The following is a 288358-nucleotide window of genomic DNA, read 5'->3' on the forward strand; positions in this document are numbered from 1 at the left end:
ACACACTGTCCCTTCATATATATTAAGCAGAGTGCTTAATGCTTAATAGTGAACACAGTACTTACTGGCTTGAATCTATACTTCATAAGTATCTGGGGATCTAAATGTCAAATAACAGAAATCCAATAAAGCCTGACACTGAGGTTCCATGAGATCTGAATTTAAAGTTTCGTTATTTTTCTTGCATGCTGTTGCTAATGGCCAGTAACTAATCCAACTGAAGCTTACTTCTGTGAGGCTGTTCAGACAAGAAAAAGAATCACGAATTAACCATATGGCATTTCTTCTCCCTCTCTAGGAGCAAGAAAGAAATAGCACAAGAAAAAAATGTGTTTCAATTCAAGTATAAAGTACTGAAATGGTTCTCAGCTTTTACAAAGAAGTGTGAACATTTATAAATGTATGAGTTATAATTTTTTTATTATGAAAATTTTTAACATGTATAGGAGAGTTAATAATGTAATAGAATCCCAGGTATCCACTAGTTCATTCAAGTTACCAATTTCTCAGTCTTGTTCCATCACCATCTCTACCTAATACACACATCCACATTGTCACTCAATTATTCTGGCTGATGAGTAATATTTTTCAGCATGATGAACTGATATAAAGAACTAGACTTAAGGAAAATAATAACTCTTTTGAGCTCTTAGGATGTGCTAAGCATCCCAAGAATTAATTCAATTGAATTAAGCAGTTTGAACATTAATTCATTTAATCGTCAATAACCTGTGAGGTAGGTACTACTATTATTCCTTTGTTAAATAATAGGATATTAAGGTACAGAAAGGTTAAATAATTTATGTGGAGTCACACAGCTAGGAAAATGACAGGGTTAGTATTCAACCTCAGATCTCTGGTTCCAGAGCCCATATTCCTAACCACTATACTACCCTGTCTGAAAGTTATTAGAACCATAAGAAATAATATTCAGATGTCAGTAGTAAACTGAGACAATTAAGGTTTTCATTCTGATACAACACTCAGATATAAAAGAAAATGAACAAGATACAAATATGGGATTATAGTTTTATTAAAAAAAAAAAATTTTATATGCTCCAAAACATTTTACTTGGAAATCTTCACTAGAAGTAGGAAAAGGAAAAACAGTAAAGAACACCAGGATGAATACATAACGCATACTTTAATTGTGGATACATTAAATGTATTTTAATATAATACTTCCAATAACATATTATCTCATACTGTGTTAAAAATAATACAAGAAGTGACACTAGAGAACTACAGAATCCTGGATTCTGTTGCAGATAAGGTATTCTTATTAGAATCAGAAATGGAGCCCTGGAAGATGGCAAGAGAAAAGTGACAAGCAATCCAAAACTAGGATGTCATCCAGTTGTGGGTTTTTAAAAATGCCATTAAAGTAAATCTGAGAATACCATCAGACACAGTTCTCACATTAAGGAACATCATAGAATCCACAGTGGGAGTGTAAAAGTTGGAATGTAATTTTATTGCAGGGTTTTAGCCATAACTCTCACCTCACTCTACTGTATGCAAAGGAATGAGGGAAAGTCTTGTCATGATTTACACCTTAATCAACATCACACAATTCACAGTAGCCAGAAACCCTATAAATGCCACAAAGCAGATAGGCCTTTAAGTTTCAAAGCCTACTTAACATTAAAAAAAAAAGAAAAAATCGCATTGGGAAAGAACCACACAAATGTAAGAATTATGAAAAAATCCTTTAACAGAGTTTAAGTTTTCGTAACCACTGAAGAACTCAATGTAGAGAAACCCCCAGTGTAATAAACACAGCAAGGCCTTTAGGTTATCACTCACTCATGAGTAAAGCCCACACTGCAGAAAAGACCTGAAATGTAATCAAAGTAAAAAGGTCTTAAGTAATGACTCATTCCTTAATTCTGTATCAGAACTTCCATAAGAAAGAAACTTCATGAATGTACTGAATGTGCAAGGCATTTAACCAAATGGATAAAATTTGAAAACACTAATGCCTGCCCAACCGCCATAAATAAAATAGCACTACTTTCCAGATTATAACAAGCACTTTACCCTGCTTTATTCTTTATAGTGCTAACCATTTAATACACTATAAATTTATTTTTTTTAAATGTGGTAACTTCCTTCACTAGAATATAAACTCCAAAAAATGGTGTTTTACAAAGCTTTATCATCGCTTCTCGGCCTTTTGGCTAAGATCAAGTGTACAAAGCTACATCATCAATGCCTAAGATGAAGCCTGGCATGTAGTAGGCACATAATAATTGTTAATGAGGGAATTATACTGCTTTCCTTATGTAGAGTATTTGTTATCTTGAAGACACTTCATTCTAAATGAAACAGAATTTACATAGGCTTTAACACATACATAAAAAAAATCTGTTGTTCCATGTTTTGTAATACACCAGAGTAAAGATCATTATAACTGTTATGGTCTACAAATTACTCTCCAATTGTGTGGGGGATGGAAAAGTACAAAAAGCACCCAGTAGCACCCTCAGAACTATACCAAACAGTGAGGGACCCAAGTAGTTCACAAGGGTCATGAAGGCAAAACGGAAGTTCCCATTTCTGAAGAGAAAGTTATGGTTTTCTCAGGTTCCAAATCTATATAATACTTAACTTCTCTGAGGAGTAATTCCTTATTTGCCTTGTCTACCACTGGTATAGAGGGCATGGCAGTTTGGAATCCAATAGCAGCAACCCTTTTGTGCAGAGTTCTGCACTTAAGAACCATGTCTCTTATTAAAATTTAAAAAAAAAATTACTAAGGGCTTATTATTTATTAAGCACAATGTATAAAGATAAATTTTTTTTTAAATATGGAGTTCACCAACTCATAAAGAACCATAAAGCAGTGTTACCTGTTTGATAACATGAGAGGGAAGATTAAGGGAGCAGAAGCAAAGGAACATCTAACTTTGAGTGGAAAGGGCTGGAAAAAGCCTTAGGGATACAGTGTCACTGGAGCTGAGTCCCAAAGAATAAGTAGGTATTCACTTGGCCACAAAGAAGGGCAGAAGTAATGAGATCTTCAAAGACTACTGAGGGGAAAAAACACATAGCATGTCAGGAAAGGAACCAAAGTACTAACTGATCATGATGCTCCAAAAGGGGTGGGGGAGGGCAGTCTGTGGTTCTAAAACCATACTAAAAATGATTTAAATCTTTATACTTAGAAAGCACAAAAGGTATGTTTATAGTAAAACTTGTTAAAAAGCTATGTTAAATAAAAATCTTAGTTGTGTAAGGTTAAGCAAGGAGACAGGGGGAGAGATAGGGAGAGATTTTCCTTATACCAAGAGGCTCTATCAGAATGTTTATCAAAAAGGAGCCTGGGTTTGTAATGTTTGAGGAACACTAGACTAGAACATGATTACATAGGATGCATTGCAGAGGTAAAACAGGGAAGGTAGACAGAAACTAGATTATGGCACTCTTTGTTGCCCTGCACTGTGAAAGATCAAAACAACCAAAACATGAACCAAAAAAAGATTTTAGATGAAAGATAAGGGTTAGTTATTTGGACATACTGAATTTAAAAGTACTAAAATTATCTAAGTGAAGACATTTAATAGGCAGTTAGAAAGAAGGCTCAGAGAGCAGAAGCTGGGATTCAAGTTGCAAGGCTAGAAGTCAGCTTAACATTATAGGTGTCAGAAGCAGCCATGGCTATGAATGACATCACCTAAGAGTAAATAAAAAGAGAGAGAGAGAGAAAGAAAGAAGAAAGGAAAAGAGGGAGAAGAGGATAAAGAGAAGGATAGACCTCCAGGGAAGAATAACACCTAAAGGGTAGGCAGAAAAAAAAAGAAGCCCCAGGGGAAATGAGGATAGGCAGAGACTGGCTTTCAACAGGCAACCTCTTTCGTTCTAAAAATGGGGAAAATGTGCACCCCGATGTTTATAGCAGCAATGTCCACAATAGCCAAACTATGGAAAGAGCCAAGCTGTCCATCAACAGATGAATGGATAAAAAAAGATGTGGTGTATATATACAATGGAATGTTATGCAGCCATCAAAAGGAATGAAACCTTGCCATTTGCAATGACTTGGATGGAACTGGATGGTATTATGCTGAGAAATAAGTCAATCAGAGAAAGACATGTATCATATGATCTCACTGATATGAGGAATTCTTAATCTCAGGAAACAAACTGAGGGTTGCTGAAGTGGTGGGGGGTGGGAGGGACGGGGTGGCTGGGTGACAGACACTGGGGAGGGTATGTGCTATGGTGAGCGCTGTGAATTGTGCAAGACTGTTGAATCACAGATCTGTAACTCTGAAGCAAATAATACATCATGTGATTAAAAAAAAAAAGAAGATAGTAGGAAGGGAAAAATGAAGGGGGGGCAATCGGAAGGGGAGACGAACCATGACAGACTATGGACTCTGAGAAACAAACTGAGGGTTCTGGAGGGGAGGGGGTGAGGGGATGGGTTACCCTGGTGATGGGTATTAAAGAGGTCACGAACTGAATGTAGCACTGGGTGTTATATGCAAACAATGAATCATGGAACACTACATCAAAAACTAATGATGTATGGTGATTAACATAATAAAATAAAATAAAGTAAAAAATGGGGAAAATGAGTAGGGCAAAGCTGGGAAATAGAAGTTTAAGTCCTCATAGTCTCAATTCTCTGTAAGATAGGACCAAGAGCCATATCCTAGGGGAGGGGACAGAGGACCTCATGAGGAAAGTGAGAGGTTTAGATTAGCCACCATGGAAAAAGGAGAGGAGCGACACCAGAAACAAACAAAAGGCTTATATTGAGGGCTCTCCTAAAGTTGAAGCTGAGATACTTACAGGGATTACACTCTGAAGGGCTGCATGTACTTCACATGGAATGCAGCATTCCAGAAAAGGTGGGTGACAGGATTAATTCAATGCTGATACTTGCAGAATGGTTAGACTGAAAGACAATGGGACAATGGACTTGAAGGGACTGTGGAGAACACTTCATCTGGTGTCCCATATAAGGCTGAGGCTGGATAGGGAAGGAAGAAAATCTGAAAGGGGCTGATGGTTTAGGAGAGAAAGGAACAGTCAAGAGAAGAGCGCTGTGAAGAAGCTAAAGAGATAGAACAGAAATAAAGGAGAAAGAAAAATTAGTAAAAATGAGGAAGTGAAAAGCTGGAAAGATGTGAATTGTCATCAATTACTGAAATTTAAGATTTCAGAAAGAGAAACTCAAGATGGTGATATTCATTCAAGGTGTAGCCATGGGAGTAAGTTCCTGGAATGTGATGAAGTCACTGGTGCAGAAGTCAAGATTATCAGCAAGTTATTAGATCATCCCAACATGACAACAGGAGCCGAGGTAGACAGAAATACTGTAAGCAAGATAGCAAGTCAGGTTCTCTGGCCTTTATCACTCATCTCTACTATTAAAGACAAAAATATTAAAATTTCAATACATATGAAAAGGTGCACGCTAAACACATATGAGCTAATGATGGACTAACCTAACTTGGTTTCATTTGATAAACCATTTGTTTTTTAAACAAAATAGGAAAATCACTTGAAAATTTTTATAAAATGCCCAAAAGCATAAAAATTATAAATGTTTTACCATGAGTAATGGTAAAACAAAAATGAAACATTTCTTTTGTAGCATCTTTCATTATCTTATTCTGGAAATGGAGTCTGAATACTAGTTGTAATTTTTTACTTTGCCAATTTTTAGATCCTTAGCATATATCTAAAGCAATAAGGTGACTTGATTTTAATCTCTGAAGCACAGTAAACTTCAAGATAGATTTAAAAATAACCTAAAGATATTTAAAATGGTCAATTTTATGTCACAATAAAAAAAACCTACTAATTAAAAAAAAAAAACTTGTAAAGCTAAACTCGATTCCTACTTAGTATTAGTTATAGAATATCTGCAGTTCAGGCTGAGTTAGAATAACATACATGCCATCTTAGAAATTAAAGAATCGTTCTTTCATAGATTTAAAAACATATAATGTAAAATGGCGATGGCATTAAAATAGGTAACCAGGCTGGATATCTTTATGTAGTGTAACATTCTTAAACAGTGTCAATATGTCTTCTTTTCTGGAACTTTTCCATTTCACGGGTTGTTTTGTTTTCCTGTTTGAAAAGGAACAGATGAACTTACTGGTTAGTGTGATGCTGAAAGAAGTTTAAAATTTGTTTTGCATTTGTTGTATTCCATTCTTGTTCTTTCAGGGGTCCTTCACACACAGATACATACTTTTTCAAAATTTTTTCTCCTACTTCTCGGAAATCCAAGGGTTCTTTTTGTGTTGTGTAGCTTGCTCCAGAAACACCAGAATCCACTTCATGATTTTCTGGCTGTTGATCTGCACAATGCTTCAATCCCCAGTAACACATTTCTCCACTGTACATCATAGCCAGCAAATGAATGTCACTAAATATTCCTGGGAAAATCATTTAGGTTGAGAAATTAGAATTTAAATGTTTAAAAAGAAAACCTGGCTATTTAAACTCTAATAAATTCCTTTTATGTCATTAAGCATTTTTCCTTCTCACTTAACAGTTATACTAGAAAAGCCGAATCATCACTAATACATTCTTCATGTAACTGGCATTTCTATCTCTATTTTACCTATAAAAGAGGTCCATCACCCTCATCCCCCCCAAAAAAGAGTACTGTCAGAGAATTTTTTTTTAATAATTATTTAGGCCACTGTGTTCTTAACTTTTTTGCGATTCTCTTTAGGACCTCTTTGAGATGCTAATATAATCAATGGAACCTCTCCCGGAATATACACCTCAAATTCTCCATACAATTTTAGAGTATTCAGAGACTCCTTGAATCTCATGAACCCAACTTTTATTTTGGGGTATATTCTAGGATCAGTGATACAGTTCCAGTATTCTACACCTCCTGTATTTCTACAAGAGTCTACAGAAATTATCATACATAAATATGACCCAAGGAGGCCATATAATTCTAAATTATGAAAGATGTTAAATTATAACCAAGATGCTTTATATTCCCAGAAAAGAAGGAATACAATGTAGGATTGTCATCAAGAGTTAAAAGCATTCTTGTTATGAAATAAAGTAATTATATAATTAAATATTTATGGCACACTAAATATATTAATTTGGTAGACAGACATACAGACCTAGAATCAAAAGATCTGGGTATAAATTATTGACTATGATTTTGGGCAACTTTGAGCCTAGGTTTGCAAATCTGAAAAATGAGCATTCCATACAACCTCTTATTCTATGAAGTTGTCTTAAGGAATACATAAATAAAAATATGTAAGAGTTTTAGAAACCATAAAATGCTATTAAGATACATGATTATTTAACTTCTTGAACCCACTAGAATACAAATAAATGATTTATTTTAATGTATGATTAGAAAAGTTTACCTCAAATCAATGAGTATCATAATCTCAGCTGCTCACTTAATATGGCTCATCAGAAATGACTATGATGGTATTAGATATACAAATAAAAGAAAAATCCAACTTTCAAATCTATCATAGTTTCCATTGTCTTGAATCTACTGCAAGCTTTTTATATAGTCTCAGAATTTGTCCCTACAGTATGTCCTTCACTTCACCTCAAATTCAGGTTCTAGTACCACCAAGAGAAAGAACAGGTTTTACAGGAGAGATGACTCATTAAACCATCAATAAAAAAGTCACTTAAGAGCAGAATCTGAAGCCAGCATTCATGCAAATGATAGGCTACGCTACATGAATTATGCTTTCTATGAATAAAACATTATATATGTATTATAAAAGTGTTATGTACATATATAAGTATAAAGTATTGTTATAAACATAATATATAAATATTAATAAATATAATTTTTCACTATTTTAGTTAAAAAATCATAAACCTCAGAGAAGCTGGTTACAGCATTAGATGTTACTCAGAATTATATTTTGTATTAGATATGGCATTTTGTTGAATGCATATCCTTTTCATTTTTGTGATCCTATACCCTGTCTAGTTATTCCTAAAAAGAATGGTGGAGGGGAATAAAAAGATAGAAACAGAAATGGAGAGAAGGATGAACTTTTAAGCAGGCTGGAGCTTTGGGAGGAGCAGAAATATGTCCCACAAAGTGAAGCCACTTGGGAAGGGTGAGAGGAGTGTTTGCCTAGGGGACATCTGGGATCCAACTTGTGCCCAAGTCTAAGCCTCGGTCTTTATATTAACAAGGAGTGACTGCTGAACAGGGGACACAGATATCCTGTGGGAAAATGTTACGAGAGAATGAATGGCTATATGCTAAAGTGTGGTTCTCAAACTTGAGCCTACTTTAGGATTACCTGGACACAGTAACATGTTGATTGCTGCACCCCCAACTCTAGACATTCAGATTCGAGTATGGGGTTGAGTCTGTGAATCTGCATTTTTCACGAAGTCCTAGCACTTAGGTTGATGCTGCTGATCCAGACTATGCTAAACTACTGCAATTAAGTATCAACAGAAGAGATGAACAATGTAAATTAGGCACCTTCTCCCTTTCAACTTCCCGGAGGATTCTACTACTCTCTAGCTATATAGTCTTTTTGCTGCTATGAACTTTCCTTGATATTCTTTCTCTTAATGGTCTGCATAGTTTTCAATAAAATATTCCACTCTGCACTATGCAAGTCAGTGCACTTGGTGAAACATATGTGATAATGGGGGGTGCAGGTAGGAAGGGGGAGAATAACCCATGAAGTGAGAATGAGGGCAGAAAGAGGACATCCACAGGAAAAAAAAAAAAAAAAAAAAAAAATTGGCCAGATTGATATCCACTAGGAACAGTGACTCTAAAATCTGGCTGCGTCATAATATGGGAGCTTATTAAAAACAGATTCCCAGACTCCATATATCGAACTGACCCCTGCAGGTGGTACACGGAAATCTGTTAATTTTTAACAAGCTACCTAGGCAATTAGTGATGCTAGTTCAGAGCTGCTCCTTTCGGGGATCTAGAATCCAGGTCCTGGGTTAAGCTATGAGCCAAAATGCTGCTGAGAAGGCAGCAGGGGAGGTCCTCAATGGTATAAAAAAGGTCATAAACCAAGGGTGTGCAAAGCTCAATAGTACTTTGATTTAACCCACTTGAGTCCAGGATTATTCTGACAAGGCTATTTCTATAAGGGCCCACAGAAGAATGAGGCTCAGAAATGACATAAAGAGGCTTACTGAAGACATTATTTGGTAATTATTAAAAGCTGAAAATGTAATGGCATATGAGTAATGTTCAGAGAACGACAAAATGATTCTCACCTTGGAAAAAGAAAAACAATCATACTAAGTATACACTGCTTTGAGTTTTACCTAAAGTTGGGTAAATTATCATTAATATCTGGCCACAAAAATATTTTGATAATTCATATAGAACTTTTTAAATTAATATTAAGGATAATTCAGAATTATGCTTCCCCCTCTCTAATGGGGTCTCAGGAGGAATTCAGCCTATGAAAAATAGGCTTGCGGGCTTCTAATCTACATCTTGAGAGAGAAGAAGTAGGGAAGAGCAAACTGCTTTAGATGAGAACAAGAAACTAACACCAGAAGAGGATCTAGCCCTGTGGCCAAAGTGCTAGGGAGCAGATGTGTTCTTTTTTCTTGGAAAGAAGATCTGTCCCTTTTGATTGTCCTGTTGGAAGAAGTAGTGGAAGCTAGGGGCTAGTGCAATCAAATTATGATTTAAGAGAAGACACCAATACCACAAATATCCTAGAGAAAATTCCAGGCCATAAAAGTATCTACCCTATGACTAGAAATAGGAGAATAAGGGAAATTGCTGATCTTCCTACTATCTTTGGTTCTAAATAGGCTTTGGTGCCCATCCCTGCTTTTTCTTTTGTATCAATCCATGTGGGTGGGTGAGATTTTAGAAAGGCCATTCTCAGTGCAGCTAATCACTTTATTAGTTATTTGAAATAAATACTTCCTACAAATAAGTCAAAATACTCCATGTTTGTCAAAATATCAGGCCCACTGGAATGGCACTTGGTATTCACAATTTTTAGGACAAGCTACTTGCCTGAATTAACTGAAAGTAGTAACTTTCAGTAGTCAGTCACCTGTTAATGACACTTAAATCATGCTGTTTTTTCTAAGCAATGTTTTCAAATAAAATGGAAAAGTCTACAGAAGCTAACAAAGAAAAATAATTAAAATACTTATAAAATTAAACCACAGAATCTTCCCTAAGTTTTCTTCTTCTTCTCCATATTTGATTTCAGATGAAGTATAATTTCAAATTTTCAGATGAAGTATTAAAGAAAGTTTACGCATATAATCGAAGGTCACTTGCCAGGTATGTGACCTTTAACAGGTCATCTGGCTTATCAGGACCTCAGTTCCTCCACTTACAAAAAGATGGTAAAAATAAGTGGTTCTTCCCTCCCACACCTCAATCTAAACCCCAAATGATGCTCTATATTCATCCAGTTCCTAACATTTTTTTTTTTTTAAGATTATTTATTTATTTATTTGACAGAAAGAGACAGTGAGAGTGGGAACACAAGCAGGGAGAGAAGCAGGCTTCCCGCTGAGCAGGGAGCCCAATGTGGGGCTCGATCCCAGGACTCTGGGATCATGACCTGAGCCAAAGGCAGACGCTTAACGACTGAGCCACCCAGGCGCCCCCAGTTCCTAACATTTTTAAGTGCACAGATATTTATGACAAGAACTAACAGTTGCCACCCGATACTCGTTCTTCCCTTCTTTCTTATTAAGAGACAATTTTATTTGGGATGGCAATGTATCAGGTAAAGGGCTATCCTGTACATCCCAAGTTCCCTTGTACCTGTATGAAGTTAAATTCTTGCCAGTGAAATGTAGGTGGAATTTTTAGTGTCAGAAACTTCTAAGAAGGTTGCTCTTTTAGACTTGGCTGAAAGAAACATCCTTTTGCCATTCCTATAGACTGAAACGTAGGTGAGATGACAGGAGCTCCAAAAGCATTCTAAGACACTGAGAATGCAGTATCCTCAATGGGGATTCATGCTGCACAACCCTAGGAAGTGCTGTTTACATGCTAGTCTATATAAAGTGCCTCCCTCTGAGGCTGTAGGCTGTAGTTCTGAAGAGGATGGAGGAAAAATGTAGGAACCTGATGATGCCTTGGAGCCACCATAACCAGCTCCAGACCGTTTTTATGTGAAAGAGCAACATGATATATAATTCTCCCAGAATTGCTATAAAGAGATTAGCAGTATTTTTCTGGGTTACATGAGAAGACATTTAAATTTTTTAAAAGCCCTTTTATTATTTTTTGGTATATAACTTGAAATTCATTTAAATCAGAGTTACGTCTAATAAACTTAATTTTTTTTAAAAATCTTTAAAACAGAAAACTTCAAAAAGAGATCACATTACCTTCACTCAGTAATTTAGCTGTGTCTAAATCTTGGAAAGAAACTCCTTCATTTAACTGGAGAGGACACCGATAATTTAGCATCTGTAGCAAGTAACTGATTCCATCAATAAGGTACTAAATGAAAGTCAAAGCCAAAGAATTGCAAATATTACATACAGAACTGTAGAAACTTCAAATGTTAATTTTTTCCCCATTCTTTACTCAAGAGAAAATTGGCTAATGTGTAGATATATCTTATGGTTATTATAAACAATGGTAGAAGGACCCACCACCCCCAAAACTTTTATAAATGTAACCTTCCAAATGCTCCAATTAGCAAAAACGTATGGGGGGAAAAAATTAACCAGGAACACAATTCAGTAATATACTTGTCAAAAATGTTATCAGAGGAAGAAAAGGATAAAGATAATAAAGATGAGTTCAATAACAATTTATTAAAATATGTATGCACTTACTACAATTTAGAAATAGTATGATCAAGCTTTTATATCAAGTGTGACCTCTAACTTCAGGCCCACATAAACCATGTGTACAATCAACTCAAGTTAGACTCCTTAGTGATACTTAACACTAAGATTTACTAATTTACAGAGTCAAGATGAATCAGAGGGCTACAATGTTCTAGCAGCAGGGTCATGATGGTCTTTATGAGTGATCTGCTGACAGAGACAGACAGGCTCACAACCAAGTTTGTTCTCTTCAGGCCAAAAATATGCTTAGAAATTAATAAAGACTGTCTAGCTTGTATTTTAAAAAATAAAAATTCAAAACTTAAAAAAAGCATAGAATTTACCAGTTTACAAAGGCTTTCACATGTTATCTTATTTAATCTTCACAATAATTCCAATTTGTTTAAGAATACATAGCTAGCAAGTAAAAGAGCTGGAATGTAAACCCAGACTGTTGACTCCACTACTTTTCTTACTACATCAAGGACAGCTTTTTAAACCTATAAATGTCAATGATCAAAAATGTATAAGGAATGCCCTTTTACCTTTTTAAGCAAACTGGATTTTCTTGTGAGCCACTCTCTCCTTTTGGTCAGAGAATGACAATACATATAGAGTAGGGCTCCCCGTCTCCAAGAGAGACATTCTAGGAGTTCATCCCCAAGCAAATCGCAGGGCTGAAACAACAAAGACATAGCTAAAAAAAGAAACCTTGCATCTGTAAAAATCAAAATTAATTTCAAAATATTGAGCAATTCAAAACACTTTCATTTCACAAAATTTGCCCTTTACTTAGCTTACACATGAATGCCTTACTTTGAATCAGAAGTATAGAAATCTATTGCTACATGAAAATTAAAATAACTACTCCAATTTACAATTTTTTAGAAAATAATGTTTCAGTATTTTAGTAGCCGATTCTAATATATCTAAAATATAAGTTTTTCATAATCTGATTAAAAAGATAACTTTTCATTCGATAAGTGGTGTGGGAAAACTGGACAGCTACATGCAAAAGAATGCAAATGGACTACTTTCTTACACCATAAACAAAAATAAACTCAAAATGGATTAAAGATCTAAATGTAAGACCTGAAACCATAAAACTCCTAGAAGAAAACATAGGCAGTAATTTCTTTGATATTGGTCTTAGCAACACTTTTCCAGGTATGTCTCCTGAGGCAAGGGAAACAAAAGCAAAGATAAACTACAGAGATTACACCAAAATAAAAAGCTTCTGCACAGCAAAGGAAACCATCACCAAAATGAAAATGCAACCTACTGAATGGGAGAAGGTATGTGCAAATGATATATCTGATAAGGGGTTAATATCCAAAACACATAAAGAACTTCTACAACTTAACACCAAAAAACCCCAAATAATACAATCAAAAAGTGAACAGAGGACCTGAATAGATACTTTTCAAAACATGACAAAGAGATGGCCAAAGAACATTTGAAAAGATGCTCAACATCACTAAGCATCAGGGAAATGCAAAGCAAAACAACGAGATATCACCTTGCACCTGTCAGAATGGCTAGAATCAAAAAGACAAGAAATAACAAGTGTTAGTAAGGATTTGGAGAAAAAGGAACCATCATACACTGTAGGTAGGAATGTAAATTGGTGCAGCCACTGTAGAAAACAATTTGGAGGTTCCTCAAAAAATTAAAAATAGAAGTACCATATGATCCAGTAGTGGATCCACTAGTGCATAATTCCACTAGTGGGTATTTACCCAAAACAAAGACTAATTTGAAACAATACATGCACCCCTATGTTTATTGCAGCATTATTTACAATAGCCAAGATATGGAAGCAACCCAAATGTCCATCAATAAATAAGTGGGTAAAGATGTGGTGTATATATACAAAGGATTATTATTCAGCCATAAAAAAGAATGAAATCTTGCCATTTGTGACAACATGGATAGACTTAGACAGTATCATGCTAAGTGAAATAAGTCACACAGAGAAAGACAAATACCATATGATTTCACTTACATGTGAAATCTAAAGAACAAATGAATAAACAAAAAGCAGAATCAGACTCATAAATACAGAGAACAAACTGATGGTTGCCAGAGGGATGGGCAAAATGGGTGAATGTGAGTACAGGCTTCCAGTTATGGAATCAGTTAAGTCACAGGGGAAAAAAAGGTACAATGGTATTGTAACAGCCTTGTAAGATGTAGCTACACTTATAAGCATAGCATAACATACAGAGTTGTTGAATCACTATCTTGTACACTTGAAACTAATGTGACATTGTATGTCAACAATACTTCAATAAAAAAATAATTTTAAAAAAAGGATAACTTTTCAGAAATGTTACTTGAAACAAGATCACACTTATTTGTACTATTGCTAGACTAAAATAATGAAGATATATATAAAAACGGTTTTAATAAATCAAACTTTTAGCAGCCCCTGGGTGGCTCAGTCCATTAAACGTCTGCCTTCGGCTCAGGTCATGATCCCAGGGCCCTGGGAGGGAGCCCTGCATTAGGCTCCCTGCTCAGTGGGGAACCTGCTTGTCCCTCTTCCTCTGCCCCTCCCCCCCACTCTAGCTCCCTCATGCGCGCAAGCACTCTGTCTCTCAAATAAATAAATAAAATCTTAAAAAAAAATGCTGCTGGGGCGCCTGGGTGGCTCAGTCGTTAAGCGTCTGCCTTCAGCTTAGGTCATGATCCCAGGGTCCTGGGATCGAGCCCCGCATCGGGCTCCCTGTTCCGCAGGAGGCCTGCTTCTCCCTCTCCGCACCCCCTGCTTGTGTTCCCTCTCTCGCTGTATTTTTCTCTGTCAAATAAATAAATAAAATCTTTAAAAAAAAAAAAAAAAGCTGCTTCCTGAGTTAAGCTTCCTTTTTTTTTTTTTAAGATTTTATTTATTTATTTGACAGAGAGAGAGTATAAGCAGGGGCACTGGCAGGGAGAGGGAGAAGCAGGTTCCTTCTGAACTTGATCCCAGGACCCCGGGATCACGACCTGAGCCAAAGGCAGACGCTGAGTTAAGCTTTCTAAAATGAGGCCTTTGTGATTTCATTCTCTATCCCTCTAAAAAAAATCAATCAATCAAATTTTTACTGTGTTGTACCATCTAAAACTTGAGATTATGTGTTTCCACAGTTAGCATCCCCTGATAAACACACAGAGAAAAAAAAAACCTAAGTAAAGAGAGCCAGCAGTTGAAGAATTATTTGCTTGAAAGAGTAGCCAGGTCTAGAAATAAAAATCTTGGAATCATCTAAACAGAGAGGACAGTAAAAAGCATGTGAACAAGTTATGAAGCAAAGACAGAACAGAGGATCAGAGGATTAAGAAGATATCCTTGGCACGGGCCTATCTTTCCAGGATGGGAGAGAAGGGAGATGCCTGGGAAAGAGCAAGAGCAAGGCTCTGAGACATGAAGAGGAGCATGCAAGACCTCAGAGGGATGAGGTGATCAATGGGAAGGAAGGCAGCAAATGTCCAGGGGGATGAGAACTGTAAAAAGGACAAAAGAGATGTGGTAATTAGATCACTAGGGACCTTCAAGAAAACAGTACCTGCAAAAGTAAAGGGAACAGAAACAGTAAATAATGTGTTTAGAAAATGATCAGGCACCATTAATTCCAACACAATTCCATCTGCAAACATTCTGAAACATATATGTAATATTTTAGTTATGATGTTGTTCTAAAGTGTTAAACTCTCATATATTCTTCATTTAATCTTAATTTAAAACAGAGACAAAGACACATTCCAGAGGAAAAATTACAGACTCTGAAGAGCAATACAGCAAGAATCAGCACCATTTCATTATAATTTATAGGAGTGCAAAACTTACTTTTGGATGCATATTATTTTCTTTAACTAAAATTACTGGTTCTGAAAGAAAACTGATCAGCTCTTTTACTTTCTGTGAAGAGTCTTCAGGAAAATCTTCATCTACTAGTTTGTTCTCCTCAAAATATGTCATGTCCAAAATAGCCTGAAGTAAAAGGAAAAAAAAAAAGAGTATCCATAAAAACATGAATAATTCTTACAGTTTAACTTTACATATATAGATGCTTTTTTAGACAGTTAAATCTTCCAGCACAGTATTTAAATTTGAAAAGTAGGAAAAATGTCTAGAAAAGTATAATCTGTATATGTATAGAATCTGTAAATATATAGAAAAATATAATCTGAGATGGACTTCATAGGGAACTTCATAGGTATTTTACTAAAATATTGAATTAATGATCTTGCTTCTCCCAAAAAGGTAAGTAAATAAAATGGAGACTTTAGATAAGCTAATCACATATAATTATGAAAAATATAATTTTTATGTCCTTTGCAATTTACACATATATATACTTCTTGAACATTTTCTAAATGCTTGCTACATCAATTTAAGGTCAATACCTCTAGTTTTATATATTGAATCTTCAAAGGATTTGTTTCCTCAAACGCAGAACCAGCATTTGGAGGATATGTATCCTGCCACCCAATAAAGGCAGCATATCACCAACATTATGTAATTTAAACACTAAATCCCCAGCATTCCTAAATATAAGATGCTCTGTTCAAGTACCTAAAAACTACCCAACCCTTTCTCTTTTTTTAATTTATTGAACTAAGACTAAGGAAACTGAGGTCTACCACTAAATCACCTAACTAACCAAGGACAAGTCAATTTTCTTTTAGTGGTAAAAATGAAGAAATGGCTTTTCAAAGTTCCTTGCTTTGAGGATAAAATGAATTAACATATGTAAAGCATATAACTAACTAGCATATAGGGTTACTTAAGTGCTAAGTGTTCTTGTGTGGAAGGCCTATGCCAGGAAGGGCAAGATCATTATCCTATGGAGAATTACCTGTTGATTCAGAACCAAAATTAGGGTCCAAGGAGGCCTGAGGAATTTAAATCTGTATCTCTAGGTTTTTCATCTTATCTTTAGAAATAAATTAAAATGTTTAGGGGCACCTAGCTGGCTCAGTCAGTAGAGCATGTGACTCTTGATCTCAGGGTCGTGAGTTTAAAGCCCCATGTTGGGCATGGAGCCTACTAAATATATATTTATATATTTATATATATATATATATAAATATAGAGAGAGAGAATGTTTAGAACTCTCCCATGTGAAAGACATGGAACAAGCACAGAGTCTTCCAAAGGGAAAGAAAGCCAGGCAAAGCTCTGCCAAGTAACAGTGGGCCCTTCAGGGTTTGTGAGTACAAGTTGTTACAGATATCATTCAACCATATCTGAAGGCAGAACCCAGCTTTATGTATTTCCTAACAGAAAGCAGAGTGCCAGGCACCTAAGTGTTATACATGTGTACTCTGGAAGCTTACCTAAGTTTAGTTTCTATAACCACTTCATCTTATTATACTTTCACAATCATGTAAGGGCATATGAAGCACTCTGTCAACTATAAAGTGCTATAGCAATGTTAGTTACGTAATGAAATTATGTTTCTTAATGTCATCTTGCCTCAGCAGTGTTTGAGAAAAATCAAGAAAACAGGTCTTGTCCATACAGTGACCTGAATTTGAAAGGAAAGTTAAAAATGGGGGTGGGGACACAGAAAAGTCTTATAGACCTACATGACAATAGCAGGAGAGTCGTGTTGAGAATCCCAAGAAAAGATGAATTTCAGGGGAAAAAAAACAATCAGGGACTTCACAGAGACCTTCATTCCCTCTTAATAACCTTCAAGAACTTGGAAATTACATATATTAGTGTTTTGCTTAATTCTATATAAAGGGAAGCAGTTCTGTTATCCCCAAGATTTTTTCCTTAACACATTAGATAATAAATCTTACTTTTCTGTATATTGCCTCAAAGTTTCAAGTCTCTATGTTTTATATACACAGGTTTTTTTGATGAAAATTAAACACTTTATTTTTATTTTAAAGTTTTTGTTTTTAAGTAATCTCTACACCCAACCTGGTGCTCTAACTTACAACCCCGAGATGAAGAGTTGCATACTCTACTGAGTCAACCAGGTGCCCCAAAATCAAACACTTTAAATAGAGAATAAACTGGTTTCGCTACACCTAAACTTTAGAGTCAGTCATCTTATATAAGCAATCTTCTCCATAACATGTCAGAAACCACATCTGTTTCAGTACCTGTGTATAAAGTTCTAGAAGATTTGATGGATTTGAACATTCTTTGTCTTCTCCACACAGAAGTTTCAATTTTTCTAGAGCTGCAGAGGCCCGAATTAAAAAGTGATCTGTAAGAGATAAAAATGTGAAGATTATTTCATATAGTTTCAAAGTGTTAAACAAAAATGGTGTATCTGAAATATTATGTTACAGCATTGAAGAAGCAGCATGGTAGTAATATCTTTTGTAAAACATGAAGTATGTCATAATGCCTAATACTTCTTAACAAATTTATCATGGTAATTTATTCTGAAAAGCTAGAATGAACTTCCTAGGTCCAGCTATCATTTCATAAATGCAATTTGTATTTTCATTTTCATAATGCTGCTTTTATGATGTTCATACGCAATGTTTAAGTAATAAATTTAAAACTTTTATTGGAATAGTACAAATACACATAAATCTACAGAAAGGTCTTCCACTGAACTTATAATTCCATAAATGTATTTTCTAAAACATGATTAAATCAAATGCCTCATAAAATGTAAGCTCTGAGCAATTATAACTTTATCCTGTGCTTATGTATTTATGTAAGTAGCTGTTACAATTACAATCCACCTGCACTTTTTTTTTTTTTTAAGATTTTTATTTATTTGTCAGAGAGAGAGAGAGAGAGAGAGAGCACAAGCAGGGGGAGCAGCAGAGGGAGAGGGAGAAGCAGGCTCCTCACTGAGCAAGGAGCCCGATGTGGGACTCGATCTCAGGACCCTGGGATCATGACCTGAGCCAAAGGCAGACGCTTAACGACTGAGCCACCCAGGCGTCCCCACCTGCATATTTTATTCCTTTAAAAACCTAGAAATGGAATTACCTAATTCCTTCAAAGAAGGAACTGAGTATTCTAATATGTCCTCTAAAAACAATTCACCCTCCCTCCCCTCTACATTGTCTAATTTCTCCCCTTTCTATAATGTCATATTCCCTTTGCTTCTATGGTTTCACTTTTTCTTATGGATTTTTCCTCCATAACCTACAAAGTGTCCATACCAAGGTGCTATCTATCTACCCTTCTGCACCATCTCATGTCAAATTTAGACACCAAAGTCCTTGAGTTTGCCCCTCTGTGCTTCCCTTCTGAAAATATATACCCTTTCCAACACTAGCCAATGGACAGAAAATGTAATACTTGGTGCAGGCCCATCTGATCCAGCTTTAGCACTTACACAAACAGATAAGCTGTTCACTGTTGAAGTAAAGGCACCGCCAGCTTTAGTTATGTCTGCTGGTAATCATACTATGACCTTAAGTTTTCCTAGGGAAGGCCTAATCTGTATCTAAACCAGACTGATTGCTTTTAAAGTCCACTATTCACCTGAACTGCCCTCCCATCTCTCCTCAGCCCTGAAGTAGCATCTATACAACCCAGAAAAAAATATTCTACTGTGAAGTGAAATTGTATGGAATATGGCACTCCTTATGTGCTTTAGAAACTGAGTTGATATTTTCTTCTTTAAATTGCAAGATTATTTTAAATGTAAAGACTTGCAGTGAATTCAGTAAACCATTGCTGAAGGAGTAGCTCACATAAACTTGTAAGTACAGGGGAGGGGGTTACAGCTCACATTTTAGCAAACTTATAAAATGCAATACTTTTACTGGAACCATTCAGTCAAAGAAATGATCGGCAAGGCAAAGACAAGTGATTCTTACATAATCCTGAAAAAAGTCCCTCTCATGGCATACTTCCATATAGTAAACACATTGTGTTTGTACAATGAGAAATAAACAAAAACTGACTTAGTAATAAACAGAGCATTCTTGGAATATGTGGCTGCATCTGATCTAATCTGAAGTAGAAAATAGGAACTAATCAATCCCTATAACCTAATATAAATACATAGTTGCTACATTAAAGGGCACATTTTGAGTGAATATTATTTTTGTTGTGTGAAAAAGAATGCCAAGTTCAGGGGCACCTGGGTGGCTCAGTCAGTTAAGCATCCGCCTTCTGCCCAGGTCATGATCTCTGCTTCTCCCTCTCCCTCTGCCACTCCCCCTCCGCTCTTGCTCTGTCTCTTGCTTTCTCACTCTCAAATAAAATCTTAAAAAAAAAAAAAGAATGCCAAGTTCAGTTCAAACATGAAACCATGTTTTAATTAAACTTCATAAAATAAGAAAATCTTGCTATTAATACTGATTAACAGCTCATAACATGGATCACTATCATTTTAATTTTAGTAAATTTTCACAACTTTAAAGTCTTCCAACAAGGAGCGCCTGGCTAGCTCAGCTGGTAGAGCATGCGACTCTTGATCTTACGGTTGTAGGTTCGAGCCCCATGTTGTGTGTAGAGATTACTTAAAAATAAAATCTTTAATAAAAATGAATAAAGTCTCCCAACAAAAATATGTAGCACTTTACTTTTACTTCCACCCCTCATTCTAGTATGGATAAAAGAACTCTTCCATGGGAAAACGAGAAGGGCTTTCGGGTTCAGTGATAAATGAATAAAAAACACTGTTCGATCTCTCTAGACTGGTTTAAATGGAGCTGGGGTGGGGTGGAGATCACTGTAATGTAATGTAAGGTAACCTGGATACACTTCCAGGTAATAGCCACTACAGTCCATAAACTATTCTCACGAATCCTGGTATTTGCTTACCACACATTGAAAAAGAAATCTTCAGGGTGATCTGTGGGTTTTGAAGAACATACTCCTAAGAAAAGATAATCCAGCAAATAATCTTCACTGGAACTTGAGCCATTCATTGTGGACCCTACTCAATAAATTCACCAACAATCAATCATCTGGCAAAATGTTCCACTACTATTTTCCTTAAGTCTGATGACAATGAGTCAGTCCACAAGAATTTAAAAACCTATTTGTAGTAAAGGCTCAAAACTCAAAAATAATAGGAAGCTGAAATGTAATAAAACAGAATTGGACTTAAAACTAAAAGTCGAAGTAAATAAATAAATAAATAATAAAAAGTAAAAGTCCAGGTAGTTCTCTAAGCCAGTCTGTCCTAAGGAAACCACTTAGACATTTCCAAACAAGTGTTCTAACACTAACAGAGCCCTCGTGAGAATTGAGGTGATGTATATGGAAGAATCATCCAAACTATACCAGTGTAAAGCTCTGCGGTAGAATACTATTTACAGTTGGGTTTAGAATCCAAAACAGGAGATGGAAATTTATAACGCAGCAATGAAAAAGTGTAACTGTTATGCATGCCTACCTATCTTTACTGCACCCAAAACAACCATTACTTATTTGTGTACTATCAGTCAGCTTCAACCACTCATTTAAACTTTTGTACTTTTATCCAGATTTTAACCTTTTCCCAGTTGCTCTCAAGATAAAGAAGAGCAGCACGGATTTGACGGAGATGTAAGAGGTTTTCATAGGTCATGAAAAACGCAGTTTCGACGCAAATGCCTTGGCATAGGGCAACGTGAGTTCCTGGGGGTGGACAACCTACCCTGCAGCGAGGGTCAGAAGCGCAACACCTCGGGTAGCTCTGGTCTGGGCGCTATACGCACCACAGGCCGAAGCCTCCAAGCCCCTACTGGCGTAGAGTGCCAGCTTTGAAAGACCGCCAGCCCGCCCGCCCCCCTCTCCTCCGCTCCCTCACCATCTTCGCCGGCAGCTTCGCTAAGCTGCTGTATGTGGGCCTGAGCCAGGTCCCCGAGCTCTTCCACTCGCCTCACCACGCTGGAACCTGCGGCCGCCATGGCCACAACGGGCGGGCGCGCCCCAGCCACGTGACTGCGCCTGCCCGCGGTCAGCTGATCCCCCGGCGCAGGCGGAGCGTGAGGGCGGAGCTCGTTCGGTTGGTGGGAGGGAACCCCAGCTCCGTAAGGGGGCTTGCACAGGCCGGTAAAAGCGGTTACTGTTTATTTTCTTCCTCTGTCTTCCCCTCCCTCCCACAATCCGGAACAATAGGGATACGTTGGGGGCGGGCATGACGTCAGGGCACGCCTTTCTCCCGCCCCTCCTCTAAACCAATCGGCAGCTCTCCACGCCCTCACGTTGGTCCAATGGGAAGCCCCATTTTCTCGGCGGGGCGCTGGGTGGATGCGACTGGCTGGTGGTGTTTGGCTGGCCGACCTCGCTGTTAGGTCTCTGGCCCGCGCTGCCGCTGTAGTCTATACGGCAGACGGGAAGGTCCGGAATTAGGATTGTCCCCTTTGGGCCTTGGAGTGAGGGCGTTGCCTAAAATAAAATGATTATAACCCATTGGTCAGAAATGGAAAGCCTGACAGCCCCCTTGCAAGCACATATAAGTCTTCAAGAGGTTATTGTGTGTCTGGGTGGGGAGCTCCAATCCTAGTCTACGCGTTGGAGTGTCGCTTTTCCAAATCTTAATTTTAGCACCTGGGTTTGTGTTATTTCTGAACTGCATTGGCTAGGTCGTATTTATGTACTTTAACCGTCTCGCGTCCAGTAGTACCAAAATTTTACATTTACAAAAAGTTCCATCACCACACATCTCAACCCTCAATGTGCTCATGTGTGAAGTTCATCCTCTCGAGAGTGAATTTCAAAGCGCTTAGTCAAACGAGTCTAATTTCTACTTTTCATTCTCTATATTCTTGCCTCTTGTCAAACAAATCTTAACTAGAGTTTTGTTTCTCAATTTGACAAAGTACATCTTGAAAAATATCTTACTTTTTATGAAAGGTAGTTTTTCATTTAATAGGCAATACTAAAAATAGGGAAATAGTGTGTTGTGATTTATGTGATTGATCACAATGGCTTCCTGGCTGACCTTTGTAACAACAGTTTCTTTCTTCTTCAGTTGACCCTAAACATAGGGGATGGACAGGAATCATGTATTAATTTTCTTTCCTCGGTGCCTTCTACAGTGCCTGGCACATAATGAGTATTGAGAAGATGTTTATTAGTTTAAAATTTCATGTTATCTTGTCAGTATATTACTCTCTAATCAGGAATGTAAAGGCCAGGAAGGTTGCATTATATGATCAATGTGGCTAAAGAAGCAAAACTAATAAGCATTTGACACTTCAGTGTATATTTTAAATAAATTTACAATTCCAATAATTCATTCAACAACCATGGACTTTTAGTAGGAAGCATACTTGACACTGGGAATTATCGCTCAACAGATAACTCAAGAGTGTGTGTGTCTTCAGAGAGAGTTGGAAGGGATGTGAGAGCACGTAGTACAGCCCTTCATTTCCAGATGAAGAAACTGGACAGAATTTGACTATGAATTTCTCCAAACCTTACAGTACACGATTCTGTGATTTGTCCAAGATCATACCAAAATAAGCACCTGAAGAAGAGTGTCTCACCATCGATATAAACAGGTAACAGCTAGCCCTCACCAAGAAAGGCACTGAAGAAAATACTTGAAGCCAAAGAGACCCTGTCATAAAAAAAGAAAATGAGTAATTTTCTCCAATTTTATAAGTTATTTTTTACTTTAAAAAACCTATATTATAGGGGCACCTGGGTGGCTCAGTCGTTAAGCGTCTGCCTTCGGCTCAGGTCATGATCCCAAGGTCCTGGGATCGAGTCCCACGTCGGGCTCCCTGCTTGGCAGGAAGCCTGCTTCTCTCTCCCACTCCCCCTGCTAATGTTCCTGCTCTCGCTCTCTCTCTCTCTGTCAAATAAATAAATAAAAATCTAAAAAAAAACAAACAAACCTATAGTATAAAAATATAATGCTAGATTTTAAAAACTTCTCAGAGAAATCAACTCATTATGAATCTACCAAAATATCTTATAAAATAAATAATTGATCTATTTGTACCATTGTCCTCATCACTAATATATAATTGGATAAAATCCAATTAGCTAAGAAGAACTTAATTAAATTAAATCAAATTTAGAACCAGGAAGACTTTTTGGGTCTTGGAATGTCTCTTTAGTTCCCTCTACTGACAATGTTTAGCATTGTATCAGCTTACAAAAAAATATTTAAAGGGCCCATACATTTTTTCATAAAAGAAGCAAAAAAGGATAAATTTAGAGCTGATAGGCAATAAATCTATAACCAGAACAGTCATAGCATATGCCATGACTCTGAGTTTGGAAATTGCTTGCCAGTTTGGAAGATTGGAAGGAGGCCAAAAGCTCCTGGTGATGAGGGAACAGAAGGCAAGCTGAGGACAAACCAGAAGCTGGCACCCTACCACCCACCCCCACTGATATATGTGACATTCCTCAGGCACTCCTGGCTGCCCTAAAGGAAAAACAAATGGTTAACTGATAGAGATCATAGTCCTGCAGGACAGGAGTCTCCCTCAGTTTACAAATGTCCTAGTGATTTACAAGGAAGAAGCTTTCTTATCAATTACCTAACTTCCAGAGACCCATAACTCAGTTGCTTGAAGCCCTTAACATCACCCTCCCCTACATGAAATTGAGGGAGGCTTAGGCAGAAGGAAATGTAAATAAAATTGAATTTCTTTTGAACCTGAAGCCCATTGACAAGGACGTGTGAGAGGAGGAATGTAACATTTCTCCAGGAAACTCCCAACTGTCTTCATGTTAGTGCCTCATTAGAGGGAAAAACAACGTTGGCTTGACAATAACGAAGCCTCCAGTATCCTGACAGTCTTTAGCATATGACAGTCCTTCTGGACACCCTCTTTGTCCTCACCTCCCCAACTCCTGAGTATATAATCAGCCACTCCTCAAGACCACAGTGCAGCAGCTCTTTCTGCCCACGGGTCCTGTTCCCATGCTTTAATAAACCACCATTTTGCATCAAAGATGCCTCAAGAATTCTTTCTTGGTCGTCGGCTCTGGACTCCACCCCAATGAACCTCACCTATATTCCAAAACTGTAACACTGGTGTGAGGGGGGAAAGTGGAACAAGGTGAGGCTTAAAGGCTATCTCTTGAGGTGAATGCCTCGCTCACAACCATGGAAATAAACTCCAAACCCTGGAGTGAGCTCCTGTTGGCCATGTCTATATTAATTGACCCTGTCTTCTGGCCATGGCCAATTCATTTCTTCAATTAGGCGGTCAGGCACAGGTGTATGGCAATAAGACAGAGCGGCCTTTGTGGCGATAGATCGAATGGTAGATAGTAGATAGATCTGGGGGTAAAAATTTGACAGAAGCCAAGCCAATCAGATTCTTTCTCCTGGTACTTTGAAACACTGAAGAGAGAAGCACAAAGACAAGACTAATCATGCAAATGTAAGCGCTCCACACAGAAACCCACCTGCTGCTACAGAGGTTCCTGGGGGAGGACTTGGTTTCTTTGCCTCCCTAAGTCTTAGTTGCTCAACTTTTCCTATCAAGGAAAAAAACTATCAAGTTTCCCGTGTCTTTATCCTGAAACTAATTAGAGTCAAAATACAGAATGGGTATATGTTAGTAGGGGCATATCAGGCAAGGCTTCTGATGCCATGTTAAAGATGGTAGACTTTATCTTTTTTTTTTTTGAGAGAGAGAGAGAGAGAGAGAGAGACTGTGGAGGGGGAGGGGCAGAAGGAGAGAGAGAGAGAGAGAGAGAGAATCTTAAGTAGGCTTCACGCTCAGCACAGAGCCAGATGTGGGGCTCATTCTCAATACCATGAGGTTATGACCTGAGCCAGAATCACAAGTGGAATGCTTAACTGACTGAGCCACCCAGGCACCATTAGGTAGAATAATTTTGACCGCAGGTCTCAGAAAAATCAACTACAATCTAAACAATGAGGAAATATATGATTTGGAAACTGAAACCCAGAGGTAGGACAGGCTTCAGTGCTGACTTAAACCACAGCCCTAGCTCCGTTTCTCTGCAAGTCTCTTGGCTCTGCCTTTTTTGTATGTTGGCTTTACCCTCAGCCTGACTGTGAAAAGGCTGCAGCCATTACAGGCCACATATCTAAGGAAACTACCATCAGAGGAAGAGACAGGCAGTTACTACTGAAAGCTCTCACAGAATTATAAGGAAGAACTTCTCCAGAATTTCAGATCAAATATTTCCTCACATTTCATTGGTTCAATCTGGTCACATGCCTGGTCCAGAACCAATTACTCACAAAGGGTTAAAATTACTTTTATACTGACCAGGTCAGTATCAGTCAGGGTTCTCCAGAGAAACAGAACTGATGGGGGGGGGGGGGAATCTACATCTACAAATCAATTACTACATTACTAATCTAATTACTAATCTAATTACTAATTACTAATCTAATTACTAATTAGTAATTAGATTAGATACCTGAATACTCTAGCCTACCTAGGTTGACACATAAAACTATCACAAGTTCTATTTCTGAACCTGTGAGGAGTGTGTTGAAGAAGGGTAGAAATGAAAACCTGTACAAAATTGGGGTTCTGTTAGGAGGAAAGGAGCGGATGTCAACTAGGCAAGCAAAAATATCTGCTACTGACATGGATCATAAATAAGTCCCGCTACATCTGTGATCTCTGCTAGTAATGCCCAAATTGATGACTTCTATTTATAATGATGAGCATTTTCTCATGTTGAAATTGTGACCATATTAGAGAGTCAAGTTTGGTAAGTGAATTTATAATCAGTGTAATGTTTGGAGAGGCAGACACACATAACAAAGGGCTTTTTTCTTTCTTTCTTTTCAAGATTTTATTTTATTTGAGAGAGAGTGAAAGCAAGAGAGATCACAGAGGGAGAAGGAGAAGCCACTGAGCGGAGAGCCCAAGGTGGGGCTTGATCCCAGGACCCTGAGATCATGACCCTAGCTGAAGGCAGATGAGACGCTTAACCGGATGAGCCACCCAGGCGCCCCAGAAGGGGCTTTTTTAAATTAGAAATTGTATCAGTGAATTAGAATTATGAGTTATAGACAAAACCATAGAGGCTTAAGATAGATGCTCATTGCTCTCTGATTCAAGAAGTCTAGAAGTTTTCAGTCCAGAGTTGTATAAGCACTCTGTGGTGTCAGGGTGCCAGATTTCTTCCATCTCGTTTCATTGCTCTGCCACAAGTGTTTCCTTCCTAGGGAAGGAAATATCTCTTGATCTGAGGTGGTCTGTGGAAGTCTAGCCATTATATTCATATTCCAGCCAATAGAAAGGAAGAAAGGCAGATCATGTTCCTTCCTTTTAAGGGCATTTCCTGCAAGCTGCATTGACCATTTCCACTTATATCCAACTAGCCAGAACTTAATCACATGGTATAAGCAGCTAGAAAATGTAGGCTTTATTACAAACAGCCCATGAGACGCCTAGGGTGACCAACGATCCTAGTTTGTCTGGAATTTAGGGCTTCCATGAGACACAGGATTTTCAATGCTAAGCAGTTGGTCGCCACAGTTCCATTACTCTGGAAAGAGAGGAGAATGGATATTTTCCAGCACCACAATCAACTGGAAGCTTTTTCGTTGTAACAGATAAGAAATTAGACCTAAAATGGCATAAGCTAAAAACAAAAAACAACAACAACAATTTATTGAATGATGTAACTGAAAAACAGAGGCCCAAATAAAGTCATTAGAACCAGGTCTCTCTCGAATTGCCTATTCCCCTTGCCTCTCTGTTGGCTCCATTTTCAAACAGGTGGTACCGATGGTGGCAAAAGGCTGCCAGCAGCATTGGGCTCCCAACTTTAAATTAGAAACCAGTCAAAAAGAAGAGCCTTATCTCCTAACAACCAGAACAAAATCTAAGAGCCTGGTCCTCATGCGCCTGAATTTGATCAGCAGCTCATCCCTGAGCCCATTACTGTCCCCAGGGCATCACTGTCCCTTGGAGCAGGTGGGTCCATCTCTCCCTGCCAAACTATTAGACCTGAAAGCAAAGAAAGGAAGTTTTATTTTAAAAACTGGCGGTACTGAGAAAAGGGTGGTTGGAGCTAGCTACTGAGCAGCAAAAACACAAATGTTCACTACAGATGGCATTGTATGGTCCCTAATCCCTTTGTAATGCCTACGATATCTGAAAAGCAGAGAGATTGAGACCACTGCCAGAAAGAAAATGTTGCTCTTTCATAACCAACAGATGCACAGGAGGTCTAGGTGATGCCGTAATATGGTTTTAAACAACCTCTTCTGTCTGGCTTTTCCTTCCTCATTCCTGTCCCACATGGTCCTCATGGTTTTTATCAATCCTTGACTCTTATTCCCAATGAGCTTTAACCAGTTTTCCTAAGTAGATACAGAAGATTAAAAACTTCAGATTCTTCAAGTCCCTAACAGAAAATTATCCAAAGGGCCAATAAACCCTTGTTCAGTCAATCTGACCACATTTTATAGTTTAACATCAGTGGTATTATTCAGTCTGTGTTGTTTTTCTCAGTCTTACCAAACCCCCTCCACCATACCTGCACATATATCCTGCATAATATATCTTATGTGTGTATATGATATTAATATAACATGTATTTTTTTTCCAATTCAGATTCTGAGGCAAAAATACATTTTGGTCCATACAGCATGACTTACAGCTCACATAGTAAGTCAGAGTGGTGACCTGCTCTGAGGGGAGCCTGCTTCTCCCTCTCCACCTGCCCCTCTCCCAGCTTGTTCTTTCTCTCTCTCTCTCAAATGAATAAATAAAAATCTTTTTAAAAAAGAAAAAAAGGAATTACTTTACTGTTCAAGTAAATTATATTTGTGTAGCACTTTTAACTTCCCAGAGAATTCCTGCACCTTATCTCTAAGTCTCAACAACTCAGTGAAGCAAGTAGATATATTATTTTCCACGTTTCATAGGTAAAAACCTGAAGCTCAGAAAAAGTTAAATGACTTGCTTAAGTTAGCACAACTAGCGAGTGGTAGAGATTAGAACCTCCCTTCTCTTGGCTCCTAGATCTCTGATCATTCCACATATGTGCTACCACCTTCACCTTCTTCCCCATCTCTCCATTTTCCAAAACCTCAGCTGCTTTACCACTGGCCCTTTGGGGATGCTCTATATCACACTAGTTACCAACTGTGCCTTCAGACTATGAGAGACCTGTGTTCGAATACCATCTCCTCTTCTTACTTCTCACATCCTTTCTGCCCTGTTTAACATTTCTCACTCTCATGATTTGGCTACCATGTATACAATGTATACAATGACAAAATCTCTCCTATCTCCAACCTAAACCTCTTCATTGAGCTTCATACTTCCATATACTGTTACATGAAATTGCTTACGGGGCATTTCAGCTGCAAATGCCATAGGCATTTCAAATTTAAAATGTCCAAACCTGGGATTATCGTTTCCTACCTCATCTGTGATCCCCCAGTTCCTATCTTGGAATTATTTTGGAATCCTATAACTCACTCAGCCCCATTCCAGTTCCATCCAGTCAGACACAAAGTTCTGAATATTTTACCTCCTTTCCTTTCCAGGGAGAGGTGAGCAACTATCCAACCAAAGTTTTGAATATCTTCAATTTTATTAAGAGGATGATTGACCCATTGTGGTAGATAGAGCAATGGTCCCACAAACACATCTACGTCCTAATTTCTAGAACCTGTGAATGTTACCTTACATGGCAAAGGAAAATTAAGGTTGCAGATGGAATTGACATTGCTAATCAGCTAAACTTAAAATAGGGATGTTACCCTGGATTATCTGGGTGAGCCCACTGTAATCACAAGGGTCAAAAGTGGAAGACGGAGGCAGAAGTCAGAGTGATGCCCGATGAAAAGAACTTGACTCACCTTTGCCAACTTCAGAGATGGAGAAAGGGGGTTATGAGCCAAGAAATGTGAGTAATCTCTAGGAGCTGGAAAAGGCAAGGAAACTTGCCTAAGGTCTCCATTCAGTTTATATTAGTTTGTCACAGATTGCCACAAAATCAGTGGCTTAAAACAGCACACATTTATTTTCTTATGGCTCTGGAGGTCAGAATTCCAAAATCAGTTTCAACAGGTGTCAACAGGGCATATTCCCTCTAGAAGTTCTAGGGAAGAATCCATTTCCTGTTTTTCTCCAGCTTCTAGAGCTGCATTTTTTACATTCCCTAACTCACGGCCCTTTCATCTGTCTTCAGAGTTAGCAGTGTGGCAGATTCAAATCTTTTTGTGCTTTTATCATATCACATTCTCCTTTCTGAAGTCAAATCTCCTTACGTCCCAGATTCTTGTAAGAATCCAACTTCTAATTGTTTGCTCCCAACTCTTAAAAGACTTGTTAGAAATTATTCATGCCTAAAGGACAAGCAGCTTTTTTATTACTATTGGACAGACCGGTGCTGTCCAATAGAACTTTCTGTGATAATGAATATGGCTTATACTTGTGCTGTATTTCATACAAATTGAATCATATATGGTCTTTGTGACTAGTTCCTTTTCCTTACATAACATCTTCAAGTTCATCCATTTTTGTAGCACGTATCAGTACTTCATTCCTTTTTCTTACCAAATAAGATACTATTGTTTGGATTTACCACATTTGTTTATCTAATCATCTGTTGATGGAAATTTGGGTTGTTTTCACCTCTGGCCATTAATATTGCTATAAACATTTCTGTACAAGTTTTTGTGTGGCCATATGTTTTCACTTTTTTTAGGGTAAGAAATAACTGCTATAATATGGCAACTTTATGTTTAATTGACAAACTCCCAGATTGTTTTCCATTTTACTTTCCTACCAGTATGTAAGGGTTCTATTTTCTTCACTTTCTCGCCAACACTTGTTATTATTTCACTTTTTGATTCTAGCCATCCTACTGGGTGTAAGTGGTATTGTTTTTGATGTGGATTTCCCTAAGGAATAATTGTGTTGAGTATCTTTTCATGTACTTATTGGTCATTTGTGTATCTTCTTTGGAGAAATGTCTATGCAGATCTTTTGTTCACTTTTAAATGGGCTATTAAATTTTTTATTATTGACTTGTAAGATTTCTTTATATATTCCAAATAGAAATCGTTTATGAGATGTATGGTTTGTAAATATTTTCTCCTATTCCATGTGTCATTTTTCACTTTCTTAATGGTGTCCTTTTTATTTTGCTGCTTATATTTTTCGTGTCATATCTAAGAACCCACCACCAAATCTGAGGTCATGAAATTCATCTGTGTCTTCTAAGGGTTTTATAGCTTAGCACATTTTACATTTAGGTCTTTGATCCATTTTGTGTTAATTTTTGCTTATGGTGTGAAGAAAGGGTCCAACTTTATTCTGCATGTGGATATCCAATTATTGGAAAGACTATTTCTTGCCCATTGAATAGTTTTGGCATCTTTTTGAAAATCACTTGATAAGTCTGTTGATCTTTTTACCTAGTTATACTACCCATTATTGAAAGTTGAATATTGGAGTCCCTATTATTGTTGAATGGTCTATTTCTCTCTGTTTCTGTGTTTTTACTCCATTTATTTGAAACTCTGATACTAGCTGCATATATATTTATAATTGTAATATTTTCCTGATGGATTTTTCTTTTATCATGATTTGATGGGTACACTTACGAAAGGTCTGGCTATGGGGAATACCTCTGTTCCTCTTCCTGCCCCACCCCTCAACTAAAAGGATATAAAAATAAGCCTTCTCTAACATGCAGAGAATCTAGTTTTTTTATTACTAGGGTTGACTTTCAATAGATAATTCAATTATTATTGCACAGCTATTCAATTATTGTCAGAAAAGAGGGCCACAGATTATTCTAAAACACAAAAGACATAATTTTTTAATCTATTCATTTAACTATGACAAGAATGTGACTCTCTTGTTTCCAAATCATTAGATTCTAGCTCTTCTCTAAGCAATGTCAAAAAGATATTTATTACAAAAACTAAACTTCTAGGGGTGCCTGGGCAGCTCAGTTAAGCATCTACCTTTGGCTCTGGTCATGATCCTGGGGTCCTGGGATCAAGCCCCACATCTGTTTCTGTCCTCCCTGCTCAGTGGGGAGTCTGCTTCTCCCTCTCTCTCTGCCCCTCCCCCTGCTCCTTCTCTTTCTTTCTCACTCTCTCAAATAAATAAAATCTTCAGAAAAAAACAAAAAACAAAAAACTGCACTTCTAGTCCCTTGAAAGAAAGGAATATATTTCATTCCTTCTTATACTTCTGCTGTATAGAAGTGAACCTGCTCTAGAACAAATGTCTGATGACTTGAAATTTTAAAATTGTTTTTATCACCTCTTCAGGAACAGATATCTATAGATATTTAAAAAAGAAGGTGGAGGTGATGTACCCTTTTATCCACAATGAAATAAAAGAGTATTAATTATAAGAGCATAAGGAATAAAGTCAACATCGCCTGAAATAAAAGTAGCTACTATTGAAATTTCTATAAATATTCTTCCAGGCATCTATGAATAAACAAAAGCAATTTTTTTTTCATAGTATCATACTGTCATAGGGCTTTACCCTGATTTTTTGACTTGTCAATGTTTTGGAGATATTGAAATGTGTCATTCTTTTTAATATTTCAGGGTCTACACAATTGAGAGTTTAAGAAATTATTGGATAATTGTTGATTCTTAATTTAAAAAATTACACAAATAGTATGTAATTACATATAGTAAAAATTAAAACAAGGCAATGCAGATAGATGGAAAATTATAAATTCCCCTGCACTTTGGACTCCTACTCTCTCTAACCTTCTAGAATTACCACTGTTAAGAGTTTAGTTTCTTTTCAGATATCTTTCTATGATTTTCCATACAAATACCACAAATATATAATTTTGGTTTACTCCTCTTTACATAAATGAAATCACATCATACACATTATTCTGCAACTTGATTTCTTTAACAATATATCCTGGTGAAGTTTTCCTGTAAGTACATGTAGATCCCTCTTATTCTTTTTAACTACTGTGTAGTATCTCCTGGTAAAGATATCTTTGAGTTCCTCCCAGTACTTTCCTAACTGCATTCTAGTGAATAGCACTTCAATATTTTTAGACTGGTTATGTTCTAGGACTAGTCAGTATATTTGTCCATTCTATCCTTTAAGCATTCAGAAGTGTTTTGTTAGACATCAATAAATGGGACTTCAGGTTACTCTGAGGTAGACAGAAAACCCACAGTGTAGATATGCCTGGAGGGTAGCACAGCTCAAGACTACTGGGAACTGACTAGTGTCCATTAATGGTTTATAAGTGGGGAGATGTTTATCTTGTTGATTCATTTATTTTTCCAACTTAATAGCTTTATTTCATTGAAGTACATGTAGATGCCTTTCACTGAAGGCCGCCACCCCCATTCATCTACAGAGAAGTACATATTGGAAGATTATCACTGCCATTCCATGTGGGCTGCCACAGAACGATTAGTGTGTGATGTGAAACACAACGTCCAGTCTCCTGAAACACTCCTTGGATTCCCGGATTGAGGCTGGAGAAGGCAAAGTTAGTAACCAAATCGGAAATACATATTTGTATGTATATACATATATATACATATAAAATACTTAAACATGTAAATTTTGTAAGAACCCTTCACATGAGATAGGCCCTCTTAACACGTTTTTGAATGCACAATACAGTAATATTAACTACATGCACAGCGTTATACAGCAGATCTCTAGAACTGACTCACTGTGTATACCTGAAACTTTGTACCTGTTGCATAGCAAATCCCACATCCCCTCTCCCCAAGTCCCTGGCAACTACCATTCTACTCTCTGCTTCTATGAATTTGACTCTTTTTAGATACCTCATATAAGTGGAATCATACAGTATTCGTCTTTCTGTGGCTGACTTACTTCAATTAGCATAATTCCTCCAGGTTCATTCATGTTGTTACATATGGCAGGATTTTCTTCTTTTGTAAGGTATGCATATATCACATTTTCTTTATCCATTCACCTGTGAATGGACATTTAGGTTGCTTCCACATCTTGGCTATGGTGAATAATGCTGTGATGAACATGGGGGTACAAATACCTCGAGATCCTGAAATGGGTATTTTGAACTCACATCAAAACTATACGTATAGTGCTATTAAAGGTTAATTAAAAGTTATACAATATTTTAAACAATGACAGAAAATACCTAAAGTCCTGCTCTCATTATATGTATTTTTTTCCATTTTTTCAGTGGTCTTTTTCAGTTTTTGGCCTTATGTGAAACTATATAACACAGCTATGATCATTACTGAATACAGTTTGAATTCTGCTTTTTACAATTATCCTAAACATTTCCACACATACTTAAAATTTTTCCTTTTTAGTGGTGGCATAATAAAACTTTCAAAATGATGTACTATAATGTAATGAATTGGTTCCTATGGCTGGATAAGTGACCCTGGCTTCTGCTCTACTGAGCAGCTAAAATAATAAACATGGAACATGATACAGAAATAAATAAAGAGTGTCACAATCTCTTGGCAGCATTTTTTTGAAATATATTATCGCAGGCATTAATAGTTTTCTTAGAGCACAACTAGTGGGATTATGCTGCAAATAAGTAAGTAAATAAATAAATAAATAATTAAAAATTAAAAAAATCACCCAATGAACAGGTACATGAAAAGGTGCTCAACATCATTCATCATCAGGGAAATGCAAATCAAAACCACAGTGAGCTAACACCTCATACCTGTCAGTATGGTTACTATCAAAAAGACAAAAAATAATAAGTGTTGTCAAGGATGTGTAAAAAAGGGAAACCTTGTACACTGCTGGTGGGAATATAAGTTGGTACAGCCACTGTGGAAAACAGGATGAAGTTTCCTCAAAAAATTAAAAATAGAACTATAATATGATCCAGCAATTCTACTTCCTGTGTATTTATCCAAAGGAAATGAAAACACTAACTCAAAAGACATACGCATCTCCATGTTCATTACAGCATAATTTATAATAGCCAAGGTAAGGAAGAAACCTGTGTCTATATGTTCATCAATCGATGAATGGATAAAGAAAATGTGATATATTGTTTTATATATGTATATATATACATTTTATGTATATGGATCTATACAAAATTCAGCCATAAAAAAGACATTGTTGCCATTTACAACAACATGGAGGGAACTTGAGGGCATTACGCTAAGTGAAATAAGTCAGACAGAGAAAGACAAATACTGTATCATCTCACTTGTATGTGGAATCTAAAAAAATGAAAAACAAACAAAAAGCCCCAAAGTCATAGAGAACAGAATGCTGGTTGCCAGAGGGGGCAGGGATTAGGCAAAATGGATTAAGGGGGTCAAAAATTACAAACTTCCAGCTATAAAATAAATAAATCATGGGATGTAATATACAGCGTGGTGACTATAACTAATAATACTGTATTATATGTAATTTTTAAGATCTCATCACAAGAAAAAAATTGTATTTATATGTGGTGATGGCTGTTAACTAGATTTATTGTTGTGATCATCTCACAATATATATAATTATCAAATCATTATGTTGTATGACTGATACTAATATAATGTTATATGTCAATTACACCTTAATAAAAAATTTTAAGTGTGTATCTTTTACCATTTTAGGAAGATGACTTGTTTATTTTATGATTATCAGAGGCATTTATAAGAAATAACCTAAGTTTCACTTACGTTCATGAAATAAGATTTAGTTTTGCTTACATGGCTTAAATGATTTTGTTTGCTTAGGGAATTTTCAAGTTTGGTCTCCCCTTTGCACTTTATTTATTTATTTATTTATTTATTAAGATTTTATTTATTTGAGAGAGAGAGAGAATGAGAGACAGAGAGAGCATGAGGGGGGAGGGTCTCCCCTTTGCAATTTATTTATTCATTTATTTATTAAGATTTTATTTATTTGAGAGAGAGAGAGCATGAGAGGGGGGAGGGCCAGAGGGAGAAGCAGACTCCGGCTGAGCAGGGAGCCCCCATGTGGGTGATGCGGGTCTCCAGGATCATGACCTGAGCCAAAGGCAGTTGCTTAAACAACTGAGCCACCCAGGCACCCCTGCATTTTATTTTAATAATAGGAAAGAAGGCTTGAACAAAGACTCTACCTCGGAAGGCCCTTGGTATATATGGGGAACAGAAGATGGGCTGAGTTAGCTAAAACCACAGTTTCCAAATATAATTAGTAAATGTTTACTTTCAAATAAAATTGTATTTATAACCCAAATAATATAAAATAGATAAAAGTGGTACTCTATAATTTAAATGTGATTTTTTCATTTTAATTGTGAAATATTTTTTCTGGTATAAATGAAGTCAGTGAAGATAACAAAGCTCTTTTGATGAACAAAAACTTTGCAACCATGGGATTAGGCCTGATGGTTTTCTTATTTTTGTTTTTCTATTTGGGTGCACAATACTAAGAAAATTCTGATTTATATTGCAGCTCGCCCTAAAATCCCTAAAATCTGTTTCAATTAAAGTAGATCAGAAGCTTGAAAGAAAAGTAGCAGAAAGTGTTTGCTTCAATAGTCAATCACTAATAATATTGATTACTTCTTGTTTACATATACAAATGTTGAATATGAAGTGACCAAAATTGAAAACAACTTCTAATGCTATCTATAGTACGACATTATCATGAAGTGTTTTAGGTGTTCTTGTTGAAAAACTACTATGCTGTAAGGAGAAATAATGCTAGGCAGTAGATTTGTCTGAGCAGGGCATGCAAGTATTCTACATCTATACAAAATTATGTGTCAACATGCAGAAGTGAAAATGATAAAAAGATAAGTACAGAGCCTCAGCCTTCGTTATCACTGACTAATATTTTAAGTTCAAGCATAGGCATTGAGAGGATAGACTTTATTCTAAGGTTTGCCTCCCAATTGCGATCTGGTAAGCTTTAGTATGTTGAAATCAGAGATACATCACAACTGAGTGTACATGCTACTGCTTTGTTAGGATTGATAGAGTAGCTGGAAAATAATTTAAGATTTAATTTCAAAATATAATGTTTGTGGAACCTCTGAAGTACTTCTATAAAGCTGTTAAGGTTATATGGTTTGCTGAGCCTGGATTAGAGAGATCTTGGCTACAAATGGATGTTGAACTTTAATCTTGTAGCCTATGAGGATTCCTGAAAAGTTCAGGAGAGTGTGTGAGAAGACCAAAGCTGTATTGGAAATGATCATTTAAGAGGTGGTTAACTCTGAGAGAGAAAAGAAGTTTATCTAGGAAGTGACTGCAATCAAACAGATAAGAGAGAGAAACTGAAACTGAAGTTGGGTACTTGGGCAGAATGAGGGAAACGTGGGTGTTAGGGTCAGCTTCAAAGACATCTCATAAAAGACGGAGGTGTAAAGATTAAAGCAGTCTTTAATACCATATAGTCAAGGGTTTAAATCCTGCCTGATATTTTCCAGTTTATGAAAATATAGAAAGCATCTGAAAAATAGATAAGTTCACAAGTTTAATCTTCTAGCAACTGAATACTGCAAACAGACACTGGTCTGGACATGACCTTACATCTTGCATTCTGAGGCTCTTTTTAAACTCTTAACCACGGGGACCCCCCCCACCCCAGTTAGAGAGTAGCAGAGCCGATATCTGAACCCAGGCAGCCTAGCTATACACACAGTCCATGTTCTTTACCATTTGCTACCCATGTCTGTGGTGTGAATTCATCCTGTGGAAGTTAAGAGGCAAGCGCTGAATAGCTTGAAATATAAAGGAAATAATGCAGGAGGAAGAAAAACCAGAGATGATCCCCTTCTATGCCAGGGTAGGAACCTTAAACTTTGGATCTTACAGGCAGTGGGGAAAATGACTGAGGGGTTTTAAGCAGAAGTAACACAATCAGAATTGAATGCATACAAAATCGCTCTGGTGTGTTTTGCTCCTTTAAGTTTCTTTAGCGCCTTAATGTAGTAATGTTCATTTTCATTCCTGGAGTTGAAGCCTCTCCAAACATTTTTTTTTTTTTTAAGATTTTTATTTATTTATTTGACAGATAGAGAAACAGTGAAAGAGGGAACACAAGCAGAGGGGGAGGGAGTGGGAGAGGGAAAAGCAGGCTTCCCGCTGAGCAGGACCCTGGGATCAAGAGCCGAAGGCAGACGCTTAAGAACTGAGCCACCCAGGCGCCCCTCTCTCCAAACATCTTATGTATTTATTTTACTTTTTCTTCCCCTACATTGTGAGTAAAATTTAATTCACTTTTTATCCATTGAATATTAAATGCACATTAGTTAATACAAGGCACTGCTTCAAAGAATCTATGAAAATAACACATAAAAGTAAATTAGGAGATGATTTGCATTATAAAACAATACATTTACAGATTTATGTAAAATTTCAAATTTATGTCTTTCAAATCCACTAGAGGAAAATTATTTGTCTGAAGGGATTTGTTTTCCATATATTAAAAACCATTGTATACAATGAAGCATGCATACTTTTTTTTTAATTGACTCAAATGACCTAGTTAAAAATTCCTGTTACTGGGGAGCCCGAGTGGCTCAGTCGGTTAAGCGTCTGCCTTCGGCTCAAGTCATGATCCCAGGGTCCTGGGATCAAGCCCGGCATTTGGTTCCTTGCTCAGTGGGGAGCCTGCTTCTCCATTCCCCTGCTTGTGCTCTCTCTCTCTCTCTCTCAAACAAATAAATAAAATCTTAAAAAAAAAATTCCTATTACTAGTTATGCCAGTCAAACAACTTTTGAAAAACAAGTCTTCAGATGCCCCACCCCTGTTTAACAGCTTGGAGGAGTAAATACTCCATCTGAGGGCAGGATGTCTTTATGAGTAATGAGAGATGATGCTAATAAATAGTATATGCTAATAAATAGTATCTTAGGATAATTTAAACAAAAATCCCTCAAGCAGAGAATGACAATTTACAACCTAACTTTGACAAACTGTCTATACTCAATTGATAGAGAGGAGATATAAATATATATACACACACAAATGAATGTATATATGAACATAAATAACATAACACATGAGATATATATATATACACATACATAAAATGACATAATACAAAATAAACTTTCCTTATTGCATCTCTGGAATCAGACCTTTTGTTTAAAAGATTTGAATTCAATTCAATTCTTCCAATTTTTAAGAATGGGTAAATTAAGCTGTACATGATTACAGAAAGAAAAGTTTCCAGAATATATTTGTCAAAAACTGTCCTTCAAAGCAAGGGGGGACTATTCTTACTAGTTCAGAAAAATTCAGATATTCAAAAAAAAATAGTTTTTTTTACACAGACTAGAATTGAAATGGCTTTGTGGAACCAGGAGGGAAATCTGTACAGAACTTTTCCGTAATTTGTTCAAGTTATTCCTATTTTATCTAAAAAGTATAGAACACAGCCAGTGAACTACCAAAAAACCAGTAGTGTCTTGACCATAGAGTAGTGAGGCTGATTTTTTTCTCACAAGAATTAGAGTCAGAGGGCGCCTGGGTGGCTCAGTTGGTTAAGCGACCGCTTTCGGCTCAGGTCGTGATCCTGGAGTCCCTGGATCGAGTCCCATGTCGGGCTCCCTGCTCGGCAGGGAGTTTGCTTCTCCCTCTGACCCTCCCCCCTCTCATGTGCTCTCTCTCATTCTCTCTCTCTCAAATAAATAAATAAAATCTTAAAAAAAAAAAAAAAGAATTAGAGTCAGAGTACAAGACTTGAAATATGTGTCTTTAATTTAGCCAGAAGCAACAGAGTGAGACCAGCCAAGAAAAGTGAGTCATATGACCACAGTTAGACAAAGCTGTTTTCCATTTCATATGCCCTCTGGAAGGGCGAAAGTGGAAAAGCAGACCCAACTGAGAATGTTAGCTTTTTCACATTCTGTAAGCTACATACAGTACAATAGATAGCTGCTGTATTAGGACTAGTAATGGGACTTAAGTTCTAATAACCGAGTTTCACCTCTTTCCGACTTCTTAAGATGTGTTGAAAATTCAGAGCATTTCTAAGTTCTCCTAAGGTAATTGGATAGTCTAACTTGGTATCCTATTCCCTCATTGATTTTGATTAAAATAATATTCATCAGGGAAAAAGAGCTAAAAGAATACAGTGAAAGGGCAAATGCTTTTATGGAGACTTGAAACTGGACTGTGATTGTTCATTGCATTAGGTGTACTTGCTAAGGAAGCTAAGGTCTCGTTTAATTTCCTTGTGCGCTTTGCAAGGGCGCGCCGACGCACCTGCCTGGAACGCGCGGGCGCGGGGACAAGACTCCGCCGCCGGGGGGCTGGGGAGCTTCCCCGGCCATCCGCGCCGGCTGCACCCGGCTTACGCTACCGGCCGGGCCCCTCCCAGCCTCGCGTGTCTCCAAACCTGCAGCCTCAGTGGGCGAGCGAGGGGAGGACGTCATCGACGGGCGGTCGAGCCTCCAACCCGCCCCTCGAGCGCCTTCCCTTCCCTCCCTTCGCGTTGACGCCGCCGCGGCCCGGCAGCGCTCCTATACACTCACGCGCGCGCCTCAGCGCGTAGTCTCCTCCACGCCCGGCCCGGAACATGGCGGCTCTCAAGCTCCTCTCCGCCTGGCCCCCGCTCTGCGCCTCCGCCCGCCTCACCGGGGGCGTCTGGTCCAAGGTAACGTGCTAGTGAAGAAGGCCACGCACCGGCAGAGCGCAGACGAAACCCCACGTGGTGCCCGCGTCCTCTCTCCTGCCTGCACCCGCCCGCTCCAACCTACGGGTTAGCGCCCGTGGCGCCGTCTCCGGGGCACCGAGACGCGCCGACGCCTGCCTTGCCTCGCTGCTCCTTCGGGTGACTGCTTTTGCGCGGTTCTGCAGCCGCTTCCGCCGGCCGGGCGAGAGCGGGTGTAGAAGCGCGCGGAGAGAAGCTGAAACGGGGCGGGAGGGCGTCTGGCAGCGCCGCCGCCGCGCCCTTCAGGGCTCGCTCGCGTTCTCCAGGGCAACGCGTCCTCCCGGCTGGCATCTCCGCCCGGCGGGCAGCCTCTCGGGAGGGCGCGCCGGTCGAGGGACGGGTAGGGGTGACGGCAGCAGGGGACAGGTTTGCACTTTGCGTTGGGGATTTCGGGGCAGGTTAGCCACCGGTCCGCGCGAGTTGGCCGTGGAGGGGGCGGATGCTGGGCGTCGCCGGGGTGGTATGCCGTGCCCTCCCTGTCCGCCCTTATTTGGCCGCGTCGCACCGTGGCGGTGCGAAGGGGAACGGACTGGAGCGCTCGCCTGGTCATCTTCCCCGTCTGACGGAGAAACCTGTGGTGCCCCGGCCGTGGCTCGCTCGCGCTCTGGAGGCGCAGGCATCCGGGTTGGAGGATTTCCATTTTCAAACTCTTGGAAAACCTTGTGCCTCCCTTGCTGCCTGCTCTCCACCAAGTGGTATTCCGAGGCACTTTTCGCCGCCATTGTGGGTTGATAAGCTTTTCTCCTCTTCTCTTCTCTTCTCTTCTCTTCTCTGTCTTCTTTATTCTTTTTTGCTGGGTTCTGTCCCTACCTATACGGCCACGCTCAGGTGGGGTTCCTGTCGGGAGCCCTCGGAGGCCAGTACAGGCCGAGAGTGCTGGGTCCTGGAGGGCGGTTTACTTTGGCTACCATCGTAACCGCGGGAGCCTCTTCCTTCCTTGCTAGGGAAAAACAAAATAATGTTTGTACTTAGTAGCGCATTAAATAGTTTTGAGCTTGAAAGCATATCTTGCACGAGGTGTGTACTCAACAGAGAACTCCCGCGCCCCATGCTCTCTTTCCCGCATGCAATCTCTGAGAAACCCCTTAGGTAAATGCTAGGGGATGATTTAGAACTAGAACATTTTATTCATAAATGCCTCTTAGGAAGCATTTTGGTAATTGCTGATAGCTTTGGCTATATAAAGCATTATTATTATTTTTTTTAAAGATTTTATTTATTTATTTGAGAGAGAGAGAAAGAGCACAAGAAAGGGGAGAAGCAGACTCCCCGCCGAGCAGGGAGCCCGATGCAAGACTCGATCCCGGGACTCCAGGATCATGACCTGAGCCGAAGGCAGTCGCTTAACCGACTGAGCCACCCAGGCGCCCTATAAAGCATTATTAAAAGGGCACTTGAGTGACCTTCAGTCACACTGTTGCGGGTGCTGGAACATGCAGACTAGGACACTCCTGTACCCTTGGGCCCAGGTCAAAAACTTTGGCAGTTACCTATTTGCCTCAGTGTAATTTACTCACTTTCCCATGGCGTTAAACTGCTTCAGAAGCCCAGCAAACCTCTTAGGTGGCAGAGGTTTCCCTGTGCCTCGCTGAAAGTTCCTATCAAGCTTCAAACTTTCCCTCTTTGAGGTTTGGTTATCATAGGTCCAATGCCTGCTTCCAGGGGTTTCTTCATGCTTGGCACTTGGTGCTCCTACTGCTTATTTAGGCCTTAGATTCTCATCTAACTTGCCTTACACTGGAACACTTGTGTGCTTGTTTAACTTTTCAAATGCATCCATTGACTACTTTCTTTTTTTTTTTTTTTTAAGATTTTATTAGTGCTAGCTCGAGCAGGGAGAAAGGCAGAGGGAGAGGGACAAGTGGAATCCCCACTGCGTGGAGCCCAACTCAGGGCTCTATCTCAGAGATCAATCGTGATTTGAGCCGAAGTCGGACACTTAACCGACTGAGCCACCCAGGTGCCCCTAAAATGACTTCTTAACAAGATTCAAGTTTCTGGTTGTCAAGGACAATCTTGTATGCTTTATTCTCCATCCCGCTCAACATTACACACTATTAGGCATAGTATAGACATGTTTAATATATAGATGAAAGAACCCTGTGGACAAACAGAGGTAGTAACCTTGAGAACTTTTCTGCTAAGCATAACCAGCAGCCAAAATGAGATGGGGTGTGTGTGGGTGTGGGTGTGTTAGTTAAGTCTCTCAAACTTTAATGAGCCTCAGAATTACCTGGAGGCTTTCGCAAACTGGTTTCTGGGTCCACCTCCAGAGTTTTTGATTTAGTAGGTCCTGTGTGGGGCCCCATGCTTTACGTAAATGAGTTCCCAGGTGATGTTAATGCTGCTAGTCTGAGAACTACATTTCAGAGCCATTGGCATGGACTTAGATCTGAATACACCATCTGAAGTTATCATTCTTCCTCCATTACTGTTTCAGAAGGAGCATTTAATATTATTCTCCGTTCACTTTGGAAAATTATTACTGGAAAAAGACCCTGAAACTACCATTAACACGTTACCTACCTTTCTTCCTTGAACCTGTTTTTTCCCCAGATCTCTTGCCAATTCCATTCTCCCCTGGTATAACTTACTGGTCCAGTCCCCCTGGATGATGCTTCAAGCTCTTTCTGACCCACAGCGAACCAGCCATAAAGCTGTTGTTTCCTCCCTTGTTTTGTTTTTGTTTTCATTATGGCTAATAGCACCCATATCCCGCCAGTGAAATCTTGGACCCCTTCTTTCGTCTCCTCTTCCCTCCACCTCCAGTGGATAACCAGTGTCATGTATGCACCTTTTCCTGAAATTTCCTTGGGGTTGTCCTTGGCACTCTTTCCCAGCAGCTATCTATTTCTTCCTTATAGCTCCCTGATGAGATATTAACATTTGTATTTAAATTTTTGTAATTATTTAATGACTATTACCCTTGCTAGTTTGCAAGTTTTATCAGCGCAGGGACTATGCTTGAGTGGTTTTTTGTTTGTCTTAACTCTGTATTCCAGTATTTAGTATATTTTATACAAAATGGATATTTTTGAACAAATGGATGGGTGAATGAAAGAATGATTTCCTCTGCCACTTTCCTGTTTCAGTCTTTCATATGAGTTGTGACATCTGTTTCAAAAGCTTTGCTGTCCCTTCCTCATTGAAGGAAGAAGTCAAAACCTCAGTGTGGTCCTTAAGGCCTGCCCCAGTCTCCCTTTTCAGCCCAATTTTCACGAGCTTCTCTCCATCGGACCTGATCCTGCATGTCCCTGAGCACAATGAGCCTTTTCACATTTGTACCTTTATTCATGCTTCTCTTTCTGGGTTCCCCATCCTCATTAGTATTTTAACTCTTGGCAAACTCCTCAAGCTTTCTGATACACAGGCAGAATGCATCATTCCTTCATCTGTGCTCCGTTAAAGTGCTGGGCATCACTCCATTGTTGGAATAAAAGGAACATGTATGTTCCCTCAAAAACAGTATGCCGCTGCTTGAGAGAACTGGCCTAGTGTCGGTAACTCACTGTAGGGTCCTTGTGATTTATTTATTCGTGTCATAAGTGCATAACTGGTAGTGTTTGATTTAAGGTGAACATTCCACTTTTGATAGATACTGTACTGTCAGTTTACCATTGACATTGGTAAACGGTACGACACATATCACCACCTCCACTTAGCGCTGATGCCATATTCTCCTTGCCAAGTGTGTATGTGTGTGTATCCACCTGCATATTATTGCCTTTTCCTTCCAACAGGGTCCTCTTCATCTCTCTCCATATGGCTTCTCCTTTCCACTTCTGTTTATCAAACTTTGGTACTGAGGTGGGCAGTATCAGTCTTCCTGTGTCCTGATTTTTTTAACTGCAAGGTAACAAGGTAAATGACACCTGGGTGTACAGTTTCATATCATTAACATAAGATTAATTTAAAAATAAAAAAGCAGTATGCTATATGGATTTTCCCTGAAAGACCTTCAAAATGAAGTGCATTTTGGGGCAGAGTTCTGGAGTACTGAATGACAAGAAAAAGAGAAATTTAGGCAAAAGAAAGAATGGTAGAAGTGGTTAGAAAGGAAGGAGATTCCAGGAGTGCCTGGGTGGCTCAGTCATTGAGTGTCTGCCTTCGGCTCAGGTCATGGTCTGGGGGTCCTGGGATTGAGCCCTGCATCGGGCTCCCTGCTCTGCTTCCCTCTCTCCCACTCCCCCTGCTTGTGTTCCCTGTCTCGCTGTCTCTCTGTCAAATAAATAAATAAAATCTTAAAAAAAAATAAAAATAAAAAAATAAGAAAGGAAGGAGATTCTGAATTGGGAAATTATCAGATAAAATTTAGGCTCAAGAGTGGAATCAGACCTCAAATTCTAAATGTAAGAATTTAACTAGAGGACAAAGGATGAAGAGGGGGAGAATTTTAAAAGGAGAAATAGATTAAATAGAAAAATATGGCAATATAAGAATTTTGATTATTTCTTATCCTTCAGGACCTTGACTGTTGTTTTGCAGTATAGTCATTATTATTTCCTTCCTCCAATAGTAATAGCAGAAACTAGGGGCACCATAAAATGGAATTTTGCAGAAGGCGGGAGAGTGGAAAACAAAATGAAATATGTTACCCAGATGTAAAGGAGGACTCTGCAGACTTGAAGGCTATTTATTTATTTGTGTAGCAGATGGTGCTTGAATCTTTTCACCTCATTGTTTTAGCATTTTAGAAGGTAAAAGTCAATTTATGAGCAGTGTAGAGCTTCACTTTGAATTCACTTATTTACGGAAAAAAGACACCTCCCCTGCTCAGTCTTACAGGATGTCAGCAGGGATGCTCCTTGACTCCCAGAGGCTGGGAGAATGGGAGAGAATGTGGGCAGTAAACAAACCGAGAGGCTTTCTCTGGGGTGCTGCGTCCGAGGCTCTAAGCCCTAAAGACCCACAGGAAACATTCTGGTGCAACTGGCTTCAGACATTCTCCTTCCTCTTTGCCTCACTACCTGCATTTGTACAGTCAGATTGCCCAGTAATCTGTGAATACTTAGAATGGTAAACTTGACTACAAACAAAATAAACATGTTAAAGTAATCTTAAAGCTGGAACCCACTTTTCAAAACCCTCAACAAGGACGGCATGGATTAATTTGCTAGAGCATAGGTCATGCTAAAAAAAATTCTTTGTAGAATCAGTAATACATGCCTGTGTGTATAGGTAAGGTAGAGCGGGGAGGTTAAATGTGAAAACTAAAGCCCAGTCAATGGCAAGTTAATCTTACTGCCCTGGTGGGGAATGGAGAGAGGGTTACATTGCCCAAAGGAAGCCTATAAGCACAGGGTCTGATACACCATTACTTAATCCTTACTACATCCTTAAGAAACAACTGTCATCCTTTTGTAAACTTAAAATCAACACCTCTTACACTCAGATTTTGCAATTTTCTGTTTTTCGCAATTGTGGCTAAACTGGAATTTGAAACAAAGGTATTTTGACCCAGAGATTACTGGAGTGTGGCTCATTATGTCACACTATTGACTTCTTAGCAATAGATATTAAATGTCAATATAACAAATAGATATCAAAGGTCAACAAATATTAACTGAAAGTGTGGAAAAATGAAAAAAAAAGTTGGGTGTAAATTCTTCATTATCTTGAACCATTCTCACATTGCCTGCAAACATTTCACTCATTTCTTTTAGCTTTTGATTATCTAGATAAATATGAAACACTTGAGTCTTCTCTAAAATGCTTCTGAAGTTTTTTTTTTAAAGATTTTATTTATTTGAGAGAGAGAGTGAGCAAGTCGGGGGAAGAGTAGAGGAAGAAGGGACAAGGAGACTCTGCGCTGAGTGCAGAGCCCGATGTGGGGCTTGATCTCACCTAACCCTAACCCTGAGATCATGACCTGAACTGAAACAAGAGTCACATGCTCAACGAACTGAGCCACCCAAGAGCCCCCTTCTGAGGTATTTTTTTTAAGGTGTGGGGCAAGCATTTCAATAATTTTTGTTTGTAATGAAGACACTATCAACTGAAACGACAGAATTCCTGACAAGTCTATGCTTATATACTTTTGTTTCCCCTTGTGAATGTGTTAAGTGTCCTGGATCTGTAGGAGAAATGAGTTTTCTCTTTGATTTCCTCTCTATAGGATTCATGTTTCTCAGTCTACGGATAAGTAGTTCAGAGGACTTTACCCCCTGACTACTTAAGTGTAGATGAGTTCTTTTATTTTCTTCCTCCTGCTGAGGCCCTGACTTTTCACCCCTTTTTATTTGGTAAGAGATAGAGATTAGCATTAGCGTATTTATTGCATGTTTTTGCATCTTTGACTTTTTTCCAATTTTGAGTTATAATTGACAAAACAGTACTGTATCAGTTTAAGGTGTACAGAGCAATGACTTCTTCACTCTTTAGAAAAGATAATAACAATAGAGTTCTTTATTAAAAAATAGGGCACTCGTAAGGATTTGTTACCTGTAAATAATGAAATTGAAGTAGAATAAGACGGTGGGCTTTTAAAAGTCACAGAGAGGAACAGCTTGTGGTAGAAGGATGCTGTGATGAAGGCTAAAACCTGGGATCTGGTTTTGCTGTAACACAATGTTGGGTACATTACGAGATCTTGCTCAGCTTCAGAAACTTGATCTGTGAAATGAATTGGTTGGATTAGAGTATCTGTATTTTTCTTTTTTCTGTATTCGAGCAGATATCCTCAACTTTATTTTATGATTCATCTTTTGTCCTCTTTTTTGAGGCTATCAAACTTTTAATTTCCAAGATTTAAAAAAAATATATTTGTATGTATATGTACATGTTTAAACAAAATCCAATAAATCCTCGCTGCTGAGGATAGGACAGAGAAGTAAGCTCTCTGCAGCTCGAGCTCATTCTTTGCTAGCTTTGCCTCCACGTATTTCCCAGTGGTGTGCTAGGATAGACCCCTCTTCACCAGACCTGAACCAAGGTTGAATTTAAAGGGACAAAAGTCATCTGGGTAACCTCTACTTTTGCATATCTCATTTGACTTTCAGTATTCTCTTAAAGGAAATAAACTTTTGTACTATTTGACACTTTCAATGAAAGAAGTTTATAGAGGAAGAAAAGAATGCTAGAAACTCATTAATGCTTTACCTTGACCCCATAGGATGTCTGTCAAAGACCAATAAGGCAGCATGTGTGAGCTTACATTTATGAACTTCTTTTTTTTTTTTTAGACTTTATTTATTTATTTGACAGAGAACGAGACAGTGAGAGAAAGAACATAAGCAGGGGGAGTGGGAGAGGGAGAAGCAGACTTCCCGCTGAGCAGAGAGCCCAACATGGGGCTCGATCCCAGGACCCCGGAATCATGACCTGAGCTGAAGGCAGACACTTAATGACTGAGCCACCCAGGAGCCCCACATTTATGAACTTCTTAAGGTGGCAGCATATGAGGAGTCAGGAGCCTTTCTCTTTTCTCCCTCCCTTTTTAGGTTGAATATATAATGAGCATAAAGAGAGGTGATATTTATCATGAATGATTACAACATAGTCAATTCTGATTTTCTTCTATCCATATTGTGGATGAAGTATAAAGAGGGAAACTGTTTAAAACTGATGATGAATGTTCACTAGATAACCTTTTTTGCACCAAATAGGTCACTGTGGTAAGACTAGCCATGCCTTCCTTGCAGATAATAGTTTGCTATTTTTCTCAGCATCTATAAACTCCAAGCCCCTTAGGGGGATGGGTCTTTTTGTGTGCTGTTCCTTGCTTGTTCCCTTAGGAGGCATTCACTGATGTAAGATTGGGTCAGGGGCCCAACTATGTATTTGTATACTGGTCACACCGTACTTGATTTCCTGCAGAGTGGCAGTCATGTCTTAATATATACTAGATGGGAGTAAACACCGGAATAGTTGGCACATAGTACATTCTCAGTGAATATTTGTTGACTGAATGCAAGGTTAGCTCACTATCAGAAACTGATGCTTGGGGCACCTGGGTGGCTCAGTTGGTTAAGCGACTGCCTTCAGCTCAGGTCATGATCCTGGAGTCCGGGGATCGAGTCCCGCATCGGGCTCCCTGCTCGGCGGGGAGTCTGCTTCTCCCTCTGACCCTCCTCCCTCTCATGCTCTTTGTCTCTCATTGTCTCTCTCGCAAATAAATAAAAAATCTTAAAAAAAAAAATTAAAAAAAAAAAAAAAAGAAACTGATGCTTGATGGCATCATTATTGTGAGTTTGAGTCCCAGTGTATGAGCTATCTACTTTCAATCTTGGGTGGCCACAAATGACACAGAGTTTTCCTTTATACAATGGAAGATATCCATCATGATCACAAGGGAATTCTGGTGATAATCTATGGATAGAGTATGTCCTTCCTGCTCTTAAGATGAATTACTTATGGCCCCACTCTATTTCAGAGAGCAGAGAGTGAAATTATCCTTGTATGTATGAAAAGTGAATACACTGGTATACATGCAAAATTAAGATGTATCTCCAAATGATGATTCACTTAAAAATTTTTTTAAATGTTTTAGGGATGTGTTTGCTACTTCTCAACCAGCATACGTCGCCATACCAAATTTTATACAGATCCAGTGGAAGCTGTAAAAGACATCCCTGATGGTGCAACGGTACTGGTTGGTGGTGAGTAATAGTATTGTTTTCCTTTTGGTGATGGTAACATCCTTACGTTTTTAGCAAAGCAGGGAAATCACAGTGGCGAAGCTGTGGAGATCAGAAATGCCACTTATTTTATTTTTAGTCATTTATTGCATATTATGCATTTATTGCATATTATGTAATTATTTCATTATGTAATGATTTTATTAGTGTCCTCATCTTGAAAATTTAGCAGGGTTTAGCACTTAACGTTGCACTTTTTCCCTTTGTGTTTCTTTTTCTCTTATTTTGAAAAGCTGAAGTTCTAAATGGTGATGTCTTATTAGTAGCTTTGAAAACATTCCTAGATCCTTGGGAATTCGGTTTAACTAAAACGTTTGCATTGCTCTCACCAGCTACCTAGTTATTCCTTTTGTCCTTCCTCATTTTAGGAGGTAAAAAGCATATACGCATCTCTGTTGTTGAAGCCTCTGGGTTCATTGCTGCACCTTGTTTGGAATGTCTTTTAGAATCATTGTCTCACACTCATTAAACTCACTGCCTGATTCTTATAATTTTTATTTATTCTTATTTTTTCTTATTTCTAGGCCTTGGTCACAGGTATCTAGGCTTGTTTTTAGGGCGGCTGTTCATTCATTCATCCATTCAACTGACCAGTCATTGAATGTCCATTTTAAACCCAATACTATTTGACAAATTGCGGAAGTTATAAAGAATTAAAAGTCATTGGTCTAGGCTTCCGGTTCTGCAAAATGTACTCAGGCATATAAAACAAACATGCTTGAAAAAGTAACTGTATAAAGTTTGAATTATAAAGTTGGACAGTAATAGATGTGCAGTTAAGTGCAAGGTGTGTGATGTATAGCTAATATTAACTGGCTGCACTTGGCTTTATTCTTATGATTCAAAGGTTTGACGGTTATGTCTGATGCTATCTAATGGTGCAAAACATTTGGGTATAGCTATGAGCCACTTCCCGAATTGCTGAGATACATCTGTATATTTTGCTTAATAGATCTAATAACGTGTTTTGCATTTTTTTTATGGAAAAGGATAACATATATTTCCCTGAGAGATTACCATTTTCACAAATTGTCTTTTTCACTTAATAGGTTTTGGGTTATGTGGAATTCCAGAAAATCTTATAGGAGCCTTACTGAAGACTGGAGTAAAAGGGCTGACTGCAGTCAGCAACAATGCAGGGTAAGTGTGCATTTTGAAAACAAGTGGCTTGAAAGAAATGACAGTTCTCTATAATTATATAAAGTTTATGAATAAAATGAAAAATATGCTCAAGTATCACAAGATAGTTTTTAACAAGCTCAAGAGTTGGAGGTTACATTTCTTCAAATATTTTTGGTACCATCCTTCATAATCATAAGTAAAGCAGACTTGCATAGATTTATATCTTAATCCGATGTGCTTTTATTTTTCTAAATTCCAAATACATTGTTAAAATACAGATTTTCAAATTGGATCTTGCATTTTATAATTTAGAGATGTCTCTTTATGTTATTGTAGATCATTATATATAGAGGAAGATCTCAAACAGTTTTTTTGTTTTTTTTTTTAAGATTTTATCTATCCATTTGACAGAGAGAGACATAGCGAGAGAGGGAACACAAGCAGAGGGAGTGGGAGAGGGAGAAGCAGGCTCCCCGCTGAGCATGGAATCAGATGCGGGGCTCGATCCCAGGACTCTGGGACCACGACCCGAGCCGAAGGCAGATGCTTAGGGACTGAGCCACCCAGGCGCCCCTCAAACAGTTTTAAATCTGTTCCAAGTCTTCTCTTTCGGTTATGCCATATTCTAGATGATATATAAGGAGGTCACTAACCATTAAAAATGTTGCTGGTCTTGGTAGAAGGAGGAGGATATGCAGCCAGCACTTAAGACAGTAGGTTCTCATATCAAAATAGTCAACAATAGCCATAACATTTTAATAATGACATGCACATTAAAATATATTTTGTTATGAAGAAAAAAAATCTATTTTTTTTTTTTAAGATTTTAGTTCCACATCCTCAAAGAAGCCTTATCCAATTATAGAACTTCTCTAGCCTTCATTGATCTTGCCCCTTTGTGAGTTCCTCTGAAGACTTCTAGTCTTTCTTTGTATACCAAATTGTAGTCCTTCTCCAGTATATACTACAGACTGATCCTTTTGCTTACAGTAGTTTTTTTCTTCCCCACCAGTGCTGGAGCTGGATGGGATTGTAGAGATCATCTGTTCCATTTCCCTCATTTAATAGAGGAAACTCATACGTAAATAGAGAAGTAACTTGTTCATGATCACTTGATATTTCTTAAATGCACCTCGTGCTATTTGAGCTTACTTTGTATTTATTAAAAATACTTTTGACTATCAGTACTTTGTTGGGTTTTCCAGATAGCTCAGTGCTAACAAGGGATGGTGTATAAATCAATGTAAATTCTTGATACAGAGTAAATACTGATAACCATCATTGAACACAAAGAAAGCACTTTGTACACCCTCATTGGCAGTTGATTCTCTTAATTAGGTGGGTTTAATCCCAGAGATCTACAGGAATGACAGCTTTGTTTTGGCCATTAGAGTCAGATAAATGAGGAAAACTTAGCACTGCTTTGTTGGAGAAACAAAGATGGTTTGGATTGTTGAGTAAATGGAGAGAACTTAGAAGTAATAACTACTTTCTTGGGGCACGTGGGTAGGTTAGTCACTTAAGCATCCAACTCCTGATTTCAGCTCAGGTCATGATCTCAGGGTCCTGGGATAGAGCCCCTCGTCAGCTCCATGCTCAGGAGTCTATGTATCCCTCTTCCTCTGCCCTTCTCCTCTAAATAAATAAATAAATAAATAAAATCTTTTAAAAAAAAGAAGTAATAACTGCTTTCTCGTTTAGAAAAGGCTGTTTATGTAAGGGTCTAACTGAATTGGAAGACTTCCCAAAGCTCAGGGCTCTTGATCTGTGTTTGTTTTGTTTTTAGTTACCAGTGAGACCTGTTGCCATGAGGTACCACTTATCTTGGTGTGGAATATTAACTGTTAGTCTTTTTTATTTTTTTAAATATTATTTAATTTATTTTTTATTTTTTAAGATTATTTATTTGACAGAGAGAGAGCGCGCTCACAAGTAGGCAAAGTGGCAGGCAGAGGGAGAGGGAGAAGCAGGCTCCCTGCTGAGCAAGGAGCCTGATGTGGGGCTCCACACCAGGACCCTGGGATCATGACCTGAGCCGAAGGCAGCCGCTTAACCGACTGAGCCACCCAAGGCGCCCCTTAACTGTTAGTCTTGATGAGATAAACATTCCCACTTAGGATCACTCAGATGAATCAGGACTTTGATATGGATTGATTAGGAAAGTGGGGAAAATTGAAAATATGCATTTCACTGATTTTTTAGAAGACTTTGACATGTGAATTACAAGCCTGTAGGAACCAAAAGTTTTACAGTAAACTATATATCAACCAATTAGAGAAGTAAGGGAGGCATAGATGTGTTATATTAATCACACTCATTTCCTCATGACAAGATTATTTTAGATTACAATTCTTGAAGGTGGGAATTTAAACAACTCTAGGGACAGCCCAGCTTCCATGTGGAAGCCTGTAAGTACTGTATGATCATACATATGCTCCTGTGCCTGTGGTTACAGTACTATTACCTATATGTGGTGTTATACTAGTCAGCTGTAGGAATTCTGGACCCAGTGAGCAGTTTTTCATGCTAAATAAAATTCCTGGTTCTGCACCAGGGGTTTTGAACCAGTAGATAAAGGTGGGTGGCTCCTTCGCTATGCCGTCTTTATTATTAGTTGAGGCTGCTGCAGCTCTGAAGGTCTCAATGGAGAGCTGTGGGCCATCTTGTCTGATTATAAGCATTCCCCCAAGAATTGATTATTTTGTCTGAGAAGGGCTAACCACTTCCTGGGATGTGTACTTGAACTTCTCTCCTCAGCTCATGGAAGGGAGTGAGTGTTCACTTGTTCCATATAACTGTGTCATAAGTTAATGTGCTATCCGAATATAGCTTGTTCTTTCCTTTTGATATTCTTGATATTATCAGAGTAAATATATACTGTAACTGAGATTTAAGCATGCCTAAAATGAGAGGAAACAAGAGAAATACAGTTTGGTAAATGGTTGCAAATTTATTTTGATTAGAGTTTTGTTTTGACAAGAATTTCCAATTAATGAGATTTCAGAAAATGAAATTTCAGATTCAGAACATGACAAATATTTGTGGAATGTTTATGTCTTCCATGAAATACTGTTTTGCTTTACACAAATATATCTCTTTATTGAATTCTTGGCTTTAGACTTCTTTTACCACTAAAATGTTTGGAACCTGAGGTTGTGGTACCATAAGAGAATGGTCAAATCTCTCCCTCCATAGGTGTGCTAGGGAAATGTTGGCTCCTAAAGGCAAGCAAGATAATCTTTTTGAAAGTCCATCAAAATTGCCTTTAATATCAAAGAGCTGCAAGATGCCTTAATATGCATGTTTCTCTATTAGAAATGTTATGTTTCTCATTTGCAAAAGATGGCCTGTGTCTGTCTTCTCTTTTCCTATTGTAAGGGCTTTACCTTTTTCATTTTTGTATCATCATTGTCTGATACACAGTAAAGAAGGGATACATGTTTATTGAATTCGTGAGTTGGAAAGTATGTGGCAAGAAAGACACTTATTATAAGCTACCTAACAGCCTTATTTGAGGCATAAACACTAACTCTGTACCTGGTCAGGGGGTAGCCTGGGCTGAGCATCTTAAGCACTGCTTGGTTGCCAAGCCAGTTGCTAGTCCAAAAAGAAAGCAAAGGCCAAATATACATAGTTTCCAGAGCCAAGATCAACAAATACAGAGAGGTCATCTCCAAACAGAGCCAAGTTCAAATGTGTAAAGGGTTGAAAAGCCAAACAGAGATCCATGAAAGAGTGTGTAATGGGAAAAATCTCTGAAGTCAGTGAATTGGGAAGTACATTCTGGTTTATCATATGGACCTGTATACTTGGAGGGAGGTTCAGATATTAAAGACTACAGAAAGCAAATGGACTATATTCACTTTCATGGATTATTTTATTGTTATGACTATTTAGACAGGGCTCCAGAGGATGTATCAATAGTACTCTCATATTGGGTAACTGAAGAGAGTTTACCAAAGGGACTCTCTTTAAAGGAATGGTCAGAGTTGAGGGAAAGCAATATGGGTATTGAAGTACCCTGGAGTTAGTATCAGAGAGCGCTATTACCGCCAGCCTTAGGCCTGAAGAATGAGAGGAGGGAGCTGCCAGGACCTGGAAGAAAGCTTTATGATGTCCTTCTCGCACCTGGTCAGAAGCCAGAGGGCAAGGGAGTCCGTCAATCCAGTCAGCCATCCCAGCACAGGGCAAGCTGGAGATTGGCGAATGGATCTGCAAGGGCAAATAGAAAATATCCAGCATGAGGACTTGGTGATTTTCATTTTGAGCCAGTGAGAAGGGAGAAAGTGAAATCAAGCAATAAATTCATTCAACAAATGTTCCATAAATGTGAAAATGGAGGGGCAGGTTTCAGTATAAAGTCAGGCAATCAGGGAGAGACTCATTGAGGTGATGGTTGACCAGAGACTTGAAAGAAATGAGGGGTGAGCCTTGCATTACCTGGGGAAGAGTTTCAGAGACAGGGAGAGGCCAGTGCAAAGGGCCTGGGAAGTATGCCTGGTGTGTTTGCGGGACAGGGAGGAGGTCAGCAGAAGAAAAGTGAGCAAAAGGGAAGTGGGAGGAATGAGGTCTGAGATGTCAAGGGCATCTCATCTTACAGGGCCTTGCAGGCCCCTCTAGAGACCCCTGCTTTTGCATGAATGCCGTTGCAGCATTTTGGGCAGAGCAGTGACGTGATCTGACACATTTTGTTTTATTCTTACGGTTTTGGCCGCCATTTTATGAGTGGATTGCAGGGAGCAGGAGTAGAAGTAGGGAAGGTTGCTGTCTTTAGGCAGGAGATGGTGCAGGTCACACAGGAGGAAGTGAGAAATGCTCAGATTCTGGATAGATTTTGAAGATAGAGTCAGGATTTTCCAATATTGTTGATGTAGAGTAGGAGAGAGGAGTGACAGATCACTCCATTACTTTTGTACTAAAGATTTGCAAGGATGGGGCAGGCTGCAGGTACAGCTGAATTTAGGAGAATGGAATTGTTAACCTGAAGAACAAAAGGCCCAGCTAAGTATTAATTAGGAGTAGGTAAAAAACAGACAAAAAACAGAGAGAGGGCATTGTGTGTGAGTGTGTGGAAGAACTGGTTTTTCCAAGATCCCTCTAGTGGCCAAGCATATTATTAATCTTCAGGGCATTCTCTCCATATTTCTCCATATCTCAAAAGTACATTCTTGAAAATACTTGTTTAGGCTTTAGTTTTCTTTTGAAACAAGCAAGAATAAATCATGTAGCTATTCCTTCTATACTCGTGGTGAGTGGAAAATGTTCTCAGATTCAGTATTGGAAGACTAGAACTATAAACAAGTTTAGCAAATGGTTGACAGTTACCTGGACTACTTGGAGGGATTCAGTGTGCCTAGACCTCCTGGTCTAGGTTAGAGGCTTGGCAGTGATGCATTCTGGGAAGTAGGAGTCAGTTGAGTGGGGATGGGCATTTGTGGGCATGAGGAGTGTGGGGATGGAGAGCGAAGTGAAGGGGGAGACGAGCTTGTTAGGAGAAACGTCAGTGGTTTGTCACACAAGGTACCGTACTTATCCCTCCTTGGGTCAAGCAAGGGGATGTCACTAGGGACTGTAGACTAATTAACCACCAGTCCATTCTCCCACTCTGTTCCATTGCCAAAGCCAGAATTCTGGACTGGGTCTGTATCTACATTAGGATGGGCAACAAACCTATGATTTATTTTCCCCCAAATATCCCTTGACTGGTCCCCTTTTTCTCCACTCCTTTTGGGGCTGCCTTAGTTCAGACCATTGTCTTTGCTGGATTATTTCAAGCCTCTTAACTGATCTCCCGGCCTTTTGTCACTGAACCTCTCCAATTAATTGTATACCCTGTTATTTTCTACTTAAAATTATTCACAGGGTCTCCCATATCCTTTAGGATGAAATCTTCATTTCGTGGTATGGCTCATGTGACAGGTGACAAGCTGGCCTGCCTTCTACCTCTGTTGCTCACTTTTGCTTCCAGTCCGTACTGCAGTTACACTCAGCACGGAGCCCGTCCCACCACTGTGCACCTTTGCAAAGCTGCCCACCTGCCTTTTTGGTTCATTGCATCCACACCTCTACTCTGCTCTCAAAGACTTTTTTCTTCAAGTCTGTTCAAGTGTCATTTTCCGTAAGCCTTTTCTGGACCTCTTTCTCCTCTCTGTTGGGTGACCTTCAGTGTTCTCATTGCACTTGATGCAGACCTCTTAGCACATCTCATCCTCTGTTGTAATTATAGGTTTACATGTTTATCCCTTGATATCTCAGAGCTCCCCCTGGCCCAGGACCTGACATACTAGCCCTGGGGGGCAGTAAGAACTTAGTAAAGGACTATGGGATGAGTCAACAGTGTAGATGACCCAGGCTCCATAGGGGAGAGGCCATGAGAGTACGCGGGGGATTAGGAGAGAGAGATCATAAATGAAGGCTTCTATTTCTGGGAGGTGCTCTGGCTTTATCACTGTATTTCTGTCTCTTAAAAAAACTTTTATCATAGCATAATACAGAGTAACATAGAAAAGTGATCATATCACAGGTTTGAAGTTTGAAGGATCTTTACAGGCTGCAGACCCATGTAACCAGCCCCCAGATTCTTTCAGTGGAACATGACCAGTACCCCAGAAAGCCCCTCTTGTGCTCCTTCGAGTCACTGTTTTCCTTTCCCACCACCAAACTTAACCATTATCCTCACTTCTGATCTTATCCGTGAGTCTTGTGTGACTTTGAACTTCATATAAAAGGAATAGGTCAGTAAGTACTCTCTTGTGGTTCTTTTGCTTAGCATTTTACCTGTGAGAGCCCTCCATTGTTGCAGGGGTGGTCACTGATTCCTTCTTACTGCTCATTTTTTCTGCTCTGCTGAGGAGTAGTACTGGGGAGGCCCCAGTGTTTGGCCATCATGGACAGTGTGACTATGAATATTCTTGTCTGCTGGGGAACATATGTATGCATTCCTGTTGGACATAGACCGAGGAGGGGAATTGCTGACATAGCATATCCATATGTTCAGCATCAATAGATACTGCTAATAATTTTTCAGAAGTGGTTGGATCAGTTGACATTCTCCTCTTCATATATGAGAGCTCTGGGTGTTCCACATTCTTGCCAACACTTGGTATTTCCTTCTTTTTTTTTTCTTTTTTTAAAGATTTTATTTATTTGTGTGTGAGAGAGAGAGAGCGTGTGTGCACAAGCAGGGGGAGTGGCAGGCAGAGGGAGAAGCAGGCTCCCCACTGAGCAAGGAGCCCAACATGGGGCTCGATCCCAGGACTCTGGGATCATGACCTGAGCCGAAATCAAGAGTCAGATGCTTAACCTACTGAGCTACCCAGGCGCCCCTGTTCTCTCTTAAATATAAGAATGCGTGTTCACTTTTTAGGACAGAATGAATTTCTCTGCTTGGAGCCAGTGCAGGTTAGGAGAGTGGCATTGCCTTTGCATTTACATACGCCTTCAGAGTGTAGGGCAAGATCCAGTCTGCTCGCCTTCTACCCTAGTATCACTTGGGAGCAGTGGAAAGAGTGAAAGGTGCAGGGCAGACTTGTAGGATTGGTGTGGGTTTGAATACTGGCTACGTCACTTACTACCCAAGATATCTGTCGGCAGAAATCACTGAAAGGTCTTGAGCTTTAGTTTCCTTAGCTGTAAAATAAGAAAAGAACAGCCACCTTGCAAGGCTCTTTGGGTGGTGGGAGACTACGAGAGAATATGGGTTCAATGCCCAGCAGAGAAGATTCCTTTAAATGAATAATATTGCATGTTTTCGGAAGTCAGGGATATTAGTGTTCTAACCGATGTTGCTTTGATTGCAAGTTGCTTGCATTTTTCTTCTAGGGTTGACAACTTTGGCCTGGGCCTTTTACTTCGATCCAAGCAGATAAAACGCATGGTCTCTTCATATGTGGGAGAAAATGCAGAATTTGAACGACAGTACTTAAGTGGTGAATTAGAAGTAGAGCTGACACCCCAGGTAAGAAAATTTCTCTGCTCCTCTTTTAGAATAGTAACTTAGTTTGAAATTTACCTATTTCCCTCTAGCAATTTTCTTTTGCAAGAGAGGTAAGGCAGAAAGGATGCAATTTTGCCAGGCCAAGGAAATTTGTTTGTAGGTCACTCCTGTCGATTGCTAGAAGACTAAAAGCCTCTGTTGCGTGCCCCAAAAAAGGGAGGTATTTCCAGTAAACAATATCTAGGCTACAGGACAAATGTGTAAGCTTGGCACTGTGGTGTCCATTTTGTGCTGGCAGCTTGCAGTAGGGCTTGCTGAAATGCTTGGGGATTGTCCTAAGGGTCTGTTCCTGTGAATCATAGAATTAGAAATGTGTGAGGAATATGTTCTTGCTGAGACATCAGGAAAGTGAAGTCCCTGGAGGGTACAACTGGCCATGTCACAGAATAAGAGCTGGAATCAGAGCCCAGGTCTCCAGGGAATAGATGTTCCTTACCAAGTAAGCAATTACCACAATTGAATCTAGCGGGTTTCCATTCATGTCGTACACTATGTCTTAACTGGCTAAAGAGTTTGTCATAGAGGAAACTTTTCGAAGCCATTTGGGTAAAACAAGCCATTTGGGTAGAACATAGAGGAAACTTTTCGAAGCCATTTGTGCCTACAGGTTATATGTATTGGTCTTCCAGTTTGACATCATCTGCCTTCATCTCTGAAATTGAACCCACCACTCTGCTTTATTTTTGTCAACAGAATTATTATTACCACTGACTTCACTAAATTGGTGATAACGTGAGATAGCAACATTTTAAAAATCAATAATGAACTCCCAGTATATGCTTGTCTAGAGAGAGCGTGCAGGGGAGAACTTTTCTACCTGAGGCTTCACAACATTACTCACGTCCCACCCGATCACCCCACAGTGTGGGCACCTGTGCTTGTCATAAGCCTTGCACTGTGCCTGGTATTTATCCATTTTCATTTAAGGTTTTTTGAAAATAACAAAAGGTACCCTGTCTTAGTCTACTCATGCTGCTGTAACAAAATACCACAAACTCGGTGGCTCAGACAAGAGGAAGTGATGTCTCATTGTTCTGGCAACTGGGAAGTACTAGATCAAGTACAGGCTGATGTGATTCTTGGTAGAGGGGAGGAGGGGGAGGAAGAGAGAAAGAGGATGCACACGTGCAAATAAGGACTCTGGGGTCTCTTATTATAAGGACACTAATCCTGCTGGATCAGGGCCCTACCCTTATGACCTCATTTAGCCTTAATGACTTCCATAAAGGCCCTGTCTTCAAATACCATCACGTTGGGTGTTAGGGCTTCAGCATATGAATTTGGTGGGGGACACAATTCAGTCCATTGCATATACTTTTCCTCTTCACATTGTAGATTGAGATACCTTTTCCTTTGGGTTGTGGAGCCCTTGAAAATTAACCTTTCAATTACTTCTATTATCTTTTGTATTATCCCTTCTTTTGTCAGAGGGCATATACATGGGAGTTTCTTAGTATTTCTTTTATATTCCTTCTTTAAGCTGAAAGAGGTCAGTGTCTCTCTCCCCGACTTAGTGGCAGGTAAATAAACATTGGCTTGGGCAACTTGTTTTGCAGCCTGTGAGCCAGAGAAGTGTTGATGAAGTGGTAGGGATTAGGACTCCCTTTGGGATTTGGATGTAGGGGGGTTGGTGGTCGCTGCAGAGAGCCTGTCTGTAGAAATTGTCCACTTTTAGGTCCTTGCCCAATTGGACAGAGAGCAGGAATAAAGTATTCAAGGAGGGTAGACGTAAAAAATATCTTATAGTAGAGAAGGTTATGGTTGTTTTGTTTTGTTTTGTTTTTAAAGATTTATTTATTTATTTATTTGAGAGAGAGAGAATGAGAGACAGAGAGCATGAGAGGGAGGAGGGTCAGAGGGAGAAGCAGACTCCCCGCCGAGCAGGGAGCCCGATGCGGGACTCGATCCCGGGACTCCAGGATCATGACCTGAGCCGAAGGCAGTCGCTTAACCAACTGAGCCACCCAGGCGCCCGGTTATGGTTGTTTTGATGATTTAATCTTGTGAATGTTATTAACTTAAAATACAGTACAAAATGGACTTATCTCTGACTATTAGATAGAATAGAGAAACTGTTACCTGGAAGATTGTCAGTTATGCTTCAGATCCTGCCTTCCCCAGATTATCCCACCCTACTTCAAACGCCCGTGTCTGAAGTCCCAACTTTTAGTCCCCACTTTGAGTTTAGTATTTAAAGGACCCAGTTAAAGTAGAAAATTGTTTTCAGGCTGAAATAATTTTAACATAGTATTACTAAGACCTAAACCAGTTCTTACTACTGAGTGACCAGTCAGTTATGTAGTATGAATATGATGTAGCTAGACTGTAACAATAGGTTTCAGGGTTAGGGTGGGTGTTAGGAAATATTTAGGGCCAGAGTTATTCCCCTATGGGAGAACTGGGTTGGAAAGCAGTTGGGGGCAGGGGGCAGCCAGGGAAATCAGGTTTGAACAACTGGTACCTAGGAAAGGGATAAAGATGATCAAAAGAAGATATAAAGAAACTTTGCATACAGTTGTTTCTACTCTAAGATAAGATTTGAAATACTCTTAGCTTTTAAAAACCAAATTACCTGTATGTTGTACTCTGCCTCACTATGGATTTTTTCTTAGTTAGATAATGTAGTAGACAAAATGCTTTTAAGAATGTTTTAGAATGAACTCTAAGTAAATGAACATATTATTATTATATAATAATGGCATTGTTATTCATGATAAGCTTCAAGCTATACCTACATAGGGCATACAGTAAAACACAAAATTTAAATACATATTTTTAAATATATATATATATAGTTAAAGTGATATACTTCAGATTTGAAAATTGATTTTAAAATATTACAAATAGACTGTTGGAGAATATGATGTCAGGAGAGCAGTGGGAGACCAGAAAGCTGAGAGCACGATGATACAAAGAAGCAGTTACATTCGAATGCAAATTAAGAATTGAGAGATTGTTGTCTAGAGGGGCAATACTTGTTTTCAATTAATCTAGCATACCGTGTTAGCGAAATACACCAATATACAGTGCTAGGTACTGTTTAGGATGATAAACCTCTAGAGGGAGGAACTGTGTCTGTAAATGTTTCCGTATCCGCGTACAGAAGTGTGCTTAATGAACTTCTTATGGTGTGGTGGTTGCTCACTTGTAGGGCACGCTTGCAGAGCGGATTCGTGCAGGTGGGGCTGGAGTTCCTGCGTTTTACACCAGCACCGGGTACGGGACCCTCGTGCAGCAAGGAGGGGCACCGATCAAATACAACAAAGATGGCAGCATTGCCGTTGCCAGTAAGCCGAGAGAGGTAAGAGTAAGAAGTAGCTCTCATTCAGGTAACACGGGCTACCTCTTCCAGCACAGGATCCAGGTGCACTCAGTGGGTAGGTAAGATAAAATCTGCTCTGTGTAAGAAGAGACCCTGTCCTTCATCTATGTGGCCTATGCTAGGAAAATTTCTGCTAAAACTGAGCATCTGCCAATAATTAAAATCACATAGAGAAACCAGAATAAATAAATGGGAAGAAACTGTAATCTATATAAGATGTGTGAGTCAAGATTAGTTTTATGGTAGGTTTTAACAAACGTAGGAGCATTTATAACTTCTGATCATGCTCATGTGGAAAAGAGAGTAGGTGTATGATATATATTGTATTAAACTTTTCATTCTCAAGCCCCTTCTGGATGTGGATGAAGGAGAAAAAAAGCCAAGGACATCACAAGTTTGTCTACAATTTTGAAAAAGAGGGGACAGTTGTAATTACATAATAAGATAGAGCATTCATCCTGTCTCCTTTATCCTTCTTTTTGTACACTGGACATATTTGAGCTGACTGAATAATTTAGTTTTATTTAAAGTGCTGGGTAGGATGGGGTACCTTTATACTAGGTAACTTCACTCACATATTAGAAAAGAATAGGACTCCACATATAGATATTTGAGATACTCAGATTTGAGGCAGTTGTAAAAATTACACAGGACAGTAATCCATTACTGTATTTTTAGTCCCTCTCCCTTCTCCCTGGCCACGTGGCTCAAGAGCGTTAACTCAGGCTGCAGAAATGCTGAGCTTAGCTCTGAGGAAATGACAGCTTAGTAAATCGAGGGATCTCCTACCACACTTGCCTATAGTGAATTTTATAATTTTTTTTTTTTTTTTGCTTATAGGGATGTTCTGCACCTCCGTGTTTTGAGAGAAGATAAAAGGTCATTGAATATGCGCCTTGCTGCTCAGTGTTTGTGCTGGCAGCATCCTCCATCTGGAGCGTTGCTTTTTTTGCTTAGAATGACCTATATTGACTCAAAGTTTTGATTAACATTTTTTTTTATATTCTATCTTGCTTCTTTCCTTACTGCCTAATTAAGGTTTAAAAAGTTTTTGACAAAGTAAGACAGGAGCCTAATTATTAAAATGGATCTTAGTAATATAGATAATGATGCCCAGAAAAATTGGGTTAATACTTTGAGAGTTTGCTAGAAGCTAGAGCATTAACTTGCCCTGGGAAAATAATAGGATAGACTGGAGTCTGTCCTGAATGTCTCGGTTCATTTTTGCCTGGAGTTAGGTGCACAAATCTAGTAGTTTGGTCTGAATTACCTAGGAACGTGACAGATAATTTCTTGAAATGATTCTTGCTAGCTCTTTATTTCCCCTACATATGGTAGGAAGAGGAGGTGAGTAAATTTCCTAATTCAGTGGTATTTGCCGGGCACTGGCCCACATATGGTAGAAAAGGAGATGATCTAGACTAAGTCCCCCTGCTAGTGGAGGAGCTGACAAGGAATGAATTAATAAACACATAATGTCAATAAAGAAAGTGCCATGAAGAAAAATCGAGTACGGTAAGGGCAGAGAGAATGGTCACTGGTCAGGGAAGGGGTGTTCCAGATTGGGTCAGGGGAAACCTCTCTGAGGAAGTGACAGTTCGTAGAGATCAGAATAAAACAGGAGAATGAGTGGGTGAAGATTATAGGGTTGTGCTCTGGTCAGAAGGAAGGGGAAGGACACGGTCCTGAGTCAGGCCAGCTCTGTTTGTGGAACAGCAGGGCAGTGAGACTGGAACAGAGTAAATGAGGCAGAGAGCAGTAGGATGGGAGGCTGAAGGGAGGCATGAACCAGATCACATGAGTTTGGGTTTTATTGAGTGGTGAGGGGACAGCAGAGAATTCAGACATGGGAGAGATGTGGTCTGAGTTACATTTTGGAAGGATCACTGTGGCTGCTGGGTGGAGAGTTTTTTGGTAGGGTTCTAAGAGCAGAACCAGTGAGAGAGATTGAGAGGCTGTTGATCCAGGAGGGAGTGGAAGTGGTTTAGACTGAGGTGGTTAACAGTGGAGCTTGTGGGAGGTGGTTGGAATCAGGACATATGTTGATAGCAGAACCAGCAGGATTTACCAATGGATTGGTTACGGGGTGAGAAAGGACAAGAACCAAGCATGCTGCTTAATGAGATGGGCAAAGTGTGGAGGTAATCAAAGAGCCTTGTCTGGGACTGGATGCATTTGAGACATCCTTGAGGCTCCAACAGAAGTTGCTCAGTCGTCTCCAGCTTGGGGAGGGTTTAGTGCTGGGATAGGAGCTTTGGAGTCTTCAGCATATAGTATTTAAATCTGTGGGGCTGAGTGTCTAGGGCTAGAGTACAGGTAGTGAATACTTCTTTTGCATTTAAAGGGTGGGAAGAGGAAAAGGAGCAGCAAAGAAGAATAGGAAAGTGTCTAGTAAGTGAAGACCAAGGGGAGTATGGTAACTTGAAGACGGGCAATTTTACAAAGGAGGGAGTGATCAGTTGTGTCAGAGTGAGAAGACGTGGGGTAACAGGACAGGGCATTGAGCATTGGGTTTAGAAACATGGAGGTCATTGGTGACCTTAAAGAATGATTTTTCTGGAAGAGAGGATTTTTCTGGAATGGTGGAAATTTGATTGGAGTGGATTCAAGAAAGGGCTGAAAAAAGAGGAAGTGGTAACTGGGAAACACACAACTCTTTCCAGTGAGTGTAATAGCTAGTATGGCAAAACCGGTCCCTTCCTGTTTTAAAAATTTAGAATGGCTAGCATCAGCAGCTGCTGGTTTATAGACCCGTCAGGAAATTATATAATTGGAATAGGGAAAAAAAGCCAATTTTTTCACATTGCCTTGGATTAGCATATATTTAGATCTGTATGTAGTTTTCTAGATTTGTATGCAACATAACTCATCTGTCATCATTGGTGTTTATGGTAATGACTTTGAAATACATGAAACTCTTTAAAAAGCTGTATATTGATGTGTAATTTTTAAATATCTTTCATATGATTCGTCTAAGTTTCACATTCATAAGATCCTCCTTCTTCAGTGATCCCCTGAATTCATTAATATTCTCTAGCGGGAAAGTGGGGTAAGGTCTTTAAAGAAGCTGTTCTTTAGCTTTATTTATTTTTTTTTAAAAGATTTTATTTATTCATTAGAGAGAGAGCATGAGACAGAGAGAGCATGAGAGGGGGAGGATCAGAGGCAGAAGCAGACTCCCTGCTGAGCAGGGAGTCCGATGCGGGACTCGATCCAGGGACTCCAGGATCATGACCTGAGCCGAAGGCAGTGGCTTAACCAACTGAGCTACCCAGGTGCCCTGTTCTTTAGCTTTAAACCATAGTTGAAGAAAGGTAAATGTACTGAACTTTGTCCCGCAGCTTTATGTAATATGCGCGTGGTTTGTCCACTAGGGGGTGGTGTACGAACGAGGATGGAGTTCTGCCTTCCTATACGGCTCCATCCTGTGTGGGATGGAGCCCAGCGCGGACATTCTTTCCTCTCTTTGTTTCAATTCACAGAGCTAAATCCCCAATAAGAAAAAAGGAACAAAATGCCACGGCATAGTTTTACTTTATGCTTCTTTTCCCTCCCCCTCCCCCCATCTGTAGTAGAATTAAAAGGTAATAGACATACAAAAATCAATAGCATTCCATTAGACCAGTAATGACAGAGAGGAGGTGTAATAGAAGAACATAGAATACTCATAGTAGCATCAAAAACCGAGAAGTACCTATGAATAAGCCTAAAAAACATACACAAAGCTTTTTTTGGGGGGGGGGATTAAAAGCAATTCGAAGAGGTAAGGGAAGACTTCAGAAAATGTAGGCATATGTTATGTTCACAGGTGGAAAGCTATGGCATGTCAATTCTCCAGTTTCATCTGCAAATTCTAGGAATTCCAATTAAAATGTCATCAGATGGTTATAGATTAATCAGGAGAGATGAATGGATTTTTATAACTATGTACAAAATACATTGCCCATTTTATGCAGCTTATATGGTTTTGTTTCCCCCCGCCCTCACGGTGGAGGGAAAGATGGGCTATTTTTCATGTTCTCTACATATAACTTATGCACACAAATAATAAAAAGAGTGCTAACGTGCAGTCTATGCCTTAAGCATATAGAACTTTCAGTTCCTCAAGTTTACCAAGCTCTCGCTGCCGAGTCTTCGCACATGCTGTTCCCTTGGTTTCCCCTCCACCACTTTGACTAAATCCTAGTTTCCTACCACTACTCACCCTTGAGATCTCCATTTAGATTATCCTCCCTCTGAGAAACCTTCCCTGACCAGGCTGGTATCCTTATTCTCTGCTTCTACCACAGCACATATCTGACAATGTCCTCTTTGTCTCCTGCAGGTGAGGGAGTTTAATGGTCAGCATTTTATTTTGGAGGAAGCAATTACGGGAGATTTTGCTTTGGTGAAAGCTTGGAAGGCAGACCGAGCAGGAAATGTGATTTTCAGGTAGTATGATGTTTTTGTTTTTTTTTTAAATATTAATGAAATGCATTTCAGCAACTTTGCATTTCCTAAATTACGATTACAAAATGGATACCTTGATGTGTTTGGTATTTAAAGATTCATTTAAAAAGTGGCTTACAGTCGTACAAGCCCCCAGGTCAGTGTGCATGCATGTGCAAGGCTGCTGCTGTGCATTTTTGCTGGTGTGTACTTGTGGGGGTCTGTTCTGATTAGGCGGTGCCCACATTGCACTGCTTGGTAGCTGTTTTGAATCGATATACCCTTGTATATAGTCGCATATAGACTATATTTCTGTGTGTATTTTAGTTGCCAGGACAAGTTACAATGTTGAGACATACTTAGCAAATGTGAGAAAAGCACACAATTGTATTTAATTTTTATATAATTAATATGCATTGTCTTAAAATGCCTAAATTATTTGGATATTCTGGAAAGAGCTTGCTAACAACCATTTAGGTCAGTTCTTTTCCAGTCCTGTTGGTGTCCGCTAGGAAATACTTATGTAGGTTCTATCTGAAAAAGCTGATTAATCTTGACAATGCTAAACTTTCATTCTTGTTATTTGGATAGCCACAGATATTAAGCCAAAGGCTTAATAGATTTCAAGATCTTTTGATAACCCTGAGCATACTAAATACTAAGTGTTTATATATTATAAATTATATGGTTGTTTTGAAAATTGTACCATCTTTGAATATACACCTATAAGTCTTGAAGACTTTGCCTGTTAGGTTACAGAAATAATTTTCTTTCTTATAATATGGTCATTTACTGTTTTAGTAATAATTTTTATCTTTACCAAATGGACCTTTGGTGAGATCACAGTTAAATTCTCAGTGATTACTCTTATGCTGTTTTTGTTCATTTCTGAAGATCTTATATGATATTAATGCTATATTTGATTTCTTGAATTCAACCAGTTTTTGATTACAACTGATCTTGGCAGTTACACATTTTGCATTTTAAAAAAGATTAATGAAATTGTATAGAAGCAAATGGAAATGAATTATTTAAACTATTTCCTTGAGTTTATCGTGTGTTTCATTGTCTGGCTATAATATCTAAAGATTGCACAGGGGCTGTTCTCAGCATTGACTTATGCCTGTGGTTATTGATAGGAGATGAGACTGCTCTTCAGCAATTGTCAAGTGACTTAGGTTAAGATGCTGACTTCTAGGATGACCTCCCCTGGGGGACAACTGGTAAAAGGTCTGTCTAGGCCATTGTTAGGACAGCCCTGCACACCTTTGCCTCTGGCCACACTGCCCTTGGAGCTTTTGATGCTGGACGTGCTGGATGGCTGGTGGACTCCAACTTAGCAATTTGTGAAAGTACCCAAGGACTTATGTCTCAGGGACACACCTGTCTTTATATTTATCCTTAAATCTAAGTGAGATAAACATTGGTGGCCTAAAAGAGCTAGTAAAAGAAAGATGTAACTCATTTCCCTCTATCAAATAAGGTTTTTTTTTTTAGTCAACTTACACTCTCAGAAACAAAAAAATACATTAAAATTTTTATGGTTGGTGGTGATGCATTAATTTAAGAACTTGAGTGTAAAACCATCAGCAAAATTGGCACTTTCTGGAAATTTTTTACACCTCAGGGTCTAATGTGGGTGTTGTACGTCAAAAAATTTCATTAGAAATTGGTCCCCCGGAATGATCTTTATAGATGACTCACACATTACCAATGAATGTTTCATTTTATTTCAGCAATAGGTCTCTTTTTAATAGAGAATATAATTACTATACCTTCTCGTATAAAGCACTTGCTACTTTCCTTAATATTTTAACAAGAGCAAGTTTAGTGAAATATGTAACTGTAGAAACAAAGTGGCATCCCAGTTAAAAGACTTAGGCAAATTAGTTTTAAATAGAGTAGATTTATTAATATCTGTTTTATCTTTCTGTGTATGATCTATATGTTGAACATGAAAAATAGTTCCTCTTTCCTTCAACCCCATAAAAACTGTAATTGAATGAAGTGGCCATTGTTTTTATTTATAAAATTGTTTTAACAGTTACGGAAAATATGATACATTCTTTTAAAAGATTCACAGATTTTTCGTTTATAGAAATTCTTTTAATCTATAATTAAAGCTGAGAGAAACTCTTCTTATTTTTGGTTTTCTTTTCCCACTTCCCCCCACTCCTAATATAGGAAAAGTGCAAGAAATTTCAACTTGCCGATGTGCAAAGCTGCAGAGACCACAGTGGTAGAGGTAAGAGAAGAGGTTATTTCTGCTTTCCAAAGGTTGCTTTTTAAACTTGCTGTTACGTATTAGTTCAGCAAATGTACAACAATTCATCTGTCTTCTGGAGGATAAACAATGACTGCTTTTAAATTTTGGATATAGGGGGCGCCTGGGTGGCTCAGTTGGTTAAGCAACTGCCTTCGGCTCAGGTCATGATCCTGGAGTCCCTGGATCGAGTCCCGCATCGGGCTTCCTGCTCGGCAGGGAGCCTGCTTCTGCCTCTGACCCTCCCCCCTCTCATGTGCTCTCTCTCTCTCATTCTCTCTGTCTCAAATAAATAAATAAAATCTTTAAAAAAAAAAATTGGATATCGAAGGATTCTACGTAATATGTATTAGTTGAGGGACACCTGGGTGGCTCAGTCGGTTAAGCGTCTGCCTTCAGCTTGGGTTGTGATCCCAGGGTCCTGGGATCGAATCCTGCATCGGGCTCCTTGCTGAGTGGGGAGCCTGCTTCTCCCTCTGCCTGCTGTGCACTCTCTCTCTCTCTCTGGCAAATAAATAAATAAAATCTTTAAAAAAATAAATATGTAATAGTTGAAATTTTACTGTTACATTAGCTTTCTGGTTGGCTAGGGTCTCACTGGAATGCTCTCTTTGGGATCAAGCCATGAGACTGGCTAGCTTATAACTGTCCTTTGGTACTTGCGTAAAATAGACCTCCTTGGGTAAAATTGCAAGATAAATTCTTATATACAGAACCCCAGAAAAGTAGTAAGTTATATCATTACTGTATTTGATACTGTGAATTCTTTAAGGAAGAAGGAGGGTAGTACAAATAATTGCTTTGATGTGGTTCTGTTTGGAGCAGTTGAATTAAGGAACTAACTGACTCTTCTTTGGACGTCTCATGGTGTGGAGAGACTTGACTAATTCTAGAGCCTTTCTAGGGTTAAAGCTCTGAGACAGAAATAGTTGGCTTACACTCAAACCCTGCCATTTTGTTTATATATATATGAACCTGAAAGGAGACTTCAAAATGATTCTTAACTTAAGACTTTGAGAATCACCCTGGAACCAAATTTTCATGAAGGTTTAAGATAGCTTTCCCTTGGGAGAGCTTTATAGGAACCCATTGTGGGATCTGGAAATGAGAATATACGTTCGTGGTTTTTCTCATGTGATGGCAGTTTCGTATGTGGCGTCTTTGGACTCCTGCATACATTTGTCCAAGATGGTATTTCATGGAGGCAGCACAGTGGTATTTTTGAAAAACCAAATGTTAGAATTCTGTTCCTCTCTTGGAAAGTGAAGTTATTTTTAAAGTTCTAGAGGATGTGGTACTTTCAACCCAGGCATAATGGTTTCTTTTGCAATGGCTTAAGTATATTTTCTGCATTCAAAATGGACAGTGTGGTTTACTCTCACTGTATAATCTGTTTTTTCTTCTTTTATTTATTAAATCATCTTAATGACCTGTCCATGGCACATATACGGTATCACTGAAAAAAAGCCTATAACCTAGCTTAAAATAACTGGTAGTTTAGCACTGTTGATTTTATGTGCTTCTGTAACACTTTCTGGAACTAATATTCCTTCTCTGAATACCAAGGGCATTATGCATTGTCCTGGCTGAAGTTCTTTTTTTTCTTCTTTTATAATTCGGTTCTTTTCAGCCAATCTTACTTCTTCTAAGAACAGAAAATGACCCTCTAGTGTCTGAGAATCACTGTAGATAACTAGAAAAGAGAGGAGTTTTTTTGTTTGTTTTTTTTCTGGTATAAGGGATAGGGAGCCTTTAACCGAGCCTGTAAATATGGTAAAGGCTAGCCCCCCTTGTCAGAGAACAGACATCTCTATCTATCCCTGCACTCTTCCCTGCTAGACGCAGACTCACTGTGGGATCCTTTTCAATACGGTGCTTCTGTCAGCCACTCACAGTGGACTATACCTGCAATTGTCCAACATGGTGGCCACTAGTCACATGTAACGTTTAAAATTTAAATTAATGAAAATTAAACAAGGTAATTTTCTCTTTAGTAGTTGCATATGGCTAGTGACTACTGTCAACAATAGCTTCAATACAGGTATAGAACATCATCACTGTGAGAAGTTTGGACAGAGCTTAGTTACAATGATCAAGATGAAATCTAATTTGTCATTCTAGCTTAGGAACTAAGCAAAACAGCTTTTAGATAATGGATTATTATTTTTTTTTAAAGATTTTTATTTATTTATTTGAGAGAGAGAGAATGAGAGAGAGCACATGAGAGGGGTTAGGGTCAGAGGGAGAAGCAGACTCCCTGCCGAGCAGGGAGCCCGATGCGGGACTCGATCTGGGGACTCTAGGATCATGACCTGAGCCCAAGGCAGTCGCTTAACCAACTGAGCCACCCAGGCGCCCGATAATGGATTATTATAAGCTCCATAGTAGAAGAGGTCTTCATGCTCGTAAGTTGATTTATAAGAACTTTGTTCTCAAAAGAGTAAAATCATTTGGAATTGGGGATGGTGAGTAGAGGGAGTATTTTCTGATATGAAAAGTCCATTTGACTTTGTGACTTTTGTATTATTCTAAGTCTGCTGAGTACTCTGGACCTCCAGCTCCTCTTTTTCGCTATGTTCTATGAACTCTGTTACCTTCATGGACCTCCTGGATTCTTAATTCTCTTCTGTTCCTGTCCTGCTTTATTTGATGGTGATCTAGTGGGATGGATGATTATGAGCTGGTCTCTGCAGTGTGGTATTAAACAGAAATCTTCAGAGATCATAAATTACCCACATTTTCTCCTGCCTGCTACTTACTATAATAATGGCTACTGTTAATCAAGTATTTATTATGTATTAGTCACTGCTGTATTCTTTATGTACATTATTGTTGTAATCCTCATAATCTTATAAGGTAGGAACCAATATTATCCTTACTTTACAGAAGAGAGTTAAATATGGGACCTGAGGTCACACAGCTAACACAGCTAGGACAGAACCATAGAGAGATTGATTCCAGGTGTCTGCTCATTTCCATTATTTTATGAAATACTTTCAAAATCATCATAAGTGGATGATTTTTCAAACTTTTGAAAGATACCAAATCTCTGGAAGTCGTCCATTTCAATGGTAACTATTAGAATCAAGCAGAGAGCTTTTTGGCTAATTTATTCGTATCTCCTGTTCTCCCTTGCCAGTGATTCTGATCATGGTCTTTTTCTCCTCCACAACCATATACCTTGGAGCTGGCTTTGAGAAAAGCCTCACCCTGTGATCAGTAGCTCTATGATGGGTCCATTCAGTCTTTACCTCGGTTCATTCTATCTTGTAGCCTCTTGGAACCTTGCAGCTCTCCACAAATTTCCCTTAAATATGGTGACTGAACGTCTGTTCTAGTACTTTCAGACAGTCAAAAAATATTTTTGAGAACTCTTAGCTCATCTCCTTTCTCTTATAGAGGAGGAACTAGAGGACTTTTCTGAAGCAGAGCCTGGGTTCGAGCCTGTCTTCCAAAGCTCCGTGCCGCTCTGCGGTGCAGCTTCTTTGCAGCCTTTTGCCCCATGTACATCCTTTTAGCTACTGTTAATCCGTGTTTTAAGGAGAGTAGAACTATAAATATCTATAATATTAACGATGGTTCCCTTAGGCATCTCAAAATTGTTTTTGGCCTTAGAAGCAGAGTGGCAAAGGAACATACAAGTCGCCTCTTGCTTTTGTTGTTGTTTGTAGTTTCTTCTCTAATTTACAGTAAATGTTTTCTGTCAAGAAGTAAATCAGGATGTTTATCTTGAATTAGAGTATCAAATTTGCCCTCCATATGAGTTATTTCTAGTTTCTCTAAAAGGGGGAATATTCCTCCTTTCCAGAAGGGTTTCCTCTTTCAGATGTGCTCTCCATAAGCTTACAAGTTGTATAAAGCCAATGAGGTGACCGAGTGTGTCTGTTTTCCCCTTTAATAAAATCGATATGAATATTGCATTCATATTTCTTAAAACCTGCAACCAATTGCATGCTTCACCACAAAGTTGTGATACAGTGAATGCCAGCTGTACCCCCCGCCCCCACCCACCTGCCTCCATCCCCTTAAGGAACTGAGTGGCTACTGGGAGAAATAGTACAAGTGGGTGTGCATGTTGGCACACATGCCAGAAAGATGTTTCTCTTTTTGGCCCAGACAGTGATATTTCTGGACCTCCTTCTCTTTGAGTGGGTGCAGTCGTCTTCCCTGATAAACTTAACAAGTTTAAGTGCAAAACCAGCCAGGGAACAACTCTTGGCGTTGCATTCTGTGTGTTTAATGAGTGAGGACTGTCCCGTCTTCCTAAGGGAACTCATTCGGCTTTTGCAGGGGTCTTCTTATCCCCCTCAGTTCCCCATGAGCCCCTCTGCCAGTCTCCTGGGTGCCTATCCCACCACCTTGGGTTTTTCTTAGAAGTGACCTGTTTCTGCATTTTTAAAAAGCAACTTATAATAGAAAATCCAGGGGGAGGGGTTGGAGTGCTTCACTCAGGAGACTGTTGAGCTTTGGTCTCCTGCAAGCAGCCTGGCATGCCTGCTCTGTCAGAAAAGGTCGTCTGACTCAGCCGCCGAAGGCTGTTGAGGCTGCCTGAGACGGAAATAGCCCAGCTGGTTTTGTCAGGGTTGTGCCATGGCTGGTGTTAGAGGACGGCATGGTTTATACCGAGCCTCTTCTCTTGTAGCTAATTTCAGCTTTTAGTTAAAACAGTATATTTATTATCCCGACTTGAATAAGATTATTTTTATAATAACCACATTATGGTATATTTGCATATTTGCATACGAAAGAATTGCTTATATGATACTTGATGCATGCAAATATCGTATACATGTAGCCTCTGTGGGTTATGAAGCATAATGACACATTGAACACCTGTGAACCCAATAAGGTAAGAATTAGAAGATTGCTCATACTCTTTCTCATCTGCCTGCATCCCCTGCAGCCATAACCATTATCAGGAATATGGTGTTTTATCAGTCCCCTTAAAAAAAAATGCACTAAGTCAAAAGTTATGGACATATTGAAAATTACTTCCCAGACTGCTATCCTAAGACTTGTGTTAGAAGAGGCAAGCTTTGGGAACTGTGACTTCTGTGTTCTGTACTCATGCCTGGCACGTGCCATCTCTCCTTGGGAGATTAACTAGAGGAAAAGATGACACATCTGTCAGTCTGCTGAACAGACGTGTGTCGTTTCTGATTGGTGGGTGAGGAAGGGCGAAGATTCATTGCAGTATAAATGATATTAAAAATTTTTGGTTTTGATGTTTATTATGAAGAATGATGAACCTATGCGACAGTAAACAGAAGATTATAGTGAAGCCCCAGGAGCTCATCCCTCAGCTGCAATGACTGTTAGCCCATGGTCACGCTTGCCTCATCTATATCCCCATCTCCCTTTCTCTCCTCCTTTATTATCTGTAAAGAAACCCCAGATATTATATCTCAACCACATTTTAAGGAGAGGCACTTTTCTGGGTTCTGGAAGTCCAGCAGTGAACAAAACAGAGACACACCGCTGCTCTCGTGGAGCTTACGTTCTGCTGCTCAAGATAGACATGAGATACATAAGGGAAGTACGTAGTATGCCGTATGTTGATATGTGTGAAGGAGAAAAAACAAAAAGCATGAAAAGGAACATGAAATGTCAGGAGAAGAAACTGAAGTTTTAGATAAGGTGATCAATAAAAGGCCTTCTGAGTAGAGACCCCCAGGGAGTCAGGACACCAGCTCTTCAGCTCTTGGAGGGGGAGGAGTCTAGGCGGTAGGGGTAGCAGGTGGGGAGGCGTGTGGCAAGAGCATTGCTGGTGGGTTTGAGGAATAGGGATGACCTACTCTCCCTTGTTCATTACAGGGTGGTAGGCTGAGGAGCCCCCCATGAGGGTAGCTTTCTTGAGGGGAACAGCAATGTCTCCTTCTGAGGCTTTGGGAAATAGAATTTGTATTTTTAGTTCATTTTGTAATAGTGCCCAAGAGATGATCAGGCCTAAATCTAACTTTAAAACTCTGAGATGAATGGAGAATGGTTCTAAGATTGGAGCCTCCAGGCTCTTGTGACTCTCTGGCCCTGTTTGGAGAACTTCGCATTGATAACTCCTCGTGAATTATCTTATCAGAAGTGATCAAACTGGTTGTTATTTCACTTTACATTTAGAAGGTGGGAACACAGTGGATTTTAATGACATGACTTAATCACTTCAGTGGATTCTGTGAACATTTAATCTCCACCAAGCAGGCCAGTTAATGTATCCATGTTTTTAGAGACTTTAGTTATCTTCCTTCCTGCTTTAGAGAACACAAAAATGCCTGAGGGATAAACATAATTCCTTTCCCCCTAAGTGTCTTTTATTCTTAATCTTGACATTGCTAATGCTTTATGATATTACAACTTCTAAAGCTGTGAAACTCATCATTTTTGCAAGAGACCGTAAAAAGAAAAAACGTAGGTTAAACAAAAAAGTTAAAGCTTCTCTCCACATAAGACAAGCACTTCTAACCAGTTAAGAGACCTCATTAGACAGATTTAATTTGGAGCGCATATATCTATACCCAGGCAACTAGTGGTCACCCCTGTATGGAATTCATTCACACACACAAATTTGATTGACATGTGGAAACATGATATTTATGAGAATCTGACTAGAATGTCAAGTTTGACATTCACTGTGTGATGCATGATATGTAAATATCTCTTACTGCCCTTAAGTATTTACCTGGTAAAACTCTACTTCATTTAGTTAACTAGAATGAGGGCAGCAAGAAACTATTTATTCCAGTCTTCTTTATCAACCCAGGCCAGTTGAGTTGAACACTTGACACAAATTCTTTTTTAAAAAAGCGTGGGGGGAGGTAAGAGAGCTGTTTGAAACAATATAGAAAGATCGAATACCCTCTTTCCTCCAACCCACATGAGTCCTGGCAGAATGCAGTCACTTGCCCAGCTGTTAACTTTTGGAATGGTTGTGGTAAGCAGTGGTTATCATTTACATTGATTTTTGGTTTTAGACCTGTTATATAATACCTTTCAATTTACATTTCTTTCTCTCATAGTTTTTTAGTTGTAAGATTTTATTCATGCTTTGTATTTCATTTTATAATTATTACTAAACCACTCTGAAAGAGAGATCTGTAAGTTTCTTATGCTACAAATTTAGCCGGATATATAATCTTTTGACAGAAAAGATGATAATTTCCTTACACAGCTAAACTGACTGAACTGATTGACTCTACTTATTTCAAAGTAATAAAGTATTTAAAGATCATTCATGACCGTTAAAGACCATTGAATTTTCATGAAATGCTACATTGGTTTGAAAATACCTGAATGCTAATGAAGATGTATTTAAGGAAGACAAATAGTAGTTGAGTGTTTTGGCAAAAATAACCTCAGTAGTAGAATTACAATTATGTTAATTCTGCTCTTGCCACCAAAGAAGCAGTAAATATTAAAAAAGAATGGACTTGGTGAATGCCCGGTGTTAACTTTACTGCTTTCTTTCTTTTCTTTTTCTTTTTTTTTTGCATACTCTTATAGATTACTAAATATAATTCTTAGGCTAATGACCATTTATATCCAGAAGAATAGCAGAATAGAAACATGGTTTATTAATGATAAAATATATTAAATCAAGTGCTAATCCTGACATTTTATTTCTTGTTGCTTGATAACAATGCAGCAGCTATGTGAGAGAGTTCCATTACCTCAGGTACAATGGACTTCATTGCATTGTGGGGTAGAAATACCAATTACAGCAAGTCATTTGTATGCCATTATCCTTACAAAATTTTGGTGCTATTTTTTATTGTTAGTGCAGAGATCCTGAAAGTCATTTAATAACACATGGATGTATGTGTTATTTTGATGGATTGGTGAATTTTATTCTATTTTTGGCTTTTTGATTTTGTGTCTATTTATAATTTTTGAGGCTTCACAAATTTGCATTTTATCAGCTTGCACTGTATAAACTTAGGCCTTTACATTTTACTCTAAGTATGTACATTGTAAAGGATGCTTCATTAATTCTTAGTGAACATTTTTTATCCATGACCACCTAGGGAGGGGAAAAAATATCTGGGCAGAATTTTTTGCCTCATGAAAAATAATCAGGGGGCGCCTGGGTGGCTCAGTCGTTAAGCGTCTGCCTTCGGCTCAGGTCATCATCCTAGGGTCCTGGGATCGAGCCCCGCATCCGGCTTTCTGCTCAGCGGGAAGCCTGCTTCTCCCTCTCCCACTCCCTCTGCTTGTGTTCCCTCTCTCGCTGTGTCTCTCTGTCAAAAAAAAAAAAAAAAAAATCTTTAAAAAAAAAGAAAAGAAAAATAATCAGGATGTATTCCTCATCCTTCTGTAATATAAAACATTCCCAGTGTAGTACCTACTTCAGGAAAAAGAAACCTGTGGAACCAGTATGATTCATGTTAAATAAAGACTGATTTATATTATATGTAACTGTGTATGTTCTGTATACTATTAGCTCACAGTTTTTATTTAAAAGGGTTGCAAAACTATAGCCCATGGCCTCTTTTTGTACCACATCAGAGTTGAGAATGTTTTTATATTGTTAAAGGGTTATTAAAAAAAGAATATGTGACAGAGTCCACAAAGCCTAAAATACTAACTGGACTTCACAGAACAAGTTTGCAGACCCTTAATTTACAGCATGATTTCCATTTCTGTAGTCTAAGTATCTTAAATGTCACTCAGTATTATTTCTTAAAAGACCAATGGGTTCAAGTAGAACTGAAATAGAATAATAACTGGTTTGAAAAAAATCAATGAAGAATTAAACCAAATAATAAGAATTTGTGTGGTAGTGAAATGAATGTGCAATTTGGCAAGCCTTTTTTGGGGGCAGCCATAATGAAAGGAGGATCAGATACAACAACTTGCATATCCGTCCACAGTTGTTACAATTTCTTTGAAATCTCAAGGCCTTTGTCAGTAAATCTGACTTTCAATTATCATGAATCAATGGACTGATTCTATTAGAAGCATCTTGCCTTTTCCTGCCTGTTTGACTGGTCTCATCATTCTTGAGGGCCAGTTTCTTGTGTCCACAGCGCAGAGCCAGGTGAATGTCGGAACCCAGGACTTCTGCAACCTGAGCCTTGTCTGGCATGCAGCTGCAGCTCCTGCTGACTGGCTGGCGTTGGAGTAATCCTGTGTTCCTGGCGTTGGGAGGGACACTACAGCCCTGAGCTCTCATCTTCTCTGGAGGTGTACCCTCTGCATCCCGGGGAGAGGGAGGGAGAGGAGTAGAGAGACTTTGGGCATGGTGAGGCTGATTTTCTCAGCCTTCCGAACTGTGGCTTTTAGCTTCCTGTTTTGTTTTTAGTCAGAAACACACTTAGGATCTGTCTGGTTATTTTGTATTTGTTGGTAAGGTAAATCGAGAGATCAGGGACTTAACCAGGGCAGCCCTGTGCTTTCTTGTATAGCACCAGTCCTCTGAAGCGATAGAGAAGGCTGGAACCAGCCTACATATATTCTAGTGACAAGAGGCAAAAGATAGTTATCTTAGCTAGATTTACTTAACTCCTCATTCTTGTAAACAGAAGCTCAGAAAACTCCATACTTAAGCAACATTTCTGCAGTAACATGCATTTTATATCATTTTCTGTTTGTGCCATGCTTTATGTTTTTCAAAGCACTTTCACATATATTCACCCATTTGATCCTCTTACCTATCACCAGGTGACATAGGAGGAGAGGCAGTTTTATTACAGTATTACAAATGAGAAAACTGAGATATGGGTAGGTTTTGGGGGCTAGATCACTAGGAGGTTGAATGGTCTAAAGAAAAGGACACTTGGAAGACTTGGTTTAAGTCCTGACTTTCCAAGCTCCATCTGCCACTGGCAGGCTATGACGAGTACCAAGGCTTTATTTTTGAGATGCTCATCAATAAGAAGAATTGCAAAGTTGAAAATGTAGGTAGGTAGGTATATGGGATTTTACAAGAGGTGGGACTTAAGCACAAATGAAAGGGTCATGGTTGTAGCGTGGGTACTGTGTGTGGAATGGGTTTTACGATGGCATGAAGGAAGGCAGGGTGACCAGTGATTCAGGCAAGAGGCAATGGTGGAATGCAGGTGGGGAAGGGTGATAGAATTGAGGTAGATAGTATTGTGGCAGAGGAATCTATCAGACTTGCTGATGCACTGGATATGGGTGCTGGGGAGAGGAAAGTCAGAGATTAAAATAACTCCTCAACCTGACTCAAGCAATGGTGTGCCACTTCCTGAAATAGGAAACTTGGCCGAAGGGGAAACAAGGGTTCTGCTAGGCGTGAGTTGGCTTTTTTAGGCATTCAGGTGGTAACTTTCCAGGTGCATGTGGACATGTATGTACAGTGCTCAGTGGAGAGGTCTGGAAGGGAGTTATACTATTGGGAATAATCTACATATATTTGATAATTAGTCATGGAATGGAAAAGACCGTTTAGGGAAAGAAGTTCTGGGACGGAGTTCTTAGGAGTCTCAGTGTATTTCTTTATTTTTTTTATTATTTTTTTTTTTTATGAACAGAATCTGAGATTAAGAATTGTATCTTTGTCTCTCACTAGCATCGTGACCTTGGACAAATTACTTTAAAATTCCAGCTTCTTTATAGTATCTCCTGTCTACCCATTTCATGGGTCTATTTTGAGCACTAGTGGGAAAGGGCATTTGAATATGTTTTCTAAAGCTCTCAAGTGCTATGTGCTCACCTTGATCCCTTCTGCTGTTTTAGTCACTAAACCTCAGATGACTGCCAGTGTTCTCATTGACCCAGTGAGGATGGTTTTGGAACTCTGTGCGTGTGTGGTAGCCGGCAAGGCTCACCCTGCTTATTCTTTCCATGTCTTCCAAGGTTCTTGAGATCCAAGGGAATGAAAATTCCATAACAGCCCCAATTTCTTTCTTTTTTTTTAAGATTTAAAAAATTTATTTATTTGACAGAGAGACAGCGAAAGAGGGAACACAAGAAGGGGCAGAGGGAGAGGGAGAAGCAGGCTTCCCGCAGAGCAGGGAGCCCAATGCAGGCCTCAATCCCAGGACCCTGGGATCATGACCTGAGCCAAAGCCAGATGCTTACCGACTGAGCCGCCCCGGTGCCCCAGATCCCCAATTTCTAAAATCGTAACCTAGTTATCAAAAAACTAACCTAGATATTGTTAGCTTCAATCGGTAAATTACCTAATATTTAAGGCTCATTAAAATCAACCTGAATATGTTGATCCTTTCCTTCAAAAAGTGTGATGACTTTTAAGGGGAATGTCATGGACACCTTAAAGAAAGGAAGGTTCTTAATAAATCTGTCATTAACCTAAGTTGCATATGCTCAAAAATTGATGACCTCTTTTAGCTGTCATGTTTTAAATGAAGCATTAGTTAATGACTTATCTCTTGGGTACTTTTGTCCAGAAGATTTCAAATATTTTGGTTTGGGTTGAAAACTAAAGTTTGTGCCCTGAGGAAACTTGCTTGTGCTGACTACTCATCTTGACTTCTTTTGAATGAAAGTAACATGTTATTCTTTTGGGAACAAGAGAAACAAAATGAATAAAGAGGGACTCAGATATTCATGGATGATTTATGTTCAACCATTGGGCACACCACTGCCTGCAAACATCAGAGGGACTAAGTGTTCAAAAATAGATACTTTCCATATTCCTTAGTATAAAGCACACTGTTACATATAAAAAAATTAGATTGCAGGTGTGTTTTCACTGCTTCCTTATGAAAGCTTTGCCTTATTGAATTTTTACAAACTCATGAAAAAAGTATATCTTATTTTGTTTGTTTTTAGATGAAAAGGTTTGAAACAGTTGCTTAATTTGGGAGAAATAATGAAAGATTAGAAAACAAGAATAACAACTGCTAGAAAGCAATGGTTTTCTACTCTGTGGTTCATTCCATGAAGAAACCAAGACCACTCATGTCCAAGAATGTAGGTCACCTCTTCCATTCAGTTTCTGAAATTTAACATTAGGACATAGCTTCTGTCACTGAATAACTTAAGTCCACATTTAATTGCTTTGAAGAGAATTTTAAATCCAAATCCTATGGGTGGGAAGTTAAACAGGGATGTGAAGAACTTCAGTATCTTTTTGATGCTTTCTGTGAAAAGGAGCTGCATTATTCATTTAAAGAAGCTATTTTAGTTTCCTTAATAATTGGGGGGAGAAGGATACAAGTTTTGCCTTGTATTGTGAAAAAGTTCTTTTCAGTTTTGAATTTCATTTTAAATTTTGGAAAAGCTATGCTGGCATAGACAAAACTCGGGGAAGAAAAATTCATCAGTACCAAACTCAGACAAATACAGGTTGACTATAAAAAGCTACAGGATTAAGGCTGTTGAATTTGAAAGTTTTGGTATAATTTAAATTTCTCTCAGTTTGAGGAATTTACAACCCTCATTCATTTTGAGAATTGGCATCTCAGAAGTGGAATTAGACCTTTAGAAATAAAGGAAGTATTAAATAGAATTTCAAAAGCAGTTCTATAAATCCGTTCCTGCAACAAAAAGTATTTTAGCTTCTGAGTTGTTAATAGATTTTTTCGCCAATGCTTTTGGCATTATGTTTGCATCCAAAAAGGTTTTGTTTATTTTTCTTCTTTGTTGGTTCATATTTTTTAATGTACAAAGTAGCATTTTACATGTAGATTGATGAGAACTAGGTTTTATAAAAGGACGTAGGAAAATAGAATGGAAAACATTTCTTCATGAAATTCATTCCTAGGAAGTAGAAGGGGCAGTAGAATGGTCTAAGTAGAATAAATACCGCTAAGGTATGCCCTACACAGTGTGCAGTAGACTCTGTCATTGAAATATTTTCAGCACTGACAATAGGTGAAGGAGTTATAGCCTTGTAATGATAAAAATAACAACAACAGAGGCAACAAGTACTATTTATACCGTGCACTTAAGTGCAAAGTACTTTACGTTATCCATTATAATTATCCATTGAGTTAGGTTTTATTATCCTTATTTTACAGAGGAAAGAAATGAGGATAGGGAAAAATTTTATGATAGCAAAGCTAGTAAAGGGGGAGAGTTAAGATCCAAACACATTTCTTTCTGCTTCCAAAGCTTACATGCTTAAGCAAAAGTAAAGGATACAAGGTGTATTTTAAGGTGCATTTTGTCTTATACTTTGCAATATTAACATTTTATTGTAATTTACTACCTCCTTACTGGCAGGGTCATAGATCTTTAGCAAATTGAATTTTTCAATTGACTAAGTATAGCTGCAGGACAAAGTGAATGCTTCCATAAAACACAAAATTAGAAATCATTCAGTGTATTAACCTCTTAAAACTTATAAAATAAGATAGTCCCCTAACAGCTATAAAATGAGAGCCTTCACATTTGGGAAGCTAGAATGGTTTTCCTCCAATTAAAAATGAGGTGGATATGTTATACAATGGTTTGATTCTAAGAAATTTTAGGATTCTATGTAATAAATATTGGCAATGATTATCTACTTAAAAAATACAGAGATCCCCTGCCCCATCCATAGTTTCACTTTGCACAGTTTCAGTTCCCAGTGGTCCATTGCGGTCCAGAAGCAGATGACCCACCTTCTGATGGTCAGTAGTAGCCTAACGATACTGATCAAAATGCTTACATCATTCACCTCACTTCATGTTATCATGTAGGCATTTTATCATCTCATATCCTCACAAGAAGAAGGGTGACTATGGTACAGTAAGATGTTTTGAGAGAGAGAGAGGCCACATTCACATAACCTTTATTACAGCATATTATTATAGTTCTATTTGATTATTAATTGTTATTAATCTCTTACTATGCCTAATTTATAAATTAAACTTTATCATAGGTAAGCATGTATAGAAAAAAAAATTTGTATAGGGTTTGGTACTGTCCTCAATTTCATGCATCCACTGGGGGTCTTGGAAAATATCCCTCATGGATAAGAGGGCACTTCTGTAGGCACTTCCAGTTTCTGGTCTGGCATCTAAGGAGCCTGGAAGTCACCAAGCCTGTCCTCACAATAAAAAACTGAACAAACTGAAAATCAACAGTGTTTCTTAGAGATTCATCAGGGAATTGAGGTTGCAAGGAAAACCATTGCCTCCAGAATTGGGACAAACAGGATGATACAGAGAATCAGAGCATACTGGAGGAGAAATTGCTGTGGGAACCGACACTCGGGTAGGAAACCCTAAACTAACTGATGAATTGCAGGAGGCTCAATGTGGACAAGCTTGAGAGTTAAAAACTTTGAGGTGGCCCCATTTTGGGTGGGTGGGGGCATACTTTCCTGGGTTTTACCTCCAGGATCTCTAGCAGATTCTCGCAATAAAGGTTGGAGAAAAATCTCCTTGTGCTTCTGGCAGGAGAAGGGGGAAGTGGCCATTTTGAAATATACCCAGAGCATCTCATTATCTTCTTAACAAGGCCTGCCTTCAAGAGAAACTTTTTCATCGGAGCCTAACTGACGGGAAAAGGAAGTATCCAACTCCAGCTCTCTCTAGCCTTCCAGGTGTGGGAAGGGGAATACCCAGCCCTGCCTGCCTCTCATCTTCCTAAAGGAGGGAGAAACCACAAAACTGAGAAGCACTGGTGAAGGTCACACCAGTGGGGGACAAAGTCTCCCTAGAAGACAGACCTAATCACAAAACTGTGGATGCTTCCCTGTCCTCCCCACCTTCAAAATGGCCACCACACAGTAGAGCTCCTATATCATGATAGGGAAATACAACTAAAAGATTTTCCTATCTCAGACCTTATTTAAGAAGAAGTCTCGGGGCGCCTGGGTGGCTCAGCTGTTAAGCGTCTGCCTTCGGCTCAGGTCATGATCCCGGGGTCCTGGGATCGAGCCCCGCATCGGGCTCCCTGCTCCGCGGGAAGCCTGCCTCTCCCTCTCCCATTCCCCCTGCTTGTATTCCCTCTCTCGCTGTGTCTCTCTCTCTCTCAAATAAATAAATAAAATCTTTAAAAAAAAAAAAAAAGAAGTCTCTAGGGAAATCCAAACGAGGAGACAAAAAACAAGGACATCACAGAAAAATTGGGCCTCTGACACCGATAGCTACAGCAAACAGTAGTCACAACCTAAACTCCAGCTAGCTAAGCATAAAACCTCACTTTCAGGGCCTATTTACCTCAGTTTCTTTTACCCAGTACATCATGCCTGGCTTTCAACATTTTAAGGCATATTAAAGGCAAACAATACCATTTGAAGAGAAAAACTCACTTTTAATATAAAGACACAGATAGATTAAAAGTAAAGGGGTAGAGAAAGAAATACAACGCTAACACTAATCACAATAGCCCTGGAGTAGCTGTATTACCATCAGACAAGCAGACTTCAGAGCAAGGAAGATTATCAGGAATAGAGATATTCCATGATGATAAAGGGACCAATTCTTTATGAAGACACAATAATCCTGAATGAATGTGCAGTGGCATTTGGTTCTTGTTCCTGATTTTTTCCCCCCATACTCACAGTACTAGCCTCGTCTTGATTTTTAGAGTCACCAGCACTAGCTGCCCCATGCCATCTTTTAGCTGTTTGGACCCCAGCTCTGTGAAGCCCCTTTCCCAAGTACCAGTTCCAGTCACTTCCTTTTGCTCCCTCTTGGACTTACTAAATTGGTGTCACCTCAGTGCTTTCTTGCCTTTTCAGTTCTCCAATTTCTTATTTAAATTCTCTTTTGTAAAATAACTGATAAAAATGAACTCAAAATGGAGCACAGACCTAAATATAAAATGCAAAACTATAAAACTCCTTGAACATAACTAAGAGAATATCTAGGTAACCTTGGGTTTGGCAATGCCTTTTTAGATACACATCAAAAACACAATCCATGGCAAAAGATCTGTATAAACAGTATATATATACAAAGACAGTATACATATGGCAAATAAGCCAACATCATATGTCTTTAGAGAATTTCAAATTCAAACAATGAGATAGAACTATACACTTATTAGAGTGGCTAAAATCCAAAACACTGACAACACCAAAATCTAGAGAGAATGGAAATATGGGAATGTTCCTTCACTGCTGGTAAGAATGCAAAAACGGTAAAACTGCTTCCAAAGACAATTTGGCAGTTTCTAACAAAGCTGAACATGCTCTTACCATATAATCCAGCAACTGAGGTGCTTGGTACTAACCCACTCTGCTGCTTGTAACCCTTCCTGAAAGATTAATAAATTGCCTATTTTTGTTTCCCTATAGAATGTGTAGTGGGCTTGTTCATGCTCTCAGTCTGAGCCATTGTTGAATTTGATATTTGGTTTCCTGTATTTGTCCCAAATATCCAAGTACCACTTTCCTGGTATTGTATGCAGACTTTCACATATGCCGACTTTCACAAAGAAATAAAAGTTTTATTCTTTAAAAGGTCCTATGTGACCACGTAGAGATAAAAACAACACTTCACTTAAATGTGGGAAGTGGACAGTCGGCTAGAAGTGCATTCTAGGTGCACGTTGAGTCAAGTTTGTAGCTTACCAAAACAACAAAAATCAGAGGTGTTTGGGAGTATAGTAAAAAACATGACTGTTAAGTTCACAGATGATAGGGATCTGCTCTGTATGACACAGTGATTATCTTAGTCTCACAATCTAGTTGATGAGACAGGGCTCACCTAGAAATTAGAAGTTGTATGTGGAGCAATGGGTGCTAAATTTAATGGTAAAGGTGGTAATTGCTGTGGGATCCTGCCTACTGTTGTGGGCTATGGGTTTGTGCGTCCAACCCCACAGGACCCCTTTCTATTTCTTGGCCTTATTTCTGCATATATTTATAGTGGTGTATTGTAAAGGAGGGCTAGAACTCTAGGCATTTGACACTCTCCTTCTTGACTCACAGGTCTAAGGATATTTGGCTGTGGATGGGCCAAAGTGGGATGTAGAGACATTTCCTACATGAAATCAAGGGCTTTGAAGGAACGATGGAATTGGATATCTCTTGGCTTGATTTCTTTAATTCCTGTTCATATATATTATGAAATTATGACCATATGACCATAACATATGTTAAGTATATATATTTAACGACATAAAACATCAATAAAGTTTTTGCAGGTCATTAAATATTCCCCCCAAAAAGGCTATTTCAATAGTTATACTCAAATTTATATTAACAAATCTCTGTTGTTGGACTTGTATGTTGTTTTCCATCTTTCCCTATTACTGACAGTGCTTTAGTGAGTGTTCTTGTTTCTGTGCACATCTGATTATTTTCTTTGACAAAATTTCTTTTTTTTTAAAGATTTTATTTATTTGACAGAGAGAGAGCGAGAGAGGGAACACAAGCAGGGGGAGTGGGAGAGGGAGAAGCAGGCCTCCCGCTGAGCAGGGAGCCCGATGCGGGGCTCGATCCCAGGACCCTGGGATCATGGCCTGAGCCAAAGGCAGACGCTTAATGACTGAGCCACCCAGGCGCCCCTGACAAAATTTCTAGAAGTGAATTTTTTTGTGTGCGTGCATAAACATTTTACAAACTTTAGATAAATATTGCTAAATTATTCTCTAGGAAGGTAATTTCAATTATCCCATAGTGATATATAAAAGTATCACTTTTGAACCATTCTTGACAACATGGATATTATACTTAAAATTGTTTTGATGATTTGCTATGTAAAAAATGCTGCCCTATGGTTTTAATTTATAGATCTTTGATGACAAGGGAAATTGAATATTTATTGGCTATTTATTTTTCTTTTGTGATTTTATGTGTTGTTGGTATGACTGTTGTTCTTTTTAAAGGGAATGTCTCTAGTATTTCATTCCCAGGTTCTAGAATCTCCCACTCAGATGAAGAATTGTGTGAGTGAGAAGAGGAAGTGCAGGATTGTAGTTGATGTGTGATCTGAAGCTAGGCTCTGTGGTTTGAACCCAGCTTCCTGGGGCTATCTTCCTAGCTGCTCCACCCTGGGAAAGAACTTGGATTAGCTCTAGCTAGTAAACTAGAAAAGGAAGAGCATCTTTTTTTTTTTTTTTAAAGTCATTTTATTTATTTTTTTCATCATGATACATGTACTACTTCATCCCCATCACCTATTTCCCCCATCCCCCAACCCACATCCCCTCTGGTAACCAGCAGTGTGTTCTCTGTAGTTAAAAGTGTTTCTTGGTTTGCCTCTCTCTTTCTCTCTTTTTTCCCCTTTTTTCATTTGTTTTGTTTCTTTTTATTTAAATATATATAATGTATTATTTGTTTCAGGGGTATAGATCTGTGATTCATCAGTCTTACACAATTCACAGCGCTCACCATGGTACATACCCTCCCCAGTGTCCCATTACCCAGCCACTCCATCCCTCCCACCCCCCTCCACTCCAGCAACCCTCAGTTTGTTTCCTGAGATTAAGAGTCTCTTATGGTTTGTCTCCTTCTCTGGTTTTGTCTAGTTTCATTTTTCCCAAAAGGAACAGCATCTTGAACCCATAGCAGTAACTTAGTTATGGAAGTAAAGATGGATAAGGCTCTCAGAGAGACGTAACCGTGACTGGCAACTATACCCACAGAACGAACCCATTCCTAAAATAAGGTGTGAGTCAAGTGCTTTGTTGATTCACTGTTTTGAGACAGCTCTCTAAAACTTATGGTCATGATTTCCCACAAAATCATCTCACTGCAAATGACATAGATTCTGTTGAGAAAGGGAAGGCAAGAAAAGGCCAGAGGGAATTTCTAACATAATATAATGATTTTGGAATCTTTACCTATGATACTCTCTCTGAAAGGTTATTGAGTAGTAAGGCACAGTATGACTGATATAAATCGAGGGGATACTCTCTCACAAAACTGTCTTATTGCAAAAAAGGACAAAGACTCCTTTTACTCATTTTACTTTCTCCTTTAGTTTACCTAACAACTTTTGACCTACTTATTGATTTATTCCATGTTGGTGTTAAAAATTTAGCTTGTGATTTTAAAGTCACTCCTATTAAAATAATAGTGGCTTTCCTCACTCCTTCCAGAGACCTTGTCAAAAAATGTTATTTTTTCCACTTCAAATATAGATCTCGTCTACAAATACTGAAGTGATAATTAGGGCTTATGCAAGATTGTTTCATTTTAAAAATTGGCTGCTTTTTTTTTTTTTTTTTAAGGAGTTACTCTCCCAAGTCTTTCTTGTTCAAGAGTATAGCTTAAAAAAGAAGGCATTTTAAAGTCATGGCTTACATAAATGATTTAAGTAAGAAATGTGTGAGAGGAAAAGTGATAAGCATTACTCATTGACCCCTTTTGTGTTACTGGTTATGTTTCTTATAAACACATTTCAGCATGTATCATTATTGTAGTTTTAGCACATAGCATATGGCAGCTTTCTAAAATTAGAATATATTCAGATTTCCCAGTGTCCTTTTACTAGGCCCCTAGAAAATCCAGGTGCACAACCAAAAATTAATAAAAGTGAGAGGATGTAATTGCCAAGTTGTTAAAAATTTCTTTTCTGGAGAGAAGCCTCAATAGTCAAAAGAAACTGCTCTAGCAGCATTATTAGTTAAGATGAACTCTCTTGTGAGTTTTTTGAAGTATGAAGGAAATCACATTTCTTTTTTGTTCAGGATGGCTGTTGCCATTTCTGATAGCTTTTCCAAAATTAGGTTCCTCATTTCATAAAATGAAATTTTCAGACTTCTTTCTGCTGCTCCCATTCCTGCATGCCCTAAATCTCTTCACATTCCCCCAGATCACATTCTTTCCTGAGTCCAGGACTTTGCTCTCGCCATTTCTTCTGCCTGAAATGCCCTCCCCACCCTTCTTTTTGTGGTTCATTTCTGCATTCTGAGTGGAGCTTTCCCTCTATGATAGCATTTATCACCACTTGTACTGTGATTCACTGTTTACCTATCTCCTCCATTCGACCAGGAGCACCTTGTGGGACCTTGTCCTACTCATCTTTGTATCCCCAGCATCTGACCTGATGCCTGGCACATAATAGATGCTCATTAAATGATGTTTGAGTCACTGAGCCAGCAATTTTAAAATATAAGCAATACTTTGCAGGCTTAGAAGTGTTCTGCTCGTTCCACTTGATTGGCATCATTATCCTGCTGTGGTCTAAGGAAGCAAAAATGCCTTATCCTCAGTGGTTCTTCCTGACAGCTTTATATTTGAGGCCTTTGTCAGGCCCTGAACTGAGAGACTTGATAATCTGCTACCAGGTGTTCTGTAATTCCTTTCCTTATTACTGTGACTAGCTTCCTCCGACTTCCCTGGGGTCATTTTATCTCAAGATGTGCCTTTTAATGCTGGCTGGAATAGATAGTGTGCCTCATTCAATAGGCTTTTATTACGCAGTTAAAGTAGAACAAACCATATGGTAGTTAACTAGATATGTAGCAGGTAATCAACTGGTGGCAAATAAACTGGCCTTGTAAATGCAACTGACTGTTTACTCAGGTGAGAGTTGGCCTAGCAAACATGTAAGTCCAGAGGAGTATGGAAGGTAACTAAGTGGCATGGAATTAAAATCATGTGTTGCGTTTAACAAAGTACACCCAGTAAGAGGGGAATGATTTAGTGTTCAACAACCTAGAGTAATTAAAAAGATACATTAATTTGCATACTTTAAGGTCTTTTTATAGCACATCCGAGAACTAATGTAGACTTACAGCATGTAAGGACTGGAAAGAATGTAACGCATCATTTAAAACTCAACTTCCACATTTTAGAGATGAAATGACTTTAAGTGGTTCACATAAGAACACAGTGCTAGATGACATTAGGGTTAAAACCAGAATCTACATCTTCTGACCCCAGACCCAGTACTCTATATCATGCTCTTTTGTCTCCTTATTTTTTAAGTATAGGAGAAGTGGATAAAATACATGGCCTTAGAATCGTATGGACAAAAGTATTGGCATCAACAAATTACTGTTTACCATCAACCATAGCTGCTTGTCTTTAATGGAGGGAAATTCTGTCTAAAAGATCAGGGTGCTTCTTTTAATTATCATTCTTAACTTTTCAAATGTGGTGTTGAGTTTCAGGGATGAGCTGTATATGACAAAAAGACATTTTAGATTTGGGAGTTCATCAGCTTCATTCACCGTAGGTTTTTCAGTCATTGCTGTGAACGATGACCTCAGAGGCAGGACTGGCTCTGCTTTCCTAGTGATAACTAGAGGCTGAAATTCTTTGTGGGAAAAAAAAAGGAACCAAGTGATGCCAGCCATAAAAACGATTGTGTGTACCTGCTGTTTGTAGGGAGGGAATGGGCATTTGCTTGTTCTTACTGCTAACATCACAGCTGAGAAGGTGATGAGTATGTGAATTTCTTTAGGACTTAAAGATCTAGTTTTGGGAATTGTACACTGAGGGGTGGGAAAGGTATGTTGTCTTGAAGTTTATTTTTACATCTTATGTCTACCTTTTTTTTTTAAGATTTTATTTATTAGACAGAGGGAGAGGGTGAGAGCAAGGGAGAGAACAAGCAAGGGGAGCAACAGAGGGAGAGAGAAAGAAGCAGACTCTCCGCCGAGCAAGGAGCCTGATGTGGGGCTTGATCCCAGGACCCTAGGATCATGACCTGAGCTGAAGGCAGACACTTAACCAACTGAGCCACCCAGGCGCCCCTTATAGTAAATCAGGGAAAAAGAAACATGGCATTTTAATGTTCTTCATGAAATAAGATAGGATGAAATGAAATGAATAGGATGCCTTTGCTTACTGCTTTATAGAATGAAAACATATAGAGAACATTGAAAAGGTGAAATGAAAAAAGAAAGCTCTTGTTCTTTGCCACATGGTGAAGGATTTTAAATTTAAGAATTATCGAGTCTCACAAGGTGAATACTAGTTCCAATCTCTGTTAGATTAAGCAACCGTGAACCGTGTTCCAGAAATGCTAGAGTTTAACCCAATTCTACTTTGCAGTTTATGTGTTAAATACTGGGTTTTTACATTGTAAAAAGCTCCAAGGATGATTAACAACCCCAAATGGAAGGAAACAGTCTTAAAAGAGTAACCTTTCAAAGTTTCAGTTGGCATCACTAATAGGCAGTTTTTTGGCGACTGTAAAGCTGAACACAGACTTTCTCTTCCTGTTTCTCTATAACTCTCTTCATTGAAAAATGTTCCCAGTTTAATTCTTTTAATTATATCATGTCTCCCTGTTTTCCTTGGGGTATGTGATAATGGTGTAATTTTTTCCCCTAGTATTGTAGATAAGACTGGTGCTTTGAATGAACGTGTTAGAAGTGTTTTAATTCCTTTGGGTAGATGTACTCCTTTTAATTACTTCTCTGGATTTGCTACAGCCCTAATAAAATTTCCTTTTAGACCAAGATATCACAAATAAAATTTGGATATTTATAATACTGCCTAAATGTTATTAAATCACATATTTAGCGAAGATTGGCATTTTTGGTCAAATTTAAAAAAAATGCTAGCAAAAAAACCATCATGGACTAGACTGTTTGGATATAAGAGTACATGGAAATGAAAATAATACTTATAAACTGCTTTTAAATTTGTTTTTATTATTTTTTTTAAAGATTTATTTATTTTGGAGAGAGAGAGCACGAGCAGGAGGGGCAGAGGGAGAGGGAGAGAGAATCTCAAGCAAACTCTGCACTGAGCATGGGGCCCAACATGGGGCCTGATCCCACAGCCCTGAGTTCATGACCTGGGCCCAAACCAAGAATCAGACACTTAACCAATTGCACCATGCAGGTGCCCTGCTTTACAATTTGTTTTTAAAATACAGTCTCTCCAGGGGCGCCTGGGTGGCTCAGTTGGTTGGGCCACTGCCTTTGGCTCAGGTCATGATCCTGGAGTCCCAGGATCGAGTCCCGTATCAGGCTCCCTGCTTGGTGGGGAGTCTGCTTCTCCCTCTGACCCTACCCCTCTCATGTTCTCTCTCTCTCTCTCATTCTCTGTCTCTCAAAAAAAAAAAAAAAAAATACAATCCATTACAAAAACTATTGGGGTAGTCCATGAAGTAAGTAATATTCCTACTTTTTTTTTTTTAATCAATATGGCCTATTAATTTTGTGGCTAATCACAGTTTTAGTAAATTAAGCTATTTTTAGGTAAAGCTTTTCTTTTAATGAGTTCAAACTGCTTCATCCGTTTTCCTTCTCATCCCATGTTTCAGATGAGACATTGTAGAGAGGAAGGATTGTTTTTATTTTGTAATGAGGGACATGAGGTTTAAGGTGTTTATCCTGAACTCTGAGGCTGGACAGCAAATGGAGAAAGGAAAATTTTTCTGGCATTTTTTTGGGTGTTTCTGTCACATGTAGTCTTTGTGCTGGTGCTTAGGTAAACCCTTTTATATTTCCACTTCAAAAAAATTATTAGGCCAGGTATTATTTTACAATATTTGTTCCCTGCTGAATTTCATTCAGTTAATATTGGCCCATTTTATTTTCCTAACCAGTAGAGACCAGATGGTAGTATTTTTTTTTTTTTTTAAGATTTTATTTATTTGTCAGAGAGAGAGAGCATAAGCTGGGGGAGCACCAGAGGGAGAGAGAGAAGCAGGCTCTCCACTGAGCAGGGAGCCTGATGTGGGACTCGATCCCAGGACCCTGGGGTCATGACCTGAGCCGAAGGCAGACACTTAACCGACTGAGACACCCAGGGGTCCCCAGATGGTAGTATTTCTATCTTAATAGTGTCAGCTCTTTTTTTCTGGCCTTGTATTGTTCTCCAATTTAATAAATGCACTGTTTAATTTTTACCAATTTTGTTCCAGAGATGATCTAAAGTAGCTTACAAGACACAGAATATATACAAAACAACATTTAAAAGTAGGGCTATACGAAGAAAGAAAAGCAATAGTAGGGCTTTAAAATGGAGCTGGAATTAGACTGAAAAATCATACTGTCATGGCAAACATGAGTGAGTACAAGATGTCAAGTAAAAATGAAAGTACTCACATAGTTGATAGTACATATCATATAAAGGAAACTAATGATCAGATCAAGTGAAGTACAATTATTCTTGCTATTAAAACTAGACAGAATTTTATCGTGGCACCCTGTTATAATTGCATGAAAGAACTCATTTGATTGTAAGAAGGAGAAACTGACTCTTTATAACAATGGTATAAAGATACTGGTTTTCTCCAGGGGCAGACTCTTCTTGGAACATTAAAAGGATGTTTGGACTCCTGGAATATTGTTTTTGTCACTTGAACTTTTGCTAAATACTTGGGAGATCATGAGTCTGAGATTGTCTTCTCTGACAGAGATGGAAATGTATCTGTTCATAATTGCCCATTGCACGCAGACCCTTTCCTCTGAACCACAGTGGACTCAGAATGTGTTCCCTGTCTTCATTTAAGGCCTTGATAAAGATGTTGAACAGGATAGGACCAAAGACCTTACCCCACTAGAGTGGGCTTCTCTTCTAATCTGGGGTCGAGCTGAGGCTGGAGAGTAGGGGGGCTGTTTATGGACCAAACTTCGAAATCTCATGAAGGATTTTATAGATCAGGAAACTCCTTTGTGTGTAGCTTTCATCGGATTTGTAAAGAACTACACATTTCCCCCCAAAGGTTACAAAGCACAGCATTGGAGACTTCTAAGGATTGTCAAGCCATCAAGTACTTCTGTGATTCTTCAAGTACTTACCTACCTGTCTGCTACCTATCATAGCAGACTCCCTGTCCGTTTCCTTCATTGCTATATCTAGTAGGTGCTTAATTTGTATTTGTTGATTTTAAGTGAATGTATCCAAGGCACATTTCCCTGCTAAGTCTGTACAGCTCTTCCATGAGGAACTTGGTCAGGTTTTTTGTGAAATCACATACTGCTTTTCTCCGGGCCTGCCAGTGTGCTAGCCTGATCTGCAGATCAGTGCAGTCCATGCTGCATGGTGTGGTCTGGGGGAAACTTGTACTGGTGCCTCACAATATTCTTTTCTCTGTTTCATGACCTTACAAACTATCTGTTTAATAATCCATTTTAGAATACTGTTGTGAACCGAGCCCCTATTTTGAAAAGGAGTCTATTTCCCTCTCTCCATCTGCCAACGTCGCTACCATTTTTCACTTGATTATAATTCTGTGACCATATTATCAGGCTCTTTAGGAATCCTTGGATATCAGGGGCGCCTGGGTGGCTCAGTCGGTTAAGCGTCTGCCTTAGGCTCAGGTCATGATCCCAGGGTCCTGGGATCTAGCCCCACAGCGGGTTCCCTGCTCAACAGAGAGCTTGCTTCTCCCTCTGCTGCTCCCCCTGCTTGTGCTCTCTATCTCTCCGTCAAATAAATAAATAAAATCTTTAAGAAGAAAAAAAAAAAAAAGAATCCTGGTATATCATTTTGTGTATGGCCTAGTATTAGAGAATCTCTCTCTTCTTGGAATTCAGTTTCTCCTTAACCATATTAGTACTGCCCTTTCCTTCTTGCTGATGGGGAAGTCAGGAGCAAGATGGAGTCGAACTGCTGTACTTGTTTCTGTCATCTGTCTCAAGCAGTGCTGATTACCATTTCCGAATTCTCCATTCAGCAACAGCAAAATCACCCCAGAAACCACTCTTTCATCATCTGTAGCATTTTGTATATGACTCCTCTCATTCCAATTTTGTGCCTTTTGGCACACCTCTGAAGGTTTCATGTGACTCTCATTTTGTCCTAGATCATACTTGTCTGTCTTTTGTGTGAGCCCTTGTGAGATACGCAGAACCACATAGTTACCCATGTTATCACCTCTTACACTTTTCTTTATGTGCTCTTCTGTTCATTGTCAAGGTGGTCCGTTCTCCTATTGTCAGAATGGGGGTTTTGAAAGTCTCTTAAGTTTGTCATTTAGAGTTTCTGACCACTTGATCCTGCTTCTTTTTTTCTCAACTTTTTGAAATCTGCTCTTCTTCAAAGACCAGGATACATTTCTTTGTATGTCCAGGATTCAGTTCCTGGTCTAGTACAAATTCCAATTTTACATTGTCACTTTCTCTCAGGGTTTCCATCATTTCTACTTTACCAAGTTTATCCTTATTGGTTAGAGGTCCAGAATCATGATTTCTCTCACGTTTTCCTTCTGAAATATAGAACTTGTCAGAAGGCAATATAGAATTTATCAGAGGAATATGATGAACAGAAGATATTCAGATAATTAGTGCCTCTCATGATATGACTATCTTATTTCTCAGAAATGTTGACATTCTATTAAAAGTATGTCCTCTACATCTTTAGTTTGGTGAGCACTCATTATATGGCCATTAGTGTGATGTTCTTCCTCCTTTTGAACTCACACTAGATGTACTTCACCACATTTCATCACTAGGTCTGTGGCTTCCCGGGCACATGCATATTTTTCTTGAGATAGCATGTTCTTCTGTCAGCTTGTTTTCACTGAACATTGTAGAATATCTCAGGTTTCAGTAATGACTGTGCAATCATATTTACCCCTGTTCTTAAGGTTCCAAATTCTTTAATAGCCACTCATCTTTTCAGTCTTTGCACTTTTATGTATAGACATCTAAGACCATATATAATTTGTTCCAGGCCCTTTTAGCTTCCATGCCATTGTATCTTTTATTTTTGTACTAATCATATCATCCCTAGCATGAAGCTTAATACAATATGCACCTCCTTGCTCCTTTGGAAATTTTTCCCCCCTTTTTTGGATTCTCAGGAAGGATACCCTGCATGCTGACCTCCCTTTTGCTCCCCATTTTCTCTTCATCTTACCATCCAGAGCACCTCTGCATCTAATTTGTAATGTTTTCTGTTATTGCTCATGGTTCCCTCTTCCATTTTTCTGGTCTTCCACAGCTTTTCCTAATTTGGGGTCAGTGTTTTTCATGATTCCAGACATTATTGCTTGTTGTTGTTTTTTTTATTTTTTGGCAAAAGAATTACATTCTTCCTAACCTGTTTTGAACATTAAAATGACTCAGGAAAGAACCCTGCCGTGTGATTCTCCCCTTGCTCTCAAAACAGGCCTCATCTTGTGTCACAGTGAGGTTGGCAGGTTGGGCCCATTTTTTTGTGGCGATCACGGATTCAGGCTGTCACTAAAACAAAATTAAAAAAATAAGAAAGTTATTGCCTTGCAGCTCCTCTGTTCCCTTACCTGAGATATAAATACTGTTTGCCAAGTAAAAACAAAAGCATTGTCGCCCAAGGATTAATTCTTAGCCTTCTCTGAGCTTTAAAATAAAACTTTTCGGAATGATAAACTAAAAAGGGTACAGGGCAGAGAAAGCCTTTTTAAAACAAAGTTCAGATCAATAAGAATTAACATTTCCTAGCCTCTATTTTCCTGCTAATGACTGAAGACAAGTACTAATTAGAGATGCCTCAAGTGTCTGGGTTTCTAGATGAACCAGATGGTGCTGCATAGCAACTGTGCCTAATGCCCCGGGAAGACTCTGGGTTGTTCTTCGCTACCTGTCCTCCATCCTGCTCTTGTCTGAGGACATTTACATCTGCTCACTGCTTTGCACCGAGACTGTTTCTTTGTAAAGAAACAGTTACTTTGTAACAGTAAGGCCGCTGTTAGAGGCCTTAGTCGGGGAGATCCAGATTGCAGTGATGGGGAATCCCTTGCCTCCCTCTAACTCATTCTCAGATGAATGCGGGTATGCATCTCTACCATTTCCCACTTCTGATTTCGGGAGACACATTTCTGCCATGGTTAGTGAGTGCTCTTGTGAGCTTTTATTTTTACTTTTTTCTTAACAAGCTCATTTTACTCGTCTTTTTCTTTTCAGATTTCCGTTAGCTCTTACGTCATCGCCTGATCTCACTAGACTGTTCCCGCCCCCCCACGTTGGTTCCTCCTTACTGTTCTTTCTCCAAATCACACAAGACCAGCAGAGAAGCCTTCAGTCCCTTCAGTAGCTTTCATTAAGATAGTTCTGCCTCTCCGGTTTTTTTAAACCCTTTTCACAGATTGTCTGAAAACATATGTTTTCTTCTTTCGGTTTGTACTTCAAATATTTTCTTCCTTTGCTATTAACTCTGCTAACCGACTCTGAAAAGCTTTGATTTTTGTATAGAAGTTTTCAATACTGTTGAGTGTTGATGTTTGGACAAATGCTGCACATGTGTTTTCTACAATAGGAAAATCACTTCTATCAGGATGACAAAGCACAGAACTGACTACATTTAACCAGATTCTTGCTTTCTGTCAGAGTTCTTTTGTCAGGACACATTCTGTCACCCTATTTGTGGTGAAATCATGATGTCATTGCCCTCAATAAAGAAACTTTGTCTTAATTTGGTGTTTTGGGGCAAAACTTTATTTTTTTGGAATCAGAAGACAATAGTGATTGGTTACCATCAGCATTTCTGGTTTAAGTGAGAAGTATTACTATTTTTTTTTTCCTTTTCCATTACGTTTCTTGTCCTTGCTGAAGGGCAAAGGCAAGGAGACTGGTTAGGAAGCTGCTGTAGTAATTCAAGCAAGAGATATGAGGGCCTGGACTTTTGGAACAGCATCAGGAGAATAATTCGTATTATCTTTAAAAAGCGTAGGCAAAAGAGTTTCCTTAATTCATTTCATAATGTCATAAGCGCTGTTAGAGTTTACAAACCGCAGTTTTTCTTTGAGTTCCTGTTTGCTTTTTAACATGTCCTTTGGTACATGTCTAACTAATTAAGGAATTTATGACATCCTCCACTTAATGTATTCCCCAGTTTGGGAACCTCCTTACTTTGCGTCTGCTGCATCTTAAAAAAAAAAAAAATTCTGTAGGTTTTTCACCCCTTGATTATAGAAGTGAAATGAAAGAAAAATAACTTGTACTGTTACCCAGAGGCAATAATTATTAGCATTTCCTTGTATTTCCTTTCAGGGTTTTTGTAGGTGTAGAGATAATTGTGCCAAAGAACATATCTGTAAATATTTATTTGTACAAAAATCTTTCATTTTTATGAAACATTAAATTATGATGTGTCATAAGTATGGAAACTAAAGTATTGATCCATCATGTGGATGTATCATATATATTTTACCATTAGCCTATTGTGGACGACTTAGGTTGTTTCCAACTCATTATTATTTTACCAAATGCTGTGGCCAATATTTTCATGAATAATAAGTCTTCATATAAATCCTCAGGATAATGGGTTAATGTATAAACAAGTTTTTGAAGTCCAGAGCCTCTTTGAAGGCTTAAATACGTATAAAAATATGAATGAACTCTGATGGCTAAAATTCCAGCTATTTGAAGAAGTAGTGATAATGCCTAGCTGCTCCGCATTTCCTATATCCACCTCCTCCTTCCCTGGTCACCACCCTGAGTTGGAAATACCAGAGCATAGAGAGGCCTTAGGGGGGTAGATACAGATTACAGTGATGGGGAATCCCTTGCCTCCCTCTAACTCATTCTCAGATGAATGCAGGTATGCATCTCTACCCACTATTTCAGCTTGGATCCCCACATGTTTACTGACTCTTACTTGGAATTTTTGTTTGATTTTGGTTAAGATCCTTCTAATTATCGGGGTGCCTGGGTGGCTCAGTCGTTAAGCGTCTGCCTTCGGCTCAGGTCCTGGTCCCAGGGTCCTGGGATCGAGCCCCGCATCGGGCTCCCTGCTCCTCGGGAAGCCTGCTTCTCCCTCTCCCACTCCCCCTGCTTGTGTTCCCTCTCTCACTGTGTCTCTCTCTGTCAAATAAATAAAATCTTTAAAAAAAAAAAAAAAGAACCCTCTAATTATCATTGAAGATAGCTTTTATCTACCACATTCTTTTTTTTTTTTTTTTTTTTCCAGCTATGTGGGAGCAGTGCAAAATAACTAAAATGACTCTTGTAACTCCTGGTATTCTTTCATTGGAGGAGTATGGTATGGGCATACAGGGTAAAATAGCATAAAAAGTGCAACTTGACCTCGAAACTTCTGGAGAGTTCAGTTATTCGTTTAGTAGGCATGTGCAACTCACCTTGCACAAGTTAGTTCATTTAAGCAAATAGTTCTTTGCTTTGGGTATGGTATATATTGAACTGAGCACCCACCAGTCTTCAAGATAATAGTTTTTCTTGGTACCAGAAAGATAATTCTTTGACCCCAACAGCATTAACCTTAGTTTTTCTTGATCATTGTTATTCTGAGGTTCTTTTTATATTGATATAAAAATGCTATGTTGTCTTTTTTTAATGAATACAAAATAGCAGACTAACTTGGAGCATTTCATACTGCTGTAAAATGCCCTTTTGCTCTGTGAATGACTTTAATTCTAATTACATTGAGTATTCTAGTTATTAGTTGATATTGCCTTTTTGAATTTCCATATTGAAATTAAGATCTGTCTTTAAGTAAAATTATTTCAGCAACTGCAGTTCTGTCACAATCCTAGGAAGCTAATAACAGAAATAATTAGTAACTGTTACAAATAGCATTTGTATCTATATTTAAAAAGCTCTTCAATTGACCAAGCAAGATGTTGTTACAGATTTTTGTCTTTGATATGATAAATCTCCCATTAATTTTGAAAATCAGGGCTTAAGGGATGTGCTTTCAAATTTTGAGCTGCAATTTGTGAAAGTTCAAGCAGCTGTACTGAGAAACCATTTGACAGATTTGTAACTGAGACTCTTTTAGGCAAAGACTAAGTTTTGGAGATTTATATTCTGTATTTTATGAAGAAATTTGAATTTCTTCTTTTTTTGTGGGTCTAAAAGTATGTGTGTGTAATATATTCTGTCTCTCTTTGATATATATACGTGTATGTGTGTGGGTATATGTATTATTTTTTTTAAGATCCATTTATTTATTTGAGAGAGGGAGGGGGAGAGAGAAGAGAGAGAATCCCAGACTCCCTGCTGAATGTGGAGCCAGACTCTGGGCTCGATCTCACAACCTGGAGATCACAACCTGAGCCGAAATAAAGAGTTGGATGCTAAACCAACTGAGCCACCCAGGCACCCTTATGTGCATTTTTTACACTGTATATATAATCTAAATTGGAGGTAACAATGCATATACTTCACTTTTTTAAAAATAAAAAATGTTCAGTTTAAGCTCTACTTAAATTTTTTTTTCTTTTTGCCTAGGTTGAAGAAATTGTGGATATTGGATCATTTGCCCCAGAAGATATCCATATTCCTAAGATTTATGTACATCGCCTTATAAAGGGAGAAAAATATGAGAAAAGAATTGAGGTAATTGACTTAGCTTTTTTGTTAGTATTTATAAACCTGATTATCAGAGATATGTGCCCCTGGGGCTATTCCAGATGATAAGGAATTAGAGCTGAATGGAAAGTTTGCTTTGGATCTTAGTAGGAGCTTCTCATGTGTCCATCCTAAGGGGACATGATCGTCTGTGTTATTGTCTAGTCCAACAGTGACTTGTGTTTACCAAGTGTATATCACCAAGTTACGTGATTCTCTGAGCTGTGTCTTCAGGCTTCTGTAACTATCCTAATTTATAATGCATAGTTTTGACTGGCTGTCCTAGGGTAGAGAAGGTTTTAGCCCTGTTGGACTTAGTGTTTGATTATTCAGAAGTGTCTTTCTTGAAGTTGCTTTGCACTTTATAAAGTCCAGAATGTCATTCCCATTAGCACCAGTCTCTGGGCAGCTAGTAGATATGAGATCATGGCAAGGAGTAGGTACCAGGAGCAGTGGAAGTATTCTAAGGCTACTGAGAGCATAAAGAATGTTCAGCTGGGCCAGAATTGATATCAAGATTCACAGCTGTGTAGGGAGCAGCAACAGAATAGACATCCAGTAGGAGATACTGGGCAATCAGAGATACCATCAGCCGTGTGTCAAACAGAGAGATTTTGCAATCTAATACTAATGTTAGGGGGCTAGGGAGAAAGGATGTGGGACATTTTTGCAAATAGAAACCAGAGTCTATGTCAAGGAGATTTAGTAATGGAAATAGTTTCCTGGCTGGTTTCTGGATATTTTTATGATTCCTGTGATGCACTTGTAGCAAAACCAGTCCAAACTCTGCAGGTGGAAATATGCAATTCGCAGTAGCAACACCTGGTAAAAGCATTCTGACAGCCCTGCAAAAACAGAGTCCCAGGGTCTGTTCCTTTTCTTGGTTCTGGTTCAGTCCTTGAGCACCTGAGAATTCAATTGCAGAAGTCTTAATAAAAGTAATAGTAGTAGCAGTCAGTGTGACAGTAACAGAGGAATTATTTGCTTCAAAAAACAGAACAAGTATATCTTCTTCTTCAAACAAATCTGACCTCTTTCACTTTCTAAAAAATTATTTCTGTCATCAAATACCACCGATGTTATTCTTTAAAAAAGAACTCTCTGTTGTATTATAGATTTGCCTCATAGTAGTAATGGGAGAGACTTAACATTTTTTTCTGGTGAAATTTTATATTTCAGCAGTAATAAAATTCAAGGTATACTTCAACCATGAATAATTTATTTCTGTTTATTTTAAAGCGTTTATCGGTCCGAAAAGAGGAAGATGTAAAAACCAAATCCAGTAAACCTGGAGATAATGTAAGGGAACGTATCATCAAGCGGGCAGCTCTTGAGTTTGAGGATGGCATGTATGGTATCCTTTATCTTTCTGGGGCTGGGCAGAGACATAGTCCTCCCTTTTTCTATATGCATCAGGCTGCTAGGCCTCCTGCATAGTGATTCTTTTCCAGTTCACTTTAACTTTTAAAGCAATGGATCAATTTTTTAAAAATGTGGCATATAACCTAAAGATATCGAGGTATATGAAATTGGAAGTATAATCTGTTTGCCTTCTTGAAACAAAATGGCAACCAAAATTTGCTTAGCTATTTTCTGTTATACAATGGATTTCTAATATACAGTTTGGCATTTTGCTAAAGGTTATTGGGAAAAGAGATTACCCAAGATGAGGGTTTCAAATCTCAGAAGTACTAGTTACAACAGTGCTATTTACTTTCTCTATGTTCTGACATTTGCATACTCATTGAAACATAAGATCCAACTTCTTAACAACCCCTCTTGCCTTTGACAAGGATCCCATGAGTGTACCCTTTTATGTCTAATGTTTTGTAAGGGTACTCAATGAATGATTCAAATTTTGCTTTAGATACTTTGTCAAAAAAAAAAAAAGGTAGATTGAGATAATTTAGTACCATTACTGTTCAGTTTTCGAATGTGTTTAACAGTGAGTCTCTTTGCCATTTTGTTGATTTTCAGTACATCAAACATTGAACTATACAATAACAAATACTGCATATAAATACAAATAGTGTTTGATAAAATAAATATTTGTTGAGTGGTAAATACACTAAAGCCATACTTAAAGTTCCTAAAGGAGGATCTAGAAACATGTCAAGGGTCTACATTCTGCGAGCTTCCCCCGTCCATAAATATCATCTTTCAGACTGATACTGACTTGGGAAACTCCCTTTTTCTACTTTATTTTTACCTCCACCACCTCGTTTTTCTTTGTTTTCCAATTTATACGTTGTGTTATGGAGAGAATTCACATGGTGGAGGGGAATATAATGGTACCTCCTCTTCAGCTCCTATATCAGCAAGATAGAGCATCAACCAGTTAACCTAGCAGGTGAAAGCTAGGTCCTTCGTTTTCTTCTGACCTCCAGTCAATTGTTTTCCCACTGACATTTAAACACTGACTATATGATACCACTAATTTTAGTTAGTAATGCCTTCTAGGTGTTCTTATTCGCTGTTATTGTATTGCCTATGAAAAATATTTGCAAGTTCATATAAATGGTCTCTCCATACTACCCACTTTTTTCAACCCAGAGTACACAGACTTCTTTATCCCTGGCATTTGACCCACTAAAAAGCATTAAAGAACTGAAAAAATTATAGAATATGGTGAAAGAATTCAGGTATGAAGCTTGTCATTGGGGTTCCCTTATCTGAAAATACTTGCTCATAATGAAATTAATATCTCAGTGTGATCTGTACATCACTGTGAGAAACAAAGTACCAACTACACTACACTAGATTGTGATTTGGTAAGAAACGAGCCAAGTAGCTATTGTCAGAGCTTCTTAGAGTTAACATGTCTACAAGCAGTGTTTTGGTTCATTGAATCGTCTTGCCAGCCTTCATAGTCTGTAATATTGCATCACATACAAACCTTATTTTTTCTGGCTCTGACTCATAAAGATCTCACTGTTCCTGGAATCTCATCAGAGTGCCATCATTCTTTGCTCTAATTCTGGCCAGTCCTGCAGCGTGTGGTGGTAGTGGACAGTATGGACAGCAGTTCCAGGTGGTGTGGGTGTCTCTGATTTGATCAGCCTGTTTGTGTTGGGAGACAAGATTAAATCTACACCATTACAGACAAATCAGGACCCAATTTTGATCATTTGAGGAAGAAGAGTCAAACTCTCAGCTCTTCAGTGCTTTAGCTTAGCTACTTTTTATATAGTCTCAATTATATTCACTGAAACTTAGTCACCTCCTCCTTCTTCTTTGTATCTTGAAGAATTCAGTTACCAATGAATGTTATCCCAGTGACCCAAAGGAATCATTATGGTTTTAGACAGACATTTTGGTATTGTCAGAAAACTCTTTTTAATTTAAAAATGATACCCCTTTTTGAGAATATTAAGTCATTGTTTTTTTTTGGAGTTTTGAATAGTGAAAATTACTTTTAAACAAAGGTCAAGGCATGTTTAATAATATATCAGTCACAATAAGTCGTAATCTACCAGTTCAAATTTGCTAAGCGCATTAACGAAAATAAAATATGTCTTACAATAAAAATGACCTCTGAAGCCACCACTTTGATATCTTTACAGGAAAGCACATTAATGTTATTGAAATTAGAGATTTTCTGTTTTAAAGAGATTACAAAATAGTGCCTGGAGAGTGAGGAGAGAATGTATTCAGTGATTACATTCAGAGCAAGTGCCCTTAAAGTTCAGAAGTTCAGATTTATATATGTGGCAGATTTATGGCATAATCTTTTTACCTTTTATATAGTGGACCTTAACATCTTTTTTCCCCAGCTAATTTGGGCATAGGAATCCCACTTCTGGCCAGCAACTTTATCAGCCCAAATATCACAGTTCATCTGCAAAGTGAAAATGGAATCCTGGGTTTGGTAAGACAGATTAATGTTTTATTTATCCAGTCTCGGTGGAAAACGAGATAGTCCATCTAGTGAAATCTTCTATAAGTTGTTAAAGTTCCCAGCCTTATTTTTAAGGTAGTTTCCTGACTATCTGAGCTTTCTGTTTGTCCTGTGTCAGCTTGTCAGTGTCTACCTCCCCTCGTGTACCTGCTTCAGAGAGACCTCACAGTGTCCTGTTCAGATAACTTTAATTTTTGTGTGGTTGGACAAGATAATGAAGGTCATAAAAAATTCTGTATTTAAATAATGATCAATAAGACTCTGAATGAGAAACTGAAAAGTAAGGTTTTTACTTGAGGAACAGGGACATTTTTTGATTAATTCAAAAAAATTCTTCTTAGCTAATTCTCATTTTGAGGCCATGTTGTTCAAAAGGGAAGAATTTTTCTCTTCCTCAAGATTAACCTTCCAGATGAGCTCAACATTCTCACAGAATTTGGATATACTTTTAATTAAATACTATAATAATAAGAAATACTTTTGTTTTCTGGATGACATTTTTAATGTAATATTAACTATGGCAGAGATTATTTGTAGTTTGGCCAATTTATAAGATTTCTAACCTCCTGTTGTTCTCAGTAGATCTTAACTGTTAATGCAATAAAAATTGTATATATGGAAAGTGTATATCTCGTCTTTAAGACATAAATAGTGATCATGAGCATATAGTTGATACTGATTGAGGCAGTAATCATGACCATCTTCAGAAGCACAAAACTGATATGAGTCTGGATAAAAGATTCATATTGCAGTCAAAGACTCCCATATCTTAAAAATGTGATTATTTATAGAGTGATCAATTCCCTCATTTAGGAGACCAGGGAAATGAGTTGATGTATATTATCCATGGTCAGTGTTTAAAGGGAAAATTTACATAGTCCTAAAACGTTAGTTGCCACTTCAGTTTATTTAAACGATACATTATTTGGTCCCTCTTTTTGAAAGCATGTTAGAATTTCCCAGCTCAGATTTCCTCACTCTTGATTGTGTCTTATTGCCTCCCTGACTCCTTTTTCCATTTCCTCCTGTTTTGTTTACTATATGTTATGTTATGAAACTACTCACCCCATTCAAGTAATGTAGAGATGCCTTATAAAAATACATACAAAATTAAAAAGCAAAACTGGGAGTAACCAGGCAAAGGGAAAATAAGGGCATCAAAACTTAGGTGTTGTGAGAGATAAGGATAGGACTCCAAATTCGAGCCTTTAGATGCTGCATACCAAAAAGATGAAACTTTGCCTCTGCATCCTTCTGGTCAAATAAGGCAGCCATTTTGTTTGTAGTCACTGATACCACCAGGAAGATTTATGAGTAACATTGACTGCATAGTACGTACTAAATAATTAAATTTTTGTTTTATTTGACCTATATTTCTAATAATGTAACATTTCTTTCAAACTTTGGTAATTTTTAAGAAATACTTTTTATCACAGTTATTAGTATAGGAAAGACTAATCAATATGAGCAACAGCCATGAAAATACTGGAATTATTTTTAAAAGGTTCATCTCAAGTCTTTTGATAGTAATTTCCTAGGGTTCTTAGAGAAGTTGTTTTTGTTATGATTTTAATACGTTATTCAGTGAGAAACTTACTAATTCAGTGTGTGCTTTGATAGGGTCCATATCCACTACAAAATGAAGTTGATGCAGATCTAATCAATGCAGGTAAACTCCCTCATTACATGTTTTTCCAGTGTTTTCCTTTGCTGTTAATTTAGTTCTTTGCCAAATAAGAGAAAGGAGTTGGGCGTGATTTCTTTGTCTTTTCCTGGAGAGTGCTCCAATTGTGTTTTTCACTGAGGAGGGGGGAGAGAAGCCTTCCCAGTCTCTTCTTTGCCTGGCTTGCTCTTCAGAGATCATCTCTTACTTAGGGAAGACTCAAATAATGGAGAAATTGCAGGTGGGGCTACATATAACGGCAAGAGCTTTGGTGGGTCAATCAGTCAGGGTCCAGGCTATACATAGAGAGCACTCCCCAAATGGGGTAATGAGAATTAAAGGAAAGGACAATTTACAAGGGTATGACTAAGATTGAGGGAAACCAGGAAAGGATGGTGAAGCACCACAGGGAGTTATTGTCACCCTGAGGCCTTAAGGGACAGCAGTGGGAGAGGGCCACCTAATAGGGTCTATGGCCTTTGGTAGAGGAATGCAGCCATCTTACAGAAACCTGGACGAGGGGTGGGGGTCTTCTCTACTGGATCTTCTTCTTGTGCCTTCCATTGGCCAATCCCAGGTTGAAATATGTCTGCCTTCTTGTGATGTGAAGGATGACAAGTGGATCCATAGAGGCAAAAAGAAAAGATCTGGCACACAGGGGTTTTTGTTCTGAGCAATACTTACTGTCCCCTAGTCATCATTGGAATAGAAGAGCATATCCTTCAGAGGTTCAAGGTTACTTAGAGTTGTACTCTGCCACTAAGTACAACCCAGTGATGTGAGTAATAGAGATTTTTGAACTGTCACTCTAGCCTGTCTTCTTCATTCCCACATTTATATGCTTTGCCTTTTATTATTAAGCTTTTTATTTGACTGTGACATACAGTTGCATGTAGTAGTAGCCTAGAGGAGAAAAAACCAAGCCAGACCCTTTGGCCGTTGTGACTGCCCATGCTTTTTGGGGCTGAAGGTTATCCTTACATTGAGGCTGCTCATAAGAAGCTAATTTTTATACTCTAGCATGTTTTCTTTACCCTCTTTTACTCTTGAATTCACTCTACCCCCACAAAAGTATTATTCGTACATCACATTCAAAAATAGTACATGAAAATCTCAGAAGAGCAGCAATATTAGCTGAACATAAAGGCCAGCTGCCAAGTAGAATTGATGTTTGAAACTTAGAATTTTTGGAAGTAAAACCGCTTCTGGTTGAATAGTTGAATTAGCTAACACGACTCAACCCTGAAAGGCCCACTGTGATAAAGCAATGACATTTAACTAAGGCTGTAATTTAATTGTACTGTACCCTTTAGCAATAGCTCATTGATTTGTGAAAATATTTGCTGCTTGGTTTGATTAATTTATGATGTTAGTGAGTTATTTGCAAAATGAATAACTCTGTTTTCCACATTTTAGGCCTGAGTTCATAGAACCCACTTTCCTTGGAAAAGTAGTTAATCTTTTCAGTGATTATTGGACAGTAGGCATTTCTGATTCCATGAGCTTAAAAGTAACTCAATTGTAATGAAGCCACTAGTTTTATATTTTAACTCCTGAAATACCATGCATAGTCTTAGACTGCTTTGTAAAACAATAATTCATTGCTTTTGGGAAACCAAGCTGCAAATCACCTTATTAATATTTTAACTCTTTCATCCAAGTTCTGCTTAGGATTTATGTTACTTTTGATTTTGGAGCTGTCTAAATTAGGGAGGAAATACTTCAAGCTAAAGAGCCCAGAATATATGTTGGTGGTCTCCTCAACTCCCCAAATTTGGAAGTTACCTGGAAGATCAGCCCCTTGCTTGTATTAATTTGAAAGGATTTTTTTAATTAAAGAATTTATTTATTTATTTATTTATTTATTTATTTATCTATCTATCTATCTATCAGAGAGAGAGAGAGCGAGTGAGAGAGAGTGCACAAGCAGGGGGAGTGGCAGGCAGAGGGAGAAGCAGTCTCCCCCCCTGAGCAAGGAGCCTGATGCAGGACTTGATCCCAGGACCCTGAGATCGTGATCTGAGCTGAAGGCAGACACTTAACCGACTGAGCCACCCAGGTGTCCCTGAAAGGATTTTTATAGAAATCCCTTGGAATAAATACAAAGAGTTCTATTTCTGGGTATAATCAGTGTATTAAAATTTTAAAATAGCACAACTATTTCTAGGGATCCCTTCTAAATAATCTCAAGGTTATGAAAAAATGAATTACCACCTTACAGCACTATTTGGTTTGCAGCATACTTTTTCATACTTATATACCATTTGAGCCTCACGTGAAAACTTACTGTACAGATTGGGAAACTGAGGCCCCGAATAGTGATGTGATGTCCCCAGGATCCCATTGCTAGGACTGGACTCACACATAGTCTCCTGGCCTTTTTCTCTACACATTGCACTATACCCACTGCTAACCTAAGTTTTACAAAGGGGCAGAAGGCTGTGCTTACAGCAACATTTCAGAGGTCCTGTTAAGAGTTGCAGTATTCTGATACAATTGTGAAATTTCCAGTGAGTCTCACATTTCAGCTTTCATATTAATGTACATTTTGCATTCTTCTCTATTTCTTTTAGGATTTATTTATTTATTTATTTGAGACACAGAGATAGAGAGAGATCATGAGCAGGGGGAGAGGCAGAAGGAGAGGGAGAAGCAGGCTCCCCGCTGAGCCAGGAGCCCGACATGGGGCTCGATCTCAGGACCCTGGGATCATGACCTGAGCCGAAGGCAGACACTTAACCATCTGTCTTCTCTATTTCTTAATTGTGTTTTCTTTTAATATACAGTGTTTTAAATGACTTACCTTTGATTAAAACTGCTTTAGAAAGAACCACCATGTTAACCTCATGTCTTATAAATATCCCTGGCCCCTGTCATGTGCCTCTAGGGCACTGGTTCTCAGTAAGCAAGTGCGGATATTCGACAATGTCTGGAGACATTTTTGATTGCCAGTGTTATCGTCAGGGAGTAGGTAGAGGTCAGGGATGCTGTCAGTTATTCTACAATAACTGAAACAGGCCCCCTTCAAAGAGTTATCCAGCTCCAAATGTCAATAATGCCTTCTCTGGAGGCCCTTGTGCCACAGATGAAGAATCACAGGCCTGCAGACTAAGGTACAAATAGTATAGCATTCAAGATCTATCTGATAGTTGCACCTGCCCTTTCCAGCTTCATCTTCCACTACACCCTTCAAGGACTCCCCTGTCCACCCATCCTGCACTACTGGATCTGTTCTGATTGTGACTCATGCCTTCCTTCCTCCATGCCTTTGCTCTTCCTGTGCCTATCAGAGTTTTGGTTCTGTCCCCTTCTTTTTGCATCCCCATCTCCTTATCAGTAATTTACTATTGAAATGTGTTATACCCGTTCTTCAAGCTCCAGTTCATTTGATCTTCTGTGGTTCAAAAATGCCCCTCCTTTGAACCTATAACACATCTAGTGTCTCTCATTTTGCCTTGTAATTAACTATTCATGTGTATTTATCTCTCTAGCTGAATAGTATATTCCTTTTGCTTAGGGCAGTGGTTCTCGAAGTGTGGTACAGCATCAGCATCACCATCACCAGGGACTAATTAGAAATAGAGATTCTCAGGCCCCATCACAAGCCTACTGAATTACAAACTCTGGGAGTTTAGCTCAGAGATCTATCCTCCATGTAATTCTGATGGGTGTTAAAGTTGGAGAACCATTAGTTTAGGGCATCTGTGTTTGGTTTGTAACACTATTTAAGGCACAAAGCAGCCATTTACTTGATATTGAGTAAACGACATGTTAAATCATGAGCCAAAGGCCTCAGTAACTATGAAATTGAAGAACTGTGTTTGCCCAAATATCATGAAAGGATCTAGACACAGAGAAGAACTGGAGGAAACAGAAATTAATCAGGAATAGTCAAATAAGAAAGTTCTTTTTCATTAAGATATTGATTGTATGTTGATTACAGTTATTTCTTGACCAAATTTGGACATTGTATTTGAAAACATGGATTCAACTTCAGGACATCTATTTTTATTTAGATATTGGATATTTAAAAATACTGACAACTAACTTGGCTTCCAGAGAATGTAATTTATAACATGCCAGAATGTATTAGCAGGTGCCTGACAATAACTATTTTTTATGAGCGTTGTTTTCTGGGCTCTTAAATAAAACTATGCTCCATAAATCATATCGGTTGAGCCAAAGCCTCGCACTGATCTCCAGGTTTCCTGTGAGCGGTAAATAATGCTTTCTATGTACTGTCAGCTGGTGGAGATTGCCCTTTAGAAGTCATTGTGATTTAGCACCTGCAGAACAAAGAATTGAGGTTTTTATGTTTCTCTGCTTTTTTGTCCTACACATTCTTGGTCCTTGCATATCCACCTCACAGGAATGGTGAAGAACCGAATTTGCTGGATATGGAAGTTGCGTTAGGATCAAGTTTAGTTGTATTTCACCTGTCCTGAAACCTAGAGCTCCCAGGCTGGCTGTATAACTCCACCATATAAGCCAGTTGCTGGGTCCTGTAGCATTTATCCCTAGAGGGGCGATGGCATTGTCTCTTTTATAAAGTTGGTTTGGAGTGAGAATAATAAACATGACAATAATAAAAACTGATGTTTATGGAGTCCTTTCTCTGTGCCAGGTGCTGTAGTAAGGACTTTGCATGCATTATCCAAATCTTATGTGCTTCCTAAAAGCCCCTACTGACCACACCAGAAAGTATTTTCCAAACCTTTCATCTTTATAGTACTTCGGAAGATGTGAAAATGTTTCCCCTGTCTAGAATCAAACTCCCTTGGGGAATAAATATTTCAGCTTGATAAAAATAGCCTCTTTCTCTCTACTTGAGCTCAAATGGAGAGGGATGTCATTAGAGAATTTAGCTTTCAGGCAAGGCTTGAGAAGCTGTGAGGGTACAGCTACGTTGCACACCTGGGCATGATCTGACCACTCTGGTCCAGCTTTTCTCTGGTCCAGCCCTCGAATCATAACTTCTCTTCCCCTTCTTTTTGACGGCTTTATTACACTTGGATAATGCATGTGGTGTTCTCATACAGTTGACTTCTGTTTGGCAAAGTGGCATGTGAGCACTTTTCTGGTTAAGACCAGAAGCTTCCTCCTGGGCACTGAACAAACAGGAAATGGATCACAAAAAGAAAACAGCTGAAGTATATGAGGCAGGTGATACGATTGGTTGTGTGGGGACTGGATGACCTTGAAGATCCTTTCCAGCTGTGAACTTTGATTATGAAGTATAAGTGTTGGAAGAGGTCTTTCCAAGAGGACCTCTTGGAAGTTACCATTAAATATGTGAGCCAGCATTAGGATGCTATTTCCTGATCTCATCAAAGTCCTATGAGTTTTAACAGAAACAGGAGCAAGAAAGGAAATATGAGGCTGAGAGAGATTAAAAGAAGAGATTCAGGCCTAATGATATTAAGGAATTAGGGGGCACCTCACTTTCTAGATCATTTCTTGATTTTTAAGAAACATCTGAGGAGTATCTTCTGTGTCATTCCCTTCAAAGTTGTGTTTCTTCATGCTTATTCCACAATCTCTTTGCTCCAGTGACTTCCAGTAGCACTGGATTCTGACAGGTGCATCCCAGGGACACCTTTTCCCTCACTCTCATCAGCATTTTGCAGGGGCTTGTGGAGGGATTGGGGCTGGGGAGAGGTGGGAATGGTTAGAGGCGACAGGGGGTGCTTTGTAGAGAATTTCAAAAACAGTAATAAAATTAAAAGTTGGTCTGCTTTCTGCTGTCACTGTGCAGGGGCAAATCTGAACAGTGCCACTGACTAAATACTCCTCCTCGTAGGGCAACACTTCCCACTGTGTCTCCCACAGCCCCATTGCCACAGCAGTTTGGTTAAAGGGGCCTCAGTTCTTTAGGAAGCAGAGAAGGTATAGACCTCTCTCTGCATGATTTCCACTCTTAGAAATCTAATAGCTTTTTCTTTCCTTTGTTTCCTTTCTTGTGTATGTGTGTTTAGGCAAGGAAACAGTTACTGTTCTTCCAGGAGCCTCTTATTTCTCCAGCGATGAATCATTTGCGATGATTAGAGGGTATGTAACAACGGAACCCCTCATGTTTCACATGGCATGGAATGAACTGAGTCATCCCCTGAACATGTTAGCAAGGCTCCGAAACATAGCCATGTCTCCCAGCCAGAAAATGGTCATGGGCTCATTCAGCTGCACCAGGATAGGAAATTATTCACATTGAATGTTGGGAATTGGAACATTGAACTCACTGTTATTAAAAGAACCCCCCAAATGGAATATATATCTATGTGCTGAGAATATTGAAGTAAACATTTTTAAAGTTCTTTCTGAGGATCCTCACATTTTCTACAAAACTGTGTTTTCATTTTCTAGCTAGTGTTTGCCTTCAAATCAAGCCACATTCCCCCTCACCAAAGGAAACAAAGTCACTGTGTACACCTGTTTTTAATTTGTTTTTGGAGACGATATAAGCTATACTTTTTTTCAAGAACTCTTAATGGTTATTTCTCTACTTCAGCTTGAGCTGATTGATTTGGAAAATCGGGTGTTGGGTGGGGGAAAGCAAATTTATTTTGGAGGGTATAGAATTATTTTAATTGCTGGCAATTTCAAGCAAATGGGACATAAAGCTTGTGAAGTTTGCTTTATATTTCCTTTTTCTCTCTCAGGGGGCATGTCAATCTAACAATGCTAGGAGCAATGCAGGTTTCCAAATATGGTGACCTGGCTAACTGGATGATACCTGTAAGTAGACATTTTTCTTCTAATTTATGCTTGGGTCACCATAATTATTTTTTAAGCAAAATCTTGTTGAATTGCTATGAGAGCACTATATAATTATTATAAAAATAAGGAAATATTTTAATAATATTTAATATTTTAGTCAAATTTTGTTACAACAGCTACTGAGAACTATTTGACTTTGCCTGTTTACTGTGTAGTTGGAACTAAAAAGGTAGGGTCAGGACCAAAACATAATTTTCCATGAGGAACAGAGAACTGGGGAAGATTATAAATAAATGGGTTAATTCTGATAAAAATAAGAAATACCAATGTTTATTATAGCTCTTTTTATAACTAGAAAGAACAGTTAACAAGTTCATTAATTTTATGTTGATGCTATATTTTCTTATTCATGGTGATTAAAAACCTCTCTTGATTGGTTGATCATGTGACCTCATCTGTAATCAATCACATTGTCTTCTGTTATGGAGTACAAAACTTGTGATGTTTAAACATGCTTGTGAAATGCAAACAGTTTTCACTTACTAATGGCCTAAATCAAGGAAAAACCACTTAGAATCAGCTTTGGAAAAAGGACTGCAATCAGTTGACTTAATTTATGAGTGTGGTTTGTTACATTCCAGGTTGTTGCTTTTTGATATGTATATGGAAACAAATAATGCATGTCCATGATTATGAGCTCATTTTGGCTGGTAGCTCAGGTTACTTTTTCTGTGTGTATACCTAAGGATTTCTGTGTGTTTTTCTGTATCGTCAGCTATAAGGAGTTTAAGCAACTGATGCTGGTATTCTATGATTTGAAAGTTTTTCTGAAATCGCTTAGATTATTTTCTCTGGTAATTTTTTGAGGAAGGTGAATTAATATAGTTGATGACAGTGTTAGAGAGCTCTTTTGATCTAATAAACCATGAAATATTATTTTAAAGTTTGAATAATTATTAAATTATTAATAATTTAATTGGTTCTCAAACTTGGTTGCATATTAGAATCACCTGACAGTTTTAAAAAATATTGACGCCTGGGTCCCACTCCCAGAGTTTTCCAATTTAATTAATGTGGGATGTAGCCTAGACACTGAGTGTTTTATTTTATTATTTTTTATTTATTTATTTGACAGAGAGAGAACGCACAAGCAGGGGGAGCTGCAGGCAGAGGGAGAAGCAGGCTCCCCTCTTGAGCAGGGATCCCGATGCAGGACTTGATCCCAGGACCCCGGGATCATGATGAAGGCAAACGCTCAACTGACTGAGCCACCCAGGCGCCCCGGCACTGAGCATTTTAAAAGCAACCTTGTAGCCAAGTTTGAGAACCAGTATATTAAAGAATAATCATAAATCACATTTAAAATGTAAGGGAGAGGGATACCTGGCTGGCTCAGTCGGTAGAGCATGCTGCTCTTGATCTTAGGGTTATGAGTTCAAGCCCCACATTGGGGATAGAGTTTATTTAAAATAAAAATAATAAAAGAAATAAAATGTAAGGGAGAAATATCATTGAACCATTACTAATAAGAACACTTAGCAAACTATGGAATATATTGTTATTTTAGTTTAAACATGTTTATTCTAAATCAGCCATGGTTGTAAGAGTTGGCAGCTTTTGGAGGCTTCAGAAAAATTAGGGAGGATCTCCTGAATGTTGTACGGTGAATCAGATCGACAGTTTCTGGGAATACTTATTTGTATAGAAAATCAGAATATATTTCTATTTTCAAATTTTAGAAAAAGGCCATATGGAGTAGTAGAAGGAACATAAAAATGTAAGCCCTGGGTTCTAGCCCTGACTCTACCCAGTAATCAAGGTGTCACCTTGAACATGTCACTTAAACTCTTCAGGTTTAAGCATCCCTATCGATAAAATGAGGATTGAAGATTAGATTATTTCAGGTGTCCTGTCTGGCTCTCATAGCTTAGTGGGTAAGAGCAAGGGCCCTGTAGTGAGACAGACATGGGTGGAAACCCGGTTTTGTCCCTTGCTAGCAGTGTACCTGAAGCAGTTGCCTGCTTTTCTTCATCTGTAAAATGGGAATGATAGGATACTACCTACTTTTAGGGTTATATAAAGGAATGAATGATGTAATGTATACGAAGTACATATCACTTTGTATATGATGTATATGAGTTTGACACACAGTAAAGCTAAATAAATGGCTTATTATTATGTGGTAACTTGAGAAAAAGAAGTTGGGGGTACCTGGCATAGAAGGGAATAGAATTAGTTACTATGAACAGAAATAATCGAGTTTTAAATGTCTGTTTCTTTGGACTGTTAACCAGTTTTGAAATCAATTTGCACAGTGGTCATTAGCATGGAGCAGAAACATGTTCAACACATTTTTGTCTTCGGGGAACACGGGCATCTTTAAAAAGTCAGTATATGTTTTGTTTATATTATGGTTTAACACACAGAGAGGCTGGAAGCTCTCACATACATTCTGTAGTTGTCCTGTGTAGGAAAGATTTTTCAACATGTATCACATCTTTACATATCCTGTGGAGATTCCTGTGAGTGATTAAAATATCAGTGGTTTGTTACTTTATAATTTTCTTAATACTGTCAGCGCTCATGTGTTTCCAAATGACTGGACCTGGTGGGGTGGTGATGGAGAACTCTGGAGTTCCGAAGGAACAAAAACTAATCATAAAAAGTGGACTTGTGTCTGGTTCCACTCTTTTGGTAGTGGAAGTTGGTAGTGTCATTTCTTTTTTTTTTTGAGAGAGAACGTGAGCAGGGGGCGTGGGGAGGGGCAGAGGGAGAGAGAGAGAGAGAGAATCTTAAGCAGGCTCCATGCCTACCTCAGAGCCCGACACAGGGCTCAATTTCACAACCCTGAGATCATGACCTGAGCCGAAACCAAGAGTTGGGCACTTAACTGACTGAGCCACCCAGGCACCTCAGTAGTGTTATTTCTGGTGAGCTTTTCTTTTGTTCCTTTAGTAACTGATAATCACTTCTTGGATTCTTCATATGTGATGCATAGTGTATATTTTGACTCTTTCGAATGCAGAATAGGTTAAGAGTCAAGACCATGAGCTTTAGTTTGTAATAAATTTGAATTTCAGTTCTCTCCCTAACAAATCATACAATCCCGAGCACATGTTTTTGTTAGGATTAATTGAGAAGAAAATGAAAAGTGGCCACTAAAAGCACTCCATAAATAGTGGCTATTTTTATCTTCTTCAGTGCTCTGTTTCTTAACATTAAAGAGGGAATATTTGCCTTAAAGTACACTCTCGTAAGCAAGACTATGTTCTACAGTAGCTAGTACAACCTGCTTATCATGAGCTCATGATAAGTACCAAAAATTAAACCCTTTGAGGACACATTTCTTGCTCTTATTGGTTATGGATAATATACAGCTTATCCTCTTTATATAAAGTTTCAGTGAACAATCTATTTCTGTTTGTCCCAAAGATTTATGTTGATTATTAAAATTTAGATATATTTTTATTGCAAGATCTGGCAGTTAAGCTGAAAAGTTTGGCTTTATTATATCATTTTTCATATACTTTTTATCTTTTTACTGAGTTGAATAATCTTTCAATGGTTGTAAAGCCTTGAGTTTCTCTGCATCATGGCATCCCCATCAATCATCACGATGTCAGATTACAATAAACATTACGCTTTTAAGGCAGGCAAATGGTATGGATACTCTTTGTCTTATCCTTTCATAGCTTCTTAGTATGCAGTGCTGGTCTCCTGTACACAGAGTTTTAAAAATTCTGCCCTGAGCATCCAAAGAGAGAAAATGTGACAAAATAGTCATTGGCTCCTTCGAGTTCCCTGATTATCGTGACGACGGTAAAACCCCAGGCAAGCTATGAAACTGTGGACAGATGTGTAGCTCATTGAATCTGCATTCAGAACTGCTCTGGCTTTCCTAATGCCTATTTTTGGAAAACAGCTGCCGTAGATTATTGACTTGTGAAGGGAAGCAGATGTGTATGGGCAGCAATGGAAGCTAGTCACGGAAACCGTGCAACCATGGCCTGCCGGACACGGCTGCTCCGTGTGAGCAACACAGCAGTCAAGGGTCTGCTCCCTCTGTGTGGGGAGAATTGAAACGAGGGAGTCTTAAGGCAAAGGAAAACAGGACGTATTGTGTTTGTTTTTCCCTCACAGTTTTTTAATTTCTTTGTGCATTTTAAAAGAAGAAATACGAATTGGTGTACTCATGTTATGCTAGATGTATGAGTGCATAAAATTGGTTTGGTATTCGAGTTGTGTCTTTTTTAAATAAAGCTAACTCTCTAGTCTTCTGTTTGTACAACTAAAGAGGTTTGCGTTCAAGATTTAAACAATGTTACGTCAATGATATCTCAATAAAGCTGGGAAAAAATTTAAAAATTAAAAAGATTTAATCTAGTGGTTTAATTGCATCAAGTATAGTCTAAATATTAAATCCATAGATACAGATATAGAAATATAAAGATTTAAGCATAAATATATAAACATACAGATGTAGAGATGGATTTAACATATTTGTCTTGTTCAACAAACCAGAGGTAAGGAAAATGGTGGAGAAAATATGTATGTGTGGTATTATGTCTTTACAGTTATTCAGTAATACTTTTGCCATATCAGTGTAATGTAGTGGAAAGTGTACAGAATTTAGGGATTAGACCTATGCTTAAAATACTAGTTCTGTCACTTATTGGTGGTATGGCAGATCATTTTGTTTTAGTATACTCATTTATAAAATGAGAGTGTTTAACTCATATGCTTGTTCTGGGGATTAAATTAGTTCGCTCAACAAATATTTATTAGGCAAGTATTAAGGGCCATGTACAGTTCTTGCCTCTCAAAAGATGCAGCAGTTAACAAAACAGATGAAATTCTCTGCGGTTACGGAGCTGATGTTCCAGCGGGGGTCCACGCCTGTGGCCCGTGTGCCGACTCTGGCCTGCTGCCTCTTTTTGAAATAAAGTTTTACTGGAACACAGCCACATCCGTTCATTTATGTATTAGCTATAGCCCTGTTAGTGCAGCAGCAGCGGAGCTGAGTAGTCGCAGCAGAGACTGTATGGACTGCAAAGCCTGAAATACTGGCCTTGTAGCACTTCACAGAAAAGCTTGACGACTCCTGCCTTAGGTCATTGGTCTGAAACTTTTCCTCTTTCCTAATATAAGCAAGTAATGCTATGAATTTCTCTCCATGCACTGTATTAGTGACATCCCACAAATTTTTACATACTGTGTTTTCATCTTCAGTTCCCTTTTTCTTCAAAATACTTGCTAATCTCCCTTTGTGATTTTTTTCTGTGACTTGTTGGTTATTTGGAAGTATGTCACTTCACCTCCAGATATTTGGTGATTTTCCACATAACTTTACTAATTTCTAGTTTAGTTGTCTTGAGGTCAGAGAACATACTTTATATAGTTTCCATCCTTTTAAGTTTGAAATTTATTTATGGCCTGGAATACAGTCTCTTGTAGTGACTGTTCCAGCTGCACTGGAAAAGAATATGTATTCTGCTCTTGTTGGGTAGAATGTCCTATAACTCAGTTAGGTCAAGTAGATAGATAGCATTCTATCTATCAGTTTTCTATGTCCTCTATCAGTTATTGAGACAGGAGTAATGAAATCTTCAGCTGTAATTGTGCATTTGGCATCTTCTGCTTTCAGTTTTATTACCTTTCGCTTTGTATATTTTAGAGATCCATTATTGGTTGTATTAGTACGCAGTTAAGGTTGTTAGGCTCTTTTAACAAATTAACCTCTATTATTATATCCCACCTTATTTCTGGTAATATTTTGTATTCTAAAGTCTGCTGTCTGATATTAATATAGTCACTCTGCATGGTGTATTTTTTTCCATTTTTCTACCTGCAACCTATTAATGTCTTTATATTAAGTGAGTTCTGTAGTTAATATATAGTTAGGTCTTGATCTTTTATCCAGTTTTATAATCTCTGACTTTTAATTGGAGGTTTAGGCCATTTACATTTATATGATTATCAACATGTGGGCTTAAATCTATCAGCATATGATTTTTTTGCCATTTGCCCATCTGAGTTTTTTTTCCCCCTCTTTTGGGTCAGTTAAGCATTTTTTATGATTCCATTTTATCTTCACTTATTGACTTATTTTCTTATTTTTTTCCCAGTGGTTCCTCAAGGGTTTACAATACACACCTTTTATTGATCACAGTCTAAGTAATACCATATCACTTTACATATAATGTAAGAACCATACAGCTGTAAACTTCTGTTCCCTGCCCTTATCCTGTTGGTCATACATTTTATTCTGCATTTGTTTTAAACCGCATGATACTTTGTTATTTTTGTCCTAAGCATTCAACTCTCTTTTAAAGAGATTGAAAATGAGGAAAAAAAAGTGTATGTTTTGTATATTTTTATTATGTAGTATAATTTATATCTGAAAGTTATGTATTTCCCAATGTATTTGCTCTTTCCTGCACTTCTCCTTTACATTGACCCAGATTGCTATCTAATGTTATTGTCCTGCTTGAAGGACCTCCTTTGATGTTTCTTACAGTACAAGTCTTATAGATGTCACTGAGGCTGATTCTTTCAATATTTGCTTTTCAACTTTGTTACGGTTAGTTGAGAGAAGACTTTAGTTTCTCAACAAATACCTCTATTTTGTATTTTGAGATCTCTATTCAAATTCTAGTTGACTAGGTCTCTCTGAACCCAGCAGGGCTACTGGGTTCCACCTGGGTTCCCCTCCCTGCACTGGGTTCCCCTTTCTAAGCAGTAGGCTGGGGCATTGGTAGGCCTACCTCACTGGTTTTCCTTCTCTCAGAGATCACAGTCCTGTACTGCCTGTTTTACAATATTTGAAAGCTACTTTTTTTTCTGTATTGTTTAATACCATTAATAACATTTTTGAACTTACGTCTTTATATATTTCTTGGATGATTTTCTTAGTATAAATCCCTAGAAGTAGAATATGTTGGTCAATTTTTTAGGGTTTTTGATGCATAATGAATTACTGTCCAGAAGAATTATCCCAATTCATACTCAAACTGTTTTCATTCTATTACCAATGCCGGTATTTTTTCTATTCTATTATTTTGCATTTCTTTAAAAACGGCCATCTAAGACTGTTTAAAGAGCCAGCACAGCCTTACTCTGCTGCCTTACTCCTCACTTAGTCCTCTTCTCTTTTGTTCTGGAGGCCTTCCTTTTAGCTGTTAGCAGTTAATTATCTCTTATCAAATATTGTTCAGTGCTGCTGTCTTTGGTCATTTTAAAGATCACATTCATGGTGATTGTTCTCTGTGTTAGTGAATGTGTCTGAACAGACCAGCTGTAACAAACGTGTGTGTGTTTCCTGTATCCAGTATGTTGAACAAGCTCTACATGTGGGATGAAATAAAAACACAGCTATTTTTATCTCCTATGGTGTCTTTAACTTTATTTAGTTAGGGAAACTCTCCTTCTGCGTGACATTTCAGCTCATTATCCGATAATATAATAACTGTCACTGGGTCACTTTAGTTCGCAAACTCTGTTTTGATTCAAGACTTAAAGAGTCCAGTTCAAAATAATGAACATTGCTTCAACATACCTTTAAACGCAGTGCATCTCCTCTCCCTATGACTCCCCAACTAGAGGCAAGGCCAGCTGTCTGCATTTGGGAAAGGTTTTGTGTGGCATTCTTCTGCTTTTTTCTTCATTCACCTCCTCCCCCAATTCACTGTTCGGCATCTACCTGGGTAAAAATTCAGGAGAACCAGAAGGCAAGGAAATAGGGCGGAAGAGTTCTTACAAAGTGCTATGAGCTGCTTCCCTGCTCTCTGGTCCTTGCGGAGAAAGCTGATCCCTTTTCTATGTGTGGGGTCTTTGGAGACCCCCTTCTGGGCCCCTTCTGCAGCATCTGCCCTGGAGAACAATGGCTGAGGGTTTCTCCTGCAGCTTCCAGTTTTCCTGTGGTCTACTTCACACAGAGATTCTCATTTGTGCGGCATCCCATTGAGAAAATGTTAAAGCATCTTCAGGCCGGCCTTCTTGTGACCCACACCTAGGAAGCACTCATGCATTCCTTGTCCGCTTCCCCCAGTCACTTCAGCTTTCTCAGGTAGAAGTCAGGCACGCCGTTCCCCAGTTGTGTCCTGACTCTCCTGGAGGCGGGATGCTTTGGAGTTGTCATCCAGGCTCTGCTGTCCTTTGAGTGAGGGGCAGGCATACACTTAACCTCTCCTTGTTGCTGGCGCAGAAGGAGTAGGACCACAGCATGCTCTTCTTCAGAGTCCTTCACACACAGTCCTCTGTACCTACCGGACTCTTTGATTTTGCCAAGCGTCCTGGGTCTTGGAACTTGTTTTTGACCATTTTCTCTGTAAATTCTGCTTCTGAGATCTGTCTCACATGCTGGTGTCTCCTAGCTGTCATCCTTGTACATTCGTCAAAAGCAAGATAAAAGAAGTTCGGATTTAACATCTGTTTCCTTGCTGCCATAAAGTCTTCCTCTGAGCTCATATTCAGCTAAGCCTTCATACATGTAGGGGTGTCTCCATCTATGGTTTCTGTACATCAGGGCGATCCCCCAGCCCAGTCTGTTTCCCAGCTGCCCTAGACAGAAGAGAGGACTATGGAAGAACCTAGCCAAGCTCTGTTTATTCTACCTGGGGAATAAAAGTTGACTGACCCCTAGTTGGCAGGGGGTGGAGAAGAAGAGGAAGAGGAAGGGGAGAGAGGGAGGAGTGTCAGAATAAAAAAACCCAAAACTGCTCTGACCCAATGGATGGACCTTTATTTCCTGTCCCAATTTAGAGACCCATTTAATGCTTGCAAAATTTCCAAGAGCAAAGAATGATTCCTTCTTATACAGCAGTTTCACAAATGAGCATACATTTTTTAAAAAGACAAGTTAGTATTTGCGAAATTTATTAGAAACAAGCTATTATTGCTCTTTACTTGGAGACTATATTTAGTTATTCAAAAGTGCTTTTATCTGTGACTATCTGGAAAACATGTTTGAAATTCTTAGTTTTATTATTTACATCCAGTATTTTTCAGGCTAAAAGCATATTTATAGACTAACATATTTGATACATTAGTTTTATAAGGAATTATCCTCTTACTTGGAGGATACTGTTTGTGGGTGATTAAACGCTATGAGTAAGTTTAAAAGCCACAGCTAAATTATAAATCTAATATTTTTACAAGGAGGGAAGTAATAGCTATTAAGCACATGCCATTGGCCAGGTATTATATATTTGTATATTTATTGTCATTTAATCCTTATAGGATGATGTGAGTTAAATATAACCATCCCTGTTATTATAGATAAAGAGACGGATCAAGAGTTAACCATTCAGGGGCACCTGGGTGGCTCAGTCGGTTAAGTGGCTGCCTTCGGCTCAGGTCATGATCCTGGGGTCCTGGGATTGAGCCCCACGTCCGGCTCCCTGCTCAGCGGAGAGCCTGTTTCTCCCTCTCCCTCTGCCTACTTGTGCTCTCTATCTCTCTGTCAAATAAATAAATAAAGTCTTAAAAAAAAAAAAAAGTTAACCATTCAAGTTTACTTATATAACCCAGTTATGACGTAGGAATTTAATCATAGTTTCCTTTGCTCTTACATACTTTGTATTCACCTAAACGTTCTTTTGGGAAGCACTTAACTAATGCCTTTCATGATAGAGATAAAACTTCCTGCAAAATAAATAAATATTCTTGCAACATTTCTGTAAACTTGATAAAGAAGTTACTGTTTCATTGTGTGGCATACAACCTATTGCAATTGGAAGGATACAGGCTGTATGTATGATCTTAGTTCAAGCTAGGGTTGTGAAAGGTGCTGGATTGACCATTTGCATGTGCTTTTTTCTGCATCTTATTTTTTAAAGCTCTCACACTCAGATTCTGTAATCTTCACTGCCTAATCACATATAAATAGCTTAAATCTCATGTATGAAGTATTTTATCCATTTTATTTACCATTGTTTTTTATAATTTATCAATTGAAGAATTCTTTGGAAGAGTTCAGGTCTTCTGCCAGGATTTTTAAAATAATTACAGCTTTCAATATTTCTTAAATGAGAAACATTGAAACAGAACTGTAAAAATATGGGAATCATTGCAAAGGGGAATCCTAAATAGAAGTTAAAAAAAATTAAGATCAGGAATGAACAATAGCAAATTCATTGGCAAGTCAGCTCACTCAGCTTAGGTCCCCACCAGTGTTAATCTTCTAAGTAGGCAAAGGGATATGAGAATATGAAATAGACTTTCTTTTTGGAAATCTCAATTTTCAGTGATCTTAAGGAAATTTTGTCTTTTAATTGCTACCTGAGTCTTTTTGGGCGCTGGAGGAAAGGAAGTATTTCCCTCCTTGCTATGTTGCATATGATGTGTTTGTGAACAACTCCTTAGTTCTAAGAACTTCAACCATGTACTGGAACTCATGTATTCAAACCAGAGACTGAAAAAAGGTGAGCTAGACTTCTGACTGATTCCAAGCTGTGGTGCTACCTGGCCCCCCAGCAGCTATTGTAAGAATGTCTTTGATCGTATACCCTCCATTTTCTCTGGTGTCAGAAGGCAGACTTCTGTGCATGGAATGGGAATTTGGTTGTTGTCTTCATCTTCTCCTTCTTTCTCCTCTTCTTCCTCCTCCTCCTTCCCTCTCCTTCCTCCTCCTCCTCTTTCCCCCTCCTCCTCCCTCTTTACAGAGAGAATGAGCAATGAGTGAGTTTGATATTTTCAATTATTCAATTATTATCCCTTTGGCTAGTGATGTATTTGTATGACTGCTATAGCCCCTTCTCATTAAACAACCCACTTTAAAAAAAGGGAGGAAATATTACAAATGCTAGATGAGGTCTCTTAGAAAACCATTATTAGTTATTTCATAAATAATGATGCCGATACAACTTAGCAGGGAATAAATCTAAAGGGCTGAAGACAATGTGACCCTGCTGCTAAAGGCTAATGAATCTTGAAGACTAAATTTTATTAAATAACTGGATTTGGCATTTCTAGTTGATGAAATCTTTACTTCTCATTTTACTCTTTTGGTTTAGAGATAATTTTTGGTCAGCATTTTTAACAAGAAAAAGTTTTGTTAGAGAAAATGTCAAATATATACAAATATAGAATAGTAAAATGCATACATTCAGTTTAGACAATTATCCATTCATGGCCAATCTTGTTTCATCTGTACTTCTGTATAGATATAATTTTAACATCATCCAGCTATACAGCACCTTAATTTTATTGGAGAATTTGAATCCAGAAAAATGAAGTGATCTGACTCAGGTCACAAAACTAGTTAGTAACTAAGCTAATCCTGGAACTCATCTCTCCTATCTTGTAATCTAATAGGAATATTGTTTCCATTATGAGGAAAAGTTTACTTTTGAAAAATGCAACATCCCAATACAAAGAACCTTCCATTTTCCTTTCAAGTATACTTTGAATTGTCTCTCTATCTCTGTGAAGTTACTTAACCTTTCTAGACCTCAGCTCTTTATTTTTTAAATGTGGTGAATGAGATGGGTTTTATTCAACAAATTTATTAGGTGTTTTTGTTTTTTGTTGTTGTTTTTTTGTTGTTGTTGTATTAGGTATATTAACCACTTTGGGTAGAGTGGTGAGCAAACTTATTTCTGTGGTGAATATGGTAAAAATAGGGGTGAATGATGGTACTGTGTAAAACATTTTGTGCACTAAACTTTAAATATGTTGATTTAGGAATAACAGATTTACAAGAGTTAAGTCTTCTGGTCCAGGAATATGGTATATTTTGTCATTTATTACAGGTCTCATTTTACATCCTTCATTACACTTATTCCTAATTATTTTTCAGTTTTGCCAGTGTTTCAAGCTGGATACTTCATTTCAGTTTCTAAGTGTTCTTGCTAATATAAAGGAAAACTATTGGTTTTGTATATTTATCTTGTATTTATTCACTCTTAAAATTCTCTTATTAGCTAGTATAATTTTTTTAGACTTCTCTTAGATATTCTACAGTGTCTTTATCTATAAATAACAAGTTTTCTTTTCTAAAATGCATGTCATTTAGTTTTTCTTTAATTAACAAAATATTCAAAACAATATGAGTAAGTAGTAGTGATTAAGGATTTTCTTGATTTTGATAAGAATTCATTTAGAATTTTAACTTTTAATATTATGCTTGTTGCTTGTATTTTTAATAGAATGTCTTTTATATTGTTTTAGAAGTTTCTTTTTGTTTATAGTTTGAAAAGTGAATGGCTGTTGAATTTTATTCAATTTTTTTTTTTTTAAAGATTTTATTTATTTATTTGAGAGAGTGAGCCAGAGAGTATGAATCAGGGCAGGGGTGGGGGGAGAGTAGGAGGGGTTGTGGAGCAGAGGAATAAGCAGACCTGATGACCCAGAAGCCCAGCAGGGCTGGATCCCAGGACCCTGGGATCATGACCTTGAGCTGAAGGCAGCCAGTTAACTGACTGAGCCACCCTGGCACCCCTTATTTAATGTGTTTTTAACTACTGATTTAATCACACAGTTCACCTTTAATTTATTAATATCATTATTTAAATTGATATTGATAGATGTTATTACTTTTTTATACAAATGATCAATTTTTAACAATCCATAAGATATTTTTATGCTTATTGGTCACCTCAAATTTTATAACCTTTCTTGTAGCAGTTTTGTTAATTTTTATTTTGTTAGAAAACATTTCTTTTGGATTTTCACATTTATTTGTCCAGAACAATGTGCAATATTCTTGTTTAACTTCTTTAGTATCCTCAAAAACTATTACCTTATCTACTTTTTATTCCTAATTCTGTAAGTGTTCATATTCTCTCCTCTCTTTTAATTAGGCTTGTAAGAAATTTGCCTATTTTAAAGTTACCCAAGTATACTTTGAGAAATACGTAATTTGGGGCACCTGGGTGACTCAGTTAAGTGGCTGCCTTTGGCTCAGGTCATGATCTCAGGGTCCTGGTATTGAGCCCCAACCCCCCTCCCAGCCCCATGTCGGGCTCCCTGCTCAGTGAGGGGGGAGGGTCTCCTTCTTCTTCTCCCTCTGCTCCTCCCCCTGCTTGTGCCTTCACACTCTGCTCTGTCTCTCAAATAAATAAATAAAAAATCTTTAAAAAATAAGTAATTTATTAATGTCCTTTTTCTTATTTATCTTTTGTTTATCCTAGTTCTAGATTTAGAAATTGAATGCTTTATTTTCAAGCTTTCTCTTTTAGTTATAAAAACATTTAGGTCTCTCCATAATTTTAAATTGCATTCTATAAACTTAGACATAAAGTTCTTTTATTTATTCATTTCTTAGGTAATTTTTAATTTTAGTTTTGATTTCATTTTTGATTCCATAATTTTTTAGAAAGACTTCCAGCATTTGATCATATTAGCACTGGGATGTGAATTGCTAAGACACACAGGAACTGTTCTAGATCAGATCATGGCTATGTTGTTAAGAACCAGATAGAACAGTTGGTTGGCTTCTATTTGGGGGTCATAAGTATAATAACATTATCTTTCAACCCTAGAGTTATCTTGGTAAATTCACATAATGAGAGGCATATGGAGTTGAGACTGAGTGAATATCAGTTTCCCATATCACATCTTATCCTCTTTCTAGACCTTCACTATCAAAATAGAATGCCAGGCATAATCACCAGCATTTTACATTTAGCTTTCTTTCTCCTTTCCTTTTCCCTCCTAAACCAATATAGTTGAATTTTCCTAAGTAAAAGAGCATTTTTGAACTTTATTGTACCAGTAAATTCAACCTTGCTCATCTTATCACTTGGTAACTCCATTAGATCATTAGAATATTTATAATAATACTTTATTTAAACAGAACTATTAGAGAATAAGGTATTCCATACATGATTTTTTCAGATCATCCAAATTTTTTTTGGATGGAGAACAGATTACTAATTTTGTTACAATTGTGCATAAAAAGTAAATAATGTTTTGCATGGAGGCCTGGCACAGAGTCCTTTGAGGGAGACTCATACATTTTAATTCAGGAACATGAGATTTGACATGTTTTTTTAGCCATTCATTATCTGTTTTGCATATTTCTGGATTATAGTTACATCCTTTAACGTTAACAGTATTGGATAAGGATTTCTGGTTGGTGAGTTGTCACTATGATTTAGGTCGTAAAGGATCTGACTGTATTTTTAGAAGTTGTTTAAACTAAAGCTACATAGGGCATCTCTAGGTTTTCTGTCTGCTTCTTAACTAAACCTATTAACAACATCCAACAGATTAGGAACAGTAAGAAAGAAAAATAGTGCAATAAATTCAACATAATGAATATTTTAAAATAGGAAGCATCTTCTTTGGGGGTTCAATTACCTCTTTCTGGAAACTAGGGAAAGACTTTATCCGATTCTTTTTCTGACTTGTTCTTTAACTTCAAGTAATGTATTTAACATTTTCTTGTCGATTTTTCTCTTTTTTGTAAAGGAAAGCTTGAATTAGATCTATTTACTTTCTGCAAGTACTGTTTAGGTAATGAGGAATTATGTTCATAAAATTGTGTTTATTAAAAGATGCTCAATATGGAAAAAGTAAACCATAGCAAGAAAAATGAAGTAACAATAGCAAAAAATAAAAATGGTATTTTATATGTCACAGAACAAAGGTCCAGTCTTTAGTTTTCACAAAATTATAATAATATGGCTGCAGAACACTGTTTTATAAAGGTTCTCATTACCATGTTTGATTTTAAAAAAAAAAAAACTTTCTCAGAAATCTAAGCTATCGTTAGGACAAGCTAATCAAAGTAACAGTAACCTGGATAGTAAAGTTTATTGGGAAAAATAAAACATAGCAAGGGAAAGTATCAACAAAATGAAAAGGCAGTCTACCAAATGGGAGAAAATATTTGCAAATTATAATTCTGATAAGGGGTTAGTATCCAAAATATGTAAAGAACCTCTACAACTCAATAGCAAAAAAAGAAAAAAAAATGAGCAGAAGAGGGGCACCTGGGTGGCTCATGGTTTAAGCATCTGCCTTTGGTTCAAGTCATAATCCCAGGGTCATGGGATCAAGCTCCACGTCCGGCTCCCTGCTCGGTGGGAAACCTGCTTCTCCCTCTCCCTCTCCTCTCTGCTTGTGCCCTCCATTGCTATCTCTGTCTCCCTCTCTCAAATAAATAGATAAAATCTTAAAAAACTAATTAAAAAAATTCTCAGCCTCCGATTTCCCCCCCTTCATTCTTTGCCTCCTGTCTTCTTCTTCTTCTCCTTCTCCTTCTTCTTTCTTCTTTCTTCTTTCTTCTTTCTTCTTTCTTCTTTCTTCTTTCTTCTTTCTTCTTTCTTCTTTCTTCTTTCTTCTTTCTTTCTTCTTCTTCTTCTTCTTCTTCTTCTTCTTCTTCTTCTTCTTCAAACATATAATGCATTATTTGTTTCAGAGATACAGGTCTGTGATTCAACAGTCTTACACAATTCACAAACTGAGGGTTCTATAGGGGAGAGGGTGGGGGGATGGGTTAGCCTGGTGACGGGTATTATTCTGCATGGAGCACTGGGTGTTATACACAAACAATGAATCATGGAACACTACATCAAAAACTAATGATGTACTCTATGGTGATTAACATAATATAATAAAAATTAAAAATGGAACTACCATATGAATGAGCAAATCTCTTTCTGGGTATTTATCTGAAGCAAACAAAAACACTAACTCAAAAACATATGTGCACCCCCATGTTCATTGCAGCTTTGTTTACAATGGCCCAGATACGGAAACAGCCTAAATGTCCATTGATGGATGAATGGATAAAGAAATTGTGGTGTATCTACAGTGGATATTATTCAGGCATAAAATACGAAATCTTGCTGTTTGTGATCATGTGGGCGGACCTGAGGGCATTTTGCTGAATGAAATAAGTCAGAAAAAGACGTACCATATGATCTTTCTTATATGTGGAATATAAAAAAAAGAAAAAACAAAAAGCAAACTCATAGATGCAAAGAACAGTTTGGTGGTTGCCAGAGGTGGGTGATGGGGCTATGAGAAGTGGGTGAGGAGGGTCAAACGGTAAAAAGAAAAAAGAAAAATAGTAACAACAACAAAAACCCACATAAGCGGTTTCAGAACTGTCTTATTCTTTATCCAGCTACTAACTTATGACTTTATGTTAGTGTACTCTGCATTGGTAAATGGTAGGTCCTGCAAAAATATAAAGTTTACTTATGACAAGAAAACATTGTAGCCAAAAAGAAAGCACAGATTCATTTAACTGTCATAAATTTACTTGTTTTTAGGGAGTTAGAGTTTACAGAGTTCTTTAGCAATAAGCTGGGAGAGTTATTAGGAGAGGCCCTCACAGAGGGAAATGAGAGAACTAATCTCCGTTTTGTTATTTTGATGAAAAAACAAAAACCACAGGAACAAGCCACATACTGACATTTAAAAAAAAAATTGTATTTTGGAATAACTAGATTTTTAGAAAAGCTTCTGAGCTAGCACAAAGAATTTTCATATTCTCTCACCCAATTTCCCTCATTATTACAATCTATTACCACGGTACATTTGTCAAAACTAAGAGACACACATTGCTGTATTATTGTTTTGAGGGTGGGGGTGGGGTGTTGGTCTTTTTTTTTGTTTAATTGTAGTAAGAACACTTAACATGGGATCTACCCTTTTCAATTTTCAGGTGCACAATACACTACAATTTTTAGGTGCACAATACAGTATTATAACTGTAGGCACAATATTGTACAGCAGATCACTAGAATTTATTCATCTTGTGTAACTGAACTTTATACCCATTGAACAGCTTTGCATTTTCCAATCTCCCCTAGCCCCTGGCAACCATGGTTCTACTCTCTGCTACTATGAGTTTGATTATTTAGATAACTTCATGTAAATGGAATCATGCAGTATTTGTTCTTCCGTGACTGGCTTATTTGACTTAGTATAATGTCTTCTAGGTTTATCCATGTTGCAGCATATGGCAGGATTTCCTTCTTTTTAAAGGCTGAATAATATTCTATTGTATTTATACACCACATTGTCTTTATCCATTCATTTGTCAATGGACATTTAGGCTGTTTTGTATCTTGGCTATTGTGAATAATGCTTCAGTGAACATGGGAGTGCAGGTCATCTCTTCGATATCCTGATTTCAGGTTTTCTGGATATATACCCAAGAGTGGGATTGCTAAATCACATGGTTGTTCTATTTTTAATTTTGGGGGGAACTACCATACTATTTTTTGTGAGCAGCTGTACTATTTTACATTCCCACCAATAATATATAAGGGTTCCAATTTCTTCACATCCTTGTCAACACTTACCTTTTGGGTTTGTTTTTTTGTTTGTTTGGTTGGTTTTTGTTTTGTTTTTTTTTTTTGATAATAGATATGAGGTGATACTTCATTGTGGTTTTAATTTGCAATATATTTTTTTGGTGATTAGTGGTATGGAACATCCTTTCATTCAACTGTTGACCATTTGTATGTCTTCTTTGGAGAAATATCCAAGTCCTTTGCCCATTTTTTAGTTGAGCTGTTCAGTTTTTTGCTATTGTAAGAGTTCCTTATATATTTTGGGCATTAATCCCTAATCAGATGTATGGCTTGCAGATATTTCCCCCCATTCCTTAGGTTGCTTTTTATTTTGTTGTTTCCTTTGCTCTGCAGAAGCTTTCTGGTTTTTTAGGTAGTCCCACTTGTCTACTTTTGCTTTTGTTCCCTTTTGTTACTCCTATAGGATTCCAATTTTACTCTTTCCCATGTAGATAATGTAGTTTTTCCAACACCATTTGTTGAAGAGTCTACTTTTCCCCATTGTGTATTCTTGGCACCCATGCTGAAAATCAGTTGGCTGTACATGGTTGGATTTATTTGGGGCTCTCTGTTCTGTTCCATTACTCTTTGTTTTTATGCCAATATCATATTGTTTTAATTACTGTAGCTTTGTAATGGATTTTAAAATCAGGGAGTGATTTCAGGAAAACAAGTTCAGCTTTGCCTTCTTTCTCAAGATTGTTTTGACTATTATATAAATTTCAGGATTGTTTTTTTCTATTTTTGTGAAAAAGATGCTATTGGTATTTTGATAGGCATTGCTTTGAATCTGTAGATCACTTTGGGTAATATGGACATTTTAACAATATTAGGTCTTCCAATTCATGAACATGGGACATCTTTCCATTTATTTGTGTCTTCTTTGTTTCATCAATGTTTTATAGTTTTCAGTGTAAAAGTCTTTCAGGAACATTACTATTAATATCAATTTTTCCATTAATTTTCTCTCTCTTTTCCAGGATCCAATTCAGAATACCACATAATATTTGTCGTATCTCCCTAGTCTTCTCTGGGAAAAGAACGTTTCTTCTGAGAAAAAGACTTCTCTGTGACAGTTTCTGTCTTTCCTTGTTTTTCATGACTTTGATAGTTTGGGAAGTAACTCAGATGTCCTATAGAATGTCCCCCAATCTTGTGTTACACATTTCCATCAGAATTCCTGGGTGACCAGGTGCATTGTCAGTGAGCAGTAATATTTTGAAAGGAATCTTTTTGTGTGTATGCATGTTATAGGTCTCAATAGTAGGCTTAAAATATTTAGTAAACCATGTTGTAAACAGATGGGCTACCAGCCAGGCTGTGCTCCATTTATCGAGCACAGGCAGAGTAGATTTAGCATAGTTCTTAAGGGCCCTAGGATTTTTGGAATGGTAAATGAGCATTGGCTTCAACTTAAATTCACCAGCTATGTCAACCCCTAATAGAGAGTCAGCCTGTCCTGTGAAGCTGTGAATCCAGGCATTGACTTCTCCTCTCTAGCTATGAAAGTCCTAGATGGCATCTTCTTTCAAGAGAAGGCTGTTTCATGTCCCTTGAAAACCTGTTTAGTGTAGCATCTCCATTATTTATCTTTAGCTAGATCTGGATTGATGCACCTTCTACATCAGCACTGGCTGCTTCACCTTGCACTTGATGTTTTGAAGACGGCTTCTTTCCTTAAACCTCATGAACCAACCTCTGTTAGCTTCAGACTTTTCTCCTGCAAGTTCATCACCTCTCCCAGCCTTTATAGAATTGAGTAGAGATAGGGCCTTGTTCTGGATTAGGCTTTAGCTTAATAGGATTGTTGTGGCTGGTTTGCTCTTTTATCCAGACCACTCAGACTTTCTCCACATCAGCAGTAAGGCTGTTTTACTTTCATATTTATTTGTGTGTTCATTGGACTAGCACTTTTAATTTCCTGCAAGAACTTTTCCTTTGCATTCACAGCTTGGCTAACTGGCACAAGAGGCCTAAGCTTTGGGCCTATCTCAGCTTTCAATGTACTTTCCTCACTAAGCTTAATCATTTCTAGCTTTTGAATTAGAGTGAGAGATGTGGGACTCTTCGTTTCACTTGATCACTAAGAGGCCATTGCGGGGTTATCAATTGTCTTAATTTCAGTATTGTTGTGTCTTAGGGAATAGGGAGACCTGAAGAGAGGGAGAGAGATGAGGGAGTGGCCAGTTGGTGGAACAGTCAGAACACCCACATTAACTAAGGTTATCTTATGTGGGTATGACTGATGGCACCCCAAAACAGTTGTAACAGTAAAGTCAAAGATTACAGATCACCATAACAAGAACAAAAAAGTTTGAAGTGTTATGAGAATTACCAAAATATAACACAGGTATGAGCTGAGCAAATGCTGTTGGAAAAATGGCCCCAGTAAACTTGTTCATTACAGGGTTGACATGTACCTTCAATATGTAAAAAATACAGTATGTGTGAAGTACAGTAAAACAAAGTATGCTTGTACTAACCCACAGTCATACAACTTTGAATAATAAAGAACTTTCCTGAGGTTAGAGGAAAAAAGCAACTCTTTCCTGAACAGCAGTGTGGCAGAGTGATTATCAAGAGACTGTTGCCTTCAAAATACCAGGCCTGAACACAGCCTTCTTGGGAATAAAAATAATTTCTAGCAAGTACACCCCAGCTCCAAGTGTTTGCCATGCATGAGTTCCAGGTGAATGTGAAGTCATGTCTGCCCACCAGGTGTTGTAACAATAAAAGCAATAAAATTCTTCTTACTTACTGCAACTCTTGCTACTCACCTGAGGATGTACTAGATTTAAAATACCCCTCAACTTAGGCTCCATATAAAATATCTGAAATAATCAAGCTTTTTTTACTCACACATTGGTTTTTAATACTATTTTGTCATGTATGTAATATCCATCTCTAGTATTATGGAAGTTAGAGATAAAGTATCACAACATCAAGATCAGAAACTTATGATGGAGTTTAGGGAGTTAAAACCCTTGCATATCAAGAAATGAGTTAAAGTTTATTTGTTTCTCTATATTTCTACTCTTTTAATCTTTCTTTGTATTTTACTTCAAAAGAATATTTTTAATATTCTATTCTCAGTATTTTAATTTCTACATTACCAAGATCTTCCCCCCACCCCCACAAAATTTTTTTTTTTTCTTGTTACTTGTCTTTAAAGACACTTCACTTGGGGCACCTGGGTGGCTCAGTTGGTTAAGCATCCAACTCTTGATTTCAGCTCAGGTCATGATTTCAAGGTTGTGGGATCAAGCCCCGTATCAGGCTCAGCGCTGGGTGTGGAGCCTGCTTGAGATTTTCTCTCTCCCTGTGCCCTTCCCCTCTGAGCTTTCTCTCTCCCTCTATGTCTCTCTCTAAAAATAAATAAATAAATCTGTAAAGACTTCACTTTTCACTTTTATTCCCAGCATCATCTCTCTCCCCTCTCTGATGCCTGTGATGTTAGGCACCCCATCCCCTCAACACACACACAGTGACATGGCTCCCTAGCTTTCTCTGTTGTTCTCAGAGGCGGGTTATTCTCAAAACGATGGTGTGCTTCTCCCTTTTGGGGTCAGACCACATACTGGTCTGAAGATAGGGTATGCTTTCTGAGAAAACCAGAGGTGAGACTTTTCTTCATATGTCAGAGCCATCAGGTCAACATGTTACAGATCGGGACTTGCACAGGAGGAAAAACTTAAAAGACTCTTCAGTAATGACCAAAGGGTTACCAATTTGACATGAATGTTCATAGCTGTTAATCCCCAGGAGGTATGGGGCAGTCATTAAACTGGGTCATCAGCTGACTCTGGAGGACATCTTGGGAATAAACAGTACTTATTAAGTGTAGAGTAAAATGGCCTTATGTCCTTCCACCTAACCCTCTAACACTTGCTTAATAGGGCACCCACACTTAATATACATAGCATACTCTCATGGTTGCTCATAAGTGGTTTTTTTGTCTTTTTACTTTTAAATGATCTTTTACATTATTTTTTAAAATCTCTTCTACTCTGGATTAAAAACGCTGGTAATGATTTCCATGTATTCCTTAATAATATTTCCTCAGTCACTGTGTCTCTCTCTGGGGATTCTGTCCAGCTGTCAGAAATGGCAGCATGATTACAATAACTGTGACTGTGCGCCTTAGAGCTTGCAGACAGAGGGAGGAGGTGATGGAGCAAGCGTATTTCAGCGCGTGGCTCTTGTTCTCACGCCTCCTCCTCCATTCCAACCAACCCCGGGTCCTGTTTTAGGAATCAGAAAATAAAATTTCTAAAAAACAACTATTTTCTAGTTCTAAAAGAAGTAGTAGTGATTTTGTATTCCATGTGAATGAGTTGTTGAAGGAATTAATATATTTTATCATTTATACATGCAGACAAATAAAAATGATTGTTACCTTTTAATTTGTATTTTTAGCTGGCATGTTTGTTGTGATTATCTGGGGATCTCCTAAAAATAATAGAAGCCTTTAAAATAAATTCTGTGTGATTTCCCATCATTAGAACATGAGTTTGAACCAACCGTATGAAATTCCTGTTCGTAGGTCACAATGCTCACCTATGGCAATTTCCTGTGATTCTAATACATTTCTCTCAGTGACCCAAGGGAAGGAAGAAGTTGTTAATGTAGAAAATAACTTATCCTTGGATTTTAAATATTATACTTACTTTGTTTCTGGATAATTTATAAGACCAGAAGCTCCAGTACTTAGTTGTGTTTAATAAATTCAATTAAATATTACTTATTTATATGTATATAAGTATATAATAATATATAATATAAGAATCCTTAATCATTTTAAATAAAAATGAACCCCCTTATATGTATCCTGGAGCACTTGCTCAAGCTCTTTCTGTTGTTGTCTTCTGTAGGAGGCCTGATAAAACAAGGTGAAGTCCCTTAGCCAGGTTCTTTGATGTCTGTTTTCATCTCTGCAAAATTATGAATTGACTCTGAAAACTGAAATTATACCTTCAAAACAGAGCTAAGAATAACAGAGTTTTTCTCCTGTCCATGTTATTAATCCAGTAAAATAGAACAGAGTGCGAGTCTATCTGATCTTGTACAAAGAAGTTAACCCATCCAAAATGCCTCATTTATAACCAAAAGAGACCTAGTCACCCATCGATTATAACTTAGGAAAAGAAAATGTGAAAGTTTCATACTTCTAACTATTCACCTAATAAATGCTTACTAATCTCCTGTACAAAGGTGGAATTAATGATTCACAATTTTATGTGCATTGCAATTTTTTCTTTACTTGGAGAGATAAGGTTTCATAAGTGAACTATGAAGACACATATTGAGTGGTATTCATAATTTTACAAAATGAGAGAATCAGGGTAGTTAATAGCTAGGAACAGAACTCACTTTTTCTATATGAAGTTAATTGATTTCTTTAGTGTACAGGCACTGATTAATCCGAATAAGTGTGATCAGTCAGAAGAGAGGGTAGTCAAAGCTGGATAGGGTCTTGGAGGCCCACAGTTGTATTTTCAGTGGCTAGATAGATGGCGGTGGAGTTAGGAAGAGGTCGCTCAGAGAGGGGTTAGGGTGCCTCTCATGAGGAAGAATTTCAGTAATAACCACCTGTATGGCCTGGCCACTACCTGCCAGTGGAATATCAACCCTGATCTTCATGCAACTCATTTGGCAGATTCTGCAATAGGGATAAGCAAGGATGCTGTGAGAGCACCCAAAAGAGGTCCCTAATCAAATCTTGTTGATGGGGTGGGGCAGAGGCCTGTGAAACTTCCTGGAAGAAGTAGTCCTGATTTGATACATAAAGAGTGAGCTGGAGGACACTTAATAGAATGAGGGTGGGAGCTTTTGGCATAGTGTGAAGCCATATGCTGGGCACAAGAAATGGGATCTGAGGTGTGAGGAAACAATGAGGGTTGTCCCCGGCCTCATCTCCCAACTGAGGTGCTTAGACTCTGCCCTGGCACACGGGGGAACTACTGAAAGGTTTTAAGTAGGGGAATAACATAAGATACTCATTTTAGAGAGATTATTTTCACGGCTGTGGGTTGGAAAGGTTTGAGAGAGACAAGGCTGGGCATAGGTTGACTAGTAGGGATGTTGTTACAGCACTCTTGGGAGAAATCACAAGGATCTTGGGTGAGAAAAGTTTAAGAAATACTTGAAAAACTGGAGTTCTTTGTGATTGAATGGCTGATTGCACATAGATAATGAGGAGAGGCAAGAGCTAAGGAAGTTTCTGGTTTGGACCTTGATGTGGATGGTTGGCCACTAACTGAGATGGAGTTAGTAGGTAGATGAGATTTGACTTGGTGAAGATACTTAATTTAATTTCGACCATACTGAGTGGAGGCATGTCATAATTAACTTAAAGAAGTTTTTGTTTCTCACACAGAACCAAAAGGAGTATCCCTGATTGGCAGGCAGCTCTCTTCTGTGCACTAATTTGGGAATTGAGATTCCTTCTATCCATGGCCCCACCATTTTCAACATGTATTTGGCAGAAAGGGGAAGAACATGGAACATAGTGCCTAGAAGGTTTTATGGTCCAACCCTGGAATTATTATATGTCACTCTCACTCACTATCTGTTGGCCATAACTTATTCACATGACCAGCCCTAATCTCAAAGAAGGCTGGGAACTGTCTAACTGCCCAGGAACAAGAGGAAACAATTTTGGGAATTAGCTTACAGATTGTGCCATCTGGGAAACTTTTGGATATTGAAGTCTGAGACTTGGAGGAAGGATCTGAGCTGGAAATATGGCTTTAGGAGTCATCAGAGATAGGGGCAGTTTATATCATGAGAGCAGATGAAGTCACTCCCAGAGAAAAAGTAGAGGCAAGAGCAGAAGGTCAAGGACATAGCTTTTAAGTTGGCCAACACACACAGTTGGGGTGGGAAAAGGGATGCTAGGAAGGAGCTTGGAAGCCTTTTGAAGTCAGAAGACCAGGGCAGTATTGTACCTTGGAAGCCCATGAATGGAGCATTTCAAGGAGTTGGTAAAAAATAGTGTAAAATGTAATAGAAAGGTGCAGGAATATAGTAAAATAAACCCCAAGATGTCTACTGAATCAGATAGTTAAATGTTAGAGAGCAGATAGAGTAGTTCTCACTCCAAAGGCGTGGTCAAGGCAGAAACCAGACTTTAGTGCATTGAGGAATCAACAGGGAGCTAGAGAGGGGAGGAGGATGGAGAAACAGGAGCCAAGGAGATAGTTGATGAAACAAGGTCCCTGAGAGAACAGGAGTTTTGAGTTTGTCCAAGAGTTGCTTTGTGACATGCTTTTCTTTCTTCTTTTTTTTGCCCATATTATGATTGATAACTGAGATTTGTTACAAGCAATTTTGCTAACTTACCTGGTAATAAAGCCTTCAGTTATAGGTCTGGTTCTATATTAGCTGGTTTACATGATCAATCCACCCATCCTGGGAAATAACAATTAATCTTTGAAAGGAAAACAACATTTTTCTTGGTTTTGAATAAAGTATAATTATCGCAGAAGAGAGAAATACTACTACTGTAACTTTGTTATAACTTGGCAAAACTAAGGCAAATTATAAATCTTTTATTTTCTCTAAAACAGAGTTCTAGCCTCTCCTTTACATTTAAACAAATATTGACATTATATTTATTTTCCCTCACTCCTATTCTTTAGCTAGGAGCATGTTTAGAGGCCCTTTCTTTCGTATTTTTTCATAATGGGGAAGTGAGATAGAAATAAAGAGGCTGACCTTTGGATTGAGGTGGGTACTTAACGTTCTGGTGTTTAATATTGAGCCATAAGACCTAGATTTATTATTAAATCACTCCACAGTTATCATTCCCTTTTTCTTCCAGTAAGTCATATAGCATTAATTTAAAATGCTTTAAAAATTGTTTCTGTATATTGTACATTGTTTCTCACTTAAGACCAGAATATAGATAACAAATCTGCAAATAAGCCATTACTACCTATATACTAATGATAAAGGTGATGGCAAGAATCATTTTCAGTATGTTTTATATTGTATTTTAAACAGCATTTCACAGAACTGTTCAAATGTATTCATTTTACCTTTCTGTAAAAACTTTAAAACATCGCCAAAGGTCATGTTTAGAATTTGAATTACCGTCGTTGGGAGTGCAGTTGAATATTTGTACTTGATACATTGAGGTTTTTTGTTTTTTGTTTTTTAAAGATTTTATTTATTTATTTGACAGAGACAGTGAGAGAGGGAACACAAACAAGGGGAATGGGAGAGGGAGAAGCAGGCTTCCCGCGGAGCAGGGAGCCCGACGCAGGGCTCAATCCCAGGACCCCAGGATCCTAACCTGGGCCGAAGGCAGATGCTTAATGACTGAGCCACCCAGGCACCCTGAGGTTTTTTTTTTTTTCTTTTTTTAATGTTATCATGTTATTAACATAATTTCTTTTACTTTCTTTCAGATTCTCCTATTAGGAAATAGGATTAAAGTAATAAGTAAAATATCTTTAAAATATTGATTCAGGGGCGCCTTGTGTTCCCTCTCTCACTGTGTCTCTCTGTCAAATAAATAAGTAAAATCTTAAAAGAAAGTAGTTTAAATCTACTTTCTAGAAAAAAGATAGATAACTGTATTCATCTTTTATTCTTAATTCCTATTTTGCTACCTGGTTTATAATTGACCTTGAATAAAAAATATTTGTGAATTGAGGATAATGCTTGAGTCAGTATCTTTTTAGAAAAATTTTTAAGTGATTCATAATAGAGCACACAGCATTTCTAGTTCATCTTATTGCTGTGTTCTTTGTATACTTAATACCGGAGTCAGTCCTTAACTGCAAAAAGATGAGTTGGCCGTGAAATGAGTATCCAGCAATCATCTCTCCATTATGCTAGCCAGAATACATTTCAGAGCTGAAGTTGCACCATTCAAGAAATGTATGTTTGCTGATGAGATTTTAAAGAAAGCCACACTTTGTGTCACCCTGGCCCAGTGTTTCAATCATGCCCAGAATCTCTTCTTCATCACAGGCCTATTTTTCTCCGAGAATCACTTTCCCTCTTGTGATTTATGTAAAGGTATATTTTTAGCTTCGTAACCTCTCTGTTTTATCAGCTTCTTGTTTTGTATGTCGAATAGGATGTTGGATTTTGGGGAGGGAGTTAGAGATGGCTGTGAGGTCTGTTTCACGTCTCTGTAAAATGGCAAGCATTGTGTTGGACATGTGGGTAGAGCGGTAAATTTCCATATCTGGCATAGTCCCCTCCCTTAAGGAGCAGTAGGTATAACGTAGGCCTGTTCCCTCCTCTCTTGTGCAGCTCTAACAGTTCTAATTCTACACCCAATTCTATCCCTTCCATAGAACTTATTTGGGCACCACATCATTGTATTAGTCACACTAGCTGCTGTAACAAGTAGGACTCCCCAATTTCAGTGGCTTAGCACCCATACTTTTTACTTTTCACTCATATCGAACAGTGCAGTGTGTTTCTGAGTAAGTGGGTTCTGCTGCACACAGTCATTTAAAGACCCTGAAGAACCCTGGAGGAAGCTCAGTCATCCTCCAAGGTCACCTTGGATGTCAGTGTCCACATTGCAGAAGGCAAAAGAGCATAAGGGGCCTGGAAATCACAGGTATCGCCTCCCTCTCTCCATTGTCTAGAGCTCAGGCACATGGCCACCCATAACTACAGTCCATAACTGGGAAATACAAGTCGTTGAGCCCCAAAAGAGTGGCTGCTAAGGTAGGTTGAAGGGCAGTGATGAATTTCCCACCTGCATTGGAGAGTAAGTCTCATCTAACACTGTTTCTTTCTGCCGGAATAGATAGAATGAACTGTTTTCCTTTAGTAATTGATTCTGTTTCAGAAATCATCTGGGAACTGAAATGGAAGGAGATAGGTTATTTTCTTTCTCCAATACAATGAACTTACTTTAAAAAACAGGAAAACCAAATATTTGAAGGTGTTACTGTTAACCTGCTAGAAATGCTTTCTCCTAGGCGATGCTGTGTTCTTTCTCTTGGCCATCTGGCACACTGCCATTGTGAAGCACCTCCTCCGTGAGATCCCCGGGAGCCGCCTCTTCCCACCCGTTTCCCCAGGGACAGGCAGCACTGGCATCCTCCCTGCTCTGCTAGGACGTGAACATGCATGAGTTAGTTTAATCCACTCACTCCTCACTCATCCAAGCACTTATAAGATGAAAAAACAGGTTGAAATTCACTGTGTTACAATTATAGACTAACTAGCAAGGATGCGGGGGGAAAAGGCACTTAGCACTAAGGCTCTTGGGGAAGAGGGAGTGTGGCAATGCTTCTTTTAGAGGGAGGAAGTTTTGCGCGCCTGGGTGGCTCAGTTGATTAGGCATCGGACTCTTGATTTTTGGCCCAGGTCATGGTCTCGGGGTCTTGAGATCGAGCCCTGCGTCAGGCTCCCCACTCAGCGGGGTATCTGATTCTCCCTTTCCCTCTGCCCCTTCTCTCACTCTCTCTCTCAAAAAACTAACTAACTAAATAAATAAATAAATCAGTCAGTCAGTCTGTCTGTCTGTCTGTCTGTCTTTAGAGGGAGGAAGTTTGGTCCAAATCTCCTTGATTACTCATGGATGCTTTTCCTCCCCCAGATGATGAAGTTTATGAGGAAAGGAGTCCTGTTGTGATCATCTCTAACTCTAGCACCCAGTATAGTGACAGGCTCATCATACTAGACATGCAGTAAACCAAATAGACTGGATGATGATATATGTCAATGAATTTATAAATTTTATTTATTCCATAATTTTCTATACATTATCTCATGCACTTCTCATAACAGCTTTATGAGAGGGCAGCTATTCTTACTCTTGGTTTATAGATAATGGATTCAGAGATAATTCAGAGAATTTCCCAATGTCCTTCAGCGGGTTAATGGAATAGATCTCAAGTGTTCTGCACCTAAGCTTATGTATATGGGCAAGAATGTTCTTTTCAGCAGAAACAAAAAGACGGTTCTTCTATCATGTTCTGAAGCTCTTTATGTTCCTGCCAGCACAGTGTTTTGTACCCAGTACGTGTTCTATAAATATTTCTTAAATAACTGACAATGATTTAAAATGTATAAATCAGATTCGCCTGAACTGGACAAGCTTCTTATTAGAGACTGGCATAAGCTTTTACCTATCATTGTTGTGCCACAGGTGAAAAAATTTGCCTCTGATATATTCTAATTCAAGGATTTTTTTTTTTTTAATTCAGGGAGTTTTTAAAATGCTACTTTGGTTTCTGCTTTTCTTTGGCTGCTTCATTCTGCTAGCACTTATACCCTTAGAGTCTTCCCAAGGACACTGTTCTGTGAAAGCTGAGACTGGATGGATGTTTTTACTGCAGCAGGTTAATTCGTTTTATAATGGACTTGCTTTAATGTCCTTTGATGCTCTAAAATCTCATACTTCCTCAGTATTGGAGTTTATGATAGACATTGATTGCTTCCATCTCTGAATTAACTCATATTTCATCCCATAAAGGTAGAGAAAATATATTTCTCTACAGAAATATGAAAATAATATACCTAGCTTATTAAAATTGCAGCTAAGGATGAAGGCATGGCTCATAGAAGTATAAAATTACATAGATACTCTGCTTTATCAAATGTACATGTCTGAAGACAGACTTACTTTGTACCTTCCATTTCTGTCCTGCTCCCTGCTCCCCTCCCGCTGTTCCCCTTCAGCCACTTCCAGCTGCTGCCCATTTCATTTAGTGGAGATGGTCCACGAAGACATCCAGTGTTGGCATTGGCCTCTAAAATGTTTCTGAAATCAGAGGACTTGAGACCTCTATGTTTGAAAGCCAGGTGTGAGTGCATTGGCTAGTCTACTTGTAGCTATGAAATTATGGAGAAGGAGCTGAGAGTTTACTGTCAAATCAGCAAGAGGACTTGGATTAAAAAATAAATAAAATTTTAAGGAGGTTTCAATGTTAGAAGATATTTTCTCTTCAGTATACTTGAGTAAGAAATTATTTCATCATCTCTAGAAACACCTGCTTTTTTCAAAACTCTGTAACCAGGAGACAGAACAGACAGTAGGAATTATTCAGAGTGTGTGGCCCATAGAATGTGGCTGGTAAATGTTTAATGAATGAGGAGATGGACAGGTGAACAAAAATAGAATGGTGATGGTGAAAGGCCCAGAACTCTGCTTCTGCTTCTGTTTTCTGTTTTTGCTTAACAGTGCTATACTTTTTGTTTTGTTTGGCTTATTTTTCTAAGAGCAATATAAATGCCAAGTTTTAGAAAGACAGACCCACCTTTTCATATTAATCATTTCGAGGGAAACACCATTAGTGCCTTAGCCTACTACCTAATGGTATTTTAATCTGCAGGAAATCCAAGAGAATGCTTTAGAAAGTGTTTGTAATTGAAGACTCAGTGGTGCCAATTATGTGTTTAAATAGAGGGAAGTGGATGTCAGGGGCATGTGGATTTCAATCTCCTATTATTGTAACAATAAAGTGCCAGAATTCTGAAATGGTTCTTAAGATTTTTCTTATCCACTGATTGTGTCTTATTGCTCATATATCATCAACAAAATAATGTTAGCCACGTGTAATAAAAGTGACATCATAGTATTTGTCCTGAACTTACCCTTCAATCATAGAATAATAGAGAAACAGAATATTAATATTGTAAAGGTTCTGATAATAAGCAATAAAGGTCTCACTCATTATTCCAGTGACTTATTCTTGCCAGTTACTTTTGTTCTGCCACATACTAAAAGAAGTGAAAAAGAATTACATCTTCTTTTCCATTTCTGTTTTGCAGGGGAAGATGGTGAAAGGAATGGGAGGGGCTATGGATCTAGTGTCCAGTGCGAAGACCAAAGTGGTGGTCACAATGGAGCATTCTGCAAAGGTAACGTGTGCTACGTTTGGAAATTCCCAGTATGCCGAAATCCTGTACATCAGTCATGGTTTTTATTGTTTTCTCAGGCTCGTCCAAATTGATAGCATTTATATTTTAGAGAGAAAGGTTGCAAATAAAAGTAGTTATTTATACTCATTCAGCTAAGTGGTTCTTTAACTTTGAGCGAAAGAAACAGTGGGGTATTCTTTAATTATTTGCATACACAATAAAAGTAAAAACTATAATGTCTTCAAACTCAGTGAAAAGATGTCAGGGTAGATGTTGCAATTCAGGTTTAAAGATGATTAGAGTGGCTACTCTCTGCATGCAAAATGAAAAACACAACAGAATATGGCCTTTCAACAACAGTTATTTTCAAGTGGACAATATGGCCTCTTACTAAGACTGTGAAGTGCCATTTTGGGAAGGGTGAGAAAATGGTGGACTTGGTGATAGCAAGTGTCCTTATTCTGAAAAGTAAGATACTTTTATTTGGAATGCTGATTATGTGTTAAGTACTTCTATTATTTGGAATGACAAACTACGCAAAAATCGTGGAGCTTACATTTGGTGGCGGTGTGGTGGTGATGATGATGGTGGTGATGATGGTATCATCATCATCCTACAAAAATGACAGCTACCATTTATTGAGCTTACTGTTATTGACAGTATATTAAGCACGCTGTGTGTATTTGCATGTATAAGCCCATGAACCTGATACAGGTATTTTTTGTGGTTTCTAAAACAGCTTCAGAGAGGTTACGTTCCTTGCGTGAGGTCATATAACTAGTGGAACTGAGATTAGAACTGGGCGTCTGTGATTCCAAAGTCCAGTCTTCTAACTACAGAGCTATCAGTATAACTTTGTTCCTTGTTCCCAACTCAGTGTTTTTGAACCAGCTGAGCTAATTGCCTTCCTGACCTGAATCCATGGGTTTCTGATGATTTGCAAAATTGCTACTGGGTGGGGCGCCTGGGTGGCTCAGTTGGTTAAGCGACTGCCTTCGGCTCAGGTCATGATCCTGGAGTCCCGGGATTGAGTCCCGCATCAGGCTCCCTGCTGAGCAGGGAGTCTGCTTCTCCCTCTGACCCTCTTCCCTCTCGTGCTTGCTCTCTCATTCTCTCTCTCTCAAATAAATAAATAAATAATTAAAAAAAAAAATTTGCTACTGGGTGGTACTCTCTTCATTGTCTATGCTGTTTGTTCATTGCCCTCTATTTTTTATAATTCTTAGTTTTAACACAAGGTCTACCTGTTCTCACCTTGAGACCTGCTAATTTGAATGAAATGTTAGTTCATTTGTCCTGGATTTTTGGTTTTGTTTTGTTTTTTTGTTTTTTGAGAGACAGAGAGAAAGCACGCGCTGCCAGGAGGAGCAGAGGGGTAGAGAGAGTCTCATGCAGGCTCCACGCCCAGCATGGAGCCTGACGCGGGGCTTGATCTCAGGACCTTGAGATCACGACCCAAGCCAAAATCAAGTCGGAAGCCTAACTGACTGAGCCACCCAGGCATCCCTTGCCCTGTTTTTATTTAGAGATGCAGCATCCTGGGAGAGTATGGAGCTGGAGGATTTGCATCTGTCTTGCTTCCCATGAGGGAGTTCTGTTACAGAGCGATATGTGCCATGAAATGGTTTTGTTGTGAAAACTGTAATAAATATGAAAATATCATAAATTGTTTTGTAAACAGTGGAAAGTAAGCAGTAGAGCATAAATATGAAACAATAGAAATGAAACCAACGCAGGTGACTTTTGAGAGATGCCTTGCAAAAGCATCCAGGATACTTCATTTCAAAGGCAAAAGGATGCCAAGCATGCAAATCAAATCCAAATATTTTCTGGAACATAATGTCTAATTTGGAGAAAACTCTTTCTGACTTCCTTTTTGTTGTTACTTTAATGTTGATGCATAGGCATTGAAGCCCAACTCATTTTAGATTATTTTTGTGCATTCGTTTTCAAAACATTAGGCCTGTATTTAGCAAATTCTTTCCTTCTCTCTCTCTCTTTTTTTTTTAAAGTCTTTTCTTTTGTCTCAGTCAGAATTTCTGAAACAGGAAAAGAAATGGTTCTTCAAACTTTTGATTAGAAATCCCTAACTAAAGCTTTTTGCAGAAGCAAGATATTTTTACTGTTTTCTTCTTCCTAGGCAGTTTTTTGGTGTCTAGCTACCTTTTTTCTTAGGCTTCTTTTCATCTCTTAACATGTCCTTCTTCTGCCCTCTAAAAATGGCAAGAAAACGAAGGAAAGTAGTAACAGTTTGAGTCTTTATGAGGTACAAGGCCTTGTGCTTGGCATTGTACATACTGAATCTCGTTAGCTTCTCAGTGACCCTCTTAAGTAAGACTGCGATGTGGGCAGGTTAAGAAACTTGTCTAGGTATGTGATAGAGCTAGGAGCTTCACTCAGTTTGGTCAAGCTTGTGTTCATTATATCATACCAGGCTGCAACTTCATCAGAGCTAACTCTGTACCAGTGTTTCACCCAAACCTGCCCTTTTCTGGAAGCTTCATGTTTCAGAATGATCACTTTCCCTTTTTGAGTTTCCCCTAAGACTCTCCTTGCTTTGGTGAGACAGGTACCTGCAAAAATACCTGTTCTTCTCTAGGCTCTTCCTTAGATACCTTCTTGTCTTGCTCCCTCAGTTCACTCAGGTCTCTGTTCAAAGTGTCAGAGAAGCTTTCCCCCAGCTATTCTATAAAACAGAAGTACCCCCTCTTCTGATGGACCGTCATCGCCTTCACTAGAATATAAGTTCTGTGAGGGCAGGGGCTCTGTCCATTGTAAGAGCTGAAGCGAATCCTGTCTGATGCCCATTAGGACTCAATAAATACCTGTTGAATTCATTAATTCTTCAAATAATAAAGAGACTTTGAACATGTAGAGCACTTTTAACTTTTTTGAAGCAGTTTCACGACTGCCTCCATATCTCATCATTACAATACTCTTGTGAGGTAGGTCTTGTTGCTTCCTTTGCAAAGGAAAACAAACCCAGTGCCATAGAGGTTAATTATTCCGGTAAAAGTCAAGTACAAAATTAGGAGCAAAAGCAAGCTGAGAATCCATGTATCCTGCCTTTGGGCCCCCATTTTTTTCTAATAACCTTTTTTGTCTGGCAGGTACCATTACCACTAACAATATAAAAGAAAGTGCTTTGTTCTCAGTATTGTGTACTGGAAATATTTCCTGAGGGTATAACTTTCAGAGCATAAAAGCAGAGAAATTCGGTCATAGTTGTCATTTATTGGAAGCAAGCAAAGCTTGGGTACCTATTTTAGAGAACATAAATGAAAGATCTCTTTCTTTTTTTTAAATTTTATTATGTTATGTTAGTCACAATACAATACATCATTGGTTTTTGATGTGGTGATCCACGATCCATTGTTTTCGTATAACACTCAGTGCTCCATGCAGTACGTGCCCTCCTTAATACCCATCAACCCCTCTAAAACCCTGTTTGTTTCTCAAAGATCTCTTTCTAAAACAGGTTTAGATTTTATTTTTATTACAGTAGGAGTTCTGTATTCTGAAAGGATGAAAAGAATCATAATTATATTTTTAAGATATTGGGAATAAGTCTTTATGAATAAATTTTTGATTACGTCTAATCTATATCTGATAGCAAAGGTGTCCTATAGAAATCTTGAATGCAGTTTTACATTGTCTTTACTTTCTATGGAGAGGAATTATATAAAGTAAATGAGGTTTATTAGTCGTATTTATTTTGGACCAAATGTGTTACCAAAGTCCAACAAATGTGAAAGGTTTTTTTAAAAAATTCTTTCCTGGGAAACACTCTTGGAATAATTTTCAGCAGCATTGATAAGTATTCCAAGGTAAATAAAGTATTTCTTTGTTGGAATAATTTATAATTAACATGGTTTCAGCTGGTTTAATTGTTTTCATTCATAGAAGCTTGTCAATATTTTATAAGTTGTTGATGAGACTATTTCGTGGCTAGGATCTGTTTAGGGAAAAAAATATTTACCTTTAAAAAATAGAAATCCTTACATGGTTTTGCCTTTTTATTTCTTCATCAATGATGGAAATGCCTGCCAAAAAAATTTTATAATGGAAAAGAAAGAAAGCAGAACACAGTCCAACAACCAATAAAGCTTTAAAATGTCTTATAGAAATTTAATTAAGCTAGTAACTCTAAATTCTGAGGCTTTGAATATCCACGGTTCTTAAAAGGAAAACTAACTCACAGAGAAGCTTTCTGATGTACCACAACAATTCATGAATGGAAAGAGAAAATCACTCCTGTTCACGCCTGGGCTGTACCATCCTTAGTCTAGAGATCATAGGATGCAATCTTTAGAGAGAAAATAAAAGGCCATGATAAAGATTTTTGTGTTATATGTAAGAAAAATGGCCTTCTATTCTAAGATCTCAAAACCCTGAAGACTGTTTTCAGGGAAATGCCTTGCTGTATGTACTATCTCATTTGGTTAGCCTTCCCATTGAGAATGTGCCCGTAACCACAAACTGTTATTACACCCACATATAAAAACCATTTTGTAATAGCAACTGTCTCTACTTCAGAGCTAGCTGAGTCTTTCTGCTCAAGTCCTTTGTGGATTATTGGAATCCCTACCAAATAGGTACTGTGTAAAGGCCAAAAATACCCCATGAGTATAAACTCAGTGTGAGTAATTATCATCTTGTCCTTTTACCCTGCATATCCTGATTTTCTTTAGTTAGCCAATCCCATGTTTCTTTTCTGTTTCTTTTCAATCTTCATAGTGATTTGACAGTCAGTGTGTTTTGTAATACGACATTCCCTGTGAGGTATGTTTTTGTGTGTATGTATATAGACGCTTTTTCACTTGGTGTAAGCATTGAGACCAGTGGGGAGAAGGAAAGACAAGGGACAGTGGCATTCAAGCTCCTTTTATGATGTTTTGGCAAAAACCCAAAGAGAGATCCGTCCTAGGTTTCATTGTGCCACCAGATTAAGTACTGGATATTCTCTTGTAAAATTCAGCTTATGTAGCCCCTCTTTTCAGTGTGTTAATGCAAGCCTTGAAGCTGTAGGACGGAGTGGGCAGAAGAGGTAGAATAACCATAATTCACTCAGCTTCTCTCTTGACTTACAAATGTGTATGTTTCATACTGCTGTCTTGAGATGTCTTTGCTTCTCCCTTTGATTATACCTTTATTTATCTCCCCAAAGTCTTGTAAGCCCCATCACATACTTCTGCTAGCTGTGCTTCTCCTAGTGAGTTCAGAGATGTTGGGAATGTACAAGTACACATCTTGGGACTAGAAAGCAGCCTCCGGTGGCCCTTAGATACTCAGTCATGTGGTATTTTACAGCTCTAGCTCTGTTGGAGTTCCTTCAGTCTGAATTACAGTATTCAGACAGCCAGTCCTAAAGAATAGGGAGGGTGTTTCCATTTGAATGTGGGGTGATGGAGTCTGTGGTGGTGTGTGGTTCAGGTAGCATGAACAAAGGCTTTAAGACTTGGTCCCTTAAGGAGCAGAGTTTGCCTTCTCTGTACTTGATCATTAGGGCTTTCCCAAAGAAGTTTCCTGAAAGAAGAAATATGTTGCAGCCACATTTAAAAAGCACTTAACAGAAAAGATGGGCATAAAATGGCATTTTATTTAAAGCAAAACCTTATTACATGCACGCTCCGTTGCCTCAGGTGAATAAAATGCTGATATCAAATGCAAAAATCATCGTGTTGTGAAAAAGAGAGCTTGTTGTTGGGGATTAAGTCCATTGTGATAACATGAAGCTTACCATCATGATAACAAGGGGGATTTATTATCATTTAACCAGAGTTGTTTGTTACTGAAGAATTTAGATGCAGGATTTCACACAAGTATCTAAAGAATTAAAGAGAGATCACCATGAAGCAAGTAATAGGAAGTACTGAGTCCCTAAATCATTTAAAAAGAAAACGTGACTTCCCAGGTCTTACATGAAACCTTTAAGAGACCAAGGGGGGAAAAGAAAAACTGGAGAAGCAGGTGGAAGACAGAGATTTAGCTCTTCATCAAGGTTATGATGAAGTTAGCAAATGTAAGGGCATAGTGAAATCAGGAGCCCCTGAGCCTGGTCAGAGCATGTTTAATGCTACACGTTTGTATCTGTTCCTCTGACTTGTGGCATTTCTTCATGGGGAAAGACAGAAAGACAGACAGAAAGAAGCAAAATGATCAGGATGAACCACACCCCACTGACCCTAAATATTTGTGTGTAGATTCCACCCCTCCTACTACTGCATTTTGTGTGATTTCTACAGTGATCAAGTAAGGTAGACAAGGCCATTGTAGGGGGACCCACAGCACAGGGAATTGAAGGGATCAAATGACCGTTCAAAGGCAGATGCAAGAGAAAAATAAATGGGTCTTTGGACTCTTAACACAGTGTTCTTTGCCACCACACTACCCTGCCATCTCTTTTTTAGGATTTATTATTATTTTTTTTAATTTTATTTTTAAGATTTTATTTATTTATTTGACAGATACACAGCGAGAGAGGGAAGACAAGCAGGGGGAGTGGGAGAGGGAGAAGCAGGCTTCCTGCTGAGCATGGAGCCCGATGCGGGGCTTGATCCCAGGACTCTGGGATCATGACCTGAGCCGAAGGCAGATGTGTTGTGTCTTAAAGCTAAATGTGAATGGAGTCCTCTAGTGACATTGTTCTCACTGCAAGAAGGCATTGGTGGCAGTTTCCTAGGCCAGCCATATGTGGTTTCATTAGTTCTGCAGTCTCAGGAATTGTGGTTAGACCATTTTCTGCACAATTACATGTCTAACTTCATATAGAGCTCCTAAAGAATTCCCTGGTAGATGGTAGAAATGTTAAATATGTTTTGTATAAACAATAGTAACTAACATTTATAGAGCACTTGTTGAGTGCCGGACACTTGCATCTCATTTTGCAGGAACCCCATGGGGTAAGGCTGATGGGGGCGGGGCACAGGCCCACACACTCTGCACAGCCAGTGGAGCAGAGCCAGACTTTACCCCCCGGTCTTTGGCTCCAGCCCACACTCTTTTTTTTTTTTTTTTAAAGATTTTATTTATTTGAGAGAGAGTGAGAGAGAGAACGCAAGAGGGGGTAGGGTTAGAGGGAGAAGCAGACTCCCCGCCGAGCAGGGAGCCTGATGTGGGACTCGATCCCGGGACTCCAGGATCATGACCTGAGCCGAAGGCAGTCGCTTAACCAACTGAGCCACCCAGGCGCCCCAGCCCACACTCTTAACCATACGTTATACTGTTTATATAGCAAATAGTCTAGAAAAAGTCTCTTCTGGGAGCTCACAGTTCTGTCTGTTGAAATTCCTGATTTCTCCTAAAACGGAGTTGGTTGTTCATTAAAATCCAAGTAGTTTCTTTCACACCAGACGCAGATCTTGCTCAAATAATGAGAACAAAGTAGGAGCTCCCTGCAAAAAATGTTCTTCAGAGGCCCACAGATTGTTCACTTTGTTCCCAGGCAGTCCCGGAATTCATTGTGACATGCCTTATTTGAGTTATATTACATGTAAGGAGACCTGACAACCTACAAGCTTGAATATTCATTATTAATTTCAGCTCTTTAATTAAGCTTCTCTGACACGTGCAAACTTTCTTTGAAACTGGAAAGGAAAATAGAGCATTAGAAATGAAGTGAAAATGAGGTTTTATTTCTACAGTTATAAATGTTCTTATACAGTAAGATCCAGAAGCATATAACTTGTTATTAAAGGTGTAATGTCTATCCATTTTATATGTATTTCACACTCATTTTGATTAAAGTAATAGAGTTTGTCTTCTTGAAATCCATCTGGGATTCCCAGTAGACCTTCCATTTTCCTCCCCATTCATTTATTCAGAAAATACTTGGATAATGCACATGACATCATGTGTGGTGTTTTTAGATCCAAAAAGAAGCAGTAGAAGCATTTTGCCATTTTTTAATAGAAGATTTAGAATATGATGGGATAGCCTTCAGCCATGAGGGAAATATTAATTTAGGCTCCTGGTGCTTGATACTTAGAAAGAAGCTTAATCATAGTCATAATCAGAGCTAATGTTTCAGCTGTGTTCCATACGTGTCCCAGAGGCCACCTCAACACCTGGGATGTAGGGATGGGGGTTGGAGGATGGGGGCGAAGGGGGGAAAACCTGCTTTCCCCTCTTTTTTTTTTTTTTTTTTTGAGCATAGTTGACACAGTGTTACGTTAGTTTCAGGTGTATAGCATAATGATTCAACAAGTTTGTACATTATGCTATACTCCCCAGAGGTGTAGCTGCCATCTGTCCTGAAACATTGATACATGACTAGTACAGTATCATTGACTATATTCCTTATATTTCTTATGCTGTGTCTTTTATTGCCATAACTTATTCATTCTGTAACTGGAAGCCAGTACCTCCCACTCCTCTTTACTGACTTTGCTTAACTCCCCCACCTGCTTTCTACTCTTAATCCCTTTTTATTTTATGTTTGAAGAAAGGGTACAGTAGCTAAAAGAAACTTTGAAAAAAATACGAATTTCGGCCAGCTCACACATTTTACTGATGAGCAAACTGAGGCTCAGACAAACTCTAGGAAAAGCGCAAATAGCTGTATGAGAATATGAATATAATCGTGGTGTACTACACTGCCTGGCCCTGCAGTGAACAGTTTTACATGGTCATTTAGGCAGAACAATGTACATTCTAACCACGGAGTTAACTACGAATTAGGACACATCTCTACTGAAGAACTGCAGATGATGAAGGAGGATGGGGTTTTGTAAGACAGTTAAGTCTTCATGTGCCATAATAAGAAGTTAGTAGATAGAGTAAAAAATGGATTAATCAAGAAATAAATAGCATGATAAACACAATATTTAAAAACGAAGAGGTAACAGGAAAAATGTGTAGAGATAGAAAATGCTAAGAAAAGTAAAATAAAATGGATTCCTGTTGAGAACAGGTCTAAAAGTAAGGAGGGGAGGCTAGGCACTGCTGTATTCACGTATGTTTTACTTCTCTAACAAACAAAATTAATTTAAAAGAGGGTATTAGACATTTGTATGTTATGTGTGCTTCCTGTCCTTGGTGAATAATAGCTCATGTTTGTCAAGGAGACCGTTCCCTGAAAGAGAAAAATAAGCAGGACACTAGAAGTGAAATTTCTCATTACAGGATATGAGGACTGAGACTTGAGAAGTCCAATTTGTGGCAAGGTGTTTCCCACCTAAATAATTTATGACTTTGGCTATTCATTTGGTATTCTCCCTAAATTATTTTAGGGACAGAAGCTGTCTCCAGAAAGAAAGCAAAAGTGTGACTGTGCAAACATTTTAAAACAGCCTGTACCTAAGAGACAATTTCTCTGATGCTTCCTGTTTGTCCTGTCATTATTCTACTTCTAAATAAGAATTGGTCCCTAACTACTCTTTTTGATGTTCCTTCTTTAAAACAGGGAAATGTACATAAAATCATGGAGAAATGTACATTGCCACTGACTGGAAAGCAGTGTGTCAACCGCATCATTACTGAAAAGGTACGGTGCCTGTTTTTATTCCCTCTAATGCCTGTCACCCCTTTTTTTTTATTTATAAGCATTTTTAGAATTTTTTTTGTTACCCTCTAAAACGGTGTTGTGTTGGTAGTCATAGGATTAATTTAGTCTGTGGGTAGACTGAATAGGAAAATTCATCAGTTTAATGTTTCTAAATGTAGAATTCTTAACGTGCAACTCTCTGGAAATACGCATATACACACTTGAACTGCTCTCCCTGGTAACTTTGACAGTGTGTATAATCAAAGAAAAGTTTTATTCATCCTTTTACTTGGACTATTAAGATGTCTAAGATAGATGATATATATAAAGTTAAGAGTATTCCTGCCTTTCTTCTTTGCTTTCCCAAATCACAAGTGTAAATTGTTGGGTTTCATTTTGGGAAAGTCAGCCAAAATTGGGTTTTAATCATTTGGGTTCAGATTGCAGTAAAAGTCCCATAGTTCCATAGCCAAGAAATTTATTCTATGGTTCTTGCATGCTTTCAGCTCTCTTTTTGTAAAGTGGACTTCAGAACACACCAGCCATTTTCATGCTTCCCTAGATTTTTTCTTAGATGGGAAATCTTGGCTAATGGTACAACTGGAAACTGCTCAGATCTGAGAGCAGCCTCAATGACAGTTGTCTATAGTCATTTTTCTGACCCAGATTTGAACCTAGAATGTTGGAATGACATAAGTCTCAGAAGTGAGCTAGGAGGGTGTCATTTTGATTCAATATCTTGGTGAAAGCAAAAAACAAAATTACCTGTATCAGGGTTGGTTTGTTGGATGCTCTTCCTTTTGCTGAGAGCTGTAGGGATGGCATCCTGCCGTTAACCTGGTTTGCTGCCCCTCACTGAGTGTGGTAAGAAGCACCCTAAAGCAGCCCTGTGAGGGGAGGTTCATAATACCTTACAAAGCCACATTTTAAACAGCATTCTGTTGTAAATGGTGCTTTCCCCTAGGACCGTTTATGTGGAATTCCATTAAGATGACTTGTAAAGAGTAGAAGTTAGATAAAAGGGCAGAATATTTTATTTCACCATTTATTCCCTGAATCTTACCACTTCTTGAACCCCTCCAAAACTGTGGTGGCAGGGCTTATTGAAAAGAATCCATTACTTTGAAAATAAAGACAAAGCAGTCCTCGATCCTGTTTTCTTTAAGAAAGTGGTAGACCTTAGAAGGATAATTCCAGCAGCATTTCCCCCTTGATCTTCCTCTTCTAAGTAAGCCCTCTCCCCTTCCCCGGTCCGTGCACGCTCTGTCCTTGCTGTTACCAGGTCAGTGCTCTTACCTGCAATATCTTCCACGTGACTCTGCCTCCCCAAATCCTATCCATCCCTTAAGCCTAATGCAGTTTTCATGTTCGTCATTTTAGCACTCATGGCTTCATCTTTCGAGTGATGCGCCATTCCTTTTGGCACCTGTCATCTTACGCCTACATTTCCTTATGGTAGAACATATTATTTAACTTTACTGCCATTTTTAAAAACTTATATATCCTTTCTTCCTATTCACATTATTGTTTTATACATTTATTCATTTAATAAGCATTTTGTGAGCATTTTGTCTGAATTAGAGTATTCCCAATAGTGTGTTACAGAAAAGAGAACAGTCTCTGCCCCAAGGGAGCACATTCAGGAGGGCTAGACACCCAGCCTCCAGCAGGACCCACAGTTAGAGTAATACATGTGATAAAGACCATGATAGTGATACATGCTGGATGGTGAGTTAGGAACATAGAGAGAGGCTGCCTATCAGCCTGGGGAGAGTGTCAGGAAAGCTTCTAACAGTATCGAATACAAACCTTTCTTTCTTTCTTTTTGTTTTTAAGATTTATTTATTTATTTTTAGAGAGAGAGAGCTGGTGGGGAGGGAGGGGCAGAGGGAGAGGGAGAAAGAAACTTAAGCAGACTCTACACTGAATGCAGAGCCTGATGCAGGGCTCGATCTCACGACCGAGATCTCAACCTGAGCCGAAACTAAGAGTCGGATGCTTAACTGACTACACCACCCAAGCATTCCAGATATAAACTTCTTGTGTTTTGCAAGGCATTTCACAGACTCTACCTTTTCTCCTCCAGTCTCAGTTTCTCTTTCCACCTTTACATTCTCCCCACTTCAGCTGCATTGAAATGCTGTGAATTGTGTTGTCTTCCGCACCCCCCATGTTCTTCTGGGACTTTGCACATCCTGTTTCTCTCCCTGGAATACTCTTCCCACCATTTTCGTCTGGCTAATACCTACTCATTTTTTTTATGTCTCAGCTATATGTTTCCTTCTCAGGCAGATCTTCCCTATCTCTCCACAAGTCTTCTGGGTGCTTCTCTGAATCCTAGTACATGCCCTAACTCAATACTGACCACTTTATTGAAATAACCTCTGAACTCTGCCTGTCTCACTCATTACTGTTTATCCAGGACTTTGCATGGTGTTTGCCCATACACAGTGAATGCTTGTTGAATAAATAAATGTACTGCACTTCTCTTGATGAGAAAGTTGATAGATGAGTGATGAGTCTTGAAAGGCAAGTAGGGGTGTACAAATGAGAATAAGACCAAAGAGGTCCTTCTAGGCAAAGGAAAGAAAATAGGCAGAGTCATGGTGGAATTATAAAATAAGCAGCCTACCCAAGGACCTGCCAGTGGAACAGTTTAGAGTGAGGGCAGGACCAGACTCTAAAGACTACAGTTGAAAAGACAGTGAAGGGCTAAATCGTAAAGGAATGTGGGGGCGCCTGGGTGGCTCTGTCTGTTGAACCTCCAACTCTTGATTTCGGTTCAGGTCATGATCTCATCAGGGCTGTGAGATGGGGCCCCCGGTAGGGCTCCCCCCTGAGTGTGGAGCCTGCTTTGAGATACTCTTCCCTCTCTGTCCGTCCCCCCACCCCTACTCGCGTGTGCATGCGCACACACACACTTGCTCTCTCAAAAATGAATGAATGAATGAATGTGAATGCCTTGTTAAGAAATTGGGTTTCATCTGGAAGGTAGTTGGGAGCCCTTCAATGATTTTAGATTGATTAGATTTGCATTTTAAAAAGAACACTGTAACTTTTATGCAGAGTAGGGGGAGAAGGTATGAGACAGTCCAGTTAGAAGACTCCTGCGGTGACTGACGTAGGCCAGAAATATCAGGACACACAGGACAGAAGGACAGATTTGAGAGACCCAGATGGACTCAACCTAGCTAGATGATGAAATGGATATGACTGTTAAAGCAGAGGTCCTTCCTCAGATTTCCTAATGAAGCCTAGACTGTAGGAAGAGACGGGAGGAGCAGTGGGAGGTAGGAAAAGAATGGGTTCAGTTTGGACACACTCAGTTTGATATTCCTGAATATGGTAACATCTTGAACATCTGGTCAGAGATTTTTTTTTAAGATTTTATTTATTTGAGAGAGAGAGAGAGAGAGAGCACATGAACGGGAGTGGGGGGGATGCAGAGGGAGAAGCATATTCCTTGCTGAGCAGGGAACCTGATGTGATGACTATGCTGGGCTGGATCCCAGGACCCTGAGATCAGGGTCTGAGCAGAAGGCAGACGCTTAACTGACTGAGCCACCCAGGTGCCCTCCAGTCAGAGTTTTCTGATAAACAATTAGAGATGTGGATCTGGAGCTCAGAGGGAAGTCAGTATTGGACTCAACTTGTGGAAGTCATTAGCATATGGGGATAATTGGAGCCTTTACTGTAGATGATAGCAAAAAATGGGCAAAGTGAAAGGCAGCTGTGGAACCTCAGGGAAGGGGATGGTGCGTGTTTACCCCTGTGCTCTAGATACAGTAGGTACTCAATAAATCTTTTTTGCAAGAGTGAATGAGAATGCAGTGCCATGAAGGGCAATGAATGTGTTCTGCCCTGCCATGGCAGATAAGGGACTAGATTCCATTTTCAACTTCTAAGGAAAATTCCATTGGTTTGCCATTTGAAAGAGGCTTTGGAGATGTTTTGACCCTGATTTCCTAGTTTCGTGCTGCTAGAATGAGATTGTGAAAGATGCTTTCCTTGCCAGCAGCTGGGCTATGATTAACTGCTTTATCTGTAATGTAGTCCCCATTTTTATCAAGGTTTTGTTTATACTTTATACCACTAAATGGAAATCTTCCTAAATATTCAAAAGTAAATTTCCTTCATTTTAATAATAGAGGCTTGGCTTTCTAGTATATGACCTTGAGAGCTAATTAGGGTTTGATAAAGATGTTAAAAGTTTTTAAAAGCAGTAAGTCAGTTTGCCATAGATCTTCTCTCCCTGATCACTGAAGCCTTATATTCATGATATCACAGTTATCTTCTCCTCAAATCCCTTCCCTGCCTATTCTTAATAACACAATCTGGAGTTTTTTATTCATTCCATTTTGATAAATTTATAGTTGTTCCATTTTTGCAGGGGAAAGAAAATCAGTATGAATAATGCTTGACACATTTTCTGCAAAGCAAAAGTATCCATTTAAAAAAATTTTTAAGTTGTCATTTTGGAATTAAATAATCTAATGCAGCATACAGACATTCCTAAATGACCTTTTTCTTTCCTCTCAAAACACATATTTCTGCTGAAAAAAAGGTTTTTTTAGGAACATTTTTTTGTGCAAACAAAAAGCAAGTTTGCCAGAACATTTCCTCCAAAATTTAAATCCTCTTTTCCAGTAAAATCAACCAGGTTATCTGTGAATTTATCAGAGAATGCAGGTATCACTGGTCCTCTTAATGTTTTGCTCATGGGGGTAAAAATCAATTAACTGGAAACTAATAAGCATTTCAGGTCTTTGATCTGAGTTCACACATGGGTGACAATAAGTTAAGCTATTAAGGGGAAAGAACTTAAGGTGTGGTGCCCCTACTGTGTCTTAGGCATGATGCCAGGTGCTCAGAGTATGTTTATTTGTCCTGTATAACAATCTTGGGAAGTGGGTTTTTTTGATATCCATGTATACATGCAAAGACAGGTTCACCAAAGACCGCTTAGCTAGCATGTTGCAGAGCTGGAATTCCAGTCCAGCTTGAAAGCCAGGATTCTTTTCCTCTACATGTGGCTGTATCTTCATATTAGCCTTCTAAGCCAGAGTGTATTTAAAATGGCAATTTACGGTTTGATTTCCAAGCTAGCTGAAAATCAAGATCAGCCTGCGAATAATAGTTGAATGCAAGGTAAATCTGGAGAACGGGAGGGATATAGGAAACGTAAGTCTGGGTAAAAGGAAACTAGCCGTGGAAGCTGAGAGTGGGAAAAGTGTTGTTGCTCTGGAGGACGACTTGTAGACCCAGCGAGTGACAGTCAGAGGGAAGCAGTTTGGGGCTCTTATGGTTAGAGCGTCCTATCCATAGACAGTCTAATCGCCGTGAGCCAAGTGAGCCTCCTGACGCTGAAGCTTCCCAGCAGAGCCCCAGTGACCATCTCAGAAGGTTTTCCTGAGTGGGAGGTCATATTAAAATATGACTGTGTCGGTCCCTTCCACTCAGGTTGTCATATTGCCAGTCGTAACAGCAGGTGTCCTAAATCAGATACAACAGGTTGAGTCTGCCTGCTGAGGTCGCCCTATACCAACTGGCACTACCATCACCTGGTGTGACCAACCAGAGTGTTGTAAAGGAGTGTTCAGAGTGGGAGGTTAGCCTTCTCATGCTTGTCCCAAGCGCAAGCATCTTCATTTGAGTGCATACCGAAGGGAGATTCTCATGCTCTTCTCTCACACCTGTGTGTTTTCACTGGACTTACAGGGAAAGTTTTAATACTTACCTGGGGGTCTTTCAGGATCAGGACTACGATCCCTTTATAGTTACTTGTAGGCATTTCTGAGTGCCTGCCTTCTTTTATTTCCTGTAACTCTTTACCCAGCAGCGTTGATCAGCTTTCCCTACCGTCCTTGTGCATTCACCTTCCAAATTTCTCCTCCCTCCCTACTTGTCTGCGTTCCTTTCTTTCTTCAAATCATTATTCATCTAATTGAAATTTTGACCCAGAAGTGTTAGACCTAACTAAAGGAAAGTAGTTAAAAAAAAAAAAAAAAAAAAAAACTGGTTACAAAGGTGGCAAGTGCCATCAGTAGTCGACACTCATTTATTTTCTGGCATCAACAATGCTCCACAGCTAATTGCCAATTAGGGAGCTGGCATTTATTCTCACCAAAATGTAATCGTTAGAGTTGACATTTTCTCATTGTTGATTTTCGGAGTCTTTTGTCCTGGGTCTTGTCTCTCCTTTAAGAACTTGAGAGGTTATTTCTGTTTCGTGTTATAAAATAATTACTGTGATAGAAATTGTCATTGTTGTTTTCTTGATTCTGACAGGCTGTGTTTGATGTGGACAGCAAGAAAGGACTGACTCTGATTGAACTCTGGGAAGGCCTGACCGTGGATGACATAAAAAAGAGCACTGGGTGTGATTTTGCGGTAAGCGTTTCTGTGAACAAATCCAGCCACGTGTCCTATATCATGAGCTTGATTAATGGGTGTTTACAGGACATGAACCATTAATTTGTGATCATTTTTGGAGTTGACCTTTACAGAGAACAGGAGTGAAAAGGAGGGGTGCCTTCAGATGAGAGCAGGTGGGAGCAGGAGCAGGCTCTGACTCATGGCCAGCATTTGGCTCAGGAGTCAGAAGCAGGAGGGGGAGGAACCCCCAGAAGCTGCTGGAAGCAGAAGGTAGAGCTTGAACTCTAAGCTACTTCCTGTAAAGTCCCTAGCAATCCTTTGTTCTTGGTTACCTGTCAGCTGTGGCTAGACTAAATTGACTTTGGCTTTCTCTTTGATTAACTTTGATGCCTGGTAATTCCATCCATGGAACATATTAGAATGATGAGCTCGACACTGAGTTATAGTCACAAAATAGGTGTATCCTGCATTTAAAGAAAAACCTGGTGCATAAAAACTGAGACTTACAAAGGACATAAACATCAGGGGACTATACATTTAAGAAACCCACAAGTCTCTTTTTTAAAACAAGGAGAATAGTACTATAATATAAATAATCACCCTTTAATGTTAAGTGCTTGTTAATGAATCACCGATCACCTACCTAATGGGAGTTGAGAGGATGGCTCAATCCATTGAAAGTTAATCAAAAGTAAAGGGGAAATGTCTCTGAAGAACTGAAAGAAAAGAATTTGCCTCTCACATACCTTTTTAAGAAGGGATTTACTAGTTAAAATGAAATATATTTATATATATATAAATATATTTATAATGGGAAGAAATTTGAAGAAATTTAACAAAACTTACTCGATAACTCATGCATATATTTCATAGACTTCTTTCTTAGTACATCTTGGCTGGTACCTATTAGTGCATAACAAATGCCTGTGAGTGCATAACAAATGCCTGTGAAAATAATTTTGCTGCATAATTCATTATCCACATATAACTGTTTCTGGTACTATATGAGGGTCTTTGTCTATTAACCTTTTTTGAATTTCCCTTTGGAAAAAAGAAGTCTCTCAGCAGTACCTCGCACAAAAAGCACATCTTTAATTAGCTTTTCAATAACCTCGGGGAAAAATGAGATTTGTTTATACTTTAACTATTTAGTATATTTGCTTTTATCAACTCCAGTGATAAAAGCAAACAATTCTTCTTATGTATCAGCTCTTCTTTGTATTTTTTCCCTATGTGGATAAGTTAACCTCTTCTTCATCAGGTAACAATTTTGAGATCCACATCATGTTCAATTCTTTGGTACAAAAGAGAATATGCAAAGAAAGGACCCTTATAGTTATCTATTTTTTTTTCTTTCATGTAGGTAAGTCAGGATGAAAAAGGTGGAGTTTTACTGTTTTTGCCTTTTTTTTTAAGTGATAGTTTCCATGTCTCAATGCACTGAAAAATACCTCTGTGGTTTTTGTTTTATTACCATATCACTCCTTCTCTTTTGACATTAACATGTGATCGATCTTGTTTCCTCCAAATTAGGGTGTTGAGATAAAATCTTAATTTGTATGTTAGTGTCCGAAAATGAAAAGGTGTGGTAGCAACTGAACCATCTCAACAAAAGAACTCACTTTTGAGGATCTGGTGATCAGTGGCATCTCTTTAGACCCTGACAGATGAAATCACATATAGCAGATTCTTTTTCTGTAATGCTAGGGACTGGAATGCTCTAATTAATAACATGTTCTATTTAATAGGTGGGTTATCAATAAAATACATTTAATCATAAAAGCACATTGAGGATAACATTTCTTGATCATTCAGAAGCTATTCCATGTGGTTATTACTGATAGGCTGCATTTTACTCTGTATGTGACTTCATGTAAGTTAGTCAAAATTTCTTCTTGAGAAAAGGCCCACTCTGTCTTCACTGTAGATCTGGAAATACGCATTCTAGAAGGGAATAGTCAGACAGCCAGGTTGTTGCATAATAAGAAAGGGTGTAAAAACATAGGTCAAAATAATTTGGAAAATGTGTTGGCTAACATTTTCTCATATTAAAGCTGTGACCAGCTAATGAAAATGTCAGATTTCTGTATATCACTCCGTGTGTTACTGCCAGTTACTTGATGGGCCAAAGTAGAAAGAAAAGGAGAAATCCCACCACTTAAATTGCATTATCTCCAAAGTCTCTTTTTTCACTGAGTAGTTAATTCAAACAGTTATATTCATTTCTTTCTTTTCTAATGCATGCTTATGTCACATAAAATAGTTTTTTCTTTACCATATATGTCTGTGGGCCTTTTTTGAAGCAGAATATTTCCTTCTGTCTTTATTGTTTAATTAAAATTTTTTTAAAATTTGAGTCCCTATTTGAACATCATGTGGTAAAATAAACTTCCAGAGGTCATTAGTCATCCATGACTATTTATTAAACATCCAGTTGTGTCCCATATTGAGTTATGAAATGTGAATAAAATAGAACAAATTGGCATAGTTCCTACTCCCAAGGACCTTGGTCTTACTCTCCAGGCTGGAATACATCTAAACCACCAGTGGCAAAAATTAAATAAGAATACTGCATTTTTATATGTTTGCAGTGAAATCTGAAAGAAGCCAACTGTAGATATTCTTTGCTAAATTGAATAAATGTATAGTCAATATCTGTTATGAACTGGCATTATGACAGAATTAAACAGTATACAGTTGGGATTTCAGTGGACTGGGAAAACAAATAGTTGGCTTATCTTCTACACTTAAATCATATAATCTTGTATCACCCTGTGGATCACCTTGGCAGGATAATCTGCTTCAGCTTGCATGGGCTTAAGATGTTGATGAGACTGTGAGAGAACAGGATGAAAAATAGTAGTTTAGTAGATATTTTTCATTACAAAAATAGGCCAGGTCAGTCTGCATAAAGCTTCTTTTTCTTTTTTCATAGAAGTCAGAGTCCATATTGAGGATATAAATGGTAGTTAGAGCCCCAAACAGGGGTCAGTATGCCAAGGAAAATGATCATATGTTTAGTTTATAAAATTAAGGTGAGTGCATAACATTTCCTTTTAAAGGAAATGCTACAAAGCCTCTATTGATTGTGATCTCCCCCCCCAAAAAGTTTTATTTCATTAAATTATTTCTACAGATGCTCTGTTGTTTAAAAAAAGAAAATGGGTTGTTTGTGAGACACACTTTCTAAATACACAGAGCCCATATGTCTTTTATTCTTTTCATTAGAATTGAAGATCTATGCACATGTAGGCTGTGATTTTTGTCTATTTATTATATGTCTATTATTTTGTCTATTATTATGTATCTGCTCTTGGAACTGGCAAGTCTGAATGAGCTGTCATTTATTTTAAGCTATATATGAAGCCATACTGATCCTTTTTATTCTGATCATGTCATTCTTTTAGTAGAAAAATGGAAAAGGGGCATTAACTCTTGACATTATGAAGAGTTAATACAGAAACAGTTTATAAATGAACTAAAAATATTTAACCTCATCAAAGCCAAATAATTGCCTGCTCCTTCTATTTTTAATACTGTCTTAACCTGTATTAAAACCTTTCTTCTAGTTCTTTGAAGCTTATTTAATCTTTGATTCATTCATTTCTTCATTAGTTTAACAAAATATGAACTGTTTATTCCGGAAGGCAAAATGACAACTAGGCCCACTTCCATTCTTCATTCTTGAGGGGCTCAAAAAATCATCTAGATTTCAATATGCCCTACTGTGCTTTCCGTGGGCACTGTTACTTACTAGGACTCAATGGATATTTGCCAGATTGAATGAAGACATCTGTACCTGGCATTACACCTTGAAAGATCAGCCAAAATTAAGCCAAACCACTTACATTTCGGTTAGGTTTCTTCTACCAGCTCTACCATTAAATGTAGACCTGTCCTCATTTTTCTCTGCTTCAAGACTTCTAGGAATGCATGTACTGTTCTGTACATTGAACATAATTATGGTCAATTTTTAATATTTTTAATGCTATTACCTTTTTAAAGATGACTTGGAATCTTTTTACTGTCTTTAGATCATTTCCATTTCTGATTATGAAATTTCTGATAAAATTTGTCATTGATCATACTTACCTTCATTAATATGTATCCAGTTAATCCAAAACTACGTTGTCTCTTAACAAAATTGTGAATTGACTAGACTTATTTTGACCATTTTGAGACTTGAGCCTTACTATGTGTCTCTGTTTTGAGTAGTCTCAGAAGCATCAGTCTCAGAGCTCAGTGATCGGTTCAGTAGAGAGCTTGGTTATCTGAACCCTTTATTGTCTCTGTCTGCTCTTCCTCTACCCCCTCTCTGTTGCGAGTCTTAATGATCCTTAATTTAGGAGCTATCATGTGCAAGAAGGTTGAGGACTACTAAATACACAAAATGTAAACAGAAAAGAGTTTTCTGTCTTGGTTTAGAATGGAAAATAATGAGGAAACTAGGTGAGGTCCATGGTAAGGCTGTTTGGTACCAACATCATTCAAGTCTGGAGATGTTTACGCCGTGAGTTTTGTTTTTTTTTTTTTACAATTTGGTCATTTTTTTCTTCTCTTTCTTTTACCAGGTTTCACCAAAACTCATGCCAATGCGGCAGATCACAACTTGAAATGTGGAATAGACATTTCTCCCAGGCTGTGCGTTTTTCATTTTAATCACATAGTTCATTGAAAGGATATCAGTAATCATAATTGTGTATCTCATGAGCAGTTTTTGACTAGTTTTCTTCAAGCATTTTACACTGCATGTAGCCATATAGACTTTGTTCTCTCAAGTGTGCTATGACATTTTAGTGAAAGACAAAAAAAATATAAATGATTATCTTATTTGTTTCATAAGTGCTGAGAAGGCTTATCTTTACAATTGGTGCTCACATTGGATTTATCTTTATCTTTTGTGATAGGTACACTAAATTGTACCAAGATGGGCCCTTAGGAAGACTTTCATTGAAGAATGAGGGAGAAAAATAACCCCACCCAGAGTATGCCCAAGGCAGCATTGTACTAGTTCTGAATGATATATGAATTTCAGTAGGAGAAATGCTGTCTTAATGATTATGCTTTTCTTTTGGCCTCCCTTGACTTTTCTTTTAGAGCCTCTGATTTTGTGATTGTATCTTGTTTCCCTAAAACACCCCTTCTCCTCCCACACTTTCTGTAACTAAATAGGTGCTCAATAAGGCAAACAGGAACATCTCTGTATGGGAGAAGTACGTGGTTCATGGGAGAGACCAAGTGGTGTAGGGTTTGTTGGTGCTGACGTCCCACAAAGAAGTTGCCTTTATAAACCAACCATCTGTGCTTTGCCAAAGACTAAGGTTTATTATGAGAAGAGGGTTGTAAACCTAATTGATCTAGTCAGTTTTCTCATTTTAAAATAATGCAGTATTTCTCTGTATCCAGAGGGCTCCCTAAGAGGCTTTCTCTCTGTTACTGAGGCCCAGTGGGCTACTTGCACAAGACCTCCTCTTAGGCCACAAGGGGCTGTGGGGATAATTTACCATGAATCCAGTCACAATGACAACAAAATTTAAATTTTTTCTTTCTTTTCAGTCTCTCTTGTTTCTGTTCAGAAAAGTTTCTAAATATTGAATGCCTTTTTCTACAGAACACTGTTCTTTCTTCTGCCCAGGCTACTTCCTTGAATAAAGTACTTTTAATTCAGCTTTATCAAAATAGAGGAAATACTGATGAGCAAGTCCAGGATTTGAAGAGCAGTGAACTTTTAGTATTAGAAAATAAACATGATGGGGCACCTGGGTGGCTCAGTTGTTAAGCGTCTGCCTTCGGCTCAGGCCATGATCCCAGGGTCCTGGGATCGAGCCCCACATCGGGCTCCCTGCTTGGCGGGAAGCCTGCTTCTCCCTCTCCCACTCCCCCTGCTTGCGTTCCTTCTCTCGCTGTGTCTCTCTGTCAAATAAATAAAATCTTTACAAAAAAAAAAAGAAAAGAAACATGATGGAGTAGGTTTTGTAAGGAACTCGTCCTAAGAGGTGTCCTCCTCACCACCCAGTTGCCCCACGGGATATACTAAGCATCCTGGGTATCAAATGGGAGAAAAGTCCAGACACCCAAGGACAGGTCAGACAGCTGTCCTCCAGACAGAGGTAGGCACATATACAGTGCAATATATCATTGCTCTGGCACCAGATATAGGAATTTATGCATATTTTTAGGTGACAGTTATCATTTAAACTCACGTTCTCTTCAGGTACAACTACGATTTTGTCAGGTATGGTATTAGAGGGAGGAGACAGGCTTTTTTGGTATCACATTCTCTATCTAAAATAGTCTTAACTGGTTGGCTGCAGGATTGAAAGCACATTTTCCCAGTACTGATAAAAAGGACTCTTCTGGGGCACCTGGGTGGCTCAGTCGTTAAGCGTCTGCCTTCAGCTCAGGTCATGATCCCAGAGTGCTGGGATTGAGCCCCAATCAGGCTCCCTGCTCCGCGGGAAGTCTGCTTCTCCCTCTCCCACTCCCCCTGCTTGTGTTCCCTCTCTCGCTGTGTGTCTCTCTGTCAAATAAATAAAATCTTAAAAACCCAAAAAACAAAAAATGGACTCTTCTTGGAATTTGTGAGGTCCAGAGAATAATACATATCTTTTAGAATTATAATTTGGAAAAATGTATGTTATTGATGGTTGCTATATTTGCAGACTTAGTTACTTATCATTCTAGTCCATTACTTTAGGATAATGTGATTCTAAGAATGTTCCCAACTTTGAAAGGCAAAACCTAAGTAGATGACTTTATATTCTTGATTAAAGAGTGCCATGGATATTAAACACATTAAGAAATAGTGTAAATAATCTAAACTGTTATAGATCGCTGTGATTGTCCTTTTTCTTTTTTGGGAATGTTGTGACCAGTCATGGGAATAATATACTAGAGATTGGTAGAAAGACCAACAATAAATAGTTCACATACTTTACTGCTTCTAATCAAGTTGTTGCTTTCCTTTTTATCTTACCAAAGAACAGATACCGTTTTTCATGAAAGAACAAATGTTTACCTGAGTGAATTCTGATTTTACTCCTCGTCAGAGCCAATCATTATCTATAAAAATGGACTACCCCAGGCTTCATGTGTTAATATGTATTTTTTTGCTTTTATCTTACATTCCTTTAGGATATACATACATTAAATGCTTCCCGATGGTGTGTGGGGTTTGCTTGCATTTTGAAGTGGCTCTGGTATAGTCTGCCCAGCATCTGTGTTGTTCCTCTGGTAACAGACTCATCCGCTGGCCAAGGGGTTGGGTGTGTGCTCAGATTATGCCTTTTTTGATAGTTGTCCTTTCTCCACAGTTATACCCAGGGTGGGCTTATGACCCAGGATGTACCAGTAAGGTTATTTCTCCCATGTTTAAAAACTGGAGATGAAAGAGAAGCTAACTTTCTTATTCCTCTCTAGTCACTAAGCAATTAGAATGTGAGTCTGGAACCAACGCCCCCTTTTCCCCCTTCTCTCTCTCTCTCTCTCTCTCTCTCTCTCACAAACACACACACACACATCCCCTACCAGCTGAGGTCCAGTTAGGCAGAAAGAAGCTGAAACACAAGCACATGGAGTTGTAAGTAAGGAGCATCCTAGTGGTATTTGGGTTCTTGGTTCTCAGTACGCCTAAGGCCAGCTTCCCTCCAGCCATGCTTGTATATGAGCCCAAAGTCTCTCATTTCACTTGGGCTGGGTTTTGTGGGTCTTTGTCATCTGCAACCAGAGTATGAATTGTAACTCTTTTTGATAACTCTTGAGTCTTGGGAGGGATCTGGTCAGCAGAAGTGCATATTAGTGGGGGCACCTGGGTGGCTCAGTCGTTAAGCGTCTGCCTTCAGCTCAGGTCATGATCCCAGGGCTCTGGGATCGAGCCCCACATCAGGCTCCCTCCTCCACGGGAAGCCTGCTTCTCCCTCTCTCACTCCCCCTGCTTGTGTTCCCTCTCTCGCTGTGTCTCTCTCTATCAAATAAATAAAATCTTTAAAAAAAAAAGAAGTGCATATTAGTGAAACTGCTTGTAGCTGGGCCAAGAGAACACATATAAGAGCATTTATAGGTGTTACCAGTGGGTAGGAAGTTTGTGGGTAGAGGTTTTCTTTTTCTTACAATGTCAGTATATTCAACACAACTTTGAAAATTATTCCAATGGAAGTATAGGCAGAGATTTATTCAGTGGATGGGTTTCTTAGCACTAATCTTTTTTACCCAGGGTGTGATCTTCAGTTTCTTAAACTTACTTTCGGATTCTCCATCTTTAAAATAGGCAGAATGTACTGCTTTTCACCATGGTTCTGTAAGGTATAGTTAATATATCTGTAAAATTAACACATAACAATGTATTAATTAATACATTGAAAAACGTTGCAAAAATACTGACAGATTTTTTTGTGTGTCATAATATAACCTTGGGACAGAATTGTTTCTGTCCTTTTATTTGTTAATATCTACAGTGCCTTCCCACCTAAGACCATGCTAAATATCAAAGTGGGTTTAAGCATAAATATCACTAGATGTCATGTGATCTGTATGCATGTCTGTTTGGCATACACTTGAATTCTCTTGTTTCCATTATGTCTGTGTAAAATCATCCAAAGACACCCTTTATGGACCATGCAGCAAGTCCCATGAGAGTGATGCCTACACCAGTCCAGGTAACTAATTGATAAGATAGTTCCTTCCCTAAAAACCATAATCAAACAAAAATGATATTTGGCTTTAGAGGTTAAATATGCTTAATTATCATGGTCATTATTACATATAATGGGGTGTTACTCTGGATGGTCCACTTAGAAATGACCTCAGGAAGCTTTCCTGGTCCTTCTATCGCATGACCACACTGAGTCCGTAGGAAACACTCCTGTTTCCACTGATAAACTATAGGAGCCCTGGTACCCAACGTAGTCATTCTATTTCTTTGGCTCATTCCTAGGCCTTCTATCTCTTACCCTTTAAAGTTTTCAGGAGGAAATCAGACACCAGTCCAGAAGCTCACATAAAGTCTGATGTTCCCTTTGAAGCCTTTCCCTCTTGATCTGGCCACCGGAGGTAGCATCTCCCAACTAGCCTTCTTGGCATTAGAGTGTCCAACATCTCCTTCCAAATTTTCTCCATAAATACTCCTCTAATCTCCAGTTTCCAAGCCTTGTATGCACTCGGTGTGGGTAAGAGTTTAAGAGTTGTCTAACTGGTTCTCAGCCAAATATTGCTTCAAAATGTGTGCATAATGGCCTCACTGGAATGTAATATACATCGTATGTATGTGCACACGTGTGTGCGTGCATGCATGTGCTTGCTCATGCATATGTGTGTTTAATGTCTTGTATATTTCTATAACAACGCCATGATTTGTCCATGGTAGGTTTCCAAATATGTATATTGAATCAATTTACTAGTTGAAAACATGAGGTGATAGTAGGCCAGCCTTGAGGATTTCCCTCAGGCAAGTAACTAGGTAAGACCTCTAAGGAAGAGATAGGAAAAGAAAGGGAAAGACACAAGAGGTGGAATCTAGAAACTGCAACAAAGGAATACAGAGGCCTGTGATAATCACATTTGTTTAGCATTTCATAATTTACAAATCACCTAAAAATGCTAGCTAGCTAATTTCATTTTCAATGTAATCTTCCAGGGAGACATTACTACCGCCATTAAAATTAACTTCATTAGTCTGAGAGAAGTAATGTCCATCAATTCTTTAATCAAATTAGCCTATCAAAGCTAATGTTGGGTTTTGCCAAGGTAGTTAATGAGATGTGAATTAAATCCCTGAATAGAACTAGATTTGTTGCTCTCTGGTAAGCTATAAAACAGAGTCCCAAACCTTTAAACCTAATGGGACAGATCTTGGAGCTTTGTTCTCCCTGTCCACACAGCTTTGTGTATAACACAGTTTATAAGGAAATGGGTAGAAGTAAAAATAAAAAGGATAATGGCACCCACCAAGTAAACTGTTCCTGTGGAAGACTTGAAATTACTGAGTTTGCTCATATGAAAGGCCCTATGTAGGCAACCACAGGTAAGAATGCTCAGCTGACGTCAATAGGAGGGGCTGATGGGCATTGCTTCATTTCTGTGACTAAACACCTTTCTGAAATTTGTTTTCCTTGTCATTAACCTTTACCCATGTTCAAAGTCAGAGTTGTGGCTCAGACCCATTCAGTTGAACTCCAGAGATGAGGTTGAAATTGACAGCCTGAAAATAAGTGTCATTGGTGACATGAGGAGAGTATCACTCAGTGAGATCTAGTGCCATTCCCTTCACTGGGAAAGAAAAGGTCCATGGAAAGAAGAAAATTGGTCAGAGTCCTGGAGCCTGTGGAGCTATTGAGGGTGGGTGTGGGGATGGGAAGGCATTAGGGCCATCAAGACACATACCTTGTGAGAATATCTGTTACTACCCTCTCTTTGAATATTAGATGCCATCAATTTTTTATTGTAAGAATATTTAACAAGAGGGCACCTGTGTGGCTCAGTTGGTTAAGCGACTGCCTTCGGCTCAGGTCATGATCCTGGAGTCCCTGGATCGAGTCCCACGTCAGGCTCCCTGCTCAGCGGGGAGTCTGCTTCTCCCTCTCATGCTCTCTGTCTCTCATTCTCTCTCTCACAAATAAATAAAATCTTAAAAAAAAAAAAGAATATTTAACAAGAGATCTACCCTCTTAACAAATTATTGTTAACTGTAGGTGCAGTGTAATACAGCAGATCTCTAGAACTTATCTTACATAATTGAAACTTATACTGATTGAACAGCAACTCTTCATTTCCCCCTTGCCCCAGTCCCTGGCAGCCCCCATTCTACTCTCTGTCTCTATGAGTCTGATTGTTTTAGATACTTCATATAAATGTAATCATGCAATATTTGTTCTTCTGTGACTGACTTATTTCACTTAGCATAATGTCCTCTAGGTTTATACATGTTGCATATGGCAGGATTTCCTCTTTTTTTTTATGGCTGATTAATATTTCATTGTATGTATATACCATATTTCCTTCATTCATTTATCTGTCAATGGACATTTAGGTGAGATTGATGGATCATGTTATTTTTAATTTTTTGAGGAATCTCCATATTGCTTTCTCTAGCAGCTGCACCATTTTCATTCCCACCAATAGTATACAAGGGTTCTAATTTACTCACATCCACATCAATACTTGTTCTTTTCTTTTTAGATTTATTTATTTTAGAGAGAGAGCATGCACATGTGAGTGGGGGGAGGGGCAGAGGGAGAGAATCCCAAGCAGACTCCCTGCTGAGCATGAAGCCTAATACAGGGCTTGATCCCAGGACCCTAGTATCGTGACCTGAGCCAAAATCAAGAGTTGGACTCAACCGACTGAGCCATCCAGGCGCCCCTTGTTCTTTTTTTTTCTTTTATAAGAGCTATCTTAATAGGTATGAGGCAATACTTCATTGTGGTTTTGATTTGCATTTCCTTGGTTGATGATGATGAACCTCTTTTCATACATCTGTTGGCAATTTGTTTTCTTTAGAAAGACGTCTGTTCAAGTTCTTTGCCCATTTTTTAATTGGGTTATTTAAATTTTTGCTATTGACTTGAGTTCCTTATATATATGTAGCCCCACTAGTCAATTTTTCCTTTTGTTGCATGTGTTCTTGGTGTCATATCTAAAAAAAGTCATTGCCAAGACCAATGTTCAGAAGATTTTCTCCTATGTTTTCTTCTAGGAGTTTTATAGATTCACGTCGTAAGTTTAAATCTTTAATCCACTTTGAGTTGATCTTTATGTATGATTTGAGATAAGGGTCCAAATTTGTTCTTTTGCATACAGATACCAAGTTTTCCCAACCCCATTTGTTAAGACTATCCTTTCTCCATTGTGTATTTTTGACACTCTTGTTGAAGATCAGTTAACTATATATGCATGGATTTATTTCTGGGATATTCTATTCTGTTGGTCTTTATATCTGAAGACACCATCAAACTTAAATGCACTATGACTGCATTTGCTTTTTATAATTTATAAATTTTATTGTATACATATTAAGATTTTTTAGGCTTTCAGTCTCAGATGAGTTTGCCTAGTATTTCCTTTTTGTATTTAAAACAAAAAAGTTGTTAATGGATGTTTTATTCAGCTAATAGACATCATGGGCCATTAATGGCCCAAGGAAATCCACTTGTCTTGAAGTGTATACATTTACAGTCTAGGTGCTTCTCAATGATAAGGGTTCGATTTGTCCAGGGGATAGGTTAGGGGTGTGAATCAGGTCAGAAGAAGGATGGGAGGGAGCTGAGGTGCCTGCCTCAGCCTCTTCCAGAGCAGTACGGCTGCCACAAGGTGAAGGAGCCAAGTCACTTGTAGGATGCTGTCATTTGTGAAATACATTACAGTTTCAGGTTAAAATGTGGGAAAATGTTCATCTTAGAATCTGTAAATTGAAGGAGGTCATCTAAGGCCTTTCTCAATTAGCATAATGTCTTATTTAAGAATATTTTAAAGAAACATTTTTTTATATTTTTAAGTATATACAGAACTGATTACATAGGAAAAGATTCTTTAGGAACCTGCTTTATTAATAGGAAAGAATTGATGATTATATTAGCATATATGTAAATGGTGCTTTAAAACAGTTCTTCCAAGTAGTCTGAGTGCTTATTCAATCTTTCTGTCATGATTTGCCTTCCAGGTAACTCTCTGTGTCCTTCTATCCTTCTCCCTCCCTAACTCTTAAACTTTCCATAAACATAATTTCTATCTTAGGTATATTATAAGTTTACTCGAAATGTGAAATGTTTTCATTATTTTAATTAAAGGTGTTTAATATATCACAGATACCCAAATACATGAACAAACATATAGAAGGCCAAAGCATTTGAGGAGGGACTTACATTAAATCAGTAGTATCAAACTCTATATGAGCTTGTCACAGAGAGAACAGTGGCATTTAAGATGAAATTGCTACTAAATAAATGTTTGTGTCTCCTCCCCTCCCCACCCCCACTCAAATCAATATGTTGAAACCCCAGTCTCCATTATGATGGTATATAGAGGTAGGGCCTTTTGGCAGTAATGAGGTTTAGAGGAAGTTAAGCAGGTGGATCCTTCATGGTGGGATGAGTCCCCTCCTAAGAAGGGGACCAAGTGAGGATACAGCATGAAACCAGCCATCTGCAAATGAGGAGAAGGGCCTCACCAGACACAGAATCTGCCGGCACCTTGATCTTGGACTTTCCACCCTCCAGAACTGTGAAAAATAAAGGTTTAATGTTTAAAACACCCAGTCTATGGTATTTGTTATAGCAGCCTGAACTAAGACACATGTGATCAACATGGAGAATGCTCAGGAAGACAGAATTTAAAAGAATCAAACTACAGGGAAAGAATAAAGTACCTGGCATATTTAACTGAACAAGAGAAGCTAAAGGAGTGATTTAATAAGAACTTAAAGAGGTACTGTGTATAACTACTGAAGAATGCCCTAGGTCCTGGAAAGAAGAAGAAAAGGAGGGGCAAGGAATTTAATTTAGACATTAAGCAGCATTTCCTGACAGTGAGATTTTGAAGAACAGGAATTAAATTACTTACCTATATTTACTCATTCATTTATTAATTTATTTATTGGTAGGAGTTGGAGGGAGAGGGACAGAAGTATAGTCTGATTTAAAGGTAGTCTTAAATCTAGTTTCCTGAAATCTTGATATTCAAGGAAATTTCTGTGTGCTTTATAGTTTGGATTCTCTTTGTAGACTCACCAGCTTTCTCATATCCCAGGAAACCTACTGACATATGCTCAGCAGACTCATTGCTCAATAAATTTTTAGTGATGGGATGAATAGAGTGGATAAATTACTGAAAAAGAATCCAGTGGCGCAGGATCATAACTTTCTGATTCCAAATAATTGCAAATAAATACACAGCTGTTTTGGGATATGACAGTAATAATTTAGGGGTCTCTTTTTATTTCTTACCTCATTTTTTTTCTCTTCTTATTTCAACAGATATATTTTGAGCACTTTATCAGGGTCCAATCAGTGGACACTACATGGTAAATTGAACAGAGAAATTTTTTTAAAAGATTTTATTTGTCAGAAAGAGAGGGAGCACAAGCAGGGGGAATGGCAGGCAGAGGGAGAAGCAGGCTCCGCACTGAGCAGGAACCCCGATACAGGACTGGATCTCAGGACCCTGAGACCTTGACCTGAGCCGAAGGCAAACGCTCAACCACTGAGCCACCCAGGCATCCCTGAACAGAGATTTTAATGTAAAGAATTGTTAACTGTAATGGAATTTGAATATTGAGGAATTAGCTAGTAAGAAGGAGAGAGAAGTCTCAATAACATATGAATAGTAGACTTAAGGAACAGCCATAACCCTGGGTTTAAGATGGAACATCCTAGGAAGAGGCTTATAGGGCTGAGCTCCAGACCTTGTTGGAAAGTGCATAGCGCTGGCTCACAGATGGCAGAGAAGTCACTGTGGTGCCATGGTAGCAAAACTTGCTAGAAATTGGTCTTTGAGGAGCCAGAGGAAGCTGTACCCAAGGGAATGCCACCCTTCAGAGGTAGCCACAAAACCACCTGAAGAGATGACAGGGATGTCATTCACAGGGCAGCGTCTTGCGGCACTCCACTGCAAGGCTCCCTGAAGGAATGCTGGGGCCAACAGCTGGCACTGGGGCCCTACTGGCCACCCCACACTGCAGGAGTCAGGAACTAGGTAAGCCAATTCTTTTGGAGTTTTGGGATTCTAGAGAAGCTGTGTTTGCTGCAGGGGCTGGACAGTAGAAGACAGTGACCTGCAGGACCCTGACAAGAGGTATATCCACTGGGAGGAAAAACCTCTTCCTCTTCAGTGTCTCTTCAGAAAGTTCTGTTGACAAAGCTTAATGTCATGCTAGTTGGCAAAGGAGTGCTGTTTGCAGGGTCCACTCGCATTATCTTGGAGAAGACCGTGAAGGGTGCATTTGGAGTTGAAAGGCAATAAATTGATGGCTGACATAAGTACCTGCTGTAAGCCAACAGTGTGCTAGGTTCTAGGGATATAGCAATATGAATGTAGAGAAGTAGCTTTTAATAAAATAATCACACTTAAGAGTAAATTTATCATTGTGCTGAGTTTCCCTTTTCTATGAAGGAAAAGTATGTGGACCATGAAAGACTGTTTAGAGGGGTCTTGAAGTTAGATTTCATACTTGCCTCTGTTCAGCACATCCTTAAATATACCACAGGTTGTTCAGTAAAATGTGTAACCATGTTTAGAAAAAAGCTAAAGTGACTCTTAACAATCAAAACCAAACAACCCACAAAACAGAGAGATCAAGTAATTCATGAATTATTGTGATCTGTACAAAATCAGGAGGAATTCTGCCACAAACAATGTAGTACTCCTGGTAAGGAGCAGTTGGAGGGCAAAAATTAACCATCACTTATGCTTGGTTTAAGAAAATCTGAGTTTAAAGTTTCAGTGAGATAATAGTTATTGAAAAGATATGAACTAGAACAATGCTGGTCCAGAGTAAGGAGCATACCACTCAGTGGCTATTGTAGTCATTTGATTTGGGATGTTTTATTTTGAAAGGATATTATATAGATGTAATCTGTTCTGGGGAAGGGTCAGTGAAATACTGTGGTGTCTCAGGAAATGCAGCAATGAGAACGTTGCTGACCAAACTGAGCCAGCTGTGTTTTCCAGAAAAGAAGCAATTGTGAAATGACCTCATTGTCGTATAGTATCATGGAAAAGCAGAAATATTCCAAGAACAGCTGAGTTTGTGGTAGAACTGGACATCTTTACAAAAGTTAACTCAGGCATAAACTTAGAAGTCATGTTCTATTGGGAGGAGGGGAAAAATGAGGGCTTAAAGTCAGAGTCCTATACATAGAGTAGATGCATATGTTTATCTCCTATGACTTTCCATTTAATAAGGAAACATCTTTTTCATTTTATCAAGACCATAGCAAAAAGATTTATCAACTGTATGTATAGAACAGGGGTGTGTAGTCCAGAAGAAGAGTAATTAATTCAATAAAATAAAATAAAAATAATAAAACTTTCCAAGAGGTACACCTGCCTAATTGATCATGTTCTGAAAGCATGTATTTGTTTTTCAACAATACAAGAAGAAAGCATTTGAACCTTTGCCCTGTAATCAACTTATGTCCTCCAGCTTATGACTTGACCTCATCAAGAAAGGTATTCATGGTGCAGTTATATGACAAGGATTTAGTTTAAAATACTCTGGCAAAAGTGTCTGCCTTCGGCTCAGGTCATGATCTCAGGGCCCTGGGATGGAGCCCCGCATCGGGCTCCCTGCTCGGCAGAGAGTCTGCTTCTCTCTCTCCCTCTGTCCCTCCCCATGCTTGTGTGCTTGCTCACTCTCTCTCTCTCAAATAAATAAATAAAATCTTAAAAAAAAAAAAAAAAAAAACGCTGGGGAAAAAAAAAACACTATAAAAATTGGGGAAGAGGGCGCCTGGGTGGCTCAGTTGGTTAAGCGACTGCCTTCGGCTCAGGTCATGATCCTGGAGTCCCGGGATCGAGTCCCGCATCGGGCTCCTTGCTCGGCAGGGAGTCTGCTTCTCCCTCTGACCCTTCCCCCTCTCATGCTCTCTCTATCTCATTCTTTCTCAAATAAATAAATAAAAAATCTTAAAAAAAAAAAAATTGGGGAAGAGATAATAAATGGCAAAATTTGGGTAATTATTGAAGCTGGGGATGATTGGTACATGAGAGTTCATTATACTGTTCACTTTAGTGTATGAAATTTTTCATATCAAAAAGGTTTTCAAAGGAAATATATAAATGAATATCCATTTTAGCATCCTTATAATAACTACAGTTATGAAAAAGGAGATTTAAAGGAGATACAAAGGAGTGTTGTTTGCAGGGTCCACTCCCATTATCTTGGAGAAGACAGTGAAGGGTGCATTTGGAGTTGAAAGGCAATAAATTGATAGCTGACGTAAGTACCTGCTGTAAGCCAGCAGTGTGCTAGGTTCTAGGGATATAGCAATATGAATGTAGAGAAATGGTCTCTTGGATTTTGGATGAGAAATTTAATCAAAAGGAACTGGAGTCTCAGTGGAGGAGAGGATATGAGGATGGGTTTTTAAAAATTGTTTTATTCTGGGGCGCCTGGGTGGCTCAGCTGTTAAGCGTCTGCCTTCAGCTCAGGTCATGATCCCAGGATCCTGGGATCGAGCCCCGCATCGGGCTCCCTGCTCAGTGGGGAGCCTGCTTCTCCCTCTCCCACTCCCCCTGCTTGTGTTCTCTCTCTCTCTCCGTCTCTCTCTGTCAAATAAATTTAAAAAAAAAAATCTAAAAATTGTTTTATTCTTCCAATCACCAATAATGCAAATTTCAGTGCTAAATGGAATTAAAACAAGTGCAAGAAGCATGAAAAGACAATCAACATCATTAGCCATCAGAGAAATGCAAATTAAAACCACAATGAGATACCACTACACATGTATCAGAATAACTACAATAAAAAACAGTGACAACACCAAATGCTGAGGATGTGGACATATTAAATAAGTCCTACATTCTTTTTGGGAATGTAAAATGAGATAGCCACTCTGGAAAACAGTTGGGCAGTTTCTTTTAAAACTGAACATGTAATTACCATATGGCCTAGCAAATACAACTGGGCATTTTTCCCAGAAAATTTAAAACTTATGTTCACACAGAAACCCATACATGAATGTCTATAGCTGTTTTGTTTTTGTTTTTTTTTTTTCATAAAAGCCAAAAACTGGAAACAGCTCAGATGTCCTTCAGTGGGTGAATGGTAAAACAAACTGTGGTAAATCCAAAACATGGAATACTACTTAGCATTAAAAAGGAATGTGAATCTCCAGGAAATTATGCTGAGTGGAAAAAGTCAATACCAAAAGATTATAGACTATATGATTTCACTTATGTAACATATTTGAAATGATACAGTTTTAGGAATGTAGGACAGAATAGTAGTTGCCAAGGGTTGGGGACCTGGGAGGAAGAGTGAAAGGGAGGTGGGTGTGGTTATAACAGGATTACTTGAAGGGTCCATGTGGTGATGGAGCTCTTCTTTATTTTACCTGTGGTGGTGGCTATACAAACCTACACATGTGATAGAATGGTATAGAACCAGATGTGCATTCACACATATACACAAATACGCACAAGTAAAAACGGAGAAATATGAGTAAGATGGTGGGTTGTATTAACGTCATTAGCCTGGACATGATATTGTAATATAGTTTTGCAAGATAATGTCATTGGAGGAAAACATGTACTGGGGAATTGGACATCTCAATATTATTTCTTCCTATTGAATAAGAGATTTAAATCATCTCAATAAAAATTTCAATAAAAAAAATAAATGTGAAAATAACTAAAAGTTCAAAGACTGCCTTTTTAATTTGCTCAAAACGGTGATGTTCTCGATTTCTTTTCCACTTGGAATTAAAAAACGTTGTAATCTCCCTGTTAATTAATAATAAGTAGTTGTTTTATCTAGGAATGTCACCCACTAGTGGGATGTCTCTGAACAAGTTTCTTAAACTCATTGGGTCTGTTTTCTAATATGTAAGTGGATATAATATCTTTCCTCACAGGTCTGTTTTTAAAAATGTATCTTAAATGCCTGATACATAGTAGCCACTCAAAAAATTCTCTTTCACATTGGAAATAATTTTTTCATGTTTAGATTGTTTTTAGGACCCCTGCTTTTCTACTTTTGCTCTCTTTTGTCTTTGGAAATTTTCTTTTATGTTTGTGTGTCTTCTGGAACATGAAAAATACTTATGTACAATAAACTCTCTGTTTAAGAAAATTGAGTTTGGAGAGAAAGTTTAAAACCAGTGGCCAAAAAGAGATACTGAATTATCTGTGGTTTTCAATTATCTATTCTCTTCCTGGCCAAGTGTAGCATATGAATTCAAGAATTACTAGCAATTTGGGGCACCTGGGTGGCTCAGTCATTAAGCATCTGCCTTCGGCTCAGGTCATGATCCCAGGATCCTGGGACCGAGCCCCACATCAGGCTCCCTGCTCTGTGGGAAGCCTGCTTCTCCCTTTCCCACTCCCCCTGCTTGTGTTCCCTCTCTTGCTGTGTCTCTCTCTGTCAAATAAATAAATAAAATCTTAAAAAAAAATTACTGGCAATTTAAAATGTTGAACAATTTAGCCATTAAAGATGAATGTAAATTCTCATGGTGGTCTCTCAGTTCTCATTCATCATCAAGGACACCTGTTGATTTAAAAATGTAAAAGTACTCAGAGCTTATTCTGGCCTTCTAATAAGAAGTTATGAAAAACCAGCATTGCACCTTCAGTAATTATGGGACATAATTTCTGAGTCTACCTACTTTTGTGAGGCAAACAATGAAAAAGAAAAATAAGACCTTTTTTGAAGGCACAATGAAAAAAAATTACTCTTAAAAAGCAAGCATGCAAGGAATATTCTACTTCTCGTAATGGTGGTATAGATTGCCATAGATAAATCTGGCCACAGAAAGCAACCAGAAAAGCTGAATAAAATACCCATCACCACCACCACACACAAAAAATGCTGAGTACAAAGAGTATACAATGCACCTAATTTTCTGAAGCAAAAAAGCAACACAGTGCAGTTAGTCTTACATTCCTAAGCTTGACATTCCATGGCATTTTTCCCCTTGAGGTATTTGTTAATTTATAAGATTTGTGGATCCAAAGCACTGGGAAAGTAAATATAAAGTGACAGCCGAGGAGTCCGAAAAGCTTTGAAGAGCTAACATTGCCTCATGAAGCTGGGAAGACAAAAATTAGAAATCAGGGCCAGCTGAAAAGGAAAGGTCCTAGTAAATATCTTAAAATTTAGTTCCCCAGAAGGTCTATACCTAAGAAGTAAGGGTGGACCAGAAATAGACCATCCTTTTGTAAGGACAAAAATCCATCTTCAAAACCTCTCAGTCCCTGAGTGAAATAAGGTGATCTATCCATAATATGACCACTCAACAGAAAGAAAAAAACTCTCAAGAGGACCTCAGAAAGACCCTCAAATTATTGCCACAAGTTTTAACAGGTGATTCAGATGTTGGAATCATTGGACACAAGTTTTAAAAGATTAACATATTCAGAAAGGTAGATGATGAGATAGAGAATTTAACCAGAGAAATTCTAACATATAATAAATTGAAATTAAGAATTCAATAGATGAGTGTAAGAGCAGATGAGACAGTGAAGGAGAGGATCAGTAAACTGGAAGATAGAACAAGATGAAGTATCCAGACTGAAGCAGAGAAGGAATAAATGGATAAAAAAACAAAACTGGAAAGTGTGTAAGAGACACACGGAACACAGTAAAAATATCAAATATCTATAAAAATGTTGGAGAAGAAGAAAGAGAATGGGACTAAAAATTTAATGGGCAAGATGTTGGCTAAGAATTTCCCAAGACTTTCAAAAGAACTTAAGCCACAGATTTAAAGAAGCTCCACCAAACCTAAACAGGACTAAAAACAAAAACAAACCCAGGCATATCAGTAGCCAGTCACTAAAAGTCAAAGACAAAGAGAAATCTTAAAAGCAACAAGAGGAACAAATGACACATTAATTTTAAAGGAGGAAGAATAAATTGGAGAGTGAATTCTTTAAAAAAAGACATTGAAACTGTAAATGAGGTTCTACCATCTGTGGGGTGTGCATGTGTTTAGTAGGGGGGAAGGGGTGGGTTGTGTGTGTGTGTAGGGGGGGAGTATTCCCACACAACACCAAGAATTCAATTCAACCCAATTCTGACACTATCTACCTGGATATAACATCAGATTCTACAGGTTAAGTAAGATTCCTTCCTACAAGACTGCTCCTTCTACCCTTCTACTTCAGATGCCAATCACAAGCCCAAATGGTTACCTGTACTTCTGACTGGCTGTAAATCAGAGGTTCCCAAGAACCCCCTCTTCGGGTTCAATTAATTTGCTGGAGTAGCTCACAGAACTCGGAGAAACATTTTATTTACTCGATTACCAGTTTATTATAAAAGGATATAACTCAAAAGCAGTCAGAAGGAAGAGATGCATGGGGTAAGGGATCAGAGCTTCCATGCCATTTTCAGGTACACCACTCTCCCAGCATCTCCAAGTGTTCACCAACCCAGAAGCTCTACAAACCCTGTTCTTTTGGGTTTTTATGGAGGCTTCCTTACATAGTCATGATTGATTAAATCATTGGCTATTGGCAATTGATTCAACCTCCAGCCCTCTTCTCCTCCCCAGCAGTCTGGGTGTGGAACTGAAAATTCCAACCCTCTAATCACAGGATTGGTTCTCTTGGTCCCTAGGTGGGATCAAAAAAAAAATCACCTTATTAACATAACAAAAGACACCTTGATCACTCTCAACACTTAGGGAATTCCAGGGATTTGGGGAACTGTGAGCCAGGAACTGTGGATGAAGACCAAATATATATGAAAAATATATTTTGGTCATCTGAATAATCAAATATATATTTCTTATAAATCACAATATTGCAGTCTACCCCCTGGTCTTCAAACATAAATCCCTTATAGGAAAACAACCATAAAAGTCAAAAGATAGCAGCATACTACTAAAATCTCATTCAGTTATTGCTAACTATTCAGTCTAGCCTTGTATCACATGAAAATGTCTCCCAGAGCTAGGCCATTCAAGTTTGTAGGCCTCCATTTGATCCAGTCAGGTTTCAAAAGCAGAAGTGGTCTCATATATAGCTTCACTCTTTACCTTCCCAGTTAGCAAGTCCAATTCATATTGCTTGAAGGGCAGATTTGCATGTCTTCTGTTTTACAATACTAGGTAGGGGAAACATTCCCCAGTGAGATAAAATGTCCATACCCATAATACAATCAGGTAAAAGAGTTGCAACCACTTCACAAAAAGCCTGTTCAAACATACAAATTCTCCTACAAACTTCTGCCTTAATTCCATCAACTCTTATATTCCTAACTGTGGCCTCCATTAGGACTTTATCAACAGGTTTTGGTTTCACAATGCTGGGTAGGGGAAGTGTTCCCTGGCCAGACATAATATCCATTCCCATAAGACTTTCAAGTAAAGTTGACACAACCTCCTTATATAACACCTGCTTAAGTATTCTGACTTTCGTAACTCTATCAGCTCATGTACTTTTACAGTTTCTCATTGTAATTGTAGCCCAAATCAGGGCTTTACCAGTGGATTTTGGTAGCACGGTTCCTGAGACCCCTATATCAAGAGGAAACTTCTCTAACCCCTGGTCATTTTAGCCACTTTTGGGCAAAAGGCTTTGGGTCACCAGTGAGGGACTGAGGGACCCAAAAAATAATAAAGGAAAAGTTACATAAAACACTAGAACAAATGGACATAAAATCATAACTTGGCATATGTAAGCCCAAATATATCAGTAACTGCAGGAAATGTGAATATGTTTGTTTTGTTAAACTTGAGTAAATTAAAGATTCGTGAGTGTAACCACTAAAAAAATAGTGAAAGAATGTAAAACTAACAACAAAAGTACTGAATTAATTCAAAAGAAGGCAAAAAAAAAAAAAGGAAGTAAAGTAAAATAAATATTGAACATGTGGAACAAATTGAAGAAAAATAAAAGTTGTATACAAATAAAAATGTATCAGAAATAACAATAAATACAGAATAAATATTCCAATTATAAGATTTTTTAGTGGTTGTGAATATATAAAACCCAACTTATGAGCTTATAAGAGAACCACTTTAAATGTAAAATATGGAAAGTTGACAGTACGGAATTTCCTCAAAAAATTAAAAATAGAATTACCGTATGATCCAGTAATTCCACTACCGGGTATTTACCCAAAGAAAATAAAAAGACAGATATGAAAAGATATATGCACCCCCAAGTTTACTGCAGCATTATTTACAATAGCCAAGATATGGAAGCAACCCAAGTGTCTATAGGTGAATGAATAAAGAAGATGTGATATATAAATAGATACATACATACATACATACATACATACATACAATGGGATATTACTTAACCATAAGAAAGAATAAAATCGCCATTTGCAATAGCATGGATGGATCTAGAGTATATAATGTTAAGCAAATAAGTCAGAGAAAGACAACTACTATATGATTTTACTCATGTGGAATTTAAGAAACAAAACAAATGAAAAAAGAAAAAAAAGATACAAAAAAACCAGACTCTTAAATATGGAGAACCAACTGGTGGTTGCCAGAGGGGAGGCAGGTCAGAGGATGGGTGAAATAGGTGAAGGGGATAGAGTACACTTACCATGATGAGCATTGAGTAATGTATAAAATTGATGAATCATTATATTGTACACCTAAAAGTAATATAACACTGTGTGTTAATTATACTTGAATCAAATAATTTTTTTAAACAGGTGTGTAAGTTTGAAAGTACAATGGTAGTGTTTTAGTTAGGGTTTATTTAATGAAGCAGAACCACTATGAGAAGAAAGGAGTAAGAGGCTTCCATAGGAATTAGAATTTATACAATTAGTGAGGGAGTTAGGGTCGAATTTTCTGAGAGAACATTACCTGTGTCTGGTGGTGGCCTAAAGTAGGCTAGCAGGGTAGGCATTTGGGAAGAAAAGCTGAATGTGAAGCTGGGGAAGTGAGGACAAAAGGGAAGCCATGCAGATAAACTAGAACCCCCGTTTGTGTTTTCTCCTCCAACTTTGAGCACAAGTATGGCCTGGAGAAGCCAGCATCCTTCCCCATGGAGGGACATGCACACCTGGTTCAGGACTGGGAGAAGCTGAAGAAGGACATCTGGCAGAAACTGCAGGAGCTACCATCCTGGCTATTGATCCATACCAACAGATGAGCCAACAGATTAGTAACAATGTCCATAACTTTTGCTTCATTTCTGCTTCCAAATCACATGGAAATTTCTTTTATGGCTAACCCTAACCCAGAGACAGTTCTGACAAACATAAATCAGGTTCCTTGGTAACTTGGTGCTCATGCTCAAGTACTCAGCCTCTGCTAGGGCCTGTGGAAAACCAGACGCTATTTTTCAAAAAGAAAAAAAACCTCTCTCATCCTCTGCAGTTGTGCAGAGGATGGGATAGCTTGCTTCAGAATCCTAAAGGTTTGTACTCTTATTGGCTTACAGAGAAGGGACCTATAAGAGATACCATACAGTATTCTTATCTCTTACCATTACATCAGATGCCATTGAATCCTTGTCATGTGACTCAAGCCGCAGAAGAGCTTGCATAGCAGCCTGGACAAGTTACAGAGCCTTTTTATTCTGGCCCCCACTGAAAACTGGCCAACTTTTGGGTTACTTGGTAAATAGGTATGAGGAGCATGCCCAAATTAATTATATGCTGCCTCAGAAATCCAAAGAGACTTAGTATGTGTTGTGCCCCTTTTCCAGTGGTAGGATGGACCAGATGCCACCTTATTTATCACCTTGGAAGGAATATCTTGATATACCCAGATAACTGGGGCTTTACCAATTTCACTAAGGTCACAAGCCCCTGAATGTTTGGGGGGTTTAGGCATACATATGTCTTACCAAGGTATCTAAACCAGTTGCTGCTTCCTGCTCATCAGATTCAATCAGGACATTATCATCAATGTAATAGACCAGTGTGATGTCCTGTTTAATGGGGACGTAGTCAAGATCCCTACAGACTATATTATGATATAGGACTGGAGAATTGATAGACTCCCTGAGATAAGAAAGTAAGCTCTGTGAACTACAAAAAAAAACTGCTCCTGATGGTCTTTACCAAAAGATACAGAGGAAAAAGCGTTTGTCATATTAGTAGCTGCATTCCAGGTGCCAGGGGGTGTACTGATTTACTCCAGCAATGAAACCACATCTGGAACAACAGCTACAATTGGAGTCACTACCTGATTAAGCTTAAGATAATCTGTTGTCTTTCTCCAAGATCTGTTGTCTGCACAGGCCAAATAAGTTGAATAGGAATGTAGTACAAATCACTATCGCTGCATCATTTGGTCACCCAACACCTTACACTCATACAGAATATATCAGATCAACTGATCCGCTGGCTCACATTACAAGCTACAAAGCACCTGATGCTGTACACCAGCTTTCAGAATGTGGTGTCAGCTGCCTCATTCATTTTCCCAATCTCACACAATTTTCTCCGGTTGCTAATGCAGAACTGTGCAGGGAAGGGAATTACGGGAAATATACTTCCAGTTTAGCTAAATAGAAACTCAACACAGATGGTTTGGAACCAGAGATGGTTGTTGAAGAAGGGAGATTCAAGGTGGTGAGACTAATTAACAAATTTTAACAATTGAGAATAAAAGTAATGGGAACCTATAATTATTAGTAAATAAGAATACTAAACCAAGGGCACTCATATAGAACATATTGTAAAGGAAATACCCAAAGGCTTGCTTGAGGAATGTACAGAAAAAGAAAGAGTTGCCAAAGAAAGTCTTCAATCTATTAATTAGGAAACTGGAAGAATGATATGGCCAGAGACCAAAATAAGAAAGGAAAGAAGAGGGAAGAATTATGGGATATTATGTTTGCCAAGGTAGAGGTGACCTGTAGATATTTAAAAACACAGAATTAAAGAAAGTTGCAATGTAAATGGCTCTGAGATGGTTAATATATTAATAACTTAAGTTTCATGACAAGCACTTAAACCATGATCTGTTACAAGGAACATAAACACCAAGGTATATCTATCTTTGGATAAAGATATAGATGTGCACTATAGATGAGTGTGTAGATATCTTCTATATGTACAATGACATTACTTTACCTGAGAGTTGTATTAAATTTGCTTTAAGCTCCTGTTCCTATCAAATGGAAATGCTGATGTACTCTCCAAGATTTCTTCAAATTCCAGGGAGTTGACATTCTCATGATCAGACCTTGCTGTAAGTTCTTATTCCTTCTGAGTTCTTCATTTCACTCATGCCTCATATCCACCTGCTGTTCTCTTCCATTGGTATATTCATGAGATGCAACTTGCTTTCCTTAATTTCCCCATATCTCTACCCACACAAGTAACTTTTATGGGTAGAGATTTAGCTTAAGTTTGGAATGATAGAGAAGAGATGTTTAGCAATATTTAGTGGTCATCTGGCTATTCCTGCCCCCAGAAGTCTCTCTGTACATGATACGGCTCTGGAGGTCCCTCCTGCCATATTGATGATTAGCTCCTTCTTCTTTTCATTCCCTTCCCACCCCCATTTTTTTGTATCTGCAAATTCCTTTTTATTTTGTGTTTGTGGAACAGTTTGTTCTCTCTTTACTTATCTCTCTCCTTCCAGATTGCTATCTGGGTGCCCAAACTAGTTGATCAAGGTATTTGACCAAACAAAAAGCCATCTTCTCCCCTAAGGGTCAATAAAGCCACTGTAATCAATTATGGTTTAAGTAGCAAATATAAGGTAATGCATAGATAGATGATAGATAGATAGATAGATAGATAGATAGATAGATAGATAGATAGAAGAAAGGAGGAAGAAAGGAAAGAAAAAGCCAGAAAGGAAGAGAGGGAAGGAAATAGGGAGAAAGAGCTGACTATACACTTACTCCTTTCACCATTACTCTCCTTCTTAAATATAGAATTTGTTTTTTCTTCCTTTCCAAAAATGTCAGTACTGATAAACATAAATCATAAGCCTTTAAAAACAAACCAAAAAGGAAACTTGCCCTAGAAACAAGTCTGCAAGTTGCAGCTGATTTACTTAAAATGGGGCAAAGGTCCATTTTACCATTGCCCAGTCTACAGAAAGGCACAAAATGTCATGAAAGAATTTGAGTGAAATTCAGCTCTCAGAGTAAATCCCTGGGTCTTGCATCTCAAAGCCTGGAAAGTAAACAAATTTCTTTAGGAAACAGGTTCTTTTAGGTGGGCACATCTGAGGTCTATAATGACAAATACAACATGTATATAGTGGTGGGATGGAGGGAGTGGTTATCCTAGAATGGAATACAGTGTTATTAGTAGAGAATGCCATCATTAAACAAGATGAACAAATAATGTTTATTTTAGGTTTGGGCTATTTTGTTATTTTATTTTATATATATTTTTAAAGATTTTATTTATACATGAGAGAGAGAGAAAGAGGCAGAGGCAGAGGGAGAAGTGGGTCCCTGGAGCCTGACGCAGGACTCAATTCCAGGATCATGACCTGAGCCAAAGGCAGATGCTTAACCATCTGAGCCACCCAGGTGCACTTTTTTTTTTTTAAAGGTTTTATTTATTTGACAGAGAGAGACACAGCGAGAGAGGGAACACAAGCAGGGGGAGTGGGAGAGGGAGAAGCAGGCTTCCCGCCGAGCAGGGAACCCGATGCGTGGCTCGATCCCAGGACCCTGGGATCATGACCCGAGCCGAAGGCAGATGCTTAACGACTGAGCCACCCAGGCGCCCCTATTTTTTATGTATATATTAAATGTATTTTATTTTTATTTATCTTTGATTTGGTTATTTTTAGATTTAGATACTCAGTCACTTCCTTGAAAGTTATTCAGTCCTAAACACTATGTCTTGTCCTACCCTACCTACTACTTTTTTCTCTGCTACTTCCCACACACTCCTATAGTAATTAAGGGCCACTTGTTTGCAGCCTGTAGACCCTCTATGCTTGCTCCTGTTTTGGTATAAATTCTCATGCATTTTTACTACCTTTCTTCCTTTGCACTTACCTGTAATCTCCTTCTACTTTAAGACCCAGATGGAGTCCCATCTCTTCCAAGCAGCCTGCTCAGTTTAATCCAGAGCACTCTATTAGTCTCATTACTGAATTCCTACCATATTTTCAATTAGTCTCACACAGATTGGAAAATAATTGTTCCCTAGGCCTTGTTTATCTTTTAGAGACCCTATAATGCTCCCTCCCCCACCACACACACACACACACACACACACACACACACACACACAATGAGGGTCCATAATTTGGTGATCAATCTTAATTAATTGGTTAATAGACTGATAACAGAACAATTAACTTCTCAGATGCTTTGGCCATTCTCCAATACAGACTAAAGTTTAGCCATGGCCAACATTAAAGCTGTGGAATTTTCCAGTGAAATTCCATTTTCTTTTTTTTAAATTTTTTTGTTGTTATGTTAATCACCATACATTACATCATTAGTTTTTGTGAAATTCCATTTTCAACCAGTGTTTTTTCAAGGAGTAACAGTACAATTTTTAGATAGGAAGGATTCTAGAGAAATAAGCAAAAAGCTAGGCAAACTGTGAAATTCCACAAGTGTGTTGACATCTCTGTCCTTAGTAGAATGGGCCTTGATTAAACTTATTACCACCATTGTTCTGGAAAGTAATGGTTCTTCTCCCTATAGCACTGAAAAGGAAAGAGTGGCGATGGGGGACATGGTCAGCAAGGGGTAATGAAGAAGGAGTTCAAATGGCAGCTAAGGGATATAGGTTTTATTTCTAGTTTTGCCACTTAACTACTTTGTGACCATGAGCACATGCCCAAATCTTGGAAGCCTGTTTCCTTCTTCTGTTAATAAAAGCACCAACTTCCACTGTCCTCTAAAATCAGCCTCCTCATAGACCATAGAAGATGGACCTTTGACAATGGACCAAAAGCCTCTCGGACTCTTAACATTAGTCATTCCAAACAACACAAAAAACAATCTAGGGTCTGGGTGAGGGAAATTATTTAATTTGATAGCATGAGTGAGTATAGCTAATGCTTCATGGAAAAATTAATCTTTAAAATCATGGATTCAGAATTGTAAAATATAGATGCTGCTACAGTTTCTACAAAAACTGCTTTATAATTGTATAGAATTTCACATTTTTTCTTTTCCAAATGAATCTTGAAAAGGCTTTGACATTAGGGACAGCAAAGCCTTGGCAGTGAGGAGAAATTCAAAGCTAGGAGGAATACATAATTGCTTGGATGAAAGTCTCAGTAGATTTGACTGCCATTTTCAGGTTTTGATACTTAATGGAGGCCTGAATATAATTACACATTTTTTTGGTGTGTCTATACTCCCATGTATTAAATGGGAAGAGAATTTTATGAAAGACTTAGAGTATCACAAAGTCAAATGTCCATAGGGACCAGAGAAATGAGCTGTAGTAAGTAATAGGGAGTAAGTAAAATGGAGTGTAGTATACTAGAGAGAGCAGGCCCAATTTAAACAACCTGACTGGCATCAGGCAAGCAAATTGCTTGGCACAATATTGTAATGTAATTTGATTTTTCATGTATATTTGATATGTGAACCTTTAGATTTTTGGCATTTAATTTAAAAATTTTGGTCACTGTGCAGATCAAACAAAACCTGTTTGTGGGTCACTATGTGAACTCTACCTTAGAGTGTATCATCAAAAAAGAACATTAAGAAATCATACCTGATTCTGTCTTCAGTTCCTGATTTTATAAGTACAGAGACCCAAACTGCAAGAGACCACCTGGTCAGTGAACATTTTATGTTCAACAAATATACCAGACATTATGGTAAAGACTGGGAAATATTTAGTGAACAGGAGAGACATAATCTCTACTATCATAGAACTGTCCCGCTGGACCAAGGAAATTACATCCTAGATAGTCAAGACTCTCAACAACCAACTTGGATTCCTTCCAAATCCATTCCCACCTCCCACAGTACAGAATCTGATGTTGCCTTAGGCTGGATAAGGCACTCTCAGTCACTGGAGTGTTCAGATAATCAGAAATATTCTGCAAGGAAGTTGGACTGTGTCACAGCCTCTTTATTCACTACTTTAACAAGAAAGATAAGTAAATGATAGTAGAAGAAATGTACTGAAATGATGGAAAAGTCTTTTTTTTTTCTTACTACTTGATAGAAATGACATTCATAATTTTATCTTACATGGTAATTTCCTAATGTGATATGGCTTAGATGTTTTAAGTAAATCTTTGGGAAATAAAAGTTCTTTTGGAAATTATTGTGTTACCACTTGGTGAATAGTTGTAGAGATAGCAGAACACTTAAGACCTTATTGGTATTCACATGGTCTTGATCCCTTCCCACTTAATAGTTTTTGCTCATTCTGTTCTCTCTTTACCTCTCTGGAATGTCTTTCTGCATGTTTAAATCCTGCGCATTCATCAAGGTCTAGCTCAATGGTGTCTCTTCAGTAAAGTGGGTTATCTCTTCCTCTGCTGAATCCTCATCATGTTTATTTCTTATTCCAGTAATATGATGAGTTTCTTAAAGGCATAGATAAATAAGTGATTTTTTTTTTGCCTCAAATTATGGAGTACATCCTCCTGTGTTTAGAATAATAGTATCATCTTAAATTGTGTGTTCACTTATAAATCTGTTCTACTGAAGTCCTACAAGGGAAATGACATAAATACAATAAAAATTAAGAAGGACACCTGGGTGGCTCAGTCGGTTAAGCATCTGCTTTCAGCTCAGGTCATGATCCCAGGGTCCTGGGATTGAGTCCCACATCAGCCCCTTACTCAGTGGGGAGCCTGCTTCTCCCTCTGCCAGTTTCTCTCTCTGCTTGTGCTCTCTCTCTCTGACAAATAAATAAATAAATCCTTTAAAAAATTATAAAAAACAAAAATTAAGATAAGTCCCTTATAGCCCTATGCAGGGCATACATAATGCCCCTCTCACAGGTTGAAAGGAAAACAAAATCTGTTTGGAGTGGGGGGATAGAAAGGGCCAGGAGAGAAAAATCACTCTTTCAGATCTGTACAGGAAAATTTTTTTTGTATGTAGTAGGATAGAGAAAAAAATATGAATTAGATATTAGTTACTTCATTTTAGGCAATTCCAGAAATAAGTCATTTACTCTTTTTGTTGCAGAAGGAGCATCTTTTTGCTTCTCAGTACTTTTTCAACATTATACCATTTTCTCTTTCTCTTATAAAGATCTGCTAGGTTCTGCACAAATAGTACTAAGTTTGTATTAGGTCCTATTCTAGGTAAGCAGAATATTTGGGGAAAGAGAAAATACTGCCTTATCCATACTACTCATATCACAATATGCCCAATCCTTCATAATAGCAGAGCAAGTACTACATGATGAAAGGACAGAATACAAAGCATGGAAAGTAGGGAAGGGAACTTTCGGAAGGAAGCTGTTGGAATAACACACAAAATCAGAGGACATGTAATCAGCTATATAAATTGTGAAACATAGCTCATGACCCTATTTCTTCTAGGAAAATGTAAAAATCAGATTTTTAAAAACTAGGCAAAAACTAAGATCAAATAAAAATTATGAGCACAATCTTGCAGAGAAACCTGGATTAGCTCTGAGGTAAATTGATACAAGGCCAGTATCAGTATGTAAATTCACAGGTATGTGACAGAATAAAGGACTAATACAAGACCAAAAAATGAGGACCTTCTAGCAGCAGAGAGAACCATGGCATCAGGGACTTCATTTGAAGGGATCTTTAGGGTTCCCTAGGAAACTTCAACCATGAAGTGCTGTTGGAATCAGAAAGAGAACTAGGCTTAAAGACAGAGCCAATGGTGCCTTCCTTTCCTGAGGGATGTAGGAGATCTTTAAGGCCTCAGCTGCCAGACATAGCTGTAGGTTCAGACTGAGATAAAACACAACTCATTTCTTCAGGAGGGCTCTAGAATATAGCTAGATTTTCTTGAGGCACTGAGCCTCCTTTGAAAGATTGTTGGCCTAATGATCCCTCAGGAAACTCACATTCCTGTCTTAGCTCCTTGTGATCACAGATGAATCTACCTACAAAAACTGTCTAATGACCTAAATCCTACCTACATTTTGAAGAAAGTATTTGTTGAAAGAAATGGATTCTGTTCTCCCTCCTAGACTCTTCCTCTATCCCCATTCTCATATTCCTCACCTCTGGGTCAGCCAAATGTACTCTGGTGTAATATTTCCATTTAGTGAGTATCTATTATGTATCAGATACTGGTGAGAGATGTCTTACCTGTCTTATTTCATATTTTTTTCATCAACCCTACAAAGTTGAAGAAACACAGGCTCATAAAAGTTAATGGAATTGCTCAAGGCTGGTTAGTAAATGGCAAAGGTAGAATTTGACCCTAGACATACTTACTTCCAAAGCCTGCCATAAGCTTGGGAAAGGAGTAGGAGTTAATACACCTTAAATAAATAAAACTACCACCTTAGTTGGCTAATCCTCAGCTGCACCAATAGAATGTCACAAATAGTGGTCAGGCAGCTGGTAAAGTGTTGAAATACACAGAGGAGTGTATAAACCACAATCTTTAAAGAATGATTATACGTCAAACACCCAAGTAATAGAAGGAATATACTCTGAGTGTCTTTTTCCCACCAGGTCTCATTGAAAAGGTCACTTTCGAGTAGTGGAGAGAGTTGTGTATTTCTAAGCGAAAAACATTCTAGGCAGAGGGAGCAGAACTTTTAAAGGCCCAGAGGCAGCAATAACTGGCAGATTAAAGGACAGTGGAAGTCCAGTTCAACTGGAATAAAGATAATGAGGAAGAGCATTATGAAATAAAGCCAGAGACAAAATGGAGGGCTTGGTTATGTGGGGCCTGATCATGTGGGCCTTGTAGATCTATAAGGACTTTATGTTTTATTCTGACTGATTTGGGAGCTATTGGAGAGTTTTGAGCAGAGGAATGTCATGAACCAATTTACATTTTAAACTAATCAATCTGGCTGAGGGCAGAACCAGAAGGACACTTTAGAAAAGATCATTGCCACGATCCAAGCAAAAGATGATGTTGGTTTAGCTTAGGGTGGCAGTAATGGAAGTAGTGAGAAGAGATCAAAATACCTATGTGGTCTGGACAGGATGCGCTTGCATTTCTATTATCACTCACTTATGCTTAAATGTGTTCACTTATGTGTGCTTATACGTGCCAGTTTCTATGCTTTTTATTCCTTCTTGCATCATAGATATGTGTTCACTTTACTTCTTCCTTTAGAATTTCCTTGTGTGAGAGTCTGCTGTTGGCAAACATTTTTTTCTGAAAATGAATTTATTTCTCCCTTATCTTTTTTTCCCTCCCTTATCTTGTTGGCAAGTATTTTCTCTGCAAATTGAAGATTTGCATTCCATTCTCCTATAGCTTCCTTGGTGTCTGTTAGTTGAAATGTTGCTCCTTTGTGGTAATCATATTTTTCTCTCTGACTGCCTTAAATCTCTCAGTGGTCTTTGTTGTTGGGCAGGTCTCTATGATATGACTAGATATGCATTTCTTTGTATTTATCCTGCTTGGGATTCCTTAAGATTCCTATGCCTATGAATCAATGTCATTTTTCAGGTATGGAAAATGCCAGTCATTATTATCTTCAAATATTGCCCAAGTCTCTTTCTTCTTCTCCTCTTTGTAGAACTCCAGTTATATGTACGTTACACCTTCTTACCTCATCTTCTCTGTCTCATAGCTGTACATTCAGACTCTGTATATCTTTTGTCTGTGCTGCATGTTGAATTGTTTTGTTTGGCCTATTTTTCAATTTATGGTGACTTTGTTCACGTGTATCTGATCTGCTGGTAAATCCGCTTATTAAGTTTTCTATTACAATTATTATATTTATCATTTCTGAAAGTACTATCTCATTGTCATTCAAATCTCTTACACCATATTTTATATTTCATATTTCCTGAAAATATTTTCAAGCTTGTATTTGATTTATTTTAAATCATGAGTTTTATTATTTCAACATTTGAAATTTTTCAGAGCTCCATTTCTGTTGGATTTTACTTTAGACTTGTTTCCTTGGGCATTTTTGGGTTTTGACTGTGTGCATGTCCTTACAAAAATATTTGTGGGAATTCTCAAGGCCTAGAGTATTGGTACATTCTTTCAGAGGGGACTTGAAGAGAGGATCATGAAACACTAAAAGTTTGGAACCTTTTTAAAGATTGTATTCATTTATTTATTTATTGAGAGAGAGCAGGGAAAGGAGCAAGAGAGGAGGGAGAAGGAGGTGGAAAGAATCCCAAGTAGGCTCCACACTGAGCACAGAACCCACCATGGGACTGAACCTCATAACCCTGAGATCAGGACCCGAGCTGAAACCAGGAGTTGAACACAACCAATTGAGCCACCCAGGCACCCCTGGAAACTTTTTAAGATAAAAACTCAGTTTCAGATTTTTGAGGACTCCTGTAGTTAACTTTTTTAAATTAACGTGTCCACTCTCCTACCATACACTGCCTCCCCTACCATCTACATCCTGTACACGTGTGGTACATTTGTTATATTTTCTTAGTGAATTTAAATTTAGCTTGCAAACTGTCATAATGGCCAATTTTTTTTTAAGATTTATTTATTTGAGGCAAGGGGGTGGGGGCTCCATGCTGAGTGCAGAGCCTGGCAGGGGACTTGATCTCATGACCCTGAGATCATGACCTAAGCTGAAACCAGGCGTCAGACATTCAGCCGACTGCACCACCCAGGTGCCCCAGGCCAACTTTATAAAAATAACTTTTTAGGGACATTCTTCCCATTTTTGTTCAGCACCAAAGCAACTTTCCTTGAAGTATCCTCATGTTGGGAAAAGAGGTGGTTTGCATCTGGTTCAGACTTAAACTGTGAATGGAACTTTATGAGGGAAAGGTCTCTTATTAAAGTTCCCCGTCAGCAGGTTCTGAGTGCGGCTTCTGTTCCTGTTCCAGTGAGGCCATGAAAACTGAAGTTCAAGTTTGCCAGGTTCAGCATATGCTCCCAGAGTAAAAGTGATTTTCCTCTTATGATAGATTTTGGCCTGAAGAATCCCCACATTCTTACAAGGTCTTCAGTGCAATTAATAAGGCTTAATAAGTATTTTCCTCAGTCTTCGTAGTTATTTTCAGTTGGATACCTGACCAAACATTTGATCAGAACACAAGTCCATTCATTTTCTCTCTCAATCAACGAACAATATTTGAACCTCTGGTATCATGCTGGATATTTGAGGAGGCAGTCATGTGTTGTATGTTATTCCTGTCCTTGAGTTTTCAGTCAAGTAAAGGAAGAAGTACATAAAGACTATTTAATATAAAATTTTGCTGTATTGTTGAAAAGTTCAATATTATCTGTAATGCAGTATCCCTGTGCTTTCCCCAAATGCAGTTGGAGTAATTAAGAACTCAACTCTGTGGCAAGAGATCTATGAATCATTACTCGCTGTACCAACACCTCATTTTTTTCTGGAGATAACAGAACTCCAACAGAAGAAAACCAAGGAACAAAACTGGGTGGATATGGGGGTTTTAAGGATGTTATCACTGGCCAAAACTCTGTTGTGTTGGGGCCATTAAAACACTAATATATTTTTTTCTTTCCTGACATCTGGACCTGCTTCCCTTATGTGAACCATGAGTATAACCTTCCTGGGGAGCCTACTATCACCAGAATTGTCAAGGAGATCTGATAAGTGTCACTTCCAGTACTAACTGTAACAATGAGTGTCACTTATGGGGTCATTATATTATGGTTTCATGTGATCATAAGGTAGTTCTATGGACATTGAAAAACCTGTATCAGACCTGCACCTGCCATAAGATTTAGAGTTCACTTGACACTTTCAGGTATACTTTTTTAATACCAGGAAAATACTCAATGCATTTTTCATGATTAGAACATTAGATTTTATTTATATAGCATAGAAAAAATCCAACATATCAGCTTTAAACGGTGACATATTTGATACCATATCTTTATTTACACAGCATTCTGAGAACAGCAGATCTGAAAGGCAAACCAAGGTTAATGTTCTGGCAATCAGCTAAAGTTAATTGATGGAGACATTTCAGGGTAAAATAAAATTATCTTGACAGCTTTTCATTAGGATAACAACCTGACAGTCAAGGACTACCTAATTTTTTCCCTAATCATGACAAATTATTATTAATAGCAGCTTACACATGTATTACATCTTGAGAGATCCATGCAGACCTTAGAGCATAAATTGGGGACGTATTCCCCTCCCCATTAGCTAGATTTCAGGCATTCCTAAAATAATGAGATGAGTAGTTTATTCCAAATAAAGTTCAAATGGTATTTAACTTCTTAAATTTAGACCATAAGTCAAAGATCTAAAAATATGAGGAGTGTTAAGAAGTAATGTTCCAGAAATTTTCACCAAATAATTGTAGCCCACATGAGTAATTTTTCTTTTCTGTTTTTGAGAGAATGACTCACTGATCAGAAAATTTTGCTTTACTCACAGAACATACATTATATACTTGATGTGAATAAATCTTTTATGACTTTGGAATGGGTCATAATGTCATAAGATGAAGGGGAAAAAGGAAACTCTTTTCATTTGGACACATTTTCTGGGATAGACTTGGGAATAGTTCCCCAACTTTCTGGTGAGAATTTGATGGCTTTCATTCCACTAAACCTTGAGATCGTGCCTTTATATATTGATGAGTGCTGGAAGAAAGAGCAGAGCATGGAAGATAATATCCTGGGTGGAAACTGGAGAAGCTTCATCACTTTGGCCCCTCTTTACGTCCTTCTGAGAATCCAAGAAAACTCCAGAAGAGTAGTATGCAGAGAGGAGCCTGGCAAGAGGCTATCCAGGTAAAGTGAAACTGAACACAAAATTGGGAATTCTTGACTAAAGGTGAACAGGCCTGCCCCTAAAATTTATGTGGCCTGGGAATTTGTAAGTTAAAAATCAATTGACAAACTGTTAAATAAAACATGTTTTATCTTCCTATCTTGAAATTGTACCATGATAGGGTTCAGAGCAGGGCATCCCAAAATATGTCACTTTGGAATACTGATGATGTTTTTAATAATTTTTTCTTATGTTAGTCACCATACAGTACATCATTAGTTTTTGATGTAGTGTTCCATGATTCATTGTTTGTATATAACACCCAGTGCTCCATGCAATACATGCCCTCCTTAATACCTACCTATCACTGGGCTCACCTATCCCCCCACCCCTCTCCCTTTTAGAACCCTGTTTGTTTCTCAGAGTCATAGTCTCTCATGGTTCGTCTCTCCCTCCGATTCCCCCCTCTTCATTTTTCCCTTCCTTATCCTAATGTCCTCCATGCTATTCCGTATGTTCCACAAATAAGTGAAATCATATGATAATTGTCTTTCTCTGTTTGACTTATTTTACTTAGCATAATCTCCTCCAGTTCCATCCATGTTGATGTAAATATTGGGTATTCATCCTTTCTGACGGCTGAGTAATATTGCATTGTATATATGGATTTTGAATTAAAGTTACTTAAGAAACAGCCAGTGTAATAAGGATACTCTGACCCTCCACTGTCCCCCTGAAAGCAGGAAATAATTTTCCCATGTGAAGGGTACTCTACCTGTACCCAGAGGGCAAAAGGCGTACTCGTCACCAGAGAGAGGGAATTCAGGGCCAAGAAGGCTGGATAAACAAATTTGTCTTGTCAATTTTTCACAAATTCTTTGTCTAAAAGGTAAAAAAGCTGCCTGCTTTGGTCCCTTCCTTGAGTCTCATATTTTTATGAGCTCCCATATGTATGAAATTAAATTTCTTTTTCTCCTGTTAAACTGTCTTATGTCAATTTAATTATTAGACCAGCCAAAGAGCCTGGAAGGGAAGAAAGGTAGTTTTCATCCCCTACAGCCTTCAAAATGACAAATAGAACATTTGTGTAAAGCTATTGTTTTTATACAGCTTTATAAAACTTAATATTCATAGTTACCAATTAAATTTAAAGGCAAAAATATGTACTTTAATAAGTATCACATTTTAAATAAAAATAAATGAAGCTGAAGTTTTAAAATATTTTAAACTCTATTTTACTAAATATTCATATAAAAGTGTTCACAATTATATTATTCATGTTCCAGCTAGTTGCCAATGTAAAGAAATGGTACCCTGCTTCTTGGTGTTCCACCTAGTTGTACAGATCTAAGGGAAAAACGAATTGTTTAATATTGCAAAATATTCCTTAGCCAAATACAACTGTTGTGAATATTGCACCAATCCATGAATATTTTCAGAATCATGAATTGGAATGCAAAGAAGAGCAAGAAAAAAGATGTTTAGCACTAGTGGGAAATGATGCTTTATTCTGCAGGCATCTATTGCTATCTGAATCTCATGATACCCGAGTGGCAGGATTTGACAAATTAATTAATTCATCTTAAAAATTTTTTTGACAAAAGAGGTTTAAGAATTCCAGAATCATTGAATCTGTTTTTAGAAGCCTCTGGGAAACACACCCACGTTGCATAAAGAACATTCACAGATGACCTGTGGAGGCAGGCACAAGTGTAGCCCCAGGGGACCCAGGAAGAAAGCTTCAGGAGGGCTTCTTCCCTCATGGTTTGGGTGCGGAAGGGGCTGTGGATGGGATCAGGGACGGGAGCAAGGAGTTATTTGGAGGTGCAACTCTTTTGTGAGGTTTCCACACCAACAAACTTTGAAATAGAATTGTAATTGCTCACGTGACCCTCTAGATTTGAAGTGTATGGTATGTGTCATGGAGTGTTTTCCTTCATCAGTGTCTGTCAAGGATTCTTCAAATAACCCGAGACTCTTTAGAATCTATTAAGAAGCAGTTTCAGGAAAGCTCTCCAGAGCCCCATTTCAGCTGTTACAATAAGGTAAGATAAAAGGAATGGAAGCTAACTCCCTCGATGATAGGCTCAGCTTTTCAAAGTATTTGTTACGTCTGGCTTCTGGTTTTGTTTTGTGTTGTTTGGGGGTTGGTTTTTTTTGGCAATAGGACAGAGGTTAAAGCTGTGGAAAAGAATAGCACAAAGCTACATGATAATGAAAAACTGGACTTTTATTGTATATTCTTTTATTTTCAAAGACATCAGACCACAATGTTTTGCACATTTTTAATGAATTCCATTTTTTTGGCCTGTGATTTTTGCAACCAAACAACCAGATAATTAGTACTTAAAAAATGACAATACTAAAAATTTAAAGAGAAAGAGTGTTGCTATGGAAATTATCCTATGTACATATGATAGGTGAGTGTCTTGATTTGAAATGTGAGGTAGTCTCAGAAGAAATACAAGTTTAAACAGCACTAATAGTATAAAAAATATCCACTAACCTACATGAGAAGGACACTATTTGTGTTGAAGAAACTCTCACATTATATTTATCTATTTATATTTATATTAAAAGTATCGTCAGAAACTGAATTAAAAATTTGAAAATTCCCATTCTGTTATTTGTGTTTAATCAGTTAGTACATAAGCATCAAGTTTGGAAGAAAATGAGCACATGTCCCTTTTTAGGACAGGAGTGGGAATGGGTCACTGATAAATATTCAGTGTAGGGATGGTGTATATGCCAAAATATCAGGGTCTAAATCAAAATCACTTTACTGAGCAAATACATAGTCTCTAAAATGGTCTTCTAGACAAATTAGAATGCCATCTGCTATGTTGAAAGGATTGGGCATAATGAAATATGCTTTGAACCACAAATATTCCATGATACCAGTGGGTTTATGTAGACACTGGAATTCCCACAGCACTGAGAAAGAAGTCAGATAGGTTAGAAAAAGGCAGAGATCCTGTTGGAAGGATAGGGGTGTTGTTTTGACTATTTGTTTAATAACTTTACACTGAGAAGCTGGTTCCTAGACCCATGGTATAACAACTTTCTATAGTCTCTAAATAATCTGTAAATGCTAGAGAACTTACTTCTCATGGCAGACTTCTTAAAGGCCTTGGAGTTCTTTAAAATGTGTTTTCTGGGGGCACCTGGGTGGCTCAGTCATTAAGCATCTGCCTTCAGCTCAGGTCATGATCTCAGGGTCCTGGGATCGAGTCCCACAGGGAGCAGGGAGCCTGCTTTTCCTTCTCCCACTCGCCCTGGTTGTGTTCCCTCTCTCGCTGTGTCTCTCTCTGTCAAATAAATAAATAAAATCTTAAAAAAAAATAAAATAAAATGTGTTTTCTGGAGTTATCAGATTCAAGAGACTCTGACTCACAAGGCTTATGCCTTTATTATTTAGCAAGAGCCATTGAATTAAGTACCAAAGAACCAGAGTTCCAGCTTGACTATGACTGTGCTGCCAGAACTCTTAAGAAAAAATTAAAATCTTAGCTGCACCCAAGGAGAGGACCACAGATAACAAGACTATTTTTTAAAAAATTTTTAAGTAATCTCTACACCCAATGTGAGGCTCGAACTCACAACCCTGAGATCAAGAGTTGCACGCTCTACCAGCTGAACCAGCCAGGTGCCCCAAGACTAGTTTTCACTGTAACTCAATGCACAGATTAGGATCACTATTTATATCACTATTTTGTGTTGTCACCTGCACTGAGCTCCAGGGTTTTCTGCTAAACACTGAAAGAGGTAGATTTTTTTTTTTGGCCAGTAGGTGTCATTCAGCGTGCTATTGTTTCTGTGGCTTTAATGACACCCTAAAGACTTGAAAGAGTTAATGTTCCTCCCTTGGTATCAGAAAGTAACTTAAGGCTCCACAAAAATTTAGATTCTCATTATTATAATTAGAGATAATGAGGATAAATGTGCAGAGATAATTGGTGCATAGCGACTGCAAAAGGACAACAAGCATGGACAACACTATTTGGCAGGAACACACGTTAATACATGGGGAGCAGCTGACAAGCTCTGAATGCTTTAATTCCTAAATCTATTCTGTTTCAGGTTTATACAGTGCCCATCACCTGGGCTCTATTCTTTATGACTATGTGCTGAACATTGACTGAGTCAAAATTGTTTTGTTATGAGCTATTCATATCACCTTAGGGAGGCTGGCTTATATTATGACCCTCAATTTTCCTATAAGCCATTGAACATGAAAACGTATCTTAGAAAAAATTAGTTCCTAAGAGGAGAGATGACACAATGAAACTCTTATTGCTTATTCTCCCCTAAGCACTGAACTAGGAAGCAATTTTTAATTTTTTACTCCCTCTGTCAGTACTATTCCAAGGTAAGAACACTTACCATAGATCCAGTGGTTGGGAGGAAGCTAGGGTGATGTGTGGGTGCTGGCCCACACTTTCAGTTAAAAAGACCATGACCTGCAAAGGCAGTTGGCTTGAGATAAAAGACAAGGTAGCTGTGAATTAGCACTAAAGAAAGACCTAGAGGTGATGGGTATCAATTACCTATACAGCCTCTTACCATCTCCAAAATAACAATAATGGAGACTGCTTCCTTCTCTAGTCATGTAACATATCTTCTTTTGTCTCTTTATGATTTTCCTTTAACTGTAGGGCTACCCTTGGTGTTCATGTTACTGTGATTTAACTTGAGTAAATTCATGGAGGAAGGAGGAAGAGGAAGACATGTGTGGGATATGCCTAGAGTCTATATCCCCTTACAATTATACCTGCCGGCTAATACTGCTATACTTGCAGACTCTGATCCACCAAGCATTTTGCCTTCTCAAAGAGCCAGTCTAGAATGTCATATTCGAATTTGTTACCATTTTTTCTTTAAACATTTTATCGTCCACCATTCAGATGCAAACATCTAAGTTTATAGCATTTTAGCAGCTAGTGTGTCTCTTTTGTATCCCAACAAATGCAAGTGGTTAAAGCTGTATTTGACGAAACCAGAGGAGCAGTGTTTAATCTTCCACACTCCTTTCCTCCCCAGATGATGTTGAAGAAAACTTCAGTGTCAGTCTTCTCAATTGTCAAATGAGGACAGTTGTATTTGTAATGATTACTTGAGATATGCGGGCAAGTGCTAAGTGCTATATGAACAGTGTTATAAAAATTAAGCTCCAACAGGCATGTAAGAAGGGGATCCCTCTACATTGGAAAAATACGTCTTGAACTTCATAAAGAGCAAAATTTAGAAAAGGTTTTATGTATGTTGTATGTATGTATTTTAGTCCTTAAAGTGTTTTAAATCAATTTTATGAATAATTGTAAAAGGATAACTTCTACGTAATGAACACCAGTGATTTAGGGACATATTCTTTATTGAATAAAGTAGAATCCAAATTTTAGGTTAAAATAAGCAACTGTGTGTGTGTGTGTGTGTGTGTGTGTGTGTGTGAGAGAGAGAGAGAGAGAGATTGTAAAAAATCAATGCCAAATTCTTTACCATTTATTTCTTGATTTAAAGCATAAAGCATTTTTCACATGTCAGTTTACAATATCATTTGGCCATTATCATTTGGCCGTGTGAACTTCTTCTTATCCTGAGTGTGATAGTATTTCAGCCCACATCCTTCATGGGTTTATGGGAAGCCCATCATGCTGCTTCCTGACACTCACACAGGAGACATAATTGAAGTCTGAATTATGACTGCTTCTTGTCTTGATGAATAGTGCTTTGCTTTTGTTGTGGTTAACTAGACAATGAGAAATGAAGGTTATGAGTTCTTGATCTGCCCTACCTTGGTTTCCTTGGGAGACCCACAAGATATCTCATGACCTTGGACAGTTTACTCCAGATCATGAAAATGGCATATCTTTCTCTCTCATGACTGCTAGGGAACAGGATTTTAATAGTGTTATATCCACAAATCACCTATGGCCAAGAATTTGGTCTCATTGGTAGTTCCATTATCCACATGAAGAAACAATGGGCACTCCTTAGTAATTGAAACAGCTACCACCTTCCTGTGATCTGCAATTGGTTGCAAATTGTCATATGACTTGCCATGGGGAACTCTGGCATCTCTACTCCCCAAAACCATTAATGGAGTGGTTCTTAACCAAGGATGATTTACCCCTCTCACTCTAGGGGACACTTAGTAATGTCTGGAGACAGGGGTGCCAGATGGCTCAGTTGGTTAAGTGTCTGACTCTTGATTTTGGCTCAGGTCATGATCTCAGGGTCGTGAGATCGAGCCCCATGTGGGGCTCTGTGCTCAGTGCAGAGTTTGCTTGTCCCTCCCTCTGCTTCTGCCCCCATGCATTCTCTCTCTTTCTTAAATTAATTAATTAATCAATAAAATCCTAAAAAAAATGTCTGGAGACATTTTTGATTGTCATGACTGGGGAGGTATTGCAGACATCTGGTAGGTAGAGGCCAAAAATGTGGCTAAATATCCTACAATACACAAGACACCTCCTCCTCCCACATATAAACATGCAACAAAGAATTATCAGGTACAAGATATCAGTAGTGCTGAGATTGAAAAATTCTGTGTTTAAGGGTTTCAGGATAAAGGGTTTCAGTTAGCTGACAAGGGGCAGGGAAGAAGAACCACAAGCCTGGGTAAGATCCACTCCACATTGTCTATGAAAAAGAGTCAGGTTTGGTGATAAAGTATGATTCGGAGCATTCCTGTTAGGAGAAATACATAAGGCCCCCATTTTCCTCTTGGGACCACATTAATGCTGCTTATACTTCACTGCTGATTCTCTAAAATAAAACATTCAATGTTTACTTTCCCATTTCTTGATAATCTTTCAGGCAGGAAAGAAATGCAGAGCAATTAATGACATGCCACATTTCCATCATATTCCTCTCTACCCCCAGTCCAAATATACGAAGGATTGTAAATTGTACATATGGGGCAACTTGCACGTCAACCTTTATGAGGAGGTTTCTAGGAGCTGCACATCATCTGCACACAAAATATGCAGGTGGTGTGGCAAAGCAGCTGCAGAATAACTGATCGACTTCTAAGGATTATGTCAAGACTCATTCATATTAAGTCAACCTGGGATCTTCAATCTACTATAAACTGAACTAATTTAATAAGGGCATCTGTTATGTTTCCTTCCACTTTGCCTTCAGCAGGAATTCCTTTTTTCTAATGAGTAAGGTTTTCGTTTTTGTGTCTCGTGACAGCACCTCTTCCCTCCATGAAGCACTGAGCCTTTGCCAACTTTCCAGCTACCTTCTGAATAAATCAGCTGTGTTCCATCAGGTGGCAGAGAGGGCATTTTGAATTTTCTGTGGCAGATGGTTTGACACACCTAACTGAAGTAATATATCTTCCAGATAGTCTTGATAAGCTCTAAGAAAATGTACAGCATGTCACATCGTGACAAATCTCTGCTGGCTGAAATAGGAAATTTGGAGTAAATGTGTGGCACTCAGCATAAACATGGCATTTTTCAAGGGAGAAAAAAACCCACCTCTAGATATTCAGCTTTATTAAGGCAGACATTTATGCCAGTTACATCTAAGAAAGGCATCAAGGGCTCTATTAGCCAATTTGGGAATAATGTTACAATGAACTGAATAAAAAAAGTCCGCCTGTTCAAAATTAGGCATAATCCGGGAAAGGAATGGCTTTCAAAAACCCAAATAGAGGTATATAATTTAGAGAACCAAACTCCCTTACTGGCTTTCAACATCCACAAAATGGGACTACATTTTCTTATAATAGAATCACACTGGGGCATAATGGGAAGGAAACAACTGACTTAAGAGTTCTAGCTTCTGAAACAGTTTTCAGGTATGCTCAAAATTATCCATGGAAAGACATTCCATGAAGAAATTTTCAGCGTCCACTAAGTGGAAGCTTTTATATATTTAGGTCTGAGTCTTCAGGTGGAAGAACTTTTGCAGTGGAGCAACAGATATAAAGAAGACTGTCCTTTTATCAGAAGCTGGATCATGCCTGTCTTCAGCCTCATAGGTTCTTTGGTGGGGTTGGTGGTGCACTGAGGAAGCCATTGCTGAGAGAATTGCTAGCACAGAACTGGAGCAGGGCTGTGGTCCTGGGAACCAGCTAGGAGGAAATGTATTATAGGGGAAGAAGAAAAAACAGGTTTATGAGAGCAGGAATAACTCGGAGCCTGCAGCCTCCCCACGCCCTACAACTCAGCACCGTCTAGACTGAAGTGATTGATAGCTTGGCCCCTTTATCCTGCCTGGGCCTCACAGATTCACTGGTCTCACCCTGCCCCAGACATTCATAGAAAGAGCCCCAAGCCATTGTCCCACTGGGCTTGCTGCAATTTCTTAGAGGCCTGGTCCTTATTATTTATTAGAGGTAATTATCAATTTGGAAGACACTTCCCCACCTGAAGGCTTGCTGAACATTTTCCAGAATTCCCAACATTTCCAGAACAATCTATATAGGTCCTAAATACAGTGTTTTAAAATAAATCTGGTTGCTATTTATCCTATATCTCTCTTCAAATGTTCATATGTCACCACCCCAGGGGGGTCTTCTCAGATTATTTTGTCGAAAACACCAGGCCCTATTATTCCTATCTATATCATTACCCTGGTCTAGTTTGATTTATGGTACTGTTACTTGACATCGTTTTGTGTATTGATTTGCTTATTTTCTGCTCTCCTTTGCTGGACATCCCCGTTTCCTCTCTCCACCCCCATCATAAGACCACAAAGGCCGGAACCAAATAAGTCTGTCTTTTCACTGTTGTAGCCCCAGCATCTAGACCAATGCCTGGAAGGTAGTAGCTGAATAAATAACTTTTTTGGATCATTCCCATGTTGATTGTGACTTTCTGACCTGGACCCTACCTGAAGAGTGGGTATGCTTGACATTGCCATGTATGAGAGGTAGACAGAGCAACAGGTGTTTAAGAACCTTAAATGATCTTTTCATGGATGGGGGGGTTTGTTTTTCTGACTTCTTCTTTTCCAAATCTTGACCCTGACATGATGAGTTTCTCTCTTTCCTCCTCAAACCCCTGCTCCCTCTGACCTTAATACATCTTTTTGGCTCAAGCCCAATGCATCCCTGACTTTGATTTGCAGAGGCCTGTTCGGCTTTGTCCAAGATTACAGTCAAATTTCTAATTTCATCACCACCATCCATTGGACCTATTCTTTCTCAGTCACCAAGACCTTCCTGTTGCCAAATCCACTTGATTCTTGTCTAGCTTATTTGGCGTTGATGTAACATCAATGCAACTCATAACTCTTTTCCTCTTGAAATATTTTCCTCTTTTGGTTTCTGTGCCCCTACTCATTCCCAATCCTTCTCTTTCCTTAATGGCCACACCTCTCCAGTCTCATTTACAGGCTTCTCCACTCTCCAACCATTATGAAGTGGAATCTCTAAGCCTGTGCTTCTCAGTTTTTTAATGTGTATACACTTATGCAGGAGATTTGCTAAAAGGAAGATTGTGATTCAATATGCCTGGGTTGGAGCCTGTGGTTCTGCATCTCTAATGAGCTCCCAGGTGATGATCACACTGTTAATCCAAGGCCATCTATACCCAGCGATCGGAGGGATCTTTTAAAAAGTAAATTGTACCACGTCACTCTCCTACTCAGAACTCCTCAGTACTTCCCACTACACATTGAATTAAATCAAGTTATTTATCATAGATTTTTCATGAGTTGGCCCCTACCTACCTCTCCAACTTTACCTTGGGCCATTCTTCTGGCTCCGTGTACTCCAGCCACACTACCTTCGTCCAGTTCCGTAAATACTTCAAGCACTGCGGTTAAGAGTGGGATAGGAGACCAGACTTCCAGGGAGCCAATCCCAGCTCCACCACCACTATCTTTATGACCATGGGTGAAGAACTTAACTTCTCTGCCTCTGTTTCTTCTTCTGTAAAATGAGAATGATAATATCACCTGCCTTATAGGAAAATTTTGAGGTCTAAAAGAGCTAATACATATAAACAATTAGAATATAGCATGTGGACAGTGTCTAGTAAATATAAACCATTATTAACTCTTCCTCCTCATTTGTCTTTCTCCTTGCCAGCATGTTTTCCTTTTAGCCTTTAAGAGATGCTATTCTTTCTGCCAAGAAATCTTTTCCCCTGCTCTTTGTATTGCTGGCTTCTTCTCATCCTGATAAATGAATGTCTGTTCCTGACCTCAGTTTGTATGCTGGTGTGGACTGACCTGAATTCCTAAAATAAAGGGAATCTAGACTCTAGAATATAGACACTAGAAGTGGATTTACAGGCCTTTTAGCTCAACTCTCTTATTGTACTGATGCAGAAAGTAATAGTATCCTCACTTTGATGACTGAGCTAACATTCCCAACTGTGCCTTGTGCCCTGATGCTGATTAGCTCTAGTATGCTAGTTTAGCTGAAAGTATTCAGAACTCCTCGCTGTTTCCAGATTCTTCATTCAGCCTCCTGAGCCTTTTTTCCCCAGGCACCTTGGTCTACTCCACATAAAATTGCCTGGAAGGAAAAGAATTAGTGTGTGTTTGGGTGCTTTTGGAAGGAGCCGGGAAACAGGTTTTATGGAAAGACAGTTGAGAATGAGAGGAAAGGAAGACTGGCTCATTTTGATCAATGGCCAACTTTCTAGGACTTAAGAATGCACTCAAGGTTTGATATACTGTCCTCTCCTTTGTCCTAGGCCAAAGAATGACTTACTGCCACCTCTTCTTTCTTCCAAATCCACCTCTCTACTTTTCCCTATGCATTATTGCCAAATTAATTTTTCAAGGACTCATCTTTGTATATGTCACCTTCCTGTTCAACAATATTCAGTAGTCCCCCTTCTGCTTATATAATATATTCCTAACTCTTGGCTTGGAGTTTAAGGCCTTCCATATTATAGTCCTATCCATCTCTTTTATTCTGAGTCATGTTCCCATTATGATCCCATCTCTGCTAGAAATTTGCTTCACTTAGTTCTTCAAATGCTCTTTCCTGCCTCCATCCTTTACTCAAAGTGGTGTTCTTACATGCAAGATTCTCTATTCATCTCAGAGTGTTATCAGCAATTCCTTCCAACCCTTTGGTGATAGGTAGTCCACAGGAGGGTACATGGTATGCTATTCTAAGAGTCCCTTCCGAATGTTGAATTTATAAAATCACCTAAGATGTGGTATTAGCCATTAGCAGACATTATCCTGAAGAATAGGATCACAGCAGAACCAGAAGGAAAAAGACTTAAGATCAGGCTAAAACTGCTTAGTCTAAGGTACTGAAGAAAGAGCCTTTTAATAAAAAAGGAGAGGTCTGCATGGAACAAAGACAAGAAGGACTTAAAATTAGTAGGGCGTATATCTAGCTCAGCCCAGGAAAAGAGGACTTGATTGTGATGGACACAGGAAACCAGCATGCTTGAGAAGGGAATAGCCCATGCTACAGCACTTAAAATTAGTAGGGCGTATATCTAGCTCAGCCCAGGAAAAGAGGACTTGATTGTGATGGACACAGGAAACCAGCATGCTTGAGAAGGGAATAGCCCATGCTACAGCAATCTCATCTGAGACTATTTAACTCCTTTGGCCTATGACTGTCTAACTCATTTCTCTTTGATCCCATCTCACTAACTACATCTGATTATGAATTCAGGTTCCTCTCTTCCTCTCTTACCCCCTCAGGTATCTTGAGTCCTAGCAGAAGGTTACCTTCCCTGGTTCAATTGGGTTTTGTCATAGAAAAAGAATATGCCCTTGTAAATATTTTGATATACTGATTTATCCATTGCTCTTTTGTGAATACGGTTATTAGGAATCAGTTCTCCACTTCCTGATCAGCCTTGGACACCATAACTAAACTGAGCTTCTGAATCTATATACATGAGGCCCGCACCTTGGGGCAGAGTAGCCCCACTGGGTCCTGCCCTTGTGAGTGAATGGCATCCAGGCCTCCTTCTCAGGCTTTTCACCTCTACCCTCAACAGTACTCATCAGTAACATTCACTGGCCTTTAGTAAAGTGCCAGTTTTATGTAACTGCCCAGGCTCCCTAAAGAGACTGGTATCCCCAGTAGAGTAAGTCTTTATGTCTTAATCCCAGGGACTGGCACACTACCTTGACTGACTGTGGCCAGTGTGATATTTATATAGTCACTGTTGATCTTCCACCTCTAGAATATAATGTCATCTCTTGCCTATTATGCTTACTGCTGTATCTCCAATGCTTAATAAAGACTGCCTGGCACATATTTGGTGCTCAAAAATATTTGATGAATGAATTGACTGAGAGGCCATGATATTCTATTCCTCTTAGGATCTATTTTTTTTTTAATTTAAATTCTAGTTAGTTAGTATACAGTGTAATATTAGCTTCAGGAGTAGAATTTAGTGATTCATCACTTACGTATAACACCCAGTGCTCATCACAAGGACCCTCCTTAATACCCAATGTCTATTTATTTTAAAACAAGCAAGAAAGTTAGTTAATTTAACCTGATTATGCCCCCTACTTCCTGCTACCTCCCTCCCTGCATTGTCAAAGTTTTAAAAGCACTTGCTCTGGTTCCTGCTCAAATGTAGTTTTTTGTGCACATATGTGTCATGGACTGTTGTAAGTACTTTGTATATATTCACTTTTTCGATCCTCACATGCTACAGTCATCCTCTTGTTGCATGTAAGTAAAGAGGCACAGGTAGTGAAGTGATAGCATTGCATGTAAACTCAGGCAATCTAGCTTCAGAGTTTGTGTTCTTTTTTTTTTTATTAAGATTTTACTTATTTATTTGTCAGAGAAAGAGAGAGAGCACGTGCACAAGCAGGGGCAGTAGCAGGCAGAGGGAGAAGCAGGCTCTCCACTGAGCAAGGGGCACGGTGCAGAATTCGACCCCAGGACCCTGGGATCACGACTTGAGCTGAAGGCAGGCGTTTAACCTACTAAGCCACCCAGGCGTCCCAGAGTTCGTGTTCCTAATCACTAGACCAGCTGCCTCTCTGATGGTTATAGCACTTGCCTCTTTATTTGGAAACTATTGAGTTCATGAGATTATAGTGCATGTTAAAAGGGAGGCTTGGCCAAAACATGAGGGGAGGAAGACTTGGTATATTGTTAACAAATCATGTTAATAATGAGCATAGTTTATTTGTTCACAGCATCATGATATGTAGGCTATGAAAGGAAGACCAGCGAGGCTTGGAGAATGACAAAAAATTATCAGCCTTCTCCACCAGCAAAGGACTGTCTCTATCACCCTGAATGATGGAAAAATTAGCCTATAATACGTTCTTTCCATGGCCCTCTCTTTCCAGACCAGAATTGCCCTTGTCAGTTGCTGCTGATGAGGTTCAGGCTTGTCCAGAATTCTTGGAAGTTGCTGTAAGCCCCCCCTCCCCGCAAAGGCTGAAGCCCCTGCTGGCTTTGTGTGCCCTGGGCTCAGGGAGCCACTTGAATTTGTGTTAAGAGCTTACATTTTGGAGCCAGACACTTCAGATACTACTTAGTCCTAATTAACCTGGTTAATTGACTACCTATAACCACTGTTCTCTCATCCATAAACTATGTACCTCACAGGTGGGTCCTCAGCCAACTCAGGCTATTGCCCAGCATGTAGTAAGCACTCTATACACTGTGTGTGTGTGTGTGTGTATACCATATATATATATATATATATATATATATATGGTTATATATATATATATATACCCTCTATTCTCTAGAACAAGGCATCAGATTCCAGAAGGACAAGGAATTTGCACTCCTAGCAGATTGTTAGGCTCCAGCCTTAGGCACTTAGCCTTTTCACTGTTTTCTTACTTCTACAATAATACCCAACCTCGCAATTACTGAGCAGTCACCCTGTGTCAGATGATGTCTGTCTTATATTTTAGAGTCCCCAGCAGGACACAGATGGCAAGCTCAATTAGAATAAACCATGGAGGGTCTAATAAAAGGACATTCACAAAAGTGTGGGCAGGGTGTAGGGAACTCACAGAGGAATAGGACAACACCCCATGGGCTAATAAGAATGGGGCCATTACCCCTGGAATGAAAGATGAGAGAAGCCTATCCAATGCTGTAGGAATCAAGCTTGCCCCCAGCTGGAGGGCATTGGGCCAGCCTGTGAAGTGACCTTGATGGGAGAGGTTCAGGAAATACATTACCTCATTCTCCTCTCCCTATGACCTTATATCAGGGCTCCACAGTGACCAAACACAACCTGAAGTCAGAGGCCAAGGGAGTCCCTTGCTGTAGTCCATACAGGTCAAGGTACAGAAGGGTGGGAGTATATCCAGAAGGGTAAACAGAGACCTTTGCATAGCTCACCTATTTAATTTCTACAACATCCTTGTAAGATAATTATTATTCCAGTTTTTCATAAAAAGAAATTGATATGTAAACAATGCAACAATTATATATATATGTATATGTGTATTAAAGGTATACCTATATACACATATATTGTATACTTAAATATTATATTTTTATTCTTGGTTTTATTTCAAAAATATATGTTTATTATAAAAAATTCGGAGATACAGACCCCTCCATCCCCCCAAAAAAGTATTAACCAAATAACTTCATCATCAGAGATTACCTCTACCAACATATTTCCATATCCATTCATTGTCTTTTATGACATATTTTTATTTTATTATATTTTGTTGTATTTCAGTTTCTTCCATTTGATGTATGAAGGCATGTGTAAAGATTTCAATGTGTCATGCACTGTTCTATGTGCTTTACAATTATTAACTCAGAAATTCTCATAACAATCTTATGAGGTACTTATGTAATATGTACATATTATGTACATATGGAAAAAAGATAGTCTCTTCAACAAATGGTGTTGGGAAAACTGGACAACGACATGCAGAAGAATGAAACTGGACCACTTTCTTAACCACACACAAAAATAAATTCAAAATAGAGGAAAGACGTAAATGTGAGACAGGAAACCATCAAAATTCTAGAGAACACAGGCAGCAACCTCTTTGATCTCGGCCGTAGCAACTTCTTAGTAGACACGTCTCCAGAACGAGGGAAACAAAAGCAAAAATGAACTATTGTGACTTCATCAAGATTAAAAGCTTCTTCACGGTAAAGGAAACAATCAACAGAACTAGAAGGCAACCTACAGAATGGAAGAAGATATTTGCAAATGACATATCTGATAAAGGGTTGGTATCCAAAATCTATAAAGAACTTATCAAACTCAACACCCAAAAAACAAATAATCCAGTTAAGAAATGGACAAAAGACATGAATAGACATTTTCCCAGAGAAGACATACAGATGGCTAACAGCCACATGAAAAGATGCTCAACATCACTCATCATCAGGGAAATACAAATCAAAACCATGATGAGATACCACCTCACACCTGTCAGAATGGCTAAAATTAACAACACAGGAAACAACAGATATTGTTAAGGATGTGGAGAAAGGGGAACCCTCTTTTACTGTTGGTAGGAATGCAAACTGGTACAGCCACTCTGGAAAACAGTATGGAGGTTCCTCAAAAAGTTAAAAATAGAACTACCCTATGACCTAGTAATTGCAGTACTAGGTATTTACCCAAAGGATACAAAAATACTAATTCGAAGAGATACATGCACCCTGATATTTATAGCAGCATTATCAACAATAGCCAAATTATGGAAAGAGTCCAGGTGTCCATTGATTGATGAGTGGATAAAGAAGATCTCACACACACAATGGAATATTACTCAGCCATCAAAAAGAATAAAATTTTGCCATTTGCAATGATGTAGATGGAGCTACAGTGTATTATGCCAAGTGAAGTAAGTCAGAGAAAGACAAATACCATATGATTTCACTCATTTGTAGAATTTAAGAAACAAAACAGATGAACATAGGGGAAGGGAGGAAAAAAAGAGGAAAGCAAACCATAAGAGACTCTTAATGATAGGACAAATTAAGGTTGATGGAGGGAGGTGGGTAGAGGGGATGGGTTAAATGAGTGATGGGGATTAAGGAAGGTACTTGCTGTGATGAGCACTGGGTGTTATATGTAAGTGATGAATCACAAAATTCTATTCCTGAAACCAATATTACACTATATGTTAACTAACTAGAATTTAAATAAAAACTTGAAAAGTTTAACCCCACCCAAAAGAAACAACAAACCGAGAGGGGTTAAGTAATTTGTCTAGAGTCAAATATCTAGTGAATTGTGGAGTTCAGATTCAAATTCAGACATTCTAGTTTGAGTCTCATTCTTAACCATTCTGCTCTACTGACCCTGATTTAGATAGATAGATAATAGATAGATAGATAGATATAGGGATAGATACAGATTATGGATATAGATATAGATAGATTGCAGAGTTGGAATTGTGTTACACATTCCTGTTTTCTACCTTTGTTTTGTTTCTAATTATGTCTTCAGCATTCATTAGTGTTGTAGTTATTTTTCTTGATTATTTTAATCCCAACTAGGTATGGAAATAAATATTTCAGCCAGAAATAGAACATGCTAGTAACAAGCAGTTAAAAAATCAGTTAGGAAAAAAATATATACTCCCCAACACATACACACGCACACATGTGGACACACACGCACATACACTGAAGAAGCCAAAAGAAAAAAGTTTATGTTTTTAGTCAAATATTGAATCATTTGACATGTAGTTACCCTCACATGAGTTACTTAAGTAAGACTCAGTGTATTTAATTGGTCCTACGTGTTTGATTAATTGAATAGAGGCAGAAATAATTCATTGGCAATCAGTAAACTATGGGCATTTGATATGTACTAGAGGCTTTGGGGATTTAGGGATATGTAGGACAAGTCCACAAAACTCTTGTACTCATGGTCTAGTTGTAGAAGTAAGATATATTTGCATAGAAGAGTGTTATGGACTGAATGTTTATGTCCCCTCCAAATCCATATGTTGAAGTCCCTAACCCCCAATGTGCTAGTATTTTGAGATGGGGCCTTTGGGAGATAATTAGCATTAGATGAGGTCATGAAGGTGAAGCCCTCCTGGTGGGATTAGTGCCCTTATAAGAAGAGATATCAGAGAGCTTTCTTGCGCCCACTCGCTTTCCCTTGTGCCCTCAAAGAAGAGGTCGAATAAGCACACAGCAAGATGGCAGCCGCCTACAAGCCTAAAGAAGAGACCTCTGAATGAAACCTACCTTGACAGCACCTTGACCTTGGACTTCCCAGCCTCCAGAACTGTGAGGAATAAATTTTTGTTCTTTAAGCCACCTAGTCTATGGTATTTTGTTGTCATGGCCAAGCAGACTAATACAAGTAAGATAATTTTAAAAAGTAGTTTAAGGCAGTAAGTACTTAGCACTTAGTGAAGGACGCAATAAATATTTTAGAGGAGAAAGGCATCTAAGCAGCTGTGGTGGTTGGATAAGGTTCCCAGGACTTAGGGGGATTGGGGAGGAGGCAGGCGTTGCAGACTCACAAGCAAGAGTACTTAATGACCATGCAGATTCTAAATATGCCTACTTATGATTCACATGCTTGGTCTGAGCAAACTGAGATCCTCTCAGGCCTCTGTGTTTGTCCTTCTCTGTGACTGGCATATTCTCCCCCTCCTCATATGGCTACCTTTAACGCCTGCTTAGCCTCAGGACTTAACTTAACTTAAATGTCTTATCCTCAGGAAACCTGTATTGGCTCCCAACCTTCATTAATGCCTGCCTGCCTCATTGGACTACAAACTCTTCAAGTGTCCAGTTTGGATTTATTTTGCTCCCCATTGTGGTCCCAAATCCAGGCAAAGTCTAGTAGGTATTAGGTACTTGATAAATGTTTGTTGATTGACTAAATGGATGAATGGCTATCTCCCCCAGCCCCCTTGAGAGAGCCCTTACTTGCTATAGCAGTGACATATTTTAAAGACTACATTTTTTTTTAGACCTGAAGTAAGAACCACGTATATAATCAAAAGAAAGATGTTGTGGTCTCTGTGGCCATTTTTTTAAAAGGATTTTATTTATTTATTTATTTGAGAGAGAGAGAGCAGGATCAAGAGGAGGGGCAGAGGCAGAGGATCAAGCAGATTCCCCGCTGAGCAGGGAGCCCGATGTGGGGCTCGATCCCAGGACCCTGAGATTGTGACCTGAACCAAAGTTAGGCGCTCAACCGAGTCACCCAGGCACCCCTCTGAGGGCATGTTTTAAAAATATATTGGTTTGCTCTAACCTGTCATAGCCCTCTTTAGAGCTTTAATTTGTTTCTGATTTATAGAAATCTGAGAGGATGGAAGCTTATGGTCAGATGACAAAATAGACTTTAGTGGAATTGATGGCCACATAATAGCTAAAGGAGAACTGGAGTGTGGTTCAAATATCCCTTCAAACTTTTGCAACTTGTCAACTTATCACAGGCTGAGAAAAGGGTTTTTAAAAATTATTATTTTTAGTTTTTTAGTCTCTCCACAAAAATACAAATTAATGGACTAAACTACAAACATTTTCACTAGAAACCTTTCCAGGTACTGGAGGTAAAACAACTGTAACTACATTTCTTTCTCTCTTTCTTTCTTTCTCTCTCTCTCTCTCTCTCTCTCTCTCTCTCTCTCTCTTTCTTTCTTTCTTTCTTTCTTTCTTTCTTTCTTTCTTTCTTTCTTTCTTTCTTTCTTTCTTTCTTTCTTTCTTCTTTCTTTCTTTCTTTCTTTTCTTTTCTTTCTTGTGCTTAAATTGGGGCTTAAACTCACAACCCTGAGATAAGACCTGAGCTGAGATCAAGAGTCAGATGCTTAACCAACTGAACCATCCAGGTACCTCCATTTCCTTTTTGTGATCTGAGCCTCTTAACTTTTAAGAAGAGAAGTGGGGAGTTAAGCCAAGGACATTTCTTCCTTTTCTGTTGGGTTTCTCTGTGAGAATTCTTTGACTGTACTCAGCCACTCCCATTTCCAGCTTCCTATGGTATAGATGTTTGGGAGAAAAGGCAAAATCTGTTTTTAGAGACCTCTATTTAAGAGTGAGTTCAGAAACCCCCACTTTAATAGCTTTGAAATTACTGCCTCTGATCTATTTCAGGGCAGGTTTCCATCTTTCTGAGATGACCCTGGTGGTGACAATCCTATCCAGACACTCAGGGCTCTAGTTCCTCTACCCATCCTGCCTCCACAGAGCATACAGCCATCATGCTCATTCCATCTAGATTGTGGAGATGAGAAAGCTTGTCGTGATCAAAGCTCCTTAGCCCCTTTCTCCTTTGGATGTTTGTGGAACTATAAGGCCTTCCCTAACCAGGACTCTTTGTGTAGGAACTAAAAATGGCCAAGTTACTATTGTCAAATGATAAAAAATAAGACTCAGCATATTTACTGGTTAATAATGTTTAAGAGACCTTTTCTAATACAAAAGTCCCTTCCAACATCTGCCTTACACTCATAATTATAAGCTGGCTGGTGAACTATGTTTTTACAAAAAATATGCTGTGAAAAAACATGACTCAAAGCTATCTCACATGTCTAAATGTTGGAACACATCCTTTTCTCACTGGTCACTTATTCTATCTGATATTTAATAACCAGAAAGTAATATTCTAAAAAGCCTATAAGTAACCAAATGGATTTCTCAATACCCATATATTAAGTTTATATAGTATTTATATAGTCAAGATCTTCAATTTGTCCCTGTATATTCTTGCTGTGTACAAAATTTTAACAAGCTTAGGAGTATGTTTTCCCAGTTCATAATATATTAGAAACAATATATCAGAAAAGAAAACCCATTAGAATGAGCAGGAAGTCATGGTGATGGCCATATTGTGATGGAGGATGCAGAGAAATGAGAAAAGACATATTCAAGAACTTTAAATAAACAAACACCAGAATAGTCCAGGGCCATTTTATACAGGAACATGGGCCTTTCCACTCATACTGGAAAGCATCGCTGTATTACAACCATGCAGGATAACAGGATGTTCATGGTGTTGACCCTGAATTGTCAAGCAAAATAAAGAGACAAAATCATGACAGGTAACCTCTGTTTAAGAGGCAGGTAAGTATTAATATATGTTAGTATTTTCAAAGAAAATAGTTATTCAAAGGTTCTAATGGATAAGTTATGGTTAGCTGAAAAATTCACTTATGTGAAACACCATACTTTGTGATAATGTCAAATAAATGAGGTGAGTTATCTGGTAAGAGTTGAAGAGTACAGCTAATACAATCTTGATTTCATAGACATACTGAAATATTCATGAGATAAAACTTCCTCAATAAAATTTAATAATATATTATCTCTGTTTCTAACATGCCCGGAGTTGGGGTTAGGGATAGAGAGACAGAAAAAAAAAAGGTCTCTATCCTATATACAAAATGTTTGCACCTGACTCGTTACCTCCAATTTGTAAGATATGGGAAAGATAAATTCTCCTATCTGTGTAAACTTCAGACAGTACAATGAACAACAGATTGAAATGACTCAGTAAATGTTTTCAGTAGAATAGAGGAATTGCATTTAAACAACCAAAACCAGGGGAAGGAAACCTTAGCATCCTAAAGAGTTTGGCTTATCATATTTCAGTATTGCATTTAGGAAACAGAAAGGTACTCAAATGCAGCATGCATTGGTTTAGATTCACCTGGTTTCTCTGTAAGAGACACCAAGGATATTTTCTCTTTCCTTTTTACTAGATTTGTCTTTGTCTGGCTTCTTGGGTACTGTGGAGATAAGTGCTTTGAAATTACCCAGAGAGAAGCAGATTAATGGTTTTGTTTTTCAAATATCTTAGTAAAAGATTTGAAAACTATTATTTGTAAGGTTGTAAGTAGATACTTAATGAAGCATGGCAAATTGAGTATCCCTCCAGACACACTGAATTAGCAGCATGGACCAAAGACCTACAAAATAAAAATATTCTCAGCTAAAGTCAGAAGTTCTCAGGATTCCTCATTTACTTCTGCTTCCAAATTTCACTCCTGGGAATGATCCTTGTTGTCTGCTGAACACATTGTTTTGAGTTTGCTCTACCTCGCAGCCCATGATGGAGGCTCTAAGGTGCTGGTGGAGCACAGGCAATGTCTCATCTATTCAATTTGGGGAGCTTAGCACAAGCTATTCAGAGTCCCAGGGTCTAAATCATTGCACATCTCTTTCACGAATCCTCTACCTGTCCAGCATGATATGTATCTGTAGTGACGCAAGAATGAGTTAGTGATGACAGCTTGAGCTCTTCTAAGAAGTCAAGGAAGACTCTGGAGTGCTGTGACAAACATTTGCTGATGGAAAAAAGATTTTTCCACTCAGAGATATCCCACCCTACTCCTGTCTGTGTGCCACAAATTCAGTGGGTGCTCCTTCATTTTAGGTCCTCCCTTAGTGGCCTCCCTTTATATCAGTTCTTTTTCTAGCTCTGATGCCATTGAGGAGAGCCCATTTCTTTTTCCACATTTGGTCCACTTGCTTTGGGAGGGACTAAGCTCTTGGAATCCAGTTTCCATATAATTCTCTGTAATAAGAGACTACCTCCTCCCCACTCCAAGTCAGTGACTTCATTGTCCTAGTAATGAACTTAAATTATTGTGTACTACCTCAGAATGTACCCCGCTGGCTTTTACCCATGATTGATGGGGGAACTGTAGCTCAAAATGGTGCATGGAAATAACTACTGAATAATTTTTCTAAGACATTAGTGTTTAATGCATTTTCAAATGTTTGATCTATTGTGAAGTTTAAAATTGTCCTGTGTAGAAAGTACTACAGGGATTCGTTGTATCATCCTTATTTTACAGATGAAGAAATTGAAAGAAAGTGACTTATCCAGTGCTCATTTCATCAAGTGTTCTCCTTAATGCCCAAGCACTGGATGTTATATGCAACTGATGAATCACTAAATTCTACCTCTGAAACTAAAAATACACTCTATGTTAATTAAATTGAGTTTAAATTTAAAAAAAAGAAATTTTCTAGAATTAAAGTCTTGGATAAAAAAAAAGTGACTTATCCAAAGTTACACAATTAAGAATTGGCAAAAAGGGGGCTCCTGGGTGGCTCAGTTGGTTAAACATGTGACTCTTGATTTTGGCCTAGGTCATGAACTCAGGGTCCTGGGATTGAGCCCTGTGGCCCACTCAGTGGAGGGTCTGCTTGTCTCCCTCTCCCTCTGCTCTCTCTCTCTCAAATAAATAAGTAAATCTTAAAAAAAAAAAAGAATTGGCCGAAGGAAAAATGGACTGAGGCCTTCTGTGTTTGCCATACTTTCTATTTCTGGCTGCTGGCTCTCCTGGCCATTCTAGAGCATCATGTGAAGCTGCAATATGACAACAACATTAACAACAGCAAACCAATGCATTCCGTCAGATGTGAAGGTGATAGTATGGATCCCATGAAAGATAGGTGCAAAACTATTCATCTTCTTGCCCCTCATGTGACAACGGGAGACCTTTTCCAAGCTGTTTGGGATTCATGAGTGAGGAAGGCTTGAAATGAGGTAAAACTAACTGGTCCCTCTGGCACTGAAGTCTTTAACCTGATTAGCATCAGGCTCTATCTAATCAAGACAATCATGTGTAATGAATAGATTGATAACCTGCTCACGTTAAAGGGTAGAGAAAACCAGAAAATGCCTACAAATGTGTGGTATACCAAATTAAAGATATGTTATGTGCCCTTACTTATTTGAAATCTTCTGAAATAAATAAGTTTATTTATATTTCTCTTCTTTGGAGCAGAAATTCTGGAACAAAACTGGCAAAGGCAAGGCACAAATGACTGTTCCTGGGACTCCTGCCTCCCCTGCTTTCCCTCATATTACAAACACATTTCAAAGGAATCTTAACTTCCACACTCCTGTGGTCCTGCTAGCTCAATTAGAGGGGCCAGCCTGGCCTTTTCCCCTATGCCCTGTGGGAATACCCTTTGAGATCAGTGGGGATCCTAGGGCTGAGTGAGAGAATAGAATGAGAAACTGGCTTCAGGGGAATATTTGATCTCAGAGTTGGGTCATGGTGAGAGCAGACGCTGCCTGTGAGGACGGTTTCATGCCAACTGAGGCGATCAGCCTCTGCCAGGCTGATTGCAGTGGAACGCAGACGTTTACCTTAGCTAAACCTTGAATGACTGCCTGTGTATCCTCAATGAGCATACTCAGGGAGTCTAGAGTTCCAGACAGTCATAATGCCAGGTCTGCTTTCTGAAGCAGGAGGTTTGTTCATACTGAGGTTCCATACTCAAGCTTCTTGCTGAAAATGTTACAGAGAACAAGTGCACCATATAACAAACCCCAGAACCTGATTCAGTGGCTGAAACTACAGAATTGCTTCAACCGCATCCCAACTTTATCCCCACCACCACATGTCACCTAGATCCTGAGAGTACTGGCCTTTTCTCCTACTGGCCATACTGACTGAGAGAAGAAAGAGAAGAAATAAAGATGGAGAGAGATGAAGAAATGAAGAGTGAAACAGTGCACAGAGGCAGAAGGAAGGATGAGAAATGAGGCAGGCTTCTGAGTGGCTTGTATACCTGGGGCAAAAACAAATATTAAAACAAGGCCCCATGCCAAACAGAAGACTCTTTTCTTTCCTTTGTATTCTTGACTTCAGACAACAAAGTTTCCTTCAGTAAAGACCTTGCCCTCATCCACAAACACACACTCAAGATTGATCTCACTACCTCTAGTCCTTGGAACTATTACTGATGGCAGTCCGGTTCATAGAAGTGCTTGATGGAAAAGCAAAGTGCCCATCCCTCATTGAGCTTCAAGGCATGCTTTCCTCTCCTCCTGTGCTAATAAATGACCCTTACAGTATACACAGAGTCACTGTCCATCTGATACCCACCATATAGACAGAGCCAGCCTCTCTTTGAAGTACTTTAGTAGCAGAAAATAATGGTACAGAATATGGGGAAAAAGAAGGAATGGGCTAGATTGGATGAAACTCTCCATCTCTATTTGGTCTAATTTTTCAGAAGCAAGAAGAAGATTGAAATATGAAAAAAGTAAATAGACATTGTGTTTGTCATAAACAAGTGAAGGAAACTGTAACATTAGAACCCATTCTGCTATGAGACAATTGTGCAGAGTCCTTATAAATATGGCTATGGTTCAATGATTGACACCAAGAAACCTCATATAAAAAGACACTGGAGGAAAACAACAAATTAAGGTCCATTTCAACTTGAATTTATGAAAAATCATGGTGTCTCACTTCCAAAAAAAGGAGCTTCAAAAATATTTTTGGCTCTCCTAGGCTGGGAGAATCAGTTTTGCCTAAATAAAATGGCATTAGTGTCAATCAAATGGCATCATTTAGAACTATTATCAGGAGGTAATGAAGACCATCTCCAATGTGGTCTGCAAGATTTTTTGGAAACATTTGCTTCTGTAGCAATGCATGTTGCTCCGCATGATCCACATGAGTTGTTTCCATTTTCAAAATGTAGTACTCTGCTGGGACAGAATTGAAGGAATAAATTATTTTCTGTAGTTAATGCCTCAGGTCAGACACCTTCCTGAATCAAGTATTGTTACTGGCAGAATTGCCTAAAAGCATAATGCATGACTCATGAGCACATATGGCAATGATATTTAAAACAGGGCCTGGGAGTTGAGTTCCATTTTTACTTACTGTGCCATTTGCACTAATGAGGGCTTCACAATGAAGACCAGTACTCCCTGGGTAGTTCTAGCCATGCCTAAGGGTGGAATGAAACATCTATTAACAGGAAGTCATATTACTCAGTTACTCTTATGAAAACAAAAAAGAAAAACATAGTGTTAACTTTTTTCAAATAGAGAAAAATAGAAAAATATTGACTTACTGTTGCTTACTGACTTCATTTTTTTCCCCACCATACTCTGTTAGAACCAGGAGGGCCTGAGCACAAGGCATGATAGGATGTGAGCAAAACCTGGGTTCAGAGAGGACCACCTGGTGTCATTCAGGCCCAGAATCCATGGGGACACATCAACTCAATTCCAGTGGAGCTGAATGTCCCATCCAAAGAGAGTGCAGTATTGTGAAAATCTCCCAGGCTACTCAGGGGCCAAGTGAGCATCATCATGGCTCTAGAGGTGTGACCATGGGAGGGGGAAGACACTGGTTTTCTGGGGAAGCCCATTATCAAGATCCATGAGGGGCCTCAGAACCTACATGAGCAGTCAGTGTTCTTCCTTTCTCACCCCAGTGGCTGTTGTCATCTCCCCCGTGCTTCTATTTTGCAATTGCCCCATCCCTCAGGGTCAGGGCAGGATCAAATCTGAGCCAAAGAAGATTTTTTAATCTAAAGTGACATTGGGGGGTGCCTGGGTGGCTCAGTTAGTTAAGCGTCTGCCTTTGGTACAGGTCATGATCTCTAGTTCCTGGGATAGAGCAGCGAGGCAGGCTTCCTGCTCAGTGGGGAGCCTGCTTGTCCCTCTACCTCTGCCTCTGCCCCTCCCCCTGCTTGTGCTCCCTCTCTGTCTCTCTCAAATAAATAAATAACATCTTTAAAAATTAAAAAAAAAATAAGTGACATTGGGGCTGGGGTTAAAATGAAGCGAGTAAGGTGAATCATGTAAGTGCAGAATCAGACTTTGTCTTTATGTAAAGTTTCAGATTTTATTTTATTTTATTCATTTTTTTTCATTGAATATTCATTCAATATTATTTATTTATTTTATTCATCATGCATTTGGGGGAATTGCTTTTCTAAAAGCAATTGCATAAAAATATTATTTAAAATTATCCTGATTACTGAGTTTTATTGAACATCATTAAATTTTGTACCTGAGCTGAATGCCTCACTTACATCCCCTTGGTTTCATGTTTTGACTCTTGCTTTGTCTTAAGGTATGATTTAAACAGTAACAGCCCAAACTGATGTTTCTCCAGTGAGTGCTCATGGAGTTTAGGGAACGGTATCTTTAGGTGGTATGGGACAGACACTTTCTGCCATAAAACATAGATGAGATGGTAAGAAATCAACAATTTTCTGTGAGTTTGAATTCTGTTAAGCATTAACCATCTCCTCAAGGACATTTTTATATATGAAATTTAGTTAAAATCGATTGAATTTCTTTAAAAGTGGAAACCAAGCCCAGTCATGTTCCATGGACCCAGGCATGGGTCGATTTAGCATTAAAAATATAGGAATCCATTGCTCTTGGATTGAAATGAATCTAGTCATTTTTATCATCCCCCATTTGCTTGGCAATGAAAAGCCTTTTTGAAGCATAAACATAATAAATGGTTCAAAATTAATTTAAGAGTTATTAAATGAATTTGCATCTAATACAATAGAAACATAGCAGCAAGGAACACTTTTATGTAGAGAAATAGGAAGTCTGTCCTTCAAAGGAAGGCAACTTGGAGTGGCTTCTTACAATATAGCCTGTGTTCAATCCCCACTGTGGTCAGTAGGCATCAGGCCTTCCAAGGGTTGGGCTGGGTCTAGGACAAGTGTGAACACAGTCAAGATTTTTCTTTTTTTGTAATAACCTTTTCCTTTTTACATTTTTCCTACCCCTTTTGCACCCTGTCTTGATCACTCTATATGCTCCAGCAAACTACTTGTGCTCCAGATGCTTCTCTTTGCTTGCTATTTCTCCGTCAGTCAGGACTGCATTTGATTGCAGGTAATAGAACCCCAACTCTATTAGGTTGGTCAAATATGGGTCTATTTTCTCACAGCCAGTGAAAAGGAGTTCATGACTGATAAGGATTATTTTAATCTAGGCCTATTGTCACCCCAAGCAAAATTGGATCAATTAAAAAAAAAAGAAAGAAGGAAAATAACTATTGGTTAGGCAAATAGTAGCATCTGCCACACACTTCATTAAATCTGACTGTTCAGTGCTCTGTTCTTAAAGCAACTAATTTGGTCCCTAAAAGGCATCAGAAAATCTGTTCTAAATGCTTTAAAACATAACATCCCATTTAATCCTTACAATAATCTTATAGCAGTTAGGTTTATTTTACAGAAAAAGTCAGAAGCCTAATGAAGTTAAATGGTTTACTTCAAGTTACAGAGTGCATGGCAGAGCAGGAACCCAAAGCCCAGCCTTTGGCTTTAAGTCTAATACTCTTTCTGTTATACTAGTATGATAAACAGATCTGTGCCTTATATTAATGGTCTTCAATGTAATTGTTGGAATTTTACCTCTTTCTTTTAGTGACCAATACTTTATATCAGAGGAATGATTTTAATCATTCCTTGAAGATAATACTAAAATGGGTTTTATAAGAGAGGCTGACAAATATCTCCGTGTTTTTGGTGGATCAATATGAATCAGGATGAAGTGGCAAAAAGCATTGCTTATTCAATCCTTGGTTATACCTCAAATTCTGAAAGGTTATGAAATCCCACCATTACTACAAAGGAAATGTGTTTATGATGAGTGGATCACAAACTTACAACTTGGAGCGCAAAGGCTAAGTGAACTAAGCCAGACAGAGAAAGACAAATACTGCATGGTATCACTTATTAAACAAACAAAAAAAGTTGAACTCATATAGGCAGAGAATAGAGAACCAGTTGGTTACCAGGACCTTGGGGGTTGGTGAAATAGGAAGAGGTTTGTAAAAAGGGAACAAACTTCAGTTATAAGATGAATAAGGTCTAAGGATCTAATGTATAACATAATGACTGTAGTTGATAACATGGTGTTGTATAATGAAAATTAGAGAAAGTAGTAGCTAAATGTTCTCAAACACACACACACAAAGGTATACATGTGAGGGGATAGATGTGTTAATTAACTCCACAGGGAGAATTCTCACAAATTTGTGTGTGTGTGTGTATGTGTGTGAAATCATCAGTTTGTACACTCTAAATATCTTACCATTGTATATGTTAATTATAGCTCAATAAAGCTAAAAAAATTAGAAGAAAAAAAACCTTCATTACAATGAGACCAATTATGCAAACATTTATTTTTAGGATATTTATTTGCTTTCCTATTACTTGTTTTAATTACTTCAGTTTATGGAATGAATGTGCTCATTTCTCCAAAATATGGAACCTGTAACTTAGGTATGTGGCCACCAGATATCATTCTGCATTAGAGTCACATTCTTGAGAAGAGCATGAGCAGTCTCAACAAAAATATAGTAAATCCTTCATTGAAGCAGTTAATATATATATATATAGTGTAACCATTAAAGTGTATAAATTTTTAGAATAGGATTTTGGAAATAATTATTGATATGGTCTTTCTTGTATTGTTAGAGGATCTCAAGATGGCTTTGTTCCATCTCAGAGCATCCCATCTCCTTCCTGGGGTTTACATTTAATTTACATAAAAATCCTTCTAGCTGTGGAAGTATGTCTCTCCTCTCTACAACATGTTTCTGTTTCATGTTTATATGAGATGTAAAATCTCAGCCATGTTTAGATTTTATTTTTCCAAACATGTCTAAGTATAGCACACATTCTTAAAACAGACATATTATGTGGTTTTCAACCCATGTTTTTTTGACTGATTTCATTGCCAATTACATTTTCAGTTTGGGTTTAATTAATGATTTTTTTTTTTTTTTTTTAGTGGATCAACATTGCTAGGATAGTAGCATCCCTGAAGGACAGAATTTTTTTTTTAATTACATCTGTTTCTGACTGACAAAAAACCAGAGTCAGTTTCATATTTTGATGGATTTGATCAAATGCTAGGTATCTTCACTCAAGTTTTTTTTAAAGATTTATTTATTTATTTGAGGGGGGAGGGGCATGGGGAGAGGGAGAAGGAAAGAATCTTGAGCCAACTCCCTGCTGAGTGTGGAGCCCCACGTGGGGCTTGATCCCATGACCCCCAGATCATGACCTGAGTGAAATCAAGAGTTGGTCCTTAACCGACTGAGCCACCAGGCACCCCTTAACTCAAGTTTTTGAATAAATTTTTATTATCAGAGGTGTTCAAGTAGTAACTGTCATTTTACCATTCTGCGTCTCATTTTTCCCCTGCTTTGCAACCACTCTGTGTGTGTGTATGTGTTTCCTAGAGTTCTTGGTTGTTTTTGTTTTACTTCAGTTTCCAGACAATTCTTCCTTCTTCTTCCTATAACTTTTGCTGTGTCCCTGCCTTCCTCTACCACACCAAAGACATGTTCTAGCCAATCCATTTGCAGTGGTCCTTCTTTTCACGCTCATACCACACATCTTCACCGCACAACCAGCTCTCTGCATTATTCAGCAGACTTCCGTGTTTGCCGTTTTCTTAACTGATGCCCAATAACAAAATGGCATTAAAAGCATCTTGGCTTTTTTTTTTCTCTAGCTTTACTAAGATATAATCAATAAAATTGTATATATTTAAGGTGGACAATGTGATGATTTGATATATATATATATATGGTGAATGATTATCACAATCAAGTTAATTAACACATCCATCCCCTCACATAGTTACCATTTGTGTGTATGTATGTGTGTGTTGTGAGAACATTTAAGATTTACTCTCTTAGCAAATTGAAAGTATCCAATACAGTCATTGTGCTGTACATTATATCCCTAGAACATCTTATAGCTGAAGGTTTGTACTCTTTTGCCAAAATTCCCCCTTTTCTCCCAAACCCTGCCCCTGGCAGCCACCATTCTACTATTTTGATGAGTTCTACTTTTTTTGCTTCTACATATAAGTGAGATCATATAGTATTTATTTTTCTCTAACTTATTTTATTTAGTATACTGTCCTCCAGATTCATCCATGTTGTTGCAAATGGCAGGATTTCCTTCTTTATATGGACAAAAATATTTATTTATATATATATATACATATACACACACACACACACACACGTATATACCTATAATTAATCTATTTTCTTTATCCATTCATCCAAGAACAGGCACTTTGGCTGTTTCCATACCTTGGTTATTGTGAATAATGCTGCATTGAACATGGGAGTTAAGATATCTCTTCAAGATACTGATTTCATTTCCTTTGGATGGGGTGCAAATATCTCTTCAAGATTCCGTTTTCATTTCCTTTGGATATATTCCCAGAAGTGGGATTGCTGGGTCATAGGGTAGTTCTATTTTTAAATTTTTGAGAAACCACTATACTGTTTTCCATAGTGGCTGCACCAGTTTACGTTCCTGCCAACAGTGCACAAAGGTTCCGTTTTCTCCACATCCTTGAAAAAATCTTGGCTTTTTTAATCCTTTATTTTTTAAGTTAAATTAAAAAAAAAATTTGTATTATCAAAGGATGGCTGCTTTTCGTTTAAATGAGTAAAAAGGAAAGGGGAAAAAAGTAACCCAAAACAGCTCTCTACCTAAGCAATGAATCTTTGTCTTGTTCTATAAATATCTAAAACTTGAATCAAGAGGGATGAGTTGCTCCTCTGGATGCTGATGATCCTTAGAGTGGAATCTTATCGACGGATTGTTCTGAAGATAAGCTCCTCAGATCCTCCAAAAGTAGTTTAAGTGTATGGGGGTTGGGGAGGGGCGTCTGGGTGTGTGTTATTACATTAAGCAGCAAATGGCATGGTTTTACTGAGGATACAAAGAGGCCACAACATGTCCCTCTGAAGGGAATTTATTGCCATTCTTCAGGTTAATGTTTTTAATATTAGAGTATTTATTACCAGTGAGGTAATTTTTAAATAAATCAATTTGCCACTTTATTATGCAATTGTAAGAGAGTCCAGGCCTTCGCATGTCCCTGGAGCTCAAGCTTAACTCTTGGAGTTGGCTTTAAGCAATTTCATTGCCTTCCTCCTTTATTGGGTTGACTAGGGTATATAAATAGCATGGTCTCCGGTAGATAGGGTTGTTCTGGCAGCTGCATGCTTGTCTAATAATGCCCTTTCTCCTATCACTGCCTGGGATTCCTTTTGTTCCCCCATTGTACTGCTGGCATCCTTGATATACACGCAGGCAAAATTGTCCAACTGACTTAGACCTTTCCAGGTCCAAGTGGAGACCAGGGAGCACCCGAGTGGCCTCCCTCTATCTTCAGTCACTGAAAGTGGATCCCGTTTTTTGAAAGTTTCTCCAAGACTGACATGGAAAAGCTAATGGTCAAAGAACTTAAGTGTATTTGTCCTGTTTGCGTAGTGAAGGTTGATTGGTTTGGGATCCAGGGGCACTGATAAAAATAAACCATAAATTCAGCGTGTATCAGCGTGTAAGTAGTGTTCCCATGAAGATCAATATGCCCTAGAGAGGACCATTATAGGAAAGTCCTGAGGACTTTCACCAGCAAAACAATCTGTGGGACTAGCATAACCCTGAGCTGAGATACACTCCCAGTCTAACGTAACCAATTAGGAGCCATAGAATGTAAGAATGACAGGGACAGATGGGCCTATCACTCCATTCTTTACCCTTGGAGGCCGCTGGGCTCTCTGGAGGTTAGAAGGACATTCTAATAGCAAAGATCCTCAATTCCAAATACCTCTAGGAAGAAAATAGGCCCATCCTCCCATTTATGTGATAGTTGGGAAGCTTTTACCACTTAACCAATAATCCTCTCCTAAAAGAATGGCACACCGGTTATGACCTCTGGACCAGCGGTGTCCCAGGCAACTATTTTTCTTACAATTCCAGTGAACAGCTCCTGAGATTGGATTTCATACTGATAAAGAGTAAGGTTATTGGGATCTTTACTAATGGTGCACTTATTATTTCCTAAGAGTCAAGTTTATGAGATCCCAGCTGTTAGGAACTGTGATGGTTAATTTTATGGTCAAATTGACTGCACCATGGGGTGCCCAGACATTTGGGGAAACATTATTCTTCTGGGTGTATCTCTGAGGGTGTATCTGGATGATTAACATTTAAAGTGGTAGATTGAGTAAAGCAGATTGCCTTCCCTAATGTGGGTGGGCTTCATCCAATCAACTGAAGGACTCTATAGAACAAAAAGGCTGACTCTTCACTGAGTAAAAGAAAATTCCTCCTGCCAGATGGCCTTTGAACTAAGACATTGGTTTTCCTGCATTCAGACTTAACTGAAACTTTGGCTCTTCCTGTCTTCTGGCGGGAACTATACCATTGATTCTCCTGGGGCTCCAGATTGCTGACTTACCCTGCAGACCTGGGGACTTTCAGCTTGCATAATTTGCACGAGTCAATTCCTTATAATAAATAAAACTCTCTCTTTCCCTATTTTATGTGTATATATATAGACATATAGAGTTTCTCCCACTATCCAAAAGTAGAGCATTCCTAGGACATCTTTTGTAAACCAAAATGTTGTAGAGCAAAGAAGCAATTACCATTAATTTATACGGAATTTTTTTTTTTTTAGTGTTCCCAAACTGAAAAAGTAACCTCTCTTAGCCTTTTGTGATACTTTAGGATAAATCTTGCTGAAGGATGCACAGAAAAGTCAAGATAAAGCACAGATGCTCAAAGACACAGTTCAAAGCTCTGGGGCTTAATGCCCAGATGCTGAGTGTAGTTCCTGGGGGAGGAGCCTGGCCACACTCTGGCTGCTCAGGATGCGGGCTGCCTCTGTAAGGGCTCCCCCACCATCGTGGCTCCCTACAAAACCCACGCTGAGCACATTGTGGCTTTTTGCTTTTTTTTTTTTTTTTTTGTAAAAGTGAAAATCTTCAGATTTTTTCAGTTAGCAAAACTAGGTACTAATATAGGTCTTTTGTAAAAGCGAAGTGGTATAATGTGAACTTTGAAAAGCGGAGGATATGCATATCCTATTGGTTCCGTTTCTCTGGAGAACTGTAATACAGGAATCAATCTCGTTTCCACTGAAATCGGTTAACCTTCTTTGATTCATACTTACGGGTTTCTTATATACTTATATGTTTATATATATAAATATATGTGTATAGAGAGAGTATATACTTACTCATACTTCTCCGTTTCCAAGTGCTAGACATAGACATGGCCTAGTGTTGTACAGGAAGAAAATTCCTAACATGCGGCGCAGGGTCTGCATCCTGCCTGAGACTCTTCCTTCAGATGTTCGGAAGCTCATGACAGGCTGCCCCTGCAGTCAGGCAGATAGGGTCTGAAGCTTGTCAGAGGACCTGACAGTGTTCTGCCTCTTGTGCCGGGACCTAGAAATAGTCTGCTACTTGGGCTCTGTGGAAGGAACAGGCGGGAAGAGGAGAGTGAGGAAGGGAAAGAAACAGGGATGCTGTGGACGGTTTGTACTTGTTTAGAATTGGCCTACAAATGGGGTTTATGGCCTCCGGAGAGATTGAGGGCCCTTTCCTCTGGTTGCCTCCATGCCTCTTTCTCACAAACGGTTTTCCTTCCCCTCTCAGCCTTGGGGACAGGTAACCCGGTCTGGGAGACAGCAGGAAAGATCCAAGTTCTGCAGTGACTGTGCCTCAAACCCTCTCTAGGCCGGAGAGGTAAAACTGGGGGGAGATGAAGGACCTCTGCAAGAGGAAAGTCTTTGTGGATTCTGACTCTTCCACTGTTACTTTTTGTCCTGGTTCCCCGGGAAGGGGGCCCTAATTTCTGGGGCTCCTCCACAATCCCGGCCACGTGCCCACGTACCAGCCTCTCCCACATGCTCATGTGTTATTTGGGTCGCCTACCCTGCCCCCATCACAAGGGCAGTCCTCCCAGAACCCGCTAACAGTGATCCATCCTGCCCATACAGTGCAAGCACTGATCACGTTAACAGGCTTTTTTTTTTTTTTTTCCTTTTAAAGGTGCCTGCTTTATATCTTCATTCTCTCAAACAGGAAGAAGAGAGATGAGTTACAAGGGAATTTGAGTTTATCAGCCTCTGGACACCAGTGTCTGTGGGGACTACTGCCCCAGAAACCCCACTCTGATCCATCCACAGGGCGGGAAGCTGGCATCCGGGGAGGGGGCAGTTTACCTGGTAGGATTTTGATAATTAAATAAGATAGCAGACATAAAGACTTAGCTCAGTTCTTAACATGCAACATGTCATTTCCCTTCCGCCTTCCCCACCCCCTTCAGCAAGATCCATTTCCTTCCTATTCTCCAGCTAAGCCATGCTCATCTCCGTCTCATCTGCTCATGACCATAGTTATTCATACAAGACACTTGTATGAATGTACAAGACTGGGGCAGTGTGGCCAAGGTCAGGGGCACAAGGAGATCAGCAGGAACGCTGTTTATATTCTGGAGATTTGAATAAACATTGTTAGTCAGCAATAAACAGTGGGGTCTCCATTGGGCAGGACCTTCCTTTTTATCGTATCTGTCTACCCTTTTCCCATGCACGGTCACTTACATTGGCATTTGTAGATAAGAACAAAGTGTCAACCAAGAATGACTAAGAAGTGGTCCAAAGAACCCATTGGTTCTTAGGAACACTGTTACCACCTCTGCTCCTCTTCATCCCGTTCAGGGTGCTGTGACCACAGAGGTATCCTGGGCTTACCCTCTGAAGCGCTCATCCTCCCCAGAAGCGAAGATGGCTCTTCCAGACTTCCTGCTTCTGTGGGACAGTAAACACGATACACCCACCCTGGGGAGACAGTAATCCAGTGGCATAGTGTTCGAGAACTGTTTTTCAGTTGGCACTGGGGCATTTTGCGAAGCCAGCTCCCTAGCTCCTTAAAAATGGGCTCAGTATAGCATCTCCTGAGTTCTGGAAAAGAGTCCTTCATATGACTTCATCTAATTTTTCTTTTATTTAGTGACAGGAAATTTTCTCTTAATTCTTTTCTTTCTCCTTCCTACCTACTTCCTGGTCTCCGTTCCGATGTAAAGTCCAAGAGTTCTCAAAATTTCCAGTGTGAAGAATCACATGGGGTGTTTGGTAACTATCATGATGCTCGGGACCTACCTTCAAAAGATCCGGAGTAAGTACAGGAATTAGCATTTTTAATAAGAGAAACTTATGGTGCAGGAGTCCTCAGCCTATAGTCTGAGAGAAACCTTTTAGCCTTTGCTGCTCGACTTTGAGGAGCTATCTGTGACTATGTAATATCTGAGTCCATTTTCAGCTTCATTGCTTTGTATTTCACTTTTTCCATTTTAGGATTTTAAAAAACAAAACCAAAACAAAGTAAATGCAGAATGCCAGAAAATCTTGCCACTATCTTATCACTATATTGAGTGAATTTTTAAGATGTAAAAATATGTATCTAAACATTCCTGCACAAAGTCAACTTTAAACCAGAACTTTCATTTCAACAAAGATTGGATTTAAGCAAAAATTTAAAGGAAAAGAAAACTTTATCATGTTTACCCTTCTGATATTAAAATCCTACAGAATAAAATATATTTGGTAGTGGTTAGGATATAAATGGAATTCTTATGAACTAAGTAAGACTTTTTTGTCCAACCTGAGAGGTTTGTCTCTGCCTCTCTGTGCCTTGGTCTCTGTATCTCTCTTTCCTATTTTAATTCAGTGAGAGAGGAAATTATTTTTTCCCATTGGATCAGGTTTTCTGCATTCAGAGTGTAAATGAGTCCCATGGTGGAGTTTATTTTCAGGGACACATCAAATTATTAGTTGCTCCAACATATCAGAGGGCAAATTTTACATTTTAAAAATATTATTCTGATTAAGAAATTGAGAGATTCCTGGAAAAATTAGATATTGATTAGATTTGATTTCACATGTAAATAAAAGTTTGTTAATCAAGTGGCATTTTAAATACTCTGAGGATTTTGGATATCTTGAGAAAACTTTTAACCAATTTATTTGTTAAGTGAGCACCAATTTGTCATATGAATAGCATGCCCAATTTAGCCTATGTATATTTTGGTCATCTACACTCTATCCTATTAAAGTCAGGTTCAAAGTGTCTTGTATGAATAACTATGGTCATGAGCAGATGAGATGGAGATGAACGTGGATTATCTGGAGAATAGGAAGGAAATGGATCTTGCTGAAGGGGGTGGGGAAGGAGGAAGGGAAATGACATGTTGCATGTTAAGAACTGAGCTAAGTCTTTATGTCTGCTATCTTATTTAATTATCAAAATCCTACCAGGTAAACATTATCATTATCCTTATTTTATGGATATAAAAAATTGAGTTTAATTAACTTGCCTAAAATAAAATCACAGAGATAGTAGGTAGCAGAACTGGGATTTTAGTCCACACCTGATTCACAACTCCATGGTCTTTCCATTGCCCAGTGGCTGACTCTTGGCATGATGGAGGATAAGCTGTAGGATCCAGAATGATTACACTGAGGTTCTCAACCTGTCATTTATTCACAGACTCAGCTATTTCCTACTTTAAATAATGTATAAGTCTCTTTTTTTAAAAGACTTTATGAGAGACAGAGAGACTGAGAGAGAGTGAGAGAGCACGAACAGAGCACGAACAGGGCAGAGGGAGAGGGACAAACAAGCTCCCTGCTGAGCAGGGAGCGCAACTCAGGGCTCAATCCCAGGACTTTGGGATTATGACCTGAGCTGAAGGCAGACACTTAACTGACTGAGCCACCCATGCACCCCTGTATAAGCCTCTTTCAACAACCTTCATCAGTTAATCTTGTCAGCCCTGGAAATCACCCACTTCTGTCCACCAAAATGCATAGGAGACCAGATCATCTCGGCAAGAAACTGGAAGTGACCTGAAGTGATTATATATAGTCCATCTATTGCTCTGCCTTAAAACTGTCTGGCAAAACTCTCAATGGCATAGTCGCATACTGCATATGGTCTCTAAATTTATTTTGTAATAGCTTTGTGAGTTACAACTGTATACAATAATCTTCACATATTTAAATTGTGCAAGTTGATCGTTTTCACACACACGAATCCATAATCAAACTCAAGATAATGAACATATTTATCACTCCTTTGTAATTACTCCCTCCAACCCCTAGCCACCTTGACGTGCCTAGACAACCATGGATCTACTTTTCGTAAGTATTGATTAGTTTTATATTTTCTAGAATTTAATATAAGGGAATTGCATGGTGTGTACTCAGTTCTGTCTGGCTTCTTTAACTCAGGATATTTTTGAGATTCATCCATATTGTGTCCGTCATTCACTTGTATCAGTAGTTCATTTCCCTTTTATTGCTGAACAGTATTCCACTGTATGGATATATCACAATTTATTTATCCATTCACCTGTTGATGGACATTTGTCCCCAGTTTTTGACTATTACAAAAGTGGCTATCTTTTGTAATAATAAAGCAAGTCTTTATATAAACATATTATTTTATTTTATTTCACTACCACTACATTCCTAGAAGTGGAATCATTGCATCATATGGTAGATCTAAGAAACTAGGAAACTTCTGGAGTTTTTCCAAAATAGTGGTACTATTTTACATTCCCATTGATATCATGTGAGAATTCCAAATTGCTGCATATCCTCAAAAATCTTGATGTTATCAGTCTTTTTAAATTTTAGACATTTTAATAGATATGTAGCAGTAGCTCATTGGGGTTTAAATTTGCACCTTCCTGATAGCTAATGAGTTTGAACATCTTTTCATGCATTTATTTGTCATTCAGATATCTTCTTTGGAAACATGCATGTTCAAAACTTTTGCCCCCTTTAAAAAATTAGGTCATGTGTTTTCTTATTATAATAATAAGAGACTCTTTATATATTCTGTACATAAGGTCCTTGGATATGCAACTGCAAATATATTCTCCAATATGTGACATGTCTTTTAATGATCAGAAATTCTTAATTTTGATGAAGTTTGATTTATCAAACTCATGCTTTTAATGTTGTACCTAGGCAATCTTTGTCTAGCTCAAAATCACAAATGATTTCCTCCTATTTTCTAGAAGTTATACAGATTCAGATTTTACATTTAGGTCTATGATCTGTCTTGAGTTAATTTTTGTATATGCTATGAATATGAATTCAAGCTCTTTTTTCTTCGTTTGCCTTTCTATATCCAGTTGTGCCAATACCATTTGTTAAAAAGAATATTTTTTACCCAATTGTCTTTGCACATTAAAAAAAAAATCAATTGACTATAAATGTAAGGGCCTATTTCTGTATTCTCTTCCACTTATGTATTTATCCATTTTGATACCAATAACACATGGTCTTTATTGCTGTAGCTTTATAATAAGTCAGGTTGTTGTACATGGGTGGCTCAGTTGGTTAAGCGTCTACTCTTGATCTCAGCTTGGGTCTTGATCTCAGGGTCATGAGTTCAAGCCCTGTGTGGAGCCCACTTAAAAAAAAATCAGGTAGTATAAGCCCTTAAAATTTCCTTTTTTTTTTTTAAGTTTTGGCTTTGGCAAATTCTTTGCATTTCCACACAAGTTTTAGAATTAGCTTGTCAACTTCTACAAAAGGCCTTTTAAGATTTTAATTGTATTTGCATTGTATTTATAGATCATCTTAAGGAGAACTGACATCTTAACAATATTGTCTTATGATTCGTGAATGTGCTATATCTCTTTCTTTTAAGTTTTAAAGACATTTCTCTTAACAATATTTCATAATTTTTGCTGTAAAGGACTTGCACATCTTTTGTCAGATGTATTCCTAAGTATTTCATATTTTTGATGCTATTATAAATCATATTGTTTTTTTAATTTCAATTCCAAGTTGTTTGTTGCTAATACATAGAAGTACTGTTGGCTTTTGTGTACTGTGAACTTCCCCAAACTCACTGATTAATTCTAGTAGATTTGTTGAGTTTCCATAAGCTTTATCACGTAGAGGATCATGTTGTCTGTAAATAAGGACAATATTACTTCTTTTACAATCTGAGTAGCTTTTTATTTTTATTGCTTCATTAAACTGGCTAGGTTCAATAGAATAGAAGTTGTTGAATAGAAGTGGTGACAGTAAACATCCTCAATTTGTTCCTAATATTAGAGAGAAGACATTTGGTCTTTCACAATTAAGCGCAATACTGGATGTAGATTTTTGTGAATGTCCTTTATCAGGTTGAGGAAGGTTGCTTTTATTGCTACTGTCCTGGGAATTTTTATTAATCATTGTCAGATTTTTGTCGAACACTTTTCTGTGTCTACTAAAATGATCGTTTGATTTTTTAAAAAATCTATTAGTAGTATTTTAAATTATACTGATTTTCCGTTTGTTAAAACAAACTTGCAACCCTAGGATAAATTTTACTTGGTCATGATATATTACCTTTTTGATATATTATTGGCTTTTAGTTGCTAACATTTTATTAAGAATTTTTGCATTTGTGTTCACGAAGAATATTAGTCTAGTTTCAGTTACATTTAATGTGATTGATATGCTTGAATTTAAATATACTGTCTTGTTATTTCTATTTTATTCATTCCATCTTTATTTTTTTCTCTATTTATGCTTTGTTTTGGATTAACAGAATTTTTTAATGATTCTGCTTTATCTTTTTTGTTGTAACTCTTTGTGTTGATATTTTTGTTTTGTTTCAGCTTCTAGTATAGGTCTTCAACCTGTCACAGTTTACCTGCATGTGGTATTTTATATATAGTATAAGGACATTACAGCAGAATGCTTCCATTCACTACTTCCAGATGTTTTCCTATTGTTATTAGACATTTAACTTATATATATATTATAAGTTCCACAACACATTGTTATTTATGCTTTCAATGGACAACTATTTTTCAAAGAGATTTAAATAATAAGAAAAACATCCTTTTCTCTTTTTCAATGGAGTTACCATTTCTAGTGTTGTTCATTCATTTTATAGAACAGATTTACTATTGGCATCATCTTTTTTCTTCTTGAATGACCTCCTTTAACATTTCTTGTAACACAGGTCTGTTGGTGATAAATTCTTTCAGCTTTTGAATTTCTGAAAAAGTCTTCTTTCCACCTTCATTTCTGAGCTCAAGGTTGATAGCTTTTGTTTTCTTTCTTTCTGTACTTCAAGGTGTTGCTCTACTGTTTTCTGGCTTTTCTTATAGAAAATCTGGAGTAATTCTCATTTTTATTCTTATGTATATAACATGTATTTTTTCTCTGGCTGCTTTTAAGGTTTCTTCTTTATCACTGTTTTTAAGCAATTTGATTATAATGTACCTTCGTGTAGTTTTCTTTATGTTTCTTGTACTTAGGGCTCATTGAACTTTTTGGACTTGTGCATTTATAGTTTGCATTAAATATAAAAATATTCTTTCATTGTTTCTCTTTTGTCACTTATTTCTCCTCTGTCATGGAGACTCTAATTACACATAAAGTTTGGGAAGCTTGAGGTTATCTCAAGGCTTGCTGTGGCTATTAAGCAATAAAAATGTGGGTAATATGACTAAGGGACTGGCTTTTAAATTTTATTTAATTTTAATTAATTAATATATTTATGTAGCAGTGTGCTAGTGGCTTAAATATTGGATAGTGCCAGTGTAGAGGATGAAAACAGACAATAAGCAAATAGAATTGTCTAGTGTTGGTAAATGCTATGAAGGAAAATAAAGTCTGGTAAGAGGTTGGAAGGAAGGCTGAGATGAAGGTGTGGTGCCTTCTTATATGAATGTTCAGGAAAGGCCTCCCTGGAAAGGTGCACTTGAACAGAATCCTGTCAAAATAAGGGAGCAAGGCCAGCATTTGTACAGAGAAAAAGAAATTTTGGGGGCGCCTGGGTGGCTCAGTTGGTTAAGCGACTGCCTTCGGCTCAGGTCATGATCCTGGAGTCCCAGGATCGAGTCCCGCATCGGGCTCCCTGCTCGGCAGGGAGTCTGCTTCTCCCTCTGACCCTCCTCCCTCTCATGCTCTCTGTCTCTCATTCTCTCTCTCTCTCAAATAAATAAATAAAATCTTTAAAAAAAAAAAAAAAGAAATTTTTTTCAGAAGGAATTTTAATTGCAAAATCCCTGACAGGAGACATGCTTGATGTGCTCAAGAAACAACAAGGAAGCCAGTACGAATGGAATAAACCTAAGTGAAGGAGAGTGATAAAGACAAGATCAGAGAGGTATTGGAGCTCAGAGGTAAGCCTTTTGTAGGTCATGGTGAGGACTTGGAATTTATTCTGATTAAATGGAGAACTATTTTATGTGTTGAGCAGAAGGGTGACATGATCTGACTCACATGCTCCTGCATGCTCCTGCTGATGTGTGAAGAATAAATTGGGGAGAGCAAGGGTGGATGGAGAAAGACCGTTTAGGAAGTCCTTGTACTAACCTGGAGGAGACAGGATAACTACTCAGGGTGTTAGGGGCAAAATTGTCACGAAGTGGTCACATTCTAGGTATATTTCTAAATAGAGTAGGTAGGATTTGCTGAGAAATTGCATATGAGGTGGAAGATCAATAGAGAGATCAGAGATGACCTCTAGTCATTTGACTTAAACACTGGAAAGCTGGAATTTTATTTACTGAGAAATGATTGATTGTATGAGGAAGAGGTTTGCAGGCGGGAAACAAAGCATTCAGTTTGGACATAAGTTTAATTTGCTTTTTTACATGCAAGTTTCTACTTTGAATCAGTACTTGTATAAGAGACTGCAGTGGAGTCTTTGGACTCAGTGGAGTGTTTGGTCCAGAACATAAAAGTGTGTGTGCATAGGATTTAAAGCCACGGAATCAAATGGGATCCCCTAGAGAGTATTTATAAAGAGGAGAAAAAACTCAAGACAAAGCCTAAGTTATCAACTCAATGCTTATTTACCCTGCTTGGACCTCTGAATGCCACAATACCCCTTACTTGACTTTCTTGGCTTCTTTACTACCTGGAATTACCTGATAACAATGGTGATCTTTTCATGCAATCTTGTATGTTTTTGTGGCAATTTAATGCAGTGACCACCTAGGTAAGATTGAGCCTGGAGAGAGGTCACAGATCACCCTCAAAAAGAAAAAAAGCATTTACTTCTTAGACAAAGTTAACACTAGGTTAGGGTTACTAGGAGGGCTATGAGCTCCTGAATAGGATGAGCCTAAAGAAAATCATTGATCACTTTAAGGACCAAGTACTTTCCTGGGCACAGGGGCACTGTGTATGGTTGTGCATGCTGTGCATTGGCCAAATCAAGGGGGTGCCTTTCCCATCATGCACATAGATTTTATATTTACTTTGACAGTTTTCCAGGAGATGGGAGGAAAGAGTCTTGAGGAAGGGATACATTTTTTATTTTGCCCAAAGGCATCACATTCTCTAAATGCGATGCAGATCCTGGGCCCCCCAGTCCTGGAGGATAGCAGCCCTCTTGGAGGTCAAAAATTCAAATGTGAAAAGGGGGCCTTCTGATGAAATCTCTTTCGTGTTCCTGACCCAGTCCTAACAGGATACAGATGTGATTAGGGATAATTCCTCCCCAGTACAGAGGAACACAATCCAACCTGATGATTTTGATACTAATGCTTTGATAATTTGACAACTTGTAACTGTCTTTTTATAAGCTTCCGGGTTCATCTATTCCTCTTTCCTCTCACAGATCACCAGAATGCAAGTTGAGAGAAGTATTGTGGGAGAGTAGATTGAAGAAAGGATTGAAAACTCACAGATTTGATTTTAGGCCGGCTCTGCCCTTAACTGACAAGGCCTTGGGCAAATCACTTGATATCATTTAATCTCATTTTCTGCCTTTGTAAAATGAGGAAATTTTACGTGCTGATTATCAAAATCACTTCTGGCTTTAAGATTTCAAGATTCTGAAATCTTCCATAAGATTCTATGTAGGGTTACCTGGGTTAAAAAGATAATGCTGTTTTTTACATTTTTTCCTGAATAGTATCAAAGTGGAGAATATGAAGATTTAAATGATATCCCAATATTCCGGATTTAGAATAGCACAACCTGAGACCTGAGAATATTGTTCTAGGTAAATGTAGGTTTATGAGGTGTTAGGAAATTCTCTCTCTGTCTGTACTATCCATCATACCCTGTTGTGTAGGAAGAGCAGTTGACTTTGAAGATCAGTCAAAAGTCCTGGGTGGAAGTTTCAGCTCTTCCACTTATTAACCGTGACCTTGAACAGTTTACTACACTTCTCTGACACTCTTCTTAAATGGGAGTGCTAACATCCACTTACTGGTTAGACTAATCAGGAATCTGTTTGTAAGAGCTCTTGGTAAACTGTAATATGTTTTACGCATTCATGGGGCTATTAGTATCATGCTGAGCACAGTTTTCCATCACAGAGAAATATCAACAAGTGAAACACACAATCCGAAGGTATTGTTTGATAAAGAGCCTCCCTGCCACCACAGCAATTTTCTCTATATCATGGAATGTTATCTTCCCCAAATCCCCAGGAGGTGAGTTTCATTTTGCCAGTTTTAAAGGTAAGGAAGCTGAATTATAGCTAAGTATAGTTCAATTTTATATTATCTTTGAAAATGGTCTTAAGTCTAGGGGAGGGACACTTGATTTTATTTTTGTCCTCTACCACATCATGCAAGAGGATTCCATTTTGATAATTTAATGGTATGTCTTTATTTCTCCTGTCCCTCCCAGGTTCTCAGGGTTACATTTGCATTCACATTTTTTTTCAAAGATTTTATTTATTTATTTGACAGAGAGACACAGCGAGAGAGGGAACACAAGCAGGGGGAGTGAGAGAGGGAGAAGCAGGCCTCCCATCGAGCAGGGAGCCCGATGTGGGGCTTGATCCTAGGACCCTGGGATCATGACCTGAGCTGAAGGCAGACGCTTAACGACTGAGCCACCCAGGCGCCTCTCCATTCACATTTTAAAGGCGAGATTTATATGAGCCACAAACATGAAGTGTGTTATGAAAGAAGCAGACACAGAGCGTGGCTCATTCTTGATTCCCATATAAGGGGAACAAAGACAGCCCTTCTGCTTCCTGCCTGACTTTGGCAAAGTTGGTGAGGTTTATTTTAGATATTGCCAAATGTTTGATCTTTTTATTAATATCTTTATGCCTACGTAGCAGCCATCCCCCAGAACTTCAAAAGCCATTTGTAGTCATTATTTCTTAGCATGCTGAGTGAGACAGGCATGGGGCAGGTGGTGTTATCTGCCTTGTTCACATGAGAACTGGAACTCAACATGAGGCCTCCGGGCTGTTCTGAGGATGATTGGATGATCCAGGAGCAGATCTCAGTTGTTTACTCAGAATCAGTACTTGCACCAGCATAATTATTAGCTGGAAAAAAAATTATTTGGGACCAAGAATGGAATAGTGGAGCTGTATTACCGACATCCAAACACATTATTTCTTGCTGCTCAATACTAACCCTTCCTTTTACTCAAACAAGACTTTACATATTTTGAAGCACTTAGTCATCCATACATGCATGTACCCACTCCATCCATCCATCCATCCATCCATCCATCCATCCATCCATCCATCCACGTATCCGTTGTCAGCATAGCACTTATTATATTCCAGGTACTCTCCTAGGTCCTGGAGTTCCAAAACTGAAAATTACTTATTCCTTGCCCTCAGGGATCTTACAATCTACTGGAAACAGACATATTCATTAATAAATTCTCCAAAATGAAGCAGATTCTGTGACAGATGCATGAATAGGAAGCAGTGTGGTAAATAAAAAGGGGGAAGTGATTAATTCTATCTGGGGTCAGCTTTCAAGAGCAGGTAAGTTGTTTTGCAAACAGCAACCCATGGGGTGTAAAACCCAAACAGGCGTTTTAAATTATGCTACCATCAAGCTTTAGAGCCAGGCTTCGTAGATGTCAATGTGCAGAAAATCACCTGGAGGGCTTGTTGAATCATGAATTCCTTGGCCTCCATCTTCAGCAACTCAGATTCACAAGTCTGAGGGGAGTGAATTTCTAGCCACCTCCCACATCATGCTGCTGCTGTAGCCCTATGGACCACACATTGAGAACCGCTGGTATAGAGGTAGACAGACTTTGGAAATCACTGTTTTAACCAGGTGATACTCATGGGTCATTTTTCTAGGACCATACAATCTCTGAACAACAGAGAACAATGAATAAAGGCTCTCATTTTTTTAAAAAAGAGGCAAATGTGACCCTTACATTTTCAATGATTTGCAGATTACCTAGTTAGTAGCAAAGTTGACTCCACATTGCTTTACAAACTGATTTCTGATACATTTGCCTCACAAAGCTGGTCTTCTCCATCTCCCAGTTACAGGTTTTAGTCACTTTTATGAGTATTGAGGCGCTGATGGAAAAGTGGCTTGTGCGAGTGGGTGTGGGCATCCATGTCCAGACCAGCTGCGAAGCAAATACCAGGATGAAGACAAAAGGCCAACCTCCATGGCAACAACTTCCAGAAGGTCCTGTTTCCTCAGCTGTAGAGACTTTACAGGAATCTGTTTAGTGCAGCAACTGTACACAATTCCAGAGCCATCTTCTGTGTACCTCTATTTCTTTCTTTTTTTAAAAAAAAGATTTTATTTATTTATTTGAGACAGAGAGAATGAGAGACAGAGAGCACGAGAGGGAGGAGGGTCAGAGGGAGAAGCAGACTCCCCGCCAAGCAGGGAGCCCAATGCGGCACTCGATCCCGGGACTCCAGGATCATGACCTGAGCCAAAGGCAGTCGCTTAACCAACTGAGCCACCCAGGCGCCCCTGTGTAGATCTATTTCAATCGGAAATGACTGCTTCTGAACTTTGATGCTTCTTGAGAAGTTTATAGATAGAGCAACTCTTGTTCATTTAGACCTGAGGTTAGAGAAGTAGGGAAGGCAGCAGGGAAGGACTGAATTAACCGATTTCTGGGTTTCCATCACTTTCATAGTATAGTGCTGTTTTTATTTTGTTCATAAATTGTGTAGGAGACCAGCCTCATTTCTTAGCTGGGAATGTTATTCAGCCTCTGATCTGAGGGTTCCTTAAAATCTGGATCTTGTCTTCTTTTTGCACTCCTAGGGCCCTGGTATGGAGTCAAGCCTCAGGAACTGCTGAATGAATGAATGAACTATGGATGTATGAATGTGCCCACTCAGAGTACTGACTTCTCCCCAAAGCAGCAAAACCAGGCTTAGGGCTAGTTTGAGGCAAAACCATGAAATTAGTAAGGTTTCTTCATCACCCACAGATAATGAGTCATTTAGGGGCCTTCCAGCCCTCCTTGGTCACCCTTCCTAACCCTTTTAGGCATATGGTGCTTCTGTGTGGCTCAGTGGTGCTCATGGTGTTTCCAGGGAGCTTTCCACTTACCTCTTTGTCCTTTTAAGTGTGTATGTGTCTTATTTATTTGTTCGTTTAAAAACCCCACATAACATAAAATTTACCATCTTAACCATTTTTAAGTGTAGAGTTCAGTAGTGTTAAGTATATCCACACAGTTGTGAAACATATCTCCAGAGCATTTTCATCTTGCAAATCTGAAACTGTATGTCCATTAAACAAAGTTTTTTTTCTCCAACCCCTTAGTAATTACCTGGCAATTACAATTACCATTGTACTTTCTGTTTTATGAATTTGAGGACTTTAGTTATCTTGTGTAAGTGGACTCATATAGTATTTGTCTTTTTTACCTGGCTTATTTTACTTAGCATAATGTCCTCAAAGTTCGCCCAGTGTTGTACCATGTGACAGAATTTCCTTCCTTTTTATGACTGAATACTGTACCACTGTATGTATATACCACATTTTGTTTATTTATTCATCCATCAGTGGACATTTGGGGTGCTCCCGTTTTTTGGCTGTTATAAATAGTGCTTCTATGAGCATGGGTGTGCAAGTGCCTCTATGAGATCCTGCTTTCAATTTTTTTGGATATATACCCAGAAGTGGGATTACTGGATCATATGGTAGTCCTATTTTTATTTATTTATTTTTTTTGAGGAAGTTCCATACTCTTTTCCCCAGTGGCTGCACCAGTTTACATTCCCACCAACAGTATACGAGGCTTTCCTTTTCTCTAGATCCTTACCAACACTTGCTATTTTCTGTTTTGATTTTGATAGTAGCCATATTAATGGGTGTGAGGTTATGATATTGTGACATATAGTGGGAAATATATATTTGTTCTTCATCCCATTTCTGGCACAGAGCTCCTAAAAGCCCTGGAATTTCCTAAATGATAAGAGGAATAAATGTGTCTTTTGTTATGTTAATTTGGTGACTTTTTGACCCCACCTAAGAATGGGAGCTGGTGGCCAGAAGAACCAGTCATGTGACTAGAGAGTTGGAACTTTCAGTCTCATCCTCTCACCCCCCACCTCTGGGGAGGGTGAGCGGCTGGAGGTTGACAATGGTCAGTAATTTAATCAATTGTGCCTATGTAATGAAGTTCCCATAAAAACCCAAAAGGACTGGGTTCGGAGAGATTCCAGGTTGGTGAGCGTGTGGAAGTGCTAGGAGAGTGGTGGTACATCTAGAGAGGACATGGAAGCTTTGCACCCTTTCCCCATGCTTGCCCTATCCTTCTCTGGCTATTCCTGAGTTACATATAATAACTTATAGATATGTTATATATATTATTTATATATGTTATATATAATAAGTCAGTGATCTAGTAAGTAAATGTGTCTCTGAGTCCTGTGAGCCACTCTAGCAAATTAATTGAACCCAAGGAAGGGGTCATGGGTACTTCTCATTTATGACTAGTTGGGCAGAAGTACAGATAAAAACCTGGACTTGCAACTGGCATCTAAAGTCCAAGGCAGAGGTTGTTGGAACCTCCAATTTATAGCCAGTAGGTCAGAAGCACAGGTGAAGGGTTTTCTGAAGGGTGCGGGGACTGGGGGACAGTTAAGGACTGAAGATTTAACCTGCTGAACCTGATGCTATGTTAATGATAACATCAATTTAATTAATATAATATTAATATTAATAAATAATAGAATATCTATATTGCTTATAATATTAATAGTAATATAATAATCCTTATTGAGCACTTACTATATGCCAGATGTGGTTCTATATTAATTTCTATAACAAATACCACAGAATGGGTGGTTTAAACAACAGAGATTTATTTTCTCACAGTTCTGGAGGCTAGAAGTCCAAAATCAAGGGGTTGGCAGGGTTGGGTTCTTCTGAGGGTCTCTCTCCTTGGCTCACTGGTGGCCCTCTCCTTCTGGCCTTCTGGTCTTCACATGGCATTCCCTCTATGTGTGTGTGTCTTTTTTTTTTTTTTTTTTTAAGATTTTATTTATTTATTTGACAGAGAGAGACAGTGAGAGAGGGAACACAAGCAGGCAGAGTGGGAGAGGGAGAAGCAGGCTCCCCGCTGAGCAGAGAGCCCGATGCGGGGCTCGATCCCAGGACCCTGGGATCATGGCCTGAGCCCAAGGCAGACACTTAACGACTGAGCCACCCAGGCGCCCCCTATGTGTGTGTGTCTTAATCTCTTCTTATAAAGACACCAGTCATATTGGATGAGGGCTCACCCATTTGACCTAATTTTACCTCAATTACCTCTTTAAAAATGCCATCTCCAAATACAGTCACATTCTGAGTTACTGGGGGTTAGGACTTCAACATGTAAATTTTGGAGAGACATAATCCAGTGCATATATGAGGTCTTACAAAACCCTGTGAGATATGTGCAATTATTCTTCTTATTCTACTAATCAGAAACTGAGAGTATGAAGCAGTCAAGTAACTTGCCCATGATCAAAGCTAGAAATGGCTCAACCATAATTTGGATAAGGCAGCCTAGTCCAGAGTCTGTGCTATTACTCACAAAACTATACTTCTTCTGTTATTTGATTTGTAAATTCTGTGCATGCTACTTTGATGAAAATAGAAATTAATAAACATGTGAGCAGGGTTTGTTTTAAAATTTTATCCAGAGCCAGTCTTAGGGTTAGAAAAATGCTTGCTGATTTTACGCTGTAAAGACTATAGGCCTCTAGCATATGGGGGTAATTTCTGCCCATGCTTTCCTCTGGTGTCAACTTCTTAAAAATTTCTTTGGCTGTGATTTCGTCTTCAGGAGATGGTTTCAGTGGGGTCTGTTTTTACCTTAATACCTGGGAGAACTGGGCTCTTTGGATGGAACATCTTCAGTGTGTACATCCTGAGTAGATTATGGCATCTAGAATTCACATTGCCTCCTGTTCATGCACAATCCTGAAGAGCCGTATCCATAGTTACCAAGTGGCTTTAAAGTGACTTGCTCCAAAGGAAATTCCGAGCTGAAGCTAGAAGACTGCATTTGGGAGAGAATGGAAAAGGAAATTAAAAAGAAGGGAAGGAGTCAAGCAGTTGCAGGAGGTGGGGAAGATGGGAAGTGAGCTAGGCTAAACTGGAAAGAGGAGCAGATTAAGTGGGCCTGCCTTTAAGTTGAGGGAAAAAATCACCAAATCTATCTTAACTGAATTCCATTCTTGCTTTAGGGTTTCCGTATTGTATAATTTCTATTACATTTCATAGGATTTCTTATTCTAACATTTCTGCTAACATAGGCTTTTTATCCCCTGCCCCACAACTTTTGCAAGGTAAGATAATGATTATTGCTATGTATTGACCTACCTGGCATTTGACAGGTGATCTATGCCTCATTCTTCATGTCTTGTGCAGAGGAAAGGAAAGCAGATAAAAGGAAGCAGACCTTCTACCAGCTTTTAGTGACTCTAAGAATATTCCAACTTAATCCTTTAAATCTATGACATAAATAATTATAGAAACAGAGGAAGAACAAAAACACTGATAGGAGCTCAAAGGAACAAGTGCTGAGGTATAGAACTGCCTAAAATGCCTTTAGACCTTTCATCCCTTAGCTAACACCATCTGTTAACATGCAAGGAAATTCAGAGGTCCCTGGGTTATAGCTGCAGGTATAGAGGTGCCAGATGGAACTCTCTTAGCAGCTGTGGAAGCTAGGGAATAATTATTTCTCCCTGTATTTTATGGCCTCAAGAGTTCTCAGTAGATGTGGCAAAAATAATCAAAGCCAGATGGTTCTAGGGAGATGTTGCCCATGGCCCTTGGGCCCCTTTGCCTGTTTTCTGCCCTCTTGTCCCAATATATGACCAGTAAGCCTCAGATCCACTTAGTGAGTCATGGTGAATATAAATTTCAGGGATAAACCTCTTTATTGCGACATTACTGGTACCCTAATGAGGGTGGGGTCCTGTGTATCCAGGGCACTCTACTTTAGAAACTGTCATGCATTTACTCTTTACCATGGACAGGTCTTTACTTGTCATATCCTCAGACATCAGCAGTTTCTGAACTGTTCACAGTATCCCTTATCCTCAAAACTAGCTCTGGGCTGTTTCTCTGCCCCATGCAAACAATTTCTTTTCTTGAGTTATGTAACAATTCTGTAGAGTGCTTGTGTATTCTATTTCTAATATTCTTTCTTTAGATCTTGATGGCTGTCGTGTACCTTCAGGAACCCTGAGGAGGCTTGTACCCATCTAGGCCTTCCCAGATGAAAGCTGACTTGTCAATTAGGTGTAGCTAGCACTGCTCCACTAATTCTTTGTTGCTCTTTGTCTTGTTGGAGCAGGCAGCCATAAATGCCTTCAGATATGAGGAGATTTCTCATTTGGATCCTTTATCCTGATTCAACACCAAACACAATCATCCTAATAGAATTTAATTTAATTGACCAACAAGGTGGTGCTATGTATGTCCATTTATGCTGCAAACTTTAATTGTATATATATTTTTCTAACCCATACACTGCATGACAATGAAGTGCTACAGGAGAGAGAGCACAATACAGTGAAAATGCAGTCCCAGCAGCAGTTTTGGGAGTTGGATGGAATTGGCTCATGAGAGCTGACTTTAAATATTCAGGAATTTTTCATGTCGGTAGTTAAAGCTTGAAATCAGCCAGTGTGGGAATATTTACACCATGAAAACTGGCAAACAATATAAACCAGGGCTTTCCTCTTCCCTGATCCTGGAGAGATGGCTTACCCATAAGAGACTAGGTGAAGGAGGGGAGAAGTATGGAAGGATGCATATTCTCCAATTTCTAGAGGAAAAAGTTTGTAAATAGGACTGTCAAAAATGCAAAAAAAAAAAAAAGAGAGAAAGAAAAAAATCAGTAATGCAAATTCTGAAACAAGTCACAGTTCAATTGGTTCTCATAGGGTATAAAAATTACAAATATTTAATGAAATTAAAAATGTAAATATATATTTATATACAATTAAAGTTTGCAGCATAAATGGATGTGTGTGTGTGTGTATACACACACACACACACACACACACATATATATATATGGCACTGCTACAGTCCAGTGATATGTGCTTTTTCAAACATCATAGACAAAAATGCCTAGTATTCCCTGAACTCAGGTTGCTTGCAGTTGAGTCTGGATAGAACAGCTATTGCTTAGCTAATAGTATGTTCTGAAAGATGAATGACGTTAATACAAATCTTCCCAGCAGAACTCGGGAAGACATCTTCACTTTCTCTCCCATACTTACAGACCCCTTTGAAGCGCTAGTTTATCACATAAAAATAGGGCTTTGTTTTTCAAGGGGATGACTTCAAAGAAACATTAGTACTTACAACTCCCAACTCAAAAATGTGTTCTCCAAAGTTTTTCGTCAGGCTTCAGTCCCAGTGGTTTAATGTAAGTGTTGATATTTTAAGCCTGTAGCAAATTTGAACTTCAGCCTTTTCATTGCCTTGCCATCGAGGTAAAGATACCTTTCAATTATATTTCTGTGTTTTTAGTACATCAGTCCCTTGAGATTTTGTGCTTATGCTTACAGAGTATGTCACTGAGCTTTTCTCAGTAACACATACCAAAAGATAAATTTATTCATCTAAACCATAACCTGATGCAAAAATACTGCAATTAATAATTCACTGGATGCTTTGGCAACTAGTTCCCAAAGTGCCCAAAAAGTCTGTTCACTTTGTTATCTTCTAGGAACTCAAGGGCTCCAGGAGCCTCTGCTGCTTGTCCCAAACCACTAACAGGCGGCTGAGAATGGAAGTTAAAGAGTAAATGGAACACCTACAAAATGTTAATCTCTTGCCACCAGTTCAAACCATACCCAGGATATGAAATTCAAAATAACCCAAAAAGGTAAACAATGTAAAGCTAGTCTCCCTCCGAGCCCTAAATTTATGCTCTCACACCCTGCCCCCCATTTTTAAATTAAATTATGTAAGATTTTACCTAGTTTTCTTTTAAAAAATCTTGAGTTTATTTATTAGTTTTATGATTGTTATAATGTATTAATTTTTACTACTATGGTAATTCTTTTTTGCTTTCTTTAGGCTTATTTGTCATTGAATACTAATTTTACAAATTGTCTTTTTTTCTTCATTGGTATAAGGATTTAGGGAAATGAATATAGCTTTAGTGGTATTCTTTAGTTCTATTTTCAGTAGTATTACATTCTAGATATTCTACAATTTCATTTTTGATTTTCTTTGATCTACAAATAAGCCTTAAAATAACATTTTAAAATGGATAAGTTTCAATCCCTGGGTAGGAATTTCTAGCTTCAACTTGAGAAAGTAGTAATAACTGATGTGTGTTCAGTGTTTACTATAGGCCAGGCACTGCTCAATGTATTAAGAAGCATGCTTTATTTTACTTAACCTTCAAATTAAGACTTTGAAATAGTTACTAATATATACTTTATTATACATTTATTCCCTCCTCCTCAGCTCTCATCCCCAACCCCCTGTATTAAAAATAGAGACTGAGGCTTAAAAAAGTGGAAGGACTTGACCAAAATCACAACCTAGCAAGTGGCAGAGGAAAGACTAAAACCTACCCATTCCGAGCCCAGAGGTGGGTTCTTGACATTGCTGCAGGAGGAGAGAATCTCTTGTCCTGACTCATCAGTTACAGAGCGAGCTAGTCAGCTCCTTGACTGGTGGAACTCAACAATGCTGCTTGGGCTGAGTATCTGTGTAATGTCTCTTTCAGATACAAGTCACATTCCCAATCAGTAGGAAAAAAGAATGCTTCTTGAATCATTTCCCCCAAATGATTCCCCACTTAGACTTATGAATCTACCTACCTTAGATTAATCCCCACCTTAGATTTATTAATCAGCATGATTACATGGTGCACTGCTCAGTGTTACACAAAGCTGTTAATTGATACGTTTTTTGCTATATTTACACCCTTTGGTACATTCATTGTGGTAGTACTCAACTTGTGAAAAGGGTATTGATAAGTGTGCCATAAATATCTTCTACATTGAATTTCAAACTTGGCTGCACATGAGAATCACCCGGAGAGCTTTAAAAACTCTCAATGCCCAAATCTTATTCCAGACCAATTAAATCAGAAATCCCTAGAGGTGGGACCTAAAAATTAGCTGGTATTTTAAAAATTGTGATGTCTCAGATAATGACAGTGTCTATGCTTCTGTTTCTAAAAAAACAAATACTATCATTCAACTCATTCATCAGGGAGTGTTTATTTTTAAGTAATTTTTCTCTCCCCCAATGTATCTTCATTGTATAAAATTTAGAAAATAGTAACAAAAAAAATTTAGACCACCAAAATATCAATTAGCAAAGTAATAATTAAGTGAAGCATAGGTATATTCATTCTCTGAAGATCTTCCTTATTAAGCCAGTGTTGATCATATAATTGTGTAAGTTCCAAATGATTTACTGTGACAAGTGCCAGAAAGGAAAACATAGGGAGTTATTAGAACAAATGGCGGGAGAACTCCTTTCAGTCTGGCACTCAGGATAATTTTCCTTAAAAAATTTGAGTTGAGAACTGAGACTTGCAGAATAAGAGTAGGAATGAATTAGGCAAAGGTAGGTGGGAAAAGCCCTTGGATACCAAGGTAACAGCATGGCAAAAAGCCATGGGGTAGTGGGGAGCACAACTTTTTTTACTATTAAATATTGGGGTATCTACAGTGTAGTGGGTGGGGGAGTCTGTAGAGAGAGGCAGGGGCCAACTCCATTAGACATTGCAAAGCATATTAAAGATTTTGGTCTTAAGTGCATTGGGAAATCATTAAAGAATTTTAGGCAGAGATATGGAATGATCAGAGTTGTGTATGGAGAAGATCTCCTTGTTGCCATGTGGATAATAGATTGGAGTGGGCAAGGGGAGAACAGGAAGACTAAGTAGAATAAGAGTTGAGAGATGGTAGTAACTTAGACTGAGATGAAAGGTCAGAGAAGAAGAGGACAAATTAGTTATTTAAGGGGTAGAATTGGTAGAATTTGGTGATGGATCATATGAGAATTAAGGAGGAGAGAGGTGTCCAACAACTCCCCATTTTTTGGCTTTCATTTCTGGATAACAGGATGCTGTGTTCCCTAAAACTGGACACATGGGTGAAAGACTAGGTTGGAGTGAAAGGAGATGGATTCAGTTTGGGATAGGTTAATTCTGAGATGTCTTTAAGGTATTCAAATGGGAAAAATAAATAACAAAATTTGGAGAGGCAAGCTAGGAGCTCAGAGGAGAAGTTAGGGCTATAGGTACAAATCTGAACATTGCTGGTTTGTGAGTGGTAATTAAAGCCTTGGGTGGTAGTGAAATTTCCAGAGAAGAAAGCATGAAGTAAGAAGAGGCTGGACCTGAGTCTTGAAGAATGCTAATACTCAGGGTCAGCCAGAGAAGGCCGAACTCACAAAGGAAGCTGAGGAGGACTGGCTAAGATGTAAGAGGAAAGTTAGGACGGTGGATATCAAGGGTGTTTAAAGAAGGCAGGATGGATTTTTTAAAGAAGGAGCTGTTGGTCGTGCAAAATTTTGCTGATAATTCACCTAATATGAGGACTGAAAATGCCCATGTCTTTTAGCATGTGGAAGTAGGTCAATGGTAACCTTAGCAAGAGCCATTCTGGTGAAGGGGTGGGTGTATAATCAGATTAGGGTGGACTGAGGAGTGGGTGGGAAGTGATGAGAGACAACTGACGAAGAAAATTACTTAGAAAAATTTGGCAGTGGAGGGGAGGAGAGTTACAGTGGTTGTGGAGGGTCATGTGGCTGAAGGGAGTATTTTGATTTTGTGTTTTAGGATGGGATAGACTTGAGGTTATTTGAAAATTCACGGGGCACCTGGGTGGCTCAGGCAGTTAAGCATCTGACTCTTGATTTCAGCTCAGGTCATGATCTCAGGGTCGTGAGATTGAGACCCACGTCAGGCTCTGCCCTGAGTGTGAGGCCTGCTTAAGATTCTGTCTCTCCCTCTCTGCTCCTCCCCCCCCCCAACGTATGCACACACTCATGCACACTCTCTCTCTCTAAAAAAAAGAAAAAGAAAAAAAGGGAAACTTCAGAAAGAGGTAGTTCCTGAGAAGGAAGGAGAAAACAGGGCTTACCAAAAAGAGGAGGGACTGACTTAGACAGGAATAAGTACATCCTTTCTTTCAGAGCAAGAGGAATTAGAAATGTGTGAGTATACATATGGCATGTAACAGAGCATACAGGAGTTTATCTGTGAGCACCTATTTTGTTTAGGTTTATAACAGAGCATACAGGAGTGTATCTGTGAGCACCTATTTCTCTGTGAAGTAGCAAGGGAGGTTGTGTGCTGGGAGGGTGGTTGTGGGTTGTGGGGTATATACATATAAGTGGATGTGTTTGTGGGTATGTGTGTAGGTGTGTGCTGATGAGTTATGCTGAGGAAAGGTTCAGAGGGTTTAATTAGCGAGAAGGAAAGGTCAAAGGGGGGTGGGTGTGATTTTATTATTTTAAAGGTAGTATAATTTCATGCAATGCCAAGGTCTATGCGAGAGAGTGGCTAGGTGAGAAGGTCAAGTAAGGGAGAAGGGTGTTTGTTGAATTGGACAATATTATTATATTTTAATATTTAGCTTAAGCTGAATTTTTCCATTAACCACACACTAAAAATCTTTTCTAAGGAAACCTGGTAACCTTGACAAGCATGTTACTGTAAGTAGGGCAGAGCTTAGAGTCCTGTTTACAGTTTTTTAAAAAGAAGATTTCTTGGGTGGTATCCTATTGAAACAACATCGATGGGGGAGCTGTGTTTGGTGCTTGTGAAGTATGAGTGGGCAAGCAGGTAGGTGAGCTCTAGTGTTCTTAGCCCTGTTAAAGTGGCTCACAGCTGGAAAGTTTGAGAATTGCTAAATTATTTTACCACACTCACCTAAAAAAATGAATTAATTGAGAACACTTAGTGATGCAGACCTGGCTGATTACTGAATCATCTACAGAGCTTTTTCAAAATACACGCATCCATTTCCTATCCTGGAACTAATTTTCAGAATTTTTGAGGGGTGAAGCCCATGTGTGTTTGTAATCAATGGATTATGTATAGGCAATATTGAGAAACCACTGGAATAATGCTTAGTGCACACTTACTGCTTTTGCCTGCTTATATCCATGGCTTCTTTTTCTCGTCACAGTGATGTGACTTTACCCTGGGACACTATCCCTAACCCACTCTCAGTCTATGTGCTTTCGGTAGAACAGACGCTATTATGACTCCAGAGATAGCAGGTTATCCAAGACTGCTTGAGGTGGGAATCACATCTCTCTTGTTTTATAGACATTGGTTTACAAATGGCATAAGACCTAAGCCAAGGTGATTTTTTTTCCCAATCAGAGCTAATTCCAGGACTTTTGCTTCACTTATTGGCCCATTCTCTCAGCTGTGGGTTTAGACCAGGGAGGATGTAAGCAGGGAATTGCTGACAGGCATCTTGCCAACACGAAGAAAGTCTCTCTGGAAAGGGAACAACACAGAGGAAAGCAGAGGCAACATAAAGACAGAGACCAATCCTGCTGACAATATTTGTTAGATTACGCCATTGCTGATTTTTATTTTAATTCCAGTATAATTAACATACAGTATTGTATTTGTTTCAGGCATACAATATAACGATTCAACAATTCTATACGTCACTCAGTGCTCATCATGATAAGTATACTCTTAATCCCCTATTTCACCCATCCCCCCACCTGCCTCCCCTCTGGCAACCACCAGTTGGTTCTCTATATTTAAGAGGCTGGTTTTGGGGTGCCTGGGTGGCTTAGTTGGTTGAGCATCTGCCTTAGGCTCAGGTCATAATCTCGGCATCCTGGGATCCAGCCCCGAGCTGGGCTTTCTGCTCAACAGGGAGTCTGTCTCTCCCTCTCCCTCTGTGCTCTCTCTCTCTCTCAAATAAATAAATAAAATCTTTTAAAAAGTCTGTTTTTTTTGTTTGTCTCCTTTTTCTTTATTTTGTTTCTTAAATTCCACGTATGAGTGAATCATATGGTATTTGTCTTTCTCTGACTTATTTTGCTTAGCATTATGCCCTCTAGATCTGTTCATGTTGTTGCAAATGGCAAGATTTCATTCATTTTTATGGCTGAGTAATATAATATTCCATTGTATATATTTACCACATCTTCTTTATTCATTCATCTATTGATGGATACTTGAGCTGCTTCCATGTAAGCCATTCCTGATTTTGTATTACATGAGCCTATGGTCCTCATTTTCTTAGGTAATTTGATTTAGGCTTTCTCTCACTTACAACTGAAGAATTTGATACCTAGAGGTTGGAATCTTGTCTACAGTGATGCTGCGGTTCTCCCATTTATTAGATGCTCTCCTCACTCCAGGTCATGTGATTTTATTCTGGTGGCCTTTTTGCCACTCCAGTTCAGGAAATTTACATGCTCAGAATCTGGCTCCTGTGGCAGGGATATAAGAAAACAATCAGATCAAGATGGAAGAACATTGATTCTCTATAAGATTATCATCTCTGGTGACCCCCTAGACATGCTTAGACTGCTCGGCTCCTCTGGAGTCCTCATTAACATACCCAAATACTTAAGGAACAAATGGCCTTAGTCAAAAAGAGCAATTTGGGTTTGAGAATGCTAGAAGTAATTGACTAGAACATTATGTTCTGAACTCAGGTTTAAAACATGACATAAACTAGACATCAATCTAAACATTTTTTTCTGTGTTGGCATGTTTCTTAAATTGTTCCTCTTTGTACCTTTTCCCACTGGATGCCCAGTTTCATCAGATTATTAATGGTTTCTGAAATAAAGTGCTAAGTACTCCATGTCACAAGAAGAAGAATCACTTTATTTCCTAAAGTAATTTTGAAGAAATCAAGTTTTCATTGCAAGGAATATTGAGAACTATTATGATGTTACCTACCTCACTGAGCTCCCTGCTTCTGATTTTATCTTGAATGTTTAGCTCCTGAAACACCAGAAGGACCTGATTAGGAGACACATTTAATTTTAAGTTAGTCTCATACTATAGATCCCAAGAGTCATCTAGGAGAAAAGTAGAATTATGCATTCTAGTTCACCTATTATCTTGCTATTCATCAGGTAAATAACTTTTCATTTCCTTGAGAAGTCAGATTCTATCATTTTAGTATCTGTAGAAGAAATCACGGTAACATTTTCTGTACCTGGACAGAACAATGACCAATATTTCATAGTACAAAGTCCAACTGTCTCATAAATTGAAATGCTAGTCAGTAGATAAAATTTGAAAATGCAGTCCAAAAGAGGGCTTGATAGAATTAATGTCCTTTTATTTCTTTTGAAAACGGTATTATCTTATGATTCCTGGTGAAGGTCATGTTTAACTGCTTTTCTCAAATGTCACAATCATTTCGGAATACTGCATAAATATCATTTTGGTATCAGTTTTCTTCCATGAAACAATTTTCTCTAATAACTTGAAACTCCCTCTGAGCCATAATGTCTAACTTTCTTTAATATTAACATAAAACTCAATTTTAGGGGAAAGATAGCAAAGAACAATTGGCACTCAAATCCAGAGAACTTATGCTCAATTGTGTGCTCTTTTTAATTCTTCTTTGTTATCATTTGCAGTTTAAAAAACAAAAACAAAAAAACACCAAAAACTTGCTAATATAGAAACACAGAACACTTTACTCCCTTATTTTCTTAGTACTAAATGTGCCCCAGTTAGGATGGTGCACAGTCCACTGATAAAATGGAGACCACCTTCATTTGTCACTGTCAATGGAGTCACACAGAATTCTGGGAAATTCTAAGAGTATATCTCAACATGATTAAAACCATCCTGATTTATCCTTTGTGAGCAACAAGACACTCTCAGCTGAAAGCTCAAGGCTATTTCTTGCATTTAAAAATATAGTTCAGAGCGAGAAATAAGCCATAATGTGATATCTAAAATGCAAAACCCAGCCAATTAAGTAATATTTGAAAATCCAGTCCTTTAACACTTAATAAGTATAGAAATGATTCTGAACACAAACACACACACACACACACCCCTTATACCTACCTTAGGTTGGTATTCAACAGGAATTTACATACACACCTACAAGCATATCTCATGCTGTTTAAACAGATAAGTTGGAAGATAATTTCTTATATACTAGGGGCCCCACCTGGAGCTATTAGTGTTCTCTTTGGGTCTTAGGCATGTCTGACCTCATCTAGAGTTCTGTAGGGTTGGGCTTGCCAGGTATCCACTTACATAAATGATGCTGGAGTCCCTAGGAAAGAATACATCTTAAGGAAACTGTCAGAGACTCAAAAAAGATGATAAAAAGAACAGTACTCTGAATTGGAGGGGAATGGGGATTTGAGTACAACACAGCATCTCTCGTGAAAATTGTCTGCCTACCTAGAAATGCCTTCCTTGCCAAGGATTTGGACCCCAGTCTTAAGAGTAAAGGTGACTTTGAGATTTTTTAAAATAAGTTAGCTATTGGGGCACCTGGGTGGCTCAATCAGTTAAGCGTATGCCTTTGGCTCAGGTAATGATCCCAGAGTCCTGGGATCGAGCCCCACGTTGGGCTCCCTGCTGAGCAGGGAGTCTGCTTCTCCCTCTCCCTCTACCCCTGCCCCCTGCTCGTGCTCTCTCTCCATCAAATAAATAAATAAAACCTTAAATTTTTTTTAAAAAAGCTAGGTATTTACCAAAGAATACAAAAACACTAATTCAAAGAGATACATGCACTCCAATGTTTATGGCAACATTATTAACAATAGCCAAATTATGACAGCCCAAGTGTTCATCAATTGATGAATGGATAAAGAAAAGGTGGTATATATATATATATATACACATATATATATATATATATATATACACACACACACACAATGGAACATTATCCAGCCATGAAAAAGAATGGAATCTTGCCATTTGCAATGACATGGTTGGAGCTAGAGAGTATCATGTTAAGTGAAATAAGTCAGTCAGAGAAGGACAAATACCATATTATTTCATTCATATGTGGAATTTAAGAAAAAAACAAATGTGGGCACCTGGGTGGCTCAGTCGGTTAAGCATCTAACTCTTGATTTTGGCTTAGGTCATGATCTCAGGGTTGTGAGATCAAAATCAAGCCCCATGTTGGACTATGCTCAGCAGGGTGTCTGCTTGAGATTCTCTCCCTTTCCCTCTGCTTTTCCGTCTGCCTCTCTCCCCACTAACACTCTTGCTCTCTCTTTCTCTCTCTCTCTCAAATAAATAAATAAATCTTTTTTTTTTTTTTTTAAGATTTTACTTATTTACTTGACAGAGAGAGCCAGTGAGCACAAGCAAGGGGAGCAGCAGGCAGAGGAAGAGAGAGAAGCAGGCTCCCCGCTGAGCAGGGACCCTGATGCAGGACTTGATCCCAGGACCCCAGGATCATGACCCAAGCCAAAGGCAGTCGCTTAACCGACTGAGCCACCCAGGTGCCCCATAAATAAATAAATCTTAAAAAAAAAAAAAAGAAAACAAATGAGCAAAGAAGAAAAAAAAGAGAGAGAGAGGCAAACCAAGAAACAGACTCTTAACTACAGAGAACAAACTGATGGTTACCAGAAGGGAGGTATGTGGGGGCGGGTGGTAAAATAGGGATGGGGATGAAGGAGTGCATTTGTTGTGATGAGCACTGGGTGTTGTATGGAAATGTTGAATCACTATATTGTACACCTGAAATTAATATTACACTGTATGTTAACTAACTGGAATTTAAATTAAAACTTTTTAAAAAATGAAAAAAATATTCTAGACTCCATTTTAAGAAACACTTAAAAAATAAGTCAGTCTATGAAAAGACTATGAAAATGTTCAATTTTGAATTATCATTATAAAAGAAGAACTTTACTTTTTACTATGGTAGTAGATTTTTAAAAGTAATTTTTTTTAATAAAAATTACTAACAATTTCCGGAAAATAAAAAGCTATTTTGTAGTGATCTCAGTGAGTTATGAAGAGGTCATCGCCTCAAGGTAGTGTTGCTTTGTAGTTTATGTTAAATTTTAGCCCAAATGGGAGAAGCGGACTTTCTTTATTAGGAATTGCTACTGTAGAATATTCAAAGATGGAATAGACACAGTAGCTTGAACTATTGATTAAAATAACCGCCATCCGGAGCAAAGAAGCAGGACAAGGGCTCACCCTTCAGAGGACGTCAAGAGGGTCTCAGTGGCATTGGAGGCTGGAGTGGTTTGAAGCAGGGCATTGTCAGGATTCATTCTTGAACCTTCAGCGTACAAAGGTGGTATGATGCCAGTTAATGGAAAGCTCTCACACAAACACCTGCAGTCTGGGTGGGAGGCAAGAAGAAAAAAATAGGTTCAATATGTGTGTGTAAGAATCAGATCATCAAAAGTTCAGAGTCTTCTTGGAGTCTTCATAAACAGGCCATGTTACCCTGGCACAGCTGTGGGGAGAGGAATTACTGTCCTATGACTGCACTTAGGCATCAGCTTTTCCTCCAAGGTCAGAGCAGCCTGGGAAACCTATCTACCCTTTCATTAAAAAAAATTCCTCACTTTAATAAAAAAATTCATCTCACTGTCCTTTGGACAATGAGAATGTGATTGTCTCTATCGAATTGAATTAGGGAGAATTTTCCCAGAACATCTCACTTGCGAAGAGTGACAACATTTTGTGCCCTTTTTTTTTTTTTTTTTTAATTTAAGTAGGATCCACACCCAGCCAGCACAGAGCCCAATGTGGGGCTCAAACTCTTGACCCTGAGATCAAGACCTGAGCTGAAATCAATAATCGGACGCTTAACCGACTGAGCCACCCAAGCGCCCATCATGTTTTTGATGGCTGTGACAGCCACTCATGGGAAAGCGGACTGGAAACTGGAGGGGATTTTATTTGAAGATTAGAAAGTTGAGTCAAAAATAATTTTGCTAGAAACAAAAATGGACACGCACATGCTCCTTCTCTTCATATATCTAGGAGTGTATAGGTAGTACTTTCTGGACACCAGAGCATTAATGGAACATTATTCCATAATTTATATGAGGATATCAACTGCTAATGGAAGAAATTTTTGAGGATAATTCAGTAAAAACAGTGTGTGAAAATAATTGCCTGATTTTTATCATGATAACAATATGAAATATTAGACATTTCTTTAAGTATTTCTCTTCACAGAGGCCCCAATTTCTATTTGATATAATTTAGTGACTTTATCACCATAAATTGAAGAGGTTTTAGTGGTTCTTGTTAAACTAGAGACTATTAAATTCATCTGATTAGAGTTGTTTAAAAATTATTAGTATGATACTTCCTTCTTTAAAAGGATTTTTGTAATCCTGTTTAGTGCTGCCTATTTCATGAGAAAAATAAATCAAGATTTCATGTAGCTTAAAAGAATAAGAAAATGCTGCAATAACATGGGAGTGCAGACATTTCTTCAAGATTGGTTTCTGTTCTTTTGGACATATATCTTCAATTTGCAACAACATGGTTGAACAGAGAGAGCGTTATGCTAACTTAAATAAACCAGACAGAGAAAGACAAATACTGTATGGTATCACTTATATATGAAAATTTTTTTTTAAGAAAATGCAATTTCATAGAAAGAGAGTAGAAAGGTGGTTGCCAGGGATTGCAGAGGAGTGGGAAACAGGGAGATGGAGGTCAAAGGGTGCAAACTTACAGTTCTAAGAAGAATAAGCACTGAGGATCTAATGTTTAGCATAGTAAGTCTAGTTAAAATGCAGTACTGTATACTTAAAAGTTGCTGAGAGTAGATCTTAAGTGTTACCACATTTTTCTTCTAAGAGATTTTATTTTTCCATAGGAATACAAGTACAGTTCTCACTTATATATGGAATCTAAAAAAATTGAACTCATGGAAACAGTAGAAAAGTCATTGCCAGGGGCGAAGGGTACAGTAAATGAGGAGCTACTGCTCAGAGGGCACAAAGTTTCAGTTTTGTGGGATGAATAAGTTCTGGAGAGCTTATGTACAGTGTGGTAACTATAATTAATAATACTGTATTATATACTTGACATTTGCTAAGATTAGATTTTATGTGTTCTCACCACATACATACACAAATGGTAACTATGTGAAGTGATTGATATTTATTGATTATGGTAATCAAAACTATCTTTCTAAAGAAATTTCACAATTTATATGTATATCAAAACATTGCATTATATACCTTAAATATATACAAGGTTTATTTGTCAATTATATCTCAATAAAGATAGGAAGAAAGTTTCAATTACATTGAAAAATTACATTGTTCACATATAACTTGAATAACAGAAATATTAATAAAAATAATAAACTTACCATAGATTAGCTAAAACTTCTGATATTTTAATCAAAGTTCATCTGTCATTTCTGACTGCTATAAACATTTTACTGGCAAGCAAGTCTGTTCAGCCAATAGTGAGTCAGATATGAAAAGAATTAGGGGATTTGAGTGATTTGCTTTCTAAAGAAAATAATGGAACATGGCTTGCAATAATAAAAGTCTGGGGTTTGAATTTTGGGACATACCAGTCCCTCTTTCCTCTGTACAGTTCATTCCGGGGCTTGCTTATTCCATTTGGCATGCTAAGTTCATTTATTTCTCATAAGAAACGTAAAACATGGTACTGAGAGTGGGCAAACATGTCTCATAAAAATGACTTAGAGAACCCAAGGATATTTAATGTAGAGAAGCAAATGAATTTAATAAAAACATACTAATTGCTTATCCCTTCTCATCTCCCCTACATCTTGTTATAATTCTTTGTCCTTCTCTCTTTTCCATCTATCCTAACTCCCTTGGTCATTGCATCTGGTCCATGGCTTCAAATACCACCTACATGTTGACAACTACAATATATATGTGTATGTGTATATATATATATTTCTAACCCTGACCTCTCCCAGAAATTCTAGAGTCTCATTTTCAACTGTTTACTTGCCATCTCCACATGAATGCATGAGAGATGTTTCAAACGTAATGTGGTAAAAATGAAACACCTACTCTGACTGCCCTCATTTCCCTTCCTCCTGAAACCGGTTTCTTGGGCATTCTTCCTCATCTAAGATAGTGATAATTCCATCCTTCATTTGCCTAGGTCAAAACCACTGGAGTCATGCTTCTCTCTGGTCATTGCAAAGGGGACATGATACCTGACAGATGCGTGGGAGGAAGATGGAAGACATACATAGATAGAGTAGGAGCCAGTCCCATCTCAATAAATCCACAGGAAGCCTTGGAGAGAGTGTGTTCCAAGGAGACATTTGACAGTGAGGATTCAGTGCCGGGTGTGTCTTTTAAGAAGGGTCCTGTAGTTCTGGACACCTGCTGCTCTCATCAGGTGTGTGGATGAGGGAGACAGGGGTATGGTGAAAGTTATATTCTAAATGAGTAGCCTCCTCCAGGAGGGGTGTTTTCACAGTGTTTGGGAGAGTCTGACTTTCTGAACACACTCAAATGTTGGCAACTGCGAGGCGCACAGCGATCCTGTTTTGGGTGACACTGAGAACAAAGCTTTAAATGATGGTCTCACTCACAGTGTGCAATGCAAAACCCAGCACCTGTGACTGTTCAGTCTTCTGTTATTGTGGAAATAATTACACTATTCATGGAACACAAAAATCTGCAATATTTCTCAGAGGAAAAAGAACACATTCTGCCTCTCTTGGTTCAATTTCCAGAGCAAAATTCAACAGCTTTACTGTTCTACAGGAAAAACAAAACCAAAGGCAAAACACATTGACAACTCAGATGAATAGAAAATGGCTATGGATCTCACTGAATATATTTATTTTTAATTTTCCCTCTCATTTGTCTTTTGTATAGATACAGTGTATTTTAAAAGCTAGTGTTCAACCTACTCTAATTATTCATTGTTCCATGCAGTCGACGATCATTCATTGCCCATGTACTGACAGTGCTTTTGTACGGATATGCTATAATCAATGGAACAGAATTGGGGTTTTCATTTGCCCTGAGATTTAGTAGTTAGGCCCCACTGGAATATCGGGTGTGCCAGAGTTTATTTGTATCTAATCTAAATGTGACTGTGGGAAATATCAAGCAAAGGAATATAGGAGCCAATTTTTTTTTGTTACTTATTATAGTAAGAGGGCTAGCCACTTTATGTATATTATCTCACTAATCCTTAAAAACAACCCTAAGTAGAAACTTCTGTTATGATTTTATATATGAGGACAGTAGGTTTCATAGAAGTTTAAATGGTTTGCTTGAAGACACACAACTAATAATTGGCAGAGCCAGAATTTGAACTCAAGTCTCTTTACTTCAAAGCTTAAGTACTTGGTTACTACACTGTGGTGCTTTCCCACCACAAAAAAAAGAGAAAAAAATAAAACAAAAGAGTGACATGAAGAGAGACATGGAGAACACCCAAGGTAAGGATAGAGAGAGGAAGGCTGACGTGACAAAGAGTTAAGACATCTTTGACTTCTACTTGAATGTTTGGATGGCTTGAAGCTAGGCCTCAATGAAAGTGGTAAAGAGAATATGGGAAGAAATATAGCTATTTAAAAGGAAATGATTCCTAGGATATTTCCCAGGACAAAGAGAACTTGCCATGGTCTTCATGTACAGTGTTGTTAGACGCCACCATTCTGGCAGAATGATCAGTGGCACTGGTAGAAAAAAAAGGCAATGATGTTTCAGCAATTTAACTCATAACATGGGCTAGAAACCAGAGTCCATGGATTTACAGTTGGGAAGAAGTGGTTTGGGAGTCTGACCTTCTAATGGCGTTAGTATCCTGAGTGAAATATATTTTCATCCTGGTGTAATTGAGGATCTGATTGCAATTACTGGCTTTTAATTATTTCAATTTGGTTTGACTGAAGTAGAAGTAAACTCCTAAAGTTTTGTCATTCATTAACAATGGAAAAGTACTTTGGGAACATGTTTTTTTTGACTTTCAAGGTCAAAATTCTTCTTGCCCTTTTATTGCCTTTTATGCCCAAATAATAACAAAGTTAACAGGATGTTTTTGGCTTGTTAATTATAATTTTCTAATAACTCATTAAAAAAGAAATATAAGTAATTGGCAAAATCTGAAAATAGCTAATTTGTGTCTGTCTGCCTATATAAGTAAAAAATTGCATTGTCCTTGTGGGTTGTGAATAGAGAAGTAGTTAAGTACATGTTCAGTATTAAAGCTTAGGGAATTACATAAGAGCCTGATGCCAGGATGTAAAATATTTAGGTCAAAAAGGCCTATATTTAAGTGTCATAATGATTAGGAATCACTCATTCAGAACCAGAAGACAAGCTGGGGTTAATATTAGCTTCATTGTCATTTTTGTGAAAGTGAAAATTGTTTCTTAAATTAAAGAGCTTATTTACATAGATATATTGAAACCACACACATAAGAAACAAATGCTTTAATGCTTTAAAAAATTGTATTAATTTCCTAGAGCTGATAAAAACTGCCACAAACCTGGTAACCTAAAACAATAGAAATATACTCTCTCTCAGTTCTGGAGGCTAGAAGTCTGAAATCAAGATATCAGTAAGGCCATGCTCTCTTTGAAGGCTCGAACAAAGAATTCTTCCTGCCTATGTCTTAGGTTATGGTGGTTACCAGCAATCTTTGGCATTCCTTGGCTTGCAGATGCCTCCTTCCAGTCTCTGTCTTGGTTACCACACAGCCATTTCTGCGTGTGTCTCTGTCGCTGTGTCCCAATATCCCTCTTATTGTAAGGACCTGTCACTAGATAACAGCCCACCCTAATCCAGTGTGACCTTAATCTTAACTTGATGTCATCTGACATCTGATCCTATTTTCAAACGATATCACATTCGCAGGTCCTGGGGATTGGGACTTAGAAATGATTCTGTGGTCAGGATCTCAAAGCATGATTCTGTTCCTTTTTTTGTGTATTTCCCTTCTCATCAGCTTTCTCTCAGGGACCTTTTTCAGAGGAAGTTGTTCTATATTTTGCTGCAGACTTCATGTGTCTGTGGGGAAGGGTGAGCTTAGGATGCTCCTATGTCTTGAATGGGAACCCCAAGAAGCTCCATCTTAAAGGAAGAGTACAAGCTAGATGAGTAAGGATGAGTGAATGAAGTAGGTTTGTTTGACATCAAAATGAGCAAAGATGTGGAGGTGTTTGGAGATGTTGAAGAGGCTGGGTATTCAAGTTAAAGTGTAAATAAAAATGGGTGAATAGAGTAGCTCTTTCACAGAATGGCTATTCTATGACAGAGAGGTTAGGTAATTGGGAAGTGTTATGAAGAAAACAAAGCAATTCAATTTGTTAACATCAGGGAATGATTTACTGAGAGGCTGCTTGCTTACTTAAGCACTTGGAGTGAGGGAGAGGGGACAAGAGAGCCAGACACTTTCAGATCCTGATTAGGCAGGAAGGTCAGATGGACACACATGGGTAGTCTAAGAGTGATAGAGGGTAGTGTAATGAAATATAAGGTTGTATGGTTCATCTGTGTTGGCCATAGGATGGCAGAGAATAGTGTGACTGATGTAGTTGACTGAGTATGCAGATCCTGAGTGATAAAGCAGGGCAAAATAGAGATAAAACATAGAATTTGGAATTTAAAACCATTCATAATTATAAATTACATTACCTCCTTTAGGCTGCTGTGCTGTAGTGGAATGAGGAATGGGTGAAAGCAGATAGCTATTTGGACAACCTTTTCAATAGTTCTCTGTCTTCAGAGATCTGACATTTCCAGAAAAAGCAAGCCCAGAGTTTGTCAGATGTTGTACTTTTGGACAAATGAGCTTCTTGTTGCATTTCATTCTCCTCCTTTTTGGCAGAAAAATCAAACTGTAGCTTATAGATTGAGAGAGCCAGTGAGAAAACTTCATTGCAGATCTTATGGTTAATGACCCTGAGCATTTGAGGAAATGCATCCATTAAAAAGTAGTAAAGGACAAAACAGCCTGGTGGGAATAAGAATAACCGAAAGATAATGGATCATAGAGAAGGAACTCTAGGCATCTAGAAGGGACTGGGTGAAGGGAATATAAGATTAAAGAGAGAAAATGACAGTTGGTGCAGATTCACCTTGATGCAGATTCTGCAGTTCTTGCTGATTCTGTCTTTTTACTATTTCTTAGATTTGTCCTCATCTCCCCATACTCATTGCCACAGCCCCTGTTTGGATCACAGTTATCATTCCGTGGACTATTGCAACACTCTCCCAGCTTGGTTTTCTGCTTCATTCCTTGCCACTCCCCCCTCCCCCAACCCTCCCCCAACTCATCTTCCACCCTGCTGCCAATGAGCTTTCTGAAATAGTCATCCATTCATTCCAGAAACATTTGTGCAACACCTCCTATGAGCTAGACACTGGGTACTGGTCAGACATTGATCAGCTAAGCATATATGGCCCCCGCCTTCAGGGAGCTGGAGTCCTTAATGGACAGCTGCAAACAATGAGTAGGGTTTTGAAGAAAAAGGGTGAGAAGGGTGACAGCACCACCAGGGTCATGGTGTAGTTGGGAGGAGGGAAAGGGCAGGGTCTAAAAGATCCTTGAGAGAGTGCTGGCTGCAGGTCCTGTTAGAGCTTTTTGTTATTAGCTAAAAGCGATGGAAAGGCCAGCCAGAAGAAAGGTTGTTGATAAGAGGAGATCTGAGTTTTGCAAAGACCATTCTGGCAGCAGAATTGAGAAAAGTTTAGAGGGTGCTATCTAATTGCATCTCTTCCTTCTCTCATCTCAAACAATCCCCAAGTTTTCAGGTTCAAATCCTGGTTTCTTAGCTTAGTGTTCAAAGGTTTTTGGACGGGGGCACCTGGGTGGCTTAGTTGATTAAGTGTCTGCCTTTGGCTTGGGTCAGGATCCCAGGGACCTGGGATTGAGTCCTGGGATTGAGCCGCATGTCGGGCTTCTTGCTCAGTGGAAGCCTGCTTCTCCCTTTCCCTCTGCTTGCCACTCCCTCTGCTTGTGCTCTGTCAAGTAAATAAATAAAATCTTAAAAAAAATAAATAAAATAAAATCTTAAAAAAAAAAAAAAAGACTTTTGGATTGGCTCTGCTTCCCTGACCAGTTTCATCAATTGCTGGATCGTTTTTCATGGTTTATACCTCTGGTTCCCAGTAAGGAGTACCTGGGACATGTTAAAAATTCAGGTATTTTGAATCCTCAGGTATTTTGTTTTATTAGTTCTAAGGTTTGACTTGAAAATTAACATTTCAAAACAGTATCACAAGCTGACAGCCTAGATCAGTGCTGTCTAATTAGAACTTCCCATGAAAATGGAATTTTTCCTTATTTGTACTGGTCAATATGGTAGCCATTAATCACATGGAACTTTTTTTTTAAGATTTTATTTATTTATTTGACAGAGAGAGACACAGCAGCAGAGGGAACACAAGCAGAGGGAGTGGGAGAGGGAGAAGCAGGCTTCCCGCTGAGCAGGGAGCCCGATGTGGCACTGGATCCCAGGACCCTGGGACCATGACCTGAGCTGAAGGCAGACGCTTAATGACTGAGCCACCCAAGTGCCCATTCATATGGAACTTTTGAGTACTTGAAATATGGCTAGTGCAACTGAGAAACTAAATTTTAATTGTAATTAATTTAAATGAGTTAATTTAAATAGCCACCTGTAGCAAGTGGGTACCAAATCACATAGTTCAGGTCTAGACTCTAGTCTGATACACTTCTTGTATGATGGCTATACTCAATATGTAGTTCCCTGCCTAACGGTCTAGGCACAGTTTCCCACTCTGGGAGGCTGCTCTTCCCTAATCATGACCTCTTCCCTACACGGTCAGCTTCCACATAATTTATACGTCTCTCCTCCAAGAGCATCCCCTTGACCCTTTCAGGTCTGGATTAGATACCCCTCCTCCAGTATCACGAACTTATGCCTCTTTGTATCCCCAACACTTTGAAGGCTGCCTAGATATAGAACTGTCTGTACATGCTTGTTGTATAAATAAATAAATGAAAAAATAAAGAACACTAGGGTGTAGAATCACTTAACTGAGTCAGCCGTAGATAGATACTGGTAATTAATTAGAAGTACTGCAGCTTTGCTATATGGAACTCCACAAAGCTGAACTCCAGAGAACTAAACTGTTCATGATTTTACTTGCTAATGAAGTCAATGTCATGTCTTCAATCTCTTTGTGGATCGGTTAGCTTTGCCATATGTAAGTGGAGGCATGGTTTGGGGAGGCAGACTGCCTGTATGGAGACACTGACTCTGTCACTTACTAGCTATGTGACCCCAGGGTAGATGCTGTTACTTAACATTTCTTTTACTCAATTTGGTCATCTACAAAATGGGTTAACCATGGTACCTACCTCTTGGTGTTGTTAATACTTTAATGTTTATAAAGTTCTCAGAATAATATTTGACACACATTAAGGAATTAAGTATTTGCTAAGTAAATGAAAAGCAAACTTGGCTACTGGCTCCATTAATATCCCTAGTTAGTGATCTTGTATCTTGATCAAAAGGGGAATTAAAAATGTAGGCAATATATATACATTATTTTTTTTATTTATTAGTGGTTTTGTAGCTGTTTTATTATGCCATTTCTCTATTAACATTTTTTTAGTTAAAGTTTTTATTTAAATTCCACTTAGTTAACATATAGTGTAATATTAGTTTCAGGAGTAGAATTTAGTGATTTATCTCTTACATACAACACCTGGTGCTCATCACAAGTGCCCTCCTTAATACCCATCACCCTTTTAGCCCATCCCCCACCCACCTCCCTCCATCAACCCTCAGTTTGTTCTCTATAGATAAGAGTCTGTTTTATGGGGCACCTGGCTGGCTCAGTCGTTAAGCGTCTGCCTTAGGCTCAGGTCATGGTCCCAGGGTCCTGGGATTGAGCCCCACATTGGGCTCCCCACTCAGCGGGAAGCTTGCTTCTCCCTCTCCCACTCCCCCTGCTTGTGTTCCCTCTGTTGCTGTGTCTCTCTCTGTCAAATAAATAAATAAAATCTTAAAAAAAAAAAGAGTCTGTTTTATGGTTCGCCTCTCTCTCTCCCCCTGCCCCATTTTCATCTGTTTTGTTTCTTAAATTCCACATATGAGTGAAATCATATGGTATTTGTCTTTTTCTGATTGACTTACTTTGCTTAGCATTATACATTGTTAATAACTGGCAACTACCCCATGCCTTCCAGGACTCAATCAGGATGGGGGGAGGGGATAGCCTTATGAACACTGAGACAGGCTTAGGTAAAGAGCACTGCTCTAAGAGTCACTACATAGATTGCAAAGTGTGCGAAATAGGTGAGAGAGTTCTGGAAAGGTAAAAATGGAACAGTCAAGTTTTAAATGAAATCTGGTGTGACTTTGATGTAAAGGTAAACTTTCTGAAAAACACCGCCTTTCAGATCTCTTACCACTTTTTCAATCTAAGCCTGAAGTGGATTTTGGAAATAGAATGTGAGCTTCCACCCCTCCTTTCTCAAAGAGTTGCTGTTGGGCATTTGATGCTTTCTCATCTACTTAAATTATGACTCTTTTCTCCTAGCACTCTTCTTTCTCTTCTGGGGAATTTCTTCCTTGCCATTGCTTACACTCTTGTTGGGGAGGAAATCAAGGTGCCCTGTCCACTTCTAGGGGGTGGACATGGATTTAACACAGGCTAGTCAGACACTATTCTCTAGGACTTTGATTTTTGAGGGAATGATGCACGGACTGGATTTACTAATCCAGCCATTCATTACCTTGATACCTGGACCCCATGGTTAAGAAGTTCCTATAGCTTAAGGCTTTAGGTTTGCCCTTATTCCTGAATTGGTTCTGGAATTTTGGCTTATTCAGAATTTAGCCACTAAATATACCTCCAACAAATTCCATGTTCTATTTACATTAGCCAAAGTTGGTTTTTGGTGTAAAGGATCTAAACTGATATGACTCCATATTTATTTAAGTCACTATCTAATGAAATAAATGTTGAACTTTGTGAGTTTTCCTCAAAGCACTGTGTTTTAGGATATTTTTTTGACTCTGAAGTAAAAAAGGAAGCTTCAAGCTTGTAGTGTTGGGACTTTTTGAGGTGAAAAGGAATGCTAAATACTTAGGGATATCAAATAAGAAATACAGACTAATAAGGGATATTAAACCCAAGATCCATCTCTACAACAGAGGTCTGCAAACATTTTCTGAAAAGGCCAGATAGTAAATGACTTAGACTTTGAGGGCCGTACAGTCTTGGTCAAAACTCTTGAACTCTGCCGTTGTAGCACAAAAGCAACTATAGACAATTTGTAAACAAATGAACATGGCTCTGTTCCAATAAAACTTTATTTACAAATATAGACAGCAGACAGGATTTGGCTCATGGGCCATAGTTTGCTGACAGTTGCCTTGGAATTATGCATGATATATATCAGGCATTTAACGAATATTCATTGGCTGAATGAATGAAAAAGGGGTCAGTTTCTAGGCTGGCACAGTTCCCATCTGATAGCTTCTATTTTCTCTGAGTATTAGCAGCAAGAGGTCAGTTAATAACAGTGGAATAGAGTCGCGGCTTTGAGATCCTTAGTGAAGTTCTGCAATGTCTGACTCTAAAATCCAATTCCTATACTTGGCTAGGAATAGTTTACTGGAAGGGAAAGGAAAGGAATTAACAGTTATTTAAGAGTCTAATGTAGTGTTCCTCACCATACACTCTTTGGAACACTTGAAACAGAATTACCTGAGGTGTTTGTTAATTGGTGTAGATTCTCAGGCTTCTCCCCAGACCTTTTGAATCGGAACCTCTGAATGCACTGCTATTTTTATCAAGTTCCTAAAGTGATTCTTTTGCAAATTAAGTTTGAGGACCGCTGGCTTAGTTGGTATCAGCAACTTAAAATATATTATGTAATCTTCACAACAACTTTATGCAATAGATATTACTAACCCCATTTTATAAATGGAAACACTGGAACTTAGAGTTGCAGAGGAATTGTGCAGTCATGTAGACAGTAAATGAGAGTATGAGGTTTCACATCTACACTTGTCTGGGTTAAAGCCCACATATCCCCACTATGCTTTTCTGCCTCTAGCAAAAACAAAACAAAAATATGGATTAAATTCTTCTAGGACATTATCTAATTGGCTCCATCTGTGAATAAAATCTAAAATACTACCAAGGTTCAATTTGAAAATAAAATATCTGAAGATGAAATATTTTGGACTGAGACTGCTGTATAAATTAAAGAGAGGCAGTCCTATAAAAATGCTGTAGTTATTGGGATGGGTGGTAGATTTGGTATAAGGAGGAGCTTCTCTGCAATGTGTCATATTTTTGTTTTCAGTGTTCTTCCGCAACAGAGAATGCTGGAGATATTTTTCTGAGGCTGTTGCTGGAATCAACTTGATGCAAACTTTTTTTGATGTGTAAAGTGATAAACTAAAATTCGCTCATATTGTGAAGGAGATCCAGACTGGCTCCTTCTACAGTCATGTTGCATCTTATTGGAACATTACATATTTAGTCCCACTATGTAGGCCATGCCATCATTTCACAGAATTGTGAGGATTATATAGACTGTGTTTCAGTTCAAGTTAAGCTCACTTAACTGCCACTTGTTCCCAGCTGTGTACTATCACCACATTGAACTGGGACTTCTGTGCTAACTCCTTCATGCAGGCCATCCCTTGACCAGCAAGCCTGCTGGAAGCACATAAGCATAGCTGTGATTTTTCCTCCATCCAGTGAGGAGCTCTGAGACAGGGCTTGGTGAGATCCTTGAGCTGTGTCCAGAAGGTATAAGAAAATATCATGTGTGTCTCCTGGAAATGAGGCATATTTGGGTCCTCCTGCTCCTCCACTGATTGATAACTTACGTGTATCTCTAGTTGTACAAGTTTGTTGCCTGGCTAATTTTAATCTAAGATTTAAAAGGCTTCTATTTTTGTTCAATATGTGGAAATACAAGGCAACTATGAGAATTTGAGTATGGAGAGTCCTCTGAAGTACCAGGGGAGTAGCATTCTATATTAACTCTACAAGAAAATGTGCCTGTTCTGAACTTATTAAGTCAGTTCAAGTCAAAAGCATGGAATTTATTGTCAAAATTTAGTAAAATTTAAAAATAATTCTGATTATATGCAAATTTCAGTTTATACCCTTTTGAAAGTCACCTTCCTGTATGATGTGACTCCACTCTTCCGAAATATTTGATATATGTGCCGAATTGCACTTTAATTAAATTTCCTTTATGTGTTGTTGGGTTAAAAGCACAATCAGTACTTCATAAACTGTATGTAAATTTTTCACCACAAATTTGAAAAATCATAGGCTGGCTTTTATTCAGTGCCCTCCTCTCTCTCCATAAAACTGCTGTCAGCAGCTGTGTGTCCATTTAATACCACTCTAGGCAAGGCATAGATGGAAAAAATCACATCTATTACCAAAAAAATCCATTATAATATGCTCCCCAATTATTATCCAAGTAGTATATTGTGCATTATCTATGCCAAGGCTCAGCTTCTTTTAGCATAGAAAATTGAGAAAGGACTGGACAGCCAAAATTATAGTGTTTACAAAGGACAACTTATGAGCCAGAAAGAAACTGCCCTAAATTCCTGCCAATGGCAGGAAAGAATGCCTTCCTCCTAAGCCCAGCCATAAGGTTCCATCTGCCAGGTGATATTGCAGTACTAAGGAACAGATGATTCCATAGTCTGCCCTGATTTTCTTACCCTGCAGAGAGTCTAATGTATAGGATATAACAGGAGGAAAGACAGAGCTCCAGTACTGAATGAAACCTGTCTGACCAAAGATATTGCAGGTCAGTACCCTGCTGATAAATATCCTCTGAAAGAAGTAAGAAATTTCACAGTACCTTTCTTAAAGGGACATCCAAAAGAGTTGCCAGAATTATAGCAAGAAGAAAACTCTTGGCTGAAAACAAGTCTTTTTTTTTTTTTTTTTTTTTTTTAAAGATTTTATTTATTTATTTGACAGAGAGACACAGCGAGAGAGGGAACACGAGCAGGGGGAGTGGGAGAGGGAGAAGCAGGCTTCCTGCAGAGCAGGGAGCCCGATGCGGGGCTCGATCCCAGGACCCTGGGATCATGACCTGAGCCGAAGGCAGACGCTTAACCGGCTGAGCCACCCAGGCGCCCCTGAAAACAAGTCTTGAGACCCCTCTTGAACTCTCATCCTTAAGAATATAGGTGCTCTGTTTTATGAACATCCCCTTTAGGATTATACCATATATAAGAACAAGTGGCTTCTGGGGGGCACCTGGGTGGCTCAGTCGTTAAGCGTCTGCCTTCAGCTCAGGTCATGATCGCAGGGTCCTGGGATTGAGCCCCGCATCGGGCTCCCTGCTTGGCGGGAAGCCTGCTTCTCCCTCTCCCACTCCCCCTGCTTGTGTTCCCTCTCTAGCTGTCTCTCTCTGTCAAATAAGTAAATAAAATCTTAAAAAAAAAAGAAGAACAAGTGGCTTCTGCTGGGTAGGGGCAGTGGAAAGGATAGTTGGTCTTTGCACTCAATTAGAAACAAAATTAGCCAGATCATAACAAACACCTACCTGGAAACAACAGACCTCCCAATCAAGTAGAAGAAGGAATGTAAACAATTTTTAGCAGTAAGAAATCAAGTACCACAGCAATGATGTTCTGAAAAACAAACTGAGGGTTCTAGAGGGGAGGGGGGTGGGAGGATGGGTTAACCTGGTGGTGGGTATTGAGGAGGGCACATTCTGCATGGAGCACTGGGTGTTATGCACAAACAATGAATCATGGAACACTTCATCTAAAACTAATGATGTAATGTATGGGGATTAACATAAGAATTGAAAAAAAAAAAAAAGAAGCAATAAGAGTTCACATGATGAGTACCATGCCATACAGACTGGAATCTGGGCCAAGACTCCAGATTCCAGGAGAATTCTGAGGAGAAAGATAAAAATCTCAGTACCAAAGGAGCGAAGGTAGGGAACAGACACAGGAAATAAAATGATAATGTTTTCAAGGGCAGGAAGACTGTCTTAGTCATTTGGGAGCCCCATTTTCTAGCTCAGTGCCTTGTGCATCGGGAATGCATTTGAATCTACTGATCACTCTACTCCCTCTTCTTTGAACATCAACTCTCTTTGATTTCTGTGGCATTACCCTTTTTTGTTTTTCTTTAACTCCCTTGGCCATGCCTTTTTAAAACCTCCTTTGACGGGTTTCTTCTCACCACTTACAGGACATCTCTCTGTGGATGTCTCATTGTACCTCAAGTTCAGTGCATCCAAAATACATCGACTCTTGTCTCCAAACCCGAGATTTCTCCTGTGTTCCCTGCCTCAGTGAATGGCACCATCATCTGCCCAAAAACTTAAATCAATGGCTGGGTGGTGGTCTTTCCTCTTTCATCTCCCTCACCCTTTACATCCAGTCACCAAATCCAGTTGATGTGTCCTTCTGAATAGCTTTCAAAACTACTACCCATTTTTTTCTTACCCTGACTGCACTACCGTATTCAGGCTACCATGATCTTTTACTTATATTAATCCACAATCGGCCACTCTCCTTGCTTTCATCTTTGCCACCATCCAAAGCATTTCCCCTATTGCAGCCAGGCAGAGCTTCTAAAATCAAAAATCTAATCATGTCCTTTCTCTGTTTAAATCCTTCAGTCCTCCATTATTCTTGGGTTCCCACATTAAGAATAAAGTCCTGATTTCTTAAAATGATTACAAAGCTCTTTTTGATTTCATTTTTTATTACTTCTCCAGTGTTCTCTCTCAACTCTTTTTTCCTTTATATACACCTCGGCCCTTTCCCACTTTATTTTATTTTTTTTTTTTAAGATTTTATTTATTTATATGAGAGAGAGAGCACAAGAGGGGGTAGGGTCAGAGGGAGAAGCAGACTCCCTGTTGAGCAGGGAGCCCGATGTGGGACTCAATCCTGGGACTCCGGGATCATGACCTGAGCCGAAGGCAGTCGCTTAACCAACTGAGCCACCCAGGCTTTATTTTAGAAGCACATTTGACACTGAGCTGTCTATAAAAACTTCAGTCCTTTGCACGCTGCTCTCTCTGCCTCGAATACTCTTCCCTTCTTTGTCTGGCTAGCTGCTATCCATTGTAGGTCACCCTTTATGTGTCACCTCTTCTGGAACATGTTCCATGCTCCAAAGACCCCATCATAGAATTTATTAGAGGGTATAGTGATTGCTTTTTACTTTCTTATATTCTCTGTCAGACTGTAATCTGCATAAGGACAGAAATGATCCATCTGCCTTGCTTATCATTATATTCCTAGAACCTAGCACTGTTTCTGGCACATTATTCTCTCCTAATGAATAGTGAATAAATGAGGGTTTATTGAATTCATCTGAAGAAATTTATAGAAATGGGGTTTGAAGATAGAGCTTGAACATAAAAACAAGGCAAGACCCCAGAGTTGTGGCCATGACAAGTGTGTAGCCCTCTTAGGAATCCCAGAGGAACACCGTGGTGGATTAAAAATGGCTAAAAATTCTTTGACCCTTCTCCCATGGAAAGGCGAAGGTTTATTCCCCCTCCGTTTGAATCTGGGTTGGCCTGTGCCAATTAGAATATGATAGAGATGATGCTATGCCAGTTGGGACGTGGCATTTTAGAAGACAGGCAGCTTTTACATTATTCTTATGGAATTCTAAGATGCCATGTAAGACGTCCAACTACTCCAGTGAAGGGACCACAGGGAGAGGCTTTGAGACTGCTCAGAGATGGAGAGGGACCCAGCCAAACCCAGCTTTGCAGTTATTCTTGCTGAGGTTTTAGGTATGTGAGTGAAACCCTTGGAGTCTTCTAGGTCTTAAGGAAACAGACTACCAGGCACAAGTGATCCCAGTAGATTCCAAGTGAGCAGAAGAATTGCTCCTCAGAGATTTGCCCAAATTCTTGACCCCCAAGACCATGAGATATAGGAAAATGATTTAGGGGTGGTTTGTTATACAGTAGTAGATAACCAGAACATCCAGTGCTTCCTTTTCACCAGCTGTTAGAGATGCAAGGTAGGGAAGGGATTATCTCAATCTTGCCATGTTCTCTCTGCAGTAGCTCTGCCTTTAGGGTTGAATGTGCTGTGGGGAGATGCATGCTTGGAGTCATGAGTCTCAGCTCAGAGCCCATTTCCCATAGCAATAATTTCCTTTGTGGTTGAGTTTCAGATCAGCCCTTAAACACCTGAAAAGTTCACCTACATTTTGAAGAATTACTCTTTCAGTTCATACAACAAATACTTGGAACCTGACCAACTGGAGATTGACTGGATAGAAAGACCCTCAAATCTATTAAGAAGTGGCAAAAGATAACATTCAGGGAATGTGACTTAAAATCAAGTCTTCAAAGAGAGGTTGACCTGTCCTTGCAACTTATTCCATTCCATCCCAGATTCTAGGGGCAATCAAACCTCTAGGTGGAGTGCATATAATGGCTAAAGTAATCTGTATTAGTTGGTCTTTTGTTTGGGCCTAGTAGGATTCTGGTGTACAGCTCCTCATTATTCATGGCTAATTTTCCTGTATCAAGTCACTGCCTTGTAGCCAAGTCCTTTAAACAGGTATTTTTCTGACAAAAATCTCAGTATCCCCAAAACCAAATCTATGATACCTGCAGCCACACATCTCTTATTTGTCTCAGACCTCTGCAGTTTTTCTGATATGTAGAGCTCTGTAGATTGCTTGACCTACCTCTACTTACATTAACATTCTTAGCTTTGGGATGCATTTGGACTTTCCTTCTCTCATCCTGTGCTGTATTTCCTTTTCCAGTTATTATCACCACCTCCACATCCCCACAAAAGGTTAAATCTCCAGTTGGTCCCAGTTGACAATGCACCTAAGGCTTATACTCAACTTTGTTCCCAGATTCCCACCCTTATTATGTTAGTCAGGGTTATTTCAGTTGTAAGAGACACACATCCAACTAAGTCTCATTTAATCTGAAAGAGAGAATTTATTGTTTTTTGTATCCAACAGAAGGAATGAGATCATCCTCTAGGGCAACTGGATCATGGGAGTGATCCACGGGATTATCTCCTGATCTCCAGCATCTGCTTCTCTCATTCCCTTTTGCTATAAATGTGTCAGGAAACAAAGCTACAGAGTTCAGGGCTTATATCCTCTTAGGAAACAGAAAAGGAAGAGTTTTTATTTTTAGCTGATGCTCTCATCATTTTTAGCTGATCATTTCACATGCCTAAACTGGAGCAATCATCATAGGATAAAGTTACTTGGGTCTGAGCACTGTGCCCAGACCTGTGACCAAGAAGGGGCCTGTTACTGCGGAGGTGCTGGGCATAAGCGAGGCCTCAGAGACAATGGGTGTGAGCGAAGGAGACTCCCCCAACTTGTATCTGCAACTCTTGCCAGGTTCTGTGTGTCAGCTAGGGTTGTATAAGAGTGATCTGAGGAGGCACGGGTAAGAGGGACTGTGGAGTGGGGAGGAATGAACATGGGAGAGCAAGAATAGAGAAAGTCAGGAGTGTGTCCATCTGAATATGTGCCTGAGTTCAGAGCAAAGGGGACAAAAGGGAAGAGCAATGTGGGCTTTTCCCAGAGAGGCCACATCTTGACCATATGTCCATTTATAGGGATTTGTTAAGAATGAAACGTAAGTATTGGAGGACTGAACAAACTTGGGATTTAGCTGTTTATTGCTAGCATTAGAATGGTTATTTCCTGTGGGTAATTCTGTTTTATTTGAATTGTGTTTATTTACTTATCCTGTACCCCATGGATAATAGCTGGACTTCATTTGAGCTGTTTAGCTGACTCAAGGAGGACCCTGACCTGAAATAGAGTATGAATAAAGATGAATATGTTCTCCTTTTTCTGGCAAATGTAGCTAAAGAGATGAGAAGTTATTTTCAGATAACTGGTGAAATGATGAAGGGAAGGCAAACAGATTTTCAAAAAATTCTTTTTATAAGAAGGAAATATTAAATATTTTGAATAGAAAGCCTAATTACCTTATTTAATAATATCTTGCTAAGAAAATAAAATGAGCATATTTAAATAAATCAGTTGAGAAGTTGTAAAAATGGCTTTAAAAAACAAAAACAAAGATACTGCATTTTACAATGAGTCAGAAAACTTCTATCTACTTTGTTGGCTAATTTGCATATTACATTACTAAATTGATTGTCTAGAATATCCTTGCCACTTTGTTGATTAAAACTTAAGCATCTTTGGGGCGCCTGGGTGGCCCAGTTGGTTGAACGACCAGTTCAGGTTATGATTTCAGGGTTGTGAGATTGAGCCCCGCATTGCTTTGGGCTCTGCAGTCAGTGGGGAGTCTGCTTGAGATTTTCTCTCTCCCTCTCCCTCTGCCCCAGCCCCTGCTCATGCACACATGCACACTCTCTCTCTCAAATAAATAAATCTTTTTTTTTAAAGATTTTATTTATTTATTTGAAAGAGACAGAGACAGCGAGAGCAGGAACACAAGCAGTGGGAGTGGGAGAGGGAGAGCAGGCTTCCCGCTGAGCAGGGAGCCCAATGTGGGGCTTGATCCCAGGACCCTGGGATCATGCCCTGAGCTGAAGGCAGACGCTTAACGACTGAGCCACTCAGGTGCCCTCAAATAAATAAATCTTTAAAAAAAACGTTAAGCATCTTTATAAACTTTCACTGGTAAGAAAATTGATTTTAGAATCACCTATATTAAAGCTTGAGATAGTGCTATGTTTGCACATATTAAGACAAACACTAAGTATGTATATATTAAGACAAATCTTACTTTCCTAACAAATTATTCTAGAACTGAAGTGCTTTTTGTATTTCCTGTCTTAGTTTTGATCCTAAATCTGATGAGCAAGTTTGAGATTTGAGATGAGAGAATATTCTTTTTGTGGAAGTATTTTTGCATTCACATAAAGCAAGGGTGCTATAGTTGGCTGTTTTTCACAAAACCTGGCTAGTGTTTCTTGAGTGCTCCTATGACAAATTGACTCTCCAGAGAAATTTGGATTTCTCATATGTAGTTCCAGTGAGTGCACTCATCCAGGTTAGACTATATGTCCTGGCTTAGTGTTCAGAAAACATGGACATTATACTCAGGCAGCAAGAGAGTGTAGGTTTTACCAATTTTCCAATTTTCACCTGGAAAGCTTAGTTCAAATTGTCTGAAATGGGAAAGCTGTCATAAAGGGAAAAGTGGCTTAAAAAATACTGGAGCATGTTTAAAATAGACACAACAGATAGTAGCTGAGCCATATCTAGAATCCAGTTTATTAAAATGCAGATTGGACTAGAGAAAAATCGTTGTAAAGAGCAATTCTCAATGCATGAGAAACTCACACATCAGTCATCCTGCAGAAGGCACAGATTGAAAAGTAATTTAAAATATCCATGAGTGTGCTGGGTTGACTGGACATCTCAGAAATGGACTCATGGAACAGCTGATGAAAGGCAGTAAGAGGGCGAAGTGTTTGAGCTGCGTATAGGGAGGCAGCCTCTTTGCAGACTGTCAAAGGACAACAGCTGGGCAATGTCTAAACGCCTTGATGCAGAGCCATCTCATTAGATAGGTGGATGGAAAAACGTGGAGCAGTGTCTTGAGATGGTTCAGGGGAGCATTTGTCCTCCTTCAGCCTTCCTTCCCCCCTTGGTTTGATGATGTTAAAGGGTGTAGAGTGTTGACTAGGGTCCCCTGCAAATTCACATCTAACCAGAATCTCAAAATGTGACCTTACCTAGAAATGTGGTCTGTGCAGATGTAATTAGTTAAGGATTTCAAGATGAAATCATCCTGGATTTAAGGTGAACCCTACATCCAATGGCAGGTGTCCTCATCAGAAGAGGAGAGGACACAGACACAGGGAAGATGGTCATGTGAAAACAAGGACAGAGATTGGAGTTATGATGCCACACACCAAGGAATGCCAGGATCCCCCAGAAGCTGGAAGGGGCAAGGAAGGATCTTCTCCTAGAGACTTCAGAGCAAGTGTGGCCCTGATCACACTTCTGATTTCAGATTTCTGGCCTCCAGAACTGGGAGAAAATAGATTTCTGCGTTTTTTTAACCACCAAGTTTGTTACAGCAGCTCTCGGAAACTAATACGAAAGAGGGAGCAACTCTATCAAGCTGTCAGAGACAGTGGTGAATCCCCATGAAGCCACTGCATAGGTTGACTTTCTCAGTCATTGAAAACACCTCATTTGTTAGTAGAGAGGAACCAAGAGCAGATAACCACTGCATGGGTGGGGTGAACCTAACCAAATGGAAATCTCATTATGTACAATCACATTAAAAAAAAGTTACATCTGGGACACCTGGGTGGTTCAGTCAGTTAAGCGTCTGCCTTCAGCTCAGGTCAGGATCCCAGGGTCCTGGGATTGAGTCCTGCATCGGGCTCCTTGCTCAGCAGAAAGCCTGCTTCTCCCTCTCCCTCTGCCTGCCGCTCCCCCTGCTTGTGCTCTCTGACAAATAAATAAATAAAATCTTAAAAAAAATTACATCTGTGTGGGGAGTTTTATGTGGAAAAACAATATGTAAATTATGTATCAATTCTCCAGCTGAGATCTGGCACATAGGTAAATTTTTGTAGAATTTAAAATAGGGTATATGTCCCATGGCCCAAGGGTTCAGTGGAGGATAAATCTGGGGCTGGGAGTCTCACTATACAAACCTGGTGCAACAGAATATCTAATAGCAGCTAGAGGCAGGTTGAAAGTAAGGTGAAGGAACCCAATATGAGTATTGAGGAACATATGTAAAATGTCTAATAAAATGCCTAAAATATGATAAATATGACTGGTGTTTAATAATGTAAATTCCCATCCTGGTCCCTTTCCCATATTGCTAAGCATTACTCAACCCTTCAGAATTAGGTATTTTATGTATGAAATACTTTTGGAGCTGGGCCTCATCTGATTCAATATCAGGGCCAGGTCATATCTTCACAAGCCAAACCCCAACAGAAAGTCTAATCTTTACCTTGTCTTTTTCTCTCAATGAGAAAGATATAAATACATATTTCATGGCAACTATTTTAAATTCTTCTATCTGCTTCTGTTCCCCTTTATCCCCAAACTGGAGGTCTCTTATTGTTCTAGTCCAAAGAACTTTGTCATCCATACTATCCAGTCCCTGTCATCTTTGTTCTAAGACCAAATCTTGTCTATGCCATCTGTTGCCCTGTGACATGTTCCTGATACTTGGATGCAGTCAGTCCTCAGGGAGTATAGTGCTTCCTTCTGTGTGATTTTCCCAGGAAACTACATATGGGAGAAATTTAATCCTTTTTCTCCTTGAGGAAGAGAGAAAGAAGAAATAAATAATCGGGTAAAATGTATCAGGGAAAGACTGCAAACCTCTCCACATCAAATGATTTTATTCAATTGTATGCAATCTAATTAAACTATCTATATTTGACTTCCCTGAGTAGCACATTTTTCTTCCCATCCCATGTCATTTAAGTGAATATGGAACCTTCATTCTATATCTCTTAGCAAAATTACCTGGTGCTGTGCAGCAAGTGCCATGTGCTATGGATGGGGAAACAAAACTAAGATGAAAAACTTGCCTAGAAAAGTATTGCCAAGAGAAAAATGATATGTTGCTACATTTCCCTCTGCCCTAAAATGCCATTGATTTTGTTATCCTAAACCAACTTCTACTGATTCTTTAAGCCCCTCCATATTGTACTTCTGCTGTGAACTCTCTTCTGTCTCTCCCAGGGATAATCTATCATTGTGACCCTACATAAGTTATTACACAGTTATTTCTATGTGGATGTTTTGTAAACTGTTGGTGTATCTGCCCCCTGGAAGACTGTTGGTCCCTTAGGAGTGAGGACCTTTATCCTTAGAGTCAAGCACATATGTAGTAAGCATTCTCTAATTATTGAATATAGTTAGTTATTTTTATACTCAGTTTCTCTACACTTTTCTGTGCACTTTCAACCATTATAGTAATGGAGGCAATTGGGCCTACCTGATTCATATAAGGGAACAATCTTAACTCACTGATTATAGGTTTTGTTTTCAGTGGATTTTAATATGTAACCTTTGATCAAATAGTATGATGGAGGAAGGACCCTTATGTGGCTGTTTAATTCCATGGTTCAAATGAATGACGTTTCATTATTTTAGAAGGGATGCTCTAGTATCTGCTAGAGTCATAATGAGTATCATAAACGAGTGGCTTCTCAGGAGACAAGAGGAGCTCAGAGATGAGGGGACTTTGAGGCTTTGAATTTAATAAAAGCTCATGAGAACTAACTTGAAATATGGCTGTTGGGAAAAGGTCAGTAGCCTCTGGATCCTTTACACTTAGGCCTCCATCTTTTTCTTCTCAAGGACTACCCTCATCTAGACTTGGACCAGTCATTTTGGACCAAGAGCTATTTTGCTTGGTCCTCCAAAGCCTTTTTTTTTTTTTTAACCCCAGAGGCTGACTCTGTGAAGTACCTGACTAAAATGGGTGAAGATTTTTGCCCTAGAAGACCATGAGGCACAGGAGGGCTGTACTGAAGAGAAGTGACAGGACTTGAGAAACTTCTCTTTGTGAACCTGACGGAATGGAAAGAAGTAAACTTTGGGACTAGAAAACCATCCTCAGGATGCATAGGAAACGAAAAAAGTGAGAACTGTTTAGAAGAGAGTCTTGCTTACTGCTGGCCAAAGTGTCAGTTTGCTGTTAATATACGCAATGTAGACATGACTTAATCTCTTATTGGAAAAGTTGTAAATTTGCTTCAAGCTGTATTGTCTTCTTCAGTAGTTTCTTTCTAAGTAGTCTGCCACTGAATGACTAATGTGGTTGAGGGCTACCCATCGACATGTAGGATTGAGTGGTCCAAAGTACTGGCCTCAGAGGTACACACCTTGACTGTCGCCAGAGTAGTTAGTCTACAGATGTGTTCTCTCACCTAAAATGATAATAATGGGTTGTTTAAGTTTTGATGTTTTCCAGGTGGAAGAATAAAAGTGCAGCTGCTATATTACCATCATAATAATAATGGCAATTATTGTTTCTGTTAACAGCAAGAATCTCAGAAAGCTAAAAGAACTTGAAAAGTGAAACTTAGTGGAAGCTGAAATTGCCAGAAGAAAAATTAAACACATTATCATTTATCTCACCTTTAATCCTCCTCTGGAGGGAGCAGAGGGACAGAAATTTCAGGTCAAACCTTTTTATCAACAGTAGTTACACAGAAAGTGCATAAGACAACTTCTGTTCCTTTCCCTTGAGCTAAAAATCAGAGTGAAACTGTTTTGGACATTTTATCCCTTCAAAGAACAAGAGCCTCTATTGCCTACTAAGAACATTCAGAATCCACAGCTTTGCAAAAGAGATTAGCTTAAAAGAAAACATTATTATCTGGCTTTACAGATACTTTCAGCCTTGCTTCAAGTCATGTGGTTTCCTCCCCCTAAAACACACACACACACACACACAAAATAGAAAAGCAGATATTTAGAAGGTCAAATGCATCGCTAAAGGCAGAATATGTGAGCTTTCAGTCTAACTTTCCTATTTCCCCAGGGATCCTCTGTTAGCTTGTGGAATAGCCAGTGGGACAGGCATTGAAAGGAAGTTCTGGAGCTGATGAGAATCACATATGGGGGGTACAATGGGGCATATTGTGGAGGAAGCTATTCCTGTCTGAGAGGTTAGAAAAAGCTTCCCCCATAAAATAATAAGAAGAAACCTGAATGATGAATAGGAGTTAATATTCCAAGTGAGGGAACACGATGTGTGATGTTCCTAGGCAGAGAAACTGAGAGAGAACCATTTTGGGTAGAATGCATGGAATGAGGGGGAAAAAGGGGAGAGGACAGTTTAGGAGGTAAGCAGACTTGGAAGGGGCTCAGAAGTCATTCAAAGGGTTTTGGACTTTATTCTGTAGTAATGGAAAATGACTGAAGAAAAATTATGATCAGATTTACATCTTGAAAAGATCCACCCAACTTCATACTTGATGCAGCCAGTGATCATAGATGGATGCTCAAATATTGGGTGGAAGGTCAATGGAGACAGCATAGTAACATGGTGCTGGGGATCACATGACAAATAATTTTCTAATAGGAAAGGGAAACATGTATGGTTACAATGAAGAGAGCCTAGAGCTGTCAGTCAACGCTTTAACCAAGTGCTACAATTCAGCATCTTAAAGTGAGAAAATAAGGCAACACATTCAGAATGTGGGACATTCTGTAGTGCAACTGTCTTGAACTTAAAAATTCAATGTCATAAAAAATGGTTAGGGACAATTCTAAACTAAGATGTAAAAGAGATATAACAATGTAATGCAATAAATTAATGCAGGTAGAATCCTGACTGAGGGTGGAGGGAGCAGCCACAAAAGATGTTTGTGGGACAATTGGGGAATTGGAAATATGGACTGGCTATTATAGAATATCATGGAATTGTTGTTAATTTTCTTAGACATGGTTTTGCAATTATACAAGACATTCTCCATATTCTTAAGATGTGTACACTGAAGTCATAGGGATAAAATGTTATGTCATTTACAACTTCCCTTTTTTTTTTTAAGATTTTATTTATTTATTTGAGAGAGAGAGAGAAGTGAAAGCATGAGGGGGGTAAGGGGCAAAGGGAGAAGCAGGCTCCCCACTGAGCAGGGACCTGATGTGGGACTTGATCCCGGGACTCTGGGATCATGACCTGAGCTGAAGACAGATGCTTAACCGACTTAGCCACCCAGGTGCTCACAACTTACTTTCAAATAGTATAAATAAAATGTGAATATTTTATATTCATAAAAGTATTAAGTAAAAAGAGTGAAATAAAGCAAATACAGTACAATGTTAACAATTGTGGAATATAAGTGGAGACACTATGCTATTTGTTCATTGTAAAACTTCTCTTCTTTGAAGGTTTTTATAATTAAGAGTTGGTAATAGAGAGGATTAAATATTATGGAATAAAAAGGAATAAAGAAAGTAAGAGTGAATATGGCAGTCAGTGAGATTATTGCAGTAGTTCAGGTAAGACCTGGAGCATAAACTATGGGAGTGGTGGAAGAAATAACTTGGCAAGTTAGATCACTTGGCAAGTTAGATCACTTGGCAAGCAGAATGGATTAGACAGAATGGATTAGAGGTGATTGTTTGGGATAGTGCCTGGCATCTAGTCGGCACTTAATTATCTCAATGCATAAAAGGATGAATGTATAACATGGGATTCACGAAGAGGAGACATGTATGCTTTACAGATTTTTTACTTAGCCAACTGGGTGCATAATAAGACCATTAATTAAAATTAAAAAATAAGAGAAGGAGCATGTTTTGGGAGGAAAATGATATGAGCATGAGGTTTCTCCCAGATCATCAAAGTGGAGGCTTCAGGTTGGCATTTGTATATAAAGCTCAGGAGCAAATGATTTCAGAATTATTGGCCAATAAAATAATTGAAACAGAAAAATGGTCCAGGAAGAGTTTATAGAATGAAAACTAAAGGAAAAATGGTCCAGGATCAAGCCCTGAGGCACTTCAACCTTTAATGTATGGGCAGAGGTGGGTGGCTAGCCAAAAATGTTGAAATTGAGTGACCTGAGAAGCTAGAGAAAAACCAAGAAAGAGTGGCAACAAGGAAGTCAATGGAAGAGTCTTTTAAGAGGGAAGTATTTGAACAGTATCATATATTATTGAAGGATTGGGCAAGATGCAATTGAAAAGTGAATATAAAGACCTAGAAGACTTCAGCTGTTGGCCTGAGAGAGCAATTTAGGAAGGGTAGTAAGGGGAGACATTAGCCCACTTTGGATTGCGAAGTTGAGTGAGGGGAGATGATATGAGAAGAGTGAATTAACTCTTTTGAGAAATTGGACTGCAAGTAGAGATGTAGACGAGAAGCAGGAGGAAAGTTTTTTTAAAGGTGGGAGACATTGAACACATATCAATGCTAATTGGAAAGTAAAGTTGTGAAGCAAAATTGTAGTTCCCAAAGAGGGAGGGAATACCTGATAGCACAAAGTCTCTGAGAAGATTGGAGGTCGTGGCATCCAAAGCAGAGATAGGTAATGTAGGTCCTATTACCTAAACACGCTGGGCTTCCAGTTTTTATTGGTGAAAGGAAGGGCATTGACTGAAAGATTTCCAACGTTCTTTTAGTTCTATCAATTTATGCTTTTGGATGTCTGGAGGAAGGGGAGAGACTTGGAGTGTGGATCTGATTAGGGTATCAGGAGTGTACACAGGCAACAGGACACCATCAAACTTCAGGGTCAGGAATGATATAGTCTTGGGCTTTTCACCTGTGGGGAGATGAAATGAATGAATGGACGCCTGTGAAAATCTCTCTAAACCATGAAGTGGTGGTTGTTGGTGTTACTCCCATCTAAGCCAGAACAAGAGGAAACAGAAATCACGTTTATTTTGCAGTTTTACCCATGGCTAGTCTCACAACTACCAAAACGTTAGAGCCATTTTGAAGATTTTTTTTTTCAAGTGGCAGCTGAACTTAAAATAGTTTTCTTGGAACACCTGGGTGGCTTGGTCAGTTAAGCATCGGGCTCTTGATTTTGGCTCAGGTCACGATATTAGGGTCATGAGATTGAGCCCCATGTTGGGCTCCACATTCAGTGGGAAGTTGTGCTTGAGATGCTCTCTCTCTCTCCCTCTCCTGCTGCTCCTCCCCACACTCATGCACATACTCTGTATCTCTAAAATGAGTAAATAAATCTTAAAAAAACAAAATAGTTTTCTTTAGGGTTGTTTTTATATGCAACTCTAGTAAAAGAACTTGACCCTCCCAAATGTTTTTGCTTTGTTTTTTGGATTCTGTGGTGACTGTGCCTGATATAAGGATATTGGAGAAAAGGCAGATTTGCAAGAGGAAAATAGTGAAAAGAGGGACTTGGGACCAAGATATGAAGATGGGTCAGTGCAATGGAAAGGCAACAGGCAGTGAGACAGGGAATGATAAGCACTGATACTGGTTGTAACTCCTATAGGGGCTCAAGAGTCTATTTTTGTTAATGTTAACATGAATCACAACAATAATAATGACCATTTATTGAGCACATATGTCAAAGGCACCATGCAGACTATTCATTATCTCATGTAATTCTCAAAACAATCCTGTGGGGTACTATTATTATTTCTATGGGTTTTTTGTTGTTGTAGGAAAAAATATATCACATAGAACTTACCATTTTAAACATTTTTAAGTGGCATTAAATACGTTGACATTGTTGTGCAACCATCCATCTCCGGAACTTTTTCGTGATCCCAAACTAAAACTGTACCCATTAAACAGTAATTTCCCATCCTCCCTTTCCCTTATTATTCCCGTTTTGAAGATGAGGCAGCTAAGGCTTAAATAAACAAATACTTCCCAAGGGCATGGAACTTATATTGTCCTTAATTTTAGAGTCTAGAATTTATGTGTCTTGAAGAGTTTAATTTCAAGTGAATATGGATTTCTAGGCAGAATTACCAGGGTCTGCCTTAAGTTTCTGGATCCATTGAAGTAAGAAGGATTGTGCTAAGAATACAAGTCTGAGTTCTGGAATACCAAAGACCCTTTTAGAACAGTTAACATACTACTCTTAGAATCCTGAAGAGTTTCCTACTCCACAGTCTCTCTTATTCATGGTCAATGTTTTGGGCCTCTATGAGTCTCTCCTCCTTACCAAGGAATAAGGCCTTTTGAGGACAACCAGGAAGCTTTCTTGAGTTACCTTTCAGGCTAGAATGGCCAGCTACAGAAGTAAAGTATATCATTTAATCCCAAACTGTGAACTCCCCCAGAAATTATTAATGTCTTGTATAATACCCTGACCATCCCTTTTGGGGGGAGATTTAGCTGAGAAATTTTTTTAAAAACTGAAAAACAGTACTGCATTTCCTTGTGATTTTATTTGCTTCTTTTGCTATTTATGCTTTCTTTTTCCTGCCACTTCACTTCTTTCTGGAAAGTCAAGCTTACCTACAAACTATACATACATCAGTTGGCAGTGCACTTTAATATGTTGCTTGGATACAGATGTTTGGAACTATAGGAACACAATTTATACCTGATTCTGTTACTAAGGAAACCAGTGCAACTTTGGAATTTTCCTTTGGGAATCATGACCACAAACTGGAAAAAAATCTATTAAGAGTTTTGGAAGATGAAAAATATGTAAGACATGGTTTAATTGTATTTCTAAAGTGGCAAGTTAATATTTATAAGCTTCTGTAGCCTTTTTCTGCCTGTGGTATAAATATTGCTACATGAATCTTTTTCAGTAAATTTGATCAGATTATATGTGGAGGTGGCCAGGGTATTTAAATATAAACACAAATCACACTTGTAAAACATTTCCTAAAACAGACTATAAATAAAAGCATTGGTGCTTTAAGGAACAACACTTACAGGATTTTAATTCTATAAACCTTTCTTTCACAGTCAGAGCATGGGATTTGCAGGAGAAATGCTTTGCTTATGTCAACCCTACTGGAAAATCATCTCCAGGAAAAACAAGAAGTTAATTTGCAGACTCTATTTTGTTTCTCCACCTACAAGGAAACATAATGCCTGTCTGAGATTTCCTTCCATCCGAACCCTGACAGGCTTCTTTAATATCATTGTGGCTAACAGTGTGAGAGGAAAGTTTAGTACAGCAAGAAAAACTCTGCCTGCCCAGGCTAGCTGATAGAGCCTTTTAACGTGTATATGTAATTGTGTGCCCAAACAGAACTTTTCACGAAAGCGAGAATGTTCTCTTCCAGACGGTGTCTTCGACAAAGCTCAGTGTTCTTGTTATAGCTCTAGTCATCTTCTAAAAACTGCTGCAGCCAAACTGTAGGAAGTACCTTGTCTCTGAACACAGAGCCCAAACAGTGCTAAAAAGGGAAATGGAACATATGGTAATAAACTCTCTAAAGCTTGGATGCCGGGTTGTAATCAGCAACCAGGGCGAGAGAGGCATTGGCAAACACGAACTCTGCCCCTAGGGCCTCATTAACAAGGCCAACTGTGCGCTGTGGAGGAAAACAGTATCACATACTTGAGGGAGATCACAGCCTGTCAGGGCAAATCCTAGATTTCCCCTTGGCTGAAGGGACCATTAACTGGAAGGAAAGGACGCTTCCACAGGAAACTGGAAGAAAACCACTGCCCAAGTGGCCTCTTTGCCGTTTATTTGGAAATAATAATGATGAGCTTTTGAAAGTTTATTTCTGTCAAATGACGTATGTAGAGCACTGAATGTAAAGGATGAGATTTGCTCTTTGACTACTCCTGGCTCTGACATAATGCCTCAGCTTTCCCATAGGTGGAATGAGGAGGGCTTGTGTCTGGCCCTAGTATTCTCTAGGATCCTCCTATATCTCCCTAAGAAACATTTTTCCTGCAGGGATGAGAGACATTTTTCCTGCAGGGATGAGAAGACCAATGGGTGATTTTACAGGCACTGCCAACACCTGTGTCTATATTTCCTTTTCAAATTCAAAGGCTTCTTTATGGACAAGTAGTTCTGAGATACACATATATCTCTATATACTGTGTACATTGTACCACCTTCTATCTTCTTCTTATTCCTCATCTTCTTGTCCTCATCTTCCTCTAACTTCCTCCTCACCTTCTTCTAACTTATTCTTGCTAGTGATACATTTTCAAAAGTCTTGGTACAATGTGCTAAAGATACACATCAAAATAAGAAAAGGTGCCAGGCTGGGTAATATCCCTGATTCTACCAACTGATTTAGTCACAGTGGCCTCTGGTTACCCATTCACCATCATATTTACTTATCTATTTGTATAGAGGGTTTTTTTAAAAAAAAATGTATTTACCTTGCAATTCATGACTGCATCTTACCTCTTTGTCAACTCAGATGAACTTTATTTAGCAACTTACCTTTGAAAATTATAATTATTATTCAGCAGTTATCCCTTATTCTGTGCTTGTTAGACTCTTTCAATATAGCATTACAATTAATTATTAAAATCAGTCTTTGGTATGAGTATCATTATCTTCATTTCATAGATGAGGAGACAGAGGCTGCTAGAAGCTCTAAGTCACAGAGGTAGTGAGTGACAGTCTGGATTCATAGGCAGCTGCCTGACTTCAAGATATGTGGTCATTTCATTATATCAGGCTACCCTTCAGAGTGTTTAGATGTATTTTTAAGATCTTATGAGGGCTTGATTGTAATTTGCCTGGAGTGAGAGGACAAGTGAAGCTCTTTCCAGAGCTATAAGCTGATGCTGTAAGTGTGCCAAATAGTGTAGATATTGGCAGCCATAACGTTTACAGTGACGTATCAAGATGAGTATGAGAAAGTGGTTGAGAAGCCAAGAGAGACTTGTATTCTACCCTCATTTCCACAGGTAACAAAGTGTAAGACTTTGAGCAAGTCATTAACCAATTTGCCCTGCTATTCCTCTGTAAAATGATTAGTGAACTTTTTTATAGACTGATTCTATGACTGCTTTAAAGGAGAAGTAAAAACCTGCCGCTAATCTGTGGTGTGGAGAAGTTAACTAAGATCTGTATAACATTTTATATTGCTTAAAGTTGCTTAAAGCTTCATTGCATCTTTTAATGACCCAGATGTGTTCTAGAAGATGTATGTATCCACACTGAATGGATTTGCTGTGTTTCTCATTTGGTGGAAAGAAAAGGAACAGAGGCCATGGTTGAAAATACCTCTAAACCCCAACTTTGGACCTCAAGGTCATGATGCCTTTCTATCCAAGTGTCTTAGATCATCAACCTGGAGGAAAACAGTGAAAGGATGGGGGGAAATCTGGGGTAAGTGCTTGAATTTCAGCTCCACTTCACATACTCACACACATATACTTCTAGCTGTTTCCTGTCCCATTTCCTGGTAGAATGAGGCATATGATCACCAGTGCTATTGATGCCTTGGAGAACAGTTGCTCTTTTTGGAGAGCACGTGTTAGTAGATGCATCTTCTCTTATTGAGAGAGCTGCTCCAGGCAAAGCTGGAGAGGACACTACATTTTCCCAAACTGAGACAGGTCCCACGTGGTACCTGTTGTGGGTGCTTTGTGGATCCTCCCCTCCCAGAGTCCATGGTAGTCCTCTTCCTTAGAAGGGATAAAGACGAGCCTCCTGACACCACCTATTGAAGAGCCATACATCCTTCCTTCTCCATGAATATCTGGACTAGTCTGCTTCTGTCTTTGGTCTAGATTTTCTCTCTTATCTATGGGGTCTTATTCTAATACCAAAGCAAAATCTTTTATGTTAGGTCTGTAAATTTGGTCTCTCACCCTTTGGAAATTCTGCAATAGATAGTTCTAAAAATTGCCAAACTTTATAATAAATACCTACATATTGACTAAATGAATAAACTCTTGCATTATGAGAAAACACTAATTCCTCCAGTTTTCTTCTGGATATTTTCCCAAACAAACCACTAAGCCTTCTGTTCAGTTTTCTGCTCACACGACAATAGGTCAGTTTTGCAGTAGCATCTGCCCAGGTGAGATGTGGAGCAGGGGAGGTTTATTCTCACTTGTATAGACTCATATGGTCAACTACCCACTGGAAATCTCCGTACAATTCAGATGTATCTAAAACAAGCATCTGAAACTTCTTATGTTCATTGAGCTCTTGATTTCCCTTCAGCACCAGCTATTTTCATATTCCACATAACTAAGTTACTGGCAACTGTCTTCTTTTAGTTATTATAGCCAAATATCTTGTGTCATCCTTGACTCCTCTTTCTTTCACACCGCATGACCAATCTGTCAGCAAATTTTGTTAGCTCTACCTTCAAAAAATATCCAGAAACTAACTACTTCTAACCATCTCCACTATCAATCCATCATCATCTCTCACCAGGATTATTTCAATAGCCTTTTAAGCTAGATCCTTGCTTCTAACCTCCTTCCCTATAGTCTATTTCTGACAGTGGCCAGAAGGTCCTGTTAAGATATAAGTCAGATCATGTTATCTTCTGATCAAAATCTTCCAGGGAATTCCCATATCACTTGGGATAAAAGCTAAAGTCTGTATATCATCTCTCTCCTTTATTACTTCTCAGAACTCATCTCCTACCACATCACCTTTTGTTCATTCTGCTCCCGCCATGCTGGCCTCCTTGCTGTTCTTTGAACATGTCTGGTATATTCCACAGAGCCTTTGCATATGTGCTTATGCATCCACAGTCTGGCTCCCTCAACTTCAGATCTTTATGCAAACATTTCCTTTCACTGAGACTCGTTTTGGCTATTCTTTTTAATACTGCATCTGACCCCTATTCTCCACCTACACATATGTCATATTGAGTTTTCCTGCTTCATTTTTCTCATAGCATCTGTTTCGGGTTGAATTGTGTTCTTAAACATACCTGTTGAATGTCCTAACCCTTCGTAACTATGAATGTGACCTTATTTGGAAATAGTGTGTTTATCCATTTAATTAAGTTAAGATGAGGTCATTAGGGTAGGCTGTAACCCAATATGACTTGTATCTTTCTGAGAAGAGGAAATCATAGGAAGACAGAGACACACAGGGGGAATGCTAAGTGATGACAGAGGCAGAGCTAGAAGCAATGCAACTGCAAGCCAGGAAAGACATGTATTGACGTTCACCACCAAAAGCTAGAAAGAGGCAGGGAAGGATTCTACTCAGAGTTCTAGAGGGAGCATGGACCTGCCAACACCTTGATTTCAGACTTCGAGCCTCCAGATTATGAGAGAATGAATTTCTGTTGTTTTAAGCCAGCTAGCTGTAGTACATTATTATGGCAGCCCTGGCAAACTAATACAGTATGTGTCATACCATCTGATACACTACATATTTTGCATGTTTGTTGTGTTTATCATCTGTCTCCCCAACACAGTAATGTAAACTCCAGGGAGGACACACCAGTTCTGGCTCTCTGTTCCATACTGCTCTGACCTCTGCTGGGTTCCATGCAATTTGACTTCTGCCTAGGATTAATTGGTCCTAATGCTTCTGAATGAACCTGGAGAGGAATTTCATGAAGATAAGAACTGAACTCAAAGCAAGAAGTGAAAATTTTATCTTCTAAGGATAGTGGAAGAATAATTTGGAATTGGATAAAATTTGGAGACTACAGACTATGGTGTTACAATACAGGAAGTCATCCATTTGAACTCTCAGATAATGCTGACCATGTGCCCAGACTAT

At 38.6% G+C, this 288358-nt stretch overlaps 2 protein-coding genes across 4 annotated transcripts; one reads left to right on the plus strand and one right to left on the minus strand.

Moving 5' to 3' along the window:
- Positions 1 to 1015: 1015 nt before the first annotated feature.
- RIMOC1 (RAB7A interacting MON1-CCZ1 complex subunit 1) lies at positions 1016 to 21793 on the minus strand. Of its 2 annotated transcripts, XM_045904080.3 has the most exons (7): positions 21504 to 21793; positions 17890 to 17996; positions 15617 to 15760; positions 12333 to 12464; positions 11338 to 11452; positions 6215 to 6401; positions 1016 to 6090 (listed from the first exon to the last, which is right to left on the minus strand). In XM_045904080.3, exons 1-7 carry the CDS (start codon positions 21601 to 21603, stop codon positions 5982 to 5984), a joined length of 894 nt encoding a protein of 297 aa, XP_045760036.1. In that variant the 5' UTR covers positions 21604 to 21793; the 3' UTR covers positions 1016 to 5981. The 2 variants fall into 2 exon arrangements, with proteins under 2 accessions (XP_045760036.1, XP_045760047.1); XM_045904091.3 differs by having other exon boundaries at positions 1016 to 6401; positions 21504 to 21792.
- An 18179-nt stretch (positions 21794 to 39972) lies between these two features.
- On the plus strand, positions 39973 to 164188 carry OXCT1 (3-oxoacid CoA-transferase 1). 2 transcript variants are annotated; one of them, XM_045904128.3, is made up of 17 exons: positions 39973 to 40189; positions 48735 to 48843; positions 49932 to 50022; positions 57826 to 57961; positions 61152 to 61301; positions 65647 to 65753; positions 67935 to 67995; positions 98896 to 99003; positions 100255 to 100369; positions 102789 to 102883; positions 104534 to 104582; positions 110552 to 110624; positions 111233 to 111308; positions 141293 to 141382; positions 150786 to 150866; positions 157155 to 157256; positions 161813 to 164188. In XM_045904128.3, exons 1-17 carry the CDS (start codon positions 40112 to 40114, stop codon positions 161852 to 161854), a joined length of 1563 nt encoding a protein of 520 aa, XP_045760084.2. In that variant the 5' UTR covers positions 39973 to 40111; the 3' UTR covers positions 161855 to 164188. The 2 variants fall into 2 exon arrangements, with proteins under 2 accessions (XP_045760084.2, XP_045760096.2); XM_045904140.3 differs by lacking the exon at positions 39973 to 40189 and adding an exon at positions 40218 to 40969.
- The last annotated feature ends 124170 nt before the right edge of the window (positions 164189 to 288358 follow it).

This window comes from Mirounga angustirostris, unplaced genomic scaffold (assembly GCF_029215605.1).
Source record: "Mirounga angustirostris isolate CCGP_5_RB_7025 unplaced genomic scaffold, mMirAng1.0.hap1 SCAF_7, whole genome shotgun sequence".
NCBI classification, from domain to species: domain Eukaryota; kingdom Metazoa; phylum Chordata; class Mammalia; order Carnivora; family Phocidae; genus Mirounga; species Mirounga angustirostris.

Coding starts and splice junctions, on each gene's coding strand:
- RIMOC1 (XM_045904080.3), bottom strand. CDS start 21,603: ATGGCGGCCGCAGGTTCCAGCGTGGTGAGGCGAGTGGAAGAGCTCGGG. Junction 17,997..21,503: donor CGAAGCTGCCGGCGAAGATG/GTGAGGGAGCGG, acceptor TATCTCTTACAG/ATCACTTTTTAATTCGGGCC. Junction 6,402..11,337: donor AGCTAAATTACTGAGTGAAG/GTAATGTGATCT, acceptor TGATTTTCCCAG/GAATATTTAGTGACATTCAT.
- OXCT1 (XM_045904140.3), top strand. CDS start 40,709: ATGCCGTGCCCTCCCTGTCCGCCCTTATTTGGCCGCGTCGCACCGTGG. Junction 57,962..61,151: donor AAGTAGAGCTGACACCCCAG/GTAAGAAAATTT, acceptor GCTCACTTGTAG/GGCACGCTTGCAGAGCGGAT. Junction 100,370..102,788: donor GTTTGAGGATGGCATGTATG/GTATCCTTTATC, acceptor TTTTTTCCCCAG/CTAATTTGGGCATAGGAATC.